Source organism: Saccoglossus kowalevskii, chromosome 15 (assembly GCF_978046115.1).
Source record: "Saccoglossus kowalevskii chromosome 15, keSacKowa6.1, whole genome shotgun sequence".
Classification (NCBI taxonomy): domain Eukaryota; kingdom Metazoa; phylum Hemichordata; class Enteropneusta; family Harrimaniidae; genus Saccoglossus; species Saccoglossus kowalevskii.
The window spans coordinates 16447120-16670965 of record NC_140655.1 but is presented as its reverse complement, the minus strand read 5'-3'; the positions used below and the strand labels follow the sequence as shown (position 1 = coordinate 16670965).

The 223846-nt window shown below is 36.0% G+C and overlaps 7 protein-coding genes across 11 annotated transcripts; 2 read left to right on the top strand and 5 right to left on the bottom strand.

Moving 5' to 3' along the window:
* Window positions 1-4580: 4580 nt before the first annotated feature.
* Window positions 4581-36353, top strand: LOC100373226 (uncharacterized). Of its 4 annotated transcripts, none has more exons than XM_085490508.1 (11): window positions 4581-4738; window positions 12283-12593; window positions 15718-15861; window positions 16210-16371; window positions 16562-16716; window positions 17664-17857; window positions 19080-19166; window positions 21788-21933; window positions 22379-22476; window positions 28870-29113; window positions 33707-36353. In XM_085490508.1, the coding sequence occupies exons 2-11, from the start codon at window positions 12300-12302 to the stop codon at window positions 33887-33889; spliced, it is 1707 nt and encodes a 568-aa protein (XP_085346634.1). In that variant the 5' UTR covers window positions 4581-4738; window positions 12283-12299; the 3' UTR covers window positions 33890-36353. The 4 variants fall into 4 exon arrangements, with proteins under 4 accessions (XP_085346634.1, XP_085346635.1, XP_085346633.1 ...); XM_085490509.1 differs by having other exon boundaries at window positions 16210-16386; window positions 17718-17857; XM_085490507.1 differs by having other exon boundaries at window positions 16210-16386; window positions 28873-29113.
* Window positions 36354-38081: 1728 nt separating this feature from the next.
* LOC102807281 (nucleolar complex protein 2 homolog) lies at window positions 38082-68493 on the bottom strand. The gene is made up of 17 exons (XM_085490504.1): window positions 68408-68493; window positions 66406-66555; window positions 65393-65594; window positions 64369-64491; window positions 59349-59466; window positions 58266-58353; window positions 57922-58000; window positions 56216-56326; window positions 55161-55274; window positions 54242-54430; window positions 52973-53112; window positions 51487-51598; window positions 50109-50222; window positions 49185-49286; window positions 41081-41224; window positions 39987-40094; window positions 38082-38611 (listed from the first exon to the last, which is right to left on the bottom strand). The coding sequence occupies exons 1-17, from the start codon at window positions 68434-68436 to the stop codon at window positions 38165-38167; spliced, it is 2370 nt and encodes a 789-aa protein (XP_085346630.1). The 5' UTR covers window positions 68437-68493; the 3' UTR covers window positions 38082-38164.
* A 4690-nt stretch (window positions 68494-73183) lies between these two features.
* LOC100373528 (uncharacterized) lies at window positions 73184-92087 on the bottom strand. The gene is made up of 7 exons (XM_085490503.1): window positions 92008-92087; window positions 87412-87637; window positions 84523-84646; window positions 82321-83588; window positions 80842-80962; window positions 79426-79703; window positions 73184-78286 (listed from the first exon to the last, which is right to left on the bottom strand). The coding sequence occupies exons 2-7, from the start codon at window positions 87598-87600 to the stop codon at window positions 77957-77959; spliced, it is 2310 nt and encodes a 769-aa protein (XP_085346629.1). The 5' UTR covers window positions 87601-87637; window positions 92008-92087; the 3' UTR covers window positions 73184-77956.
* Window positions 92088-92206: 119 nt separating this feature from the next.
* On the bottom strand, window positions 92207-111126 carry LOC100373678 (UPF0415 protein C7orf25 homolog). Of its 2 annotated transcripts, none has more exons than XM_006819842.3 (8): window positions 110785-111126; window positions 107677-107914; window positions 107227-107470; window positions 106665-106802; window positions 105701-106030; window positions 99270-99454; window positions 96037-96117; window positions 92207-94468 (listed from the first exon to the last, which is right to left on the bottom strand). In XM_006819842.3, the coding sequence occupies exons 2-8, from the start codon at window positions 107812-107814 to the stop codon at window positions 94364-94366; spliced, it is 1221 nt and encodes a 406-aa protein (XP_006819905.1). In that variant the 5' UTR covers window positions 107815-107914; window positions 110785-111126; the 3' UTR covers window positions 92207-94363. The 2 variants fall into 2 exon arrangements, with proteins under 2 accessions (XP_006819905.1, XP_085346628.1); XM_085490502.1 differs by lacking the exon at window positions 110785-111126 and adding an exon at window positions 110280-110405.
* On the top strand, window positions 110444-145536 carry LOC100372931 (protein RCC2-like). The gene is made up of 10 exons (XM_002737478.4): window positions 110444-110739; window positions 119038-119131; window positions 129431-129577; window positions 129690-129821; window positions 130360-130448; window positions 134598-134712; window positions 135559-135722; window positions 135993-136173; window positions 136746-136851; window positions 140376-145536. The coding sequence occupies exons 1-10, from the start codon at window positions 110575-110577 to the stop codon at window positions 140632-140634; spliced, it is 1452 nt and encodes a 483-aa protein (XP_002737524.1). The 5' UTR covers window positions 110444-110574; the 3' UTR covers window positions 140635-145536.
* A 1285-nt stretch (window positions 145537-146821) lies between these two features.
* LOC102807661 (uncharacterized) lies at window positions 146822-180885 on the bottom strand. Its single transcript, XM_085508481.1, has 16 exons — window positions 180847-180885; window positions 180520-180705; window positions 180274-180426; window positions 179513-179704; window positions 178537-178634; window positions 173164-173290; window positions 172547-172696; window positions 170246-170346; window positions 166295-166507; window positions 163373-163486; window positions 162538-162937; window positions 160343-160357; window positions 155932-157965; window positions 150553-151207; window positions 148971-149176; window positions 146822-148233 (listed from the first exon to the last, which is right to left on the bottom strand). Exons 1-16 carry the CDS (start codon window positions 180883-180885, stop codon window positions 148027-148029), a joined length of 4890 nt encoding a protein of 1629 aa, XP_085364607.1. The 3' UTR covers window positions 146822-148026.
* Window positions 180886-180931: 46 nt separating this feature from the next.
* Window positions 180932-199849, bottom strand: LOC144357009 (activated Cdc42 kinase-like). The gene is made up of 3 exons (XM_085508480.1): window positions 199828-199849; window positions 182449-182597; window positions 180932-181117 (listed from the first exon to the last, which is right to left on the bottom strand). Exons 2-3 carry the CDS (start codon window positions 182548-182550, stop codon window positions 180932-180934), a joined length of 288 nt encoding a protein of 95 aa, XP_085364606.1. The 5' UTR covers window positions 182551-182597; window positions 199828-199849.
* Between the last annotated feature and the right edge of the window lie 23997 nt (window positions 199850-223846).

The window sequence follows — 223846 nt, the reverse complement described above, 5'->3', positions numbered from 1 at the left end:
AATATTCACGGAATAATCGATGATAAATCCCCATCGCGAATACATTGACCGCCCAGGAAAACCAGATATGAAAAACCCGTTAAGGGGAAAAAAACATCTGGAAACCTGTACCCGACACAATGTCAGATGTATCTAGGGGTGGATGTCGGGAGTCATCCATATTAAAATTGAACATATACTAAACAAGAAAAAATACATCGTGAGTTGTTTGCAACCGAGACTGAATACAATAGAACACTCTTCTTACTATATACCCAGGAGCACCTGGTTATTTAGCCAATAACCAGTCAGAACCGGTGCAATGGCACCTGAATAATTTACATACGAATAGATAGCAATTATCTGCTAATCTACGAAACGCAGATAATTTATCATTATAGCATGGAGCTCCATGTTTATAGTTATCATATTCCCAATTTCGCTGATCGTTTGGTTTCACGTATTTAGCAGTTTTGGAACAGTGCAGGTCAGTGTCTGAAAACAAGCCATATTATAAACATCATTAAAATAAAACTTAATATTAATATTAAATAAAATTGTGTTATTTGTTTAAGAATACAGAGTTCTTTACTGAAAGACGGAAGTCGAATATCGCCGCTGGTGAACTGAATATGGTAACGAAGCGTTCGTGAAGTTAACCTTAATTCTTTGAAGAAATGCTTAAAATTCTTCGCCACGTTCACGTTTTCTCCAGTATAATACCATTTTATATTGCCAGCATCACGTGGGCAGAAATTTGATCTTGATATTAAAAATTTGGCCACACTTATTATGTACATGCATGAGGCTATAATTCCACGGTGACATGAAACGGGATATAATATCCCCACCATAGAAACATATCTGGAATACATGTGTCCGAGCTCAAAACTCCTTCACAAATTTCACAAGATTTATTGGCAAAAAATTTCTTACTATTAACTCATAATACTAGTAATGAAAGTTTAATTTCATAGATTCTTCAATATAATTCATCAATACAATTCCTAGAACAGTGTACTTCTTTTCATTTAGGTGTTTTTATCGGAGTTTTCTCACGTCTCGGACGTTTCTCCAGTCCGAATGGCGGCCAATTTATATCTATATTGAATATTACATCAACAAACGTTTACTATAATTCTTCTAGTAATCGTGATTAAGTAGCATCATTACTGTTTGGTACCGAAAGATTAAATCATCCACTGTGCACGCACGCACGCACGCACACGCAAGCATGCAAAACGTAAAAAAGCGCAAAGGCCTATATGAGAACATCGTACCGACAATTCAGTGCTATAAAGCTTTGATTGACCACCCCCCCCCCCCAATCGTTACAGCCACAGTACAAATGATTCACGGTTACATACTAGTTACATTATTGTCGATACTTCTATTTCATCAGCTACATCATAACCAGCATAGAACATACACAGCCTGAAAGTATATAGAAACTCATTGGCCAATTCAAAACATTGTGCAAATGTTAAATTCCCCCGTTTCCCCCACAGTCACGACACAACAATAGCTATAGGATAAACCATGAAAGGTACTAACGGTTAGTACCTTCCATGGATAAACTAACGATAGTTTATTGCTACACACTAATGAAAACAGTACACAGAATTAAACCACCACCCCCCTTGTGTCACAGAAAACAAGGACAATCATTTAAAAAAAAGGAAGGTATGTAATCTGCAGACCTTACATCAACTGGTGAACTTAGGTAAAAGTTTGAAGACAATTACTGCCCCAACCCCCCTGAAAAAAAAAACACAAAAGGGTGGGTGGGATGTGGAAAGACAAATATGCATCCCAACTGCCGTCCCGCGGTGAAAGTGAGTGACCGAGGGAAAATTAGTCGCGCTCAGACTACGCGGGACTGAATCAGATTGGCTGAAAGCCTTCACTCCCCATCACCACATGAAGCATACGCGGACTGCCATCAACCAACATAAATTAAAACATATTCATAAAGGAGTCCAGCCCTTAAAGCGGAGGAGTCGTCACCTGCGCATGCGTCCGATGGCCATAGCGTGTCATTGTTTAGAAGTTTTGCATTGTTAGCGTGTGCTGTTATCATCGCTTGGGATTCAATTCCCGCACGTGCGCAGGTGACGACCCTCCCGCTTTAAAATACTTTGTGCCTGTGGTTTATATGAACTTGAAGTAAATGACGATTTTTGTCACTGTACTTAGTTTATAAAACACATTTCTAAATATCCCACTTAGTATCTCAATACATTTGAACATTTAACTCCATGATTCAATCAATGTCTCGACACAGATCGCCTATTGTCCAATTTCGCTACTTATTATATTCAGTATCAACTTGATGATATTAAACTAAAAGAAAAATAACGAATGAAACAGACTAAAATCTTTTACTTTCCTATTGTCTATGCAATCAACAATACAACTGGTATCAGAAGCATGACAATAAAGCAGCTCACCTGGATTCCATTCAGCCTGTATGCATCTACGTAGCAGTAGGCACAACTTGAAATTCTATGTCATCACTGATTGGCTGTCCGTGACTTCAAGTGCATTACCACGGGAATACGCACGCGCTAATTGGCTTGTAGGAAAGATTGTTAGTAGAAATTTCACGATCAGAGATGGCATCTCGTTAATGAAGCAGCCTTAAACAAAAACAATGCTAGCCTTGCTTCTCAGATCTTAGCTGGTATTAGAATATTGGTCCATGTGTGACTTGCATTTACGTGACTGCCTAGCACCGGTGATTTCTTAGCACCGGTACAACGGAAATGCAACTGCTATTAAATAGTATCTCATTTGTTTATGAGTGTGTCCTGTTCCCGGATGGTCGAAGGATATGCATTAGCGTGCCGAATGTCACGGAAAAGAGAGCTTTTATTTAAATTTCATGTCCGAGAAAACTGATAACACGTATTTTTACTGTAAAAACACCATCATATAACATTGACCTTGTGCGCAAAAAACACAACACAAAAAAAAAAAAGGTGAAAACACCCTCTCCACCGTTTAGTTTTTGCCTGGCGATTCAAAGCTCTGCTGGTGAATTTGCGAGCGATGAATCGCTCACTGACATGTTTTCCTCGTCTGCCTGCATACATAACAATTGCCCGGAAGCAACTTACAGTGGGGTAATCATGTGATATGAAAGTGTATGGCGTGCACTTCCGGGGAATATTGTATTAAAGCGGGAGGGTCGTCACCTGCGCACGCGCGGGAATTGAGTTCCAAGTGAGGATAACAACACACGCCAAAAATGCAAAGGCTCATGGGTAGACGCTTGTTTGTAAACAATGACACGCAGGTGAAGACTCAAACCTCAAAGTGTGCACGAAAGCATAGGCTCCATAGAAGATATATGATGGAAGTCATGCATAATATGGCACATGTGACGTGTGAATACACCATAGGCTGTCATCGACGATCCGTTATTTATTTGCCTGTTTGCTCATTTATCGGTTTATTTTTATATTTCACCTAAGTTATTGTGTGTGGTGTCGTATAAATGCGGGAAACTGTTATTTTTTTAATGGGAATACTAGTACAACTGTACATGCTTTATTTATTTATTAATTTATTACAAAGGTTGTACATCCGGGCACTTATGAGGTACAAATTGACTTTCAAGAGAAATTGCAATTAAAGTCCAAAAAACGCGGCAACAAATTACCAATGAACACGGAATAGTATGTATATTTTATAATATATGAATTTATTGTTGTTCTAAGCCCCCCCCCCAAGAAGATACAAGGAGGAGTGACATTGCCATGTATAAATCCTAATAGACGTGATCATTGATTATATTACACGTGTTTGCCGATCTTCCGCTCTGCCATTGATATAATCTTTTATGAATGCGGCAGATACCACCTGTGATCTGCGGCAAGTGCTCTGAGTAGCAGCCAGCAATCACTTCATTTTCAAGAACAATGCCTGTAATGCCGTCATTTACGTACATTTATTCATCAGCTGTTGTGTCATTTAAATTTAAACATATGTATCTAATTAACTTCAAGTTTGAGCATTAGAAATATTCTTCACACAAAGCAACCACACTGCATACGCGTATACCGCAGGGCATACCATTGTTGATTAACAAAGTACCCGGATGTAGAATGCTTCCCTCTATCGGGGAAGCGAAAATGCTGCCGGATTCATTTAAGGTTCAGATTTGGACTTTTCGCCGTCAATTTTCACGTCCCTTTCGAGTAGTACATTTTTCAAATGTTAATGACAGGCGTCATGTTTATAGCTCTGGGTCGGGTACTTCTGTGGCTTGTCACATGACTGTGTTCGACCAGACATCACTCGTCGCCGCTCGCCCCTGCGTTTTCAAACAGGGCCGGGATCGGCTTAGTCTTGACGGCCGGCGAGTGTATGCTATAATCACACAGAAGCGATAGTAATTTCTGCCGTTGTATACACGATTCACTTCAACCAATAAATACGAAACGAATTGACACGAGTCGGTAGTAGCGACGATTTTAATGACATTCGCACGAGGTCGAAGGTGACGACGACAGGCTTTGAATATTTATAAGTGTTTATTTATGTATGCCGCTGGGAGTGAGCTATTTTGGCACAACAGCATGTGTCGGCCGTGACGTCATGTCGTAACGGCCAATCAGCGGTGATCGTGTCGGCATTCAATAAATCGATACGGACGTGACGTAGCGTAGAGTTGGTTAGCGAAGCTATTTTCCAGCGTCGCCCGTCGTTGACAGCTCGCTAGTTGTGTTCCGTGGTGCTGTGCAGCCCTTTACAGGTCAGTTTTTGTTGTCGTCAGGTAGTCTTGTTATTGTCGTAAGTTCTTCATTGCGCCCATGTACATTTCACCCCAGCCACTCTACAATGGGCGGCCAACGTCGCGTGTGTACAAGAATGGATCCACTGTTAGCGATCATGGCGTACCATTTAGTTCGCTTCCCGCTTGCATCTCGTCTGATTTTCTCCACGCTGACGCCGGTCTCTTTAAGCCGTTTCGCTGAACCCCGAAATCGACTAGGAGTGTTCCGGGTTGCTATATTTGTCAATTTCACTGTCAAAGTTTCCATTCTTGGTAAAAGTTTCAAGACTTTTACGAAAGTGACTTGCCAACTCATTACGTATGCAGATCAGTATGGATATTGAGGGTCAATCAACTGTATAGCAGGCATGTCTGTCTCCTGCAGATAGCTGGCTCGCCCAACTGCGTCGTGGTTCTGCGCGGCTCGACAAAATGCACTCTTCTCAAAGCTCATAGCCACCTGAGTATTTGTGTACATTTCCTTCAACTCGGAATTCATGATTAATTTGCATTAGAAAAGAGATTGTTTTCGCCTGTGCTGAGCTTTTGAGGCGGCATTCACGGTGCTGTCGGGGTAGAATTTTATCAAGCTTGAATACTTCCGCTGATGCATGCGGTCTGAATAAATCCAGTCAAAAAATACCTGCGGAAATTGTCACGACGTTTTGTTTGCTGAGTGATTTGTGTCTCGTAAAATATCATGTGATCGTGTGTCCGTTTCTCGCCTTCGAGATAAAAATAGTTTATACACAGGTATCTTAAGTTCGTAGAAAACACACGAACTTATCTCTAACCCTTAGGCGTAAAATGGCGAGAGGTTGAAACCCAGCCAGCTTGTCGTTGCAAGCGAGCATATCGATATCCGTCATGTCGTCTACTTTCATTACTCTACATCCGCTGTGGAATATCCGGAGTCTGGCATTCGATATCATCTCACTTTACACGGACATGGACCGAATCTTCATAATTTGTACTCTGATTCCAGGATTTCATGAATTTTACCCCCTTTCGATTTTAACCCGATTTAAATTCATGGAAACGAATTATATATATATATATATTATAAAGATTGTTATAAATATATTTTCAAAATGAGTCTCTTTACTCCAAATCACATTTTCAAGAAAAATATCGTATTCTATCTTTTTGATCTTTTTTGTGCTAAAAACACAATTCGTAACGTGTTGTAAATTATTTTATGTGGATCTGTGATTTTATTATTTCATTCGTATTTTTTATTTATATTCTTGTAATATAGTTCGAAAAATTGGTGAGCCAATACGTCTGGGAAAACATTCGGATTGTGACCTGTTCACGACCTGTTTGTGACCTTTGACACATTCAGTGGGAAAGCGGCAAAGTGAACGATTCCATTCATATTATTCATAAAAAATCCTATAATAGAATATAAGTCAACTTCAATTGCATTCTCATTTTTTACCACAGGTGTGTTCTGAAAAGTCAAATATCGATAGTATTGTGTAAAAATCCAAATTAATTCTAGTTATTTTTCATCATATCCGTAGTCGGCCTAAATGACCCAAAATAACGTATATTTTAGATAACACAAGCATAATTACCGACATCGATAGTCGAAATAGAGTGTCTTTACGGACATAGTCAGTTGGCTGTTTAAATTTGTTTAGAAACTGAAAAAATAACTAACATCAACCAACAACTATTATTAGAACTGTTGGTTATTCTGTTTCAAGTTTCGCGCTCATTTCTAGCGACAGACTTTAAGTGTTGTGTCCTAATTAGTTATGAGGTACATATGGCAAACAGGGATGGAGTCACATTACCATCCACTACCAGACACGCATTAATTGTGGTCACTTCAAGCTATCTCTCAATGGATACCCTCATCTCTTGCCTATTTTCGTCACCGAGGCCATCTTTTGTGCGATTTAGAGCCTGGCTTAATCTGTTTTGGAATCTGGGTCGATTTCAATCGCTCCACGTCGAACAATTTGGTGAAATTATGGGAAATAATAACACTTCGAACGAGGCTGCGCAGTATCGTCAATGGCATTAATAATTAACGGATTTATTGTCATTATTCTAAAGTGTTTTTTAAATACAATTATCATTTTTTCTTGTCTTTTAACATTAATTTGTAAATCTGTGCTTTTGGACCCTTTTAGAAACTCCCGAGTTTTAACTAAGATCTGTGTCTTTGAGATTTTCAGAGAAAGTTGGCCAATTTCGCGAACGATATCATATTTCGATGATCATATGTTCACAGGCAGTCTGTACTTACAGTGGTGTTATCTCCCCGTTTACTAAATATAATCTACAGAATGACGCCCAGCGACGTTTAGATTATCGTGTTGTCGTGACGTTCGACTATTCTATGTACGCATACATTTAACACGCATTGGAAACGTAACATGAGAGATGAATGATGTCTGTTTGATAGTACCGTTACCATGGTGATGTTACGTACACAAATTAAAAAAAAACTCTACAGAAAGTTGTACCTGATTAGTTATAACTTCTCACAGTCAAACCAATCGGAAAACAGTTTTATGTTGTCAATTATTAAATCCTGCATTGCAGAAATGGTTCAACCCAACTGCACTGATTTAGTAAAATTCAATAAATATATAAAACACACTGAGTATGTAACGAAAATAGTTTATATCGGATATAACTTATGATGCAAACAAACGATCGTGTATGTATGTGTGTGTGGGGGGGGGGGAGTACGATCGCCGTCGGTCAGCGTGAATATTGTGACAATTAAAATGGAGGTGTATTGCGCTTTTGTCGCTCCTTAGCAAGAGTATGAGCCATGATTTTTGATGATGTAATGTGGTTGCGATGTTATGCTAAAGCTAGAGTCTGCAATCCATACTGATGACGAGTGGGACTGAATTTAAATCTGAAGGAATCAATGAAGGGGAAGGAAATACTTGAAAATCGTAATCAGTCTCGAATGGAGTATATATCGTCGGTCTAAGCTCCGATGGGGGGGGGGGGGTAAATTTTTGTGATGGAGCTTTGTATGCATTACCCTTGACCTTGTGTCTGATTTATTCATCTGTATGTGGTCTATGAGGGAGGGGGTGTTAATGCATAGTTTATTTTACCACTTATGTTAACAATGAACAGAAAGAGATAATGACACAATGATTGCTGATTAAAGAGACACTGACGTCACTCTGCGTGGTGTTAGATATGGGACTCATAGCGACGTATACAACGCATGTACAATACTAGTACATTGTGTGTTCACTTGAAATTCAAATGCGCGCTGTTTGACGATGAAATCAACATTTTTTACTAATATACGTATTTTCCAACCTTCAGAAGTGTGTATCTGTCTTTTATTTTTTTTATCTGAGTTCATGGTTTGTTTCCAAAAGCAGGAAGTTTATTTAGGCTGAACTGTTTGACGGCAGCCTCCGTGTTGTAGATACAGGGCTTTAATTTTTAAAATGTAACTTTGCATTTATACATTCAACTAGATTTCAAAGTCCAATCACCTAAACTTGCAAACTTAAACAATTACAGCGCTTACTTCTCGTTCGTTCAGACACGGTTCTAGTATTGTAAATGTAGCGTATTACGAGAACGTATAGGATTGGTATATCTTGCCGATACACTTTGAGCTATGATTGCACTTATAATCACTACGTCCGTCAGCTTGTCTGTCCGTGTCTCCGCCGTGTATTGACACGTACGTATTAACTCTTCTGTGATCTTTTGGGGCTTGGCCGATTATGTTCAAACTTGACAGGCAGGTCACATCTGTATTATTTTAAGACGGAGAAACCTAACAAAATATATCCTGATCCACGGTTGCTGTGACAACAGCCGAAATACTAATTTGTGCAACCTTCGCGGCAAATGTATCTTCTCCTTTACAATTGTTCTACAGAGTCTATTAAGCATTTAAATTACCACCATCACATTTCCTGTTTTGGATTTGTGTTTCAATGAAATAGACAGTTATTGATTTTGTTGTTTAAAAATGTTTACTGGCATCCGAGTAAATTTGAGGTATTTCTCGTGTTGTAGCCACGCCCACCTATCCTGAAACAGTGGACTGTTTCCGGCTTTCCGACTCTAGCCGAATTTACGGTTACTAAACAGATGAAGTCTGCATTTACAGTGGTTTTATCTTTTACTTTACTGATATAATCTTACAGGATGATGCCCAACAACGTTCAGATTATCTAGCTGCGCCTGTATGTTGTTCGACCTTCCCTAGGGGGGGGGGCAAGGGGGTAGTTTGTACAGGTTTACAGGAAATAAAAAAGGCATTTTGAATTTTAACACGAAATAAAATGAAAGTAAAAGTAAAAACTAAAAAATGTTTTTTTTTTACACTTTACAGATAAAGCAATACCCTAAATACATTTTACATTTTTATAATATACTAGTATTTGATCATTGAGTTTAAAAATCAAAATTGGAAATTGCGTACTAATTACAATATTTTGTATACGCTTACAAAAATAAGATCTTTTTACAAATTTACGGACATCTAAAATAGCTGATTACATTTACACCTTACTCATGTCTACGAATTTCCGTTCTTTTTTAATTTATTAATATTACATTATTACGAAAATAAAAACAATTGATTACAGCTTACGAAAATACCCCTTGCCAACCATCTTCATAAGTATGCGTACGTTAGACACGTAGTGGAAACGTAACACGAACGATGCATAATATATCACTATCCTCCGTTGTCTGTGTGACAGTACTGGTACCATGTTGATATTACTGTTGTAGCATCAACGTACAACAATTCAAAACTCTACAGAAAATTGTACCTGATTGGAAACCAGCTTGTTTGTTGGCAGATAATTTGTTTACTCAACTCAGCTTCTCTGATTTAGTACAAAATGTATGTTTAACTACTAGCTATGTTCCTACCACATGAAGTTGTGGCTGAGTACCCGCAATGACGTACGTGGGAAACATCTAATAACTGTACATAGGGGGAAATGAAATATAAGAACTGGTAAATAGGAACGGGTGCAGGATTTCAGGTTAGAGAGCGCGCCTTTGCAATGACATCATTGCCGAATTGTATTGTCGGATATACGTATAAGGAACGAAGCTAGCTGTAGGTTATCGTCATTCGGGCCAAATTTCTGCGAGATTTGGAACTTTTCTTCACTTTTTCATAACAAGTCGTGAAAAAAGAGATGAAAAGTCCCAAATCTCACAGGAAACGAGAATGGGCATAAGTGGAGTCATGAACCCACAGTTAGGGGCGCACCTGATAATTTAAAGCGCGGTAGTCGTCGCGCTGCGCATGTGCGAGATATATGGGTCTCATATGAACAAATATTTTGACTGTTGCGCAGATCAACAAGTACGAGCTGAGACGTTTCCAAGCTTTAATTAGGCAATTTTCATGTGATTGGAAGGAGTCACCGTCGGTAATCAGTGTAAGTCGCGCCCAGGTCAAACCTCATACTTGTGATTTCCATTTGAAGAACGCATTGGATTGTGGGAAAATCAATGTTTATCAACACAAATGTCGCACATGCGCAGCACGACGACTACCGCGCTTTAAATGATTTTCATGGCATTCCATGCTGTGGCTCCCGATGTAGGATACGCCTTGATGGGGCATTCTAACCTGATATGTGGAGGGAATGCGCAATTGATCGGAGCATTTGTGTCTCAAAACTGAAATGATTAGATTGACAATGTGGGTTAATCGTGCAGGAGTCTTAATAAGGCATTCTTTCGTAAATTATCGTGTATCGGACACGTGACCCTGCATCTCCAAACTCGACTCGGTCACACTGCGTCGCCGAACTCAGCGGAAATGAAATTCCTCGCTTGTGACACGTGAATCAAAAATAGGGATCGGCTGCTATTAGCGTCATATACAGCGGTGTATAGCTATCAACGTTGGTTATGGACTTCATGAACATATAATTAGAAAAAATACAAAATATTTATTATGATTTTGATTTATTAGATTTTGGCAGGTATGAATTTGTGTGACGTCATCCAACCCGGACATACCGTTATTAAAATGTTCTGCCTGACTCTGCTATAGTTCGCGGCATGCTAGTTTGGAGTAAAGCGGTATTAGCATACAGTACCAGTACACTAATAGCTCCAGGTTGAGATTACTATTCCCATGGAAGGTACTAATACCTTCCATGCTATTCCAGTATTGGTAATCCACTTGGTTCGACTAATCCGAATTAAATTTCGGGTGGTTCTGATTTATATTTTGATATTCATATGCATTGTGTCTTTCAACGTTAAATCAGAAAAAAAAGGTCATAGCGTGGTAGTGGCAACAAACATCCCGTGGGATTCGACGAACGCGAAAGTATTTTGGGGGATATTTCCATGCTTAATAATGTGCTGTACACATTTGATGATGGTCAATTTCGATTAAGTAAGGGTATTCAAACGCAATGTTTCCTTGTCAAAGATCGGTTCTTCGATGTGAGCTACGAAATAAAGAAATTAGAGTTCAAAATCAAATCGTTCAATTTTTGCTGCAGACGTTCGACATGCGTCTTTCACGCAACTCGCGAGATCTCGCAGTTGAACGGAAAATCACCTATTACATATGAAATACATGATACTTTTGTTTTCTAGATGTTTAAGCATTATATTTAATTATTGAGTGATTTAACTGGTCTAGGGTGTTTCGAGTATCTGACATTTTCCCTGGTTGCTAATGACTAAGAGCGCTTGCGATATAAATGGACATTGGGGTTGTTGTTTCAAGTGTAATAGCCAGTCTGCGTGACTTCGCTCGTTGCTGTTTTCAAGTTGTCTCAGCAGAAAATATGTCACAAATTAACTATAGATACCAAAATGGTATAATTTAAATTACCATGTTGTCCAACACCGTGACGTTTCCATATTTCACTAAAACGTTGTCAACTTTCAAAGGGAACATAGAAGCCTGCAATTCAAAATCAATGTGTTCGGAACGAAACTGAAACTGCTATAGTAAAATATCAAGATAGTACTGAATATTTCTCCTGGCCGGAAGTGAGTCTACGTCGAAGGACCTCTTCCCGAACATGATAGCAACCAGGGAACCCGAAACTCGTATATTGGCAGTAAAGTCTACTTTTTACATCTTGTATATTAATACAAATACATTCTTATTATAATATATGTTTTAATAAATAACGTTCGGTTCGATAATAAAGATTGTATTACTTCACAATTAGCCTGACAAGGTCGCGTGAGTTGCGCCCTCTGCGGTGTTCCAAATCCAACCTGATAGAACCATGTAGTTTTTCACTTCCCGACAATGTTTTGTCGGTACCAATCAAAATTGCATGATCGTCAAATAGTGACAATCATCGAAGTGTAACCCATCCGTGTTTATTTGTTTACATAATGTTAGTGGGGTCTGACGCCGTTCGGCCGGCGAGGGCGCCACTCACACCTAAATGTCAAATAAGTGACGCTGGGCACTCAACCCCATTGGCCATAGAGGAGTTCCATCCCAATTACGCTAAAACATATTTTTCGTTTAAATTATAAAAAAAACACGGATTTTGTCATTGTAGATAAGTTGTTTCGTGCAATGAAAATGGCGAGCGATAATGAATCCAAAGATTCCGCATCAACTGGCAAGAACGAATCGCTTCAAGTTAAAAGGGAAGTTGAGACTGAGGAGCCCGCTGCCGTCGAAGAACAAGAGCCACATAAACGTGGCGCGGACGAGGATGACGGCGACGATGATGACGACGATGATGATGACGACTTGAACGACAACTTTGGAAGTCGACGTAATCACAGTTCAAATGCCATAGAACTCACTCGCAGGCGTAGCTTGGACGAGCACAGTCGCAATTCTAATGAAGATTACGGGATGGAGGTATGTGTGCAATAAAACATTATAAACACTATTAAAGGGGGAGTCACCTGCGCATGCGTCAGATGGCCATAGCGTGTCATTGTTTACAAACAAGTATCTACCCATGAGCTTTTGCGTTTGTTAGCATGTGTTGTACGCAGGTGACGACCCTCCCGCTTTAATTATTTGTTTCTCTGCAGTCATCGTTATAAAAATATATATATATATGCAATTGTTGAATGGATCAATGATTAGGTTCTACCAGAGGTACATTACTTGGGGTTTGTAACTACGGTGACATGATACCAAGATCCCGTCACAATCTCGCTCTCGCATAAGCGTTCCAACTCAGAAAAAATGCGAATGCGCATGCCCGAGGTAACTAGGATACTGGGATGTCCAGGTGGATCAAAATAGCTGCCCACGATATGACGGATTACGAGAACTATATTTTCTGTACATTTTCGATGTATTACATTTTTCACTATGATAGTGACAAGAAAAGTTTATTTTTTTCATTACAAACCTTGAACATTGATATGCGTCATGTCAGAAGGTCGTAGCCTCAGTCTCGCTATCTACGAGAAGAGACTTGAATGGGATCTTGACATGATGTCACCATACAGTACTATGCGAGTTGCAAACCCCAAGTAATGTACCTCTGGTTCTACCGATGAATGAAAAAATGAATGATTTGAATATTACAGAGTCAGTCTGTATAATGTTGCATGGAAATACCGAATAGAAGTTACTTCTATATTAACTACTGATTATAGTCTGGAAACAACTTGCCAATATAATTATGTCTACTTTTATTGTTGTAGTATGTGTATGCAGCGGACTGTGTTTGTGAGCTAACTGGATCAGAACTGGCGAAAATTATTATTTGTCAGTCATTGTACTCAATAGTTCGAGGAATTGCTCAACCTTATGTCTTGACACGAACTATTATACTATTTGTATTCATAATACACATTTCCCACACACCCCCTTGCGACGAAATACTTGAAGCGGTTCAAATCGTCGATGTCGTTTTGAAATATAATCAATCATCACCTATGAAAATTATGACGGAACTATCTTTGGCATGTGTTTCTTGCAGGCCCAGATGCTTACAACCCCCCCCCCCCCCCACTCAGGATCCATAGGGGGCCGCATGCGCGTTCCCATTTTCTCGGGAAAGAGGGTACTTTTTGACGATCTGTCTCGGGAACATTTTCCCGAGAAAATCGTAGAAAAGGGGGTATTTTTTGCTTGTTTTCCCGAGATTCTCAAAATAGGGGGTGTATTTCAAAACACTTCCCGAGATATACAAAAAAAGGGGGTTTAAAAAGAGTTCAAGACTGAAAAGTTCCCTAGATAGGGGGTGAAATTCATCCAAAAAGCCCGTCAAAGGGGGGGTTAAATTTTCTTCTTCTCCCTAGATAGGGGGGGGGTCAAAAAAAATGATAGCCCCCCTAAATATAGGGAGTGGGGGGCCGGGCTTACAACAAAATGCGATGAAAAAAATGATTTAAATACAATTTAGGGGGTGACCCATTTTAAATTTGGGTTGGGTTGAAGGAAACTGGTCAATGGCATTCTTTTTTCACTACTGTGGCAGAGATTTTTTTTCTGAGAGCATGTCTGAGCACTTTTATTTTCATCGCTAAATCAGTTTTTTTTTCTGTTGAAAGAGGTTTTTTTTTCTTACTACTAGTATTGAGCCTGTGGATTGTTGATTGATTTCAGCCCACATCATTTTTTTTAAATCATCCAGATTTCTAATGGGTTACCAATTAGTTGTCGGTCGCAATAACTTTGCGGCGGAATCAACCGCATCTAGGCTGAACCTTAATAGTCGAAATAATATTTCTTGCCTGAAACACCGCATCGGGAAGTGGCCGCGTGCGCGTCGGGTTAAATTCGCGATTGTTATGTAAATATGACGCCGTGGATTATCCAATGATATTGTTAAAAAGTATTGGTCCGTACCAAATGAACGAAAACAGCCGATCAGATTAGTAGGATGCACCCCGAAGATGTGCCATCCGGCGTAGACCAGGGATCAGATCAGAATTGTCAAACTACATCAATACTGGCGAGTATTTTTCCTTTTCATGACTCTCTTAGCGTGTTTCAGTGGCTCAGTCCCTGGGGGCCTCTACCGCACACTGGTCGTTTCACCCCAAAGTTGTCGGAGGTCGCGCCACCGGGCTAGCACTTTCACGCACAGTGAGACATACCAGTTTAGTGCTTCAGTGCTTCATCGCGAGTTGGCAGGTCCTGTGTGAGTAGATGATCCGACCGAATTGAATGAATATTCCCTAAATTTCAACAACATTCCCCTTCAACATACTGTGAATGAAAATACTATGAGCGATGTACATTGCTCATGATTTGCGCGCCAGTTGCAGCGAGCAGGCGACTACATTTAGTTTTCAAACACGTCTGGTTGTGGATGCAACTCAGGAACAGCGTTGAATGCTGGTGCTACACTATGTGTATATATAAATTGTTGAAGAAAAATTTGTAATTTATGATTTTTCAAATAACTTTAACGGCGAAAGAGCGAGAAAACACCCGTTACTTGCGCCCTCTGTCGACAAACGTCCATAATGTGACGCCAGGTGTTGTTCAGTAAATTCTAAAAGTAGGTAGATGTATCGCAAACCACCCGTCTAGCAATAATAAGGAGTTTTATACGGTAAACCTACATGGCTGCAATAATTAGTCTCGTTCGATATGGGGCTCATAGCGACGTACACAACGCTTGTAAAATACATTGTTTATTTACATGAAATTCGCGAAGGCCACCTCCCCTTTGATATTGTTATTTTTTTCATTGTTTAAAATATTATTATTAGTATTCAAACAAAGTCAATTCTAAACGAAACATCCATTTTTAAATTACTTGTAGAATGTAGTCATGATATTCTTTCAGCAATATATTGTGCTTCAAATATTTCGTAGCTCAAAAAATGTTCAAGGTCAGTGCAGCGGCAACATGCACACAAGGAAATTTAATGCCCATATTGCCTTACAAAGACCTTTATGAAAAAACATTAGGTATTTGTTGGGTAATGCCACTGACTGACTCAACACAAGAATTTTTGTGAAACTGGAACTAAAAATCATTGCAACTCAATTTATTTCTCATTTGTAGTCGCTGCATCCCGGAGAAGACTTTCGACCTGTCTTAAACGATGATGGTGACAACTTCCTGGAAGTAGAATGTGGTGAAAACAAAGCTCTACTCTATTTGAATAAATTGTGTCAAGGAAGCAAAGGACAGTGCATATATTTCAAGGTGAGGTCAGAAAGAAAGTTATCTTAGCACATGTTGAAAGACTATATGTTTTGCCAAAATGAATGAAGAAAATGGCATCAGTAGATGATGTGTTAATGTTGAATTTTGCTTTCCTGCATTCTACTTGTCTATAATTTTGATATTTGTCATATTTCCAGTCAGTGTTACCTGTAAGGAAATTTTATATTACACGTATACAACTTTTTCTCCAAGCAAGTTATATATTTATTGTTGCTATCATAAAATTTGAATGATTGTAGAAGGCAAAATTTACCAGTACAAATTCTGAGAAAATTATGAGAGAAAAAAAATATCTAAGATGAATCTTGTTTGTTTTTTGACTTCTAGGAATCCTGGTTAACACCAAATGAATTCCAGTACGTCAGTGGACGGGAAACTGCCAAGGATTGGAAGCGGAGTATCCGTCATCGAGGAAAATGTTTGAAAACATTGATGAACCGTGGATTAATTCAGACACACCCACCAATTTGTGATTGTGCCGCTTGTAGAGTAAGCACTCCAGTAGTAAGTAATCTCAGAGATTTGTCACTCAAAATATTCAAGTGACAAATTGTTTGTATTGGATGAGCATGCCCATGATGAACGAGAATGAGATGAACGACTATGTGTCTGTGATCATACAGGAGCTCTTTAGAGAATCTTTTATATTTATCTTGTTATTGTATTGAATTTTCAATAGAATCGTGGCCGTCTTGCTGAAAAACGTACAAGCATTATGCCGACTATGGTTCTCGGCAGGCGACTTGGTCATGGTGACTATGGTGATCCGAAGCAGGGTATTTCAATTACGAGAGAAGTTAGTTCGCCATCATGCTCAAATCAGATGAGGAAAAGGTATAATACTTTCAACATTTACTATTAATTACTATCAGTATATTGAAGTTATGTATCAGGCCCAGAATAAAAAAAAATGTGCTTTTTGCAGATTTTGCCATAAAAAAGAAAAGAAAAAATCACATATATCACATGGGACACATATTAAACAACAACAATTTAGGCACTTTCAGATAAATTCATGAAATTCCCATAAATAATATCATAGTCAAAAGCACCATGGCTTGCACAACAGGACATTAAGTAATTACTTATTTTTGTTGTATTCTTTGTTGGCAATATTTAAGTCAACTCTTGGTTTTATACTTGGTGGTTGTAAGAGCTGATGCATTTACAGTATCGATGATTGGTGGTTTTACAGAGAACAAAAAACCACAGTGAACCTCACCAGGCACGCCATAGTATTTTAGTTGTTAGATGCAAGTTGAATGACAGCAGCGTTCTTCCCAGGGCATCATAGAATAGGGTTCCTAACTCTTTAATCTGGAGACACATTAATGGCAATGCAGTATAACAATGAGTTCAATAAAGGTGATTAGCACTTAATATTCTCTAGGGAAGAACACTGGACAGCATCATTAATTGCAGACACTGCTGCAGATCGATACAGTTCATGAGACTAACCTAAAAGGACTGCAGATTAATACAGTCAATGAAATATTCCTTGCATACAATTAAAAGTTGAGTTGTGTGCTTTATACTGTTCAATAATTTTATTAATTTTCGCTGAAAAAAATATTTGGATGTTTTGTATGGAAATTATTTTCACTGATTATTTATTAGTTTATTGTAAAACATAGGAAAAAAAGTGTATTTGTTGGATTTTACTTTTACTGAATCATTCCTTCAGCGTGAATAGTGAAAATTAAATTTTTTTTACAGTATGTTCGTTAAGATGTAGATTTGTCATTGCATCGCATAATGCACCTAGTTTCCATCATTTACAGTGTTGATGGTACTAACGCCTTGTCGGCAATTATTTCACATTTACACCAAACCAGTGGATCTCACAATGGCAATGGTAGAGCATCACCAAATGAACCTGATTATAGCCGAAAACGATTCAACTCTGACAACACTCATTCTAGCAGTGGTGGCGGTATGGCAGAGAAGAGAAGGAGGAGTACATCGCCATTAACTGGTAAGTTACGCAATCAATGCAACGTTGTCAGTGAAACATGTTAATCTGAACGATTATGTATCTCCCTAGCTGATAGGTTTTAATAAAATTATAATGCATTATCAAAAGATGAGTTTCCATTTCTCTGTTGGCTGTGTCACAGAGTGCATACCCGCAACAGAAGAGTTTGATTTTATGAGTATGGTAGTCATTGGTAAGCATTGTTTCTCGCAAATATGTTACAAAATTGTGTACAGATAGTACATAGCAACTAGAGAACCGAAACTTCACTACTGTAAATTCTATCATATGATAGTCATAATGTTATTCATTTGTAAAATTTAACATAAAAAAATTAAATCACTAATTTGGCTGTGACAAAATTTTGGCGAGCATTAACTTTGATGGGATGTTTGTAAAGACACTCCACGTGGTAAAAGGCAAAGACAAGTTTATTGAGCAAAAACGACTTATAGACACAAACTACAAAACTAATAGAATTACAATTCAATAAGATACAATTCATTAAGCTACAAAATTGGGTAGGGGGCCCACTTCTACCCACCAAGACAGCACGTGCCCCCCTGAGCAATGGATTTCGGGATCCAAAAGAAGCAGGGGGAAAACCTGTATGAGGCCGCCCGACCTTGAAATGGGGGTCAGGATAAAATCCAATCCAGTGGAGCGAAATGACCCATATGCCATGTGACTAAAAATAACTACACATAGTAATGCTGCTGATTTCCCAAACATAATTAATTTTCAGTGCATATTTTCATTATTTATTTGAGTACATGCTCATTTATGTTTTGCATGCGCAGTGGCTGTTTAGCATTTTTTTTGCTGCTGCAACCATTAGTAAAAATACAGTACATACTGTAAAATGACTAATTTTCACTAGGTTTAATTTTCACTGATTTAGCATTTCAGGCATATTCATTGGGTTTTAAATTCACGGTTTTATCATTTAGATAATGTGTTCTATGCTAAATTTTACATATTCACTGGGTTTTAATTTTGCACATTTTCCAGTCAGCGAAATAAGCAAAATTAAAATCCAGTCAGTAATTAACCCCTTTACAATATCTTGGATAATAAACAATGTCTAGGCAACAGTACCACAGCAGATATAGCAGCAGTGTCACAAGATAGTGGTGACCATGTCAGGCATGTGCTTTCGATGACGTCATGATATGTAGGTGGCTATATCAGTAACAAAATCATTGTCGCTTTTTTTTTTCAGATGACGATACTAGAGATGATGCAACTTTTGAAGAGCAGCAACGAAAAATTTATGAACTTGCAAATTCGCTAGAACCACAGCAAATAGGTAATTGAATGGTGTACTGTTATGTGTTCATGATATATATAAAATCAGAGGTACATTACTTGGGGTTTGCAACTACTGTGACATGATACCAAGATCCCGATCAATCTCGCTCTTGCATAAGCGTTCCCTGCTCAGAACAATGCAAATGCGCATGCCCAAGGTAACTAGGTTACTGTGTGGTCCAGGTGGATCAAAATAGCTGCCCACGATATGATGGATTACGAGAACTATATATTTTTGTATTACAAACCTTGAACATTGATATATGTCATGTCAGAAGGTCGTAGCCTCAGTCTCGCTATCTACGAGAAGAGACTTGAATGGGATCTTGACATGATGTCACCATACAGTACTATGCGTGTTGCAAACCCCAAGTAATGTACCTCTGATAAAATATACTTCCTATGTATCTTGCATATATAGCTGGGCTCTCTCTGGAATTTGCTAGGTAATAGTAAATTTACTAATCAAGAAAAAAAAGTATTAGTAAACTTTGTCTGGAAACTGCGGAGCATTTTCCCGCGACCGAGCACAACGGGGAAGAGAGAAGGAGAGGGAGGTGTCCCATCTGTCGTTCGCCGAAAACAAGAACAGCATGCTGAAAATGGTGCTTGCTGGTGCAACTTGAGCTCTAATTTTGTGTGTAATTTCATGACATCAAATTAGGCAGTCTGCTCCACAAAATGTACCATTTATGATGGTACAACAAAACATCACAACAAAATATAATATGTAGACACCAGAACCTTTATTTGAATAACTCAGTATTAATTAAACATATTCATGATAAGCTCACATTGTTAACAGTGGGGAAAATAGTCATCATTCAAAAGTTCACTGCCTAGAACACAAGTCATCCTGTGAATAAATTTTCATGGGAAATTTCTCAGAAAAAAACTATGCCAATCAATATTATTATGAAGTAATCTCCCGTGCTCATCATGCAAACCCGCATGTTGACGTTTATGACGACACAAAATGACTATTTATTTTCATCGAAATTTCTGAATTAAAGTGAAAAAGTAACTAAAGTAACTTTCGGTCTTGTAACTCGATCTCAATGCTAAGAATGCCTGGTAAGAATGTTACACAAATTATAGTATTTTTCGATCGATTCGCTAACATTGTCTCACCTTCCATTAGCTGTGGAATCATAGCCCTATGTTGCCGACCGCATTATTTACGTGACAGACACTGGCCGGCCCATGTTCGACATACAACAACAAAAATAAAAACAAAGACGTCCGAATGAAATTGGTAGGGCAAAATTAGATTGTATGTCGCACCAAAGCGCTACGGAACCGCAGCTAACCTTCCATTATTTCTGAAATCGTGCTGCAGTACGATCAACTTTCCGTTTCTTGATGCTGTCAGGGTTAGGACACCCATATGTTTCTGGTTCTGAACACGATTTAGCGATTTCTCCATCTCGTCGTGAAAAATACTCGTCGAGCAGTTGTCTGCTCCTTTTTGACGTAGTCTCCATTTTCAATAAATTAACAAATCACGTGTTTGATAAGGGCGACATGAAACCGTTCCATACTGAGAGTAATGTCGCGGGGTATCTTGAAACACATGTCGACTAAACTACGCATGTGCGATGACACCAAAATAACTTTAGAGTGGAAAAATACATTCAATGGCAGTTCCGTGTTGATCGCGATCACCATGTAAAAATTGTTGCAATCTTAGAAGTAACGGGACATTGTTTAACTTTAAAATGACAATCACTCAAACCGTAACACGCGTGATGATCACAGTCGAGTCTTGACAATTAAATGAGGGCGATTTGAGAGGGTATTTTGTACAAAATGTGTTCGTAAGTCCTACTAATAGATATTTATTTTGTTCGTAAATCTCGTCCAAATTTCGTAATTTACGACATTTGCGAGCGACAGCGAGAGCACAGTATAGGCTGCCATATATGTTCACATTTTGGCCAACCAGCATAAGAATGTGTGATAACAACTGTTTCTCACTTATCAGCACTATACCTTGTGATGTGCTATGACCACGTTGATTGTAAGTTGTTCAATAAACAGGGACACATACATTTGATAACTACATCATTGAACAATGTTGTTATTTTTCTGCGAGTGTGAATGACTGCGTATGCATGCAAAACGTAAACAAGTGTGAAGAGTTGCTGATCATTTTTTGCCTACCGGTAGTTTTTTTTTATGCATTTATAATGTTAGAATCTCAGGTGGGGGCTAAATACCAACCAAACATTAGAAGTCAAATAAATGGTCAGAAGATTTTCAATTATAAATCAAAAAAAATTTTTTCGAACAAAGCTTTGTACATTTCATCAAATTGGTTAGGCAAAAAAAATATTTTTTTTTTTTTTCATTTTGTCAACTCTGAATGTTATCCTATTTCATGTCGGTGTGGGGAATACTTTTTTTTCTTTACTGAACACTGACTATTGGAAAACATTGCCTTAGCATTTGCACATTCACAAAGAGTGAATATGGGAATAAATTCAAGGAAAATCTATACATCAAGGTAAACTTCGTGAGCTTTGAGGCAATTGTCCTTAATGCATTCGTTCAAGCCTCACAATAACATTAATGAATCAAAAACAAAATCATTTTGTTTTACTTTATTATTTCCTGCAGAACATGCAAAACGATCATTCCAAGGTAACCCAGCATCACCAAATGGTTCTGATCGGTTATCTCCAATAGAGTCTTCGTTGCTAAACAAACAGTTACACAAATCACGAAAGCAGAGTATGCCACAACACCATGATCCAACTGCTGAGGTAAGCACATAGAAATTTTCTGTGTGGCCAATACATTGGACACCCAGTGTATATACCGTACTGGACAGTATTAGCGCCCTGTGTCCTCAACTCAGAAAAATCATGATTTTCTAGGGGTGGGCGCTTACCCGTGCACCCCTCTCGGGAAAAGAGAGCAAATGATAATGGTTTTTAAAATATTTTGGTAAAATTTACAAAGAACGATAAAAAAAAAAAGGGAAAAAGTTGCCAGTCCAAAATCGAAGTTGCCAGTCTGTTCAGTGGGTGGACTGGTAGCTGGCTAACACCCTGGCATTTGACAGATTGAGAGGAATATTACATCTTGAGGGAAAATAAAATTACGAAATTAGTTGTACTGCAAGGGACCAATGTTAAACACAATAGTGCGAAAGTGGTAGATACATGTATATGTTCATGACTAAATATGAGTATGTTAATTTGTCAGGGAGGAAGAGCACCAACTATCACATTGACGTATGGAGCAGGGCCATCATCGTCTAAATCTGCATTCCCAATCAATAGACAACATGGCTACAATGGCAGGTAAATATATTCAAATATTTGTTTACTTGTATTACCATAATGGCAGACAACAGAAAAGAAATGCAGCAAAAAAATTGAAGATAAAATTGCTAATGTTACTGATACTACAATTGATGAGAAATTAACTGAATTTTTCAGTAAACGTTGTCTGGCCAAATTTATTAAAACCTGTATGAATTATTAGCAGGTTTTATTCTTCCAAACTCCACTATCATATTCCTTGATTTGTGATTTTCCTCTGGGTCTAAACATCCCGAGAATTTTATTACTGATGCCACAGTTTGGTGAATATTTTGAAATAGAATTGGGATTGGTCATATGGTTTGGCCGTCATTTTGATATTTAGCATGTAGCATGTATGGCCAAAGCTTTTTATGAGAAAAATAAAATAATTATGATCAGTCACTATCTTGGATTTCTGGCAAAAATTTACACAATTTGGGACATTTGTTGGGAAGCTAATATATTGAATTTTGGCATTTCTGGTGATGCAACATGGAATAGCATTTTCAAATTTTGATTTGGTTTTATGTAATTATCATCCTTCTCATGATGCAACGCATGCAATAGAGTAAAAAGTCTTGCATGTTCGTTGACTAGATACAGTGTTCTCCACAATCTAAAATAGCTGGTGGGCGACCTAATTAGCATAAATTTGCATATTAATTTGCATATCATTTACATACAGCATTCTAGCATTTATGTCATGAACTGCAATACACACTAAGTTACTAGTATTTACTATTCTCTTTTTAATTTAAGGTAGAGATGCAGTTTATTTGGCTTGCTTTTTAATTGAGTAATTAGACAATGAAGATGGTATTATATATCCAACATGTTATATATTTTCCGAAAGCTTATTATACAACCTTTGTAAAACTTGTCTTTATTTTAAATATACAGAACGCGTTTTTGATTTTGGGTCAAAAATATGCTTTTTTGGACAAAAGTGGTTTAAAAAAAATTAGCTTAAAAACTTCAAGTCCGTTTGTGGGTAAAATTACATCACTGGATACCTTGGTATACTACTAATTCAAATGCGTCCACTCATCTCTCTAACGGCTTTCAAAGTCGCACAGCATGACCTCAAAGTTCACTCTTTTCTATTTTTGCATAATTTATATATCCATGTTAATTGCGGACTTGTTATTTTTGTTCCACTCGCCGTAATAAACTGTCCGGACGCATTTTGAAGGGGGAACACCTTGTCAATAATGTGTGAAAATTTCGAGGCAAATGGCCAAAGCGTCTATCAGCTATTTTAATTTAAAACCCAAGAATTCACCAAAAATAGAAGACGAGAAAAAGACTAATTTGCATATTTGCGCGTTAAACCGGGAATTACTGCTTTGTCATACTTTGTCATACTTTCTAGACTATTGAAATTGAAAGTTAACGTATAGACATAGACATTTTATGTAAAATCGTTGGACCAGAACAACTGCTCTTGAATATATAAATCAGAAACACGTCATTCATACCAGTGTTTTGATGGGGTCGGTAAAAACACGTGGCAATGCCCAGTAAATATGACGTCATCTCATGAATTATTAAACAGGGGGCGGTCCTAGGAAGGTGACCTTTTATCACGATCAAAACATCATGGCTTCTCTTCGATGTATTTTCAATAAAAAATCTACGAGTATTTCAGAGCCTATGGTTTACCGTGAAGAGTACAAAGTGGGATATTAAATTATTTATCCTTGATGATTTTTATGTAGTATTGAGAACCAACTCCAGGAAGCGAACGCACAATAATGAATAATCACGTAATCCTAGAATCGAAACGCGAGGCACAGAAGTTTTGTTCATCGTTTCCAATCCCATTTTTCCCACTGCAACATATTTGTTAAAAGAAATATTTGAATTCTGTTCGTTTTTTATTAATTTTAAGGAGGCATTTTTATATTTTTTCCGATTTTGGCAACGCCTTATTCAGGGATTTTCTAAGACAGTCGCAGACAATCAGCGCACGGATGTACGTAGAAAACATGCTGTTGTACTACCGGCGACGGTCGCCTGCAAGAAGAGAGCTCCAGCTCCAAACGTAAAAGTTTTAAAATTTCGACCGGTTTTAAATAATTAGTGTTGGAAATCTGACATGTTTTAAGAGTGCAAAATTAAGGTGCATTTTCGAGCGGTCGAATTTTTCTGAATAGAAATCGGCAAATGAAAAAAATAGGAGTGCTAAACAGTGTGCTTCGTTAGTTTAAAAAAATGGAATGTCCGTCAAATTGACGTAAACTTCCTCATTTTTCACGGAAAAAGCAAAGGTCGTGGCCGAGTTGCAAGCTAAAAAACTCAAAAATCAAAACAAAATCATCAATCATCAATCAGTAATTATTATGACAAGGAAAACAAAACATCAGACGCGGAGAACCGGTCAGCGCGTCAAAAGAGTTGTTACCGTCACGGTAATGTATCAAGTTACCTCTCTCTGTGATTTATTTTTCATTGAAATTATTTGGTTGTTTTCAATTAATTTTAGCGTACCTCTGCAATTTATTTTAGCATTGTCAGTTGTTTGCTTCATTGAATTAAACGAAGTTCGACCGGTTGCAAACAAAGCTGTCTCGCACCACCGAGCAAAACTTGCGAATGATCGAAGTACAGGTACCCATTGGACAAAAGATACACAAAAGTTTGTATCTCCCCGACCCAGTGCAATATATCCGGTTAGAATCAAAGCTCACGTGCCCCTTATTTGAGGGACCAGATTCTGCCGTAAATTCGGAATGGGATTTAGGAAAAAAATAAAATGGGACTTTTAAGGTGTATTTTGGCGTCATTTTCTAAGTTTTACCGTAGTCATTGACGCCTATTCAAGAGTATGAGGTTTTTAATTAGTCCCCGTTCGGACGTAGTCCGAAAACGGGGACTTATGTTTTGCCCTGTGTGCGTCCGTGCGTCCGTGCGTCCGTGATCACCTGTATCTCGAACATGCATGGACCGATTAAGTTCAAACTTCACTCATACATCACACATTATATGGGACATATGCACATGCATTTTTTTCATGATCCGATTAACGATAGCCGAATAGCGGCCATTTTAAGGCCGAAAATGCATCAAAATCGCACATTTTCACCATTCCGGACCCGGATCTCAGTTATGCATGGACGGATTTTGTTCAAATTTGGTACATACATTAAACATAATAGGACCTTGATGCACGTCATTTTTTTTTTTGGATCGGGTTCGAAATGGCCGACTGGCGGCCATTTTGTTTTAAAGAATTCAGTTCTGGATCCGTATCTGAGACATGCTTGGATTGATCGAGTTCAAACTTCACACACACAAGGTACATCATGTCACAAATATGTATGTGCATTTGTTTCATGATCTCATTAACGATAGCCAAATGGCGGCCACTTTAAGGCCGAAAATGCATTGAAATCGCACATTTTCACCATTCCGGACCCGGATCTCAGTTATGCATGGACGGATTTCATTCAAATTTGGTACATACATTAAACATAATAGGACCTTGATGCACGTCATTTTTTTTTTCGGATCAAGTTCGAAATAGCCGACTGGCGGCCATTTTGTTTTAAAGAATTCAGTTCTGGATCCGTATCTGAGACATGTCTGGATTGATCAAGTTCAAACTTCACACACACAAGGTACATCATGTCACAAATATGTATGTGCATTTGTTTCATGATCTCATTAACGATAGCCAAATGGGGGCCGCTTTAAGGCCGAAAATGCATTGAAATCGCACATTTTCACCATTCCGGACCCAGATCTCAGTTATGCATGGACGGATTTCATTCAAATTTGGTACATACATTAAACATAATAGGACCTTGATGCACGTCATTTTTTTTTTCGCATCAAGTTCGAAATAGCCGACTGGCGGCCATTTTGTTTTAAAGAATTCAGTTCTGGATCCGTATCCGAGACATGTCTGGATTGATCAAGTTCAAACTTCACACACACAAGGTACATCATGTCACAAATATGTATGTGCATTTGTTTCATGATCTCATTAACGATAGCCAAATGGGGGCCGCTTTAAGGCCGAAAATGCATTGAAATCGCACATTTTCACCATTCCGGACCCGTATCTCAGTTATGCATGGATGGATTTTGTTCAAATTTGGTACATACATTAAACATAATAGGACCTTGATGCACGTCTTTTTCTTTTTCGGATCAAGTTCGAAATGGCCGACTGGCGGCCATTTTGTTAAAGAATTCAGTTCTGGATCCGTATCCAAAACATGTCTGGATTGATCAAGTTCAAACTTCACACACACATGGTACATCATGTCACAAATAGATATGTGCATTTGTTTCATGATCTGCTTAACAATAGCGGAATGATGGCCATTTTAAGGCCGAAAATGCATCAAAATCACGTATTTTCACAATTCCACAACCGGATCTCAGTCATGCATGGATGGATTTTGTTCAGATTTAGCACAATGTGTTGTACATATGCAGGTGCATTTCGGTCATGATCTGCTTTGAATGTATATGTCACTCAAATATGAATGGAACGGGGACGTGTCATTGACAATGACTTGTTGTGACTAGCGTGAATGGGTAAGCTTCGTTTCGACAATGAGCAGTTATCACTGTAAACAATGTTAAATTATTCTTCACATGCTCAGTTTATTTTTTGAGAACAATTATTTAAAAATAAAATCTCTCAGTAAATCAGAAACTCGGATTCATGCCTTCAGGGAAAGTCATGTTTGGACGCTCACATCGATTTTGTTTTTCGTTCGGTGGGCTGATGCCTTCAGTGTAGCTTTTGCCTCTTCCGACATAGAAATCATTTGAATCTTCTTTCTACCTCTCTTTTCACACCATGCATAATGTAATGATAAAAATTAGGAAAAAACGCTGAGGAAATACAATGTTTGGTTTGCTAGCGAGCGAGAACTGATTTGAGAATAATTGCACATGCGCGTGAATTGAATGAACTATGACCTGTACAATCGCCATTTGCATATTGTCAATCAAAGGTCCTGTTATTTGGTTACTCATGCAAATTAGGCAATTGGACATAAACATTGCCACGTGCGAGTGTTTATTATTTTTAACCAGAAAATAAACAGCAATTTTAACGGTGTTCCAATAAGAATTCATTGGTCAAATTTTCACAGAATGTTCTTTAGATAAAAATCTACATAAAAAACGAAAAAAACTATTTTTGATTGAAATTCACAAATAAACTGCATCTCTACCTTAATTGAAACATGTTACAATTTTTTTAAATACAAACAGATTGGTCACTATTAATATTTACGAAATGCAAAAAGTTTGAAATCGGTGATTTATACGTTCGCAAATTATTCTGCGTTCATGAAATGCAATTCGAGTAACCAAGAGCAAGTACAAAACATTAATGTAGAAAATATACGAGGTGATTTCTCCCCAACGTCCAAACGAACGATTTGTCAAAATAAAACTCATAACATTTTTTATTTGTGGCATCAGTACTCACCCTGCCGACAGGCGGCATTTACGCATGTACGATCACGATACGTTGCGTTTTCACACGTTGTTTTTGGAATTCAAGAAAAAAATTCTAGCAATCGGCAAAATAAAAGAATCTGCTATGTTCTCGAAAGATTAGAAATAAAAAATGGATAAATTGAAAGAAGTATGTGGAAAAGATAACTAAAATATTATTCAATTACAAATACTTGCGGTAAACTAATCCGGCAGCCATGTTTGATGTTTATTACCGCTTTCCGAATTCAGTACACGAACACCCAGAATGCGTTGTTCCCCTATGCAACTTAGATACTAAATCGTTACAGCGCCAACAGCGATGGGTGGCCGACGGTCGTTGAATGGGGTAGCCAAAAGATCACCAGTTTGCCTTCTCCATGCTGTTTTCATGATGAAAATCGAGCGAACGTTGTAAATACGGCTAGAATTTTAATTTTTGTTCGAGTTTACATACAATCTGCTAATATATTTATGTATTTTCTGTGCATATACATTTCGTTCGTATTTACTTCTTTCTTTCATGATCGGAAGACGATTATTAAAAATACAGCTGTAAATTGAAACCACTGTAGTTGTGTATCGTGAGCAATAAGTGGCAACAATGTCGGGCGACAATGAATTCAGGCGATTGACACATTGCTATGAATACACTGGATAACTGCTTGCAGACTTCCAGTGGTCATTGTTTATGTTTGGACTCATGAAACAATAGCAAAATAAAGGGTTGGGCAACTACTCTTTTGTTTAGGCTTGGGAAGAACAATGCAAGCTTTTTACAAATAATTTCAGCTGGATGTACGTTGGTGGGCAGGTGTTGAGAGTAACTAGGCGGCCGTACAACTTGATGGGCGGGCCGCCCACCTAAAACCCCTTGTGGAGAACACTGAGATACTAAAGATTTAATTACGTTTTTTTTTTCTGTAGCAGGTACGCCGAACTATCACGCATGTCACATGATAAAGGTCACAGAAATCCCAATATGTACATTGAATTGAAAAGTCGCCATGATATGCCAGCACATCGTCCTGCATCACACAACCATACAGCTCGGCCTTCAAGCACAGATACAAGTGTCAACGCTACTCCTATTGATGCCGTATCTAACTGGAATGTAGACGACGTAGTCCAGTTTGTTTCCTCATTAAATGGATGCGCTGAATATGCACAGGTTGGTTTTGCACCAAATCATGTCCAAATTGTTAAAATATGTTTAAAAAAATTGTCATCGCTGTTTTCACATCATCATATTATAACTGCAATAGACAATACTAACCTCTTTCAGTATGTTAAAAGTAACACAATCAAACTTGCACATACTAACAACGATTTTCAAAGAGTCTGTGAATGGTGCAGCGCTAACAAACTTACAGTCAATGACTATGATTATTATGACTATTAAAACACCTCATAAACACCTGGGCATTGAGGGCAGCTTGGATATACTGTATTTATCCGGGTATAAGCCCAGGGTCTTGAACATGGAAAATTGCCAAAAAGAAGGGGTGGGCGTTTGCCAGGAGATCCTCGGCAAAAAAAAAGAAAATTGACAACACGCAGATCGAACTGCGGCAGGGAATAGAACGGCAAATGAAAACATGCAACGGAAATAAATGAACAATATGCAACATTAGAAGTAAAACAAAATTAATGTATTGCTTATAATGTGACAAATAAACCAGAAATAATAAAAATCGACAGTGAGGAATCATTTGAATTAGGATTTTCCCGCCGACAAACATGCCCAATACGCGTGAACTCAAAACAAATTAAAATGTCAGGGGTTAAACTGCGTAAAATGATTTCCGGTCTCGACAAATTACGAATCAACCGTCATACAAGATCAATAATAATTTACAAATTTACACAGTAAAAATTATAAAAATTCATAGCTGTTTGAAAAAACTTCCCAGATCTTTATTTGTACGTTCATTGCCATCTTCGTCAAACTCAAAACCCTCAAAGTCCAAGTCGGCGTCACTGTAGCCGTTGAACAAAATCCCTACAACTTATTCTTGAAGTTCGTCGATATCGTCCCACACAATTTGGGCTTAGCACTTTTAATCCACGGATTTCGCAGTCTGTCAGCTTGGCACTTTTCATTCATGTCTAATCATAATGAAGAGGCAAGAAAAATGGGGTCGCTCTGCTGCATTGGCACAAGATGCTTTTGTTTACAGTTTAGCAATCATCTTTGACCTTTGTGCATCTGCTTTACTGATTGGCTAAGAATGACATCACTACTAGTATTTCATCATAAAGGTCAAATCGTGACATTGCTTTCTTATCAGACTCGACGCTTATTAATCACGGTTAAAGTTATCATTCAGCAAGTTCCGGCGGTTGGAATGTCTCACTATATGGATATCGCGGTGAACTTGAAATAGGAAGTTTTTTTTTTTATCCAACGACAGAAGAATAGTTTTCATGACAGCAATGCAATAGCGGTGATAAAAGATGGTAAAAAAGTTGGCAGTCTTCGGCGTGACATTGCAAAATTGCTGGCCCAGTTATGGATTCGCAAGCTGCTTCTAAATATTTATAAATCTAAAATAACGTGATTTCAACCATTCTCCCAGGTACGGGTTGCTACAATATTGCAACATTGTTTTCATTGTCGACGACGCTAAAGCCGAACGAGTGCGACACTTGCTTAGCGGCTCTCCTTATACGATTTGCTTGAATCGTTTCTAAGGAAGCACACACCAAACGGCCGGCCCTTTTTAGAGCCACGACATATTTCAAAAAGAGAACTACAATTTCTGCTTTATTATTTATTTTTATAGAGTTGCTGACTGTTATGATTCTGAAAAAAAATCAGCGGTGAATGCGCTGCCCTGAAGGCAGAAAGCTGTCACAGCTATTTTGCGTTCACCCCTTGTTTTACGCAATTAACAATTTTTATAAGTATCACGACAGACTTCAAGAAAGTCAACAGTTAATACAACCGCAGTCAACGAATAGAAAATAGTTTTTTTTTGTTTTTTTTTGTGTGTGTGTGTGTGTGTGTAGAAAAAGACCCCCTGGGCGTGTGCCCGGATATGACCTCAACTTCTTTATTGTGTCAAAAGTGGGGGGTGGGCGTTTGTCCAGGCATGGGCTCTTACCCGGATAAGTACGGTAAATGGGTTTGAGATAGATGGTGTTTGCTCAATCAATTAATTATCTTGGCGTGTCCATTGACCAGCACCTTAATTGGAAACGGCACTTTGAAAAAGTAAAAAAAATAATTGCCCCCAAAGTTGGTATTATCTCCCAGATCAGACATTATGTGCCCAAAAAGTTATTATGTTGGTTCTGGTATATCATTTTCAACATTACAATCGGCATATCTAGAGATATTGCCCCCCCCCCAATTATGAGACTGTGAACTGCTAGTCTTCATACGTTTAGTTGTTTCCTTAGTCCATACTTAAAGTGCCTGTGAAATGGCTGCTATTTTCACGCCTAAAATTATCCATTGATACATAAATATTATTAATTTTTATGTTTCTAAGTATGAATTATTTTTTTTAAGTGAAAAAATGTGTTTTAAACTCAGTCTACGGCAACTTTATTTTTGTATATTTTAAAACGAGGCTCCTCATTAGCTTCTCATTTGCATACAGAAATTCCCCTTGTGACATCAGAAGGGGAAGTCGCATGGCAGCTTGCATTGCCGATACGTGTAAATAAGGCAAATTTCTTGTGCAGTTTTCTCGTCTTTGACTAAATTGCCACTTATGTACTTGTTCGTCGAGGAAGAATGGACCATAATGAACACATAGTATAAATTTTTGTAGCATGGGGTTGAGTTAGATGCGAAATATGCCCCTTCTGGTGTAGCTGGTCACCATGATCGTCACCGACACCGGCGCACGTTTGTACACTGTCGCTGGACAAAATGGAATTTGACGTCGGAATTATCTCGTTATTTAGCAGGTTACTAGGCACGTCACTACACTGTTTTATTTCATCGATCGTCTGAGTAAAACTTTCAAAATTAAAATAAAAGAGAACATATTTTTACATTCTGAACATAAGACTATAGTGATCACTATAAAATAATTAAAAAAAACGACAAATCACAGTTACTAAATAAATGACAGTTGCGTGGAGATAAATTGATATTTTGTTGAAATAGGTGAACGGGTCGGGTCACGACGAGGGCAAGTGCGTTAAAAGCGGCGTTTAATTGGATAACAAAAATAATCGAGATCGACACACATACAGATAAATTCAGAGTGGATTCGAGTTAGCGTGATCCATGGCGTGATTGTCATAATTATAACATCATATTAAAACTTTGGTGGAAACACATTGATCAAGCCCGGATTCTTATTTCATAAATTATTACGCAGATCAAGCTGCGAGCATGGAGGTAAAAAAAGAACAGAGGTGTGAATTCGACATTCAACACCAATCACCAAACAATTCAGAAACTTTTAGCCTTTGAAAATGAAAACAATTAGCAGTGTGTAAGGGCTGTGTAATTTCCTGTTTGTTCGACGCTTCGTTTTCGTGTCACCATGGAACTATAGGGGTTTATAGTTCCATGGTGTCACTGTCAAAATTATTGCTACCTTTTACTTAACAGGGAATAAATGGTCTCTATAAAACGATAATCACGATCGCAAAAAAAAAGTCAACACATTTGAAACACTTGCCGGACATCTCTTCTAAAATCCGCCTCGGTGATCATGGGCTGGTCCGAAATCTATGTCTTTCAAAAGTGTTGCGCCAGGTTTACGTTGTCGGCGTTTCTCTTTAAACCTAGTTTTTTTTTCATGGACGAGGACAGTTTTTCCACACACAAAAAGGAATCTGAGGTTAAGTGGCTTTCGTCCACTGATGTCGCACCTTCGGATCGATTAGAAACGTGTGAATACATACACTATGACTATACGTTTCACTGCAACTGCCCACAACACAACATCTAAAAACTCTCTCAAAAAAAATAAAATAGACAAAAAAAAAGAAAAAACGCCGACCGAAAAATGTATATCGTTTAAAACTATACTGAATGACCAGTGTTATTACGGCTCGGGGGTATGACTTCCTCTCACATTTTTGTCATTTGGTGGCGCACTTTCGGCGAGAGTCGGAAATCCGGAAACAGTCGACCGTTTCAGGATAGGTGGGCGTGGCTACAACACGAGAAATATCCCAAATTTACTTGGATACGAGTAATCATTTTCAGCAAAAAAAAAACAATAACTGCCCATTTCAGTTGGACACAGATCTGAAATGGGAAACGTGAGGGTGGGCATTGCACAGGCACTTTAATGTAGGCCCCTCTCATACGTAAAAGTTAATAAGCAAATGTATGCTTTAATCTTAGCTAGTACTGTAAAATCTGTATTAGAAGCTGCGACTTCTATTAAAATGGTAGAATGCAACAGAGAGATACGGCTTCTATTAGAGCATCTACATTTATGAGAAATAATGAATTTTTGATTCTCAATTATTCAAAAAGTTTGGGTGCGACTTCTATTAGAGATGCGACTTCTAATACAGATTTTACGGTACTAGAGTGTAACCTGAACACATGTGATGTCACTAACGTAAATAAAGTGGCTTAAAGTAATCTAATAAACTGGTAACAATGTATCAAACATGGTTATTGTCTTACCTCAAATGGAAAACAATGGCATCACTGATGAACTGATTAAGGGCACTCTTTGAAATGAGATATTTTTGTCTAGAATTTAAGATGACTGAGTAGTAGCTAATCAAATGTTTTTGCCATACCTGAACCTGATCTTATTTATGCTCAATGTTTCAGATTTTCCGGGATCAAGCCATTGATGGAGAAACGTTGCCACTTCTAACTGAAGAACATTTACTGAATAACTTTGGACTCAAACTTGGACCAGCGCTGAAAATTAGATTGCATGTTGCTCGGAGACAGGGTGTTTGCCTCTATTGCCATGGCAACAAATATTATGATGAGTACAATCAACTGTAGACCGTGACAGTTTGATTCTGCTGAATTTCCGATGTATTGCCGTGACAACATGCATCTATGAACACGTGGGAGATTGAGATAGACGTGAACTTTGGACAGTTTTTTTTTTTTATAAAACAAAACAGGGTAAAAACCCATTATATTGATTATTTCACTAGACTAATGGTTTAAGGATCTTTCATTCCAAAAGGGATTGCAAATCTTTAAGCAGGAACTGGTGTACAGTTTTTCCATTGTTTTCTACAACTATGTTAACCCATCTCTGCAGTCACTTTATACAGATCGATTATTATATCATAGAACTTTTTATTTTAGAACTAACATTCCAGAACTGCAACAAAAAGCATTGTTACAGAACTGTATGTGGAGTGCTATCAACTGCCATTTACCAATCAGATTATATATTGTTGTGTTGTTCTTGTTTAGATTTATTTGAAATAATGTTTATGTACAATTTCAACATCAATGTATAGTACCCAATAAAATTTCATAATTTTTCTTGTTTTGGGTAAAAAAAAAAAGTATTACTGTAAAATCTGTATTAAAAGCCGCGGCTTCTAATAAAATGGTACAATGCAACAGAGGGGATGCGGCTTCTATTACAGAATCTACACATATGAGAAATGATGAATTGTTCAAAAAGAATGGGTGCGGCTTCTATTAGGGATGCGACTTCTAATACAGATTTTACGGTAGTAGCAATCAAGTGCATCATTTAATGTTTTGTATTGGGAGGGGGGGGGATTTTATAAGTGGGATGGGTTTCTCACAATTTTCATGAAAAACGTTTATGTGCATTGATTTTGGAAAACAAGTTGACTAGAAACTTTTTTTCTCTGGGCTCAGAAAGATTTCTTTATTGAAAGATGAAATATTTTGTAAATATAGGAAGCAATAACGTACATGCTTTGCGGTAGTTGTTTAAATGCTACTGGCATAAGGTTAAAATAATTGACTTTAAAACTTGGTACATTTATATATCCCAAGTTAAATTCCTTGAGTCTTTTTTTTTTTTTTATAAATAAATAATCATAGTTTTATGGAACTAATTGTATCACGTCTGGCAGTAATGTTCGATAATGTTGTCAGTTACTGTTTGCAACAGGGTATTTGTACAAACTTCATCAGCAACATTATGGTATATAAATAGTGTATGTATTTACATGAAATACAATTGCTGTGTGTATAGTTAAAATAATTCATATGTTAATGATCCAGCATACAGTAAATGTAATACTATGTGCGCCTCTAATAGAACAAATACGGTAACAAATAACAACTGTTCATAGATCTATGTTGATTCAGACAGTGAGACTAAAATACACATACCCTACTTCTCACTTAAAGCGGAGAGCCAGATGGCCAGTGTATTTTCATTTTCAGCGTGCACTGTGCATTATGACTGAATTTGCGCACATTCACAGGTTTAAAGCAAAACCTAAAGGACAAAAAATAAAGTTGTAGTTGTGTTTCTCATCCTTGTGCTTTAGATTAATACCTCAAACAATTTTAATTCCATGTACCATTGTGCTATATATGGAAAACGGGAAAATGTTTGTTTTCTGTTTCAGAGGATGTTTTAAAGCGTGGCAGTTGTCGTGTTTACGCATGTGCGACATTTGTGTTGATAAACATTGATTTTTCCACAATCTAATGCGCTCTTCTAATGAAAATCATAAGCATGAGGTTTGACCTGGGCGCGACTTACACTGATTACTACCGGCGACTCTTTCTATACCTCCCAACCACCTAAAAATACCTAATTGAAGCTTGGTAACGTCCCAGTTTGTACTCTTTGATCTGCGCAACAGTCAAAAGTAGTCATCTTTGTTTATACGAGACCCATATATCTCGCGCTTGCGTGGCGCGATGACTACCACCTTTTAATTGTATCAAAATTGCACATGCATCATCTTGTGGTATTGAATAATCTTAATTCCTTTTTTTCTTGGATGGAAAGCAAAACTTGTTTTTTGGTCTTACCAACAGATGGTTTATCATTCCTTCTAAGATGGAAAATAATAATAAATGGTGCTATTTTGTAAATTGGTGTACAGTTAAAAGAATCAGATTAATAATGAGCACAGTGCATATTTTTGGACCAATATGAATCCTTTCAATTATAAGCAAACATTGCTTCAGTTGCACCGTTTAATTATATTAACATGGCTGCCATTAAATTCTTATTTTTTTCTTCAAGTTTTATGAATATTTCAAAAGTTATTTTGCCTTTAAAGCTACTTTGGTTTCATACGAGGTAGGTATGGTTTGAACCAAGTATATTTTTGTATAACTTGTCCTGTGATCGAAAGGCATGTTAGCTAGTTCCGTTTTGCAATATTATTTTGCAAGACTTGTACAGATGGAAATACATGCAATTGTTTCTGGTATATTGGATTTTTTGTTATAACTTAATAGTTCAGTTTTGACAAAAAGAATCCCAATAAACATAGTTTACAGGAAATTGTGTTGTCTCCATTATTTGAATTTTGTATGGGTCTATAATTAGGCTAAGTTTGTCCCCCCCCCCCCAAGTTACATCCCCCTTCTGTATTATATGAGGAACTCCCATTGATAACACCTTGATATAAAATCAGTTTGGTATGGCAACAAATCCGGAAATATCGGCACTGAAACTAACGCTGCACTGAAGGTCATTGTTTCTATTGCTTTCATTGTGCACTCAGCCACTTTAAAGCGGGGAAGTTGTCACCTGCGCATGTGTCAGATGGCCATAGCGTGTCATTATTTATAAACAAACGTCTACCCATGAGCCTTTGCATTTTTAGCATGTGTTGTTATTGTCACTTGGGACGACCCTCCCGCTTTAATGTTAAAATGGATCAAATTCAAGCATTTCTGTCATCACACTCCCAGCTACTGTCCATCTTGAGCTCATTTTGAACAAGACCATGTTTTTTCAGTTCCGCTGTGGACACTTTCGCGCAGACCTAATCATGTTACTTAATTGTCAGTCGATGTCCACATCAACTTTAACTTCTTGAAAAGCGCAAGTCTGATTGCTTCGATACTTGGTGTATATGTATCTTGAGAGGATCTCACTTAGATTTGTTCATTTCATGATGAAATCTTTAATTCTATAATTTTGATATTTTCGACTTCTTGTGGGAAAACCGCAAGGTTGATTGCTTTGATACTATACATATAGGTACCTCCTCTCAGATTTGTTCATTTCATGATATCTGGAATCCTTTATTTCAACCTAGAGACTGCTTGTTCAGACAAGATTCAAAATTCACGAGTCATGTCTTTGACTTGTATTGACTAATTGCAATCAAACTTCACAACATTTGGTTCACGTTTTGATTCAAAATGGCAGACTCATTTTGTTTTTGTTTACTATTAAACCAACAGGGACTCTGTCATGTTCTATATCCTACAAAGTGAGAATGCTACTTTAAACTGAAAACAAAACAATCAGTTTCTATAAATTTAAAGTAATACTCATACAGAGTTTGAAACATTCAAAATTTTGTTCATCACCCCACGAGATGGAATAAAATTGGCAAGCATCTCTGAAACCGTTGTACATGTATTGAAAATAATGATCCCCCTGTATTAACATATTGATTTTACGAAAAGCAATTCGGGTTTTCTTGACGACTCCAAGAAAAAATAAAGATGGAATAAAATTGGCAAGCATCTCTGAAACTGTTGTACATGTATTGAAAATAATGATCCCCCTGTATTAACATATTGATTTATTTTAACAAGAGCAATTCGGGTTTTCTTGACGAGTCCAAGAATAAACATTTAATTTTGTAGCAGTAACTGTAAAGAAGAAGAGTCAGTGATTTTCACAACATTTTGTTCAAAGTGCCACCAAATCATCAACATTTTTATGAGGTACTGTGGAATACTTTATTTTCGCTGAAAAGGCTTTTTGGGCGTTTTGCTTGTTATTTATTTTCACTGATTTTTGATGAGATTAATGTAAAATATAGGAAAAAATGTATATTCACCGAATTTTATTTTCACAGAATCATCCCTTCAGCGAAAATAAATTCCAAGCGAAAATAAAGTATTCTACAGTATTGCATTTCAACTGGTTGGATCAAACCATTTTGAAGCTGACCAAGAAATGTTAGCGATTCTAAGGCTGGAATTTTGCACAACAAAATATATCTTAATTCAATACTATATTTATTGATCACACAGAAAATAAATAAAATGGTGTCAAATGAAATATTTTATTCATTCTACTAATCACAAATTTAGACATAATAAAAAAAGATTTAGACATATTCAGTCATTTTAATCCTCCTCATCATCATCATCATCATCGTCGTCGTCGTCGTCGTCATCGTTATCATCATCATCATCGTCATTTTCTACTTCTTCTTCAGAAGATGAGAGTTCAAACTCTTCCACAATGTCCTCTTCATCGTCTACATCACCCTTCCCAAGTTTATGTTTCTTCTGTAATTGCTCCTTAGTTTCTTTCACTACAATCTCATCAACCTCCTCTTCATCATCATCCTCATTCTCATCATCCGTATTGTCGTCATCATCACTTTCACTAACTTCGTCTTGTACTGCCACTCTTTTCTCTTTCTTCCTGTCCATGCTCATTTTCTTATCACCCGGATCAAAGAATGTGTCAATATCACTGTCATCATCCGATGAAACAAACAGTCCAGTCATTTCCTTTTTATCTTTTTCTTTCTTTTTCTTTCTTTCTATAACTACATGATCATCAAACTGCGAAGAAAAGAGAAGATTTTAATTTTTAACACTGTCAGCACCTCTCTATCCTTCCTTGCTTTTTGTATGTTGAGGACAGTTAAAGCGCGGTGTATTTATGTAAATAGACAATATATTTTACACGCATTGTATACGCCGCAATAAGTCCCATATCGAACAGGACGTGGCGTGGCGACTGCCGCCCTTTAAATTTGCATGTACATGTATTGTAGTTCTGGTATTACACTGAAACATGGCACTATCATCATCCAAAATGCAGTCAGCTAATCTAGGCTATCCCTATGAATCCGTGCATGATTGTGAATAGAAAAGCTGTATTTGACTTCAGTTAAATTGAATGATTTGAGTGGGAGGAAGTACCAGTGGGCTGGATCCATCAATCAGCGGTCATGACAACAACACATATTAATTTCAAATTTGATCTTGCCACATTATATCACGTCTTAGCTTAACTGACTTCACGTTTGATTACCCATTGATACGAGTCACTTGACTTTGTGCTCCATTTACCATGGAAACGCACCACAGAATTTCATTTGGTTGACAGTAAATACAAGTTTATAGTTGGAATTCTGCCAAGGTATTATGGTGAGGCAATGGCCGAATAAATGATTCTTGGCTCGCAAAGATGTGTATATATTCAGGGTTTCACAAATGTATTTAATAGCAGGCCATCATCCTGTAACAACAGGCCAAAAATAAAATAAAAAGGCTCTCAGCAGTGCGAAGTGCTGCAGCGAGACCGACATAGGTGGTCGAGGGGCAGAGAGTAGACGGCCAATTTGGGCTTGTAGCAGGCCATATGGCCGGTGGCCAGCTCTTAATGAAACTACTGATATTACATGTACACCAAAACTTAATACGAGTGTTCAACTTCCAATTAGTGTTATCTTCAAAGATTATAGTTCTGGTATAAAATGAAATAAGAGTTTTTCTGAAAATTTCCTATTTTTCATGGAAAGGGTGGAATCCAGTTTGAATTTAATTCAAATTTGATGTGATTAAGCCAATAAATTGATGGTTTGACAGTCACTAATATGTGTGACATAACATGCCTTTAGATAATTTTGAAGTTGCCATCTTGTTGGCAGCCATCTTTGATTTCAGTAAAATGACTTTGCAAATAAGGTAATGGACTACTTGTGAATACCTGAGCTACAGGTAATCGCAAATTATTCGGCTCAAAAAGAGTTTAGAATTAGTCATATTGATTTTTTTATTGAAAAATATTTTAAAATTAATCTCATGTGAACAAATAAAAGTTCAACAAACCTAAACATTTCACTGGCAAACCTGTGAATTTACAAACACGGGGAATATGCCCAAAATTAAATACACTTCCCGTACAAGTAATGATTTACTGACAGCTTACCTTATTTTTACTAGCATGTTTTAGTTCACGTTCTCGTAGATTCTTGTAAGTCTTATACAAGTTACCAATAGGAGTGCCTTCTTGTTTTGACCTGATTTCCCATGATACCTTGCAAAACAAACATACAAACTTAACCTTTAGAAGAAGTAGAAAAAAAAGCTTTGTTGTTTTACAAACCTACTCAATTCAGTGAACATTTGATAAAGAATGACAATTGTGGTCATCTTAGAGGCAGATGTTCATCGAGTCGTGTCTTATTCAATATTTTATAAATTACTGATTGATAAGATGGGGTATGCAAGTGTATGGTATGCTAATCAGTTCTCATGAAGTCATACAAATTTAGGGATGATCACAAAATCTCAAGACGAATAAAAATGATTCAGTCTATGAAGTTTCAGTCAGTTTTCATGCAAGAATGAAGGAAGGGGAAGGGGTGTAATTTCTAGGTTGCACAATTTATTTGTTGGTTTCCCTGGTTACCAGCAATGAGCTATCAAACCTTTACGTGGCAAAATCGACTTCTCCTATGCAGACGAAATTGGTAAGTTTTCACACCAGAGCAACCATTTTTAGGATTTGGCTGTCCCATGGTAAAAAGGGTTGCCCATGGCAACAGGGCACCAACAATTTTGAGCCCTGAATGTACTTCTCGTGATCAATATCCTCTTCATCTCATCTGATCTATTTCCTATAATTCAAATCGTAGTGTTTTTAAATACTGTAGAATACTTTATTTTAGCTGGAATTAGTTTTCCCTGTAAAGACTTTTTGGATGTTTTGAATGGAATTTATTTTCACTGATTTTTGACGAGTTGAATGTAAAATATAGGAAAAAAGGTATATTCACTAGATTTTATTTTTACTGAATCATTCCGTCGGCAAAAATAGCGAAAATTAATTCCAAGCACAAATAAAGTATTTTACAGTATGTGCCTTACTAGAATCCATGACACCAGAGATCAGAGCCAATGAATTAGATTACAAAACAAAAGATTGAATGGAATTCTGAGAAATAGTCAAAATCACAAAAATTTTAACTGGGAAACAAATTTTAAACAATAAAAGCAAAAAAACTTCTAATATAATCTTACCACAGCAGCATCATCACTCAGATTAATTGTTGTTGCATCTCTTCTTTTACTGATAACAGCACAATTATCCTGTATCTTGTCGAGCAGCGACTTCATTTGGCGACAATAATTAACAATTTTACATTTCTTCAGAAACGTTTTCAGCTATAAAGAATAAATTGAGGCAAGATGTTAATCTATCGTAACCAGTTCAAACCTATGATAACCACTTATAACATGCCAAAACCAGTTATAATATTTCAGTCAGTTATAATCTATCACAAGCCATGCATGGCACAGTCCCAGTTAGTTATCAAATTTAAGATATATAGTTTTGTTTATAGTAATATAGCTGGAATATAACCATGTCAGGAATATGATTTTTTAACATTAAAATGATTGACATTTGTATCTGATCGTCAAAAAAGTACTTGTCCATATTGAGGGATATTGCTCTGGAACAGCATTCAAAATCAGCCATTTTAAATACATGTATATATATAACATGATGTATAACTAATATATGAAATTTTTAAAACTAGCGCCGAAGGCGCATATTAGTTTTTATGTTTATATAAGAGATTGCATACTTACCTTTGGTTAATGAAATTTTAATTTCATAAACAAATGGGATAATTGCCAATTATCATATAATACTGGTTAAATAAAATCGAAATAACAGTGGATAGCTCCCGTAGGGGGCGTCCTTCCCCTGTCATCTGATTTGCATACTTCCAGATCTTTTTGACCACGATATTGATTCTGGGGTGGTTTTGGGTGGGAAGGTAAGTATGCAATCTCTTATATAAACATAAAAACTAATATGCGCCTTCGGCGCTAGTTTTAAAAGTTTATTACAGAGTATTGCATACTAACCCCTTTGGTTAATGAAATTTTAATTTCATAAACAAATGGGACAGATTACCAGAGAATATCTCTTGGCAGATAAATACTACCCCACCTGATTATGGAATTGAAAAAATTCCATCCCCCCAACTGTATAACTCCCGCTAACTGAATAATTCTTGCAGTTGCGGAAAGTTACATGCCCTATTGTTTCGTTACAACTTGGCCTGTCACTAGGTAGCCTAACGAGTGTAGGCCCTGTGACTCGGCCGCTAGGTCTTTCAGGTAATAAGAGAGAAAAGTGTTGCTAGTTTTCCAGGACCCGGCTGCTAGCACCTGGGCTAAAGAAGCTCCGCTAGCAAATGCCAGTGTATTACCTATGCCTCTTAAGTCATGCATCTTGGCAGTGACTTTGCCTGCCTCTGTGCTCAAATACTTATCACTATAAGCGTGGTAAACTGTCTCTTTTACCCATCTCGCTAACGTGAATTTCGACGCCGCTGAGCTTTGTTTACCTTTTTGGTAACAAACGAACATCGACCTTTGACCCCTTCTGACCCCGGAAGTACGTTTCTTATAATAAGCTAGCGCACGTACCGGACAAAGAATTCTGTCTTGTTTTTCATTGGAAATATTGCTCAGTGCCGGGATAACGATCGGAGTCGCCGTCTCGTGCAGTTTCTGATTTTTTCCTCTGAATTTTACTGATGTCATTAAAATCGCTTTTTCGGGATAAAACACCGTAAAATTGTCTTCAAATGACAGAGCGTGTATTTCGCTAAATCGCCTCCCTGAAGCGAGTGCTAGTAGAAAAACAGTCTTTTTCGTCCAGTCCTGTAGTGACGCCAATTCCTTCAGTTCGTATGGGAATTGTCGTAGCGCTTCAAGGACTACTGACAAGCTCCATGCAGGTGCTTTGTACCTCTCAATGGTGCCCGCCTGTGTAATAAAGCCCTTGAACAGATCGGAGATTGTCGGGTCATCCGAAATGTTTTTGTCTAGGCTTAGTTTGAGTACAGAGTTGATCGCCGATTTATAGTTTTCTACTGTCCCCGGTTTCAACTTTTTTTCGTTGATCAAATAAGAAAAAAACTCCGCTACTTGGGGCAAAGAGGGATAGAGTGGATGTATATCCCCTGCAAGACACCAATTACGAAATTTTTCCCAGTGGTATTGATACAATCCATTTGAGGAATCCCTAAGCCCGGCCGTCGTTGTTTGCGACACTTGGCTTGAAAACCCTTGCGCAATTCTAAATTGCTGGATAGTTTCCACACGTGAAGTTGGTACAGCTCCGGGTTGGTTGGTGTATAACCGCCGGGTTGTGTCAACGTGATTTCTTGTGGCAGGCTTCTCGGATGGTCCGTTAGCAGAGACAGCAGTAACGGAAACCAAGTCTGAGACGGCCAGTTCGGTGCCACTAGAATCATGTGCGAGTTCTCCGATTGTTTCAGTTTTTGTAACGTTCGGTGGATCAATGGAAATGGTGGGAATGCGTAACTGAACATTCCGCCCCACTCCATCTGAAGTGCGTCCCACGTCAGTGACTGTTTGTCCGGATAACGCGTCACAAAAACGGGACGTTTTTTGTTTTCCGGTGTTGCAAACAGATCTACCTGGGGTTCCCCCAACATGTCGAACACTAGGTTTACTGCCGTCTGTGACAGCTCCCATTCTGTGTCGTCGTAGGGTTTCCCCCGGGATAGCGAGTCCGCTACACCGTTTTGGACTCCCGGTATATGTTTGCACATCAGCTCGACTTTGTTTTGTGCACACCACTTTAGCACTGCTACAGCATGGTCGTTTAACGACTGTGATTTCGTTCCCCCTTCCTTGTTGAGGTAAGCTACTACAGTCTGATTGTCGGATCTTATTAACACGGCCCGGTTTTTTACCGCTTTTTTGAAGGATTGCAGGGAGAACTGCTCCGCTAGCATTTCCAGTCGGTTTATGTGAAATTTCCTTTGTTTTTCGTTCCACTGACCGTGTGCAATCCCGTCCATGCAGTGCCCTCCCCAGCCCGTCATGGATGCGTCCGTCACCAACGTTACTGTCGGTTTCGCCTTGTCCATGGGAATCCCCGCCGTGAGGTTCTTGAGGTTGCCCCACCACGGAAGTGATTCCAGAAAGGCCGGTGTGAACAGTACCGGTTTTTCGTATTTTATCCCGTCCTTTGATAGTCGCATTTTTAACTGTGCGTCTAACACTAGGCGTTGGATCGGTCTGGACTGTAGCGCCGCTCTCGGTACTAAGCCCCTCATCGAAGTTAACATCCCCACTAGTCGCATTACCTGGCGTAGTGTGGCTTGTTTTTGTTTTAGAAATGATTGTATCATTTTTTGTACATTGTCGATTCTGTGCTGGGCTGGTCGGATCATGCCTTTCTCCGCATCCAGTTCCATGCCCAGAAAGACTATTTTCTGCGTCGGTATTAATTCTGATTTTTCCATATTTATCAGAAAACCTAGCTTTAACAGTAGACTGACAGTCCGCTCGGTTGATTGACAAATCAGGTTCCGATTTTGACTTTTTATCAGCCAGTCGTCTAAGTAGGGGTTGACGTCTGCTGCGTTCTTGTGCAGTAACGCCACCACTGTGCGTAGAACTTTTGTAAACAGAAGTGGGGCTGACGTCAGGCCGAAAGGTAGGACGGTGTACTGATACGTTACACCGTTCACCACGAATCGTAACAAGCGCCTGCTTTCTGTGTGTATTGGTATGTGCAGGTAAGCGTCGGTCAAGTCGAGGGACGTCATCCAGTCCCCTTTTTGAATTGACGCTCTCACTAGTGCCGGAGTTAACATTTTGAACGTTTCTTTCTTCACAAATTTGTTCAACTCCTTTAAATCCAGCACCAGCCTGTACCCACCGTTGGATTTCTTGACGGGAAATAACCTCGAGATGAAAGAATTTTTCGGGTTTTGTACCCGCTGAATTACCTTTTTTTCGAGTAGTATTTCCACGCTTTCTTTCAGTATTGTTGACTGAGTAGAGCCCGGTTTCCCCGAAATACATGTTCTTTTTTTGCATTTCGGTTCTTTTATCAACGGTATTCGATACCCGTGTGTTATTATCGATATCACATACGGATCGTTTATAGTTTCTTTCCACCAGGGAATACATTTCTGCAGACGCAGTGCCACCGGCGTCGAGGGACTCACCAACCCTCGGTCGCTTGTGGCGGTATACATTGACATCGCCGATTTCTCCATTTCCCCCTGGAGTGAATGCGGCGTTATATCCCCGTTTAACGTCCTTCCCCCCCTTTTTTTCCAACCTGGAGGGGAGTAGGGACTCTGCCTTACGGGTTTCTGTTTTTTCACCGGTCGATGCGTCATTCTCCCTAGGTCCACGCATTCGGCCGGTTGTTTGTTTATACGATCGCCCACCGACCTGAGGTGCGGCCGACCGTGTTTTTGTTGTGCACGATTGAGTTCCCGCCATCCTGGGCACTGAACAAAATCGCTTAATGCACGATGTTTTGCACGACTTGGTTCCCGCCGACCTGGGCACTGAACCGAATCGTTTAATGCAAGTGGTATATGTGTAAGGGGATCTGTGGTTTGATTTGTTTGACAAAAATACTCGGAGACTTGAGTAATATTTGACATGTTTAATCGCACCTTGTTTTGATACATTACCATATTTGCTGACGTATAGTCAGGAAGACTTTTTAGTGTTACCAGTCTGTTTCGAGAATTGTTTATTCTGTCGCTGCTGGTTTTCACTTTTTCCTTTTGCCTGATTCGGGTTTGCCTTTGCGTTTCCCTTGGGCTGACCCGTAGTAGCTTGGTTAACTGGCTTCGCCTTGGTCGCGATGCTCTGTTTGTTATTAGCGGCTTGCTTGGCTTTAAAGGCGCCTTCGATCATCACACGGTTAACTTTTGCCGCTGCTTTCTCATTCAACTTAGAATTCACAGCGCTGAGTTTTCCGTCGAATAATTTGGTCCCTCTGAAATCGATCGTCGCCAATTCGTTCTTGATTTCAGCGTTGGCGGCTGTCTTTAGCATAGCGGACCAAACTGCTGCACGGCGAGAGTGTTGAATAGTCGCTCGTAACTGGAGGTGACTCTGTATTATGTCAGCGTCGACGACGTTAGTCGCGACCAACAGCGGCTCTAATGTGCTAAACAGTTCATCCTTGGTGATGTTGCCTGTTTTGAATTTCGCTAACTGAATTTGTGTAGTAGTAGTGAAAAATTCTCTATGGCTTAATGCAAGAGAAGTGTCCCAAACGTTGTTTTCCAATCTACATAGCGTTGACTGGGACAGGCAATACGGGATGTAAACTTGTGGTTTGCCGAGTGGATGTTTCGTTATACTTCCTTCGGCGACCATTTCCCGGACGCATGGCTCCAGTTCTGGTGGTTGTACGCCGAGAGGTCGTTCGTGCAGGCTGGCGTCGGTACCGGCAGTGTAGACAAACCGATCGAGAAACGTGGGGCGTCCGCCATCGGTGGAATCGGTAGAGGTAAGATTTTCTTGACCATAACCGCACCTTTCGTGATAGCATCGGAGCGGATTTTGAATTCGGGGTCCTCCTTGTCGGTACCACTCGCTGTTGTGGTTTTCGACGAGCCGGCCTCCCCCGCGTTGCTTGTAGCATCTTCAGTAGAAAAAATCACGCCTGCCTCAGCCAATGCGTCTTCAACATTTTCTCGCACCACTGTTGTGTAGGATTTTTTCTTTTCCGCCTGGAGAGCGCTGACACTCCATGCTTTTGGTGGTACCTCTTCGTCTACTGGGTTTTCCAAAACTTTAATTTTTCTGGTCAGTAGATCCACCTTGTTCTGTAAATGAGCTATAACACTTTGCTCATTGTCAGTCTCCTTTGGACGTTTTTGGCTGGGTTCGTCTGCCAATAGTTCGTCCTCAGCGTTGGTAGGTACCGATGAAACCGAAGACTCCTCCAAATGACGTTTTTTTGGATTTCTTCTTTCCTGATTTTCCCGTTGACTTGCGTAGGCGGGAATCCCAGTTCCAAGTTTCTATCGGCCAGGCGAGGCAAACACCGCAGTTGATGTGCCCATTACATTTTCTGCCACATGGAATGCAAATACGGTGATCATCGTAAGTGAGCATCGATATATGGCACTCTTCACACTTTCGTCCGAAAGTGTTTGAATCCGAAGTGCTGGGATGAACGGTGTTCAACTCTCCGGTATCCATATTTTCTGCCATCTTGAAACTGAAGGCGGGCTTTTGAGTTTCGTTACTAAAACTACAATTTTTTACTCAAGGTGACTAAGTACGAAGTTCTTGATGTCCACAAGAGCTTCCTGACACACTAATAGTTCGGTGGCTGTGTTGATGGGTGGTAACAATGTATTTCCACCGCAAAAACAATGATATTTTGGCAAGCCCAAATTTCAACCGTGAATCAATCTCGTGGTTAAAAATGGAAGTATGCAAATCAGATGACAGGGGAAGGACGCCCCCTACGGGAGCTATCCACTGTTATTTCGATTTTATTTAACCAGTATTATATGATAATTGGCAATTATCCCATTTGTTTATGAAATTAAAATTTCAATAACCAAAGGGGTTAGTATGCAATACTCTGTAATAAACTTGAATATAATCAGTCAAAGCATTTAAGAGATATGGCTCTAGAAGCCCAATCATTAAAACAAAATGGCCACCAGACAGCTATTTTGAATCCGATCTGAAAAATAAATGATGTGCATCAGGAACCTGTAATGTCTAACATATGTACCAAGTTTGAATGAAATCCATATATAAATGCTTGATATTTGATGATTTTTTCAGCACAAAAAATGGCCACCATTTGGCCATTTTGAATAGGATCGTCAAACCAATATATCTGTCTATCTATGACATGATGTATAATGAATATTTAAAATTTGAACATAATCAGTGAAAGCAAGTCAGAGATATGGCACGAGAACCACGTTCATTAAAACAAAATGGCCGCCAGTCGGCCATTTTGAATCTTATCTAAAAAACAAAATTATTTGCATCAAGGTCCCATAATGTCTAATGTATATACCAAGTTTGAACAAAATCCATCTGTAAACAGCCGAGAAATGCTTGATTTTGATGATTTTTTAGCACAAAAATGGCCGCCATTCCGCCATCTTGAATCAGATCGTAAAACAAAATAATGTGCATCAAGGTCCTATAATGTCTAATGTATATACCAAGTTTGAACAAAATCCATCTGTTAACAGCAGAGAAATGATTGTTTTTGATGATTTTTAGCACAAAAATGGCCATCTTGAAGCAGATCGTGAAACAAATTGACGTGCATATGTATACTATCATGTATGATGTATGTGTGAAGTTTGATTGTGATTGGTACAGGCATTTCTAAGATACAGGTCCGGACACACGCACAGACGCACACACGGAGGTCAAAACATAAGTCCCCGTTTTCGGACTGCGTCAGAACGGGGACTAAAAACATTAATAACCTACCATAACTAGTCACAACCTATCATAAAAAGTATCTACACACATTGTTAAATCAAAAAAATAATTCAAATCTGTCTAAAGATTGTTAAGTTTCATTTGATCATACTGGTAACTGAATTTTTAAATAAGATTACAAGCATGAGGTACCGGTAATCTAGTTGACATGTAGGGGTGAATAGGCCCTCGCCGGCTGAATGGCATCCAACCCAATTAACACCTGGCAGAATAGTGAATGTCTCGTCGGCAAGATCAATACTGCGAATTCGCAAAGTTCACGCCTTCTTGCAAGGAATATTCATATTGGTGGTCATGGTAACACTGTAAATTGAAGCCGTGTTTGCTTTGTGGGAAAAATCACAGGTTGTATTCAACAAGATTGGGCAAAAATTTTCCAGCACCTTATCACACATTATGTCAACAAACAAATAAACTCTGCCGTGAATGGTTACTCTTTGATGGCTGTCACTATCTGACATTCCTGCAATTTGAACAAACAAAAAACCGTCTGCGAAAGTGAAAAACTACATCATTCTGTCAGGCGTATGTTGGATTTGGAGCACCGCGGAGGGCGCAACTCACGCGACCTCGTCAGGCTGGAGGTAATCTTGGGAATCTAGTTGCGAAACCCAAGATATTTATATCATGTATAAGCATGACAGAATTTAACCACCTTAAAAGAGGTAATAGACGAGTTGTGTCACTCTTTGTAACCCTAGTATGAGAAGTAAACAACAGCAATTGCATGGGGTAAAAAAAACTACAAATAGGTGACCATTATTCAGCTCAATGAATATTTAAGGCCAATAAAATTATTGCTGTAAAATAAATTGATCTTGTGTCTCACCTCAACTATAAGTGGTAATGCCAGTTCAGGGAATCCTATACAATGGCTGTGAATATTGAGATGTTCCATTAACAAATCATATAATTGATCAATTAATCCATCCTTAAAGAGAAAAGAAGATTTATCACATGATGAGTACAACCAGTTTTTCGAATTGTACCGGTACTGGAGAACCTGGTATTTTTTTTAAATTTAACCCCTGTGCAATAAACATGTAAACAGCACCTCGACAGCTGGAATATTTCATTTGCATACGTCATGTGTTCTTATTTAATAATCTATGTTTACTCAGTTGGTACATCAATATTATACTGTAAATTACTTGAGTTCACAAAAGAAAAATATTCTTGAAATTCAAGAGTCAGTGAATTTTGTAATATTGGAAATTTCTCTGAGATCCTATGACACGGAATGTTTTGTGAAATTTTATCTTCAAGACAGTCATCTTGAAATGTAGAATTTGTTTACAGTGCAATAGAACACCAGTGCATGGCAAGGCAGGATATGGAACCAATAAAACTTGTTCTATACAAGGAGGGTATGTAGGGGTATACTTAAGTGCTGATCACCCCATCCTTGACCAAGTGGTTCTTTCCTGAACACAGTCTGTTATGAGTCATATGATGCTTTCAGACCAGGTCATGTATAGCACATACCTCTACACATGCTGCCTTGCATGATGGGTGTTGCCCTCAAAGGCTAGGCCCACTGCCGAAACAGTGGATTGGTGTCAGGAAGGGCATCCGGCCAATTATCTCATGCTCCAAAAAAACCTTAAATGGCAGTTACAACCATTATTGCCACTAGTTTAAGGTGAATCCGGCCACCCTCGTCTTCGAGGACCAAACCGGATTTAAAACTCTGGACTACTACTACTACTACTACTACTACTACTACTAAGTGGAAAGAGTTGCGGACTCTCACCTTGAATGCTCTCTCCTGTAGCTGTGACTTTGATAATTTCAACACGATGGCAAAGTTTATAGGTTTAAAACTTATACTTGAATGTTTCCTGTTCCAGTCTGTCTGCTCAAATACCTGGCAACAATGAAAATCATAATAACACCAATTATTATACATCTGTCACCGCAACGTGATAAGTTACAGCGTGCCGTGATTTTGCGGTACAATGTATTTTACGGGGTAATTCATCATACCATTTGACCGTACTCCACACAAAGAAGTTCGCTGATTCTGTTCTAAACCTTTTGGATTCCGGAAGGAAAAGATGTATAATAATAAGGTGATTACGAGGATACCTCAAAATAAGCACTCAGACAGTATGCCATCGCATCGACCTCCACTGCACGTCGGTCGATACTCCCGCTGTACTGTCTTCCTGCATACTTTGAGGTATCCTCGTAATAACCTCATATTATGTAAGAGTAAAACAGTATTTGCTGTATTAGGAGTGCAATTTTTTAACAGAGTAATTGAAATTTTGTTAACACTTCGAACACAATAATTTATCATGCTATAAATTTAGTTCAACACAGTTTTGTGTATTCTTTTAGAATATTTTTGATTATTTTGGACCAAATAGAAATCATTGTCTACAGGCCTTACATTTTTTTGAACAAATCTGGGTTTTATTTTGCAAATGATGACAAAAGTAGACTTTGGAGATCAAAGGTTCAAGTGTACTACTGTAGAATACTTTATTTTCGCTTGGAATTAATTTTCGCTATTTTCACTGAAGGAGTGATTCAGTGAAAATAAAATCCAGCAAATATACCTTCCTATATTTTACATTTAACTTTTTAAAAATCAGTGAAAACAAATTTCCATACCGAACACTCAAATAGTCTTTTCAGTGAAAATTAATTCCTGCTAAAATAAAGTATTTGACAGTATTCGAGAAAAGCTTCTAATAAACAATCTGGTGTTTAGTTTCAGTTAATTGGTAACTCAAGCTTATTGACTGGGTTTTAAATTCACAGATTTTCCAGAGAATCAACGACTTTTATTGTATAGTTTTACACGGTCAGATGTATAAAATTTAGCAGATTTCAGTTTCAACAAAAAACAGCAAAATTAAAACAAACTGAAAAATAAATATATTAACAGTGTACAATGTATGGAGTGCCTGTGTCCAGTGTTATGTTCACCAAAAAACTGACAAATTTTGCAGCAATGAAAATTCCCAGAAGTCACAGTAAATGTTTTTAAATTTGACTATATGAATACTCTTAAATTATTAAATTGCAAAAAAAAAAATTATTTGAATTTGAGATGAAGATATTAAAGTAACATACGATTATATTACAATAAATTGTGCACACCTAAAAACTACCTGACCTACCTCCAAGAGTAATGGAATAATTGGAATAAACGTATTGGTGGCATCGGACAACAAATTCAAAGCTCGTAAACAATGAAATCGCAGAGGATAATATCTAGCCGCTGGTATTAATCTGTAAAGATGACAAATATTTGAATTTAACATGTTAACATGTAACTGTATTGGAGGAACATGAGGCTACTTTAATGCCCTGTGTTCACATAATGCCCAGTGTTCACATAATGCCCAGAGTTCACATAATGCCCAGTGTTCACACAAGTCAATGAAAATGACACAGTCCCCGTTAAGTTCTCTTTGTGCTCGTCATATTATAGCGGAGGGGTTGTCGCGAGCGTGTCCTTGAAACTTGAGTTCCAAGTGGCGTATACAACAGATTGTTTATTTACATCAAAACACGTGTTTCGTGTCATAGTAATATGGCCAAAATAAAAACAGTCATTATTCAGCCATCTTTGATCTGATTATGAAACACACTGATATGTATGATGTATGTGCCAAATACGAATGAAAATGGTACATAAATTGTGGAAATATAGTAGTAAGGCCAAAAAGTCAGATGACTGTCAATCGGCCATCCTTGACCAGATTGTGAAACAAATTGTCATGGACATGCATTCTAACCTGTATAAAGTACATGTATGTGCCAAATTTGAATGAAAACTGACAGAGCACGTCCAAGATACCGCATAAAAAAACAAAAACAAGATGCCTGCCAGTCGACCATCTTTGATCCAATTGCAAAATAAATCGTCATGGACATGTATCCTAACATGTATAATCTATGTACCAAGTTTGAATGACAACTGACAAAGCATGTCCAAAATACAACATTTTCAAAAAACAAGATGGCTGCCAGTCGGCCATTTTGAATCGAATCGCTAAACCACTGCATGTGCATATGTCCCACATAAAGTACCAGTCACATGCAAAGAATGAACGGAATCGGTCCAAGGGATTCTGAGATATGACGGACGCACGGACACACGGAGAACGAATTATAAGTCCCCGTTTTCGGACTTCGTCCGAACGGGGACTAATAATGCCGTGTTCACACATTACCCTTTGTTCACATAATGTCCTGTGCATCAGGTTGATGTCATAGTATATCAGATTGATGTCTAAGTATATCAGGTTGATGTCTAAGTATATCAGTCTGTCATTATAGTAATTTAGCCTCACTTCATGGTATATCAGTTAGGCAACATAGTCAAATATCATAGTACCGGTATATTAGTTTGGCATCGTAGTATTTTAGCCTGATTTCATAGTGTATTATAGATTGGCAACAGATATCAGTCCAAAATCATAGTATATCAGTCCAAAATCATAGTATATCAGTCCAAAATCATAGTTTGATGAAATAGTGTATCATTTTGATATACATTATTCATTAATGTGATGTCATAATACATTGGCCAATCATATCAATCTGATGTCTTAGTATTTTGGTTATCAAGAAACATTTCATGATACATGTATGACTTACTTAATTGCTCCCATTGTAATCTGTACGAGGGGATATATCAACGGCTGTAACATACCAATGGGTTGAATCGTACTCAGTACGCGACACCATAAATATAAACAATGTATGTACTGCCAGTTGTAAACAGCTTGATACGTATCCTAGCAGCAAAATGAAAACAAACAAATAAAGATGAAAAATTCACAAAGCCCAATTACATAGTAGTGTTCATGCTACATGAATTATGGGCTGAGATTTAAGCTAATATCATGGGTCTATCGGAAGCCATAGTACATGTTAGTTCTATAGTTATAAAACCATGCCAAAACCAATTTAGAGAGTACAGATTGCAAAGTACTGTAAAATCTGTATTAGAAGCCGCGGCTTCTATTAAAATGGTACAATGCAACAGAGGGGATGCGGCTTCTATTAGAGCATCTACACATATGAGAAATGATGAATTTTTGGTTCTCAATTATTCAAATAGAATGGATGCGACTTCTATTAGGGATGCGGCTTCTAATACAGATTTTACGGTAACAGGCAGTAGTATTATCAGAACAATACCTCTTGATGTGCTTGCGTTGATTATCATGTTGGAAAGGGTTTAATGAAATGAATAGTTATGAATATAATAGTAAAACTTCCAAATGAACATTGAATACAATGGCATTTAAGGCTCTTAGCCTGAACTACACTACACGCTCGTGCACATTTCCCGATTTTAAAAACTGGTCAGATTTAATCCATACATAGCATTTCTTAGCATTCGTGCTAAGCGTTCACGCACTTTTTCTTAAAACGGGCTAAGATATTTGATCTCTTATCCCGTGCTAAGAAGCTGTGCATGAATACTACTAATATTTCTGTCAATAGCATTTTGTTCAATATTCTAAACCGAGGTAGATAGACTAATTCAAGTATGACAAAAAGAATATTATTAGCCCTGTTAGTCATTGCATCACACACTGAACCCAGACCCATGACAATCATCACTGATGTCGCGAGCGGGCTTCACAAGTCCTTGTTTATTTTATTTTAAAAACACCGAAAAATAAACAAGAGACTGCTAGTCTACATTAAGCAAAGTTTAAGATAGACAACTAAGAAAATAAATCATGTGGTTTTGAAAGTTGTCACCAGGTTGACAACACAAACACGCACGCAATAACAGCAAAGACTCACTTGAGTCCAAATTTTTTTTTGCAGCAAATGAAATCTGACAATGAATATACCCTTAAGTAATATTTATGCCTGAAAGCAATAAATCATCATTAAGTGACCACCTACCTTTTTCTTTGTAGTTATTGCATTCCTTAGATGAATTGCTAACTGTCTAATGTAAATAAATGCGTGTTGATACGTCACTTGGATATTAATAGCAAATATTTCTGTTAATGACCTTTGCATGAAATTAATCATGGGCAAAACACTGGGTGATGTAAACTTGCAGTTTCTCACGTACCCCATATACATTTGCTGTAAAAATAAAATAAGATATGTTCCTTTGACGATTAACTCATCTATGTCAATAGGAATTCAAATTATAGCTTCCCTAGCTTTGTGGCAATTCATCACATAGCTCCTCTATCTCAAAGGGAATTCAAATTATAGCTTCCCCAGCTTTGTGGCAATTCATCACATAGCTCCTCTATCTCAAAGGGAATTCAAATTATAGCTTCCCTAGCTTTGTGGCAATTCATCACATAGCTCCTCTATCTCAAAGGGAATTCAAATTATAGCTTCCCCAGCTTTGTCGCAATTCATAACATAGCTCCTCTATCTCAAAAGGAATTCAAATTATAGCTTCCCTAGATTTGTGGCAATTCATGACATAGCTCCTTTATCTCGAAAGAAGTTCAAATTATAGCTTCCCTAGCTTTGAGGAAATTCATGACATAGCTCCTCTATCTCAAAGGGAATTCAAATTATAGCTTCCCTAGCTTTGTGGCAATTCATCACATAGTTCCTCTATCTCAAAGGGAATTCAAATTATAGCTTCCCTAGCTTTGCATCAATTCATAACATAACTTCTCTATCTCAAACGGAGCTCAAATTATAGCTTCCCTAGCTTTGTGCCAATTCATGACATAGCTCCTCTACTTAAAAAGGAGTTCAAATTATAGCTTCCCTAGCTTTGTGGCAATTTGTGACAAAACTACTCTCAAAAGGAATTCAAAGCATAGCTACAAAAATAATGTAATGTTACCTTCAGACTGAATTCCAACATAGATTCCTGCAGATTGTAGGACAATCTGTAAATAGAAAGGAACGCTAAAACTCTGCTTGTTTCTTCTCCAGTACTCCATATACTCACCAATTTCTGAAATAAACATGCATTATTAAATACGTTTATTATTTAGCAAATCAATGGGCAAAATTCATTCACAGATCTGAAAGCCCTAACAACTTGTTCTTACATACAAGAAAATGGTGCCCCAACGTTTTTTATTCACTGCAAAAGGAGCCCTCAACGTCCTGGGATTAATAGTTATCCTCGGGCGCGGACATCCGGGCATTTTCATCGTCTGGCAACCCTCGCGGTGAAAACAAAGGCCCAAAACTCGCAGAAAACGGTATTTTGGGATGACTGTTGAGACTCATCTGAACAGTGTAACAAGATTAGCCCTACGTGTGTAACATATATAAATTTGGTTGTTCGGGATTACTTCAAAGTTGAGTTTGTGTTGTTTTCTCGAATTTTCACCGGCTCGACCGGCGTTCCACAGCAGCGCGCACAGAGCCCATAGAAATGCATGTACAGTGGTGCGCGTCGTAGCAACGTGGAACGTCTCGTGACGTAGCTCCGCCCCCGAGGATTAATAATATTCCTCCATTACATATTTTGTCACTATTTTCGCCCAACATATAGCAGAGTACTTTATAATAATATTAATTTTTCTGATTTAAACCATGACTCGTGTTTTCATTCTAATTATAAAACTGAAAGGAATACAATGAGCAGTTTAAAAAAAATGAAAAAAAAAATGTACAAATATCATGAATAATGTATGTAATTATATGCTAATTGATATGCAAATTCTCCACCATCATCGACCAAAATCCTGAGAAGAATACTTTATTATTATCCCTGTCTGCCAGGACAACAGTCTTCCAAACTGATTCTATATTTTTGGTGGTCTGAGTATGAGCTCAGTTAGGGAAACCAAAATTACATGCTGATCAAATCATGTGACACTATTTAACCCCCTAGGTAACTAGTAACAATCTGGTATCAGCCAATAATTATTGTAAACAAGATACCTTCACAAGTAACTTGGCCACTTTTGGAAAACAAGCGTAATACGGAACCATCACGTGCATATGACGTAGAATAACATTGACAATGCCTGGCTCAGATAACTCAGTTAAGAGCTGAAAGAAAAAAATATTGAAATATGTAAAATAATGAGTTTCATTCGTACAAACGTTGTGTGTGTGTGTGTGTGTGTGTGTGTGTGTGTGTGTGTGTGTGTGTGTACTTGCATTGCTATATGTTCCGAGGACAAAAATACAGATATATAGCAACTTCCAAGGACATACACACCTTCCGAGGACCTTTTTCATAGTCCTCGGAAAACATAATTTATATTAATAGTTAATTCGATTATTAATACGTTTTGCGTAGCTTAGGTTTAGTATTGGGGGAAGGTATGGTTCACGTTATATTAATATTAATATAATTGTACCATACCTTACCCCGATACTAAACCTAAGCTTCGCAAACATTTCTATGTTCAGTCACGGGATATTCAACTCTAGTTTAATTAAACTTAATTAAAGTGCAATTCTCCATTGTATTGCATTGTAATTGAGTTTAATTAAACTCCAATTAAAACGCAACCCTATATAGGAACGCGTTTTAATCGAGTTCATATCGCAACTATATTAAAAGTTAATTCAACTATATTAAAAGTTAATCCAATGAAGTCCTCGGAACATATAGCAATACAAGTATGTGTGTGTGTGTGTGTGTGTGTGTGTGTGTGTGTGTGTGTGTGTGTGTGTGTGTGTGAAGGTACACTCATGTACTGTATTTACGTTATTAGATGCACAGCTCAAATATAAGCTTATACTATGAGGTTATTACGAGGATACAGCAAAGTTTGCACAAAGACAGTACAGCGGGAGTATCATCTGTCGCGCAACGGAGATCAATGCGATGGTGTACTGTCTGAGTGCATATTTTGTGGTATGCTCGTAATAATCTTATTATTATACATCATTTCCTCCCAAGGATACTTCAAAGGAATGCCGAAAATCAAAAAGTTTAGAACAGATTTAGCGAACACCTTTTTGTGGAGTCCGGTCAAACCCTAGGGGCTGCCATGTTTATTTTTATTATTAGAGGACGCTCACAAGCATAATCACTCCATATTACGCATGTAAGCGTCCTCTAATAATAACAAACACTGCTCAGAAATAATATCAAACCCCACACAAAGTTTTTAAATTTAAACATTCCAATGATGTATCCTTGGTAGGAAAAGATGTATAATAATAAGTTTATTATTACAAGAATACCTCAAAGTATGCACTCAGACAGTAGACAGTAGAATCAACCATCGCTGGGCCTGACACGCACTGACTTTGTGCATACTTTGCAGTATCCTCATATTATTGTATAATGGATCATTAAAATACGACTTTTAATACTCATAGACACACCTCTGTAATTTACATAAGTGCACACACTTCTAATAAGTATGATATTAACCCTAATTTACATCCAAAAACTTCAGAGTTTAATAAGCATGAAGTACATGTCTTACCATAAAACAGTTTTACAATATATTTTCTCTATTAGAAGCACATCTTCAACAGAAGGCCCCATAAATCAAAAATTGACTGTATTCATCAAAATACATCTTAATTTGACCATAGATTTGCCTGCCATTTATGTAAGCACATGTGTTTCTAATTAGGGAAAATAACTTAGTTTAAAAGTTATATTAAAAATTCCCACATACCCTAATGACATCTGACAAGTAGGATTTCACACTGTGCTTGAATCGCATCCATTTCTTACTGGAGGAAGGTAAAACAAACCTACAAACAAGATAAGTATGACTGTTACATGTAATAACTGTTTATTTCAAAAAATCTTTTGAATTTCATTTTCTGCAGTCAATATGTATTTGCTCTATTAGAAGCACATCTCCAATAGAAGTGTATATAAACCCAACATTTTTAGTGGCTGTATCATAGTACTGAATCCTTAAAATACGACTATAGACACATTGGTCATTTCAAAAGCATACACCAACTAATAGAGCAAATACAGTGTGGTAAATTATCAATCCTTGTACCTTACTTTTTTTGTTTATGGTCTTTTAATTTCAGATTATGAAGTAAAGTTGTCGGCACACATCGTACACAGGTGTTTACAAGCGCATTGAACACTAGGAAACAAAAATATGATATTGGATGAGTTAGTGTGTGTGCAAGATGAGTTGATTGCAAACAAACATTTTAATTGTTATACTTTTATGATTGGATTTTGCGAGAGAGACAATCGCAAAATTTTGTAACAGTAAAATTTCTCCGTGGGAGTGAGTATGAGTCACTTTTGCAAAATTGTGTCTTCATGAATACCATAAATCATTAAATCGTGAATATTTCTAACTGCAAATATGAGCAGATGAGCAGTTGAGCAGTTTGAAAACAAAGCTCCATGGTGACAGATAATTTCTGTGAGTAAAATGAAATCTTGGATATCATTCCTATATAGTTTCATTATGCAACATATTTGATGAGACGACTACACAAATTGCAAAAATATCCGTGAATTCGCTGAAATTCTAGTATTAGTAATTATATTCCAGCTTGCAGTGATTTAGAACAGAATACAGTCTTTTTGAATCTGTGAACATTAAAACACTATTCAATGGCGGTAGCAAATAAAATTTGAAAAAAAAAAAATCACCAAAATTCAATACACTGAATATTGAACTTTTGATATACAGTTCCCATGATACAGACAGAATAAATCGCATGTATAGTCACATGACCCCCAACAAAGCTTTATAAATGGTTTTCAAAATCCAACTACCGTAATATCAAATGTTGTCAGAATTTCATTTGACAATTCTAAAATGTTTATGTCCACTTTTTAACTTATTTTTCCCGCCAAAAAATTGCATCATTTTTATGTACTTTTCCATAATTTCTTTCTAATTTTTTACCAAATTGACATGATTTCTTCTTAATTTTGGATCAAATTAACATAATTTCCCATTTCCTACAAGTTTGTATCAATTTTCTTGACATAAAGAGAAAGAATTACGTAGGTTTATTTTTATGAGCGGTGGCAAAACTTTGACGTTCAAAATGCTGAACATAGGCAAGCATATATTTTCACAAAATTTTCCTGACGTAATCAAAATTCATGGCTTACCAACACTTCCTTCTACTTTATATTTTCCTGTTTCTTGCTGCTCTTCTCTTTCAGTTTGTTGTACGGCCGATTTGAATGCCTTCACTAAGTCGTGGAATACAACAGGAGAATGGTTATCCTGAAACAACAAATACAACTTCACGGTCTTTACTTAATTTTGATAGTCCCCTCCATCTTCAAATGTTTTCTAGACATAGGCTAAGAATAAAAAACTGTAAAACGCTTCACTTTCACAGGACAAGACACAAATTTTGGCAGTCAGTGCAAATTGTGAATTTTTTTTACAGTAAAATATAATTTTCACTTGGAATTTATTTTTGCTATTTTCGTTGACAGGACTAGGACTGCACAGAGAAAATAAAATCCACCTTTTTTTCCTACATTATACATTTAAACTCAACAAAACTCTGTGGGAAAAAAATAAAATAAAGCATTTTACAGTAGCACTGCAAAATTTCTATGTGGTCCTACAACGAAAGTCAACAACTTTCGCGAAATATTCTCTTCAAAAATGCCATCAAAAATTGTAAAAATTCCTTAAAAATTGAACAGTTTATGTAATACAGTGATTTCACCATGGTTGCTAGCAGTAAATGTCTGTTTGTCTTAGCCAATGACAACTTGTTTCGTCATTTTACAAACATGGGTGGGTGGGGGAAAGGCGATCACAATATATTTCAGATTCACATAGCAAACAAGTCATTGTCAATGACACGTCCCCGTTCCGTTCCGTTCATATTTGAGTGACATATACATTCAAAGCAGATCATGACCGAAATGCACCTGCATATGTACAACACATTGTGCTAAATCTGAACAAAATCCATCCATGCATGACTGAGATCCGGTTCTGGAATTGTGAAAATATGTGATTTTGATGCATTTTCGGCCTTAAAATGGCCATCATTCCGCTATTGTTAAGCAGATCATGAAACAAATGCACATATCTATTTGTGACATGATGTACCATGTGTGTGTGAAGTTTGAACTTGATCAATCCAGACATGTCTTGGATACGGATCCAGAACTGAATTCTTTAACAAAATGGCCGCCAGTCGGCCATTTCGAACTTGATCCGAAAAAAAAAAAGACGTGCATCAAGGTCCTATTATGTTTAATGTATGTACCAAATTTGAACAAAATCCATCCATGCATAACTGAGATACGGGTCCGGAATGGTGAAAATGTGCCATTTCAATGCATTTTCGGCCTTAAAGCGGCCCCCATTTGGCTATCGTTAATGAGATCATGAAACAAATGCACATACATATTTGTGACATGATGTACCTTGTGTGTGTGAAGTTTGAACTTGATCAATCCAGACATGTCTCGGATACGGATCAAGAACTGAATTCTTTAAAACAAAATGGCCGCCAGTCGGCTATTTCGAACTTGATCCGAAAAAAAAATGACGTGCATCAAGGTCCTATTATGTTTAATGTATGTACCAAATTTGAATGAAATCCGTCCATGCATAACTGAGATCCGGGTCCGGAATGGTGAAAATGTGCGATTTCAATGCATTTTCGGCCTTAAAGCGGCCGCCATTTGGCTATCGTTAATGAGATCATGAAACAAATGCACATACATATTTGTGACATGATGTACCTTGTGTGTGTGAAGTTTGAACTCGATCAATCCAAGCATGTCTCAGATACGGATCCAGAACTGAATTCTTTAAAACAAAATGGCCGCCAGTCGGCTATTTCGAACCCAATCCCAAAAAAAAAATGACGTGCATCAAGGTCCTATTATGTTTAATGTATGTACCAAATTTGAACAAAATCCGTCTATGCATAACTGAGATCCGGGTCCGGAATGGTGAAAATGTGCGATTTTGATGCATTTTCGGCCTTAAAATGACCGCTATTCGGCTATCGTTAATGAGATCATGAAACAAATGCACATACATATTTGTGACATGATGTACCTTGTGTGTGTGAAGTTTGAACTTGATCAATCCAGACATGTCTCGGATACGGATCCAGAACTGAATTCTTTAAAACAAAATGGCCGCCAGTCGGCTATTTCGAACTTGATCCGAAAAAAAAAATGACGTGCATCAAGGTCCTATTATGTTTAATGTATGTACCAAATTTGAATGAAATCCGTCCATGCATAACTGAGATCCGGGTCCGGAATGGTGAAAATGTGCGATTTCAATGCATTTTCGGCCTTAAAGCGGCCGCCATTTGGCTATCGTTAATGAGATCATGAAACAAATGCACATACATATTTGTGACATGATGTACCTTGTGTGTGTGAAGTTTGAACTCGATCAATCCAAGCATGTCTCAGATACGGATCCAGAACTGAATTCTTTAAAACAAAATGGCCGCCAGTCGGCCATTTCGAACCCGATCCAAAAAAAAAATGACGTGCATCAAGGTCCTATTATGTTTAATGTATGTACCAAATTTGAACAAAATCCATCCATGCATAACTGAGATCCGGGTCCGGAATGGTGAAAATGTGTGATTTTGATGCATTTTCGGCCTTAAAATGGCCGCTATTCGGCTATCGTTAATCGGATCATGAAAAAAATGCATGTGCATATGTCCCATATAAGGTGTGATGTATGAGTGAAGTTTGAACTTAATCGGTCCATGCATGTTCGAGATACAGGTGATCACGGACGCACGGACGCACACAGTGCAAAACATAAGTCCCCGTTTTCGGACTGCGTCCGAACGGGGACTAATAAAATGTTACTATGGAGACTTATAAACAAGAATTTTCCTGATGTTTAATTCACCTTTTTGACATATTTCTAAATTGTATCCATTTTTTCAGATTACCATAAAAACCCTCAAATAAGAGCCACTTTGTAACACTTTCATTTCTGGGTGGTGCTCATTTGAGGTAACATTTTGACAACTTTGTAGCCAGTGGCTCTTAAACCAGGGTGATCAAACTTTTTCATTGTGAAATGGGGAAGGGATAGGCAAACACACACACAACCAAAACAGACAAATAATTATTAATGATGTATCATTGCAATTAATTTATTCTGTAAAAATACTGTTATGGGAATAACAAATGTCAAATAAATAAGAACGACTGCTCGCTGACCGTGCTGCTTAGCGTACACGACGATTCGACGTTTCACCGACAATGTGTAGCGATGCCTGAAGTCACGTTTCACTGACAATGCGTAGCGATGCCTGAATTCGGATTTGGTAGCACTCTCAGGGTCTGACCCACACTTGTACTTCCGTTGTACAATTGTTTACCAAGTCTTGTATGGCAAACTCCAATTTGTTTCTTGAAAACTGGGAATAACTTGCGTGGCTGTGGCTGGCGTGGTGGTTGATTCGGTGACGATCTAAAATAGTTTCGATAGAAGCGACAGGAGCATGGAACGAATGAAAAAAATTATGCCCAATCATTTGTATTTATGGCAAAAACAATAAAGAAAAACACGTTTTTCTATAGATTTTTACAGCTTGGGTACTTGGGCATTGTTTTAATTGCGCTAGACGTCTGAAAGTACAGCTTTGGTTTATATATTTCCTGTTTCATAATCAAGCCAGCTTATAATGATATGTTAATGATATTCACGTACTTCACAGTCCAGGCAAACGGGGTCAAACTATAGAAAGTAACAATTACATGTATTAAAAATAATTTCTTGTGACCAATCGGGAAAAACTAAATCATTTACGAAAGCCCAGGCCTGTTACAAGGCATTTTCTGATTGGTACAAGTCCAGATTATTTTCAATTCTCACAAATAGCTAATTTAAATATTTGGGTCAGGCGGGTCACGTCGACTTCGCTTTGCTGTAAGACAAGTTGATCGCGCAAGTTTGTGGAACAAATCCATTCGACTTCAATTTTGATTATTTTCGGCAAGAGAGTCCTCTCCAAACTAATGCCAGTTATTTTGTCACTTCCCTGAACATTTTGTCTCGAATCACCCCAAAACGAACGTCTCAAATGAAATGCCAAAAATAACCCAAAATCACGATCAGCAAGAGTGGGCAGTGTAATCATTACATTCTCACAGTCGGAGCTAAGTCACGATCCCTCAAACGTTGCCAGGACCGGATTAACACCTCTGTTTCCCCCCACACTAATCAAATTTCCCCCACGCTAAGGAAAAAATCTTTTGTTTTCTAACGACTTCCTGTTCCGGTCCGTCTGTGAGAATGTATTTTCGATACCTCTGATTTTCCGATAAAGGCGTTCTACAATCGTGACGTTTTTTACTTGGTTATAAAGACAACATTGGCAATGAATATCTCAACGTGTCCTTCGGTGTTTCAGCAAAAAACATAGTTACTACTAAATAGTTTGTGAATTGGTCGATTGTGTGTCAGAAATTTAAAATAGACAAGTTGACAGTCACATTCACGCTCTCAGTGTATTTCTTTCGTCTGTCATTCTTCCGTTCTCAATTATACTGGACATCAGGCAAGCTATGGGGATAATCTTTATTTGTCTCACACCTTCTGTGGGGCAATAACAATGCAGGGTGGAAGTGAGGCACGACAAGCTTGTGTCTGCCTGATTGTAAACAACCGGGCGGATTTTCTTGAATCTTGCCAAAAATTTTTTCTTGCCACACTTTGAATACAATTTTCGTTCTCAGTTTCTAGCTTGCATATCACTCCTCCAGCCACACCCCTTTATTTCAAATGGTCCACCCCTTAGAAAGTTTGAATCCCGATCTCCACTTCATTAAATACTCTAAAATAAAGTGCATTTTGTAAGCCTCTTTTCGCCAACATTTCTACTTAAGTTAATCCACATCACAGTAGCTAAGACGATTGATGTTCAGGTGTAAAACACAAAGAATCATATTAGTTTCAGAAAACGATGATGTTTGGTTCCCTCTTAATTAAGACTTCATTGTACTTATGTTTGTTTGTCCAAAAAAAGTCAGTATACAAGACAAGCCCAGATGAGCTACGAATTCTTATTGGATAACACTATATATAAAATAGCTGCATTTTTTTCTAAGGATGTTGACTTACTAAAGTAATGAATATATTTGACAGACTAATTCTTGAGTTTACCTCTAATGTGTCCCTCCATTTATTAACCGTCTTCAAAGTCACCAGGGTGGATTTTTTCCCACTGGATTCCATGGCAACATCAGATTCTTCATCAGATTCAAACTCGCTATCATCACTGGCAACCTGAAAAATACACATAAATTTAGTTCAATATTATATATTGTGATATTCAATATTATATATTTTATTCATTAATCAAATGATATTGATTGAACCAATATATCCTGCAAATGCCCATTGGTTCTTAAACCAAAGATAAAGAATTATTATTTTTTTTTGTATTAGGAAGCAAACACTTAAAATAACTACATTTGGCCTAAGAAAATTCATGTTTCTGGTCAGCTTGCATGCTTATTTTTTCACTTATTTCGCCATTGAACAGCGCCCTCTGTTGATGAATTTGTTAAAAACTGCAAAATTTTTGCATCTTCAAATATTTCAGGTTTCCCACCGAAGAGAAAATGTTGTTTTGTCACCCAATGGTAATCTGCTACTCTTTGAGACTGGGATACAGCAATTTTTGTATGCACAAGAAAATGAATAAACGTCATAAATGATAGATGACTTTACATCTACTGCGTCTGTGCGCCATATTCAGAACCTACATGGCAGTAATCACTCGTATTTTCACTGCTTAGTGTGCGGCAAACAACACCGATCAAAAATGCAATCTCCCTGATTCTGGGCCGATAATCTATCATCTATGCCACTTTCATCCCCCGACTGATATATACATATCAAATCTAATGTTGAGATGTATATTTCTAAAACAGCGCCGCTTTGAAGCAAAAGGGTCATCACCAGCACACATGCAAGAGTCTTAAGAAAAGATAACAACACATGCTAAAAACGCAAAGGCCCATGGGTAGGCACGCGTTTGTAAAAAACATGTTATGGTTGTCTGTCGCATTCATAAGTGATGACACATTCATATTTTTATATTGTTATGAACGTGATGTTTCACATGTATTTGCAAACTTGGAATGCAACATGAAGTACATGTATGATGAAGCTGATTTACTACCTCTAATCTCTGTGGTAACTTGTGTAAATCAGCATCCTCTTCTTCACTCTCTTCGTCATCATCATCCTCCAAGTCAGATCCACTTAAATCAAAATCCAGTAATTCTTGATCCTCATCCTGTAAGAATTTATAAAACTCAGGATCTTTTTCTTTCAGGCTCTTCATCTGCATCTGGTGTTTCTTCACTTTGGTCAATTTTGGACTGAAAATAAAACAGTATTTACTATCATCACCAGAAACCCATTCCCTTCATTTTTATGAATAGTTAGATATTACAATGGCAGTTGAATACAACCAGCCAATCAACAAGTGCAGTGTGCAATGATGTCATTTGCATGCTGATTGGCAAACATGTAAACATATGACGTTACAGTGTGAAGGCCGATAAAATATCTTGTTTAAGTTTTAATTGTAAAATTTATAAATATTTATAAAAATAAAAAGAATTGGTTTGCATATTTGTCACAATATCCTTGATTTTACGTTATTTTATTTCTGTTTTATTGCTTGCGCTTGGAAAATAAAGCACATTTGAATCTGATAATGATGGGTATGTACAGTTATTACTCATTCAAAAGAGAAATATAACATTCAAAAGTATTACAACAGGCGCATAGAAGATTCGTACAGGGAAATTCGTAAACTCCCTATAAACATTGCAATATAATGAGGTATTTTATTATTTGTGCTATCGAATTATCTCAGTGATCTCAAATGATCTGCTACATTTTGTGACAATCTCACTTCTGCAGGTGCCACTTGATTTTGGATTTTTGTCTCGATAGGTATTATGGCTAAGCTAGTTGTTTTTTTATTGCAACATTGTTGTGACTATACAAAGGAAGTTGTAATTATTCGCACAATTTGAAAAAAGTTGATGAGGTTATTAGACCATTGATACAGAAATTCCCAGGCAAGTTGCAAGTTACCAGTACAATTCTTGTTTGTGCACATTGTAAAACTTCAAACCAGAGGAAACAACAAATATGATGAATTAATAATTAGTATTTTACATTTGATTGACAGGTTCTTCATTTTTGGTCTTTTCTTTGGTTTTCTTTTTCTTCTTCGTCTTTACTGCTTGTGAAATTGTGTCAATTTCTGATGAATCTGAATCGATTCCATACTGCATGAACTCATCCACACTCAGTTCAGCTAATTTCCTGAAATGTACAATTAAAATTGTAGACACCTGCTGCATGACATGTGGACAGTGTTCAAAAATAATTTGAGCATCTGAGAAATATCCCTTTTAATTTCATTTATTTTGTATTCAAATAAACTTGATTCAATTTGTTCTTTCTTTAGATTAATTAAAAACATTTCTCAGTGTCAAATTTTGTCTCAATATTCAAATTTAAATTTTTCAGGCACACAAAATGTTTTAGAGACTATTATCAAAATGTAAGTAAAATAAACAAGAATCATACAATTATCTCAAAAAATTGAACACTAAATCTAGAAACGTAGCACCCTTAACTATGAATTGTAAACATATACTAAGTGGTTCATTTAATCACTTTAAAGGGAAAGTGCATTGACAGTGTTGCCTTTAAGAATGTCTCATACACCAAACCATGTCAAACCCGGTAAAATAAAATTATTGCTTAGATTGCTTTGCGACCAATTTCAATTGTTGTGCAATAATGCCACTAAGCCGGGGTACTTGAAACCGAAATTGTCATCTAAGCGTTAGGCCGTCGCTGATTGGCTGCTGAGCTGGAATGCAAATTTTTAGTTTTAAATACCCCAGGAAAGTGTTCTAGGTTCTTCGTGTAATTAGGTGTTCGTATGCAAAGGATTTTACCACACAAAAACGACGAATTAGGTCGAATTTTGTTATCAGTTGGCTTAATATAACCCCAATGGATCGTATTTTTGTGAAAGATTGGTATTTTTGTCCTGATTTGTAGGAATCTGAAAAACGCGTTTCACAACTTGTCTCTTGTTTAGTTTTATGCGTCATTCAAGATGGCGGCCCCCATGTAGTAAATATCGTATTTATTTTAGAACCAGCTTCACCAAATTTAGGATATCTGCACATACCCTACCAATTGAAAAACTTAGATATCAAGGGATACCTCCAGAGGAAAGAAAGTGCCAACTTTGTAACAATGGGGCTATTGGCAATGAAATCCATGCACTTTTAGACTGTAACCATACTGGAATAACAAATGATCGTACTGAATTTCTGAATGCAGTTAGCATTTATAATGAAAGTATCCTTAAACTATCAAAACAACAAATGTTTACAGAAATTTTAAGTTCGAGAGATGGGTTCATTGCCAATAGTGCTAGCAAATTTATTGACAGCATTTTATTTTACTATAAGTAATTTTACTTAGACTTTAGTTATTTATGTATTTTCTTTTGTCTCGTGTGTGTACTTGTGTTTTATTATATTTAATGTCTTTTGACCACAGATAATGTAACAAAATATATTATTTAGTGTCAAATAAAATATACTATACTATATACTATACTATTTTATTATCACGTGAGCGCCAGCTGACTGTGTCCTGACCCTATAACCCCAACCCTACCATCCAGCGCGGCGATCCCCCAATTTAATTGTATATTCCCCTCGTATGGACACTTATAGTTATCTAGAGGGAGTCATATATAATTGAATTAGGGGGGGGGGGTTATAGTTAGGTGGAGGTGCAAAAGGAACTCTTTCCCAAAAATATTGCACTCGTGTCTTTAAAATGGTATTCTTGCGGCGAGACCATTATGCACCCCAACAGTGTCACTTTAAGAGTAATACATTTCGAATCTTACGTTGAATATTCGACATCTTCGTCGTGGTTATTTCATTTTAAATGTTCACGCCAACACGTGTTAACTGTGTTGACAAACTGACATAGTCGTACAACACGAGTGAAACGATTTTTCCCCGAAGCAACAGCAGTAAATTAACCTTTAACAGTAGCATGCTAACTTAACCGATTTATCAACAAATATCTACCTTAGTAACAATTCAAATAACCGTCGAGACGAAAAAATTCCACTCACCGTTTTTTCTCACTGCTGGACGCCGCCATTTTGAACCATGTGGTGAATCAATAATCTGTCACAGAGGGCGCTAACACAGTGACCTGCAGTTTGTTCGCCACAAAATCTGTTTTACAATGTACATGTATTCTATATGAACTGTGGTATCACCCCGATTACTTAAAATGAAAATAATCAAGCAGTATCATATATCAAATTGAACTATGGATTTGGAAATCCATAATGCAATTCACGGAAAGGAATGGTAAAAAATCGTAAAATGTTCTGAGGAACGAGATGCCGAGGTCCAACACAAAATACAAACTGCATATACGTACATTGCCTTTTGTAACATGTTTTACAAAACATGCACGTAGCTCAATGTAAAATCCATATGTAGTATTATAAAACTGGCCGTCATGTGTGTCTTCTAAAAAATGCAAAGTACTAGTACGTTATTTGAATATTGCCAGATTAGAAAAAGTAGCATGTGCTAGATGTACATCAAACCCTGGCTTCCTCGTATGGTACAGTCTAATGAAGGATGTGATTATAAGACACATGTGGTATTCGATTACATTTAGTCATGTATTGGTCATAGTTAGCATTGGCCAGGTTTGGAATGTACTAGTATTTCGTATTGCTGCATCCAGTCGAAGAATTGTCATAGTGCAAGGAATGTACTAGACAGCATGGTCTAGGATTGGTCACCATTCGTTGTAAGATTGGTCATAATTGTTCTAGCTTTTAGTTTTTTTCTTTCAGTTCTTGAAACATTGTTTCCTGAAGTCAGTAACTGGTTGAATTTATAGTTATTGTATAGGTAGATGCCTCTATTTTGACCAGTAGCTACCACACGCAATCTCGACACTTCAAGCTCATGGTGTCTTACTTTCTTTTTCTTCTAGCTCCCTCTCTATTGCCCCGCGTTCTCTTTCCTCACGTTCGTTTTTCAACATTTCAGTCTCACGTTTGGCTTTCTCTCTTAACCCCCCTCCTCACGCTCTTTTTCTCTCTTCTCACGCTCTGTCCTCACAGATTGAATAAAACATTTCCTCCATACCGCAATTCTCTACCTAACTTCATTAACAATATCCATGCTGAAATGGTGTAATTCGATAATTTTAAATCAGCAGAAAAAATGTAGTCCAGAAAGTAGTAATGCCCATTAAATAACGCTCTGTAATGTATTGTATGGTAATTATCTAGAGGAATAACCCAGGAAATGAAGAATGTTTTCTTTAGATATACAGTGTTTAATCCTGAGCTACTGACTGACCTGTAAGGGACGACGTCAAAAGATCGATGTCGGATAAAAAACTTATTTCCTTTAGTTTGGGGGTGGGGGGGGGGGGGTTTGACCTCAAAAAGTTTCCATCCTACAAAAACGATTTTATTTTTTAATGAAGTCAAAAAAATCTTGGAGTATTTGTAGTTCGTTTTTGCTATCCAATCATGGACAGAAATAACCGAAAAGGGAAAAAAAACAGAAAAATGGTTTGGTTCGAGTGTAAATCTGTGCGTCAAATGAGGTGCATTTGTAAAAAAAAACTTTACACCCACCCGACAACCAACTGCTATGCAATACTACTGTCCGATTATCAATTTGTATTTAATGGTGAATGTAGTCTGACGCCATGACCAATATTTATCAATTAAGTTTCAGTAGGGGGTAGGGGGGTTTGGAAAAAAACTAAAGGAATTAAGTTTTTTTATCCGACATCGATCTTTTGACGTCGTCCCTAAGTGATCAATAGTACAATTCATGATTAAAGGAGAGCAGAGGTCTGGCTTTTGTCATTCCGTATGAATTAATTCTGACTATAAAAAAACAACTTGTATGTGCTGCGAAATGTCCTAAACGTCGGGTATAAAACGGGCTGTTGAGTTGTCGACAAACGTCCTCTTTGCATGGCGTAATTTCGTCTCTCGGGGGCGCTAGGTGATGACATCATGTCAGGTACGGCACGTATGCTATATTATCAGAAACTTTTGCTTCAGTCATTATTCTGTCATTCATCTACAAGCATACTGATACTAGTACATGACACATGCAAGTCGAGGCTACCCGTAATATATAAAATATCGAAACAGAAGCTATGGGTGACTCGTTGCCTGGATTAAAACCATCTATGATACAAACGAGGTGACATGTACATAGTTTGATGAGTTATCCACGGTTACTAAAAAAGACCGTGAGTTATCTCATGAACTGCCTCATGTAATCATTTAATTTTACAAGTTTATCTTCATGATGACAGCTAGTATCTCTCACAGACTTTTAAACTGTTCATGGAAAAACTTATCCAGCAGAATCTTGAAATGGAATTTAGAACTTTATGAAATCCATGGTAACCAGAACAATTAAATTTCGGTTTGATTTGATGATTAGATACCAAAATCTTAAGTGTTTAAGGTTGTTATCATTTTCCATAGTTTTCACAATATTAATATATATCTGTAATACAAAGTGGGAATGCACCTTTAACCATTTGAACACCAAAGTCAACTGTCGTCACAATTCACAATATAGTTCGATATCCCAACTGTGCATATTAATCAGGTAATTTGCATATCATTAACCATTTGAGCACAAGGTCAACTTTTGTCATCATTCACAAAATAGTTCTATATACCATCTGTTCATATTAATTAGGTAATTTGCATATCATTAACCTTTTGAGCACCAAAGTCAACTTTGTCACTATTCACAAAATAGTTTTATATACCGTATATATTAATTAGGTAATTTGCATATCATTAACCCTTTGAACACCAAAGTCAACTTTTGTCACATTCACAAAGTAGTTCTATATACTGTATATGCATACTGATTAGGTAATTTGCATATCATCAACCATTTGAACACCAAAGTCAACTTTTGTCACATTCACGAATTAGTTCTATATACCGTCTTGTGCATATTAATTAGGTAATTTGCATATCATTAACAATTTGAACACCAAAGTCAACTTTTGTCACATTCACGAATTAGTTCTATATACCGTCTTGTGCATATTAATTAGGTAATTTGCATATCATTAACCATTTGAACACCAAAGTCAACTTTTGTCACATTCACAAAATAGTTCTATATACCGTCTTGTGCATATTAATTAGGTAATTTGCATATCATTAACAATTTGAACACCAAAGTCAACTTTTGTCACATTCACGAATTAGTTCTATATACCGTCTTGTGCATATTAATTAGGTAATTTGCATATCATTAACCCTTTGAACACCAAAGTCAACTTTGTCACCATTCACAAAATAGTTGTATATACTGTACATGCATACTGATTGGGTAATTTGCATATCATTAACCATTTGAACACCAAAGTCAACTTTTGTCACATTCACAAAATAGTTCAAAAACCGTCTTGTGCATATTGATTAGGTAATTTGTATATCATTAACCATTTGAGCCCCAAAGTCAACTTTTGTCCCTATTCACAAAATAGTTATATATACCGTATGTGCATATAAATTAGGTTTTTTGCATATCATTAACCATTTGAGCACCAAAGTAAATTGTTGTCCCTATTCACAAAATAGTTCTATATATCGTATGTGCATATTAATTAGGTAATTTGCATATCATTAACAATTTGAACACCAAAGTCAACTTTTGTCACTATTCACAAAATAGTTCTAAATACCGTACGTGCATATTAATTAGGTAATTTGCACATCATTAACCATTTGAACACCAGTCAATTTTTGTTCCTATTCACAAAATTGTTCTATATACCATATGTGCATATTAATTAGGTAATTTGCATATCATTAACAATTTGAACACCAAAGTCAACTTTTGTCACTATTCACAATAGTTCTATACATGTATACCACATGTGCATATTAATTACGTAATTTGCATATCATTAACCATTTGAGCACCAAAATCAACTTTTGTCACAATTCACAAAATAGTTATGTATATCGTGTGTGCATATTAATTAGATAATTTGCACATCATTAACCATTTGAACACCAAAGTCAACTTTTGTCACAACTCACAAAATAGTTCTATATACCGTCTGTGCATATTAATTAGGTAATTTGCATATCAACCATTTGAGCACCAAATTTAACTTTTGTCACCATTCACTAGTTCTATATACCATCTGTGCATATTAATTAGGTAATTTGCATACCATACACCAAATAATTCTGTCTTGTGCATATTAATTAGGTAATTTGCATATCATTAACCATTTGAGCACTAAAATCAACTTTTGTCACATTCACAAAATAGTTCTATATACCATCTGTGCATATTAATTCTGTAATTTGCATATCAACCATTTGCGCACCAAAGTCAACTTTTGTCACCATTCACTAGTTCTATATACCGTCTGTGCATATTATTTAGGTAATTTGCATATCATGCACCAAATAATTCTGTCTTGTGCATATTAATTAGGTAATTTGCATATCATTAACCATTTGCACACCAAAATCAACTGCCATCACCTTTCATAAAATAAAATATTTTTCCTAGATTTTTTCACAAAATTTCGATCAAGATCTTTTGCTTATAGAAAATTATGTCCAAAATTATCAAAAAAAGTTATAGAAAAATACTATAAGACAAAATGTTGCACCAAAACTTAGGTTGGAAAAATTATATGGATTCATAGCGACGTACACAATGCATTTAAAATACATTTACATGGAATTCCAGCATGCCCTGCGTGACAACCCTTTAAAGATAATCTACAGACTTTAAATACTGAATGTCTAAAAATGCAAATTAGACAAGATTACATACAATGAAAAGCAACAACAAAATGGGAGACAAACTAAATTTTTTATTTTATTTTTTTATTACATTACATGTATTTACTAGAACATATCACAACGTAGAAGCAATGTTCACAAATATTTGAGGAATATACTGTAAAAGCATTTTCTCCGGAGTTTAGTTTCACCGTTTCCAATTTCATGAATTTTTTATTTTCTATATATATTTATGTGGATTCTGATTTTACTTTTTCGGTGAAATCAAAACCGAGTACTGTAAAATACTTTATTTTAGCTGGGATTAATTTTCGCTGAAAAACATTATAGGTGTTTTGTATGGAGTTTATTTTTCTTGATTTTTGACAAGTTGAATGTAAAACATAGGAAAAAAGGTACATTTGCTGGATTTTATTTTTAGTGAATCATTCCCTTCAGCAAAAATAAAGAATTTTACAGTAAATAAATAATGCGTATACAGTAAACACTTTAAGTGCCAGTATATTTTTTATATTGTTCACTTAACATTTATCACCAGCAGGTTCAGATAAAACGCATGATAAAAAGATCCATATTAGCCATATGCATGTACAAACATTTTGCAACTTTACATACATCACATGTCATTTTATTTTCCTCCACACACATGTGCAATCTATTACAATAGCGATACATGGAAACATTTTATACTTTTCAAAATAACTGAAAAATAACAGACTATCACAAAGCTTAGTTCATTAGATATGAATGTAAAAAAACTAACAAGTATATTCAGTTTTATAAATTGTTTTTTTTGTCAAATTAAGTTTTATATATGCAATCCTATCACTTGTAGGATCTAATAGACAAGGATGTTCATGTTCGAGGGTTTTCTCAAGTCTGTCAAAAATATTTCACAGATTACTTTATGATATTGATTAGTAAGGTCAGAATTAGAGCCAGATTACCATGATAAAATGGTTTTAAAAAATAATAAATCAGACCATCCTCAAATTTGGCTCTCAGTCTTAATTATTTCTAGTTCACTCTAATAACAGAACTTTTGTTTAGATAAAATGACAAACTTTTGAGAAGAACCCTCGCATATGCTGCCTCTCTGCAAGGTATACATTATGATCGCAATAAGGAAGCATACTTGGGAACACCTCAATTTGTCTTAAGTTCAAACCAAAAACTGTTTTACCCTGTACTGGTCCGGTTCAAAGAAAAAAAAAAGGTCTACATCAGACTATTGTCTTGCTGACAGCCTGGTTACACTAATTATGACAAATAGTAGTTAATTAAAAATGATTATACAAGGCAATGATCCAACTCACCAGACACCAGCTAGCTATGATGCAATCAATTATCTGTTAACATGAGTATGATACACTGTACAAAAGTGCTCATGATTAACAGAAAAAATCTGACAATACCATTTTTTTTAATTAAACTTTGTTTAAAAACGGAGTTGTATTGCAGATAAGAAACGTATAAATATATTCAGATTAATTAGAATAGATAAATTGCTGTTCACTGCATCAAATGGAACATAAACACAAACACAGCATCATGTCGTCAAAAAATCACGCGAGAGTATTTTCACGCTGAATAATGTGCTTATTCACATTTGATGGTAAATTTGCTTAGGGTTTTCTCAATACAATACCCCCCCCCCTCAATAACCAACATTTTGATATTGAGCTATGAAGAATGTTTTTCAATTTTTGCAGACGATGTTTAGTTCATGCCCCCCTTGCAATACACAAGATTTTGTAGTGAGCAGGAAAATCGCACGTTATGCAATCAAAACAAAGTTCTTAGAAACATTAATGTGCAGCAGCGATCAAGAATTTTTGAGTAAAGAATGAACATCCAGACAATTCACTGAGCAAAGATTCTGATCAAAAGTTGATATATTTATATATGCTTGAGGATTGACAATTAGAAACTAGGAAGGGGGGGGGGGGTCAGTTGAGCAAAAAATATTTAGTCCAAAATATTTAAAAAAAAAAAAAAAAAGAAACATCCTCATCAACAAAAGCTCAATAAATTATTTGAATGTTTTTTTACCATCACCCTTCCACAATATTTAATGGTCAATCCCTTACTACTACCTCTGACAGTTCTTTGACTGACTGGCCTTGTTACTTCAATGTAATATTCCATATAATTATGCATCCAGCACTGAATACTATAGAATTTATTAGCATTCCATAAAAAGCTATTTCTGCATTTCATTTGAAGCGCATCTGCATGGAAATTTCCCTAGTTTAGGGCAAACTACATCACCAACATTGAATGCGGTTCAGGTTAACAATGTTGAATTCAAAAACTTTACTTGCATCATACAGGCGTGCCAGAAACAGTTACTGAACTCAAAAGTTTACCCAGAGAAAAAGAAAACAATGTTTTTCTTGGCTATTTTGGGGTGTTACAAATGCATCTCATTCAATTGTTACTACAAGCAGGTAAAACAAGCCATGCATGGCACAGTCCCCGTTAGTAATCAAATTTAAGATATATAGTTTTGTTTATAGTAATATAGCTGGAACATAACCATATCAGGAATATGATTTTTTTTAACATTAACATTTGTATCTGATCGTCAAAAAAGTACTTATCCATATTGAGAGATATTGCTCTGGAACAGCATTCAAAATCAGCCATTTTGAATACATGTATATATATAACATGATGTATAACGAATATATAAAATTTGAATATAATCAGTCAAAGCATTTAAGAGATATGGCTCTAGAAGCCCAATCATTAAAACAAAATGGCCACCAGTCAACCATTTTGAATCCAATCTGAAAAATAAAATGACGTGCATCAGGAACCTGTAATGTCTAATGTATGTATCTATCAAGTTTGAAAGAAATCCATCCATAAATGCCAGAAATGCTTGATATTTGATGATTTTTTAGCACAAAAATGACCACCATTCAGCCATTTTGAATAGGATCGTCAAACCAATACATCTGTCTATCTATGACATGATGTATAATGAATATTTAAAATTTGAACATAATCAGTGAAAGCAAGTCAGAGATATGGCACGAGAACCACATTCATTAAAACAAAATGGCCGCCATTCGGCCATCTTGAATCAGATCGTAAAACAAAATGATGTGCATCAAGGTCCTATAATGTTTAATGTATATATACCAAGTTTGAACAAAATCCATCTGTAAACAGCCGAGAAATGCTTGATTTTGATGATTTTTAGCACAAAAATGGCTGCCATTCAGCCATCTTGAATCAGATCAAGAAACAAATTGACGTGCATATGTGTAATATCATGTATGATGTATGTGTGAAGTTTGATTGTGATTGGTCCAGGCATTTCTAAGATACAGGTCCGGACGCACGCACAGACGCACGCACTGACACATGGAGGTCAAAACATAAGTCCCCGTTTTCGGACTGCGTCCGAACGGGGACTAATAATAAGGTTATCACAAGAATACCAGAAAGTTTGCACTCAGTCGGTATAGGATCACCTAACTGATATCCTTGGGCTAACTTCTCGTGGTACCTTAAACCCATCAGTTGACATTCACGGTTTCATACTTTCATTATTAATATTCTTATCTGAATTGATTAAACATGTCATTCCTCTAAGTAAAGTTCTTGACAGAGGCATCTGTTTTTTGCACATGACAGATTCAAAAGTAAAGCAACCAGTAGCTGGCTTGGCTGATCTAATGTAAAAATGAAAAACAAGGTGAAGGTGAAGGTGAAAGTGAAACGTGGAGTCTAAATGTTTCAAGAAAATTGAACAATACCATATTTGCCCTATTAGAAAATTAATACATAAATTAGAGATCTTTTTATGGTCAAAATAAGTAATATTTTAATGAATTAGTATACAGCCAATGCAATTTTTGGCTTTTATGCGCTTCTAATAAAGCAATTAAAGTACAGCATTACAAGAGTAACTGCACCCACTTCACAACACACATATACAACTAGTACCTGTATATACTTGTATATCTGATAAGTCAAACACAAAGCTGTCTTTAAAGTGAAGCTAGATACAAAGACACAAATTATAACAACAATTCATTGATTTTCATAAATATCTATCAAAACAAGCAGTCATTATCAAAAAGAAAAACATTTTATACTACTATATATAATTTTTTGGAAAAAAGTATAAAAAGAACTTTAAGTAAACCATCACAGAGTAGTCAAACTTTAGTTCATTTAACTTACTGGCCATTTATTCAACTCAGTTCAGCACAAATTTGCTTTATTTTCAAACATATATGGTAGCTGTTTCTTCATATATATATATATGGCAACTGTTCAACCAAATATGGTAGCTGTTCCTTCATATATGGCAACTGTTCAACCAAATATGGTAGCTGTTCCTTCATATATGGCAAGTGTTCAACCAAATATGGTAGCTGTTCCTTCATATATGGCAACTGTTTAACCATATACTGTAGCTGTTTAATTGTACATTGTACAGCTCTTGGAACAATAAACATTTCTCATGATTTCAGCGAAATCCCAAATGGGGTGATCCAACGTATACATCCAAAGAAGAATGACATTGCTGTGGAGGTTACTACTGGGTTAGTAGGAGCACTCGGCCACTGTCTATGCGATACTTCCACAGCAATTACAAAAACACATGGTGAGTTACAACTGCAGTCATTAGTGCAAGCTAGCGTAATCAAACAATTTTGGCTACTGATGTAGATTTCCCCCCATTTTGTTGAAATTTTGGCAGTTCTATAGAACAGAAAACTGACGATAAGAATTTAGAGAATTCTTCAATCCTTTAAATTTCACACATTTGATGATACGAAAAAGCACCCTCATGCGACAAAGCTATTCTTTCAGCGAGTTTATTCTGGCGCATATTTTGAGAGCTGGTCCTAGTTTCATGTTCATGGCACTCATAAGATGGTCCTCCTTTAACAGCAGCAATGCCTGTCCATCTATTTCCTGTGACTTGAATTCATCTGCATAGTCACTACAACCTGGAAGGGATCGGATGAAATCAAACACTTCATCAACTGACCATCTCTTTGGATCGGTAACAACTATTGGGTCTGTGTCAAGGTCATCAAAGTCGTCCTCGTAGTTTGGAGGAGTCTGCGGTGATGGTGTACTCTCTGATTGACAGCTGCTGCCTGTGTCATCATCAAACTGTCGCGGCTGAAAAAATAAAACAAACATTGTCACACGATAAAATGAGAAGCAGTAACACATTGCAGCTGAATTGTAATCCATACAGCAATGGCAGCATACGACACTATGGATGTCAACATACTATTTGCTAACAGAAACAATGTGCCATACTTCAGAAACAACAAGAGGCGTTGGTGTAGATGTGGAATGTGAACTTTGTTATTTGCCTGTTTTCAATATTACACTGGGTAACAAAGTTTTGAACCCAAAAACATGCCAAAAGCTCAAAATACCTAACCTACCGCCAATCCTAATTTCTCCCCCGAAACAAAAGCATTGTATTTGTGACTTGTGTAATTAAAAATGTTTTTTTTTTTGACAGAACCATCACCAAATTTTAACTACACCAATGCCAACAAGACAAATGTAAACCAATTCAATTTGGCTTTTATACATTTAAAAATGTGACAGATGGTTGACTGGCAAACTATCTAGCGAAACCACAGCCAAGGGAAGGGTTTGGCCAAATTAGCGGGGAAAGAAGACCCTGTTGAGCTTTTATACATTTAAACAATTTTGTAAAATTGATAAATTCACTGTCCGTGAAAATGTGACAGATGGTTGACTGGCAAACGAAATTCAAATAAGTCATTCATGAAATTATCATACTTCCCTGATCATAAGCTCGGGGATCTGAACATGTAAAATCGGGAAAATTAGGGGTGGGCTTATACTCGAGGACCACCCCAGAAAAGATATACTCTGGCTTATACTCTAGGAAGTACGGTAATATGATTAATAGTCATCACACCACATATGGGTCCCATAAGACGTATACAACATTATTGTTGATGGTCTCCCATCTTTGAAATACAAAATACTTGTTTTAGAGTTTGAATTTGCATTTCCTTAGTGTGGTCGGATGCAAATAACCTGTGCGATACCACAAAAATTATGGCATACTTACAACAATACAATGACATACTATAAAATACTTATTTTAGCTTGAATTAATTTTCACTGAAAAGTCATTTTGGGTGTTTTCCATGGAGTTGAATGTAAAATATAGTGAAAATTTTCACAGAAACATTCTTTCAGCAGAAAATAGCGAAAGTTAATTCCAAAAGTATTATACAGTAATACAATAATACACTAAGAAAACTTACTCGCTCTTCATGGATGTTAAAAGCCAATCTTCCATGTTTACCACGGAGACCCTTCGCCTTAAAAGTCATCTGCATCTTCTTGGTGTGCTTATTAAACTTGTACTTATTTGGTTTGGAAGGTTTAAATAACCCAAGCCTCTTGGAGCAACCAACATTATACCTCTTGGCACACGCCATTGAACAAAATCTCTTTGATCTTTTGAATTTGGTTGCACTGTCCATCTTACCACAGAACTCACATTTGAGAATTATTGGGTCCCTCATTTGACTGCTTTCTCCTATAATCAAGACATTCAAAGATTCAGATGTTTGGAGTAAACCATACTGTAAAAGCATGTATAATCCAAAGAAAATGAAAACAAAAAGAGGGTAATGTTTTTTCATTCCCTCCAATACTGTATTCACACTAAAAAAAATTACATTTAAGTTGTGTTCCGTAACTAAAAAGACAAGGATATCATAATATTGCGTTCACGTCAGCAATTCTTACAAGAGATGTAAATGTTGCAGAAGGATGATTTGTGTGTTCTCATCTACGTAAAGTGATACGTAATATACATAATGGATAAATCAGTGCTGATAACCCCATTCTAAGCAGTTTACACTCCGCCATTTTTAAACCCCTTTAAGTAGGCATAACACGTTCACATCTGGGTTTTTTCTCTAATGCTGATGTAAAGGAAAGAAAACTCAAGATGATGGTCATAGTTTATAGTTCCATGGTAAAGCAATTCATGTTTTTTCTCTTCAATTTCACAAGATTATGCTAATAGATCACCATTTGGACATATTCTAGCAATCAAACACAAGGTTATCATTTAACTCCAATGTAGCCAAATGACAAGTTATTCCACAGGTGTTTTCATGTGAGGAAAGCATAGAGCAATTTCTGAGGTGTGAATACCATGGTCATATAATTCTGATATATTTATTTACAGAGTAAATACTGTGAATACTCATGGTCAAATGAAAAAACATTGTTCATCTTATTTTGCAGGTCCCCATCAGTCCCTCTAATAGGGCTTATTTTGTAGGAATCCTGATTCAAAAAAGAATCCCCGAAATTCAAATTGTGTCAGCTTGTTGACTGCTGGAGAGTCAGCCTTCAAGAAAATTAATTTGCGACTTGAGGCCCCTGATTTTCTTCATTATTATACTTATTTTGTTTACCAAATTACAAATTCCATAACTATAAGTATGCTGATTTTCAAGACTGCTAAATCAATATATGATTTTCTGATGCATCAATGACTTGCCAGTGAATTATGACAACGAGTTGCAAATCTTTGTGCACGTCCTATCAGCTTAGAGGGCACAAAGGTCCACAGTTTGCTGTGTGCATCAACGGAATCATAGCAACTAAATCATAGCAAGCAAATATGAGTAAAAGTAATAATCTAAAGTGTAATTGCTTACCCATTTCACATTCATGTTCATCTAATCTTCTTTCTATATTTATACTTTCTTGGTCAGATGAGACAGAGGAAGTAGTTTTCTTGGAAGAATTGAGATCAAATATCAAGGCTGACCGACTCACCTGCAAAATTAAAATATTGTCAAAAACAAGCTTAGATTCAAAGAATGTGATACACTCAACAAAAGTATATCTTTTTTGTGACTGAACACATCTCTAATTGACTGTCTTTTGCAAATGGCAGACACGTCATAAATGTCTCTTCCGAAGAGTGGCACAAACAATTTCGAGCGCTATTCTTTAAAATTTCTTCAAAATAGTATGTTGACTTACGTGAGAAAGGCAAATAGAGTACATTTAGTTGCATACATATTTGAGTCTGCAGTTTTAAAATGTTTCAAAACAGCATTTTTTTCAAACATTTTCAAATCAAACAATTAATTTGAATGTGGTAAAAAAAAAAGACAGACTAAAGCAAATCACCAAATAATATGTAAATGTTGACACCAACCCACAAGTTATTAATTATTCTCAAGGTGGACATCCGGGCATTTTCAGCGCCTGGCAACCATCACGGTGAAAAATAAGGTTGAAAACTCTCAGAAAACAGTTGTTGTGACTCCCCTTAACAGTGTAACAAGATTACCCCTGCATGTGTAACATATATAAATTTGGTTGTTCAGAATTACTTCAAAGTTGAGTTTGTGCTGTTTTCTCAAATTCAGCTATTTTCACCGTCTTTTTGACCGGCGTTCCACAGCAGCTCACGCAGAGCCCATGGTACAGTGGTGTGCGTCTTAGCAATGTGGAACTTCTTGTGACGTAGCTCCGCCCCAAGGATAGGTAACTGGCATGTAATGAGTCTACGTCAAATTTGATGATTGCCAGCAGAACACATTGCACATCTTCTCTCGCTTGTCATCATAAACTTTTAAGAGTAAAAACCCAGCAGCAAAAAATAGTACACAAAATTTATGCAAACAAGTATCAGCACAATCATCTGTGTTTTTAAATGCCAGACTGTTGAATAAAAATGAATATATGGTAAGGAAAAGCAGGCAAAATTTTTACTGGAGTATCCTGAGGCTATCCTATTTGTTTCTGATTGTGTGATAGTCATTTCTTATTCAATACTTAAATACAAGATGATTGTTGCACCACATTGAGTCTTGATTTGTCCACAACCCAATGCACTATCCAAATGGCAGTTTTAACCTGCGATGTGCACTGAATCCTTTAATTTTTTCTGCAACCAAATTTCTCGCCCACATTTTTCTGCCATTTTTCTTGTATTTTTCAATATTTCTGAATATGAAACCTAATTTGGAGCCTACAAACAAAATTTGACTCAATTTTCAGTTTTTACTCAAAAAATTTGCTCTTCAGGAAAAAGACTATTTTGGGAATTTGTGATGAAAAGAGGAATACACTGCAAGATATATTAAATATTGGCTTTTGGTATATCATATCATGCTACTTACAGGGAAAGGCTCCTTAGCTTCCTCGATAACAAATCCTTCTATGACATGTGTCAACACCTGAGGCCTAACTATGGCTCTCTGAGGTTCCTTCTCTTTAGATGGCTCCTTTGTCAGAATAGGATCTTTACTGTTGTCTTCCTCTTGCTCCTTGTTACCATGGTTATTCTCCTGGATGCTGACCACAGAGAGTTCCAGTTGTGGAACACTCTTGGGCCTGTTAGGGGGTTGAGCATCTACATTTTCCATGACAGGACTTTGTTGAGCCATCATCGGTTGTGTGGGGTTAGACTGTTGTTGTAATACTGGTGGGGATTTAGGTTGGAGATGAAGTAATGGGGGTGGTTGACGCTGCGGATGAACTTTGGTTGGTTCAGGTCTTTTGTGGTGTTTTCCAGCACTGCTATGCGACTGTCGGTATTTCAGATCCGATGGTTTTTCAACTTTTATGAACTTTGCTGGGTTTGGAATTGTCAAAGTAGTTGATGCGTGTTGACGAGCTAAGTGGCTATGACTAGATTTCTGCATATGATGCGAGTGAGCTAAATGTTTAGGTGCAGCTGCAATCTGTTGCTGTTGATGAAGATGCTGTAATTGCTGCTGCTGTTGCTGCAGCTGCTGCAGTTGTTGCTGTTGCTGCTGTAGTTGTTGTTGTTGCTGCTGTAATTGTTGTTGCTGCTGCTGTTTAGGGATGCCGTGGTGAGAAGGATGCACATGCCTCACAGAAGTTTGTGGAGACACCATTACCATATTGTGTCGGGTAAAAGAAGGAGTTGCAGCTACAGTAACAGTTTGTATAGGTGGGTGGGTTGTTACTGTTGTTGGCTGTCGTTGTGGACGCACAAAAATTGGTGTTGTTGTCGTTATGATAACCTGTTGCTTAGATTCCTTGTGAGAAAACTGCATACCAGCATGACGACCCATTACTTTACCAACACTAGGCACATGACTAGGAGATGTCGGTGAATGAGTACTGATCACCATGCCACCCATAGCCTTAGTCATCAGTTTACCAGGCTGGTTACCTGCAATGCTATATGGAACAGACGAAACCATTGGTTGGAGTGCATTAACAGTTGCTGTTAAGGCGTTCAAACTGCCAACTGATGATGTAGACGTGGTCAGGTTAGCAATCGTAGTACTGCAACTTCCACTCACTAAGTTAAGAGGTGGAGTCGAAGGAACCACATGTTGTAACATTGTAATATTTGGTTGCATACCAGGCTGACTAGTAGTGGGTGATCTTGAAGGAAGAGGTGGAGATGCCATACCTTGTGAAAATATAAAAATAATATAATTATTGACACTGACATAGAGAACACTAAATTCACTTTCAGGTTATAATCAAACGCTGGATGCCACAAAAAGGTAAAGCATTATGGAAATAGAAACTCGCCTCAGCTAGCAATCTTAGTCACAATCACAAAAATGTTTCTGCTGACATTTTGGACCTATCTTTTACTACACTGTGATGTGATGCGATTATAAGCAAAAAAAAATATTAAACAAGAATACTGTAATTTATATGCATCTTTGATTGATGTAATCACCCATATTGACTGACTGACTGAATAGATACTTTATGCTTTATACTGTATTTGTTCTAACAGTAGCATGCGTTTGCTCTCTGGTTACATTATATTTAATGCTTCAGTACTGTAAAATGACTAATTTTTACTGGGTTTAAATTTTGCTGATTTTATCATTTCAGGCATATTCAGTAGGTTTTAAATTCACGGTTTTATCATTTAGATAATGTGTTCTATGCTAAATGTTACATATTCACTGGGTTTTAATTTAGCGCATTTTCCAGTCGGTGAAATAAGCAAAATCCCAGTGAATAATTAACCTCTTTACAGTATACAAATAAAAACAATCCTGTGTTTATGTGCACCTACAATGAAGATGTTTCTCAAATAGATGGGCACACCGGCTAAAAGCACATTTGTTGTATAGGGAATCATTTAAAGGGCGGCAGTGGTGGTGCCACATCCTGTTCGATATGAGACTCATAGCGACGTATACAACGCGTGTAAAATACCTTGTTTATTTACATGAAATTCGAACAGGCGTTGCGCGACGACTATCGCGCTTCAAACATTAATTTTGAAATTTATTTAAGACATGCACTACACAAATACAGTATTTTTATTAACGTCAGATCAACTGTCTTTTCTTACTGGTTTGAACAAGAGTGTGGTATACCTTGCATTTGTTGTTGTGGTACAGCTATAGTACCATGTGGCAGTCCCTGTAACAGTACAGGCTGGTGAGCAAACAACTGGGTTGCTACTCCATACTGAGGTGCACTGAATGGTCGCTGAATAACCTACAAACAAATCAAATTACGACAAGCAGAGAATTTAGAAAAAGATAAAATCTTTCTCAAATCCAAAGAATGTTTCATTCAAACTTGATTATTCTACATCCAATTAAACTTTTGAAGCATATTGCCTATTTTTTGGTAATTATTCATTCACCTTTTCTTTAATTTTGGACAAAATTAACTTGATTTTCTATTGGGCCATCCGATAAACAACCTATAAAAGTTCAGCTCTTACAGCAACCAATCAGAATTGGTGTTACATGTCATTTTCTAGAAAGACGTGCACCAATTGGTTGCCAAATCACATCAGATCTATGAGGATCAGCAACCAATTAGAACATGTGTTAGATATCAAAATCTAGAAAGACATGCACCAATTAGTTGGCCGATCATGACAGATTTGCTGCTTGAAAAAAAAAACACTATTACAGTACAATATTTGCAAACACATGAAAATAAATCCACCAATACAGCATGCAGTAAAAACATGATGCTTTTTGTTGACTATTAGGTCAAAAGGTATGAAAATATTGGTTAGAGAAACCCACTTGCTAACACCAAACATGCGTTACCATACACGCACACTTATCTAGTGTCAAATTAATTTGAACAATATCCATCAAAATTTATTTTGTTTACTGCAGACTTTTTTGAGATAATAAAACAGAAACATATGTCAATGTTGGTCTAATAAAAAAAAAATTATAATTACGGGAATTGTTACCATGGACATTTCACCAATCCCATTGCCTTTATTAAAAAAAAACATTTTCACCACAAGGTCAAACAAGCTAAAATCAGACTTGTATTTTTTTTTGTATTTAAGCTTTTCTGTGAACATGATATAGTTTTGTACATTAAAATAGGAACACAGCCAGCTAAGTTTTTGACTGGTTTGTTATACATGGCTAAAGATCGTTACGTGATTAGAAAACGTTGAGTCAAATAATCAGATGACATCAAAAAAATACTGAAGCGACTGAATATTAAAGAAGTTGCAATTCCCTTTCAATTTATTTTATCCAACATGCCAAAGTTGTCAAAAAAAAAAAATAAGCCAAGTATGTACTAACACAGCATACATGTCCCTACATGTATATCTTCAATGCAAAAGTTGTTACTATTTCCTATCAATACGCGATTTTCCATTGCAGATCGAATGTCTACCACAAAAACAATGATTTGACTGGAAATTAATTTATTTATAGCTCAATGTTGAAAGGCCAATTGTTTCAGAGAAGAATATGGTGTTGGGATACTGTCGCTTCATCAAAACTGACCATATGTGTATACTAGTAGCACATTAATAAGTGTGAAAAAACTACTTTCACGTTTGTTGAATCCCATGGTATGTTTTGATACCACTATAATGTTTGTTTATCCCGCTTTTATGTTCCTTACACACATATGCTATGTTCACACGGCAGCATTCTATCGGAGCCGAACTACAGCTCCTCCTACGGATTAACAGGAGATTATCTCCAAAGCGTTCATACGGTCGGGAGCCGAACGAGAGCTGAGATCTACCAGAGTTAGATTCAGTTTGATCAGAGCCGAACTGAACAGTGCCCTCGAATAATTAGTGACTGAAAACGATTTTAGTGCCGTGCTTGTGTTTTTTCTTTACATGGCACAATGCTGTTGAGCTAGGAGAAAAGAGAAACAGTCGCGAGCCTAAGCATGGAAGTAGAAAAGACAATGACTGGTATTATGATTTAGGTACTAGTATCTTGAATAAACAGGAAACACAGCAGCTAAAATACGTTTAATACAGCCTATTCACTCAAGTTATTGTCATGCAAAATTACCATTTTGTAACTATTCAACTGTAGTGATATCTAAACTACTAGGAAGAATCACAGATTCTCTCTATCTAATATAGAGGGACTATGGAAGAATCTAAACCTACCAGGAACACGTCACCGTACTGCGATCGCTTCTACGATTTTTATCTTTAGTGTCTTTAAAAAGTTTCCGTTCAATCGTTCTTTCAATTTTTTGTCGCATAATTTCGTAGGCCATTTTTTGTTTCCCGTTGAGCTATCAATCTATCGCAATAATTCGTCACTATAAGGACGCCTACCTCTTCGTCAAGCCGGAAATTGCGTGAAATTATGAAAGATGTTGTCTCTACCATAATTGAAATGAAAGGTTACTCGAAGAAGACGATTGAGGGCGTGATTTCGGCTCCGATAGTTGGGCTCGATGCGTTTACACGATCGGAGCCATGTCGGGACACAACTCTATCAGAGTTCAACCCTGAGGATTTAGTGGAGCTGAACTTGGCTCAAGCCGAACGCGTTGGGCTCCGATAAAATGCTGTTGTGTGAACGTAGCAATAATGTAGGATCAGCACAGTGAACAAATAGTGTTAACTAAAATGGACACTTTTTAATTTCTTTTTCAAAACTATAGAAACTGACTTCTTTAATTAAAAATGAATTTGTATTACACTGCACTCATTTTATATCTTGAACATCTCATAAAAGTGGTTTGATCTAATCATGTAACAAGAGACATGCTCAGCAAACGAGTCAAAAAATTAATTGGCAATGTTGTTGTTTTGGTGTACAAAACACTATCGAGGTGAAAGCAATTATGCCCAGACAATTTTAGAATCTAGTTTTGATCTTGTAGATCAATGCCCCGCTCTGTCATATTTATATGATAAGTGCATCAAATCCATGCAGAATAATAAGACTTTGAATTGTAAATTAGCGTGCCTCCTAAGTGCAGGGTGCATGCAGTTTAGACCAATTTTCTTTTACCTGCACTTGTCTATCAGGACAGAGTTGAACAGGTATGTGTGGCCTGCCAGCAGAAGCCACCGCACTGACAGTCAGATGTGGATTAAGTAGGGGACAACTAGTAGTACCAGTCGCTCCATTAGGACTTACAGGTGGAGGACACTTCCCCATACTGGGGGGAGTCGTTGGGCTTTGCTTCTGATCACTCATTCTTCTGTCCGGTGAAACTTCAGTAGAAATAAACCGACTACAAAGACAAAAATAACAGGCATCAGCTCAATAATTTTAAATGTTAACAAGGCCTGTGATTGAATAAAAAGTTTTTAAAATTAATACCATATTTATGTTTAATCTCCGAAACCAAATTACAGTATTGCAGCTGAGTTAACTCAAAAGCTCAAAGTCTTGGTGTTATTTACAGCGAGCGCAAGATATTTACATACACCTAACTGCCGCACTCGGTAGGTAATTACCGAGGGACTTTGCAACATCCCCAGACACTTTCCCAGATGCTCCAACGACCGTTTTAGATGCAATAAAGTTACATACACGCGCGCCTACGTGACAGTTAATCAAAACAACTGACCAGGGTTTCAGATGGGTTCAACTATTACAACGTGTAAGCGTCCAGTCATCAAACAATCATGTTTTACTCATTTTTTATATCGAACACTTTATTATTTCATGCATACATATGCAAATTCATTTAATAAATTCTATTTTGATCGTTTCGCAAAACCTATTTGATACAAATATTTAAAAACGCCCCTAACATATAATGAAATTATCTAAATTATCCTCGTGAGAACAGTTTACTTTTGAATGCAGTTTCTGATTTTGAACAATTATTGTTATTACCGATATGTCAAAGTGTTTAGACAAAGACACTGAAATAAATATTATTCTACGTTTAAGAATGATCGACGACGGAGGAAGATGGACTAACAAGGGCAACGGTTCAAGGGATTGTGCGGCTTTTCAGTTGCATCGGTGGGATACGTCCCGAGAGGAGTACCGGCCTTCGTCAACTGAATCGTTGAGTTTATCAAATTTTTCTGAAGGATATTTGGAACTATTATATAGTGACAGAGTGGTGAAACTAAGTAGAAGATTCAAGGGAAAGATTGACTGGGCGATGAGTGTTCTAGCAAACAGGGCAATGGGACCAGCTATTATGCGAGAAATTGAATGAAACACTCACAACGCTAACATTATTAATAAAATATCCGTTAACATCTTAACTACCAGTCAAAATAATTTAGATTTATCATTTTTTATTAATATTTATTTCCAGTTTAATGTTTGTATTATATTTTTCCCATTTTTGTACCTACAAAGCAATGGAATAGTCCAACTACCCCTCATTCCTCGTTACCAAACTATTCAAATTAATCAGATTAACCAAATTAACAGATTAAATCAAGATATTTCTGGTCCAGGGATGTTTATAGATATTATGAATCACATTTTTCTTGTATTGGTAAGATGTAATTAGTATGCACATATGCTAATAACTGCAGACTACAATAAACTATTATCATTTATTGATTTTTCTATACAAACAGAATGTATGGAAATGATTAATTAGTATTCAAATTAGCTGATTAATATGCATAGAATGTGTTTTATTGTTTATACAATTAGTAATTATGCAAATTATTTAATTAATATTCAGAGATTGGTTGAGCCATGAAAAAGGACACCCAGTACATATGTATTAAGTTTCAATCCATTTGAGCAAATTTAGAATATAAACAAAGCATGGTGAAAACAGTTAATAGGTATGCAAATCAGCTAATTAATATGTAAAGATTGATTCCAAACTAGGATTGAAAATTCAACTAAACATAATATTATGTGGGTACCAAGTTTCAAGTCATTAGAGTAAAGTATTGCCAAGACAAGCTGAAAACAATTCATGGGTAAGCTTATTAACTAATATATAGACTAATTTCAAAATATCTTTTGATATTGATCTGCACAAACAATATGCATGTACTTAGTTGCAATCCTTAAATCCATAATGTACAAACTGGCAAACAAGAAAAAATAACGAAAAAAGTTAATTAATATGTGAATTGCTAATTAAACAAAACCAAGTTTCAACCCATTGGAGAAAACTGTTAAGTGTTATGATACAAGCTGAAAACTGTTAATTATTATCCTAATTAGCTAATGAATATGCATATTAATTAGATCTACATAACCAGCAATGATCTTTTAAGATACACAGTAAACATGCTAAAACTGATTATTATGCTAAAAACTTAATTAAAATACACAGATTTGTATCAAAATCTAATTAGATCTGGTGCTGGTCTGGTGCATGATATAGTAGCTGTGTGCCAAGTTTCATTTCAATCCAGCCAGTGGTTCTTGAGATGCAAGTTGAACAAGATTTGAAACAGACAGTGTGGCAAAGCACAAACAGGAGCTAAAAATTTAAAGTTTGGAGGAAAATTATCTTTACATTTAAACAATCTTTATGTTGAATGAATTTTGAAGAAAATGTCTTGAGTATCGATGTGGTTCGTGATCGGGATTAGGTTGCTAATTAAAAACACATGTGCCAATGTGAATGACCGGAGAGAGTCTATAGTCAAAATTTGGCATATTTTAATGATCATGTAATAAATTATGTACAGTACTGTAGATGCATTAATTATTCACTGTGTTTTATTTTCTCTATTTTTGCTGATATGTGAAATGTGCCAAGATAAATATATATGGACATGTAAAACAATAAAATGCATTGTCTGACTGCCAAATTTATGAACTTAAGAAACCCAGTAAATATGATAAAAACATCAAAATAGTGAAATTAATGTCAGCAAAAAATAGAAGTATAGAATTAATTTAAATCACACACAATCAGGTAACCTCCACGATTATTTTTTATTTTTGAAAGTTTATTTTGTATGCCAGACTCTCTTTCCGCTTGTTACCCCTTCCTACACATGCATTTGGACTTGGTACTAAGATTACGGATGACAGTTGTTACATTTTCTCCATGTGCTATATCCAGTAATGTTTGCAATGCTAGTGTGACAGTCCCATTCTTCACAAAGAAACCGATTAGGAGCAATATTAATTATGGTGAAGTTGGTGATGTCTCCATCAGAACCCAACTGTCAGGTTGTCATTGGACATAATAAATCACCCAAGTGGACTATGAGAAATACACCAAAAGGAATCTGTACATCTTGTACATGTTCTCAAGACCACAAAAAAATCATTTTTTTGTTTTCTGATGAGACTGTCATTATGTATTATTATGCCACATGAAATGGATCATATAAGAGGAATTAAAATAATTTACAGCAAACTCACAGCCACAGAAGTGCAATGTATTTATTAAACTACTATACGAGTTCAAACGAAACTGGTGTGAATGAACAACTCAACAAAATTTATTCCACGACTGTACAAGTTCTGAATTTTGTAGGTCAACCCTCTGTTTGGGCTGTCAATGTTTTTATTAGAAAAGTGCTTTGACAATTAACACATTCCTAAGTTATTAATCTCCAAAAAATTGCTTTCAGAGTTTTATGACCTATGAAACAAAAATGAACAGTGCATTTCAAATATGTCTCAATTCACATGCTTGAAACAGGTACGTCATCACCTTTTCTTTCCCAGCCCGTCCAATTAACAGGCAACTTTAATTTTTAATTTCAATCTCTGCATTCTTCCTTCACATGAATTTTAAAGAAATTGAATAAAAATAAACATTCCTTCACCCCTCAAAATGCATCCTTGATGTATTATTTTGTACAACACCCAAAACAGTTTCACAATATTAATAGTAACTAAATCTAAATAAATAAACATTCTGTTCTTTGAGACGATCTTTGTCAGGAAAACTCGTGCATGCTAAAGACCCATAACTTTAGGGATTTCTTTTTTATAAAATAAGTATTGCCAATAATGCGGACGACGAAGACTCACAAGATGGAACATGCTCAGACTGCCTGATTAACTCGTAAAAATAACACGTTTTGCATTAGAACAGTATGTTGTTTACTTTGAATACATTATAGCTATTCTGCCAGCGGCTATCAACATTATCGCCATTCTCTGCCGACAGAACGTTTCCATTCACTACTAATTAGATACCGAATCGCAAGGCAGCTCTCTCCTTCTTTCTCTCTCTCTATCCAGTAAATATTAGACTCAATAACTAGACGTATCAAGGAGTTATTTTCACCCTCAAAGAAGTCAGTTTACTGTGGCGATTACGTGACCCCAAATGACCCTACCTAACAAGAACATTAGGGCCGTCTGTAGCGGCATTGAGATCGATTGGCGTGTGGCAAAATTCAAGGTTACCTACTATTAATACTACAGCGCTCTTCTGTGCCTCGTACTGCTTACTCTCGCAACATTTACGTAAACGTTGCATGTCAAAGGCATCAACAACACGTATAAAAACATAACATACACAACAAAGCCTGAATACGGACAGATTTTTCAGAAGAAATGCGACCGTCTGCTACAACGATTTGACCTCGAGCAAAAACGGCAATTTAACCCCCAAAATAGCACACACGCAAATTAAATTACATTCGAGGAGTTTTTCGAAATCGGCTAATGAATATAACTCGAAAATATATTTACCGTCCACTGCCCTTTAAAGGGTGCGAAATTGTAGTTTCCTCAACCCGACCACATCAACGAAAGACCAGCCAGCTGATTATATTCAAAATGGCGGCAGTGACGTCGATAATATATTGGCCGATAGTTGGCGCTCGTTTTAAAAAGCAAAGATTTCGAATTCGTGCCTTTCAGACACAAACTTCAATATATACACGTGTGATGTCATTATATTTCTTTATTTCATTGAAAGAAATAAGTTATGCAAAAAAATCATGTTTGCTTCACAAACTCACAACTAGTTTTAAATAAAATCTGCATATTGTTAAGAAAAACAAATTTATAGGCGAGACAGTATTCATTTTTATTTCTATAGAAACTAAGCACATTTTAATATATCTTAAAATGTACAGAACATTGTTTCAGCTGAAATAAAATATATACTTAAAATATATAAATAAATAGAAAGTATATTTGTACCTTGTTTTCAATACTTAAGCATTTGATTTATTCCTGTATGTGAAACTAAGAAAGCAAATTAAACATTTTCTAAAAGCTTGCTTATAATTTGCTCATACATGCTGGCGAGTCAAAGCAACCTACATGATAAAATATAAATATATTTAAAGAATTTGATAATAAAATATCAGAATGATGTTTTTCACATTATCATTCCAGAAATGTACAAAATTGGATAAAAGTTTATGACCTGGGTCACAGAAGAAAATGAAGTGGTCGTGCTTCCCTCAAGCAAAACTATAAAAGGCAATTTACCCTGGTCATATTTCCCTAGTACAAAAATCCTTCAAAAACAAATACTATGCTAAAATGTTTCACTGAAATAAACAATAAGACAAGTTGCTAATTGCTACCCTCTAGACAATGTTCTCCCTAGGATACTAACAGTGTGACAGTATCGCCATAGTGATTTGTTTTACCACCACAGTCATTATCCTGACTGCCACATTGTCATTTCTACAGGCTATCTAAGTGTCTTTGTAATGTTAATCTATTTTTTGTCATCTATTATAATTTTAATCCAGAAAATTTGTTGCGAGATTAGGCTTAAACGGAGATGCCTCTTTAAAGTTGCAATATGAGATTATTATGTTAAATATTTTGCTGATTCACGTTAACACAGGCTTCAGTAACTCAAAATATTGACATTTTTCATGAATTCTCAGAAGACTATTTAAAAGGGGCAGCAAATAGATTATAAAGCTGAAATTAACATCATAATTCAGGAATGCCTGGAAAGCATTGAAATTTGACAGCTTTCCTCCAATAAGCATAAATTCATGCTTTTGAATATTTCAGATAAATCACAAGGACCTCAGAAGGCAACTTTAACGAAGCACAAAGCAGAAAGAAAAAAACAAGTGCTACCAAAGAAACAAACATGGTTAAAAATGTTTGATCAACAAAATTTCATTGATCTAAAAAACAATGCTATAAAACTGTTTACGATCACTACCGTGACCGTATAAACTCAGTCATGTGACATACAACAAAATGCCTGATTGGCCGAAAAACTGAAAACAAATGTGTGTATTTACTGTAACACCAATAAATAAACCATGGAGATTTTATATAATATGCAATTATTTATATTAATCACCTAAATATTGAACATTCCCCTTGGGTGCAAATGCATGTACCGTATTTACTTTATTAGTATTACAAGCACTCACATAACGAGTGGGTATGATTGTGGTCAAAATAACTCAAATCTGAATGACCGGGTATTCAATCAATTTCTTTTTTTGCGCTTCTAATAAAGCAAATACAGCAATCCAATATTGTTCAATTCAAAAGCAGCTTTAGATCATTGTCACGTTCAAAGCCAAGTTCATTCAATAAATAAATAAGTGCCACTACCGGAACTTTATACTTCATGGTCATAATAATATCAATGTCAATGGAAATATTTATGTTATGTATTTTCATAAGTAAAATTTATGTTCACCGCAGTGATATATGGTGTAAAACAAATGCCAAGAAAAATGGTACACACAGAGAAGTACACATTCGCATAGTCATTAAATTATAGATATCTTGATCGTTTTTACAAAGATGAGAAAGAATTCCCACCAGTCCAAGCATTTATGCAAAACTGCCCATAATATATGAAAATGTTGGTTTGTAACATCAAATCTCGTCTTTGTACCAACTTCAATTAAACAAAATCCTCTCAGGCATGACTGTGAAACGATGACCTTACGCACACATCATGCGCTGATTGGAGCAAAATAAATAATCCTCAAGTACCGTACATAAACTAATACTGCATGTAATGGATTATGGGTAAACACGTTACTTCACCAAGATTTGTAATCATGCAGCTTATAATCCAATACAACACTTTCGTTACTTCACTGTTTTATTCTTTAGTAACTACGGCGGGTGGAGTCACAGGAACAGCCGATGCTTGCTTTGATTCCGTCAGCGCCCTTGGTTGATGAATGAAAACATCAAAGTTGACTCCCTAGAGTAGAAAAAAATATTCTATTGACAATACCATATTTGCTCTATTACAAGCACATCTCTGATAGACGAGTATACAAAACAAAAATTGGATTTTTTGTATGCTGAATTATTGAAATACCATATTTTCTTTATTACAATTACATCTCTGATAAACGTGCATATAAAGCAAAAATTTTATTAAAATATTACTTGCATACTGAAGAGGGCTTAATTATTTGCAGAGTTCTATTTTCCCGTTTTGCACTAAATAAAAACAATTATTTCCTTCACAAACCAGTGAATTTAAAACGTAGTGAATATCTCTGCAACATCAAATCTACTAAAATTAAATCCAGTGAAAATTATTTTTGTTACGGTTTTATTCATATTTCATAAATATGTAAACTAAACATCAATAGAAGTACATTTCCTATGTTTACTCGTAAGTTATCCCACTTGTATTCATGTTATGATATAAACACAGGTTTATCAGATGACTGATATTATTAAATAGTGAATAGAACAAACTCATCCATGTCTATCACTCACTATTTATCCAATTAAACTGTATACTGATCTACTTTTTATTTGCTGAGTTTTAGATCACCAAAGCTACTCTGACATTTTTAAAGGTTGAGACCGAACACCACATTGTCATTATTACATGTATAAACTCTTACATTACACTATACGTACTTGAACTAAATTTAGGTTTATGAATGAGATCAAAGCGGGAATTAAGACAAAGCAATGATAACACACATTAAAAACGCAAAGGCTCATGGGTAGACACTTGCTTGTAAACAATGACACGCTATGGCCACCTGACGCATGCCTAGGTGATGACTCCCCCGCTTTAAGTTTCTAATTGTATAATATAGGTTGTATAACTTATGGTCTGAATGTTTCTATAATCAAGCCTAAAATATTTATCAATAATGGCATAAAAGCTAATAATAATCAAAACATAAGAAATTCCAAGCTGCTGGATTTCAGTCTGAGCATGCAGTCACTCTTATAACTGTAGGTCAAGTGGTCTAGACATATTGGCAGCGAACGATTTTCAAAAACAATAACCTAATTCGAAAGTTAATAGGAATGTGTTGGTTTATCAAAATAAAAACACCACTGGCAATGTTCCTAGGTATATGTTGCAAAGGAAATGATAGAGAAACAGTGGTTTTCCAATCAGTTTATTTCAGTGCTTCTGTAATACACTGAACACCAATGAACTTCCATCTACAAATATTCAGTGACATTTAATAGGTAAAATACATAATCCATTAAATTTATTGTTAAGTGAGGACGAATAGAAAGAATGAAAGTTTGCAAAACTTGTTACTATTACTTGTTGTAAGTACCCCAGTTAAATGCTCATTGCTACAATATTTGTGATTTTCATAACTCATGCAAATTTCTCTTTTGAGAAATTATATTAAAAAACAATTCGTAATACTTCCACATGCAGCTAGCACAGACTTTACCTAAGCACGAAACACTGGTAGAATATGTCCTCAATGGGTGGTCACAGCACTAATGCATACACAATATTGTTTTTCAGTACAACCATGAATCATAAACACTCACCTGATCAGCAGCTGCTCGTACAAAAGACGAGTTTGCTGTCACTGTGGTAGCTCTAATACTGTCACCAGTGCCAAAAATAATCTATGGAAATAAAAACATGAAACAACGCAGTGATGAGAACATCTTAATTAAAGTACAGGTATGTACAAATTTTGAATTTTATGGTGCCCTTCAAAGCCTGACATGTAGGTGTGAGTGGCGCCCTCACAGGCCGAATGGCATCAGACCCGACTAACGCCTGGCAGAATAATGTATGTCTCGTCGGTAAGATCAGTACTGCGAATTCGCCAAGTTCACACCTTCTTGCGATGAGTTGAATGAATATTCATTTTGGTGGTCATGGTAACACCATCACTCAAAGCCGTGTTTGCATTGTCGGCAAAAATCACACACTGTTTTCAACAAAATGATAAACAGTAATTTGCCTAATATTTGCTAGCACCTCATGACACATTGTGCCAACAAATAAATAAACTCCGCCGTGAATGGTTACTTTTTGATGGCTGTAACTGTCTGATGTTCCTGCCATTTGATTGGTACAGACAAAAAAAATCATCGAGGGAAGTGAAAAACTACATCGCTCTGGCAGGCCCATGTTGGGTTTGGAGCATGTTGGATTTGGAGCACCGCGGAGGGCACAACTCGCGCAGCCCCGTCAGGCTACGCCCTTCACTATACAGCATACAGTGAATGACAGTAACCTGAGACATTATACACATTTATTAGGTATAGATTTGTATAAATCAAAATAGTTGTTAGAATTCAGATTGACCAATGGAGAAATGGTATTGAGTCATCATTGTGACTTAATTCATATTATTGAATAATGTCAAACTCACCAATCTCTTCATTTTCATTAAGTGGCTGGTTGTAGCTGCTAGTATGTGTCTGTGCATTTGCATGCATTATGGGAGGGGACAATGTTAAGCTATTGAGCCAAGGAATGAAAGCTGAGGATCTGTATTTACAATTTATTTATTCAAACAAAAGGACAGCTTTCTGTTCTTCACTGTATGCTAGAAACATTATATAAATGGCCATTTTATTTATTTATTTATAAACGCAATAATTGTTTGTTGAACTTAAAAATAAGCGATAATGTGATATTTGTCTGATTTATTTTTGCAGAGAATAAATATGTTTATTCAATTGCTGCAATCAATATTTTAAGCATTCAGATCAGCTTCATTTTACTCACGTTTATCACTGATAACAGGCAACCTATAAAACCTATTACTGACAAAACTGACACAACTGGGGGGGGGGGGGGTGCTTAACAATTTACCAATGAAAGCAAGCCTTGCATTTCCCAAGATAATTTTTTTTTATTGAAATGTACAAGAAATGCCATATCAATAAATTGACAGTCTTAAAATAATTTAATTTAATTACCAATTTTGTATAATCTTTCTCTAGATATGTCAATAACAAAGCAACACACATATTTTATCAAGACAGCACCAGCCTGGCAGGATGCACACATACAAATGTATATGAAATCCCGCTAGAAGCTGGTATTGTATATAGCATACCCTTAAAACAAACACCATGCAAGCACAAAGCTTTCAAATTATAAACACGACTACACACACTTAAATCACTTTCCTGTGACATCCAACAAACTGATTATATTGATATTTAAATTCTGAACAAATCAGAAATGCCCTACATACATATATCTTATACTAGGTAACTATGGCAACTAACAGCTTGAGGCTTTTAAAGTATTATCGTTTACATAAGTAGATACAACGTTATTGATAGTGCTATAATAATAACTGTTATATGGCTTACAATTAGTCGTGTCTATCTAAGCCTCCATACTCACTCAGCTTGTGAAAAGCATTTTTAGTGATTGGTGTGACGTTTTTGGGACTACTTTATTGCATGCATCAGAATACATATTTTTGTAATGGTGTTATATGTCACCTGATCACCCGAGTGTATTGATATGTAAAAAGTAGTGCCGTTGGTGTAACTGAAAATGACCAAATAAACAAGAAGTTAAACTTGAAAGCTTGTTTCTTTGATGTTTCGTGTGTTTCTGAGTCAACACATCACGATTGGGTAATTGAGATTTTGCAGATAAATGTATATCATCAGAAATATCAAAACACCATCATGAATGGTATGAATTGATGAAATTATTGATTTACGTATAACAGAAGAGATTTTCTGAGATCATGTCTAATCTACACTGGCTTACAACAAAAGGTTGTTATGTTGTGGTACACTTAAATGTTAATCACCTTCCCTTATATTAACTTGCTATCTTTAGATCTCTCAAAATTACAAGAATGCAGGAATTCACAACATCTTTCACATTGAAGGGTATTAGTATTATTAAATATACTTTTTTTTGTTTTTAAAAAACACAATCAACCCCGTAGATACCGTGTTAGATACAAAGATTTATCCCACATATGATATTATAGGAGCCCATGTTTTTTTAAAGTGCAATCCTAATTTGTTTTTCACACTGATAAATTCGCCTAAAAAGGATAAAAACCTATTAAATGTGGCTTTCCACCATTCATCAAATAACAACATACTTAACTTTTGATGAAATAGTCATTTTACTAAAAAGTTTGAAATGTTTTGCAGCATCAAGTTAGTGGGATGGATTTCATAGCAAGGTATACAATGCAATGCAAGTATAATACATTGTTCGTATATTTGAAATTCAAACACTCACTGCATTTACAAAAACTACTGTGGAATACTTTATTTTCGCTGGAATTAATTTTCGCTGAAAAGGCTTTTTGGGCATTTTTGTATGAAATTTATTTTCACTGATTTTTGATGAGTTTAATGTGAAATATAGGAAAAAAAGTATATTCGCTGGATTTTATTTTCACGGAATCATCCCTTCAGCGAAAATAGCGAAAATAAATTCCAAGCGAAAAAAAAGTATTCTACAGTAATTGCATTTGACCTAATTATCATAAATGTAAATCTTCTTTCCCTGTTTGGAGACGCAATTTAGTGATAATACCCGAAAAAGCCTGCAAAAACTCATTTTATTCGAGTTTGACTAGACTGCTCATGCTCCAGACTCAAAGACCACTGTTTCTACAGAAGATTGATCGATGACATAAGTATGGTATATTTTATGATATATTTTAGATGTCAAAATAATATGCATGAAAGTGAGAAGAGATGTGTGAGAAAACATCCCTCACGATTTTACTCCTGTCATCCCTAGTATAAATAATGGCACATTCCAAAATTACCTTGGATCTGGGTTTGATGCGTCCACTCTTCTTCAGTTCTTCTGTTCGTTTTGAAGGTTCGTCATCAACAACTGTTAATTGCTCCAGTAATTTCCTTGCCCGCTGTCGTTCATTTCTGCCACCAAGGGTTGATAGAATTGTTTTGAAAGCTTTAACAGCAGTTTTACAGGAAAACAAATCTTTATCTGTCGAATGCAAAAAAAAATCAACATTACATTTGTATTACCATATTTCACCCTTTTCCTGAAAATTGTATAATCCATACATCACGTCCGTGTCTCAAGTTTCAGACTGTTAGTTGCTATCCAAATTTACATGTTTTTAAAATCATAGCTGCATTCCAACATTACTTTATGTTTGTGGATTTTATTTTTACATACAAGAAATAAAAAGCTAGATATCATGATTTTATTTTGTGCAAAACAGTGTCATAAGTTCCTTTGCTGTGTTAGTGCATACTTCAATTGTTATCGTTACCCAGCATGCATCATAAATGATGTGTGATGTGTTGCCATATTTAGAGTCTTCAATACAACGATACACCAGTACCACAACATGGACCAGTCACCAGTACCACAACATGGACCAGTCACCAGTACCACAACATGGACCAGTCACCAGTACCACAACATGGACCAGTCACCAGTACCACAACACGGACCAGTCACCAGTACCACAACATGGATTAGTCACAAGTACCACAATATGGACCAGTCACCAGTACCACAACATGGACCAGTCACCAGTACCACAACATGGACCAGTCACCAGTACCACAACATGGACCAGTCACCAGTACCACAACATGGACCAGTCACCAGTACCACAACATGGATTAGTCACAAGTACCACAATATGGACCAGTGACCAGTACCACAACATGAACTAGTCACCAGTACCACAACATGGTCCAGTCACCAGTACCACAACATGGACCAGTCGCCAGTACCACAACATGGACTAGTCACCAGTACCACAAATATGGACCAGTCACCAGTACCACAATCATGGACCAGTACCACAACATGGATTAGTCACAAGTACCACAACATGGACCAGTCACCAGTACCACAACATGGACCAGTCACCAGTACCACAACATGGATTAGTCACAAGTACCACAATATGGACCAGTGACCAGTACCACAACATGGACCAGTCACCAGTACCACAACATGAACTAGTCACCAGTACCACAACATGAACTAGTCACCAGTACCACAACATGGTCCAGTCACCAGTACCACAACATGGACCAGTCGCCAGTACCACAACATGGACTAGTCACCAGTACCACAAATATGGACCAGTCACCAGTACCACAATCATGGACCAGTACCAGAACATGAACCAGTCACCAAAACCAGAACATGGACCAGTCACCAGTACCACAACATGAACTAGTCACCAGTACCACAACATGAACTAGTCACCAGTACCACAACATGAACTAGTCACCAGTACCACAACATGGATTAGTCACCAGTACCACAACATGGACCAGTCACCAGTACCACAACATGGACCAGTCACCAGTACCACAACATGGATTAGTCACAAGTACCACAATATGGACCAGTGACCAGTACCACAACATGGACCAGTCACCAGTACCACAACATGAACTAGTCACCAGTACCACAACATGAACTAGTCACCAGTACCACAACATGGTCCAGTCACCAGTACCACAACATGGACCAGTCGCCAGTACCACAACATGGACTAGTCACCAGTACCACAAATATGGACCAGTCACCAGTACCACAATCATGGACCAGTACCAGAACATGAACCAGTCACCAAAACCAGAACATGGACCAGTCACCAGTACCACAACATGAACTAGTCACCAGTACCACAACATGAACTAGTCACCAGTACCACAACATGAACTAGTCACCAGTACCACAACATGAACTAGTCACCAGTACCACAACATGGATTAGTCACAAGTACCACAACATGGACCAGTCACCAGTACCACAACATGGACCAGTCACCAGTACCACAACATGGATTAGTCACAAGTACCACAATATGGACCAGTGACCAGTACCACAACATGGACCAGTCACCAGTACCACAACATGAACTAGTCACCAGTACCACAACATGAACTAGTCACCAGTACCACAACATGGTCCAGTCACCAGTACCACAACATGGACCAGTCGCCAGTACCACAACATGGACTAGTCACCAGTACCACAAATATGGACCAGTCACCAGTACCACAAATATGGACCAGTCACCAGTACCACAATCATGGACCAGTACCAGAACATGAACCACTCACCAAAACCAGAACATGGACCAGTCACCAGTATCACAACATGAACTAGTCACCAGTACCACAACATGAACTAGTCACCAGTACCACAACATGGTCCAGTCACCAGTACCACAACATGGACTAGTCACCAGTACCACAACATGAACTAGTCACCAGTACCACAACATGAACTAGTCACCAGTACCACAACATGGTCCAGTCACCAGTACCACAACATGGACCAGTCGCCAGTACCACAGCATGGACTAGTCACCAGTACCACAAATATGGACCAGTCACCAGTAGCACAATCATGGACCAGTACCAGAACATGAACCAGTCACCAATACCAGAACATGGAACAGTCACCAGTACCACAACATGGACCAGTCACCAGTACCATAGACTGTCGACAGTTGCCTAATAAAAAGTCACTTATTTTCAAACGCCGTGGACATTTCAAGTGAGGGCCGTAAGGCCCAAAAGCCTGTTATAACATGCAACGTCCCCTCATGCAGCATTACGTAGAAATTGCCCGGTGACTTATCACTCAAACTACGTCATACACCGATCAACCAAAACGGGTCACCAATAAACAGGAAGTAGTAGAAGCACATAGACCAGTCACAAGTACCAAATAGACCAGTCACTCGTACCAAATAGACCAGTCACTAGTACAACATGGACCAGTCACTAGTACAACATGGACCAGTCACTAGTATAACATAGACCAGTCACTAGTACAACATGGACCAGTCACTAGTACAACATGGACCAGTCACTCGTACCAAATAGACCAGTCACTCGTACCAAATAGACCAGTCACTAGTACAACATGGACCAGTCACTAGTACAACATGGACCAGTCACTAGTACAACATGGACCAGTCACTAGTACAACATGGACCAGTCACTAGTACAACATGGACCAGTCACTAGTACAACATGGACCAGTCACTAGTACAACATGGACCAGTCACTAGTACAACATGGACCAGTCACTAGTACAACATGGACCAGTCACTAGTACAACATAGACCAGTCACTAGTACAAAATGGACCAGTTACTAGTACAACATGGACCAGTCACTAGTACAACATGGACCAGTCACTAGTACAACATAGACCAGTCACTCGTACCAAATAGACCAGTCACTAGTACAACATGAACCAGTCACTAGTACAACATGGACCAGTCACTAGTACAACATGGACCAGTCACTAGTACAACATGGACCAGTCACTAGTACAACATGGACCAGTCACTAGTACAACATGGACCAGTCACTAGTACAACATGGACCAGTCACTAGTACAACATGGACCAGTCACTAGTACAACATGGACCAGTCACTAGTACAACATGGACCAGTCACAAGTACAACATGGACCAGTCACAAGTACCAAATAGACCAGTCACAAGTACCAAATAGACCAGTCACTAGTACAACATGGACCAGTCACTAGTACAACATGGACCAGTCACTAGTACAACATAGACCAGTCACTAGTACAACATAGACCAGTCACTAGTACAACATAGACCAGTCACTAGTACAACATAGACCAGTCACAAGTATCAAATAGACCAGTCACTAGTACAACATGGACCAGTCACTAGTACAACATGGACCAGTCACTAGTACAACATGGACCAGTCACTAGTACAACATGGACCACTCACTAGTACAACATGGACCAGTCACTAGTACAACATAGACCAGTCACTAGTACAACATGGACCAGTCACTAGTACAACATGGACCAGTCACTAGTACAACATGGACCAGTCACTAGTACAACATGGACCAGTCACTAGTACAACATGGACCAGTCACTAGTACAACATGGACCAGTCACTAGTACAACATGGACCAGTCACTAGTACAACATAGACCAGTCACAAGTATCAAATAGACCAGTCACTAGTACAACATGGACCAGTCACTAGTACAACATGGACCAGTCACTAGTACAACATGGACCAGTCACTAGTACAAAATGGACCAGTCACTCGTACAACATAGACCAGTCACAAGTATCAAATAGACCAGTCACAAGTACAACATGGACCAGTCACTAGTACAACATAGACCAGTCACAAGTATCAAATAGACCAGTCACTAGTACAACATGGACCAGTCACTAGTACAACATGGACCAGTCACTAGTACAACATGGACCAGTCACTAGTACAACATGGACCAGTCACTAGTACAACATGGACCAGTCACTAGTACAACATGGACCAGCCACTAGTACAACATGGACCAGTCACTAGTACAACATGGACCAGTCACTAGTACAACATGGACCAGTCACTAGTACAACATGGACCAGTCACTAGTATAACATGGACCAGTCACTAGTACAACATGGACCAGTCACTAGTACAACATGGACCAGTCACTAGTACAACATGGACCAGTCACTAGTACAACATGGACCAGTCACTAGTACAACATGGACCAGTCACTAGTACAACATAGACCAGTCACTAGTACAAAATGGACCAGTTACTAGTACAACATGGACCAGTCACTAGTACAACATGGACCAGTCACTAGTACAACATAGACCAGTCACTCGTACCAAATAGACCAGTCACTAGTACAACATGAACCAGTCACTAGTACAACATGGACCAGTCACTAGTACAACATGGACCAGTCACTAGTACAACATGGACCAGTCACTAGTACAACATGGACCAGTCACTAGTACAACATGGACCAGTCACTAGTACAACATGGACCAGTCACTAGTACAACATGGACCAGTCACTAGTACAACATAGACCAGTCACTAGTACAACATGGACCAGTCACTAGTACAACATGGACCAGTCACTAGTACAACATGGACCAGTCACTAGTACAACATGGACCAGTCACAAGTACAACATGGACCAGTCACAAGTACCAAATAGACCAGTCACAAGTACCAAATAGACCAGTCACTAGTACAACATGGACCAGTCACTAGTACAACATGGACCAGTCACTAGTACAACATGGACCAGTCACTAGTACAACATAGACCAGTCACTAGTACAACATAGACCAGTCACTAGTACAACATACACCAGTCACAAGTATCAAATAGACCAGTCACTAGTACAACATGGACCAGTCACTAGTACAACATGGACCAGTCACTAGTACAACATGGACCAGTCACTAGTACAACATGGACCAGTCACTAGTACAACATGGACCAGTCACTAGTACAACATGGACCAGTCACTAGTACAAAATAGACCAGTCACTAGTACAACATGGACCAGTCACTAGTACAACATGGACCAGTCACTAGTACAACATGGACCAGTCACTAGTACAACATAGACCAGTCACTAGCACAACATGGACCAGTCACTAGTACAACATAGACCAGTCACAAGTATCAAATAGACCAGTCACTAGTACAACATGGACCAGTCACTAGTACAACATGGACCAGTCACTAGTACAACATGGACCAGTCACTAGTACAAAATGGACCAGTCACTCGTACAACATAGACCAGTCACAAGTATCAAATAGACCAGTCACAAGTACAACATGGACCAGTCACTAGTACAACATAGACCAGTCACAAGTATCAAATAGACCAGTCACTAGTACAACATGGACCAGTCACTAGTACAACATGGACCAGTCACTAGTACAACATGGACCAGTCACTAGTACAACATAGACCAGTCACAAGTATCAAATAGACCAGTCACTAGTACAACATGGACCAGTCACTAGTACAACATGGACCAGTCACTAGTACAACATGGACCAGTCACTAGTACAACATGGACCAGTCACTAGTACAACATGGACCAGCCACTAGTACAACATGGACCAGTCACTAGTACAACATGGACCAGTCACTAGTACAACATGGACCAGTCACTAGTACAACATGGACCAGTCACTAGTATAACATAGACCAGTCACTAGTACAACATGGACCAGTCACTAGTACAACATGGACCAGTCACTAGTACAACATGGACCAGTCACTAGTACAACATGGACCAGTCACTAGTACAACATGGACCAGTCACTAGTACAACATGGACCAGTCACTAGCCAAGACAATTGACCAGACACATGAGTACCATTACATCTGCCACTGTGTAAAACTGATATTTTGTTCTCACCCTTTAAATATTCATTTAGTTTGGGAATAAGTGGATCCTGTTGTTCTTGGACTGCTTGGTCAGTCAAAACAGTCTCTTTGAATTCATACCAACACCCTCCATGTGTTAGCTCAGACACCAACGCTATTAAAGTGGTGATATCCAAATTTAGGTGACTGCATTCCTGTTTGGTTGTCATGGAAATATGTCGTGATGGTGATACTGAAAGACTTTCCTTCGTTTCTTCATCACTAACATCATCATCATCTTCTGGCTTGTCATCAAAATTGATGTTGGAATCAACATCTACAATTTCACCTTTCACAACAACACCCTGTCGTTTCAGTTTGTCTGAAAGGCAGAGAAAGAGATTATAATAATACTTGCAATAATTTTTGCACAGTGAAAATTAATTTAGGAGTTGAGGTGGAAGCCTACTCATAAATGCAGATACCCAGATTTTATTCATTTTGCAATAAATTGTACTCTGAAGCAATATCAAATCTCTGACTTTAAAAAAATTGGGGGTTACTTGGTAGAGAAAATTATAGTTTTATTTAGTGGATAGTGGTCAATTTATTAGTATTATAACGATTTTACCATAGGATCCTGTGGCAGATATATTATGCCATATTACAAATTGTAGGCTGGTGATATAGGCTGACAAATTATAAATTGCAACTGATGGCGTAATATTTGTTTTCCTGTATTATTTTATAAAAAAGTGTAAACGCATGCAATTTTTCTTTAACATTGTGTTCTAGGGAGTTCTAAAAAAAATAGTGATTTTTGAAAAATATTAGGAAAGATTCCTTAAAATATGCCACTGTAACACACAAATGAATGCTATTTTATGGTGTCATGAGAAAAAAGCTCCATGATTTCATATAAAAAACTAATAAACATTGTCATGCGATTTATATCCAACTTTCTCAAAAATTATGAGTAGGCGTCTACCTTTATGATAGTGAGTTAATTAACTTACCTGCGATTGGTTTGGTAATCCCACCATAGAAAGTGAAATAAACAACAGGGGGAATGAAATGCACAGGGTGTTGTTTACTTGCATTAATGTACTGTCTGGCTTGATCTACGACATTACGATCTCCGTAATCACCAGCACCTGTAAAGTTCAATTAGAGAAATATACAAGTTGTTGTTGCTTGTAGAAAAATGTACACGTTGTTTACTTTTCAATAATGTACTGTCTGGCTTGATCTACGGCATTACTATCTCCCTAATCACCAGCACCTGTAAAGTTCAATTAGAGAAATATACAAGTTGTTGTTGTTTGTAGAAAAATGTACACGTTGTTACTTTTCAATAATGTACTGTCTGGCTTGATCTACAGCATTGTGATCTTTCTAATCGCCGGAAACTGTGAAATGCCATCAGCATGAACAGAATTTGTAAACAGTGTGATAGTAAACTTTGTGAAAGATGGAATTCATTTTCTGATGCAGAGTTCAACATGCACTTAAAATCAGTACTAACAAATATTATGAAACAGACCTGATGCGAAATAGTTCAATGTTAAAGGAACATACCAATCCATACTCTATGTAGTGACTGAGCTTTCCGAGCGATCACCTTCACCCACGCTGCCCCAAGACCAGCCACAACATCCACAACCAAACTAGCCTTTTGACCTCCCTTTGTTTTATAATGGAATGGTCTCAGAATGTGCTGAACATTTTCAAAAGACTCTGCAGCGTCCACTACGGACTCCAAATGGTGAACATTACTACTTTTCAGTCGGACCTCTTGCTCATCACTGCTGTAATTTTTTAACTGAAAAATTAAAAAAAATATATTAGTTTTAGATTTTGGTGTTAAGTGTATATTCCACATACTGATACATGCATTAGAAAGATTAAAGATTAGAAAGACTGCTCATATTTGGAAATTTGACTGTGAAAATAACCAATGTTTTAACATCAAAAAGAAGTTGAATAAAAAACAAATAGTACAAGAAAGCATAAACAAATTTATCTTACACTTTCAAGAAATTTCTGTTCTGCAACAATTTTTTTTACAAGCTTAGGGGTGCCTTCTGCACTGATTTTCTTCAAGCGCATAATTAATGTTTCTGTTTGGTGCAGAATACCACTTATCTCGTCATCCAGTGACAGCATTTCTGCAAATCTACAGACGATTTAATCAGACTAATCTTTATAAAGTTGTATTGCTTTGAAGTCTTCGGCATTTACAATCAGAGGTGTTATAAACTCCACACTAAAATGCAAAAAAACAAAAAAAAAGCCATTGTCAATGACATATACAATGTACACACTGAAATGTCTTGACCAACTATTAAAGCAAAGTCACCCCCACCCCCACCCCTACCCTAAAGTTTTGCTGCATCTCACACACATTCTTTTCTGGCAATTTCATTTTGGTGATAAGTATAATAACTTATAGCAGAATAAGGGAATATTTGTTTTCTGTTTCAGACGAGGTTTTGTCCACCCAAACCAAACTTTAATGTAGGATAGGATAGGGTATTTTATTTGGAACGTACACAAAAACAATGCTTGAGTAAATTCCAATAAAAGAAACAAAGTAACACAACTAATCTAAAATAATTTTAAAATCTGAAAAACAAAATTAGCTAAAATACTACAAACACAATGTATGTATATATTTTTCGAAAGCAGTATTTATTAATAAATCTTGAGCCTAAACATATATTGTGTTTGTATTTTATTGAATAGTAATAATAAACAAAAATAAATGCTTTATCACATCATTTTCAATTTACCCTTGAACGAGAAGAAAAACTTTTTGGGAGGGGGAGGTCAATGACTAATACGTAATAAAGCCAAAAATTAGAGAAAAAAACTAAAAAAAATTGAGCTATCACGTGACCAAGAATTTTTAATAAAAGGCTATACAATGTATTATCTAATTTTTATGACCTGCTGCTTCATTTCACTATGCAAGGCATTAAAAGACATCACAACATTCCAAATCGTGTAAAACTCCCAATCACCATTGGATTAATGCGAATTCTTAAGGACACCATCGCGAACCATCCCACTATTTGCAACCTTGACAAAGCTATGTTGTGGTCTGCCTTCACACTGGCGTTCTTCGGCTTCTTGAGAGTCAGCGAATTTGTTGCACCCACTTCAACCACCTCTGATCCACAACGCACTTTTCTGACGGCAGAACACAGATCTCGTTGTCACACTCTGGGTTTCCAAGACAGACCCATTCCTCTGGGGATGTAACATCACCATCGCACCCTCGCAGTCATCGGTCTGCGCTGTGCAGGTATACCAGACATGCAGAGCATTACATAGCTCTGCTGCTCACCTACCTGCATTCCATTTCACCAACAGTACATTCCTCATGCGGCAAGCTGTTAGCAACCACAATCAAGACCTTCTCACTTGCGCATCTGTACCAGATGTTAACCGTTACACTACTCAGTTTCTGCAGTGGTGCAACCACAACAGCTGCCGACGCAAATCTTCCAGACTGGTTGATCAAGGCACTGGGCAGATGGTGCAGGGACGCCTACCAGACCTACACTCGCATACCCCCAGCATCATCCGCTCAGTTCCGGGTCACTTGTCCAATTGCTGACTGCTCTGCTATTAACTGTATCTTCATCACTAGATTTGTCATTTCTATCCATTTTTATGTGTATTTAGTTTGACGTTTTATTAGTCTAACCATGCTTTGTTTTATCTTATTGCGATAGACTTTGTATAATTATTGGTTTCCTTAGCTTGTTTTTTTTTTTACACTGTGTTCGTTATGTCTGCATTTGCTGCGCAAGTTTTCTCGATGTTTGGTCTAACATTTGATAAATTATCAGTTTGTTTCATTCTTCATGTAAAGCCCCATCTCCTGCAACGCATCACCCTGCTTTTCAATTTGGGGGTTTCCACCACAGACCAAGAAAACTTTACACGGGTACCCACGCTGTCTTTCCATCTGGGGTTGTGAGTCTTTCTGCTGACTCCAGCCAGGGGGTCGCCAGCCTTGACGCCCGCCTGTACAGTCTCTGCTGGTGGAAGGTTGCAACCAGGTACCACGCGCTCAGCATCATGATGCAATTCACAGGCAAGTCGCATCATGGAGCTATTTGCTGCGACACCCTCTTTCACCCATTCGGTGGTCAGTTTTGCAAGGAAGTACAAGCAATGGTAAGAATTTTCATGGGCTATAACAAAAACCAGAAACCGCCCCTGATTAATTATCAAGCAGAAAATCATTCATTCATCGTCATTTCAAATTTCAAAACCTTTAAGAATGATCTAACAGTGTAGCTTTAAACTGAGGAATTGTGAAAAGTTCACATTATTCTTTTTTGTTGCAGATTCCAGTTTTGCAAAGTGGGTGCATGAATATACTATATATGAGAATTCAAGTAGATATAAGCTAGATACTTGTAGTGCCCTTCCACTAAACTGCAGTATTTCAGTTCAAGTTTTAAAGGTCATTAAACTCAAAGGTATGAGGTTCATCTTCACGAACACATACTCATGCCATGTTGTTTTGGAAGCTCTGTAAAGATTGGAGACCACGCTGCGAACTTTACCATAATTACCAATTTACCAGTCAGTTTATATTGCTCGGGGATTATTACCTAATATAACGTGCCAACAACTTTAGCTTACTGACGGAAAACATACAAAAGGCGCAGGAACATTAATCACGACGTACCATTCAATTCCACCTGGGTTCCCCAAATTTAAATGGCCAGGGTCAACTAGCGCCCTCCTTCAAGACGAGATATGAATAATTCATGACGACACGGAAATTAACATGTGACCATTTCGCGGCTTTCAATCAATCAAGGCTTTGTCCATTCCCAGAGCTAGGTTTGTGTGACACCGTTTGCAGCTGAAATACGAACAGTGACTGGCTAGATTGGTCTGAAAATGCCAAGGGGAAAGAGAAAGACAGTGGATGAAGCCGGACGAATGGGTAAAAAGTCCAAATCCGGGCTGTATTCGGGACGTGGCAACGGTGCTACATCTTCGGCGGCATCGGCGATAGACAATGGGAGTACGGATGACAAACCCAAGGAAGAACGTATGAAAATTGTAAGTCTAAAATTTATCAATACTACAATTAAGACCAATACTCACATACAATATCAGCATCATAACAGTTGAGAACTCCTGCGATCGCCTTCACTTGCGTATAGGTGTCAACATTTGGGGGCGATTTTCAAACAAAAAAAGTTCAAATCAAAATGATGCTATTTCGATAATGTACGCAACACTGTGGATATTGACACAGTGAATTACCAATTAAACGTTCGCCGTACTGCGTGTTCAGTCTGTCGCCCAAATTCACCGCAATACCAAACTAGATCACCTGGAGACGACTGTAAACATCAGAAAACGTGCGTACACGCGTGGTACGAGCAAATTTTCTCCTTTTGAGTTTGTTTTAAGCGCGCTATAGCAGAGACGAGGCCCGGAGTCTGGGAATAGAGGCCCCAGAACGGGTATTTTCAAATTGTAAATAAACACAACTCGTGCGTGCTTGATTCTCTTCTTTGGGTCAATATGCAGTGGATCGTTCGGTGATTGCCGGTTACTGTTCACGTGAAATCGCTGTAACTATCGTTACGAGGCAACCTACTATGCTTCATCTGAAATTTAGGTGAAAACCATCGTGTTCCCATCGGATGACTGCCGTACAATTTCATTGTTCATTGGGCCTGCTAAAAATAGAACAATCCAGAAGGTGTTTTGGCTAAGGTCATGTGACGCCAGCATAAAACAAAAAGGGAGGGGGCAGAGATGAGGGAGGCAGTAAGGGTACTATGAGACAGGATTCAAAGAAAGATGACACCCACCACCCCTAAAAGGCGGAAGTAGAGAAACCATGTGAAAAAAGAGCACATGTCTTTGTTTACATTTTATCTCAAATTAAAAAAAGTTATACTTTTGGTTTGTGTGTGTGTGGGTTCACATTTAATATTTGCATATAATGATTGTGAAAATCAATTCCAGAATAATTATGGCTACACAGACAAGACCATTGGCACATGCAACAGTTGAGACCAACTTTCAGAAATTTCTAAACAAAAGAATACACTAAATATTATTTCTGTAATTCACTTGTAAACAAGTTTGGCAAAAATACAATCAAGTGGAAATAACTATATATTGCGATTTTTCAATTACTGATTGTAGTATACAACAAAATCACAGGATTTCATTTAGGAATTTTTCAAAATGCCCAGTATAATAACTACCAATGTACTATTGTGTTAAAGGCCCTGTGTGGGTTTATCATATATCCAGCAATTGAGCTCAGTTCTTATCAAGTGTAACGCTTACATTCATTGCTCAAGTTCTGTTCCGGTCTAATTGTGTTTGGTAGTTTATAAGTCACTACATGTCCCAAATGGATACATGCGCAACTATTACTAATTCATGAATATGAACTAACTCGTTAATATTATGATGATGTCATCATACTGTTTCTGGATTGGTCAATTTGAATTTCCAGCGCTTTCAGAATACTGTAAAATATTTTATTCTCGCTTGGAATTAATTTTCGCTATAGGCATGATTCAGTGAAAAATAAAATCTAGCGAATATAATTGTTTTCACATTCAAGTCGTCAAAAATCAGTGAAAATAAATTCCATACAAAAAGCCATTACAGCGAAAATTAATTCCAGCTAAAATAAAGTATTTTACAGTAGTAGTAAGTTTCCAAAATTTACGTTATGTAGTGGGAAGTGTGTTGTAAAGTTTCTTTGCTTCCAGGTGGATATAAAAAAAAAATTATAGTTCAGACTTTAAAGTAGTACAAAGTGATATTTGATTGGTTTAACATTTTTTAGAAGCAACAAAGTTCTTATTGTAGTTTTGTCCAAATTCTCTGGTATGTACCAATCAGGAAGTCAGAACAAGAAGAATTTAATAGCATTAGTGCAGAGGAAAAAGGTGTTAATCCAAAAAATCAATAGGATTGGTACTGGTAATATTTTTGCTCTAAGTCTTCTTTGGAGACAATTTAGTGTTAAAAATGCATTTTACATGCGTTGTATTCTCTGCATGAGACCCACGGTGAACATTACTTGGTGAGATGACTATCGCTTCAGTTTTTGGGAACACAGGAAACACTTGTCCCAGTGCATATTGACGTTCAGTGTGGAAAATGCATTTTACACGCGTTTTGTTGTTGTCTATTTCATCATAATGAATACAAATGGATACATTCATTCTCAATTGATAAGTTGTCGAAGCTTTTTTTGTGCTTTGCTGCTGATCATACTGGACCACTATGTCAGTAATCAAATTGTTATTGCTGATGCTGACTTGCTTCTAGTATCCTGATTCAGTTTGGGTCATTTGTCATTTTACATTACTTCAAAGGTATTGTCCGTTTTTATGAAACATATATTAATATTTCAGTATTTTGACATCACAGAAGATATTTTCTGACTATGATTATTGACTCCAGCAGAGAGAAATTTACGTACGATACTACTGTAAATTATTTAATTTCACTATTTTGTTGATTTTCACTGAGAGCACAAACTTGGCTGGGAAACAATTTCTATTTTTAAACTACATATTCATGTGGATTTAGCTAAGAGAAATTTATTTATTATCAAAATTATGAAATTAAAATAATTAATGCATTTATTAAAGTATTTCATGTAGACCATTCACTCTTTAAATATACTTGCAAAAACAATGAAGTATCCTCAGAGGCAAGACATTTCTAAAAAAACGGAAAATAAATATTTTCTTTTTTTCCATCTTGCATAATCTTTTTCATAAGAAAATGTTCGATCAAATTGGGAGAGAAATGATGCAGATTCACTTTTTAAAAATTTTTGAAATTTTTCTTGACTTGTGGTAAATTAGATTTTGACAATTTAAGTGTTTTACGATCAATTTACAATTTGTGCAACATGAAACTATGAATTGAAGGTTGATTTCAGTGACCCTATAACAGGATTTTTATTCTTTGTTTCGAGGTATAGATTACTTGCACGTTTTTCACTGAAGTTCCTTTCATTGGAAACAATTGCTTTGGGTGTGTACCCATGTATTGTCACTGTCACTAGTTGATGCCAACCATTATGTTGGCATTTTCTTTTGTTTGCTATGTATTCAAACGCACATGTACAATTTCATAAAACTGTTAATTCATTTATAGTTTTAATTTTGCTATTTTCACTAAGAAGTGAAATCCGCATAAATGAGTAAAATGTAGGGATGGTCTGGCATTAGCACAAAAGTTCAGAAAATGTCATTTTAAAGACATTGTAATAGTTCAAAGTAATAGGTAACTTTCATAATGTTTGTTTTATTAATGATATTAATAGGCTGGACAATTTTGAAACTTGTGTACTAAAGTTCACTGTGGCGTGTTGGGGTTACGTCACTATCTTTAAAATTTTAAAAATTTCTTTGTTACGAAGTACCCTTCTATGTGATGTGAAATTAGTCATCTCCTGTTTGTTTGCTCATAAATAATAGTGTTTGATATCATCTGGCCAGAAAAAAAAAACTCGAAATACTGAATAGATATACTTGCATAGAAGCACATTTCCAATAGAAACACACAAAAAACAAAAATTAAAAGTATTATACAGTCAAACCTGTGTTAACGACCACCTGTGCAGAGCGGACACCTGCTCATAGCGACCACCTCAGTACAGTCCCTTCACAATTTACACGTTAAAGACACTGGCTATAGCGACCACCTGTCCAACGCGACCAGCGACCACCCTATTGTAGACCTATTCACACTTTAACCTTTGTATAACGACCACCAACATGTCCATCAGACGGTCTCAGCAAAAAGACAATAGCTACTTGCGAATCGCTAACAGGAAAGTGGCCATATGTTACGTTCAGATTACCGAGTACACAATCTGTAGACAGGGGTGACAATCGCAACTTGGATTGTGAAGTTGCGAAAAAGTAAAAAAAAAAAAAAAAACAGTTGAATATCATCTGAATGTAACGTCTGGAGACTGGAAAGATTTTAACAACAAATTAAAACAGTTTCATTCAAAGTTGGAAATGAAAAACTAGCTTGTTTCCGATCGGTACTACCCCGGTATACTATCGATCCCCAGCCGGCCAGCGGCACTTCTGTGGACTGTCTCGCACATGAAGAGCACATTCCTCCCGTCCCGAAAACAAGAAAAATGAACCAGTTTAATTAAATGAGAGACGTTTTATTTACCCTGTCGACATGAAATACCCGAACAAAATAATAAAACATTCGCTATTTCGTTCTCATCGCGGGATTGCAAAATCCGACCTATTTTGGCCGCCATGTTGTTTGTTGTTGATCGTTATAAATTATGCTAATGAAGCTAGCGCATGGGCAAAACTGAGGGGTCATCTCGGGGTTATTCTCAACGAAAAATGATTTATATTTTGATCCTCTTTTTTCATAAACGGTAATATCAATAATTCGAGAAAAAATCATTTCGTTTGGGCAGTTTTGATGCGTCGATGCTTGCAAACAAATAACTGTAAAATTGCGTGTACGATCATCGTGTTTCATTTCCGGTTCGTTTGACTTTCTGATTCAACGCCGAGAGTTGGAGCAATCGTTACGAGTTTGGTAAATTTTGTTTATTACCAATGCTTCTTCATTTTTAATGCTTGTTTGTTTGTTTTTTCAAACACGGCAACTTTGCCGGTGCATTTTGTCACAGTGTACAATCGACAATACTAACGATGGGACTGATTACCGCCTGTGATGGGCTGGGGAATAAGACTGCGAGGCGAGAATGTGAAAGTCCGACCTGAAACACCAATGCGGCCGATCGTTGACAATCGTTCTTATGCATTAAATACACCAATGAATCCATGGGCAGAATCACTTGGTTTCAGTGAATTTACATGATATAATTTGTAGTAAAAAAGTAAAGCTGTGTAATTATCCAGATGAAAATGAGTGACTTATTAAAAAGACCAATTCATTGTAGGTTTGTTTTGCTGATGATCTCCCTTAAAATTCCCACCCTAATTAATATTCATGATTACATGAATAAATTAGGCCACCTCCATATAAAGACCACCTGTCTATAAAGGACAGTTTGGCTCAGTCCACTGACTGTCCTTTATAGACAGGTTTGACTGTATGATGAAATATTAAAAGATCTCCTGTATTTCCTGTATAAGAAGCGCATGTGCTTTTGTAAATACTAGTAATAAATGTCTGGATTAAGCAATAAATATGTTTAAATGTGGGTGTAGTACAATAGTTTCATCATAGGAAAGCCATTTTTTTTAAAAAGTTTTTTTATTATTATAGTTAAAGTTGGTTGTTGGTTGCAAGTCTGTATATTTCAAGGTGGTTGATTAAGTTTAGCATTTTTTGGGGTTTGGAAACTTAAAACCTGGGAAATATTCAAAATGGCAGCGTATATCAAACACGGCACTATTCATCTACATTAAATGCCTGTTTGGTTTATCTGTGGTTCTATTTGAGACGAGGTTCTATTTGAGCAAATACGATACAACTAACTTTGAATATGAATGCACATTTTTCATTTATCTAAGTGCATGTGCACTGCTGATATAAAATACAAAGGGTGCAATTAATAAGTGGATTACAGATAAAAATATGCTCTGTTTTATCGTGTCATACACCATATTGAAAATCTAAATGTTAGTGCATTGTTCGACAGTTATGTCTGGTTGCTTGGGCTGCATGGTGTACTGTTTGATTCAGTCATACTATCCAACAATTCACTATGATTTAGTATTGCGATATGGTCTACGTTGTGTTGATTCTGGAAGCCTGCACCTTTGTTGCATCACATGTGTTGACTTATAAAACCCAGTGTTCTCCCCAGGCTCAGAGGCAAGCATGGCGGACTAATTTGCATGCTAATTTGCATACTAATTTGCATACTTATAAAACCAGGAAACAACAAATAAATTATGTGCTACATCTTACCATAGTGCATGGTGATGCTAGTCTTCAGTTTTTACTGTGAGTCATGGTAATCGCACTATTTTTGTCATGTTTGTGACAGTCTCATGGCATCGCATTGTAGCAGGGTGTGTGAAGGGCTTTAGACAGGTGGTTTATATTACACTGGTTTCTTGCGTTATTCCTTGGGACTGCCTAAAAGTGGTCACTATAGGCAGGTGGTCTTTATACACAGGCTGGTCATACATTATACCTTGGGACTTCCTAAAAAGTAGTCACTATAGGCAGGTAGTCTTTATATAGAAGTAGTCACCAATTTGATATTGGTCATAACACAAATTGAAAATCAAGTTCAAATTATTTGGGACAATAAATTGAATGTTGGTGGTCATGTGATACAAGTCCCATGTGTAATGTACAATGTATGACTGTGTTTTATTTTCACTCAAATGGAATGTTGTAAAAACTGCCTTCATTTCATTTCTGAAAGGGTGATGCTGAACTATTGATAGCAACATGTTTTTTTTTTCTTAATGTATGTTGTTGAAAGCCCTTGCCCCTGGTCATGTTGCTAGCTTATGCTAATTATGTATTCTTGCAATTATACTATTATATGCTTGATGAGTGTTAGAAATATTGCTGTGGTCGTTGTACATACTGAACATTTTTTGAGCCACTTTTTTGCAACTTATCATTGCGGCAACTCTTTAACCAGACTTTCTAGTCTAAATTGTTCTGCACTTTTTTTTTATATTCTTCAATATTTCTGGAAATGAACCCTCATTTTAGAGCCAACAGACAAAATTTGAGTAAATTTTCAGTTTTTACTCAAAAATTTTGGCTATTTATGTACCAATCTTCTGAAGGAAAGTGTAGACTATAAACAAAATTATTTTGTGAATTTGTAATGAAAAGAGGGAACTGATGGTGAAATGGGTTCCTGAGCATTCCCAGCATGATCTATGCAAATAATTACATGGAATCTTTCAAGAACCATTTTGGTTTTTGTAAACTTAAGCAATCTTATTCAACAAAATATTTAAATTGAGTTTAGAATAGTCTCCTAAATGTGGCCTTGAGTGATTACATTAATAAAAATTAAAGCGCGGTGGCCGTCGCGCAGCGCGTGTTCGAATTTCATGTAAATAAACAATGTATTTCACACGCGTTGTATACGTCGCTATGAGTCACATATCGAACAGGAAGTGGCGTGATGACTGGCGCCCTTTAAGTTTGATTTTGTGATTAATTTAAACACTCGATTTTCGTACTGACTAGTTTCAGTGTTTCAGGGGGTAGCAAATTATAGTATTTGTTATGCTTGTCGGAGGTACCCATTGGCCAATTCGATCCTGTGTGGAGAATCAATATAACTTCAAATAAGCGGGAAAGCAGATGTTTGCCGGTTGTTGTTTCCATGGCAATGGCTCATGCAATAATGCTCTGTAGGGTTTTATAAAAATCAGAAATTCTTGATACCAAAATAACAAAATGTGGGTGCATGTGATTAATTTGAGTGTCATTTTTTATTTTCAATGAAACGCGTTTTTTCGATATCAAGTCATGATGGAGATAATGGCTATAACATATAATGGATCTATATTTTCTCCGTTACATATGCCACACTTATGTTACTTAAATGTCATAAAGAATTACTGTAGAATACTTTATTTTTGCTTGGAATTTATTTTTGCTGAAGGAATGATTCCTATATTTTACATTAAACTCATCAAAAATCAGTGAAAATAAATTCCATACACAATGCCCTCAAAAGCCTTTTCAGTGAAAATGAATTCTAGCGAAAATAAAGTATTCCACAGTATTTGAAGTTGATAATTGATGGCTGGTGTGTACGTGATTACAAAACGAACTGAAAACATCGTTGATGAATGGAGGTTACGAACTTGTTTTACATTTGTGGTCTGCTTAATTATTTGTATCCCCTCAATAGAAGTTGTTTCAGTTGACAAAAAAAAATATGCTTTTGTAATAACTGATTTTCTAAATAATTCAGGCTTTTTTTTTGGAAAATTGCAATTAGCAAAAATTTATAGTTTCTATAACCTTAATGTAATGTACCAAAAGTGACTGATTTTTCATTGAATGGCATATTTGCTCTATTAGAAGCACATCTTCAATAAAAGCATATATACAGTAAATTAAATTCCGGGAGCAAAAAATGTTAATTCCGAAAATGAAACAATTATTTTGGCTTTGAAAATACACAATTTTCACAGCTTGTCACAATTTGCAAACACCAGATTCAAATTTATCAATATCTTTCAACAGCGCCATCAATGTTCGGTTTGTGTTAAATAGGCTTGTGTGCTACTACATTTTGAAGTTTCACAAATGTTGAATCTAAGGAAGAAATTATTTTATGGGTCAGGACTTATTGCAAGTAATGTGTGCTTCAGTCCAGAATGACTTTTATAAAATGTTAAACGTGTTTCATCTTTTCAGAGACTGGAAGGATCCAAAACGAGTGGTGACCTACTTTTTTGTGGCGGAACCAACTGGGATCTGATTGGAAGAGCTTCGCTACCAAAAGCTGCCGGTATGTGAAAAATTTACAATTTTAATAAACATTATTTTCAAGATTACTCTATTGTCGATTCCCCGAAAAAAACTCCTGGGATGCCCTCTCTCTAAAAATAAGAGCTCTTCTTTTACCCAGGTTGTGGCTTAAGAACTACTGTATACCATATTTGCCCTCTATATGAGAGTGTAAAAAAAATATAATTTTTGTAATCTTAAACATATTTTATGACCATTAAAACATTTGTCACTGTAGAGGGCATGGTGATGGGGGTGTGTGGCCTGCATCCAATATGGAGTTAACACCCTATACAGCGTTGATACATCACCAAATTCTGCCACATTGACTCGGGCACACTTACTTTTGGTTGCCTGGTAACCCAACTGATTAGACTGATTGATCATAAAAGTATGTATGTATGTATGGAAATAATTAATGGCAAATAATTAATAGGAAATAATTAATTAATATTTATAGGCAAATGAGAGAGGCTACTCTGCAATATGCGAAGAAGCCAGAATTTCGTGGTAAAATTTGTCTATCTGTCTGTCTGTCCATCTGTTCCACTGATATCTCAAGAACCGTATGTTGGTTTTTAATGAAACTTGGTAAATAGATTCTCTGCGCTAAAGTGCAGATTTGATCAGGTTTTGGTTGAAATTCATGCATATTAATTATCTAATTTGCATGATAATTAGCAAATTTTTAGCTGTTAAATGATTGTTCCACTGATATCTAAAGAGCCATTCATTGGATTTTGATGAAACTTGGTACACAAATAGGCTATGGACTAATGTACAGATTTAATTAGTTTTGGGTAAAATGCCATGCATATTAAGTACCTAATTTGCATAATGAATACTAGTAGTCAGTTTTCGGCAATGTCACAATGTGACAGTCTAATTAGTTTTGGGTTTATATACATCTACAATAATTACCTAATTTGCACAAGACTTTACCGTTCAGCTTTCCACTAATTTAGTTAGGATTAATCATCACATTATAATGAAACTTTGTATATATGCACTATGAAACAATATACAGACCTAAATCTATGCGTAATAATTGCTTAATTTGTATAATAATTCATTTGTTTCATTGGGTAATCTACAGACGTGATTAGTTTAATGCTGAAAAACCTGCATATTCATTATCTATTATTAGCCCATTTCTGATATCTAAAAAAATCCGATTTAATATGAAGTCATCACAGAGGTGCTCTGGAATTAGACTAAAAACCGTTGATGTAAAATCAAATGTATTTTCTGTATGTATTATAAGTTTTGATAATGTTGACAAGTTGTGCATATCAAATAACAGACAAATATTAGTTGCCAAGCTTCTCGTTTTAAAGGCTAATCTTAAATTTTGAATTAATTTTAGTGTGTCCACACGGGAGTTCTTTCTAAGCTTTCTTTGATTTTCACTTGGATTTTACTTGTGCTGAAATGGTGAATATGTGGAAATAAATTCCAGTGAAATTCTTTTTTCCTGTATATTTTATATTCAACTCATCAAAAATCAGTGAAAATAAACTTCATACAAAACAACCAACATTTTCAACAAAAAGTACCTTAAAGTGCCTGTGAAATGGCTGCTATTTTCACGCCTAAAATTATCCATTGATACATAAATATTATTAATTTTTATGTTTCTAAGCATGAATTATTTTTTTTAAGTAAAAAAAATGCTTTTTAAACTCAGTCTACGGCAACTTTATTTTTGTGTATTTTAAAACGAGGCTCCTCATTAGCTTCTCATTTGCATACAGAAATTCCCCTTGTGACGTCAGAAGGGGAAGTCGCATGGCAGCTTGCATTGCCAATAAGTGTAAATAAGGCAAATTTCTTGTGCAGTTTTCTCGTTTTTGATTAAATTGTCACTTGTGTACTTGTTCGTCGAGGAAGAATGGACCATAATGAACACATAGTATTAATTTTTGTTGCATGGGGTTGAGTTTAAGATGCGAAATATGTCTGTTCTGGTGTAGCTGGTCACTGTCGCTAGACAAAATAGAATTTGACGTTGGAATTATCTAGTTATTTTGCAGGTCACTCGGCACGTCACTACACTGTTTTATTTCATCGATCGTCTGAGTAAAACTTTCAAAATTAAAATAAAAGAGAACATATTTTGACATTCTAAACATAAGACTATAGTGAAAAACGACAAATCACAGTTACTAAATAAATGACAGCTGTGTGGAAATATACGCGTTGGGTCACGACGAGGGCAAGTGCGTTAAAAGCGGCGTTTAATTGGATAACAAAAAATAATCAAAATCACCACACATACAGATAAATTCAGAGTGGATTCGTGTTAGCGTCATCCATGGCGTGATTGTCATAATTATAACATCATATTAAAACTTGGTGGTAACACATTGACCATGGAGCTAAAATAAGATTATTTTAGCTCCATGCATTGACCAAGCCCGGATTCTTATTTCATAAATTATTACGCATATCAAGCTGCAAGCATGGAAGTAAATAATGAACAGAGATGTGAATTCGACATTCAACACCAATCACCAAACAATTTGTGCTTTAGCCTTCGAAAATGGAAACAATTAGCAGTGTGTGAGGCTGTGTAATTTCCTGTTTGTCCGACGCTTCGTTTTCGTGTCACTGTCAAAATTATTCTTACCTTTTACTTAACAGGGACTAAATGGTCTCTATAGAAGGATAAACAAAAGTCAACTCATTTGAAACACTTGCCGGACGTCTCTCTCTCTTCTGAAATCTGCCACGGTGATCATGGGCTGGTCTGTAATCTATTTCTTTCAAAAGTGTTGTGCCAGGTTTACGTTGTCGGCTTTTCTCTTTAAACCTAGTTATTTTTTCACAAAAAAAAAAAGAATCTGAGGTTAAGTGGCTTTCGTCCACTGATGTCGCACCTTCGGATCGATTAGAAACGTGTGAATACTTACACTATGACTATACGTTTCACTGCAACTGCCCACAACACAACATCTAAAAACTCTCTCTCAAAAAAAAATAAAATAGACAAAAAAAAAAAAAACGCCGACTGAAAAATGTATATCGTTCACAAGTATACTGAATGACCAGTGTTATTACGGCTCAGGGGTATGACTTCCTTTCACATTTTGTCATTTGGTGGCGCACTTTCGGCGAGAGTCGGAAATCCGGAAACAGTCGACCGTTTCAGGATAGGTGGGCGTGGCTACAACACTAGAAATATCCCAAATTTACTTGGATACGAGTAATCAATTTCAGCAAAAAAATCAATAACTGCCCATTTCAGTGGGACACAGGTCTAAAATGGGAAACGTGAGGGTGGGCATTGCACCGGCACTTTAAACTGCTTTAGTTTTCGCTGTTGTGAATTTTTATAAATTTATGGCATTTGGGCAATGCAAATTTTGCGAATTTTGCGAAATTTTGCAACAAAATTTCACAATTTTCACTGACTCACGAAATTAAAACAGTTTATCACATTCATCAAAAAAACTGTTACACTTTCATTGACATAAAACCATTTTTAATTTCATTTCATTTTGTTGTGACATAATAATTTTCCTGCTCATACACCTTTCCTATTTAATTTTCATATTTTGCTACTTGGCATTAAGTTACATTACTTTTGTATATATTAAATTTTTTTGGGGAAAAATCCTTGTCGTTCAACCTATACAAGTATAATTTATTCATTTTATTTGGTATGAAATATTGTGCATGCAACGTATTTATTAACTACGTGTCGTCATTTCTGCACTCTGTTTGTATTAATGCATGAGAGATTCCATTATTATAAATACCTCTCGTAATGTAGGTCGGTTCCATCATCAATGTCACTCTGTACTTTATGATTTGAGGTTAAAGTTAAAAAAAACTCAGTAGAAATCATAACTGTTATGACTAAATTTAAAAAAGTTGAATAAGATATTTATGATTTGTAAATATACATCACAATGTGTTGAAGGAGATGACGATGCAATGAGAAAGGGAAAATAAAATAAGAATGAAGGGACCTGGCAAGCTTAGCATGTGATAGTGACAGGTGTAATCACTTGTGTTCTTCCATTTCATTGGATGCTATTTATAAATATGTCATCAAACAAGAGTGGATGTTGAAAACCATTGGAAATCCAGAAAACCAAATGCAGAGACTAAGCACACTAGGGTCTGTCACCGGCGGTAACAGGGAAAACCAGTTTATACATTATAAATAAATGTAGTTTATTATCAGCAACCACCCAACCGGGAACCAAGGGAACAGGGGTGCAGCGCCCTCATGCCATGGTCATGCACCCTCTTACCCTGGGGAGTAGATCCTCTGGCAACCATAAAAATCTGATTGACCAGGGATCACATGTGGCCACAGTCTTCAACTGTGACCTGTCTGATAGTAATTTTAAAGAAGCCATAGAATGCTCCATTTTAACTTAGAATTATCAAAAACTCCACACCACCCTGGTAGGGAGAACCCTATATCCCCCACTTGGTGGCACCGCTGAATTGCAGTGCTCCCTCTTGCAGTTTTTTTCTAGAAAACCCCCTGAGTAGTACACAGAATTCATACCTTGCATTTATTATACACAGGATCATTAAAATATAATATATTTTGAACGTAGAAACATCTGTCATTTATTGTAAGAACATGCGTTGTTAACCTAGCTAATAACGTATGCCTTTATTGACGAAAAGTATGGCATTCAGAGGAAGGAGTCCCCACTCTCGTTCTGGATTATCATTAGAGCCAACTTTCCATGACAATGAATACAACAGCAGTGATCATTGTTATACAAATTAATTGCAATGTTGCCTATTGTTTGCCGTTTCCTGGGGACAACAGTGACAATTGAACTTTATGAAACAATAGAGGCTACATGCCCGCAAAGACGACGATCACATATTTCCATTGTGACTACTGCATACAAATTGCATAATACTGTAAAATGACTAATTTTCAGTGAGTTTAAATTTAGCTGATTCCACATGTCAGGCATATTCACGGTTTTATCATTTAGGTAATATGCTAAATTTTACATATTCACTGGGTTTTCTAGTTAGTGAAATAAGCAAAATTAAACCCAGTGAATAATGAATACTTTAACAGTAGTAGATTTATGATTAGAGAAAAATCATGTGGACATTCTAATTTCTCATTCATTCATGCATGCATGTATGTAGTCAATATTTCCGTCATGTCGGTAATGCATAAATTATAAGAGTCATATTTAAATGATCCAGCATACAAGTGCAATTGTATTGGTATACATGCTAAGAAAATATTGTACACATTTGTGTAGGTAGAAGTGGAGATAAGGTGAAATGTGAGTTTGTTGTATATTGCATGTTTAGCTCTCTAATCTCTTCAGAGTTCTGAGTGGCAGGGATTTATCCAAAGATCTGTGTCTCGGGTTGTAAGTTAATCTCTATTTTATGCGATGTGTGCACTTCGCAATTGTCATTTGTCTTCCAAGTTCCATTAAAATCTTCACCTGCTTGGCATTTAAAATAAAAAAAAAATTATCACAATGACAAATTTCCATATCTTTATAAAACTATTGTATACAGACAAACTGAATCCTGTCAAATCTTGTAAACTCCACGCATCATCACTGTACCCGATGTGAAAAGAAATTCTACAAACACCATTAAGTTGTTTAAATTGAACCCTGTGTAAATGTGTGAAATAGCCAACCTTTTTCATGTGTTGAGACGAAAATTGAAAAGCTAATTGTCATATCTGTAATGATTCTTGCGGCAAATGTATCGCTAATCTCATGATGCATTCTGACAGGGACCGATTAAATAAATTTTTCACTGAAATCAAATCCCCCTCATTCATAAAGTTGTATGGCGATGTAAAGAAATTACCATATCAATATCTTTTATTGCATAGCTTTTCAGGTGCTCAGCGTAGTAAAACCGACATGATTAATTAAATGTTTGGTTAGAATAATGATTTTCAGTGGATTAAATCGTTGACTATTACCGAAATCGGCTGACTCATACCGCTGGTTATATTGATATATACCTAAAGTATGTACTAGCAAGGGAGATTAATCTGCATCAACAAAGGGAGATTGTTGTATCGATATAACATATAAACGTAGCAATATTCTATAATGCTCCATCAAAGATGAATACTGCCGTAGATAAGGTCATGTGACTTTCATAGCAATGCATGGAAATGGACACGTTTTCGATCTTGTGACAGTGAAATATGCAGGTTTACTGGATCTCTCGTCAGCTGTTGCCGTTGACCTCCTTCGTCCTAGGTTCATTCAGGGGTTTTTCTACAAAAAATAAACAAGACGGAGCACACACTGGCGATCAAGCTGGAAACGCCATATCGCCATATATACAGTGTGTATCTATGGCCATTGAAATGTTTTTGGTGTTTTTAGTGTATTTGGTGTCCAGACACATTGTCAGCTGGCGTGGCTCAAGAAATATATTTATGACTTGAAAGCTCAATTCAGTAAGAGGGCGCCAGCCAAGGGTATCAGATCGCTGCGCCCCTGTTCCCCAGTTTAGAAAAGCCCTGGTTCATTATGTAGTCGATATAGATCATCATACACACCTGCCCTATATAATAGAGCATTTTATGTAATCTCCTCAAATGCTTATAAATTAATGAGGGATAGCATCATTTCTGAAGCAAGGTGAAATGGACATACTGTTAGTAGTTCATTTAAACATATGGGCTTTATACCAATGTTGAAATCAACTTTTTAGTTTTAGTTTTTTAGCTCCACTTTCATTGCAAATGACAGCTATTCATATATTTGATGGTTATCTGTCAACAATTGCACTTTTGACTAATTCTAGAAAAAAAGTCAGATTGCTTTGATACATGACATAACCTAGTTCAGATTTGTTCCTTTTGTGATGATATTATTAGTCCCCATTCGGTCTCCGTCAGTGCGTCCGTCCGGAGTCATATCTCAGAATGTTCTGTTCATTCTTTGCATGTGCCTAGTACCTTATGTGGGACATATGCACATGCAGTGGTTTAGCGATTCGATTCAAAATGGCCGACTGGCAGCCATCTTGTTTTTTGAAAATGTTGTATTTTCGACATGCTTTGTCAGTTTTCATTCAAACTTGGTACATAGATTATACATGTTAGGATACATGTCCATGACGATTTATTTCGCAATTGGATCAAAGATGGTCGACTGGCAGACATCTTGTTTTTTTTATGCCGTATCTTGGACATGCTTTGTCAGTTTTCATTCAAATTTAGCACATACATGTACTTTATACATGTTAGGATGCATGTCCATGACAATTTGTTTCAAAATCTGGTCAAGGATGGCCGATTAACAGCCATCTGACTTTTTGGTCTTACTACTATATTTCCACAATTTATGTACCATTTTCATTCGTATTTGGCACATACATCATACATATCAGTGTGTTTCATAATCAGATCAAAGATGGCCGAATAATGGCTGTTTTTATTTTTGGCCATATTACTACTACATGTTTTGATGTAAATAAACAATCTGTTGTATACGCCACTTGGAACTCAAGTTTCAAGGACACGCTCGCGACAACCCCTAACTTTAATATGACTAGCACAAAGAGAACTTTCAAAAATTTAACTGGGACTGTGTCATTTTCAATGACTTGTTAATTCTTTGTTTTCAGTAATTATTTTTGCAATTTTTTAGAAATTTTGATGGTTGCTGTTTATGTTTAGTTTCAGGTGTGCATGATCGTATAGAAATTGGACTATCGTTGAAATTGCCTAAAAATATTCCGTTTTTTGTTGATTTCATCATTTTTATTTTATCAAAATAAAAATTCTATAACGAAAATTTATTTATGATGGAAATAATCACATTGAGTCAAAGCTCTGTGCATTCTAAAATCAGAAAGGGACTTTCTGAGGGAGATACCTCTTTTATGTTTTCCTAATTGTCTGATCGAGAAAGAATGTAATTACTAGACGTATACATCACAGGTTTTCATTTGATTGGTTAGGGGCCATCGATTATTTAATGTGATGTACTGGAAACGCAAATTGTCCATAACTGGTGCAAAAAAAAAAAAATGTTTGTGCATCTATTATATTTTTAACATATATAATTGTTGTGATTTTGATGTGAATTTCAAAATGAATATTCTTTTTCCCTCTTCCAGATCAGATTGACTTGTGTTTCTTGTGTTAGTTATATTGATCGACGTCCCCTTAGTAATTGTGTGTATAACATAGAAAACGTACGCTATAATTATCAGACATTTAATCCAAACGTCGTTTATGTTGTACACACTCATCGTCTTTGGCCTTTGACATGCCTCATCTTTTACAAATCTTTAAGATACTTCAACGTCTAATTGTGTACGTTACCATGGCAATATTTAAGTCCATCAATGAAAATGCCAGTGCATGTATTAGGTATTGAGTGATGATTTATGTTTTTTCTCATCTCACAGTATCAGTAATATCAGTAATATCCATTTAAATAGACAGGTTTATTTTAATACTATAAAGAATAAATAGTGATGTTCAACCCTAAACCCTTTTTTTTGCGTGTAATTCACCAGAACTATCTAAACTTTTTCTTCAATTTTCCCGAAGTATTGAACAATTTTTTTGTCAATCTCGCCAGTGATTATATTGCATGGTGCAGTGTGGTTGTTATAGTTTTCTTTTTTGTCGCACAAAAATGTTGACAGTTTTGTGTTAAAGTATATTGCTGTACTCAATTTTATGAATTCATTCATTTTAATTGTATAGTACAATAAATTATTCGTTTTAACTGAAAAAAACAAAATTTGTGACTAAGGGTTTCTGAATGATAAGGAATTTTTTGTGAAAGATAAGTTTTGAATCGCTAATCTATATTTTTAAAAGATGTACATGTTTAATTTAGTACAATTTATAAATTATTACGACTCGTGTAAATGCAGACGTGCATTGAATTTCGTAAGAGTCGTGAATGTTTTTTGATATAAAAGATTCAGACTGTTTTATAAATTCCAAATGACTGTTAAAAACAACTTGACCTAAATGTGAATGAATGGCAGGATATCAGCAATGGTAGAGTGAAACCTGCAAAGAATTGTGGGTAATAAAGGCTTCTTTTGCCAATTAAAGCACCATCTTTTGATTTGAATGAGATGTGAAGGTTTTCTGGGTTGTTTTATAAATATTATTTATAAATATGAATTTATTTATAATTTTTTTTATAAAATTTCCTAAAAAACATTCATGAAATTCTCATATTCTTGCATGTTTTCTTAAAACTGTGATTTATTGTACACATTGACACAGATCAGTACTGAAAACAAAAAATATCAAAGTGTGAGCCACACAGTATTAAAGTGGACTTTGAAAACAAGTCAGGAAAACAAGGGCTTTACATCTGACAGCTGTCAATAGACTTTATTTGAATACATGAACACCAAACAGGCTCATTAGTGACCATGGTTGTTGCGATAGTGTTCCCTGCATCAAAACAAAACAGAAATAAACTGATCACAACTATTGGTACAAAAACTACAATAGAAGCTTATTATTCAAAGAAATATTACCAGATTTATCTGAAATATCGTCCTGGGCTATGTTTTGGATATTATATCATATTAACAGAGATAGCCAGAACCAATGTTTTGGAATCCCCCCCCCCCCCCCACTGTTTACATAGCATTCCCAGACAGGTCATTTAAAAATGAAAACAAATTTGTAAAACCAACTTGCATTTCCGGGTATCCCTACCGGAATCTCATCACATAGTACCAGTGATGATTTTTACTCGCATAATAAACAGGCATATAGAAAAAAAAAGTGCTTAAATTAAACTAATGTATATTAACTTTTCCTGGAAAAAACATCAATCTGACAGCTTGAATGTCTTCAGCACCATGTTGCTCAAAATTCATTGCTACCGTATATGGATGCCAGAGTTACTCAAATATATGAATTCATGTGTTGATTCAGCTGCTTGACCCTGTATCAGTACAATCCCACCAGATGGTTCATGAATAAAAAAAAATCAACAGTGTAATTTAAAATTTCTGATAGCGTCAAACTTGCAAATATATATATATTTTCGAAATACTAAGGTACCTAGTTTTTTTTAATGTCCATCTTTGGCTTCACTTGGATGTCACATCTTTATTTGGCGTACTTTGTACCAAGCTCCCTCTCGTATGGTAAAATTCTTGCTTACCAATAACCGGTTTCTCGTGGCCACTAAAACATTATGCAAATTAGTCATCATTTACAAAGGGCTGAAATAAATAGCGATCTAAGGGTACAACAGTAAAACCACTTCGTTCTTTTGGTTTGACATTTTGTGTAGGTGTAAAATCTTTTTTTTTTTTTTTTTTGCAGCTGGTGTGAAGCCGCAAGGTGGTAGAAATCTCTGGGGACCACATCACATTACGAGTATTGGCAAAATACGAATAAGATCGGTCATCTCTGGTCCTACAGCTTGCCATAGTATCATAATAACAGAAGATGGCAAAGCCATGAGTTGGGGTAAGTACAAATTATGTGAAAAGTTGTGTCCACTATGTTTAAGCAGAATAAATGTTATTTTGATAACCAATATTTTGATTATAAGTTACAAAATTGTTAATTTATTTTGTAGGTCGTAATGACAGGGAGCAACTCGGCCATGGCGATAACGTTCGGCGAGATAATCCAACCCTAATAGAAAGTCTTAAAGAACATAACATAGTATCAGCTGCCTGTGGTAGAAACCATACACTCTGTCTTACAGGTAAGTCAGCTTGTATTTTGAGGGGCACCTTTATTTAACCAATAGAATGATTTGAATCTGAGCAGCCTGTGTATAAAGACCACCTGCCTATAGTGACCACTTTCGGTAGTAAGAGCAACCTGTGTATAAAGACCACCTGTCTATGGTGACCAGTTTTAGGCAATTCCAATTTGATTTGCTCATGGTAAACTTGTTTGATTTTTTGCAACAGTACTGCCTTATTATGTTTCTAACAAATTTTATACCAAGTTGGCAAACCATTAAAAAGTAATCTAACCTCTTATAAAAACCACCTGTCTTATAAAACCATTTTAATGTAGTCTCTTTGGTAGTTGCTATACGCAAGTTTAACTGTATTATAATTATGTAAACGATAAAAGTGAATCTATGGTACAAATAAAGTGAATTTTAATCACCCAGTATACAATAAATGAACACATAGACAAGAAATTTCATTTATGGGAGATAGCTTCAAATAGAGTAAATACTCTTTTTCAAGTTATATGTGCGTTAGTTTGAATTTAATTTTCATTCATAGAATATGGCACAGTCTTTGCATTTGGAGATAACAGATATGGTCAGTTGGGAATAGGTCTGCAAAGTGCATCGGTCGGAAACCCTGTAAAGGTGAGTTTAATGCTTGAGGGCAGTATTTCACCACTAGAGGGCAGTGTCTTCACCACTAGAGGGCAGTATCTTTGGCTTTTGCACTTACATAATTACTTAATTGTGTATTTTTCTTAATATTGATGTAATAGTTTTTAAATTAGGTTACACCATTGAAGCCTCAGACAGAAACGAACATAAGTGGAACATCTTATAAAGACTGAGAAATTCCACTTTTGTAGTCACTCGTGGTTTCTTTACTCTATTTAGAAGTACTGTACAAAATCCAAGCCCTTGTGGTGCTTACAGTGGTCAGCAAGTTTTTCTGTAGATTGTACAAAGTGGTATTCAACTTTAATTGGGGGTTCCTAAATTGATAGCATTTGCACATTCATAGTTTGTTCGCTTGCACATATTGCGTGACCTGGGGTCAATAAATCGGAAGGTAGGACAGATTTTGAACGTTCCAAATGTGCAGAGTCGCAATGCACCGAACTTCAATGTTTCCAACTCGCAGCGTAAAAAAAAATTCTCCTGAAATAAAACTGCCATCGTTATTCAACTAACTCGTACCAGCCTTTCTACATTTTTGTCCTACCCTCGCCCGTTGCTAGGTTGGTTACGCATGTACAAATAGAACTACATTGCTTCTGATGGTAATTCGGGAATCAGGAATTGTATATAGAAAATCAACCAGAAAACATATTTGATTTGTTGTGCTCAGTTTGTTCTTTTATTCTGTGGGAAATCACTGGATTTTTCTGAGGTGGAAATATCCATCTTGTTCTTGACAGGAAATTAAGTGATTTTTTTTTTTTATAAATTTACATCATGTCAATATGATATCAAATCCAAATATCTTGGGTTTACACCAAGTTTGCTAGTTTTCATCCAGAACCTCTCAACATTGTCAGTAACTATGGTAACAGTATTCTATTTCCTGTCTCTAAGGATGCTTTGTATGCCTGGTAACCAGACCCCTATTGATATGCAGCAGAGTATGACTCAGTATATATGTATTACATGTATAATTTTATTCATCTTTACTAAAACAGGTCGTGTTACAAAGGCCATCCTATTGCATGCATTATTCATGCTTTTTGATTAATGGGCATTTAGATCACAATTACTATGTCCGCTATTTATCATCTTGACAATTTTTTTTTTACTCAAAGATTGAATACATTTTTGTGATTTGTTTATTTATAATTTTCTTTTTGTTTAATTTTAAAAGCAGATATATCATTCACTCAAGGATAAGATCAAATTCATATAGCATTTTTTTTTAATAAAAATTTACTTTTTGTACATTTCCTAATCTACATACAGATTGTGTACATTTTTCACATCCTATCTCATAAATTGAGTGTATACACGTACTGTTTTGGAATACCCCAAACACATTTTTACAAAACGCAATCTACTGTTTCCATTGTCATTAGAACACACAATATGTAATGAATCATATTAACAGATTGGTTATGTAAATTAGCATTTATCACATACGTTGTATTGCCCGGCCTTGTAATGCTATGAGAAGTGCGCCCTCATATCAGGCCAACAATTTCTTGTACCAAGCCTGGCCCAGTGTGACCAGCTTTTGTCAATCAAAACAAAATACGTCCTTTAAAATTACGTCGTGTGATTGAGGTCTCGCCATGGAAAATTAGACCTATAACGTATATAATAAAACCTTTATGGACTGGATACGGCTTTTGCTACCTTCGGCTTACATGTCTTCGCACTGGCCTTCCTGCTGCACGACCTGGGGCTGCAAAAGCTGTATCCAGGTCTTAAAGATTATTCCTTGACCTTACTGCCCTCCACTAATTGAGAAAATTCAAAATATGTTATCATTCCGCATAATTGTAAATATAGTATGTCTCAGTTATTACCTTGCTCGTACCATCAAAGATGGAAGAAAAAGGTATATTAAGGGAAAAATTTTGTCCGGCGCTGTCGTTGTTGTTGTCGGCGTCGTCGTTAATAATTGTTATTGTGTGCATAATAACTTTACTAATTCTATTCCAAACTTTATCAAACTTGGTCACCTTCTTCATCAGTATAAAGTCTTCCATGAGTTTGAACAACAGATGTCCTGTATGAAAATATCATGCAAAAATTGAGAAAATCTGATAAAATATTTTGACTGTTTCTACTTGACTGATCACTGGTGATACACATCAAAGGTAACTGATCTCAGTGGAAATATGCATTGTTGTATGTGTTCAATGAAGCAAATGATTTATCTTGTAATAATATCCTTGGTAATGTATCTCAGAATCCCATACTGGGTTTCAAAACCAACTCATGGAGAGATTGCACAATCTGATACACATTTGCAAACCTACCAATAAAATCTTTACAGAAAACAAGATGTCAGAAAATCAATATAAGCACTCCTATGAACTGGGTGCCTAACTTTGATCAAGATCTGAAGCTAATAGAAAATCTGTATAGTTCAAAGTTATCAAATCAAAAACAATACATAAAAAATACATTAAAAGCAAAACATTTCATCCATATTTTAAAAAGAAAATTATTCTAAAATATATGTATTCTGTATTTGACAAACAGTTCATTCGACAAATGAAAACTCACAGGAATATGTTTCAGCTATTAGAACAGAATGATAGAGTTTTTATAATACTAGTTTAAAAACGCACTTAAAAGATTGCAGTGTTTGAAGATGTAGATTCTCAGGAGGCAACAGTACTGTTGACTTTTCCCTCCACTGGACACCAATTAACTATTTAAGTTGATTTGCATACAAAGCAGAGCTTGCAACATGATAGCTATTCATAAAGGGTGTTTTTTTTTACTTTTCATATAATACAGTAGTCGCACAATGAGGCAGTTCATATTTGTCTCAGTGAATCATTAATTTTTGACAGACACCTGTACAAAATACTTGGACTAAAGCCAGCTAAAATTTTCTGTTATCTTGCATGTCTTATGAATCTATTCACATCTAAATGCAGCACTTTTTTTTTTGCAATGAGACATTTGTTTTTATACTAAAATATCTGAATTACTTTGAATAAAGCTGGAAATTATGTCCCTTAAAATAATTAAACAAATAAGGCACCAATGTTTTTGTAAGATATTTACATCTTTTAAGGACATTCGGTAGACAGATTCCCCACTGTTGTTTCAACCCCAAAACTTGTTTGTATTCAAAATTAATTATGACAATGCATATTTATATTGAAACAAACTATGATAAAGGGAATTATATTATATAACAAATGGCAAGGTCACCAGAGTTCAACTATGTTTAGATAACATTTCTGAAATGAAAGAAATAACAAAATAAATAGTTATATCAGGCCTATTTTGTTTACAATGTTGCCACTTTCACGAGTAGTTTATTGTATTAGGTTTTAGGAGTTGAACTTTTTGCATAGTAGTTTACAAATCAAATGACAGTTTTTGGTATAATTAAAATAGGCATTCTAATTTAGGCATTGGGGAAGAGTGAAGGGCCATAATTTAGTTCTGAAATATGCATCATAAAACTAAAATTTCCACATAACAAAAAATACTTTGACTTAGTTTTAATTTTGTTTTGTTAAGAGAACTTTCAAATAAAACGAATTTACAGTATGGACAATTGTGATATACTGTAAAATACTTTATTTTCGCTTGGAATTAATTTTCGCTATTTTCGCTGAAGGAATGATTCAGTGAAAATAAAATCCAGCGAATATACCTTTTTTCCTATACTTTACATTCAACTTCTCAAAAATCAGTGAAAATATATTCCATACAAAACACCAATAAAGTCTTTTCAGCGAAAATTAATTCCAGCTAAAATAAAGTATTTCACAGTACCGTAAAAGCATTATTGTTTATGGTGTTTTAATTTCACTACTGTAAAATGACTAATTTTCACTGGGTTTTAATTTCGCTGATTTACCATTTCAGGCATATTCAGTGGGTTTTAAATTCACGATTTATCATTTAGATGATGTGTTCTATGCTCAATTTTATATTTTCACTGGGTTTTAATTTAGCGCATTTTCCAGTCAGCGAAATGAGCAAAACTAAAACCCAGTGAATAATTAACCCTTTTACAGTACTATAATTCGCCTCAGTGAACTGTCTATTCTCTAAATCTGTTTTAATCCTCTTACATGTGGTTTATCATTTCGATTTTCTTCTATTTAGGTGGGTCATAAAGGTCAACCAATTGTTAAAGTTGCGTGTGGCGCTGATTTCAGTATGATTCTAGACTGCAAAGGAAGCCTGCATTCATTTGGACATCCAGAATACAGTCAGCTGGGTAAGACATCTCTTTATTTTCCTAACGCTAAATGACGAAGTTGAACAAAAATGAAAATTATGTGCATCTAGATCAGAACTAATGAAGAAATTATAAAGAAATCAGGACTAATAACGCGAAAGTCACTAACACTGTGTCAGCGAGTCCTAAAGGGTTTTTTGCCGCTACAGTTTTGCGATTTATCACAAATTTGCCTCTTGTGAAATTAAAACACCTTACGTTATTCATTGCATAGTCGTTGACCTGTTCACTCTGATTGTAAGTCTGGCAAGAAAATGTTGATGCATCTATCATTAAACTATTGAATCTTTAGGCTAAACTTTTATTATCCCTTGTTTCGCGAACCCGCTGAATGAACAGGAGCCGAAAATGAAATAAAAATAAAATTTTATTTCAGCGTCATTTCTCGCGCCCGCCAACTAGTAAGTGCAAAAAAATTGCTAAAAAAAACTTATTTTTATCTTCAAGTTGCATTTTCGTGGGAGTATCATGATCAAAGTACCGAAGTCTCGCGCAGATGAGAAACAAGGTTATACATTGAATGAAATTTTATTTCATTTCTTCTCTTCGATCAATGATCTCACTTACAATTCTTTGAGAATCACACAAATCTAATGAGAAAAAAAGAATTAATTTTATTTTTTTTCCTCTGCCCTCCTGAAAAAAATTGCCTCATAAAAACTCGAGAAACAAGGAATAAAAAAAAGTCTGGCCTTTCATATAATTAAGTTTTGGCTCAAAATGTGGTAAAGACTGGAATGTTTATTGGCCAAATTGCATGGAAGCAGTGCCATATTTAACAATATTGTCTTATTTTTTTGCATTTCTAACCAACTCTCTTTGCAGGTCATAATAATGATGGCCAGTACTTCGTCACCTCAAATAAACTCTCATTCGACTGCCAACTGGTTCCGCGAAAAATCCAGATGTTTGTAGAAAAAAATAAAGGCCATGTGATGCCCGTGCCAAATGTGCTTCTGACTGACGTGGCTTGTGGTACCAACCATGTGGTAAGGGAACATTTCATCTTGTTTTGTATTATCATTAACATTTGTAGAAAGGATATATTTACAAAGTTGAACATGAACATTTAATGGGACACATTTAATTTTCAATAATTGATCATAATTACTCAATAATTAACATAGTCTTGTGGTTCCTTTAAATTTGTATTGACACTCTTCTTGTATTTGCCTTGAATTTGGCAAGGCTACAATATTTGTGCTATGTTTTAGTATTTGTGCTGTCATCATCTTGTATCTCTTTCATCTATTTCCCAGATTGCTTTAGATATCAGAAAACGAGTTTTCACATGGGGATTTGGCGGCTATGGCCGTCTTGGCCATGCTGAACCAAAAGATGAAAAAGTACCGCGTAATCTAAAAACATTTGACGTGACTGGCAGAGGAGCCAGTAGTATTTATTGTGGGGCATCGTTCTCTATGGCAGTCAGTGAACAAGGTAAAATTTTCACTCAAAACAATAGAAGCTTGGGTAATTTACATAACAGTGCATTATTTGTGAAATCCATTGTCATATAAATGACTTCTGAGAAAAAAATTTAATACATTTAATGTGTACTGTACTTCAGTTTTGGAGACATCATGTTAAAGCCCTAAAATCATTAAAGGGCGATAGTCGTCGTGCGTATGAAATAACGAGTATGAGTTTTGCACTGGGCGCCACTTGCACTAATTACTGCAGGCGGCTCCTCCGATACCTTCCAAACACCAAAAAAAATTACCTAATTAAAGCTTGGTAACCTTTCAGTTTGAACTCGTTGATCTGCGCAAGAGTCAAAGTCGCCATCTTTGTTTATACGAGACCCATATTTTGCACATGCGCAGCGCGGTGACTACCGCTCTTTAAATCTTGAAAATTAATAGCATAAAATTTAAAATGATTTATAGTATTTAGTCTGCATACTCATAATTGTTGATTGTCACAAGATCTGTTGAAATCAGACATATTCCAGGAAATTGTGCGCTTCCACTTTTATCCGAGTTTACTATCATATATTTTTTTTTTTATAGGTATTTTGTATTTTTGGGGCCAAACCAAAACAACGGGTGAAGCAACAATGTATCCCAAACCAGTTCAAGATTTAACGGGCTGGAAAATACGAAGTGTTGGCTGCAGGTACGAAAGAAACATTTCAAGAATTTGAAAGTATTTGCTCTTTTACTGGCACATGACAAACGTGTTTCTATGTTTAGGTTGAATCAATTTTCTTCTTATTCTTTAGTCCATAGCTTCAGTTGATGCACCCATGACCAGACGTGCACCTCCTCCAGCCCTTTCTGTCATCAGTAAGATAGTAAAGCTGCTCTCCATTCTCTATCCATTCTTTGATGTCGTCTTCCCATTCTCTTCTTGGCCGTCCTCTGTTTCTGCATCCTTCAACCTTCCCTTGCATAATACATTTTGTTAGACTGTTTTTCTTTGATTGTTGTCCAAGAAATTGCAATTTTCTTTTCTTAATGTTTCAATTAGATGTTCTATTCTTTGAATCAATGGTGAAGTAAAAAAAAAAAAAATCAAACTGTCGACAAATCTCTGTAAGATAAAGCAGATTATACAGATTTTAAATTTTTGGTAGCACACTTGTAACTAAAATTAACACTTTGCACATACTCAATAACCTACCAGTATGTTACATATAACAATCGCTACCATTTGCAAGTATGAGTGATAAACTACACAGTTTGCAGCGGATAGATGTTATTAAACGTGAATCAGTGTTTGTCTAATGATACAAGGGATATCGCATATAACGTATTCTGGCGACGAAGTCCAAAAACGGGGTCTTATAATTCGGTCTCCGTCTATCCGTGCTTCTGTGCGTCCGCCCGGAGTCATATCTCACAATCCCTCGGACTGATTCCGTTCATTCTTTGCATGTGCCTAGTACTTTATGTGGGACATATGCACATGCAGTGGTTTAGCGATTCTATTCAAAATGGCTGACTGGCAGCCATCTCGTTTTTTGAAAATGTTGTATTTTGGACATGCTTTGTCAGTTTTCATTCAAACTTGGTACATAGATTATACATGTTAGGATACATGTCCATGATGATTTATTTCACAATTGGATCAAAGATGGCCGACTGGCAGCCATCTTGTTTTTTGAAAATGTCGTATTCTGGACATGCTTTGTCAGTTTTCATTCAAATTTAGTACATAGATCATACATGTTAGATTACATGTCCCCGATCGTCCGTGAGTTCCTGAGTCTGTCCGTCCGTCCGTGTGTCCGTCAGTTTGTGTCAGTCTGTCCAGACTCATATTTCAGAATCCTGTGGACCAATTCCGTTCATTCTTCGCATGTGCCTAGTACCTTATGTCTTGCATATGCACATGCAGTGGTTTAGCGATTCGATTCAAAATGGGTGACTGGCAGCCATCTTGTTTTTTTAAAATGTTGTATTTTGGACATGCTTTGTCAGTTGTCATTCAAACTTGGTACATAGATTATTAGCTCCGCTGTCGACTTTGTCGAGCGGAGCTTATCATATGAGTGATTGTCCGTCGTCGTCCGTCGTCGTCGTCCGTCGTCGTCCGTCGTCCGTCGTCCGTGTCAATGTTTTACTTTTTCGACTTCTTCTTGAAAACTACAAGCCTGAATGCTTTGATACTTGGTGTATATGTACCTTGGGTAGACCTCTCTCAGATTTGTTCATTTCATGATGATATCTTCAATTCTCTAATTTTGGTGAATATTTTTGTCATTTTTAGTAAAAAGTGATATTTTCGACTTCTTGTTGAAAACCGCAAGTGCAATTGCTTTGATATTACATATATAGGTACTACATGTGGACCTCTCTCAGATTTGTTCATTTTGTAATGATATCTTTAATTCTCTAATTTTGGTGAATATTTTTGTCATTTTTGGTAAAAAGTGATATTTTCGACTTCTTGTTGAGAACCGCAAGTCCAATTGCTTTGATATTTACATATATAGGTACTACATGTCGACCTCTCTCAGATTTGTTCATTTTGTAATGATATCTTCAATTCTCTAATTTTGGTGAATATTTTTGTAATTTTTGGTAAAAAGTGATATTTTCGACCTCTTGTTGAAAACCGCAAGTCCAATTGCTTTGATATTACATATATAGGTACTACATGTGGACCTCTCTCAGATTTGTTCATTTTGTAATGATATCTTTAATTCTCTAATTTTGGTGAATATTTTTGTAATTTTTGGTAAAAAGTGATATTTTCGACTTCTTGTTGAAAACCGCAAGTCCAATTGCTTTGATATTACATATATAGGTACTACATGTGGACCTCTCTTAGATTTGTTCATTTTGTAATGATATCTTTAATTCTCTAATTTCGGTGAATATTTTTGTAATTTTTGGTAAAAAGTGATATTTTCGACTTCTTGTTGAAAACCGCAAGTCCAATTGCTTTGATATTACATATATAGGTACTACATGTGGACCTCTCTCAGATTTGTTCATTTTGTAATGATATCTTTAATTCTCTAATTTCGGTGAATATTTTTGTAATTTTTGGTAAAAAGTGATATTTTCGACTTCTTGTTGAAAACCGCAAGTCCAATTGCTTTGATATTACATATATAGGTACTACATGTGGACCTCTCTCAGATTTGTTCATTTCATGATGATATCTTTAATTCTCTAATTTTGATGAATATTTTTGTAATTTTTGGTAAAAAGTGATATTTTCGACTTCTTGTTGAAAACCGCAAGTCCAATTGCTTTGATATATTATACATATAGGTACTACATGTGGACCTCTCTCAGATTTGTTCATTTTCTAATGATATCTTCTGTTCTTTAATTGCCATGTGCATTGCTAACAGCGGAGCTATCTCAGCCGACAGGCTGCTTGTACATGTTAGGATACATGTTCATGACGATTTATTTTGCAATTGGATCAAAGATGGTCGACTGGCAGGCATCTTGTTTTTGTTTTTTTATGCAGTATCTTGGACGTGCTCTGTCAGTTTTCATTCAAATTTAGCACATACATGTACTTCATACATGTTAGGATGCATGTGCATGACAATTTGTTTCAAAATCTGGTCAACGATGGCTGATTGACAGCCGTCTGACTTTTTGGCCTTACTACTATATTTCCACAATTTATGTACCATTTTCATTCGTATTTGGCACATACATCATACATATCAGTGTGTTTCATAATCAGATCAAAGATGGCCAAATAATGGCTGTTTTTATTTTTGGCCATATTACTACTACACGGAACACGTGTTTTGATGTAAATAAACAATCTGTTGTATACGCCACCTGGAAGTTTCAAGGACACGCTCGCGACAACCCCTCCGCTTTAATATGACGAGCACAAAGATAACTTTCAAAAATTTAATGGGGACTGTGTCATTTTCAACGACATGTTAAATTTTTCCAGTTTGCCACCAAATTTTTTTTCTTGGTTGCCAATTGCCAATTTGAAGTCTGATTCGGGAGTTCAGAATTGTCTGTATAAGGACGTTTCTAATTTTATATCTACTAAGTAGTCCAGAATTGACTTTATTTGGAAGGTCCTAGTTTTATCTCTACTAAGTAGTCCAGAATTGTGCTTATTGAGAATTCCTAATTTCATCTCTAGTAAGTAGACCGGAATTGTCTTTATTAGAAAATACATCATGTTTATTCCTTTCTATGTTGCAGCAACCACAGTATTGTAATTGCAGCAGATGATAGCGTCATCAGCTGGGGTCCATCCCCGACATACGGTGAACTCGGCTACGGTGACCATGGGGCGAAGTCTTCCACTCAACCCAAAGAAATTAAACTACTCGATGGAATCAATATACATTCTGTTGCGTGCGGATACGGCCACACTTTAATGATAGCGAGGAACGATTCGGACGAAGACACAAACAGCATCAACAAATTACCTGAGTTTTCAGTCAAGGCTGAGAACTGATCTACTGTTTACTCGCACTGTTTAAAGTGCGATTTGGTATTTAAACATTCGAACTTTTATTTTTATTATGCATTACAATTCTTTGAACCAGTTGAACTTTGTACATATACATTTGCCAAACAATTCATAATCATCAACAGTTTCTTCATACGTCTTGTTACCTTCTCTGCTCCGATACTTTGCCCTCGTTTATCAAGTTGTCGCTGTGGTTGGTGGCGGCCGTATTTCACACTCAAGAGAAGATCTGGGCAATGTGTACCACCAGCATTATTAGATTGGAAGACAAGAGTGAAAAAGAAAAAAATTGATGATATTTTAAAAATTTTTAAGAAATTCACTTGCAGCTTGATATGGTTTGTTTATTTGTCTAATATTGAATGCGAGTTGTATTACAAACGGAATTTATGTTGGTTGTTTTACAAATGAATCTTGATGTAAATGAATAGGTACTCTGCCGTGATTCATAATGGATGGAAACATGCTGTATGATATGAAAGTGCGTATTGTGATTCAGCTCATTATCTGCCATATTTGGGAATTGGGATGCGTAATGTATCATGAATGATGCCAGTGATTTTAATGTTAAAACTACGATAATTCAAAGAAATTTCCAAAAACCGGGCTGATCTGGTATCATTTAAAACAGGATTGTATTCAAGCATCGATGTTGGCATTGTTCAATGGCGTACTCAAAATATTGTTATGAAGTTGACGAACATTGTCAGTTTGTGATTTATCAAGAAATGAAATAACTACCTCCTATTAGAAGTGCATCTCGTAAATCTAAAATATACATTTATTGTGTGCGGTATTATTAAATATGATTTATTTTTAACCACATCTTTATTTTACTGCTAATAAAGAAAATACAGTAGTTAGAATTGTCAAGTTCTGTAAAGTAGCACAGCATAGTGAGTTCAATGAGAAAAGGAAAACTGACGAGTTGAGTGTCATCTTGATGATGATCAGATTGCGAGTGCTATTTTAGCGGCTTGTCTAAACCGTACATACTGCGAGACAGAAGTTTATAATATTCAATGTCTTTAGTTTATGGATGGTTTGATTATTTGTCCCCCCTTTCCCATCTCATTTACATATCTAGTTACACACATACCATACAATGAGCGATGTTAAGTAGTTTGCTTGGAAACCCCCCCCCCCCCAAACAACTTTGATAGCCCCTGGCATTTTTTATTACTGAGCAGAATGTTATTTCTCCCAGCAGTTCTTTACGTACCAGATGTTATCAGCATTGAACAGTGGTTTGGCTCTCTGGAATAAAGAATTGTTAACAGGATTAAGTCGGCTTATTTTTTCACTAAAGTTGTCAAAGTACAGCGCTTAGTGGAGTGCATGACATGTGTAATTGTAGTCTTTATCCAAGACAAAAGATGAGTTTCCTAAATGTAGTCACTCGTCAAACCTTGCACTCGTAACTGATGGCAATGTAGAATTTGTCTTGAATCTTAATTTTTATTATCATGCTAGAAGAGTCGAATGAATCTTTGAAGACCATATTTATAAAATGATTACGTTGGAATCTAAAAAAAATACACTTTCATTTGCTTATTTGAATCACTATGGTAATTCCTGTTACACTAAAGGCTTTGTGATTCATTCATTCATTCATTCAGTCAGTCAGTGCCAAAGTTGTCAACTGTCATTCAAAATTTATTAAATATTTAATATTTTAAATAAAAATATTCATAACTTTTGTAAAATTTACTGTATTTTGCCATTATGACTCACAGGTTTACCTACAGGCTGTTAATTGTAACAGACGATATGATAACTCGTATTCAAGTCCTAGAGAAATACAATTTTTGGAATTTGCATCAAAAGAATTTTCCAGTTAAATAGACTTGGTTGACATCAATAGAACCAGCCAGTGCAGAGCAATGTTGCCAGGTTTGACTTGTGTTTAATGCTACTTCATATGCTGTAAAATACTTTATATTCACTAAAGGAATTATCCAGTGAAAATAAAATCCAATGAATATACTTCACATCAACATCATCACAGTGGATGTTTGGAAACTTTCAATTTTACTAACAGAAACGAGTGACTGTTATTAGTAAGGGATGGAAGAAGGTACTAGTAAATGTTTCCCCACATAGGAAATTTATTGTATGCTATCTGCAACAAATATTAACTTAAATTCTCCAGTCTTGGCAAAAATACTGAGATTACCACTATATTAAAAAAATCATTGCTATAGAAATTCACAAGCGAAATTGGCCAAAGATTAAAACTTGTTTTTCCTCTGAATCAATCTTCTGTTTGTAATATTTCTAAAAATGTACGATGTGAAATCATTTCTTGATTCTTAAGACTTCACAAAGATTTTTATCATATACCACATCAGTTCCTAACGGAGTCTTATAATAATTTTTGAAATTATTTTTACTCCATGATTGCTTTAATGCCCCGCGGTTGGTTTCTGATTCGCATATTGATTCGCATTATTTAGCACTCTTATACGAGTCCTTAATATTTCCTCATCCTTGTGTCTGGAATTTGGGGGTGACAATGTTATTGTTCACATGCTTGGTATGGGGCCTTGATGCTCCATATTAGGATAATTATTCACATGCTTGGTATGGGCCTTGATGCTCCATTATTCACATGCTTGGTATGGGGCCTTGATACTCCAGATTAGGATAATTAACATGCTTGGTATGGGGCCTTAATACTCCATGATAGGATAATTATTAACATGCTTGGTATGGGGCCTTGATGCTCCATATTAGGATCCATTATCCCACATGCTTGGTATGGGGCCTTAATCCATATTAAGATCCATTATTTCACATGCTTGGTATGGGGCCTTGATCCATATTAGGGTTCATTATTCATATGCTTGATATGGGCCTTGATCCATATTAGGGTTCATTATTCACATGCTTGGTATGGGGCCTTGATCCATATTAGGGTTCATTATTCACATGCTTGGTATGGGGCCTTGATCCATATTAGGGTTCATTATTTCACATGCTTGGTATGGGGCCTTGATCCATATTAGGGTTCATTATTCACATGCTTGGTATGGGGCCTTGATCCATATTAGGGTTCATTATTCACATGCTTGGTATGGGGCCTTGATCCATATTAGGGTTCATTATTAACATGCTTGGTATGGGGCCTTGATCCATATTAGGGTTCATTATTCACATGCTTGGTATGGGGCCTTGATCCATATTAGGGTTCATTATTCACATGCTTGGTATGGGGCCTTGATCCATATTAGGGTTCATTATTAACATGCTTGGTATGGGGCCTTGATCCATATTAGGGTTCATTATTCACATGCTTGATATGGGGGTTTTGATTCATATCAACAATCTCTCACGCTATAACATTGACTGGTGTCGGCAATTCTAATGTAATGTTGAATGTGGGGAGTGAGTTGTATCATGGATGAATCTAACATGATTGCACGTTCAATTATTGAAAAAGAAGTATTGTAGAACATTTCACTTAATTTGTTCACGGTAGAAGTGATATGTGAAGGGCAGTAAGAAGAGCAGAGATGGAACTCAGAAAATCTTTCCAATTAGCAAATTCTCAGAATGTAATTTTAATTAATATTTAACAATTTGAAAGAAAAAGTTTGCTTTTTTCTTTGTGCAGTGCCACGATGACGCACAATGTGAATTTTGATGTAAATATTCCATATTTTAAAATTGAAAAAAGAAAAAAAAATGTGCAGTTTGATTTTCTGGTTTCAGCATTCTCAAACCTGCTGTTGTATTTTATGGGAAAACATGTTGATATTTTGATGATGGAATACACAAAATTTTGACATACCCATTTCATGCTTTTTGAACACTTGTTTCATGATGGAAAAAAGTTTTTGAACTCTGAAAATGGGATATTTTCATCTTCAGAAATCTATAGCTATTTTACCAAAATTGCTGGATGCGATTGCACTATTCATGAAGTTTATGGTTGTTATTTTTGGTTAAAAATCTCTATCTAGTTTAGTTCTTCAGTCCCAAAACTGTTGACAGTCGCCTCTGGAATGGTATTGAATGTACAAATTGTCATTGTACCCTATAGCGTGCCTCCAGAAACCAACATTCCGTAGGCGAGTCAACAATATATGCAGTCCCTATTCTACCTCGATAGCAGTGTACATACTTTTTAATAATGGCCAGTTTGTACCCATGTACTGTAAAATCTGTATTAGAGGCTACATTTTCTATTAAAATGGTAGAATGCGGCTTCTATTAGAGCATCTACACTTATGAGAAATGATGAATTTTTGATTCTCTATTTAAAAATAGTGCAACTTTTATTAGGGATGCGGCTTCTAATACAGATTTTACGGTATGTACCATATTTCCTCTATTAGTAGTGCATGTCCTTATGTAAACGCCAGAAGTATGGAAATGCTTAAGTCATATTTTAATGATATGCATAACATACATGAAAGTATTAGTTAACATGCGCTTCTAATGGAGCAAGTACAGAAATTTTAAAATTTATTGTTGAACAAATTTTTTGAAACAAGTTTAATTTTTTGATCTATAACAAAGGTTGATTTTGGCACACAAAGAATTCTTGATTGGGATTTTCTAGAATACATGTTTTAATGTGTGTAGAAGAGCTTCGATCATATTACTTTTAAGAAATTATAATTGCAAATGTTTTTTGCTGTAAACAGTCCAGAATTTGCGAAGTTCTGGGTATGCGATGAGCAATTGAATATCTTATTTGGACCAAAAACTGTTTTACATTAACTCTCCTGTGTGGATTTCATGTAGCAGGATTCACTCAGTGCGTGTAAGGAAACATTTGCTTTAATAGAGTGTCATATTTGCTTCCTTACATGCAGTTCTTTGTATTTCACCTTGTGTAATAGTTCAAGTTACCAATAAAAGTTTGAGAACTCAAGATAAGTCTGTGATTTGTTATTTCCTGACTGGTGGCCATTTTGTTTCAACAAAGTCTGTTCCAGAGACAATTTGTTACCTTGCTCATGAACTAATGCACTGAAAACAGACAGGGACTATGTCACTTTTTAGCTCCGCTGTCGACTTTGTATCATACGAGTGATTGTCCGTTGTCTTCCGTGTCAACTTTTTACTTTTTCGACTTCTTGGAAACTACAAGCCTGAATGCTTTGATACTTGGTGTATATGTACCTTGGGTAGACCTCTCTCAGATTTGTTCATGATGATATCTTTAATTATCTAATTTTGAATATTTTTGGTAAAATGTGATATTTTCGACTTGTTAAAAACCACAAGTCCAATTGTTTTGATATTACATATATAGGTACTACATGTGGACCTCTCCCAAATTTGTTCATTTCGTGATATCTTCAATTCTCTAATTTTGGTGAATATTTTTGTAATTTTTTGTAAAAAGTGATATTTTCGACTTCTTGTTAAAAATCACAAGTCGAATTGCTTTGATACTATACATGTAGGTACCTCAGGTAAAGCTCAGATTTGTTCATTTCGTGATATCTTCCATTATCTAATTTTAATTATTTTTGTCATTTTTGATAAAAACTGATATTTTCGAATTCTTGTTTGAATTGCTTTGACACTATACATATTGTTAATTTTCTAATGATATCTTCAGTTCTTTAATTGCAATGTGTATTGCTAACAGTGGGAACTATCTCAGCTGACAGGCTGCTTGTTTATTTCTGGTTTGTGGAATTGGAGGGTCAAACATTAGATATAGAAAAATACAACTTTGATTTGCAACTAGTTATGATAACTCACTGGCCTGCTGACTCAACAGGAAATCAAACCTTGATATAGTGATCTCCATAGTTATGGAATTTGTAATTCACATTTTACCAGTAATGCAACTGTAAATACGAAGGAAATACAATACAGCCACCAGTCGCATACAATTTCATTTTTTCATGAAGACAGTCCCAGCAGTCAACAAGCAGAGATTCTATTTTGATTCAAGATTCTTACAAAATCAGTCCTGCTAGAGGGCACGCTGATTCTAACGAATTTGGTTGATTTCGCAAATAGAGTGCACGTGTTCAGCCCAGTAATGTTCTGCGAGATGATGGGGTTTGGCTTTATCAGGGAACAAGTCAGTGTAATTGTCACAAGTCATTAATGATAAACATCACTACTAGTGAGATTCACAATTGTAACACCACTTTTACGCTTACCATTGCATACAATTAACATACATAAAAATCTTTTGGAGTAAATTTTAAATTCTGGCGCTTTATTTTCTGCACCATATTTTATTTACAGTTAAAATGGTTTCCATGGTAAAATGAGCATGTTAAAATTGTTAGCAGATTTACAAATAACGATTTATGTTGATTAGAAGTAATGAAAAATTAAAACTGGAAAAATTAACTCTAAAAATATGTATCAACTAAAAAACATTGCATATATACACTGAGCAATGAGGGCGCTGTTGTCTGGCATGAAAGTGAGTCAAAGTCTTCTATGAACATCAATAGCGCCCTCTGTGACCAATCAATAAAACACAACTCTACCACATAATTAATTATGACAAGGGATGTTCATTACATGAGTCAAGAAAAGAAAAGTCTAAAACTATGAATGCATACTTTCTAAAAAAAATTGGGGCTGGCAGTACAAAATTTTTAGGAACAGTGAAGTTACCCAGTCTATCATGATTAGATTTAAAACATACAAAAATAAGAAATGTTTTGAAGAAATGTAATTTGCATAGTAAATTATTGGGAGCATAATTATTCGACCAAGATTATATTGCTTCAAATATACAGCGCCCTCAGGAGGCCCGATAAAAAATTAAAAATCACAGTTAAGTCAAAACTCTTCACGAGCAGTATTTATTCAGTTCAGCTCAGCTCAGCTAAAAAACATACTTCTTGTCTTCTGTTTCACCTTGCACTTGAACTCTCACATATCTTGTATGTAATAGTCAAAAACACATCAGGCAGTGGGTTCTCCTCTGACCAAATCATACATCATATTTGTCATTTCACAAACGATTTATAACCTTGATAAAGTTCATGTACTCTCATCACTTGTATTGAACATCTAATATTCAAAATAATTGAATTATTTTCTCAGTTTTAAGGGGTCCATGTTCTTTAAATATGCTTAAAAGGGCATGGAACAAAACGTTGCACACTGCATTGATCATACCCCTCCTATTCAAGTGGGGAATCCCTAATACAGTGTTATCATACACGTTACATATTGAAAACCATCTGCACAGAAAATATTCATCCCTCCCACACGAATGGCATTTACATTTTCTCTTTGATCTTGATTTCTTCCTGGAGATCCACCATTGAGGAATGTACTGTTCACCAACAGCATCAAATGAAAACATCAGCAATTCATGTCTTGATTACATAATTTCTTTGGACCGGTGAGTCCCCACCTACTGCCGCAGCTTGGTTACAGCTAGAGATCACTCTGTCTTGATGGATTGTTTATAAGATATTTCTGAGCTTTGGTGACAACCCAGTTATAGCGTACAAGAATCTGCCGACATCGTCTATCATCCCCCAGATGTTGATCCATCAGCTGTCTCACTTTAATATCCTGCACGGATAGTTCCACTTCCCAGTTGTTGCATTTCAATGCTCTTACGATTTCTAGAATTGATACCTATAAGGATGAGATAGTGAATTATTTGTATGACAATAGCTTCAGGAATGCTTTAGAAGTTAAAAGTCCTAACCCTAGGAGTTATTTTATATTTATTTAGCTAGACTAATCTATTCAGCAACATATTGTAGATCTAACAATACAGCCTTGTTTTTAGTTGCTTACAATCTCGGCAGGGTACTCAAAATCTCTACAAGAAGGTACTTGGAATTCCTATCGGGTACTTGGCATGTCTACTGAATACTTGAAATCTCTACAGAGTACTTAAAATTACTACAGGGTACATGAAATCTCTACTGGGTTACTCAGAATCGCTACTGGGTACTTGGAATCTCTATCAGGTACTTAGTATGTCTACTGGGTACTTGGAATCTGTACTGGGTACTTGGAATCTGTACTGGGTACTTGGAATCTCTACTGGGTACTTGGAATCTCTACTGGGTACTTGGAATCTCTACTGGGTACTTGGAATTACTACAGGGTACACGAAATCTCTACAGGGTACTCCGAATCTCTACTGGGTACTCGGAATCTCTACTGGATACTTGGAATCTCTACTGGATACTTGGAATCTCTACTGGGTACTTGGAATCTCTACTGGGCACTTGGAATCTCTACTGGGCACTTGGAATCTCTACAGGGTACTTGGAATCTCTACTGGGTACTTAGAATTTCTACACAATACTCGGAATTTCTACAGAACACATGGAAACTGTACTTGATACTTAGATCCTCACCTCATCCTTTAATGCAGACTTCACTTCCTGTACTTCCTTACAGTTATCTGCCCATTCCATATTATTAAGTGCCTTTGAACTGTGTTTTCCCGTCATGTCCATATATCCTTCATCCGTATCTTTTTTGACTTCATTATTAACAGATAATTTTTCCGCAGATCCTGTCGATGTGACAGACGATACTTCGGAATGTGATGAAGAAATATCTGAAATGAAATAAGATCAGAACTGCTCGTCAGTAATCATATTGATTTAATTTAACTAAACACTAATCACATTTGATTTACCTAATCATACTGATTTTATTTACCTAATTACATTGATTTTATTCATCTAATCACTAATCAGATTGATTTAATTTACCTAATCACTAATCACATTGATTTGATTCACCTAATCACTAATCACATTGATTTGATTCACCTAATCACTAATCACATTGATTTGATTTACCTAATCACTAATCACATTTATTTGATTTACCTAATCACTAATCATAAAGTTTTGATTTACATAATCACTAATCACATTGTTTTGATTTACATAATCACTAATCACATTGATTTGATTACCCAATCACTTATCACATTGATTTGATTCACCTAATCACTAATTACATTGATTTGATTTACCTAATCACATTGATTTGATTACCTTATCACATTGATTTTATTCACCTAATCACTAATCACATTGATTTGATTCACCTAATCACATTGATTTGATTCGCCTAATAACTAATCACATTGATTTGATTACCTTATCGCATTGATTTGATTCACCTAATCACTAATCACATTGATTTGATTCACCCAATCACTAATTACATTGATTTGATTTACCTAATCACATTGATTTGATTCATCTAATCACTAATTACATTGATTTGATTTACCTAATCACATTGATTTGATTCATCTAATCACTAATTACATTGATTTGATTTACCTAATCACATTGATTTTATTCATCTAATCACTAATTACATTGATTTGATTTACCTAATCACATTGATTTGATTCACCTAATCACTAATTACATTGATTTGATTTACCTCGTCATATATACACTTATTTATTTTAATTGGAACCCTCTGAGCACCAAAGTCAACTTCAGTCACCATTCACAAAATAGTTCTATTTATAGTCTCCTTTTTCCTACATAACATTTTGACAAAAGTTATGAATTTTTTGATCAAACCTAGAAGTAATGTCACATTTTGTTTGTTTGGTCCAAAATTAAGATTGAATTCAGTGGAAAGTATAGAAAATATGAACCCAAATTAGGTGCTCAAAGGGTTATTCAGATCAACAGGTAACGAATCGGATTACAGATCTGGAAGCCCCAGCTCTTACAAAAGCTGTTTTGACAGAAAGATGATCTTGTGGAGATCTGATACTCTCTGTAATAAGAATGCCTGACCGGATCTTTAACATACACTTAGGACATGAACAATACACACAAGCCAGGTGGTCTATTTATACTGACATGAAGCCAACTGAGAAGATCAACAGCGATTCTGATGCAAGACAAACATGTCCAGATTTGAACTGATTATGGACGTTATGGGATAAATCGTTACCTTGACCATCTTTTAATTTATACGTTCTTTTCAGGACATCATTTAAACTTTCAGCTGGACCAAGTGCACCATCTAAAATATCATCTAACTCATCTTCGTAACTTTTGCAACGTTTGGGGACACCGTCGTTTACAACTTGCAATGATTGTCCGTGTATGTCTGTGGTGGTTTGACTCCGTGTACGGAACTCACTCTTACTATCCATATTCTGCAAGGAGGGGTTCGTGTGACTTCTCGTTAGAACTTTACGATCTAAACTTAATGTTTTTTGATTACTTTTTATATTTTGATAATTTTCTTTGTCTTTTTTCAAGTGTCTGCGAATTTCTTCTGGTGAGCTTCGAACCACGTCACTGTCTGATGTGATGTCTAGAGAAGCGCTTTTTTGATGTAAAAATTTTGTCCGAAGTTCGGAGTTAGTAATCGGGGATGTACTCAAGAAGGGACTGGAAGCTGATTGGGATGAGACTGGAGTATCTGGAGTCCCAGGATCAGATTCAGAATAAAGCAGCGAGCTAGCAGAAGAAGAAGACTTTGTAGGCGACGATTTACCACTTTGTGACTTTGAACTTTTGCGTGATCTTCGCTTCTTCGGCCATTGAGGGTTAAGCGGCATTCTGGGAGGAACAGCGGGAATTGAAATCATTTCATAGTCCTAGAAAAAATTAGTGTAACATAAATAATTTGATATTTTCACAGAAGGACAGAATGTGGATAAGAAGCAGGCAATGTGAACGTGGAAAGAAGGAACAGAAGGGTCTGATAAAAAAAAAAACTGGAACTTACAAAGGAATGTCGCCACTATGCTGACTGCAGTTGAAAGAGAGAAAAAACAAGAGGGACAAGAAATTGTGATTAAATTTACTGTTTTTAAAGCAGTCTGGTTAGTAATTATAACTGATAAAGAAAATGGAAGAACAGATAAGATAAATGGAATTGTTAAGATGTAAAGCAGAGATGAATGTTGCAAAAATAAAAAAAAAAGGTGGCGCAATTATAAGACAAGACTCACTGCATATAAAATAAAGCGGCGTAGTCATCATGCAATGGCATATACAATGCTTGTTTACATACACTTCAACAACAATAATTAATTAACACTCAAAGCGACACTGCTGTCAGAACTGCCCATTAAATGCTCTTCTGTTTTGTGATTGGTCGTTGATGACATCACAGGTTATACGCAGTTCAAAACATAAACACTGGTTTACAGTTGTAACTAGTATTTATCATCACAGAAAACATGTCTAAGCATGACACAAATTGTTGACAAATTTACTAGCTTATCTGCAAATGTCCAACTGGCTTTTAGGGTGGCTGCTATCAATATGTAAACATTCATTGTTGTGTGGTTCCCTCATATGAACACCCACAGTTTTGACAGTGTCATTTTTGCCATCAAAATCCCTTTTTCTAGTTTCATTCACCACTTACTTTATGATCATCTGACAGTTTTAAGTCAGCTACCAATACTAAACATCATGACACAATGGATTTGATTTTTGAGTGAAAATCCTGACAACACTGTCAATTGTTTTTTTACTTTTTGGTTGACAGAGTCATCCACAGTTCAAATGTCTCTGGCCAACCTCTATTTCCAACACAAGAGTAGATTTGATAAAGTTACGAAATTGAAGAATTTTAATTTTTTGACACTGTGAAATAAATCAATAACAATATTCATAATGAACTCGTGATTAGGCGATACAATTTTGCATATTTCATAATGGTAGATGAAACTGACAAGAATGGGTGCATGTAATGACATGAATCAGTGCGAATCCAAAAAAGTCAGGCTATCTTTTATAATGCAAACAAACATGCCATTGCACAACATACAGAGCAAGTAGACAAACAAATGCAAAGTGATGTTCTCCACACAAAACAAAATAGAAACTTGATATTATCAGTCATATAAGGTCATGTGATTGGGAAAAATCCAGTTTGTAAGCTCATTCTGGATACATTGCAGCTGTTAAGATTCATGTCCATCCAGGGCCCTGAATGAAGTACAGATCGGATCAGATCATTTGACCAATCAGAAATCTTCTTACACACTGAAATGCATTAATTACTGTAAAGGGATTAATTATTAACTGGGTTTTAATTTGGCTTATTTCGCTGACTGGAAAATGCGCTAAATTAAAACCCAGTGAATATGTAAAAATTAGCATAGAACACATTATCTAAATGATAAAACCGTGAATTTAAAATCCAAAGAATATGCCTGAAATGGCAAATCAGTGAAATTTAAACCCAGTGAAAATTAGTCATTTTACAGTATTTACTGGGTTTTAATTTTGCTATTTTTGCTAAAATTCTCTAAATAATTCCACGTGAATATTCAAAATAACAGTACCCCAGACCATTCGTCCCGGTGTTATCGCTATCGCCACACGAGACTCCAGCTTGTCTCCTATACAATTTTCCTTCCGCCCACTTAATTTTAATATTCATATGACCTTTGCACTGACATCGATAGCCAATCGCATTCGACCGCGGACGTCACTCTAAATAAACAACTGAATAAATTAATATACCATATTTGGAAGATAGCGGGTAAATTCAACGTTGTTGGTGTGTTCCTTCGGGTTCCGAAGTCGCACGAAACGAGTTCATGTTCCGTTATCTTTCGCAAGTAAAACAGGTCGATATGTATTAAACATGGCATTTGTTTTCTTGTTTTAACCCCCTTATTACGCAAGCTTCCGTCGAAGTGGTGTTTTTTTCGACGATTTGTGGCATGTTGCAAAACGAACGAAACATTGCGGCATTCTTAGCGGTGGATAAGGGATCGACTATGTCGTCACATTTATGTCTCGTTTGAAAGAGAATAAACAACCGCTCAGAAAAATATGTTGCTAATATTTAAGTGCGGTGCCTTGAAATCGCCTGCCCGACGTCCAAATTTCAAAAGGATGTTCGATTTGCAATGACGACCGTTCATATGTACTAGGCGACGTTACTAATTACTACTAGGGTCGGTGTTTGCATTAAGAATTATAGAACAAAAGATCAGCAAAGCGGTGCTTTTGTCGGCGATTTTGTCAAAGGGAATATTGATAAAATGTTGCAAAACAGAATCGCGAGTTGGGTGAAAAATTGCGCCGGCGGCATTCTCAGCGATGGCGACACCCGAGAAACACCGTGTCACGGTGCATTCGTGCATCAGTACACCGAAGAAATACATACACTGTCCACTGCTGACGCGACAAATTCCTTAGAAATCATTTTGATTTGATTTATGGATGGCGAGCACCGACACTCAGATCCGATGAACTAATCACGTGGAACTAATCAAAACTAAAATGGCGCGTGTCACGTGACTTTGTTTACTAAAGATAGCGTGGGCGTTTGATTGACACTCAACTCATTAGTATTCCACCAATCACAGCTACATCTACTTTCTGGATGTGCGCAGTCAAATTGTATAGGAGACAAGCTGGAGTCTCGTGTGGCGATAGCGATAACACCGGGACGAATGGTCTGGGGTAAAATAACAGTAGAACTCATTGTTTCCCTGCTAAATTCATGAGTAAAATTGCTCAAAAAAATCAAAATAGTGAGATTACATGCCAATGAAAATAAATGGTTTTACAGTATCATAGTCATGTGTGGCTTGAAGTAAAATTATTTCAGTTATATTTTATTTTGAATAATTCCTTCGCAATAGTTCTGTAGGCTTCTGTAGAATCACAATCACATCTCTGGTTGAACACGAACTACGCGGAAATGCAATCCAGTATGATAAAATAAGACAGAGCAAAAGATACAGCAAGGTATGTTTTATTAGTCACGGTGTACTGCCTTGAAATAAAATAACTGATTACTGAATTAATCATATATTTATTAGATTAGCTGTTATCAGTATAATTAACCCTGTGAGCACCATAAGTTTTTCCGCCAAAATATTGGCCTATCATTTTGCACATTTCTATGTATTTTTTGCATATTTCTATATATATTTTTTCTTTTTTACTCATTTTGGATCAAATAGATATACTTTTCCCATTTGCTATTTGTTGACAAAAAGCTACGCATTTTTTGTGTGTGAAAGATAACAACTTTGGAGATCAAAGGGTTATTATACAGGGTAGTCACAGGACTGTGTAACTATGGTAACTACTATAAACCACTTATGTTTGCGGCAAGGAATTTATACGATTCAAGGATTTCATGGCATTTGTGAAAGTAGCTGACACGTACATATCGAAGAATCCCAGAAACATTTTTCACTTGAACAAAATTTCTTGATTTTTGCTGATTCTCAAAAATGTACTCAGCATAACCTGTAAATATTTCTTTAGTGAATTTTGTTTTCTAATATTAATTCAAATTTCAGTCCATGAGCTGCATTTTTGTTCATTCATTTCATATTTTTTGATCAACGTGTTATCAAACAACACATATGGGATAAAAAATTAGGAAGTTCACACGTCATGTAAACATTTAATATGTTACGCAACTTATCACCATGTTTTTACTAAAATACAAAACATGAGAAAAAAAATGAAGCTCATTCCGCTTTAACACATTAACAAATTTTGGAGATACATTCCTCATCTTATTGACAATATTGACAAAAAGATTTCCATAAACCATAACATTTACAAACCAGAAATGTACACAGGATCAATACGACAACACTCGGGGCCTGAGCCAGTAAAATTTTCACTGCTACAAAATGTCATGAGTGACTCGCAAAATTAAAGCGGTTTACAGTATAATGAAGTGACAGTACACCTTAAATAGTACCCTGTTCATACCTATAAATACAATAAATGCAACAATTCCTCATGTTTCCCATGGTATAAGTACTACACAAGAGGAAAATAGAGGTTGTTCATATTATTTTTTCCCACTAACAAAACAAACGCCAACTGTACAAGTGATTATTTCAAGCAAGTCATGATATACGCAGACATACTTATGCAAACATGTGAGACAAGCAACGAAGATGTTTTTGCGCAAAACCCCCAAAAAGCAGGATAGAACTTGAAGATGAGTGAGATTCTCTTGGTTCATAACAGTGCATTTGAATTTGTTGAATGTTATTTCCCAAATCCACCATTTCTGACATCGTGTTTGGTTAACTTTGTAAATGATTCAAGCCATGCTGAGAGTAGAGTTACTACAACCGTGTGAAAATGAAAACTGTTACATGTACGTTCAAAATTGAGTTAAAAATGAACAACACTACATGTATTTATGAAATATTCACGACTATAACCGCAAGGTGAAATGATATGTTAACCATGCAAATTTATGCAAATCTTTAAATATGTAAATATTATGCAAATCGTGCAACTTTACATACAAGTCATTTGCATATGCATGCATCATTAAAAAAACAAGCAATATCAGGCAACATCAACTTACATGCATAACATGCGATGGATTTTTGTCAACATCCACAGGCAAATCAGGCAAGGGTCTAGTCTTCATTACCTCCTCTGTACTCTTCTGCCTGGCATACTTCTGTTGTTGTTCCTTCTTGCGTCTCTCTTTATCACCATATGCCAGAGTTGCTACTTCCTCGCGAGAATCAGTACCTGATTCACTGGCGTCCCCAGAGCTTCTTCTCTTGCACCGAGCTTCACCAATTGGTCGACGAGTACGCCGTGTACTTCGCTGTAAATGCTTCAAAGTTGTTTCACTAAGAGCAACTTCCAATTTGTCATCATCTTGCTCTAGATTGTCTGCTGTATTAAGTCTAGTTGGCAAACTGATCTTCCTAGGTGACAAAACTGGTGGCGCTGGTTCTTTATCAGGAGGTTTTTGTTCATTATTCGTATCTATGGTAAACAAATCTTTCAAATTTGAGATAGCTTGTTTCTTTGGAGAATGACTCTCCATTTTAACGCTCAAAGGTTGCGACTTGTTCTCAAACCTTTTTATGATATCTCTAGCAGACCTACGACTTGCATCATCTCTATCAAGGTCTTCCTCTGAACTGCTTGCTTTACGCTGGCTTGAAGCAGCCTCCGGTTTTTCATAAATCTGGGCATAGAAGTTGCCAACAACAGAAGAAGCATTTTTGTTTCTACCGACAGAAGTACGGCATGTAGTTGAGCTTACTGGGTCCCTCCTTTCTTCTGTTGTTGTCGCCACAGCATAGAAACTGTTGCTAGGAGATGTAGGTGAAAGTGCGGGCTCAGTCGAGACGGGCTGCGAGAGATCAATGGTGTCCTCACCAGACGTGTCGTGTAGTAAATCCGCATACTGTAAATCACACTCACTTTTAGTTGGTGATGTAATGCTACTTTGTCGAGAAACACTAAAAACGCTATTTGCAGTCGGTGAACTAACACCACTTAAGGATGAACCCCATGAATTTGGGGCATACGATGGACTAACTGCATCAGTGTGAGAGCTACTCCTTATGTATGGAGCATGTGAAGGGCTCACTGTACCACTCTGCGATGAACTCCATGAGTTTGGAGCATGTGATGGGCTAACTGAGCCCCGCTGAGAAACACTCCGTATCACGGGGATTCCTTTTGATGGACTGACCACTCTACTCTGTGACGACGGAGCTTTAGAAGATTTCTTAACATTTACGCTACTCCCTACCAAGGCTTCATAGGCTTCTAGTCCTCTATCACTAATGGCGTCCTTTTTTGATAAAGATCTCTGAAAAACTGGAGTTTCATTCAAATTGTCATCACTAATATCACAACTGGATTGTCTCTCTTTAGTCTCAAATGACTCTGCAAGTCCTGACGTACTCTCTGCTGGTTTTGGCACACTCTCTACAGGCAATGACTCTGCATGTCCTGACGTACTCTCCATCAACTGCAGGTAATCCCTGTCGGTTGACTCTGTATCCGAGTCTCGCTTCCGAAACTTGTCAAATTCAAGACTTGATGTGACATCTTTAGCTACTGCTGAATCAACAATAACATCTGTCTTCAGTGAAGTAGAAGTCAAAATTGAGGAAGCGCGTTCTATGATATCACCTGTTTTATTCCGTTCATCTTTACCGGGAAGAGAAACAATCTCAACTTCCGGGGATGACAGTGGACTTTCCTTTAATTGTTTAATGTAATTTTTCTTTGGTCGTTCAGTTCGGAATGATCTTTTCGGTTTCTTAATAGGGTTAACCACATGTTTAGGAATCACTTCAGGTGACAATGATTTAGATAGCACTGATGTTTCTACAGTTTTTTGGGGGTTATTACTTTTTGGTGGACTGTCCAATTTGAATGAACTTTCTCTCTTTGGTGGACTTCCTGATGATGGAAAGTTGAATTTACTGTCCTTTCGTGGGCTTTCTGTTGATGGAGAGTTGAATTTACTGTCCTTTGGCGGGCTTCCTGTTGATGAAGAACCGAAGTTACTGTCCAATGTGGATTTGCTGAAATCCCAAGCGCTAAGAACATCATCCAACAAAGATGGACCAAGATCAAAGTGCTGAAAATGTAAAATGAAAAAGTTAAAAAAGATTTAAAGATGGGTTGCAATCATGTGTTGGAATGGTGAAGGAAAGGTTGAATGTTGGGTTGCAATGTTAGTGGTTAAAGAAGGGTTGAAAAATGGGTTGAAATGGTGGTGGAAGGATTGAAAGATGGGTTGTAATCATTACATTATGGTAGTTGGAGGTTTGGAGAATGGGTGGCAGTGATAGGATTGGTTTGCAGTGGTCATGAAAAGGTTAAATTGAGTGATGGGTTGAATGGTTGTGGAAGAGTTATGGGTGTGGTGGGTTTGAGTAAGGTTGTAAAGGTTGAAGGTGAACTGCAATAAAAGAAATAAAATATGGATTGCAATGTTGATGATGGAAGAGTTGAATGATGGGTTGCAAGATTGGTGGAAGGGTTGAAAGGTAGGTTGCAATATTGGTGATGAAAGGATGGTTTGCAATAAGTGCCAAGGTTGAAGAAAGAGTTACAATAATCATGGTGGTGTTGAAGGATGGGCTGTAATGTTGGTGGTGGAAGAAATGAACGGTGGGTTACAATAGTGGTGGAAGGATTGAAAGATGGATTACAATATTAGTGGAAGGGTTGAAGGGTGGGTTGCAATGGTGGTGAAGGATTGAATAATGAGTTACAATAGTGGTGGAAGGGTTGAAGGGTGGGTTACAATAGTGGTGGAAGGGTGGTTACAATGATGGTAGAAGGATAGAAAGATGGGTTACAATAGTGGTGGAAGGATTGAAAGATGGATTACAATATTAGTGGAAGGGTTGAAGGGTGGGTTGCAATGGTGGTGAAGGATTGAATAATGGGTTACAATAGTGGTGGAAGGGTTGAAGGGTGGGTTACAATAGTGGTGGAAGGATTGAAAGATGGGTTACAATATTAGTGGAAGGGTTGAAGGATGGGTTGCAATGGTGGTGGATGGATTGAATAATGGGTTACAATAGTGGTGGAAGGGTGGGTTACAATGATGGTAGAAGGATAGAAAGATGGGTTACAATAGTAGTGGAAGGGTGGGTTGCAATGATGGTAGAAGGATAGAAAGATGGGTTACAGTAGTAGTGGAAGGGTGGGTTGCAATGATGGTAGAAGGATAGAAAGATGGGTTACAATAGTAGTGGAAGGGTGGGTTGCAATTGTGGTAGAAGGGTTGACAGCTGGGTTGCAATAGTGTTGGAAAGGTTGAAGGATGGGTTGCAATGATGATAAAAGGGTTGAAGGATGGGTTACAATAGTGGTGAAAGGGTTGGATGATGGGTTACAATGATGGTACAAGGATAGAAAGATGGGTTACAGTAGTAGTGGAAGGGTGGGTTGCAATGATGGTAGAAGGATAGAAAGATGGGTTACAATAGTAGTGGAAGGGTGGGTTGCAATTGTGGTAGAAGGGTTGACAGCTGGGTTGCAATAGTGTTGGAAGGGTTGAAGGATGGGTAGCAATGATGATAAAAGGGTTGAAGGATGGGTTACAATAGTGGTGAAAGGGTTGGATGATGGGTTACAATGATGGTAGAAGGGTTGAAGGATGGGTGGCAATGTTATTGGTGGAAGGATTAACAATGAGATGTAATGTTGAAAACGTTGGAAGGAAATATTACACTCATTAATATTCATGTTGAAGGGCAGAAGCTGTAAGAAATTAACACCATGCATGACCATTCAGACATTATTCAAATATTGATATAGCACTTATTAACAAATACACAACTCCCCTTACTGGAGAGCATGACAATTATGACAACTTAAATGACGTTACCATGGTGATGGGTGTAAGTCTTTCGTTGTATAAAGCACAAAACACAGAAATAACACAAGTTGCAGCAAACAAAGCAATCAAGTCATTCATAATATAATTTGTGGCTGTTGCCAAGTTCAAGTTTGTTTGTGGCTTTGAGAGAATTAACTGCAGAACTTCCTTATTTATTTTACAGTTAAATTGATTTATGTTATTTATACAAAACCCTCTTTAAATCGCTCATTGGATTTTCCATACAAGGCAATGACAATTGCGGAAGATTTGAATCAGTAGATTTTGAAAAACAGCTAAATTGGAATGTTTAATCACCCTCAAATATAAACTGGTACATCCCTAAATACGACATAAAATATCAGGAGAGAGAAAATAATTATTGTTATATTCACAACGCTACGACAATCTCCTGTTTTTTGTAATTTTCTCATGTTTTGATAACTGTACCATGCAGAGGGATATAAAAGATGCATGCAGTTAAGAAAGCCATATTCTGAAATTACAATTCTTTGTAAAAAATTGCCACTAGGGGAAAGAGTTAAACTTGAAATTGATAACATGCCGAGTAGTGAGCAGGCAAGTATTTTACACTAAATCTAGGTGATGTAGAAATACATACCAACGACAGTGAGTCCTATAGACACGCACATTGCATAGATGAAGGAGTGAAAGAAGAAAGAAAACAATGACTACGATTGTCAAATACGGGAAGAGAGTTAAGTGGGTTGGACAGCTCGCTACTAATGGTGACAACATTTTGTAGTAACTTCAAACTAAAAGCATTATAAACAACATCATACAGGGGTATGTGGAGGTTCTAATGGTCATCATACAGGGGTATGTGGTGGTTCTAATGGACATCATACAGGGGTATGTGGTGGTTCTAATGGACATCATACAGGGGTATGTGGTGGTTCTAATGGACATCATACAGGGGTATGTGGTGGTTCTAATGGACATCATACAGGGGTATGTGGTGGTTCTAATGGACATCATACAGGGGTATCTGGTGAATCTAATGGACATCATATAGGGGTATGTGGTGGTTCTAATGGACATCATACAGGGGTATGTGGTGGTTCTAATGGACATCATACAGGGGTATGTGGTGGTTCTAATGGACATCACACAGGGGTATGTGGTGGTTCTAATGGACATCATACAGGGGTATGTGGTGGTTTTAATGGACATCATATAGGGTATGTGGTGGTTCTAATGGACATCATATAGGGGTATGTGGTGGTTCTAATGGACATCATACAGGGGTATGTGGTGGTTCTAATGGACATTATACAGATTTATGTGGTGGTTCTAATGGACATTATACAGGGGTATGTGGTGGTTCTAATGGACATCATACAGGGGTATGTGGTGGTTCTAATGGACATCATATAGGGGTATGTGGTGGTTCTAATGGACATACAGGGGTATGTGGTGGTTTCAATGGACATCGTACAGGGGTATGTGGTGGTTCTAATGGACATCATACAGGGGTATGTGGTGGTTCTAATGGACATCATATAGGGGTATGTGGTGGTTTAATGGACACTATACAGGGGTATGTGGTGGTTCTAATGGACATCATACAGGGGTATGTGGTGGTTCTAATGGACACTATACCGGGGTATGTGGTGGTTCTAATGGATATCATATAGGGGTATGTGGTGGTTCTAATGGACACTATACAGGGGTATGTGGTGGTTCTAATGGACATCATATAGGGGTATGTGGTGGTTCTAATTCACACTATACAGGGGGGTATGTGGTGGTTCTAATGGACACTATACCGGGGTATGTGGTGGTTCTAATGGACATCATATAGGGGTATGTGGTGGTTCTAATGGACACTATACAGGGGGGTATGTGGTGGTTCTAATGGACACTATACAGGGGTATGTGGTGGTTCTAATGGACATCATACAGGGGTATGTGGTGGTTCAAATGGACACTATACCGGGGTATGTGGTGGTTCTAATGGACATCATATAAGGGGTATGTGGTGGTTCTAATGGACATCATATAGGGGTATGTGGTGGTTCTAATGGACATTATACAGGGGTATGTGGTGGTTCTAATGGACATCATACAGGGGTATGTGGTGGTTCTAATGGACATCATACAGGGGTATGTGGTGGTTCTAATGGACACTATACCGGGGTATGTGGTGGTTCTAATGGACATCATATAAGGGTATGTGGTGGTTCTAATGGACATCATATAGGGGTATGTGGTGGTTCTAATGGACATCACACAGGGGTATGTGGTGGTTCTAATGGACATCATACAGGGGTATGTGGTGGTTCTAATGGACATCATACAGGGGTATGTGGTGGTTCTAATGGACATCATACAGGGGTATGTGGTGGTTCTAATGGACATCATACAGGGGTATGTGGTGGTTCTAATGGACATCATACAGGGGTATGTGGTAGTTCTAATGGACATCATACAGGGGTATGTGGTGGTTCTAATGGACATCATACAGGGGTATGTGGTGATTCTAATGAACATCATACAGGGGTATGTGGTGGTTCAAAAAGGGCATTTCACCTTATTCCCATTATTTCATTAACAAGCAAATATAGTGTTCATAAAAACTGATGATCTACTAGATCTTGACAACAATTTGCGAATAAGTTCTATTTCTATTAGAATTATTATTGTCCTTTACAATTCAATTTGTTGAGACTGTCCAAGTTCGCTTTCTACAATCCTAGTGAATGCATTATTTGCAATTATGGGAAATTCTTGGAATAAAACTTGATCATCCTTGCCCAAACCAATCACATGCTATATAAATGCTAAACAACTTACTGTGGGACTGTCCGGACATGGCGTTCGTGGCGGTGTTAAATCGTCATCAATCATTGTTACCATCTCATGTACATCGGTTTTGTTGGATGCTTTCGTTGAGTCATCAAAGTCAAAATAGCTTGCTGGTTTGGCAGTGGCTGCACTCTCGTGTGTTGTAGATTTCTCTGTCTTCTTTGTCTCTGTTTTGTCAATATAAAGATTACTGGGGCATCTTGATGGATCTGATTCGGGCAAACTAGACTGCGATCCGTGTCTTGGTATTTGTATCGGCACTGCTATGAGATCTGGGGTGCGGGACTTGATGTATTCTGCCGGAAGCGTTAAAGTTCGCTTCAGTGGTGATGTTGGGGTGACATCAGCCTGGTCAAGGACAGTCTGTACTTTCTGCGGCAACTGATGGCTAAGAAAGACAAACATAGTAAATGTATAGTAATCTTACTTTTGATATAAAAGTATAACTTAGAATATGTGTGATGTTCCAAACACTTTACCTCATTGCAATGATACCTAGCTTGGATGCTAGTAATATCTCATTATGCTATCTAGAATCCATGTAGTGTTGACTAATGACATGGTATGATAAAACTATATCTAATAATAATATATCTAATTACCCATTCAGATATATGCAAACACTGTATTAAAATACTAATTTGTTTTTCATTGGTCAATTTTGAAAGCTGCATAGAGAGAATATCAGACCATATAACATGGTCTTTTTGATAATATTTAGGATCAATAGCCAATCACAATTAACAACACTACTATTATATCTAGGCATTTAATAGTGGAGTGCCTGTGAAATGTGTAACTGAAACAATTTAGATAGACTTACTACTTTTCCTGCAAGAAAGTGACGTCTCCAAACGATTCTCCTTCTTCTATGCCAATGTGTACCAAATGTTGTATATCTCCCTGAGGCCGGCCAATCATATCACGGGTAACATGCCTGTAAAATCTCAGTGATTAGAGGGATGAAGTAGGTTTGAAAATGCACAAAAAAATAATTTGGAAAAAAAAAAAAATTTCCATCACAAAGTATACATGACCAAATTACTTCAAATTTGAAAACTATCCCAGGTCCATTCCAGCTTTACATGTCAGAAATAATACTCTTATTACTGAATCAGCCCACAATTTATATCAGTTTATATAGCTGAACAGCGCCATCTACAGTAAAGAACTATGTCTTCTCAGGTAAAGGATTAAATAAATCTCCAAGTAAAATTAAAGCTGCAAAGCAGTATTGTCAGATCCAAGTCTCAAGGCTGAAAGTAAAATATGTACCCATGTGAATAACACACAGAAGGGTTAAATCCTTCTGTCAACAGAAAACTGCAAAAATAATGAAAAAAAAATGCAATCCTTGGGAATTTTGAGTTCAAATAATATAATTTTTCAGAATAGACCATTTTCCGTTTACTGCGAGAATCACGCGTTATGCGTGAAATCGAACGTAAAAACAGGACAAACAAAGGTCATAGCGTCGTAGTCGCGTCAAACATCGCGTGGGATTCGACAAACGCGAAAGTATTTCGGGGACATTTCCATGCTTAATAATGTGCTGTCCACATTTGATGATAGGCAATTTCGATTAAGTGAGGGTATTCGGAAGCAATATTCCTCTGTCGAAGATCGGCCGGTCAATGTAAGCTACGAAATAAAGAAATTCTAGTTCAAAATCAAATCGTTCGATTTTTGCGGCAGATGTTCGAAGCGCGTCTTTCATGCATCTCGCGAGATCTCGCAATTGTACGGAAAATCACCTATTACACAAACACTAACTATTGCTGTGTGCAGTGGCTGGCTCTTGAACAACAATGTTTTGTTGAACCTTAATACGCAATCGCGCCAATCAGCATCTGTATTTTTTGAAATAATATTGATCGAGATGGTTTTACATACACCAACACTATTGCAAATTTGAATCACCGCTAGGTGTATCTATTATGGATGCATGCTGGTTCCAGGGTCCATTTCATTTAAACATGGTTGTAAGTTTCAGATACTGTATTACATTTGGTCGTCATGGTTTTTGGTGGTTTAAAATTATTTCTGTGTCTCAGAATTCGCATCAGTTCAGTGTTTGTTTGCCATTTGTCAGAAATAATAAAAAAAACATGGCGGGGAAAAAATTATGTGACTGCTAACATTAATCTAAGATGGCTGCCAAATTAGTTGACCATGTTAAAATTCAGAAAGTAAAGTGCACCAGTTCCCATAGTTTCCAATGTGCTTGAGAAGTTTCAGAAGTCTATAGACAACAAGTTCTAGGGTGACAAAAAAACAGCAGAAGAAGAAGAAGGAAAATTTGAACAAAACCAAAAGGACTTGAACTTAGTCAACTACTGTACTCATTGCAAGCTTCAGAAATAATGACCTCATTAAGGTCAAAGGTTAGTGACAGAAATAGTGACCCTATAAAGTCAAGTATCTTCAGTGCTCATTGCCAGCCACAGAACAAAAATCTTGTCTGTTAAATTTCTAACCAATAATGGGTCATTGAACTGATAAGGTGACCTACGACCGAATAAAGCATTACATGCATAGTCACATGTTTTCAAACCAAAGTCAACATGTTATTTTGACAGTATTTATGAAACGCAAGAAACTCAAAGTAACAGGAAGAAAATGTGTTTATTCATAGACCCTATGGTTTATTTAACAAAAAAACATCTTTGAATCATCGACTGCATAACTTGATTTTAATTCAAAATGCAAGAAACCAACAAAGTTGTTTATTTTTAAATTCTATAAAACAACCAATTACAGTTAAATAGATCAAGCAAAACAAAACAGAATTAGTTAATGTTTAACATTATATGCAGTTCAACATAAAAAAAAACTTAAAAAAAAAATGACATCCCATGTGTAATATTTTGAGAAAATCACCAAAGTTAGTAGCACACACATACTAATACATAAACAACATGGCAATGCATCTATGTAACAGGATGGAAAATGTCAGAAGCTAGAAAACAATAAACCATTTTCTGTTTCCGTTATGCATGAAATCAAACCTTGAAACAGGACAAACAAAGGTCAAAACATGGTCGTGTCGTCAAAACTTTACATGTGCTATAAACATTAGATGATGTTTAATTTTACTTAAGTAATTGTATCTCAACGCTATATTCCAGTCTACAAGTTCACTATTTTGACATTGAACTATAAAAAAAGAAATTTAAGGCCAAAATCAAATTTAATTTTGCAGGAGAAGACCATTCCGTGCCTTCCATGTATTATGCAAGCTCTCGCAGTGTAGGGGAAATTCAACTATTACTATCAAGTTAACAATGCATCTTGTCACCAGATTAATATTTTTAACTAGTTACTATCTCTACAGGAAAGACCAGAAAACTTTTCTATCACCCTAATTAAGAATACCATTAATTTCTAATTAAGTATGCACGCTTTTATAAACTGACCGATTGTAAAAATTGATTTTCAACAAGAGAGGTGAAAATTTGAAAGCATTATATTATGTCTACTCAATCTAAATTTAAAGACAAGTCTAGACAATACAGGTATTTGTATGCAAGGGTGTTAAAAATTACATAATTCCCAAAATAATTATGTGCGTCTTTATACCCCACCCGTTGTACCATGACTCATTCTCTCATTCAGTACCACAATATAATAATATGAGATCCGAGGAAATCAGAACAGACAAGCACTTAAAAGTTAGAAGCTGGCCATGAAAGAACATATGACAATCATTGACTAACATCATCATAAGAAATAGATTACAACTCACCGTTTCTTCCCCATTTTCGATGGAGACCTTGGCTTTTCAGCTTTTTTGTAAATCTTAGCTTTGGCAATTTGCTGCTGTTGTTTAAGTTGCTGTTGTTCCTGGTGTTGTATATTACTCGGGGCTGCAGGGTCGTATGCTACAGTGTTGTTAGAGTTGAAGAGGCCTGTTCTACCACTCCCGATCACACCCTTCCACAGTCCGTTATGAGAGGTCCTACAACGACAAATATTGAGGTCAGCCAAGCAAACATCCGTGTGTACAGCTTGATTGTTTACACTTCCTGTAACTGATAACACATCCACATTGATTCACCAATGAATAAACACTTTACCATGCAGCAATCACATCCTTCCACCCTTATAAGGAATTAATTTGCATCTCATTAACATAAATTATGAGTAAGTTGCACATGTCTGGGCCCCAATTGTAACTATCACTTTGTTGTGTTAGGTAAACAGTTCATGTACTACAATGTGTCTATCCATGCTTGACCACATCTTCATGGCCAGCCTAGTTCCACTGAATAAACTGAATAAGATTGAATTTCCCCAAGCTTTACAATCTAATTTTAGAAACTTATTAAACTGAGTCTTCATTTCATTTGGGTGAAATTCTAGTCTTATCAGTACGGTATCACCAATCACAATTTAAATTAAGGAAGACAAATATTTCAATTTTGTTACATACTGTAAGGGTATGGCCATTAGAAACTTGAAGGGAAGATAATTATTTTTTTCCTACACAATTTTCAGAATGTTGCTATAAAAATAAAAAAATATAAATATAAACTTAGTTAATTCCTGTCATTTTGTCTATAGGAATTTTTTGTTTTTAAATTGCTCTCTGTACAGACCCCTAACCCATGCGAGTTTTTAAATGATCATCCCTAAATGATGGACATGATATAATGCAGACATTGTACACACTGCTAGCTGTAAGACTAAAGAGAAAGCAAAAGCAATTAATCTTGTGTAGTTTCCTTTCCAGAGGGATTTATGCAAGCCACATAAAATTACATCAGACAATCAAATTCACACATGTCATAACCTGCTTCTTAGGAATTCACCATTACAATCGCGGGGAGGAAGAGGTCTGTTTCAATAAAATAACACTATATTTATAATAATAATAAATTGATAGAGGAGGCAAAGAAAAAGCTCAAGACTAAGTGACGAAACAAATTTTATTCACAGTTTAAAAATCTTTTTTATCATCTTTCCGTCCCGAGTTTCTAAAAATCCACCCCTAACACTTAACAGAATGGAAAATCTATAAATCTTATGTGGTTTCCTGTGAGTTTTATACAAGCCACGTAAAATGACATCAGACAATACAGACGGCACATAATACAACTACTAAACACAACTATACAAAATAGTGACCTAATTCAGTGAGTGACATGAGATAGAAACCACGCTGAGATTATTTAAAGTGCTAATCTGACTTGGTAGACTACCCAAAGAATGAAGGAATTATAAGTGACTACTTTACTCCAGTACAAAGAAAGGAGTGTACTGGTCTGACCTAAATACTCAGTGGTAAAGTGGGCGTGGCATTGACTCAGTCATCTATGAACTTGGACAACACAGCATTGACCTTAACATGCACTTGAATAATTTTACTAACAGACTTTTGACTAAAATAATGGAAACTTTTGTTTTGATAGTTTAGTGTTGAACTACAACCTTCTTTGATGAACATTATAGAATAGAATATTGCTTTATTACAACGTTAACAAAAAATTGACAATTCTTTTTTGGGTTCCACACATGTAAAAGGGAATAAAGCTAAAAACAAAACAAAAAAGTGTGACAAACAAACAAACAAACAACAAACAAGAAAAAGTAAACTACTGTGTTAATATTATTTGCACTCTTATTGTATATGCTGTGTTATATATCTAATTAAACTCAGTAATTATTTTCTAGTATGGGCATTTACAATAGATATAAATTTGCACAGCTACAAATTCAAAACAAACCCAATATTGTATCTCTAATAAAAGCACATGTAAATAATAAAAATGCAATTTTTTGTAAACTGAATAATTAAAAATTATGAATTATTATTACTATGAAATCATCCCTGTAATTTATATAAGCAGATACACTATACTGATGGAGTAAATATGTGTTTCCGGTATATATATTTTTCAGGAACAATTCTCATTTGAAAATAAAGTGTTAAAAAATAAACAGCATATTTCACACGATGAGCAGTATTTGTTTTTTCCTAGGGTATCGACAATCGATTGTTTTTTGTTTGAATTTAAAGTTACAATATTTGTATGTAAATATAAAACTCATTTATAACGTTATGATTATTATTATTAAAAAAATGTTGATGGCAATCTTTAAATTTTCAGAACTTTTCGTTAATTTCAGACCGAACATATAGTATAATGACAATATTTACTGTGATTTTACAAATTTCTGTGAAATTTGTGAGTCTATGAAAGTTGCAAACTTTTGTAACAGTGAAAATTTCTTCTGAATATTATGATACAGAGCATTAGTGACTTTCACGGGAGTCATAACATCCAGAAATTGAGAGTTTCTTGCAATAAATTAAAATTGAATGGTTTACAGTATTTGATTTGATTAAATAAATATCTTTTAGATAAAAACATGATAACATGGTGGAAGGTTACGGGTAGAGCAAGATTAGCAGCAGAAACAATAAGCCACCAGGCTGCAGATAATGGCGTAAACCTCGGTTGAAGTTTAAATGTTAGTGAAAGGGTTGAAAGTGATTTATAAGGCATGTAATTCAATTATTAAGAGGCAATTGACAGAAAGGGGCTTAAGAGATGAGTCTAGCTGAGATCTTTAGAGCTACATTCACCAATAAAAATAAGAAAACTTTAGTTTACAATTATTTAGTTTATAGAGGTCTTAAAAAAAAATAGTCTAAACGGAAAACCAGGAAAAAATGAGAAAACTTCAGTTTACAGACGTGTTTTTAATTTATAGAGGTCTTACAGAAAAAAATATCTAAACGAAACACCAATGAAAATGAGAAAACTTCAGTTTACAGAAGTGTTTTTAATTTACAGATTTCTTACAGAGTGAATTGTCCGAACAGAACACCAACGGAAATGAGAAAACTTCAGTTTATAGAGATGTTTAGTTTATAGAAATCTTACAGAAAAAAAATTGCCTAAACCAAACACCAAAGAAAAAGAGAAAACTTCATTTTACAAATTTTGGTGTTTTATAGAAGTTTTACAGAGGTGTGTTTAGTTTATAAAGATCTTACAGTGAAAAGTGATTAAACATGCGCACATCAGTTTGAAAAAAATAATTAACAGAAATTTTTGTTTTCTATGCCTAATAATTGAATATTGAATAACAGGTAAATGATGAAGCACCTCAATTATCTGAGCTCCCTAGGCTCTGACATTTAATAGTCTGGACTCCCTAGATTGCGCTGAATTTGTTCGGATAATTAAATAGTTAGGATAAGTGATTAGATTACGTATGAATAAAACCATGATATGTTATGATGTTTCTCAGCAACTGAGGTTCTCTGTTATCACAGTCATTGTTTTTCTCAAAAATGATGTCTGTCACACAAACTATGACTCATACAAAGGGGGCCCGTGGGGTTTAAAGCAATGACAATTGATAATAATATCTAATGTAGTTTCCAGCATTTCTGGAATTCCTGTAACAATAATATTTTTAACTGCTCTCAAAAATATAATTTACAATAACATGCGTTTATGATTGTTTTGACTGACTTTGATGATCCTTTGAATTTTCGTCTATGACACTGAGATTTCTGTATATTACACAATAATTGAAAATAATTAAAAACTTTTTTTTTCCATAAATTAATCATAAATCCAACAATTTGCAACATTCATTCCATGATAAAATTATTCAGCAACAGTTTACAATCAATTGTTTCACAACCATTCCACAATTACATTTATAGGGAGGGACTTACCTCATTGCTAAAACACTTATGACATCATTCTCCTTGTAACTAAGGAATTCAGCACTCGGAGCAGCAAAGTCAGTCAATGCTTTCATCTGCATCGGTCTGGCCTGAAAAATTATAAAAAAAAATGTTATTAATTTACATACACAATTAATAAGGGTACTTGACCAATCACACAAAACTTACGTGAATCTATAATTAGGTGAAAAAAACTGACCAATAACGAACAGTCCACATGAATATATTAGCACCTAATTACCTAGTTACATGTCATTAGCATAATCATGATTCCTTATATGGAAATCATTAGCATAATCATGATTCCTTATATGGAAATCATTAGCATAATCATGTTTCCTTACATGGAAATCATTAGCATAATTATGTCACAATGTATTATAAATTATCATGAGCTATAAACACACAAGTTTTGAGTTTCAAGAGAAATCTTGAACAGCTGTATTTTATGATAAACTACTCAATTTCATTGCAGGTGGCCACAGGAACTAGTTATTGTCCCATATTTTCAAAAGAGATTTTGTTGCAAATAAAGTAATTCAATACATAATATACTTAACAGGAATCTGACATCCTATCAATTCATGTGACTTCTCACATGTATCAATATCTTTATAGGCTAGACCATTTTAAACATTGGGGGGTGGGAGAAAAAAAGGGGGGGGGGTCTGTGCTCACAGATTTTACAACCTGACTTTTCTAGAAATAATTTTTTTCGAGTAAAAACTGACAAATGACTTAGATTTTGTCTGTTGGTTCCAAAATTAGGATTCATTTTCAGAAAAAAAACAGCAGAACAATTCAGGCGAGAAAGTCTGGTGGTGAAAAGGTTAATTGAATAAAAAATACCCCAGGTTTTATTGATCCACTCCTAATTATTGATAAAGCCAAAATGACATATGTATGATGAAAAACACAGTTTCCTTTTCATTTTAGATACAACACAGGGACTATAATGTAATTACATACATCAATTTAATATTTTTAGTATTGTAACTCAAGTCATATTGGTAATAAAATCTTCAGCAATATTTCATTACCATATTTCAATATTTCAAGTCTTGTTTTGAAACCCTTTTACACTTTCAGACAATTTGTCTTCACAATATTAGTTGGTTCAAGTGTGTGAAATTTTTCTGGAATTGTTTCTACAATACTGTAAAATGACTAATTTTCACTGGATTTAAATTTTGCTGATTTACCATTTCAGGAGTATTCAGTTGATTTAAATTGACGGTTTTATCATTTAGATAATGTGTTCTATTCTAAATTTTACATATTCACTGGGTTTTAATTTAGTGCATTTTCCAGTCAGCAAAATAAGCAAAATAAAAACCCAGTGAATAATTAACCTTTTTACAGTAATACTGAATCAAACAGCACTAATTTTTATTTGATTAGCACTTTTAAATTAAATTATTTCTTGTTACACTTTCAGGCAATTTTTCTTCACAATATTAGCATTAATTTTTATTTGATAATTATTTTTAAATTATGATTTACAAAAATTATAGAAATAAAGTGATACTCAACATGAGAAAGTGATAACAAAGGTAGGAAATAAAATTCAGATGAACCAAGGTTGGGTTTTCGATCTATTGCACAACAGACCAAAGCTTACATATGGGTAGCTTTAAACACAATTAATTATTTACTGAGTTTTAATTTTGTAATTTCTGTCAATAGCATAATAACCCCCCCCCCCCCCCCCCCCGAGTATAATTATTCAACAGAATACTACATTATGGAGCTGACCTATATTGATTCTAAATATTAATATGTTGATCATAAAACACACTTTAAGCCAATGTCTTGTGATTCGAGTATCCCCCGAGTATAATTATTCAACAGAATACTACATTATGGAGCTGACCTATATTGATTCTAAATATTAATATGTTGATCATAAAACACACTTTAAGCCAATGTCTTGTGATTCGAGTATCCCCCCGAGTATAATTATTCAACAGAATACTACATTATGGAGCTGACCTATATTGATTCTAAATATTAATATGTTGATCATAAAACACACTTTGAGCCAATGTCTTGTGAGTTGAGATGCTAAATTATTAACTGGTAATTAAACATCGAGTTATAATTTGGGTATGATTTTGCAAAAGTGGGTGTGGTTTCGCAAGTGTTGGCAAGGTTTCAAAAGTATGGGCGTGGTCATTTTTGTAACTCAATTTTTTCACATCTTGATATTTCTCCCTAGTGTACTGCCATCTCTAGTCCAGTGATTGGCTGTGTTTTTTTCTATTTTACTGCCCTCTCTAGTCTACTTACTTTTGGCAGTTCTTCACATAGTTCAACAAATGATGGTCTTCTTTTTGGATCATGCTCCCAGCAACTTTGCATAATCTGGTGATACTGCTCAGGACAGCAGTCTGGCTTCTCTAGTCGTTGGAAGTTAGGTGCATCTATTGCTTGTAGTATCTACGAAAAAATACAATTACATTAATGGAAGGAAAGCTTACCTCAATAGTGACCTTTTAGCTCACTAATAAATCACAAGAGATAATAACTGATGCTCCAGTAACTCCTTAGCTCGCTGATAAACCAAAGCAGATTATAAATGACATTGTAGTTACTCCTTAGCTCACGAATACATCATAGCAAACTAACCACAGATGCAGTAGTAACTCCTTAGCTCACTAATAAATCACAACAGATAACCAGACACTGTAGGGACTCCTTAACTCACTGATAAATCACAGCAGATAACCACTGATGATGTATAGAATTCTTAGCTCAGTAATGAATCACAGCACATGAACATTATGCTGTTAAATATTCAGCTAGGGAGTAAATAAATCAAATCAGACCATAGTTTATTACAGCTTTATAGCTTAACACATAAATGCATTAGGTACAGTTTACCTGTCTACAATATGTATATTTACCTGACTTCCTGTTAAAGCAGCCCACGGTTGGAAACCATATGAAAACATTTCCCAGCACGTCACGCCAAATCCCCATATATCGCTGCAGGATGTGAATTTCAAGTAATTGATTGACTCGGGGGCACACCTAGAAAATATGAGAAAATACTTAGCCCTCTGACATGACTGATTTTTATAGAGAATAGAATACACCCCAAATCAAGTTAAGTTAGCTTACTGACTGCTGTCATAACGGCTTAGAGGGGTTAGTGGCATGTCATAACAGCTTAGAGGGGTTAGTGACATGTCATAACAGCTTAGAGGGGTTAGTGACATGTCATAACAGCTTAGAGGGGTTAGTGACATGTCATATCGGCTTAGAGGGGTTAGTGACATGTCATAACAGCTTAGAGGGGTTAGTGGCATGTCATATCGGCTTAGAGGGGTTAGTGGCATGTCATATCGGCTTAGAGGGGTTAGTGGCATGTCATAACAGCTTAGAGGGGTTAGTGACATGTCATAACAGCTTAGAGGGGTTAGTGACATGTCATAACGGCTTAGAGGGGTTAGTGGCATGTCATATCGGCTTAGAGGGGTTAGTGGCATGTCATATTGGCTTAGAGGGGTTAGTGGCATGTCATATCGGCTTAGAGGGGTTAGTGGCATGTCATATCGGCTTAGAGGGGTTAGTGGCATGTCATAACAGCTTAGAGGGGTTAGTGACATGTCATATCGGCTTAGAGGGGTTAGTGACATGTCATATCGGCTTAGAGGGGTTAGTGACATGTCATAACAGCTTAGAGGGGTTAGTGGCATGTCATATCGGCTTAGAGAGGTTAGTGGCATGTCATATCGGCTTAGAGGGGTTAGTGACATGTCATAACAGCTTAGAGGGGTTAGTGGCATGTCATATCGGCTTAGAGAGGTTAGTGGCATGTCATATCGGCTTAGAGGGGTTAGTGGCATGTCATATCGGCTTAGAGGGGTTAGTGGCATGTCATAACAGCTTAGAGGGGTTAGTGACATGTCATAACAGCTTAGAGGGGTTAGTGACATGTCATAACAGCTTAGAGGGGTTAGTGACATGTCATAACGGCTTAGAGGGGTTAGTGGCATGTCATATTGGCTTAGAGGGGTTAGTGGCATGTCATATCGGCTTAGAGGGGTTAGTGGCATGTCATAACAGCTTAGAGGGGTTAGTGGCATGTCATAACGGCTTAGAGGGGTTAGTGGCATGTCATAACGGCTTAGAGGGGTTAGTGACATGTCATATCGGCTTAGAGGGGTTAGTGACATGTCATAACGGCTTAGAGAGGTTAGTGGCATGTCATATCGGCTTAGAGAGGTTAGTGGCATGTCATAACGGCTTAGAGAGGTTAGTGGCATGTCATAACGGCTTAGAGAGGTTAGTGGCATGTCATAACGGCTTAGAGGGGTTAGTGACATGTCATATCGGCTTAGAAAGGTTAGTGGCATGTCATAACGGCTTAGAGGGGTTAGTGACATGTCATATCGGCTTAGAGGGGTTAGTGGCATGTCATATCGGCTTAGAGGGGTTAGTGACATGTCATATCGGCTTAGAGGGGTTAGTGACATGTCATATCGGCTTAGAGGGGTTAGTGGCATGTCATATTGGCTTAGAGGGGTTAGTGGCATGTCATATCGGCTTAGAGGGGTTAGTGGCATGTCATAACAGCTTAGAGGGGTTAGTGGCATGTCATAACGGCTTAGAGGGGTTAGTGACATGTCATATCGGCTTAGAGGGGTTAGTGACATGTCATAACGGCTTAGAGAGGTTAGTGGCATGTCATATCGGCTTAGAGAGGTTAGTGACATTTCATATCGGCTTAGAGGGGTTAGTGGCATGTCATATCGGCTTAGAGGGGTTAGTGGCATGTCATAACGGCTTAGAGAGGTTAGTGGCATGTCATATCGGCTTAGAGAGGTTAGTGGCATGTCATAACGACTTAGAGGGGTTAGTGACATGTCATATCGGCTTAGGGGGTTTAGTGGCATGTCATATTGGCTTAAAGGGGTTAGTGACATGTCATAACGGCTTAGAGGGGTTAGTGGCATGTCATATCGGCATAGAGGGGTTAGTGACATGTCATATCGGCTTAGAGGGGTTAGTGGCATGTAATAACGGCTTAGAGGGGTTAGTGACATGTCATATCGGCTTAGAAAGGTTAGTGGCATGTCATAACGGCTTAGAGGGGTTAGTGGCATGTCATATCGGCTTAGAGGGGTTAGTGGCATGTCATATCGGCTTAGAGGGGTTAGTGACATGTCATATCGGCTTAGAGGGGTTAGTGGCATGTCATATTGGCTTAGAGGGGTTAGTGGCATGTCATATCGGCTTAGAGGGGTTAGTGGCATATCATAACAGCTTAGAGGGGTTAGTGGCATGTCATAACGGCTTAGAGGGGTTAGTGACATGTCATATCGGCTTAGAGGGGTTAGTGACATGTCATAACGGCTTAGAGAGGTTAGTGGCATGTCATATCGGCTTAGAGAGGTTAGTGGCATTTCATATCGGCTTAGAGGGGTTAGTGGCATGTCATATCGGCTTAGAGGGGTTAGTGGCATGTCATAACGGCTTAGAGAGGTTAGTGGCATGTCATATCGGCTTAGAGAGGTTAGTGGCATGTCATAACGGCTTAGAGGGGTTAGTGACATGTCATATCGGCTTAGGGGGTTTAGTGGCATGTCATATTGGCTTAGAGGGGTTAGTGACATGTCATAACGGCTTAGAGGGGTTAGTGGCATGTCATATCGGCATAGAGGGGTTAGTGACATGTCATATCGGCTTAGAGGGGTTAGTGGCATGTCATAACGGCTTAGAGGGGTTAGTGACATGTCATATCGGCTTAGAGGGGTTAGTGGCATGTCATATCGGCTTAGAGGGGTTAGTGGCATGTCATATCGGCTTAGAGGGGTTAGTGGCATGTCATAACAGCTTAGAGGGGTTAGTGACATGTCATAACAGCTTAGAGGGGTTAGTGACATGTCATAACAGCTTAGAGGGGTTAGTGACATGTCATAACGGCTTAGAGGGGTTAGTGGCATGTCATATCGGCTTAGAGGGGTTAGTGGCATGTCATATCGGCTTAGAGGGGTTAGTGGCATGTCATAACAGCTTAGAGGGGTTAGTGGCATGTCGTAACGGCTTAGAGGGGTTAGTGACATGTCATATCGGCTTAGAGGGGTTAGTGACATGTCATAACGGCTTAGAGAGGTTAGTGGCATGTCATATCGGCTTAGAGAGGTTAGTGGCATGTCATAACGGCTTAGAGAGGTTAGTGGCATGTCATAACGGCTTAGAGGGGTTAGTGACATGTCATATCGGCTTAGAAAGGTTAGTGGCATGTCATAACGGCTTAGAGGGGTTAGTGACATGTCATATCGGCTTAGAGGGGTTAGTGGCATGTCATATCGGCTTAGAGGGGTTAGTGACATGTCATATCGGCTTAGAGGGGTTAGTGGCATGTCATATTGGCTTAGAGGGGTTAGTGGCATGTCATATCGGCTTAGAGGGGTTAGTGGCACGTCATAACAGCTTAGAGGGGTTAGTGGCATGTCATAACGGCTTAGAGGGGTTAGTGACATGTCATATCGGCTTAGAGGGGTTAGTGACATGTCATAACAGCTTAGAGAGGTTAGTGGCATGTCATATCGGCTTGTAGAGAGGTTAGTGGCATTTCATATCGGCTTAGAGGGGTTAGTGGCATGTCATACCGGCTTAGAGGGGTTAGTGGCATGTCATAACGGCTTAGAGAGGTTAGTGGCATGTCATATCGGCTTAGAGAGGTTAGTGGCATGTCATAACGACTTAGAGGGGTTAGTAACATGTCATATCAGCTTAGGGGGTTTAGTGGCATGTCATATTGGCTTAGAGGGGTTAGTGACATGTCATAACGGCTTAGAGAGGTTAGTGGCATGTCATATCGGCTTAGAGGGGTTAGTGGCATGTCATAACGGCTTAGAGGGGTTAGTGACATGTCATATCGGCTTAGAGGGGTTAGTGGCATGTCATATCGGCTTAGAGGGGTTAGTGACATGTCATATCGGCTTAGAGGGGTTAGTGGCATGTCATATTGGCTTAGAGGGGTTAGTGGCATGTCATATCGGCTTAGAGGGGTTAGTGGCATGTCATAACAGCTTAGAGGGGTTAGTGGCATGTCATAACGGCTTAGAGGGGTTAGTGACATGTCATATCGGCTTAGAGGGGTTAGTGACATGTCATAACGGCTTAGAGAGGTTAGTGGCATGTCATATCGGCTTAGAGAGGTTAGTGGCATTTCATATCGGCTTAGAGGGGTTAGTGGCATGTCATATCGGCTTAGAGGGGTTAGTGGCATGTCATAACGGCTTAGAGAGGTTAGTGGCATGTCATATCGGCTTAGAGAGGTTAGTGGCATGTCATAACGGCTTAGAGGGGTTAGTGACATGTCATATCGGCTTAGGGGGTTTAGTGGCATGTCATATTGGCTTAGAGGGGTTAGTGACATGTCATAACGGCTTAGAGGGGTTAGTGGCATGTCATATCGGCATAGAGGGGTTAGTGACATGTCATATCGGCTTAGAGGGGTTAGTGGCATGTCATAACGGCTTAGAGGGGTTAGTGACATGTCATATCGGCTTAGAGGGGTTAGTGACATGTCATATCGGCTTAGAGGGGTCAGTGGCATGTCATATCGGCTTAGAGGGGTTAGTGGCATGTCATATCGGCTCAGAGGGGTTAGTGACATGTCATAACGGCTTAGATGGGTTAGTGACATGTCATAACGGCTTAGAGGGGTTAGAGGGGTTAGTGGCATGTCATATCGGCTTAGAGGGGTTCGTGGCATGTCATATCGGCTTAGAGGGGTTAGTGGCGTGGCATGTCATATCGGCTTAGACCCATATCAAACACAACAAAATGTGAACATGTGGTGGCCAAACATAAATACATTGGCTGCTGAAAGCACATATCAATGATACACTATATAATGTCAATGACAGGTGGGATACTGAGTAAGCCATACAACATGCTCTTGCAACTTAGCACCCATGCTTGATAAAGTGCCCCCCTTGGTATAATTCTATTCTTCTTCCATCCCCTTCAAAATGCTCCAAATTTCACTGTCTAATTATAAAACCTTGTCATAAATTCTGGTGGTTCGTAATTAATGTTGGAATACATTTAAATCTCATACATTTAAATTGTTATTTGCATACTTTTTCGAAGGACGTTGCTTGGCTAAGTGCACACCCTGCTAAAACTTTTTTCGAGCTGAGTGCTAAGGCTGATAAATGATTGCAATGTATGGTAACATTAAGAAGATACAACAATCATCAGCAATTGAACGCGACTCATGTCAAAGTAATACCAGATTAGACTTGATCAGAACTTACCAGGCTAAAGGCAGTTTTAAATTAACATTAAAATTAGTTTGGTAGTAATCTTTTCCAACTCCAAGAGCTCTTGATAATCCAAAATCACTGATCTTCACCTAGAAAATATAAGAATAATTGTCTTATTTGTCACAAAGGAAGCATCTTTGTGATGATTGACAAGAAAACAATTGGTTTTCAAGGAAATTTCTTTAAGACGTATTCTTGACAAAAATATGTCTAGATATCATTGAATACAACAGAAATATTGCTTTAATGAATTTCCTTAATTTGATGGCAATCACGAGGATGACATTTCATGAAAGTAGCCGCGACACTTGTTTTTTACTGATTCATGAGATTTATTGGGTATAAGTTATTAGGAAGTCATTGTGAGTACACTAAATAAGTACACTGAGACTACTAATTGACATTAAGTTACCAGGATGTGTGTAATGACTGATTTCATTTGCAAGGTCAGACTCATATACAACATAAAAGGCTGTGTTAAAATTATTTGTCTCCTCGTTTCTTGCACTGAACAATATTCTCATACCGACTCCCTGTCAATGTCATATTTTTATCTGATAAACATTTCCAGGACATATTTATTAAACTTTGACTGCAATAATTATTTTGCATATTATTTGATTCAGTATGGAGTCCTTAGCTCACTAATAAGTCACAGCAGATAACTATTGATGAAGTAATGACTACTTAGCTTACTAACAAACAGAAAACTAATGATGTTTCTGAGACTCCTTAACTCACTAATAAATCAGGGCAGTTAACCACTGATTCAGTATTGACTTTTTAATTCACTATTGAATGACAGCAGATAACCATTGTTGAAATTGTGACTCCTTAGCTCACTAAAATATTTGTTTCTTGTGATTTGTTATTAATTTTGGACCAAATAAACGTAATTTCTCAGATTCAAGTGTTCAAATGGTTTTCACGAGTGGATAATAACTAGGTTTATAATAAGACAACTTACACAATCCTTGGAGAAAACAAGTATATTTCTAGTAGCGAGGTCTCTATGAATGACATTTTTACTATGCAAGTATCTCATACCAGACGCAATCTGGACCGCAAAATCACACAACTGTATGACTGGAAAATATGACCTTAAACTGTGCTCTTTTAAACACTCTGATAAAGACCTCAGAGGTGCTAGCTCCGTCACCTACAAATAGAAAAATAAATTCTGAATTACTATATAATCACATCATATGGGGTATTAAAGTAATGCTTCACTAAATGGGGCAATAGAAGACACTATTGACCTTAATTGAGGTGTACTTTTCATCAAGATGAGTGCGATTAACAGTGAAATACAATACGTTGAGGTTTTTGTGTTTTCTCACAAACCTAGTTTTGTAAATGCACTAAGGTATATTTAGATTTAATCTCAACCTTTTCACCACCAGACCCAAATTATTCTGGACTTTTTGTCTTATATTCTGCAATATTTCTGGAAATGAGTCTCTAACTTTGGAACCAACATACAATATTTGAGTCAATTTTCAGTTTTTACTCAAAAAATTTGTCCCATTATTTAAGAGGAAAGTGCAGACTATAAATGACACTATATTGTGAATTTGTGATGAAAAGAGGAAACTGGTGGTGAAAATTTTTTTTTCTATTAAATTTCAAATTCTTATCTTAATCTTGCTTGTCAATGTGCATTTATCAAAATATCACTAATGTCGCAATAAGAGAGACTATTGACCTCAATTTAGGTGGACTACTTACCAACATGAGCGAGTTTTCTACGTCCAGTACAACACCATAAAGTCTTACTAAATGTTCCTGATCCAAGGAATGCATTATTGTGGCTTCTTTCAGGAAGTCTGCTTGTCCAGCAAGCAACTTATCTTTACTCAAACACTTAATGGCTACCTGGATCTGGAGAACATAAAAACAAAAGAATCAATGATTTTAAACATTGAGGGCGCCCTATATTTACAACATTGATATCTTGATTCATTAGATACTTACCCTCTCACCCTCCTCGTTCGTCCAGACACCTTGTTGCACGATGCCAAACTCCCCTCTGCCGATCTCTTTATGAATACTGAGTGCTTCATTTGGTATGATGTGCCTACCAAACTTACTTGTCTCATAAACTGACAGGGTCATTGGCAAGGGTGTTCGGCTTCCACCTTTTTCTTTCCCGCCAAGAATCTGCAAGAGGACAAATAGACACCAAGCCAAAGAATGAATTTTTACACTGAACTGTTGGCGCAACATATTACACATTTTCAGATATATTTTTTTATAATTACCAGTACTTCATTAATTTCAGAAATTACATATTTATCTTACCAAAATTTGACAAAAAAGTGGATTTGTGTAACCAACCATTATGCAAGTATATTTTAGGAAAAATTACAAAAGCGGAATTTAGCATTCAATGTGTATTTAGTGGAGTAGTGCTACTTGCTATGATAGAAATCACCTTTTTTATTTTTCGGAATGTCCCCTTGGGATACTCTTTCTGGTAGCATCTTTTAAGTCTTCTCTGTTCTGGCTTAGCCATGCCAATATCAGTCAAATCTTCCTCTTCTACATCTTTGATTTGCCCAACTGTGGTTACCTAGCAACAGCATCATATATATACAATCAAACTCCAATTATCCAAGCTTCTAAAGTTAAATTCGTTGGAATAATCGCTACTTAACAGACCACAAATAACGGAATAATTACTGGCATTTTCATGAAAAGAAGTTAAATAATTTGAATAATCACTGTTCAAATGTATGTAAGACTAAGATGAAGTCGTAGTCTAACTAAACTAAGTGCAGTCAGTCGAAAAATGTGAAGGTACGGTGTTCATGGTGGGTGTTCTCGTAAGCTTTGTGTGCAATTATGAGGCTGGGAATGTCATGAAATTCTGTAGCAGTAATAATTTAACTGCGATTTTTAAGACAGGTAGTCACATTGATTTCTGTGAAATCTTGTTCCCACAAGATTCCCAAATGATGAAAGAATAAAGAGTTTTATTGGCAGTCCTTTCATCATGACAGGTGCATGGAGTTTATTTAGATCATAAACTGTTGAAGACAAATTTTTGCTATAATCTCAAAATAAGATTTAGGAGTGTTACAGTCAGATACTTATGGTGATGGTTTATCTTAACATGAGTGTGTGGTGAGGCTAACCAAAGCACATTTACAAGTCTGGTACGCATTGCAGGCAAGCAAGCAAATACAGAAATTTGACAAACAAAATTATTTGAAAGGATTGATCAGATACCAGTTTTCAATCAATCACGGCCAATTCTTACAGAATATAGATCCAATCAGATTTACTTAAAACACAGATCATTCATTGATATATATATATTTTGAATCATAGTATTGTTATTCAAGAGAACATTTAAACTGTTAAAACATTTATTCATTTTGGGATAGCAGAGAAATTGGCACAATTGTGGAAATAGGCAGTATCTCTCTGCTAAGACATTATGATTGGTCCAGTTGTTTTCAACCATCACATGGCATCCACACACTGAATTATAAATTCTTTGAAAAATACCAATTGTATTACTAAATGAGTTTAGTAAAAGTACCAAGTACATTTTTAGAGTTTGAAAACAAACTTTTTGGTATTTGAGATAAAGAAGTACTCTTATGCTTGTTCTCTGAATAGTGTTTGCAATATATTTTTAAAATCATTGTTTTTTTCATTAAAATTTTTTTTTTTTGAATTTTGTCTAAAGTTCTGACAAAATTTGGAGCCATAACGAAAAAACAAAACAAATTTATAGTATTTACTGACAGAAATGCATGAGGAGTGCTGAACCTATGTCCCCTGCTTGCTGCAATGTATTCTACAGAGATAACAGCATTCTTTCAAAATTAGAGCAGAATAACTTCTAAGTTTGCAGCATGCAAGAAAAAAGCAGAAAGATGAGTGTTTACATACTTTGAGTTTGGTTGTAAAATCAGTGTAGTAATGTGCCAGCTCACTGTCCACTAAAAAGTCATACAAATCTTTGTTCTTATGTTCTCTTGGCTTGTTCGACATTGTCGTCTACCTTTCAGTCGTTGCTTCTCTCAACTTTGGTCCATTATCTGCAAAAAAAACAAAATACTAAGAATCAGTGAATCATTGGAGAAACTGCTACTAGAAATTTGTGCGATTTGATGCACAACATTCTAGTAAAAACTGCTTTGACCTCAGTGAAATTTATACTACTATGAATATTTCAATAACTCACAAAATTCTTGAAAATTTATTTGGTTATTTCCCTAAAAAATGCTTAAAATGTTTATAGTATTTCTTCTTTAGGGTTTATGCACGACCTCTAAAGGTCACAGATCCTTGTATATTTGGGGGTACAAGTTTTGTTGCCCCAAAACAGAAATAATTTTACCACCACACTGTGATGTAACACAGTGATGAACAAAACCCATATCACCACAGAGTAACATCACATGTGGTTAAACTTTAAATTGTAAACACAGCCAGGTAGTCCAACCCTTGCGTGTATTTGTATGGTCTGATATCTACGGATTGAGGTAACAATTGTTTATTTTGACAAATTCATGTGTATATTTTTCGTAATTATTTTTCAGTCCCTTTTGGTTGAAATTAAAAAAAAAAACCAGTGAATTTGAACAAATATCACAAATAAGCAGAACTGTCACAACGTTTGCGTGAAATAGAACAGCATAGCATCTACAAAGTTAGCATATGAGGTGTGTGCAATGATATATTCGGTGTTATTTTTAGGAATAGTTCAACTGTCAATACTCTGTTGTTTTACTATTTCATACTATGTGATTAAGCTTGTGATAATAATCATATTTTCCTTTAGGTTGACACTTGTGATTACCAGCAAAGTAACATCAATACAAAAATATTGTAGGATTACATAATATGCTTGCTGGCATTTTTAAGATAATATACACGCAATTGAGAAATTCTGTTTGGTAGTGAATTTGTACCCCAGAGAGTACCAGGATGTGTGACCTTTTGAAGGTCAAGCATTTACAATGTAATGTCCCATTTTTAACTATTATTTGCGTTACAATGCTGAAACTACAAAATTATTTTAAATTTTAAAGTTTAGTATGACAGTACAGCTTCCACATATCCAAAATTTTAAGTGTAAAAACACACTTGGACTATTAATTGCTGAATTTACAGTTTTGAAGAACAAAGATCAATGTTTCATACAGGTGCGAAATTTGTGTTTTTTCCCATAATCCACTGCACTTAATTCAATATGGTGGCGAGTACATGTGCAAGTTTTGATCTGACCGAAGTGATCATGATATAAACTATGTCATATCCACAATTAGCACAAATTCCAACTATGAAATATATAGCCAAATAGTCACCTGACACTAATAAAATTTACGATTCCATTTTAGTTAATTATAAACTTAGTAAGACAAATTACTATTCAAATGAGCAAATCTTAGTGAATGTGATTAGAAGACCACTATGCATGACCACAAATGACTCAAGTGACCTTGAATCTTTTTGACTCTAACCAAGTAACCACAAGGACAGATGTCAACGACCTCAAGAATGACTTCATGACACAATGAACATCCCAGGGTATGGTATTGCTGCAACAGCGCCATCAACGGTGGGAATAGGAAATGAATCATAGCTACTAGTATCAGTACAATTTTAAAGATGTACCGGTATACCTAAAGTAAATGGATAAAAAATATTACTGAATACTCTGCTAAATGCCCAAATAATAATAATTCAATAATTTTTTTATCCTATGCGGATTCATTAATTTTGGTTTTGTGTTACATGAAAAAATAACAAATATTTTCAAAATCAACATTTGAACATCTCTACAAACTTTCACCCTGAAAGAATGCAGTCTGTGTTACTATATGGGTCAATTTTTAAATTCACTACTACATATTTAACCCTTTTTATCACTAGTTCCCTCATTTCACATACAAATGTACAAAATAGTCCTGTCTGCACTTTCCTTCAGATGATTGAGACAAAAAACCAAATTTTTTGAGTAAAAACTGAAAACTGAAAACGACAAATCTTGTCGGTTGGCTCTAAAATTAGGGTTTATTTTCAGAAATATTATGGAATATAAGCAAAACATCACAGAAGAATTTGGACGAGAAAGGTTAAATATTTATTTCCAGTGTCAATTGTTTTACATACACAATATGCTATGGTACAACATACAATGAGTGCATGATGCGTAGAGGTCAATGGGTCAAGCACAAGTCTCGGATGAAGTCTTTACTACGATAGTTGAACGTTATTGTAGTCTTGATAATGAATGCTTAGTAACAAGCGCACCTCCCTATCTTACAGGTAATTACAATGTCTACTACCACACACACATGACTAAGCATGCGTGATTCCTTGTAGATTGTACCTTCCATCCAATAACCCTATTGTCCATCAGTTTCTATGAAACTGGATGAGCAATCAGCATTAAAGTATTTTAACATTGCCACTATTTTTCTAATACCATTCACAAAATAAGGTCACATCAATTTTTTTATATAGGTCTTCAAGATTTTTTATCAAGACCTGTATCAAATGGGAAAATATGTCTATTTGATCCAAAATGAACAAAAATATAACAGAAAAATACACAAAAAAACACAAATGTTGTACCTAAATGCAGTGAAAATAAAATCCACCAAATATACTTCTTTCCTATATTTTGCATTCAACTCATCAAAAATCAGTGAAAATAAATTCCATACAACACACCCAAAATGTCTTCTCAGCGAAAATTAATTCCAGCTGAAATCAAATATTTTACAGTACTTTACAGACATTATGACGAATGCCGTACTTTAAAGGTATGGGTTTCTAAAATGATTACAGAACATGTCTTGTTACAGTGTTTGTGACAATTACAAAATGTTACAACATTCCCGGTCACCAGATAACGATGTGTGATCAGAAGTAAACGAGCACAAATGATAAAAATCTTTCCAACATGTAAACGCATGATTTTGAAACCCAAAAAAAGTTAAGTCCTGAAAAAAGACAAAACTATTTTAACGTTATGAATAATTTAGTAGTAGTCTAGTTTCTGTTTACTTAATAGTTTGTCCGAATAGACATTTTGAATAATTCACAGAATTCAAGTACATTTATATAGCTATTATTTTCAGATGAAATGCATTTTCGCTTTGTTTATTGTCGGTTTGTATAATTTTTACATATAATTTATACATACAATGCCATTAACTAAAAGAATACAGTCATTTTCGCGAAGAATAGGCTAGTGATCATCAGTTTTTTTTTAAAGATAGTATCCTCCCTCATATTGACTGGAAGTACAATTTATTACAAAATGAATTCTGGGTATTTTCATTTAATAAAAACACCTTTTCCAGAATAAAATTAACATGCTTTCAAAATGTTGGTCAACATTTGCAGTTGATGGGAAATTATGCTCATTTGGACCAACATTAACAAAGAATTCGAAGAAAAATACAAAAAAATGTGCAAAATGTAGCAGCAAAAGTTTGGCGGGAAAAAAGATGGCACTCGGTACGGTAATATTAAAAGCAAATTTTAGTTTAAAGCCCTGACATGTGAAGTTACATGTCAATTTGTTTAAATTTATAACAGATGCTTTGGTATCTTGGCTAACTTGTATATCATCTTGATTAATTCAAAGGTGTGATAAATAAAACAAAATCAAATGGACATGTTTCTTTTATTATTTGTCGTGTTTCTCATTTCATATTTGTAAAATAAATAAAAACATTTTAAAATCATTCAATATATTTGTGTCTTCTCATTAAATGTAATATCCACAAGCTCATTAATATTCATGAGCTCATTAATATGCATGAACTCATTAATATTCACGAGTGACCAGCACTCTGGTTGGGCTGGTGAGATGCAATAATTAAAGTGTTCACACGATATCTGCGTTAAAGTTTTCTTGTCAACAGCTGAACATCACCGAGCAGCGACATATATTTGGTTTATAAGTTTTTAGCATCTTAAGGTGTCATAAAATCACCGAATAGCGCGTGGGATTCTCTGTTCGAAGATTGAATGTGATATAAATATATGATGTGAAGCATCGGATACACACCACATACTGTAAAAGGGTTAATTATTCACTGGGTTTTAATTTTGCTTATTTCGCTGACTGGAAAATGTGCTAAATTAAAATCCAGTGAATATGTAAAATTTAGCATAGAACACATTATCTAAATGATAAAACCGTGAATGATAAAACCCACTGAATATGCCTGAAATGGAAAATCAGCGAAATTTTAACCCACTGAAAATTAATCATTTTACAGTACATGAGTTTTTCCAATATACCGGTACTCATGTTACCACTGTTTACAAGCAAACATTGACAATTACGTATGGTCTGTTAGAGTGTTCAGTATGCACCCAAAGCAGAATTCAAACAGCAATGCATGACCAGATTTATTGTAGCAAAGACAATAAATAACTTTGTTGATGAATGCACAAAACGTGAGGTGTAATGCCGTAAATTTCAAAATTAAACATTTTTAGCCAAGTTACTCAGAATTGAAAAGTCTTTTGAGTAAGTTCTGCTGATAATACAACTTCAACAAATCAATACTTTCATGGTTTTAATAGAGGAAATACCGGTAGAGAACTTTCAATGACTACAATGATGAGCAGGGATTCACTGTTTTTCATTGGGATTCTCGTAAAATTTCAAGGACGCCACCCCTATTCATCAATGATATATACTGTACCATATATAAATTTAAATGGGAATAAATAAAACAGGGAAATCTTGTGGTTTATACGTGTATATATAAAATGTTCTATTACTGCACCGGTAAATACTAAAATATTTTAGCTGGATTAATTTTCGCTGAAAACACTTTTCAGGTGTTTTGTATGGAATTTATTGTCACTGATTTTTGACGAGTTGAATGAAAAATATAAGAAACAAGGTATATTCGCTGTATTTTATTTTCACTGAAAATAGCAAAAATTAATTCCAAGTGAAAATAAAGTATTCTACAGTAGATTATTTTATGCAAGTGAATACATTAAATATGTACATGTACATGTATTTATTCTATAAGAACAGCATCTCTAATAGGGAATTATTAACAAAATTTGTTTCAGAATAATAAATTTGTAATTAATTCATTTAAAAAACAGTGCATTCATGAATTGGTTTTCAGGCACTGAATAAAACACATGTAAACTGACACAATATAATTATAATAACATTACAATTTAACAAGGTGTTAATTGATATTTGCAGTATTGGCTGCATAGTATTTAAAGATTGTGTATATGCAGAAATGTTAATTAAGGTAGAAGCCTACTCATAAATTAAAATACCCAGAATTAATTCATTTTGCAATAACCTGTACTCCAAGGCAATACAAGGATATTGACTAAAAAAGTTGGGTGTCACCAGCTTTTTTTTTTGAGAAAATGATGATTGTATTTTAGTGGAAAGTCTCCATTTTGACACGATTATAACACTTTTACCATAGGTTCCCATGACAGAGATATTATGCAATATCGCAAAATCTAGCCTGGTGACATAAGCTGAAAAAATCATATATTGTTAATGATGGAGCACTTGTTGTTGTTGTGAATTATTTAAAAATTTTTGCTTTTGGAAAGGCTTCAAAAAATGCAATTTTTCTTTAACATTGTGTTTTATGGAAATGTTCTAAAAATAGCAATTTCAGGAAATATTAGAACATGTTTCTCAAAAAGCATAACTGTAACACACAAAACAATGCTATTTCATTGTACCATGAGACATTAGCTTCAGGATTGTACATAATAAACTAATTAACATTGTCATGCGATTTATGACCAATTTTGTCAAAAATTATGACTACATTTTGTGGGCTTCTACCGTAATTCAAGTCTGGTAAAAATGAATAGTACCGGTAGTATGTGAAGTCAGTAATTCTTGAAGATAACGACGACCCATGCAAAACATTATGGGAAGGACATAATCTCAAACTAAATTGATGACATTATGGGAAGGACATAATCCCAAACTAAATTGATGACATTATGGGAAGGACATAATCCCAAACTAAATTGATGACAATTACATATATGTGTTATAATTATAATCAAATTTATTTTGATTTTATTTTCCATTGAAATGATAAAATTCTCTACATGTGACAGAAACGATCTTTTTCTTTAGTTTAAATATTACAGCAATTTTCTCAGAAAAACTTTTGTACCTTTTTAGTTTTATTTTCATTTTAAATTCTTGTTCAGGAAAATTATAATTTTTTTTATATTGTTAGTTTTGTGAAAAAGGCTTCCTTACTTAGAATACACTTTAAAATAATTACAAATGCTGGAATAAATATTGACAATTTGATAACTTCCTTATCCTTATGACCACCATTATTTTCCCCGCAATGTTAAATGTTTTGCAATATTTTTCATGTTTTATAAACATTTTTCTATGATTTATTCATAAATTTTTGACTGAACAGATGTAATTTTTTTATTGGCTACTCGCCTTAATCAAATAAAAAAAAAAATCTGGAAATAATTATGTGGGTTCAAAAAAGTTGACTTCAACTGTCAAAGGGTTAACATAGTCACTAGCTACCACAGGGTGTCTAACCAGAAGAAACAAGAGAATCTTTTCCACAACAAACAGTGTTATATTTGAACATATGCAGGGTTTGTACATTCAGTGAAGGAAATATGAAGGGTATTATTACATCCAGGACTCTATAAATTCCCTGCACATGCATAAGATGCAGCCAGAAATTAATGTCACTTCTTGCTAAAATGACATATTTTGTACTTTCATCTTTCAATGAAAACAATACATTGAGTTAGAATGTTCATTTTTTGAAACAGCCTGAAAAATCCACTACCGTAAAACATGACTTTTTAGCAAAGCATGTTATTTTAGCTAATTTAGCTATCTGTAATTTTGTTAATTCAAGAAGTCGCTAATTTAAAATAAAGTATATTCTCACAATGAGATGATTCTCAGAATGATGGCACTTTAGCTAAATTAAGATTCAGTTAATTCATGCATGGAGTCAATATCACTAAAATAGCATGTAGCTATTTAAACATGTTTTACAGAATTACATACCTATAAACCCTACCACCAACACTAATAAGTACAATTCTGACCAAAAAATATGTAGAATGTATACCAGTTTGTGCACCTATTGTAAATCATTGATTATAAGATATTAAATTCAATACCGTAAAACCATTTCACTATTTTGATGGATTTGGCAGAGAAACAGAGTTTTATTGTTATTTTACATGTTTTTGTGGATTTACGGTAATTTAACAAATTTTACTCATCAGTGAAAATAGCAAAATAAAAAAAAATCAGCGAATAACTAATGCATTTACAGAACTCGGATCAGAATAGTGGTTTGAGAGATACACAGTGACAGTAAAGGTACCAGAAAATGGAGAATATCATCAATATCACGTACAGCAAGGACAACTGTAAAATGATGTGTGAGCTCACAACGGGGTACTCACTCATCGACTACAAAATGTAACCACATAAAATGCCCTGTATGTTAGTTATGCCATACACAAACATGTGAACGGAATGTGTTATATTGCAATCTACAGAGACAGTGAACTAATCAAATAATTAAACTATGGATCCTACCAGGTATAGAATAACATCGTACAGCTGCTCATGTTTAAAGGACCTGAAGATATCGGGAATCATGGGTAAAAATAACAGGTCAAAGGTCAGATTCATCCATATTTGCGTACTCAATGAATGTAACATTATATAATAACTGGCATTAAAAATAGCAATTATTAAATCAATTATGTAATAACAAATACTAGTGTGCATTACAGTTTGAGTACGACCTTTGACCCAGGGTTTTTAAGTTTTGATCACATCAAATCAAATTTGATAGAACATTGTCAAGTCACAAAATGTACAATGTAAAAAAAAAATAAGTATTTTTTAAAAGTTTGCGAGAACCATAAAATTATATGCGTATTAAGATTATATTCAGTAGTTGCTGTCAGTCAGTCATTACACACAATAAGTTTAGAAATAAAAGCTAAAAAAAATATACGTGTTACCTAATCAGTCAAATTTTTTTTAAATTAACTATAATTAATTACAGGGCTGGCTAAAACACTTAATGCACAGGTAATTGATTTTGAAATGTACAATTTCAGCGAGGTTGTTTTGAAATTAACTATGATTACCAGTATACAAATGTATAAGATTTTTAGTTGTACATATACCTCACAAGGATAAACACACAATACAGATGAATATAGACATAAAACAGAAAAGTCAATAAATGTGGCCATGATTCCCAGACAACTGAAAGTGATCTGTCTGTGTATTCATGCATGCACGGAATCTATCACAACACAGTCAATCAGCATAGAAACACAATGCTGCAGGGCAAAGCCAATTTACACCATTACAAGGCATGCTACACTCTATGGCTGTGGACACTGGTGGACATCCCATTCACAGCAATCAATAGCATTGCATACCTAAGCATTGACTTTAAAAGGCAGTCTTTTCATAGAGTCTGAAAAGGTACAATTATCATGCATGAATCCTTGATATAGGCACATCGAGGCAGGTTTTCCTAATTACAGAGTTCTGCTGTTCAGACTCGTAAATGCAAATTCATTCACCATAAAGATGCAATATGGACGAAAAGATATATTTTTTTATATTTTTGTTCGATACCGATACTGCATGTTGATGACCAAATTGAATTATGAGTTATCACAAAATAAAAATACTGTAAAATACTTTTCATTGAAAAGACATTTTGAGGTTTTTGTAGTTAATTTATTTTCACTGATTTTTGATGAGTTGAATGTAAAATACAAGAAAAATAGTATATTTACTGGATTTTATTTTCCTTGAATCATCCTTTCTGTGAAAATAAATTCCAATATCTTTTATGCAAACATAACAGTATCGTTTCATAAAAATTGAAAAACTCTGATATTTATCTGCAGAGAATGTTTCTTTTCATACCAAGAACAATCAATGTAACACACATATATACCATTAAAGTTATATAAAACTGGATTTCTGAACTTGACCATTTTTCATGTATGTCAACAATTGAATTGGTCTTGTCATGTGATATATTTTGTATAAACCATGCAATCTGATTGGTGCAGATAGAAATACAGTAACCTGAACGGAAATGTACGCTATAGACATGTATTAGACTTGTTTTCTTTGTACATGTATAAGTAATAACTTTATTGTTATTGAATATCTGTTGAGATATAGATAAAATCACATTAAAGAATAAAATCATGATAATAAAAAAGTAAAAACCAAAAATTTGGTTGAGATAAAAGTAAAATAAGTACATTGCATAGATGGTAATATTACAATAAAATGGTTTTTTTTGGGTTTTTTTTGATGGTTCTGATATGAGTAAATTTATTTATTCAAACTCTCTTTGGAAAACAACTGTAGATAAGTTGACCAAGTTCAATAATGGTTTCCTGATGTGTACTTTTTAATAATTTGGTAAATTGCTGTTCTACTGAACAGATAATAGGAACAATGTTAAATTTGTTAAAAAATTTGTACTATTATATCTACAGAAAAACCCTCTCGATGGTCACTGAATCAAAGTTCTAATGCCAAAAATAAAGAACTCCAGATACGGTTTTGTAACCACGGAAACATCAGACAAATAGAATCTATCTAGAAGGATAAATGTTTTGTTAAATATATGGTATATCCATGTATCAAAATTGCTGCAAGCAATCGAGAATGATGGCAGTGACAGTGATGGATTTTGTAGAGACATCACATGTCACCCATGCAGTCACCCATGACATGCCATAACACTCATACAGATATGGACAAATGAAATAAGTCTGCTGTTTCAGGTTCTACTACTGTAAAATCTGTATTAGAAGCCGCAGCTTCTATTAAAATGGCACAATGCAACAGAGGGGATGCGGCTTCTATTAGAGCATCTACACATATGAGAAATGATGAATTTTTTATTCTCAATTATTCAGAAAGAATGGGTGCGACTTCGATTAGGGTTTTGGCTTTTAATACAGATTTTAAGGTACTACCGGTACATATTTTGGAAGAGATTGAAAAGTTTATTTTATGAAAATTAGCTATATTCTTTATACCAATGTTGTAATTCTTTGGTTCATTTCTTTCCTTCTACTAATGTAATTAGTGATTTTCACATGCTCTTTTTGAAGATGTGCTCCTAATAGTGTAAATAACGGTAGTTGTATTAAGGTAAAATTATCATGAAAACTAACCTACATGTAGATTTAATGTCTGTAGTTAAACCATTATTATTACCTAAGAGTAAACCTCATTAGGAAAAAACAAAAAAAATCAATTAAAATAAAACAAAATAGTAAACTCTGCACAGTATATTTTTATTGACAACATCAACTTCGTTTATTTGACCTAAATGAAATTTGTCGGATATGAATTCTGATAAAGACACATGCTGTGAATCTGATTATGTTTGAGGAAAAGACAACGATAAACAAAATGCACACTGTACTAAAAGAAATTGAGCAACATCTCAAAGAATAGAGGCATGGCCTTATTACTCAAGCATGTACATTTTTGTAAAACCAGAATAAACGATGAAAAATCGATCTAGTTATTTTTAAACTACTAGTATTATGGTAATCATAATTTCTACTAATACTTGCCATTCACTGGAAGCCTTTTTTGAAAGAGGATGGTCAGAACAGAGGAAGATCACACTGCCGAACTTACATTTTCATTTATTCTATATCTTGTTTACATTCAATCTATAATTTTCGGCTTATGTAATGAAGTTAGATTTGATTCATGTAGACTTTCACATTTTTAGGAAACCACACAAATTGTAGATGTCCTGGTCCAGAGAAAAAATCAGTTTTGGAGACATTACTGTAGATATTTTACTGATAATTAGAAAAACTGGGGATCCCACAATGTGGAAAACAGATAATAAAAGTTGAAGAAGATACTTTTCAGGCTTTCACGAGTAACTGTTCACAGCTACGTCAGCCAGTAAAGACTACGGTACTTTGACAATTTTAAATTATTAATTAAATTCATAAATTGACCCACTAATCTAAAATCGTTCTGGAAAAAAAATAAAACATTTTATGACTGCGGCACACATAGCAGGTGATAGGACACAATAAACAGGAAGACACATTCTCATTCATGAGTTCAAACTGTCTGGGCACTGTACAGACAATATAAAGTAAGTGAGTCATCTCTGTACATGTACATTCCAACAAAAAGACCTGAAATTCACGGAGGCACCAACGGCAAGTGCCTGGATGCCCCATTTAACATATCTAGATACACCCTATATTAATCCCACACTCAATGGTATTTTTATCAGTTTGACCTCAAAATTGGGAGCACTCTAGATTCTGAAGTACTTGTAGCAAGTTTCCTACCTCACAGTCTAGGTTTGAACAGGGGCACATGTAGTACATGTATGCATATATATGTGTGCTGGTAAATGGCGCCTTTTTGTTGGCAAGGCTCTGTTAGAATACAGTACGGGTCATTCAGTTATAAGCATACCAATGATACTGTAAACTGATTAATTTTCTCTGCTAGAAATTCTTGAAGACCAAATTTTGCAAAATTCACTGACACTGAATATTGCAAGACCCCCGAGATGTACACGCAGCTGTAGCTAATTCAGCCTCCTAAAAAACAATACAAGTAGGTACGAGTATCGCAGTACCATTGGTACTGATATTGGTCGTCTAATCATTGTATAATGTGTAGGGTATCACATATGATGACACAACTCATATTGACAAATCTACTAACTAGTAGTGTTTTGTGATTACATCATAAAATTAAATATTATGCTCTCAGTATGTACATGTATTTACTGCGACAAAATTTCTCTCGTAAAATGTTTACAGTCAAGAATGCCAACTACGATATAATGTGTGTTGTTAAAACTGCGAATATTACAGATGAAATAGTACATCTCTGAGTTATGTTTGTACGTTGTATCGATTTATACTTTGCTCAAAATTTGTAATTTCTTTTATTGTTTACTACATTGTCCTGGCAGCCAATCATGTTGTCCTGGCAGCCAATCATGTTGTCCTGGCAGCCAATCATGTTGTCCTGGCAGCCAATCATGTTGTAGCGGTAGCCAACTATGTTGTCATGCCAGTCAACTATGTTGTCATGCCAGTCAACTATGTTGTCATGCCAGTCAACTATGTTGTCATGCCAGTCAACTATGTTGTCATGCCAGCCAACTATGTTGTCCTGGTAGCTAATCATGTTGTCATGGGAGCCAACTACGGTTGTAGCGGTAGCCAACTATGTTGTCATGCCAGCCAACTATGTTGTTCTGGGAGCCAATTATGTTGTCCTGGGAGCCAACTATGTTGTCATGCCAGCCAACTATGTTGTCCTGGGAGCCAACTATGTAGTATTGGCAGCCAATTACGGTAGAAAACTAACAATGCTATGACTGCCAACTTGGCAGATAAAACAGATAAAATGTGGGTCACAGAAAACTACACGGGGGGGGGGGGGGGGGGGGGAGTAATACCAGTATGTATGACCAATCCTAGTAGCCTGAATAAACAGGATGTGGTCCTGTTTTTATTACCAAGGTATATGTACTGTAGTTAAGAACCTGACCATACAAAATTAAGTTTAATATATCTGACTTGTCGACATAAACATCCGGTTACTGAATGAATGAAACTTGCAAAGTCATACGATATGATAATAATATAATAATAATAATGATGATGTTTATTGAAATTGTATCCTGTTTCCGACCCTGATAAAGTTGAATGATGAATTACTAAAGAGAAAAAAAAAGTTACATTTGTTTTGGGGATAGCTGGCAATTTGTAGTTGATGCTACAGTAAATTAATCAGTTTTTCAAAGCGGCATTTAAAATGGCGAAGCCAACACAGATTTTAAAACTGTTACAAGTGGTAATACAGATACATATTCCACCAGACAGAAATGCTTAAAATGTCTAAACAACAGGACAGTGGACACGATGATGGTCAAGATGGGAACACTATTTCGTAAATAAAACAAGTTGCATAACTTTCTCACTCTGAACGGAATCGTGGCCCGTGGTTCATGAAGCGTATTTGAATAATCATTATTTATTATTGGAGCAAATTGATCCGACCTTTACAGGTCACACATCCTGGCATTTCCAGAACTGTTGTCCAATAATAATGATAAATTAGTTATACTATGAGGTTATTAAGAGGATACCGCAAAGTATGTACAATGGCAGTACACAACAGAGTACTGACCGGCACGTAGCAGAGGTTCATGAGACTGTGGACTGGGTGCATACTTTGCAATAATCTAATTATTATACATCTTTGCAAACCAATGGCTTGATATAGGAAGCCCAGAGCTGAAGAAAATGATGAAAATTATTACAACTTTTTCGCCATTTCAAAAGCGTCCACCATCTTAGAAATACCATGTAATTTGTCCATATTTGGTATGGGCATCTCCTAAAATGGTAGGATGCAGATATCTCATGCAATATCACAAAATTATGCTACACTGTAACTTATAACAATACATACCAGTACAGGGTTTGCGCTAGTGTCTCGGCAAGACGAGTCCCACTTACAAAATTTTAAGAAATAGAAATTTGACCCTGGATAACTTTATTAGAGATTGGACCCCAGCTTGCCTGAAAAACTGGGTCCCTCTTCAATAATTGGAGTCTGGGAAGCAAAATACGGGGTTAACGCAATCCCTGTCAGCCAGTATATTATTAATATACTTCTGTCAAATCACAATGTATTACACCATGCTGTAATTTTGCAGGGTATTTGAAATGTGGTCAAGGTGATATTGCAGATGAAAAACATTTTCTTTTGAGCTGCTCAAATTTTGAAAATGAAAGAAAAAACCTGCGAACTTACCTCCAGTGAAGAGAACAAAGATGTAATGTTCTCAAAAATTATGAAAATTAACATTGCTCTTTCACTATATCTAAAAATATACAAAGCACCGCCTGTGTAAACCCCTGGGTAGGGAGAACCTTTACTTTGATTTAGTTACACTATTTTTATCACTTTCCAATTTATTTTTAGTTATTAAACCTTTTTAAATTTGTCCTTTGTTATTTTAAGTAAATAAACTAGTAAATAAACTATTATTATTATTATTGTATTCTATCTTAGTGGGGAAGTAGGAAATGTGAAATTTACAAGATGGCAGGCATGTTTGAAAGTGAATTACATACATTGTAGTAAGAAAGTGTCGTTATTATTTTCACCATCATGCTCAGTTCACAGTCAATACGAAGATATCGCAAAAGTATACATTTATAGTAACCTCTGCTACATGTTGATCAATACTACTGTCTTTGTGCATAGTTGCGTTATCATAGTAATTTTAAACCTTTTTTGAACATCAACAACAATTGCTAAAAATAAATTTAAAAATAAATTGACCTAAATTTGTCCACAAGAAATTACCAGAATGACCTCTATTAGGGGTCATGAAGAAATGTCATGCTACAACACATGATTTATAGTACTCTGGCAAATAAAAAATGTATTTTTAAAAGAATTGTTACAGCATTTTACTTACATGATTATGCTTGGCTTTTTTACCAAGTAATGTCAAAATAGAAGGGTTACATTGTAACATTGCTATCTGTGTTAATTGCACCAACAGTAGGGATCCAGTACTACCAGCAGGCTGCATTATGATAAACTACACTAATTGATACCCATGTCCGGAAATTCAAGAGGCACTAACTGATCAAATATTATAAACTTGCTCACAGGATGTAGATTAAAAACATTTTTTTTTTTTAAATTGATCACAAAATGTTTCTACATGACCTATTTTACAAAGAAGTCTGTGAGATGCAATCACAAGCAATGATATGACATGGGTTGGTAAGGGAACTAAAGGGTGTCATTTTCCAGTCGTATTTTTATACCATGTATTACAAATATGAACATTGTAGCAAATAAAAGTATAAAACACAGGTCACATGATTGTCTGTATGCAAGAATATCACAGAATTCATAAGACTCGAAACAATTTTGAAAATGCATATTTTTGAAATTTACACTGCATTTTCAGTAGTATGACAAGAAAATATCAATTGAATATTATACAAAATAGTATCTATGCTTAAAAATGTATCACCGAACTGTACTCGCTCTATTAAAAGCTTATGCACTTATTTATGACCGAGATGCATCTATGGTCAAAATAAGTCTTATTTTAAGAATACATGTAAATGCCATTTTTGCTTTACAAGTGCAAATATAGCAATACCATTTTATTAGTTTTTCAACAAAACTGTATCGATCTGAACACACAGGGAATCATTTCCTCATTAGGTATTAATTGGACAACTCAGTTGGACAGGAACCATAACGACCTTGGGCAATTTGCACACACAGAGGGATTTCCGTTTTCGACACCAATGGACCTTCAATTTCAGCCACAGCCATTTTTTACTAAGTTTCTCAAGTTCATGTTGACCTGAATATTCATTCTAAACAAAGAGAGACCCAACAAATGTATCAATTATAATAATAATTTTATTAACACTAAAAAAATTTGTTGTTGATATTTTAGCTTCTGAAATAATTTCTTTCAACGTGTAATATAAAAGTTGTATACTGGTAGCAGTTACATTATATCTTGTTCATGGTCATATCGTAGTATCATACTGCAAGTATTTGTGACAAAAGTCACTGACAATCAGACAAAATAGACATATTCAGATACTATCGACCCACCTTGTCATTTCTTTTTACTGGTAAGATACTGTAAAATACTTTATTTTAGCTGGAATTAATTTTCGCTGAAATAGACTTTTTGCGTGTTTTGTATGGGATTTATTTTCACTGACCTTTGATGAGCTGAATGTAAAATATAGGAAATGAAGTATATTCGCTGGATTTTATTTCCACTGACTCATTTCTTCAGCCAAAATAGTGAAAACGAATTCCAAGCGAAAATTAAGTATTTTAAAGTAGAATACAAATTCGTGGTATCATGAGTTTACACTGTATGCAAATTACAGAGGTCAAAATAAACCATTGATGCAACAAAATTGATTTTTGGTTTATAAGTGGTCCTATTGGAGATGTACTGCTAATAGAGAAAGTATGGTACGGTCGTCGTGTGATTTATTTTCATGTTTCACACCTTTTTTTTTCTGTTTGAAATTTTCTCCATTGACACTTTCACAACGGACTAAAAACAAACTAATAACTCAAAAAAAAGAATTTTGTTTTTGAACTTCCTCATTGCTGCTATAACAGTATTTTCTATTTTCCTCAAGCAATTCAACCATCTGGTGTGAAATACCGGTAGCAACATTCAGATCAATCCAATCCAATCCAACTTAACATTTCTTTTTATTGACATGAAACAAGACAAGTTACAACTTCATTTCAGTATATGTTCTTATTTTCGGTTTGGAATTACCACTACTGACATTCTACAAAGATTACACTGCAACCACAGACAAAAACCTCTCTAATAAATAATTCAACAAACATAAATTTCATTTATCCTCCAGCAATTCAGCCATCTCGAATTATTATCAAACTTTGAGTCCTGCTTTTCATTTTCACGTTTTCCTATTTCTGTTTGAAATTACCTCCAGTGACATTTTACAAGAATGTCACAACTGTTCAATTTTCATTTTTTGTCCAGCAATTAATGATTAAGCTGTTTTCAAAAATATTTATTAGTTTATGGTTCAGTTATTGGAAATAGTACTGTAATACTGATAAATTTACCCAAAGAATGATGTTACATTTGTACATGCACACAATGTTATTTCATGTTTATATTTTTTTTTTTATTAGACGCATAAAATCCTTAGGAAAGGATAAAAAGGGTCTTACAGAAAGAAATTAAAAAAAACTACAATCTAAAAAATAAAACAAAAAATAACTTTTCTAAAAAAAATAAAACAAATCAAAAACATGTGTACCTACACTATGGGTCCTTGTACATGTAATACAAGATAAAAGGTAATCTATAAAAATGTTTTAAAGAGAGTCGCAAGCTTGTAGTATTCAGTGCAAGAACTTCAAAAAAACCACCGCAATATATTTTAAAGTGTGTTGAAACTAAAATTATTGACCTTTTTGTCAGTATTTTGCAAGTAGCGTGTCACAGGTCAAACCCCAAGTCATAAAAACCATAATTCAATGCATACTCATGCACAATGTATGCCACTGTGTGTGTAACAAAGTGGTACATAGTCTAGTAATAAAAACAACTGCCAAGAAAAATTGATTTATTAAAAAGTATTTCTGTGATATAAAGTTCAGCCACCTACCTTATCCAATCGAACGCCTCCATAACCCACCCACATAGTTCGCTATTTGCAATGAAGCAGTAAATCAATGCAAACAAAAAGATACTCGGTTTGGTGATAAACATGAAAGATACAATGGATCATGATGAAACGTACATTCTTGGAAACACTAAGCGAGTTCCCACAACAAAACCATTCTGTGATTGCCACTGTCCACAGAGTTTCTGTTGCGATACTGCTCGGTGATACTGCTCAGCGATATCTTCGGCTCTATGGTTTGACATTTTACCAACCATAAATACCATATTTGCTTTAAAGTGTCACATGGGCATGCAGCAAACGGCCATAGCGTGTCATTGTTTACAAACAAGCATCTACCCATGAGCCTTTGCATTTTAAGCGTGTGTTGTTATCGTCGCTTGGAACTCAATTTTCGCATATTCACAGGTGACGACCACTCCGCTTTAAATGCAATGTTTGGTCTATACACACTTCTGTTAGAGATACAACACTTAACATAGCAAATAGAGTAGTTAAAGCGGGAGGGTCATCACCTGCGCACACATAGGAACGCACAGGTTCATGGGTAGACGCTTGTTTGTAAACAATGACACGCTATGACCATCTGACGCATGCGCAGGTGATGACTCCCCCGCTTTAAGATAAATCAGCCATACACTATATAACAAGAATGGTTTACATGGCATGTATGTAAACCGAGCAAACCCTAAATTTTGCATTAACAAAATGTAGTTTTAATTAAAACAAATCAGCAAACAAGATAATTAAAAACAGAACTAGAATTGAAATTCTGTGGTTTCAACAAAAGGCAATCACATTTTTGTCTCCACCTTACTGGTATATGGCAATAAGATTCAACAGACCTTGTCTCCATAGTAACCACTCAAGTATAACACAAGGTTCAATGAAAAATGTAACATTTTCTTATCTAAGCAAAAGCAATGGATGTGTAAATAAGATGAACAGTAAACAAAATTGTGTCAACACCTTCATCATTAGCAAAGTAGTGTGAATTAGCTGTACAGGGTCAGCTGACCACTTGAATCAGGTGCTGTAAACGAAGCCATTCATTGAAAAAATATGTTTAATTCTTGCGAGCAGGGTACAATTTTTCAATTTCCTGATGACGATTAAGGAAAAAAATGTTCAGAAGAACTATTTCGTATAATTTGTAGTGGTCATTTCTGTGTATTATTATTATTATTGGTAGACAGGAGGCATTTTACCACTTTCATATCAAAAAACTTTTGCAAAAGTCGTTGTCATGTTTTGGGGATACCAGTGAAACTTACACAAATTTCAATAACAATTTTCTCCAAATTTTCTATGAAAGATTACTCTTACAGTTAATTAAATTGTAATCTTATATAGAAAGGAATTTAATTTGACTCAAATTACAATCTTATGTAGATATGTAAATTAATTTCAACCTAATTAAACACAATTAATTGTAATCCTCTATAGGAATAGAATGTAATTACAGTAATGTTAAAATTCCAGTTACACAATTCCAGTTTTGGTTTTTACAGACAAACTCATGCATACTTGGAAGTTAATGATCTCATAGTAAATATAATCATTATGTAGCGTTATACGATTGTGATGTCATTGGTAGTACGCTTTATTCTTTAAGTTACAAAGCGTAACAGAATCAAATCCATGAGTCCTAACATTCAACATTTACATATAAATGACACTTGGGAAGTGCTTTCGTTTTTATTCATCAAATACCTTGAGACGAGATCTTTCAATGAAATGAGTACATACCACTACTACATGTAGCTAAATCAAATATGTGATTTCATTCATTACGATTCATATTTCATTCTTCTGATTAAAAGCATTGACCCAGATACAGAACAAGATAATCTCTTAAATATCTAAACTCTTCCCCCACTGAAACAATCCTATCCCTGAAGACTTGATCACCTGATCACGTTTCCAGCGAGCCAGTGAGTGGGCGGGTACAGTGTTCCCACCTACATCACCATGATGGAATGCCATAGATGAATGCTCCAGTCAGCACCCATGTACGATAAACACAGTCCATTCATTCTCGGCAACAGTTATCAATAGGACTATCAAGTCAGTGTTGGGTAAACACAGGTCAATTCCCACACTAAGAGACTGCCAGGGATCAGCATATCACATTAGCAGGAGTTTCTAGAATTAATTAATATTTAGACCATCAAATATTTCATAGTTTCGAGACTCCAAAATTATAGTATTAAAATATTTCCATGCTTCTTGTAGCATATTATACACTAGCATATACTACTGTAATATACTTTATTTTCACTTGGAATTAATTTTTCGCTATTTTCGCTAAAAAAATGATTCAGAGAAATTTAAAATCTAATGAATATACCTTTTTTCCTATATTTTACATTCAACTTGTCAAACATCAGTGAAAATAAACTCCACACAAAACACCCAAAAGGTCTTTGATTGATTCCAGCTAAAATAAAGTATTTTACAGTACCAGTATATCGTTATTCTTAGGGATGAACCATTTTAAATTGTCTTTTTTTTTACATTTTTCTTTTTCTTGAATGTAATAACAATTTTCTCCTTCAACAACTTGCATACAATTTTCCTTTTAGTTTATAGCTTGGAATTCTTTTCTTTACCAAATCAACAGGTTACTCCCCATGAGTTCAACTGGTTACCCTTTAAAACTATTACCAATTTGATTTAGTTACAATTGCGATTATCATTATCAATGACTTTATTCTTATTTTTTAGTTTCATCACGCAAACAGAAAGATTTAATACTTAAACATATACACCCATTCAACACAATGTATTCTTCATGTAATTTTCTGTGGATGACATACATTTTAAATAATAATCATTTTTTTTTCAAAATAATATATAATTTCATCATTTGAGGAGGTGATATCTGCAGCCAAATTTAAATGTTTAACCATTGGTGTCCTGTAATTGTTTATACTAGGAGTCCAGAAATATATCTTATGCATGACCCCTAAGGGTCACACATCCTGGCCCTTCTAGGGGTATTTATTGATCTATAATAGCTGGAATGCTGTCCTCCTTTCATTTATAATTTTGAGGCATTTTCATCGAGGAAAGGGATAAGAAAATCACATTAACAATGAATCTGTACCACCATATATTACCAGAATGTGTGTAACCTTTTGGGGTCATACATAAGTACTGTTAGATTATACGTTTCCTCTACTACAATTTTGAATCATTTAATAGCGACATCAGTCGGTTTCTGTGCAAGCATGGGAAGGAGGGGGTGATTACTAGCTTGCACAAATTATTTGCTGGCTTCCCTAGTTCCTGGCGATCTGATGAGATATCAAACAATTATGCTGCAAAATCACCCCACGCTTCCTCTACGCAGACAAAATTGGAACATTTTAACACCATAATTCACAAGTTCCTAAGGTAACGGTAAAACTCCAAACTTGTCAATTCAGTTGACATGATAAAAGCTAAAACTGAAAATGAGAACTAACCATTTCCCTTATGAATAAAAATATGGCTGGATTCCTTCCTACCATGGTTGTTTATAGTAATTTGAGTACACCCATTCCAATCTAGAGCAAGCAATGAATATATACAACTAAACGACTGTCTGCCCTCTCAGACTGACGAAGACAGGAGTAACATGGGGAATGGCAAATGATGGGTGTGTCTCTCTAACACAGATATCAAATCAAAATTAGTCAGTCACTTAAAACGATATCGGAACTGCAAGTCAGTGTTCCCTCTAAGCCTTATTTTCGCTTAATTTTCTCAGATTCAATTGTAGTTTCTCAGTGAAATTTTGTCTTTTGGGAAACTTTCCATGCATTTTGTATGCAGAAAAAAACATTTCAAGGGGAAAATGGGAAAATTTTCACAGTATTTTCAAGATTCAAAAACATTAAAGGGAACAGTGACTGAACTAACGTTAAATTATTGATAGTGTGCAGTTTTTACAAGCCTGTAATGACGCACATTCCCCGACAAGATAGTAAATTAAAACAATTGTCAAAATTCTGTGACATGTTTGGCCTTATCTTTTTTTGTGACAAAAAAAGTAGTAGTTAGACCATGTTTATGTTTCTTGCATTGAAATGAAATGCATACAGCGCAGTGCACCAATGTAAGCAAAATTCTAACTAGAATACACAAACATGTGGCCATGTGAGTGTCCCTTTAACCTGTTGACAGCCAAGGTCAACTTTTGCCACCTGGGACAATTTATAACAGCATCGATTTTTCCTTTAAAAATACTATACAGTAGCATTCAAGGGTAAGATACAAAACATAAAGGGGGTCTCTTCGCATCTTGGAGGAGGTGGTCCACCCGTTGGGGTTGTAAGTGACATATTTGTTAATTTTTTTCATTTTTCATTTCATTTTCGTCTACTCAAATCAACCCTGATTAAACGGTGTCATACTTCAACTATGAATATAATTATAATATGAATACAAGAGCCTTATCCTAAACATCCCATCCAGCATGTGGAGATTATTGCTCAAAATTATTAGATCTAATCCATAATAAAGCAGATTAAAGATTAAATAATTACAATGCAAGATATTAAAGCTGCATTCATATTAATTTTGTTGGCATAAGTGTAAGCCAGCTGGGACACTTAAAAACCCCAACTAAATGCTCTGGCATGTGCCAAAAATTGGCCAATTCAATCGAAACATGACACCTCATTCCCACTTATAACCTGTCACTACAGTTTTCCGATCATGTTGACGTTAAACTGTTGCATATTCATGTTCTCTCTTGTATACTGACTGAACAGAATTACAAAGATATTCTTTTCTCTACCGTTGTTGATCCATGAGGAAAACAAACACATTGTTACTAACATAATATTGAAGAAAATACAAACAATACATATTTTTATTAGACGCATAAAATCCTTAGGAAAGGATAAAAAGGGTCTTACAGAAAGAAATTAAAAAAAAAAAAAACAAACTACAATCTAAAAAAGAAAACAAAAAATAAAAACTTTTCTAAAAAAAAAAAAAAAAAAAAAAACAAGTCAAAAACAAAAAAATACAATTTGCAGCCAATGGTGAATACAGAATATAGAATGAACACAGAATGTGGCCTAATACACTGATAGTTGTTGCTGTTTTGTTCCATAGCTGTTTTTTAAGAAGACAGCTAAGGCTGGTGCTAGAGTATGGTTTGCCATAATCAAAATTAATTTATTCTGACTATTTTCTTTATCAAAATTTGGAATTTTATTTTGTGCAGTCAGGAATAATTTGTCCCTATGGTGACTGTAAGCTGGACATTTCATTACAAAATGTTGCTCATCCTCAACTATATTTTGGCTGCACATATCACATGTTCTTTTATCCAGCCGCACATTATTATGTCTGCCTTTCTCAATTTTAAGGTCATGGTTGCTTGTCCTGAATTTTGCAATTAACCTTCTAAGACCATGGTTCTGCATATTAATTAGGTAATTTTCAATTTTTAAATCTTGTTTGAAAAGTCTGTATGTTCTTAGTTTGTTTTTAGCCAAGGTTAGTTTTCTATTATCATTATGCATGTCTAAGATCCATTGGTTCTCAAATGATGCACTGCTCCATCCACACCTTCAACCATTTTGACATACCATGGCTACATGCAACTATAAAAACGTTGATTGAAATTTGATGCGTGTTGAGTGGATGCGAAAGGAACTGTGAACTAAAGCTCAGCTTGTCACGACTGGACCATATTTTTAAGTGAATGCAATAGCGATTATCCTTTTAAAAACTTGAGGATTAAACACTCTTATTCGGCAGGTTTAGACTTGCTTGCAGTCTGTTGCGATTCTGATGAAACATTTTTGAAAAATAAATCGAAATCAGAATCATCGGAATTGCAACAGACTGCAAGCAAGTCTACAGCACATTCGGAAAACCTCTAAATGACTCAAAACTTGCTGAGCTATTTTTATACCTCTTCAAAACTAATGAGCCCTTATATCAATGGTTACCGATAACCACAGAATATTAGATTCTGACCATAAAACGCAATCATATCACACAATCATAATGTTGGAATTGACACATCAAATACACTGTCCTTACAGAAACCAATTGAAGGAAATAGTATAGAAATCTAGAATAGTCTATCAGAGTTGGTACTATTCATAAGAATATGCATAGACTGCATACAATCAGAAAATACTGTAAAAGGATTAATTATTCACTGGGTTTTAATTTTGCTTATTTTGCTGACTGGAAAATGCGCTAAATTAAAACCCAGTGAGTATGTAAAATTTAGCATAGAACACATTATCTAAATAATAAAACCGTGAATTTAAAACTCACTTAATATGTCTGAAATGGTAAATCAACAAAACCTAAACCCAGTGAAAATTAGTCATTTTACAGTACATTGAAATGCACAAATCTGGAGTTTTACTTATAAACATATTTATAAATAAATAAATTTAAATGCATCATCTGCAGTAATTCATGGAAGGTACACAAGGGAGGGGATAGGACGCTATTCTCCCATGTTTCATGGTACACAGCCCCACTTAAACCTTTAAAATATTTCTGGAGACAAACTGAGATGTTTTCATTCGTTTTCAAACCAAGACAATTTTACTACAGAGACGGAGCAGTCCATCATCTACTGACGCTGGAAAACAACTAACAAGTTATTCCCAGTGGCATGCCAAGCTAGTTCAGCTTAGAGTCGAAAGGCTTGTCTTCACTCCGAGCTAAACCCTAGAATAAAATATGTATGAACAAGAACTTGGTGTTAAAAAATGCCATATAACACCGATGCCACAACACAGATCTGCACATGTGGGATGGAATGTAGTATAGTCATTCACACAGTATCTAATTTAATAAACTTCAGATAAACAGAGTTCAAAGCATAATACTGGTAAACAAGACAAGTTCTCAAAACAAAATCAACATTCCAGAAGGCATAAAGATACACGTTATCAGCCTGGAATGCCAAATAGTGAGTAGCCAGTTTATAGATCAGTGTCAATAGAGACATCACACTAAAGTACTGTGCATATATACACTGTTAATTTCTTCCCAGAATATATGAAGAGGTTCATTGGAAATCATAAGACTTCCTGTCTAAAGAGCTCCAGCAAAATGTTTACTAGATAAAGTTCCACCCAGGCCTTTGTACATATGCAAGATATGGAACCAATATTAACAAAGATCGTGACTTTGATAATTACGCAGATCAACACATAAAAATATACCAAGGATTGTGGGTAATTCTTGGGATGATTAGAAAACTTTGCACATGCGGAACACGATGATCACCACCTGCCCATTTAAGCCCACCCAGTTTTACTATGCTTAAGCCAGTGAATACAAGTAGGCATATGCTTGATCTTTCAAAAAATTATATAAAACTCAAAGTAGATAGCAGCCACCATGTTAGGGTATTCACCAGGGAAGAACAAGACTTATTGCTCATCAGGGAACAGATTATGAACAACTACATTGATATTCCAAACATCTGCTCATATGGTAAAGTTATTGACATGATTATCATCAATTTCTATATAGTCACCGTATTTTCTCTATTAAAAGCACAAAAAACAAAAAAATGCTGGATCATTAATTATTTTTAATCATTCTAACCACACTAGCTGTCATTTACATACATACATACTGTATCATTTATTTTCACTGACATTCAATTTCACTATTTTAATATTTTAAGCATATTAATTAGCATTTAATTTCACAAATTCGCAGTAAAACAATTAGTTCTATAGATATTTTACATGCTCAAATTCAATTTAGTGGATTTTTGGCAAAAATGGCAAAATAAAAACCCAGCGAGTAATTAATGCATTTACAGTAGAACAAATAATTGCGGGAAATTTGATGATCCATCTATGAATGGGTTCATTGACCTCATCAAACAATGTAATAAATTAGTTTCAAATGAAAGAAACGGTTTCAATAAAAATAATTATTATTGATCTTTTTTTACAAATCTGTATTTTTAACCTCTAATGTTTGTTATAACATTACTGATACACGAAAAAAAAAATGTAGAATCATGGGCTAAGAATCTGACATTTTTATCACTAAGAGAATATCAAATAAAGACAAACAAAATTTGTTTACATGGCTAGTACCGGTAGTGAAACAATTTTATTATTGGAAATTGGTCACTGGAAATACAGTGTATGGCAGAAACCTGTACCTCAGTTTATGTATATACATGTAAAAGCATTTATAAATATTTTTGAATACCAAGTCAGAGTTCCTTCAAGTATATCTAAACCTACACTGTCAGTATTATTATTTAATTTATACATGCTACTTTGAAATATGCTTATAGCGTCCACAGGTTTCTGCAATGCACTGTATATATCCAGATTCTTTGAGTTCGATGACCAGCAGCTTCCAGTGATGTAATATGTGTTATGTCTGAGTGTCACCTGTCGTCATTGTTGTTTGGTGAATATCCAACAAATGATTATCAAAAGAAGGCGTATTGTTAGAGACACCTTAACTAGTTTATTGTCTCCCTGTGGAGTAAAATGATGTCTCAAGATAACTAACTGTAAAAATTCATTACCATAATTTCACAGTTAAGAAAAGCTAACATGACTGTTAGAAATATACAAGTGATCATCAAAAACAACTTTCTTCAGAAATTTTTAGATGCAAAGTTTGGCAAAACAACCCAGATAGATTTTTTTCCAACTCTTACACATTAGTTAGATAGTTAATTAATTATTAAATAATTAAGAGTTGACCATTTGATATCGAGGGAGGAAAGGGGTTTGGAATATTTGATATGACCTCCAGAACAAGTACATGTTTGCTTCATTATTCCAATACAGGATTTGTTGCCAAGCCAACTGATTTTATCATTTTTCATTTAAATTACAATTATCAGTCAGTGAGACATTTTCTGCACACATGTCTATTGCTAAAAAAAAGTTGGAATGCAACTTTAATGTTGTGATATATTTTTCTTTTTTGATCAGAATTCATTTTCACTAAAATTGGTTTGGAGCTTTTTTTCTTCTCAAATCTTCTAAACTTAAAAATTTTGAAAAATATTCTTCTTATATTTGTTGTAAAGTCTCATACCTAGATTCAGAGTTAAGTTTCAAATATGATATGTTCATACCTTAGACATACACTGTCCATGTATAATTGTACTTCTGTCATATACATGTATGTGAGTGTTTGCACTACTAACAGAGCTAATACAGAACAAAAACTGAAGTATATGAATATAATACAGCTGTAATTTTATGCTATCTGTTATTATGAAATTAAATTGTGTACACTTTAAGATAAAGTCTAAACAAATTTAAAAACACATGAAACAGTGATCTGGTGAAACGGGAAAGTACCCCTCCAATAAACAAGGACAATACCTTGTAGCTGGCTGCATGATATGTATTTTTTCAAGGTTGTATCACAGACCTGAATGTAGGGGATCACAAAGTATCTGTCCAGATGTCTGTCTGTCGATGCATTACATGCCCTACATGGAACCGTGTTAAATCATAAATGTTTCAAGAATGGCCAATGGTAAAAGCGTTTGGGATTTATTTTACTGTTGAGGATTAAAAGGGACTTCTCAAGTTTTGAGCTTAATTTACTTTAAAGTTACCCAAAGGACACATTAAGATTTATTACGAATGATGTAAGGAAACAAAAACCACAAAGGTGTTTCGCAAGTGCAATCCCAGGGCAGACAGCTGCCCCTTTAAGGCTTCCTAACAAAAACACATTAAACTCTTAGTATTTGCAACACAATACAAGTTGTACAACTCATTAGTTGTATTGTTTATAATTAACAAACAGTATTCAAGAAAAATAGGAAGTTTGAGCTCAGATAACAATAAAAAGACTGTTATTTGATATTCGAGGAGGGAAAAAGATACACGTGAATAAACAACATAAATGACATCTATTACAGATTTACATCATGGTGATGGCAACAACCAACTGCCATGATGTAAATTGTAAACAAAAACACAACGTGAGAGACGCTCAACGTGGTTGGAACTCAATGAAGCCATAAATCATACAAGTAAGTGAGAAAGCACAGCTAGGTAAAACATGTCCAACTCATCTAAGCATTATTCAAACTCTGCGATTCATATTATTGGCTGGATCAAAATCATTTTAGATTTGATTGGGAGTGTTGGTCGGACATGCAGAAAAATACTCCTGGCGAGTATCACTGTCTTGAATTTGTAATCCGGGCCCCGGCACGTCTGTTTGATGCGATCGTTGACGAGCCCGGATTCACATAGTACAGACACAGGCACCAGCGGAAAGTGTCCCGACAACAACATCCTGTGTGGTCAACATAAATAGGACAACATACCTTCGCTTACCTGTTATTATCACCTGCTATACGAAAGATATCCTTTGTGGTTTACGTTATACGAGCGGACAGCCCGTTTGCATTTCCGAAGTTTGTATTCAATAAAACTTTCGGCGTCTTTTCTTGTTTCAGCCAAGAAACGATCAGTTTAGCGCATATATGTTATCCAAGCAGATATTATTGTGACGTTTTTCTCTCAATGTCCGGCGCTTTCAAACAAGGGGGTTTGATACTTGAGAAAAACTTAGAAAACAGGAGGCAAACATAAAAGACGATCACGCCAATCTCACGAACAAATGGCGATGCCCCACTGTGAACTGATTGGACCGGAAGTATTATTGCAAGGGGCCCGTTGAATCATGGGTAAGAATGTGGCCATTGAGCAATCAACTTAACTTGTCCATCAATTTTAGCTTGGAATGCATAAATAATCAAACCCCTTTTAGCGATTGTCCGTAAATATATCGACGTGATACAACAGTGAGAATAAAAGGCGGCAATTTCATTTGAGATTTGTCATAAGCTTCACAGTGGACATATTTTATCGCAAACATTGTATAATTTATTCAAATGTATTGTCAATATTTCATCATTTAATTGGAATAATTACTTAATTCAATAAACAGCTTTGAAAACACGTCAAATCGATTAAATTATGTTACAGTGTGTGTACATATTACGCTCCCTCACAGTTTCAGATAAAAACAAAAGCTGCCAGTAGAGGGAGACATTTACTGTAACTTTTCATAACGACCATAGTTTCTCTTCCAGGACCGCACAGAAAGCACAACATCGTGACCTATAACGCAATAGCAAATTAAACAGTATAACCCGCGCTAATTCGTAAAGTAACACATACGAAAACAGGATTCCTCGCTATTGACGCATATAAAGACCATCAAATATGTCACTAAGCAGTGCGCAGGTGACGACCCCCCCCCCTCCGCTTTAATGTAATTGCCGAGAAATGCACTCAATTGCAAATTTAGGAGTAAAATATGGTTATTTTCTATCTGACACTATGTTTTTGCACGTGTCAGTAAGCAGAGAAGTGTGTCGTCATATTGCGTTTGTTTTGTCTCGACTTTATTATTATCATTCAGAATTTTTCAAAGAAGTTTTTATATATATTTAATTTAATATTAACCGAAGAAATGTATGATTTAAATTGATAATTGCACAGTTTGAAAAAAATATCCCGATGGAACAATATATGTACTCTAACAATATTTTTGCAATGACGTATGTGCGTAACAAGCCTGGGCAGTGCTTTCCCACTCATTTTTACTTTGTTTGTGATTTTCTGATAAAAAGGCCACAATGATTTTTTTAATATTAAATGCATATGTTCTGCTTGCAGTTTAAATAACTGTTGATACTTTTTCTTGTTATTATATCAATATTAATTACAACAATTAGTAAATTAGTAAATTTTACTTAATGTTGTCCAGAAGAAAGGCTATTTATTTTGTAATATAACAAATGAAAATAAATTAATAAAGTTATTGTATTTCGACAAACTTAATATGTTCCGGCTACTTCTTTCACTCCCTACATAACATTCTAAGAAATAATCAAACACCACCACAGATGGCGCTGTTTTCTAATTTCTGGCAGCCGGTTCCGTGCTGCTTGCCTGGGGTGCCGGAGTGTACGAGTGCTGGTGTGTGTTGCACGTGTTACGAATCTTTGAAGGTCTGCGCCCTCATGGGCACATAGCGAAAAAATATGATTCCATATATATAATGTTTGCACGAAATCAACATGTGTGTGTATTACATATTGTCGTGGCTGTTGAACAGCTGTGAGATATTGTAACTTTAACTTTAACTTTATTGACATTATTCTTTTTGAATAGAACATAGTCCAATTTATAACTAGATAACAATTCCTAAATTCATTAAAAAAATACTATTATATATTGTATGACACAATGCCTTCAGTTGAGTCGAAGCATTTTTAAAAGACATAGTTTGATTTGTTGAAAAAGCCCGTCAACAAAAAAACAAGCCTCCTTCCGATTGGATTGACTGTTAGGTGTTAGGGTAGCGTGGCCAATCAGGGACAATCTTATATACATGTACCTTTTACGTGAGCTTCCCGATGAGGTGAAGCAACGAAATGCAACTTGTGTGTGCCAGTTTGATTTGAAGTTTTGCCAGTAATTCACTGTTATCTGTCTTATGGTTTTCATTAAGAGATACATTTGCCGATATCCTAGCATTTGGAATACGGTTCAATTATTCTGGTCTAATTGTGGATCATTAAACATGTCAGAGCAAACCCTAGATTGATACTCTGAATTGAAAAAAATAAAATTGAAAACATCGGAAGCAGAATGATTTTTCACAAACTAAATGAATTACAGAGTGTCAATAAATAAATAAAACTTGCTCGAAGATAGTTTTATTTTTCAAAATGATACAATATTAGTAATTCATTTTAATTAATTTCAAAACAATAACGTCACCTGCGCATGCGTGTCGTTGTTTACAAACACGCGTCTACCCATGAGGCTTAGCGTTTTAACGTGCGTTGTTATCATCGCTTGGGAATCAATTCCCGCGCATGCGCAGCTGACGATCTCCTCGCTTTAATCTCTTTTATCATTATTTATTTCATTAATTTTTCTTCATATTTTACTTATATTATTATTCATTATATATTATTATATATAAATTATTCAGTATTCGTATATTCATTATTTTTCCCTGAATGTAGATGTATTATGTTACGGATGAAATAAACAAAAAAAAATAGTACAAATACAAATCATGATCGTGTGTATCAGTATCTTCACTTTTTATGTATTAAATTGTCGTCCATGGAATGTTTAATTGTAGTATGAGGTCTATACGTGCTCACATGAAGCTTCGCTGGCCACCTATTGCAGCGCGATTAATATAAGACAAACTGTGTTTAATATCAGCTCGCTAAACTTCGTGATTGTGCCAAGATACTGGGCTCGTGCATGAGTGGCTTGAGTTTCTGAGCATGCGCATTTATGAACATTTTACAGTGATTATTTTATTTCAGAGTTTAACCTAGATGTGTGGGATCGAGAGACGCTGAGTTTCACATCACATCATTTGTCTAAACTCGTCACCAAATTCGCACGAAGTGTGTTTCCTGCCCGTTTCCTGTCCTAAAACCGTGGAATTAATCAGCAGTTTTCGGGGTTATAGTACGCGTTTTCCTGTTTGGGAGCACAAGCATTATGAACGGCTTACACCCTGGCGGACCGGACCTTCTATATAGGAGCAAGCAAAACCACAGGTCGGATATTTGAAGTTGAAAATTTTTGATCAAGATATTTTCAAAGCATTTATACCAATTTACATTGCCGGAAAATTCTCGTTTTGTTTGCAAGGCTGATTAATAAACGCCCAAGCTGTATTTTCATAGCAAGCCGATCGCAAAATTCTTAAAATGCCTCCCCACAGAAACATTCCTCGGCAACTTCACCATGACATGTGCTGTGCCAAACAGAGAAGCCATGAGTTCGTGACATTTACATCTAACTTCATAATACGGAATTTATTCGCGAGAATGTTCTTATTATTTCTGCTTCTGGGCGTCCAGATTGTGACGGCGTCCGCTGAGAAAAACAATGGTTGGACTCCAGTTGAATACCCAAACCCGTTCAGTGGCAATGCGTACGAATGCGGACGACGCACAAATTACTCGATGATATGCGACCCGGACGGAATATTAAGTTTTAAAGAGGGCAAGTATTCCACTTAGATTTACATTTCTAATTATGCCATTGTATTTGCCATATACATATTTTATGCTGTATTCAATGCCTGGATTGTCACTATGATTATACAAACCACTGACTGGGAAGTAAACAAACTAAATCGCTTGTATATGTAAAGAAATTAATTTAATTAATTGGTTGATTGATTTATTCGTTCGACAAAAAAAGTTGTTGTTGTTGCTGTTGTCGTCGTTGTTGTTGTTGTTGTTGTTGTCGTCGTTGTTGTTGTACCAAGTGGAAACTTATTGAATTCCAACTGCCTACCTCACAATGGACATCCAGCCTATACGTGTCAATTTCAATGTTACACTTCCATTGCAGTTGCCTTTCGTCGTTAATACCAATATATATCGTGTATTCTCCATGAACCGTACTTCATTCAATTAACATTCCCAACTCGCCCAAGATGCGTGCAATGCGGAAAGGGACATCAATCGTGTAATTCGGCTATTGTACATAGGTGTGTTGTCCCCTGTCCTATTGAAAAAAGGTGTGAATTTAATTGAATTTCCAGACTAAAGTCGTTCTAGTTCGTGGCAACATGAACGTAACGTAGACACTACTTCAATTGTACTTTGTAGCGAATGTAATCGATGAAGCTTTGAGGTCAGCTCACAACAGAACTAAGTGTATGTGCCCGTACCACCAATGCTCCGGATGGGGAGGTATTCGTTTTGGAATAGCCATGGTATACCGCATGTCCGATTCTTTTTGGAAGTAAGTGTACACCTATTATTACACATGTTATTTTCATGTTATTACTACCAACTATTATTCCTGTGACCTGCTGTATCGGGCATTCAATTTATTTATACAGCGTGTTCCCAATTGTGCGCAAATTGTAAACATTTGTATTCACACGAAGACCTCGCTCAGGCAGGGGACCTTATAAATATATACTACTGTTGAATAGACTGTAAACCAACTACACTGTAACTACATATTTTGCAAACGACACATGCAAGACTATATTAAGCCAGATTCGCTGGGTTCCATATCTCTGTTATTTAGAAGGTTCTGACCAAACTGTGTGTTTTACATATAGAGGGCGGTGCATCGCGTCGATAAAGGTCCAATGCAACGCATACGACGCGTAAAAAAAATAAACTAGTGCCATGCCAGAGAGTTGAAACGACCCAGTTGCTGACACGAAATGCGTTATGCTTTTCAAAAGACAACCTGGCCAATCACAGCGCTTTTAATACCATATGTACACCATCCACATATTTTACTTTGATTTAATTCCATTGAAACAAAGATGATTTCTATTATTATTTCTTAGTGTAAATGCCATGTCATTTAAAGCGGGGGAGTCGTCACCTACGCATGCTCCACGTGGCCATAGCCTGTCTACCCATGAGCCTATGCGTTCTTAGCGTGTGTTGTTATCATTGCTTGGGACTCAATTCCCGCGCGTGCGTGATGAGGTCAATTTTCTGAACAGTTCATAGTTCATAGTGCAGTGTCCCTAACAAGTTGCTTTACTCTCGCAATTTACGTGATTGTACCGCGTGATTTCAATAAGGTCGTTCGCGATACTTTAAATCGCCTATGCTGCCAGTGCATACATTTATTTTGAGGGCGCCGCGCCATTCAATAACATCAAAAGTTTACGTTTGTCAGTTGATTCTCATCAGATGCCAGTATGACCCCTTATGTTGGTGCTAAAAAGTAAATCGCTGGCGTTTCATGTTACCGATGTCCTTTGCAGTTGTTCTTACACTTTTCCAATTTATTTCTATCATAAAGTCATTTGGTTTGCCGAGGTTTCATAGCGGGGTTTCTCATCGTCAATGAACCTGACTGACAAACCTGAACTATGCAACTGATCGGATCATTTGGTCAATTTAGGGTTACCCTTATGAAAACTGGAGGGTGGAAGTGTTGCGGGTAGAGAGAAATGATTACCATGGTTACCCCATAGTGTAATAGAAATTGCATATATGAATAAGGCATTTGCCAAAAAACAAGACAAAACAACAAAACAAACATAACCCTGAACTCAACCAGGAAAACCCTCATTTTCATTCGTTTAGCCATGGCACGTCAGATGCGAAAAAAGCCGAAGATTTTGCACACGAACTTCGATGGCAATGGTTTCGAGACATTGGCTGCGATGACAACGTAATCATATTTGTTTCAAGATGGGATCGCCAGGTATGCCTTATTCTTCACATATCAATAGTTCAGTAGTTCTGTTGCATTTGTCGTGTCGCTCTATAGACAGTGGTTGTGTTTTGGATTCAATTCAATTATGTTCTAACGATATAGCGCCCTCTGTATATTGACGCTAACACTAGCTGCGGTCGAGATGTCGAGAAATATTGAATTATACTATAAAAGGGTTAATTATTCTCAGTGGGTTTTAATTGTGCTTAGTTCACTGACTGCGCTAAATTAAAACCCAGTGAATATGCCTGAAATGCTAAATGAGTAAAATCAAAACCGAACGAAAATTAGACATTGTACGTATAGTATTTCAATACGAGGGCGCACTGACTAACTAACTAACTAACTAACTCGCTAGACAGTATAACAGGCCCGAAAAATAAAAATATTTTTTTTCCACGACAAACGGCACACTGTCTCCATGAGATATCATTCGGTCACACTGGCACGCCATAGAACTATCTTCAGTAACGTGTTTTATGTTTTGCAGATGAACATAGCCACTGGTCCAACCACGAAGAAAGTACTAACAAACAGTGAAGCTGATGACGTATTTGAAGGCGTTAAAGATTACTTCTCGATTGCTAATTACCAAGTCGGTCTCCTAGCAACCATCGATCGAATGGTGGACGAGATAAACGATAGAAGAACGAGTAAACTTGAAACCGTTATCTTGGGCTCCGTGTTCGGTGCAGCCGCAATTCTCCTTGGAGCGTGTTGTGTGTTTTGTTGCATTACTGGTAGATGTCGTGGGGGAAGTTCCAGTGGAGGAAACATGACACGTTCACACCATTACAGACATGGTAGTCATAGCAGCGTTAGTAGTTGTAGCAACCGGAGCGAACCAGACCGTCAAGATGGAGGAGGAGGTGGGGGTGGGGGATTTTAGTTCTAACTTCCAATAGCGGAGAGACAAAACAATGCAATGACTTTACGCGTGAATAATTTGAATATTAACACCTATATCTTTAATACTCAAAATAACAACAGTGTATACATCATCCAGGTTGAATTAACTTAACCTTAAGAAATTATTCACTAGTCTCTTGGACAGTCGCCTAGCATCATATTTAGATAGAAGTAAACAATTATTAAAGCAGCCTTCTGGTTCCAAAAAAAAAAATGTCAGGCTAAAAGCAACTACTTTACATTGAAGGCAATTGTTAATATTGAAGTCCATTCGTGACGTAGACGTTAATTCACGAAGAACTCCACCCCCTAAAATCATCAAAGCTACGAATTAGATATACATCTTTACAAACACGTTAAAGATATCTATTTAGTAGACGTGAAATCGTTTGTTGGGAAATTTGAATATGGGAAATATTTGGAAAAAACTATAACAAAACCTTATGGAAAGAGTAACAGTTGGTTGGAACCATTTGTTGAAATACACAGAAATATTACATGCTGACAAACAATGAAAATATACAAACAATGAAAATAAGTTACATTGAAGGAAAACAAACCCGGAATTTGCTTATTAAAACATATTTGAATATATTAAAAAGTCCAACCATAGAGTTGCTATGACGACACTCGTGTTCATGTCCTCCCAATTAGAAGGGGGATATATAATAACCTTAATGCTGAGGACAGAATCTGGCTGTTTGTGACCAACAGAAAATTGAGAATGAAAAACTCTGTTTTCTCAATTGCACCCAGGAACGATTAAGATATTAAAAGGCGGTGGTCTTCTCGCCGCGCCCTGTTCAATACGGGACTCATAGCGACGTATACAACGCGTGTAAAATACATTGTTTGTTTACATGAAATTCGAACACGTACTGCATGACGACCATATCCCTTTACTAGTAGTTATAGTAAAATCGAATGCTGCTCTGTTAAACATTTAAATTAACAAAAACAATCATTGAGCTAGAAAGATTCATCCACACTTGTTTAGGTCTGAGACAAGAAAAAAATCCACAGATGCCAGCTGCCCCAACTAGCCAAGACAAAATTACGGGGATTGATCAATTATCGATAATAATGTTAAAAATATTTAGAAGAAAAGTTTGAGAATTATCTTATGCTTTTTACTACACGCTGTTACGTATATTCAAATCAAATTACAAGATTCGCCTGTTACAGAGCATGTTGTCGAAAAATAAAACTCTGGGAGATGTAGTGTAAGTAAAAACAATCTGATTAAAAGTATAGAAGTTGATAATCACTGGGAAACACATTTCACTACCATAGAAAACATTCGTATCAATTCGTTCAGTCAGTCAGTCAGTTGGTCGGCTGGTTGGTTGCGCGTGTGTGCCGAGAAAGGGGGAGATATGTGTTGTGACTTGCAATAAATTAACCACCGACGGTTGTGGCTGCACCAACATATTATTTTGATTTTTTTTGAATCTGTCCTTGAGAACGTTTTTTCTCCAAAATAAATTTGTATTGAAGTATCGAACTATTAACTTATATATTAGCTGTGTATATATCTTTGTTGTTCAACTGATTATGATACTAATCATGATTTTGATAACTAGTACCTTTTACTGATTCAGGCGATTTTAAGATTTATCATGAATTCATATTTATACTCATTATATATTCAACATGGCTATCCACACCGTGTCAGATGTACTCAGGTAATTGCTTTCCCATTATGGGGTGATTCCATCCTATACCTTTTTTGTCGGTTTTGGATTAGACCATGGTACAATAATACAGTTATAAAACAAATCGTCAATACCGATAACAACGACATACTCTCCCTTTACAGAAATGCCAAAATATAATATTTGAATGTTACGTGTTGATGAATACACACTTATAGGTTTAGAGCAGTATTTTCGAAATTGTTACTTGACTGAAAGTTTGTGAAAGTAAACAATGTCTTTTTAAGAAAGTTAAAAAAAAATAAGCTGTGGTGTTGTATACAGGACTATTCTTTTGTTATACACACATGATATCTGTATTTCATCACATGCATTCAATTTTAAGGTCTTTGCAGATGATATCAGTATGTTACAATTCTTTATTTACAATATTATAGATTTGTATGAACAATATCAAATGATGCATGGCAAACACATTTAACAAAATAACAATAAAATAATAATAATTATATTTTGGTATATCTCATAGAAAAAAGCGAAAATTAATAACACGCTATAATTTTCTTCTGAAGGAAGTTCTTACTTATTTGAGTTTTTTCTTGACTCTAAACGCATATTTCAGACTAATAAAGTTCGTTCGTCCTTTAGTTGACAATGTTTTAAAAATGAGACAATGTATTCCAAAAACGTATTTGTTTCAATTTACAATTCGCCTATTCCACTACCCTTACATACTGTATACAAATTTGAGATTATGGACTTATTAAACTATTACTCAACTTGGAAAAAAATTTTGATTTATTTTTTTAATCCTGTGAATGAAAAAAACGAAATTCTACTATTAAAATAGCAATTTTAGCATAATGGTGCATAATCTGAAATGCTGTACTAATAGACGTAACAAATATTACACATCGAGCCATGTTTAAAAAAATGGTAAAATATTTAGATCTAGATTATTTTTAATACGCGTTGAATAAATTCCTAGCAGAACAAAACTGTGTTTAATATTTTTTGTTATTTGTTGAAACATAAATATATATTTTTCTTCGAGTGGTGCTCAGTGTTTAAGAGCTATTTATTGTGCCCGCCATGTACTTTTGTATCATATTTAGACACAGCGCAATTAGTATTTATTGTATCTATCATAGTGAAAAATGAATAAACAAGCCATTAGGCTGATTTTCAATCCGCCATGGAACGCAGCCAATCGTTTTTGCTAGGCCATGTTTTTTTGTCATATTTTGTCCGAATATGACCAGTCTATCATATGTGACGAAAGACACATACGAATTATTATGCATAGACAAGCCGTTAGACTGAAAGGCCTGGCAACAATGTATTGGATTGACTTCAGTAAATTACTCAATAAAATTGCTTGTTGGACTTGAACACTTAATGGACTGAACGTTCAATGGACAAAAAGTCCCAGAAATGTTAAATGCTTTATTGACTTATTGGCATTTGAACGATTGTAAAACTAAATGTTGAAATATTTTAGTTATTTGGAAATTACGTGTAATGTGTCGACCCAGTGGAAGTAAAATAGTAACTTTGGGATTTACAAGTAGAATGAAATACGTCCGTAATTTTCACTCAGAGATTTCAGGACAGGATTTTATCCGAATCGTTTCATCTAACTGTATGTGTGATCTGCCTGTCATGTTTGAATAAAATCACACTTTGTATGTATGTGTATTATCCTAGATCAATCATGGTACTTGTATGATAAATAGCAGTACAAAGTTATGCAGAACAGCTTACGATGACAAATGTATGCAAATAAAATAATTCGTATTACACACATTTGAACCTCACATTAATTTTTTAGAAACTGAAAAATAGTTGAATGCAAATTGAGTAATTCCTATGCAAGAATTTCAATTAATAAACAAATCAAGAAATCTGTGCATCAGGTTTCACTGGAATCTGTTGATTGGTTTTCAGTTATTACAATCACGTTTTGATAAACTCGTCAGACCGATCAGCGTAATATATAATCTAGAATTGAGGATGTACATCTCAGCCTACGTCGGTTTATACCATTGACTCAAAGTACACATCCAAATTAGCTAATTATAGTGAGCTGGGTAGGTATACGATTGAAGATGTCTTCGGAAAACAGCTGATGGAAACTCTACAATGTTGCTAGAAACAATGAAAACGTATTATTAAATGAAGCATTCATATTAAAAAATGGCACACTAAAATGAATTCAACGTTAACAAATATCAATTATAAACAGCTGTTAAATAAAAATACACTATTCGAAATTAAACAACAAATTTATGTAAACATGGCAAATCCCGATTTTGTCACTCTGTCGACAGATGCTGGGAATTAAGTACACGCTGATGCCGTACTACACAGTATTTAATTGAATATCCAATCAATTTGTAATACATTTACACTCGAATGAGCTTATCGCTAGACCACATCAAATGCGTTTGAGATAAGATAGTATTTAAGGTTATTATATAAAATATAGAATCGAAATTCCATTTATTGACAGAGCTCTGTAATTGTCATGGATTAATCAGATGGAGATGTGGATTATGATTGTCAACGTTAGATCAACGTTCGTCGCAAACTGTCTACAGCAAACTTAAAATAAAAAATGGTTTTATTATCGACCATGATGCTGCATTATCATTGTGGTACAACTTTCATTTACTTTAGTCTAATAAAAACGAAATCATATTTTCCGTATAGTGTTTGTGGCAATGACGTATTGTTCATTTCCACCGACCAAGTGCTTTGTTCGATTTAATATACTCTACACAAAAAACTAATATTGAAAAGATTTGTATTTCGCTTTCACATTGTGAATAGAGAGTTTCGATCTTTGATTTATGTATCCATTAATATTTTGCTTATCTATTTTGTGTATTAAGAAAGTCAACGGAAACGTCCTTCGGGCACCTCCGATGTTATTGTGGCGTCACATCCGATTCTATTATGAAAGGTTTGACAGCAAAATATCCCGTAGTCGTCAATTAATAGAAACGTGCTGTGTGAGTGATATTAATCACACTGTCAATGAAAGATGTCAACACATCATATTGTTAACATTACAGTCACGGTTGGCATTCATTATTTAGTTATGAACTTTTTTTTCTTTCGGGGTCGATTTTTTCAAAATGTAATGTATTTTTCATCGCGAAAGTTCGGAATAATATGAAGGAAACATTGGAAGAAAGGACCAATTTTCTTGTGAAATAGTTTTGTTTCTTAGTTTCTATCGCTGTATATTATTAGCTTCAATCTTAGGGAAAGATAACAACACGTGACTAGATAATAAAGGGTATATCAGACATATGCCGAAAACCACTGAATCAACCGCTAATTGTACGTGAACGAACCAATCTGATTAAAATCTAATGTATTGTACGGCGTATATTTTATTTTATACATTTATTTTACTTTTACTATTGTATTATTTTTTTATGTTTTTTGTTACATACTTTTTTTTAACTATCGCCACATGTGGACTTTCGAGATTACCAAAATTACCAAAACTGCCAGCAAATAAATAATAAATTAAAATAAAATGAAGTAAATGAAAATGTATAATAAAAATAAATAATTAAATACAGATTTAAAAAAAAAAAACTAGGATCTTATTTTAATAAAATTGGTGGACAAACGTTACGTGTTCGCCACAAATCACTAGTTCGCCTTGACTTTCTAATTGACGAAACAGAACATTCGCCGCTGTATTTGTCATTAACATAAACTAACCTTGTTTTATCTACCGTTTTTCACATATTGCTAAGGGGATTGCTATGTACAGCTTTAATCCCGCTGTGAGAATTGTCTTGCTCTTTCTCCTACAGAAAAGGAAATGAACGAAGATCGAGTTTGTGTAAGTGTATCGTATTCACTAGACGAAATCAAAATATTGAACGCAAAATCGCAAAGAAACGCAAGCTCGAAAATTGAACTTGATTTTATTTTATCGCGTTGCAAGTATATGCGGCGTGTATTCAACTCAAATTATTTTAAACTCATAGTTGCTGTTGACATAGGAAGTAAAGTCAGCAAATAACACTGAATAAACGGCAAGGTAAATACTACGCTAAATTATAGTAAACACGTACTGCTACATAATCTACAGCGATAGAAACTAAGAAACAAAACTATTTCACAAGAAAATTGTCCTTTTTTCCCAATGTGCCCTTCATATTATTTCGAATTTTCGCGATGAAAAACAGTACGTGTTTACTATAATTTGACGTAGTATTTACCTTGCCGTTTATTCGATGTTATTTGCTAACTCAAATTATGGTTTGCTTTATTGCGTATGTTATGCTTATAAATTTATTTTCTGTTCTTATTGATGGAAATAGATATATCATTTATTTTGCAATAAACACATTACGTGTTTCCATTTCATATGCCATCAATCATGATCACAGATAACGATATTGCATTTTCAATAGCATGACTTGAGCAATTGTCCTTTTGTTTCGGCTCGCGTTGTATTGTGGGTAATGAGTATGAGATGGATGACACGTCTTTAATCCATTTGTACGTTTCCTGCGGTGAAAGAGACACAGTGTTCATACCCCCAGGTTCAGTTGGTCGTATTAGCCGAGTAATGAAATAATAGGTTATCGTAACGTCATACATAAATGGAATACTTCTTGAGTGTTTTAACGCCTTTTATCACGACTCTGATCACAAACCACTAAATAATACTAAAACAATACGTGTTCATTAAATCTGGAAATGAAATACACGATGACTGGAGGATAAGAGCTAACAGAAATAAATAAACTAATAACTGACGGTCTCTTTAACCAAATATATTTAATTAGAGGATTACATAACGAATATCAAACTCTAGGAATTAATTATTAATTTTCGTTCAAGTAAACATGCATTAAGGATTGAATAAGAACGTCATTCACAATTTCCAACAAATTAAAGGATATGTTTTCCCTGTAATACATGTCAGATAAAAGGCATTGCTCTGTCAAAGAAACATTCTATTCATGGAAGTAGAAGAAATATCAAAAAAATCAAATTAACCGCAATAATCGATTAACACTGAATTCATCTTTATCTCAAGCTATAAATTCGTATCAACCCCTTTAAGCAAATATTTGAAAATCTGCTGCGAGTTTCGACAACACCCTATATATCTTCTGTTCTTGTGTGTTACGTTTTTTGTTGTTACCAAATTGTTGTCTA

Excerpts from the sequence above, each read along its gene's own strand:
- LOC100373226 (XM_085490506.1), top strand. The coding sequence starts at position 12,300 with ATGAAAATGGCGAGCGATAATGAATCCAAAGATTCCGCATCAACTGGC. Across the intron at positions 17,858-19,079 it reads GAGTACATCGCCATTAACTG|ATGACGATACTAGAGATGAT; the intron begins GTAAGTTACGCA and ends TTTTTTTTTCAG. Across the intron at positions 21,934-22,378 it reads ACCATGATCCAACTGCTGAG|GGAGGAAGAGCACCAACTAT; the intron begins GTAAGCACATAG and ends TTAATTTGTCAG.
- LOC100373678 (XM_006819842.3), bottom strand. The coding sequence starts at position 107,814 with ATGCTGTCACTGGATGACGAGATAAGTGGTATTCTGCACCAAACAGAA. Across the intron at positions 99,455-105,700 it reads ACTAAATGAATATTTAAAGG|ATAAAGATTTGTTTTCCTGT; the intron begins GTGAGAACAAAA and ends TGCATTCGACAG. Across the intron at positions 94,469-96,036 it reads TACGAGCAGCTGCTGATCAG|GGAGTCAACTTTGATGTTTT; the intron begins GTGAGTGTTTAT and ends TTTCTACTCTAG.
- LOC100373528 (XM_085490503.1), bottom strand. The coding sequence starts at position 87,600 with ATGAGTGATCAGAAGCAAAGCCCAACGACTCCCCCCAGTATGGGGAAG. Across the intron at positions 79,704-80,841 it reads TGAACATGAATGTGAAATGG|GAGAAAGCAGTCAAATGAGG; the intron begins GTAAGCAATTAC and ends TCTTGATTATAG. Across the intron at positions 78,287-79,425 it reads TTAACATCCATGAAGAGCGA|CCGCGACAGTTTGATGATGA; the intron begins GTAAGTTTTCTT and ends TTATTTTTTCAG.
- LOC144357009 (XM_085508480.1), bottom strand. The coding sequence starts at position 182,550 with ATGTCGAACAAGCCAAGAGAACATAAGAACAAAGATTTGTATGACTTT. Across the intron at positions 181,118-182,448 it reads ATTTTACAACCAAACTCAAA|GTAACCACAGTTGGGCAAAT; the intron begins GTATGTAAACAC and ends TGCTGTTGCTAG.
- LOC102807281 (XM_085490504.1), bottom strand. The coding sequence starts at position 68,436 with ATGGCGGCGTCCAGCAGTGAGAAAAAACG. Across the intron at positions 58,354-59,348 it reads TAAAGTAGAAGGAAGTGTTG|TGTTCAATGCGCTTGTAAAC; the intron begins GTAAGCCATGAA and ends TTTGTTTCCTAG. Across the intron at positions 49,287-50,108 it reads TACAGGAGAGAGCATTCAAG|GATGGATTAATTGATCAATT; the intron begins GTGAGAGTCCGC and ends TTTCTCTTTAAG.
- LOC100372931 (XM_002737478.4), top strand. The coding sequence starts at position 110,575 with ATGCCAAGGGGAAAGAGAAAGACAGTGGATGAAGCCGGACGAATGGGT. Across the intron at positions 129,822-130,359 it reads CCATACACTCTGTCTTACAG|AATATGGCACAGTCTTTGCA; the intron begins GTAAGTCAGCTT and ends TTTCATTCATAG. Across the intron at positions 136,174-136,745 it reads TATGGCAGTCAGTGAACAAG|GTATTTTGTATTTTTGGGGC; the intron begins GTAAAATTTTCA and ends TTTTTTTTATAG.
- LOC102807661 (XM_085508481.1), bottom strand. The coding sequence starts at position 180,885 with ATGGTTGGTTACACAAATCCACTTTTTTGTCAAATTTTG. Across the intron at positions 180,427-180,519 it reads CGAACGAGGAGGGTGAGAGG|ATCCAGGTAGCCATTAAGTG; the intron begins GTAAGTATCTAA and ends TATGTTCTCCAG. Across the intron at positions 151,208-155,931 it reads ATCCATCGCATGTTATGCAT|GACTATGAAATGATTTCAAT; the intron begins GTAAGTTGATGT and ends AATTTTTTCTAG.